This window comes from Hylobates moloch, unplaced genomic scaffold, assembly GCF_009828535.3.
Source record: "Hylobates moloch isolate HMO894 unplaced genomic scaffold, HMol_V3 SCAFFOLD_1, whole genome shotgun sequence".
Classification (NCBI taxonomy): Eukaryota; Metazoa; Chordata; class Mammalia; order Primates; family Hylobatidae; genus Hylobates; species Hylobates moloch.
Genome location: NW_026652276.1, coordinates 166,744,337 through 167,032,694, shown reverse-complemented (window position 1 = coordinate 167,032,694; position 288,358 = coordinate 166,744,337). Strand labels below are relative to the sequence as shown.

Genomic DNA, 288,358 nt, shown 5'->3' with positions numbered 1-288,358 from the left:
TGGCCTGAAGTAACTGAAGAATCACAAAACAAGTGAATATGCCCTACCCCGCCTTAACTGATGACATTCCACCACAAAAGAAGTGAAAATAGCCTGTTCCTGCCTTAACTGATGACATTGTCTTGTGAAATTCCTTCTCCTGGCTCATCCTGGCTCAAAAGCTCCCCTACTGAGCACCGTGCGACCCCCACTCTGCCCACCAGAGAACAACCCTCCTTTGACTGTAATTTTCCTTTACCTACCCAAATCCTATAAAATGGCCCCACCCCTATCTTCCTTTGCTGACTCTTTTCGGACTCAGCCTGCCTGCACCCAGGTGAAATAAACAGCCATGTTGCTCACACAAAGCCTGTTTGGTGGTCTCTTCACATGGATGTGCATGAAATTGGGTGCCGTGACTCGGATTGGGGGACCTCCCTTGGGAGATCAGTCCCCTGTCCTCCTCTTTGCTCTGTGAGAAAGATCCACCTATGACCTCAGGTCCTCAGACCGACCAGCCAAAGCAGCATCTCACCAATTGCAAATCTGGTAAGCGGCCTCTTTTTACTCTCTTCTCCAACCTCCCTATCTCTCATCCTCTTTCTCCTTTCAATCTTGCCACCACACTTCAATCTCTCCCTTCTCTTAATTTCAATTCCTTTCATTTTCTGGTAGAGACAAAGGAGACATGTTTTATCCATGGACCCAAAACTCCGGCACCAGTCACGGACTGGGAAGGCAGACTTCCCTTGGTGTTTAATCATTGCAGGGATGCCTCTCTGATTATTCACTCATGTTTCAAAGGTTTCAGACCACACATGGACACCTGCCTTGGTCCCTCACCCTTAGTGGCAAGTCTCGCTTTTCTGGGGGAGGGAAAAGTACCCCTCAACCCCTTCTCCTTCACCCTTAGCGGCAAGTCCCACTTTTCTAGGGGGCAAGAACCCCCAATCACTTATTTCCACACCCTGACCTCTTATCTCTGTGCCCCAATCCCTTATTTCCACGCCCCGACCTTGTATCTCTGCTCCCCCACCCCTTTCCTGCTTTTCTGGAGGGTAAGAACCCCTGAACTGCTTCCCTCCGTGTCTCTACTCTCCCTTTTCTTTAAACTTGCCTCCTTCACTATGGGCAACCTTCCACCCTCCATTCCTCCTTCTCCCTTAGCCTGTGTTCTCAAAAACTTAAAACCTCATCAACTCACACCTGACCTAAAACCTAAATGTCTTATTTTCTTCTGCAATGCCACTTGACCCCAATACAAACTCGAGAGTAGTTCCAAATAGCCAGAAAATGGCACTTTCAATTTTTCCATCCTGCAAAATGTAAATAATTCTTGTCGTAAAATAGGCAAATGGTCTGAGGTGCCTGACATCCAGGCATTCTTTTACACATCAGTCCCTTCCTAGTCTCTGTGCCCACTGCAACTCATCCCAAATCTTCCTCCTTTCCCTCCTGCCTGTCCCCTCAGTCCCAACCCCAAGCATCGCTGAGTCTTTCTAGTCTTCCTTTTCTACAGACCCATCTGACCTCTCCCCTCCTTGCCAGGCCAAGCTAGGTCCCAAATCTTTCTCAGCCTCCGCTCCTCCACCCTATAATCCTTTTATTACCTCCCCTTCTCACACCTGGTCCAGCTTACAGTTTCTTTCGCAACTAGCCCTCCACCACCTGCCCAGCAATTTACTCTTAAAACGGTGGCTGGAGCTAAAGGCATAGTCAAAGTTAATACTCCTTTTTCTTTATCCGACCTCTCCCAAATCAGTTAGCGTTTAGACTCTTTTTCATCAAATATAAAAAAACCCAGCCCAGTTCATGGCTTGTTTGGCAGCAACCCTGAGACGCTTTACAGCCCTAGACCCTAAAAAGTCAAAAGGCGATCTTATTCTCAATATACATTTTATTACCCAATCTGCTCCTGACATTAAATAAAACTCCAAAAATTAAATTCTGGCCCTAAAACTCCACAACAGGACTTAATTAACCTCACCTTCAAGGTGTGCAATAATAGAAAACAGTTGCAATTCCTTGCCTCCACTGTGAGACAAACCCCAGCCATATCTCCAGCACACAAGAACTTCCAAAAGCCTGAACTACAGCAGCCAGGCATTCCTCCAGGCCAGCCTCCCCCAGGAGCTTGCTACAAGTGCCAGAAATATGGCCACCAGGCCAAGGAATGCCCGCAGCCCGGGATTCCTCCTAAGCCCCATCCCAACTGTGTGGGACCCCACTGGAAATTGGACTGTTCAACTCACCTGGAAGCCACTCCCAGAGCCCCTGGGACTTCTGGCCCAAGACTCTCTGACTCCTTCCCAGATCTTCTCGGCTTAGCAGCTGAAGACTGACACCGCCCAATTGCCTTGGAAGCCTGCAGGACCATCACAGATGCTCTGGGTAACTCTCAGAGTGGAGGGTAAGTCCGTCCCCTTCTTAATCAATACCGAGACTACCCACTCCACATTACCTTCTTTTCAAGGGCCTGTTTCCCTTGCCTCCATAACTGTTGTAGGTGTTGACGGCCAGGCTTCTAAACCTCTTAAAACTCCCCAACTCTGGTGCCAACTTAGACAATACTCTTTTAAGCACTCCTTTTTAGTTATCCCCACCAGCCCTGTTCCCTTATTAGGCTGAGACACTTTAATTAAATTATCTGCTTCCCTGACTATTCCTGGGCTACAGCCACACCTCATTGCCACCTTTTCCCCCAGTTCAAAGCCTCCTTCACACCCTCCTCTTGTATCCCCCCACCTTAACCCACAAGTATAGGATACCTCTACTCCCTCCTTGGTGACCGATCATGCACCCCTTACCATCTCATTAAAACCTAATCACCCTTACCCCACTCAATGCCAATATCCCATCCCACAGCACGCTTTAAAAAGATTAAAGCCTGTTATCACTCACCTGCTACAGCATGGTCTTTTAAAGCCTATAAACTCTCCTTACAATTCCCTCATTTTACCTGTCCTAAAACCAGACAAGCCTTACAAGTTAGTTCAGGATCTGCGCCTTATCAACCAAATTGTTTTGCCTATCCACCCTGTGGTGCCAAACCCATATACTCTCCTATCCTCAATACCTCCCTCTACGATCCATTATTCTGTTCTAGATCTCAAACATGCTTTCTTTACTATTCCTTTGCACCCTTCATCCCAGCCTCTCTTCGCTTTCACTTGGACTGACCCTGACACCAATCAAGCTCAGCAAATTACCTGGGCTGTACTGCTGCAAAGCTTCACAGACAGCCCCCATTACTTCAGTCAAGCCCAAATTTCTTCCTCATCTGTTACCTATCTCGGCATAGTTCTCATAAAAACACATGTGCTCTCCCTGCCAATCGTGTCCGACTGATCTCTCAAACCCCAGCACCTTCTACAAAACAACAACTCCTTTTCTTCCTAGGCATGGTTAGCGTGGTCAGAATTCTTACACAAGAGCCAGGACCACACCCTGTAGCCTTTCTGTCCAAACAACTTGACCTTACTCTTGTAGCCTAGCCCTCATGTCTGTGTGCAGCGGCTGCCGCTGCTTTAATACTTTTAGAGGCCCTCAAAATCACAAACTATGCTCAACTCACTCTCTACAGTTCTCATAACTTCCAAAATCTATTTTCTTCCTCTTACCTGACACATATGCTTTCTGCTTCCCGGCTCCTTCAGCTGTACACACTCTTTGTTGAGTCTCCCACAATTACCATTGTTCCTGGCCTGGACTTCAATCCAGCCTCCCACATTATTCCGAATACCACACCTGACCCTCATGACTGCATCTCTCTGATCCACCTGACATTCACCCCATTTCCCCACATTTCCTTCTTCCCTGTTTCTCACCCTGATCACACTTGGTTTATTGATGGCAGTTCCACCAGGCCTAATCACCACTCACCAGCAAAGGCAGGCTATGCTACAGTATCTTCCACATCTATCATTGAGGCTACTGCTCTGCCCCTCTCCACTATCTCTCAGCAAGCCGAACTGATTGCCTTAACTCAAGCCCTCACTCTTGCAAAAGGACTACGTGTCAATATGTATACTGATTCTAAATATGCCTTCCATATTCTGCACCACCATGCGGTCATATGGGCTGAAAGAGGTTTTCTCACTACACAAGGGTCCTCCATCATTAATGCCTCTTTAATAAAAACTCTACTCAAGGCCACTTTACTTCCAAAGGAAGCTGGGGTCATTCACTGCAAGGGGCATCAAAAAGCATCAGATCCCATTGCTCTAGACAACGCTTATGCTGATAAGGTGGCTAGACGAGCAGCTAGCTCTCCAACTTCTGTCCCTCACAGCCAGTTTTTCTCCTTCACATCGGTCACTCCCACCTATTCCCCTGCTGTAACTTTCACCTATCAATCTCTTCCCACACAAGGCAAATGGTTCTTAGACCAAGTAAAATATCGCCTTTCAGCCTCACAGGCCCATTCTATCCTGTCGTCATTTCATAACCTTTTCCATGTAGGTTACAAGCCGCTAGCCCGTCTCTTAGAACCTCTCATTTCCTTCCCATCATGGAAACATATCCTCAAGGAGATCACTTCTCAGTGTTCCATCTGCTATTCTACTACCCCTCAGGGATTGTTCAGACCCCCTCCCTTCCCTACACATCAAGCTCGGGGATTTGCCCCTGCCCAGGACTGGCAAATTGACTTTACTCACATGCCCCGAGTCAGGAAACTAAAATACCTCTTGGTCTGGGTAGACACTTTCACTAGACAGGTAGAGGCCTTTCCCACAGGGTCTGAGAAGGCCACCGCGGTCATTTCTTCCCTTCTGTCAGACATAATTCCTCAGTTTAGCCTTCCCACCTCTATATAGTCTGATAACAGACCAGCCTTTATTAGTCAAATCAGCCAAGCAGTTTTTCAGGCTCTTGGTATTCAGTGAAACCTTTATATCCCTTACAGTCCTCCATCTTCAGGAAAAGTAGAACAGACTAATGGTCTTTTAAAAACACACCTCACCGAGATCAGCCACCAACTTAAAAAGGACTGGACAATGCTTTTACCACTTTCCCTTCTCAGAAGTCAGGCCTGTCCTCAGAATGCTACAAGATACAGCCCATTTAAGCTCCAGTACAGACGCTCCTTTTTATTAGGCCCCAGTCTCATTCCAGACACCAGACCAACTTGGACTGTTCCCCCAAAACACTTGTCATCCCTACTATCTTCTGTCTAGTCATACTCCTATTCACCATTCTCAACTACTCATACATGCCCTGCTCTTGTTTTCACTGCCAGTTTACACTGTTTCTCCAAGTCATCACAGCTGATATCTCCTGGTGCTATCCCCAAACCGCCACTCTAAACTCTTGAAGTAAATAAATAATCTTTGCTGGCAGGACTATGCTGAATCTCCTTAGGCACTCTCTAATCAGATGTCCTGGGTCCTCCCACTTCTTAGACCTTTTGTACCTGTTTTTCTCCTTCTCTTATTCCATTTAGTTTTTCAATTCATACAAAACCATATCCAGGCCATCACCAATAATTCTAAATGACAAATGTTTCTTCTAACAACCCCACAATATCACCCCTTACCACAAAATCTTCCTTCAGCTTAATCTCTCCCACTGTAGGTTCCCACACTGCCCCTAATCCCGCTTGAAGCAGCCCTGAGGAACATCGCCCATTCTCTCTCCATAACACCCCCCCAAAATTTTCACTGCCCCAAGACTTCAACACTATTTTGTTTTATTTTTCTTATTAAGAAGGCAGGAATGTCAGGCCTCTGGACCCAAGCCAAGCCATCGCATCCTCTGTGACTTGCACGTATACATCCAGACGGCCTGAAGTAACTGAAGATCCACAAAAGAAGTAAAAATAGCCTTAACTGATGACATTCCACCACAAAAGAAGTGAAAATGGCCTGTTCCTGCCTTAACTGATGACATTGTCTTGTGAAATTCCTTCTCCTGGCTCATCCTGGCTCAAAAGCTCCCCTACTGAGCACCTTGTGACCCCCACTCTGCCCGCCAGAGAACAACCCCCCTTTGACTGTAATATTCCTTTACCTACCCAAATCCTATAAAACAGCCCCACCCCTATCTCCCTTCACTGACTCTCTTTTCAGACTCAGCCCACCTGCACCCAGGTGAAATAAACAGCCATATTGCTCACACAAAGCCTGTTTGGTGGTCTCTTCACATGGATGCACATGAAAGTAATGGGATTCTTAATGCCTTTCACACAAGAGACACATTTGATAATTAGTTTATTCTCCTCATATACGGTGTAAATAGCAAAATGTGACTTTAAGTGGTTATTGTAGGCACTCTTTCCTTAGAAAGAGTTTCATTAGAGTTTGAAAGTATTTCTGGGAAAAATCAACCAAAATATTCCATGTTGCTAACTGCAATGTATGTAAATGGGGTTTTCCACCTTTTGGTGACTCGACTTGATCCTTAATCAGAATTAGAAATTTCCTAAATTTATATGTGGACGAAAGATGCTTTGGGGCTCCCTTCCCCAGTAAACTAATACTTAATGTAAGCCTGACTTCAGACATTGTTATCAACCAGGGGTCTTAGTTGGTCCTGAAAGATCTAACTTGTGTTGTAATAGGACTGGGACTGAGGAATCAGATGTAGGATCCAGAAAAGGAAGATTTTCTAGACTGACATAAATATCTAAAATACCTTAATATTGTACTTCAAAAGTAACTTGAAGCAATTTTTAGTAAAACATACATACATATTTAAAAAATAAATCAGACGTATACGAGGAGGGAAAAAAACTCTACCAGGTTTCATTTCCCAGAGAATTACTGATATAATACAAAAGCATTTGTCTAATCTTCCTGGCAGCTGAAGAGGAAAGGCAAATAGGGCATGTTATGTAGAAATCAAGTTTACTTTAAGGCAATTCCAGGTACATTTATGGGGATCCAAACTGAACTGAAGCTTGCACCTTCTTATGAAACATTTTTTACAAGATAGCTTTGTATTGGAGGATAACTCCCCTTGCAGGTACGACACAAAGGAAGAGGCCCTGGAAAAACTTGTGTCAGGCCTCTGAGCCCAAGCTAAGCCATCATATCCCCTGTGACCTGCATGTACACATCCAGATGGCCGGTTCCTGCCTTAACTGATGACATTCCACCACAAAAGAAGTGAAAATGGCCTGTTCCTGCCTTAACTGATGACATTGTCTTGTGAAATTCCTTCTCCTGGCTCATCCTGGCTCAAAAGCTCCCCTACTGAGCACCTTGCGACCCCCGCTCTGCCCGCCAGAGAACAACCCTCCTTTGACTGTAATTTTCCTTTACCTACCCAAATCCTATAAAACAGCCCCACCCCTATCTCCCTTCACGGACTCTCTTTTTGGACTCAGCCCGCCTGCACCCAGGTGAAATAAACAGCCATGTTGCTCACACAAAGCCTGTTTGGTGGTTTCTTCACACGGACGTGCATGAAATTTGGTGCCATGACTCAGATCGGGGGACCTACCTTGGGAGATCAATCCCCTGTCCTCCTGCTCTTTGCTCTGTGAGAAAGATCCACCTACGACCTCAGGTTCTCAGATGAACCAGCCCAAGAAACATCTCACCAATTTCAAATCCGGTAAGCGGCCTCTTTTTACTCTCTTCTCCAACCTCCCTCACTACCTCTCAGCCTCTTTCTCCTTTCAATCTTGGTGCCACACTTCAATCTCTCCCTTCTCTTAATTTCAATTCCTTTCATTTTCTGGTAGAGACAAAGGAGACACGTTTTATCCGTGGACCCAAAACTCCAGCGCCGGTCATGGACTAGGGAAGGCAGCCTTCCCTTGGTGTTTAATCATTGCAGGGACGCCTCTCTGATTATTCACCCAGGTTTCAGAGGTGTCAGACCATGCAGGGATGCCTGCCTTGGTCTTTCACCCTTAGCGGCAAGTCCTGCTTTTCTGGGGGAGGGGCAGGTACCCCAACCCCTTCTCTCCGTGTCTCTACCCCTTCTCTGCCTTTCTGAGGGGCAAGAAACCCCCAACCCCTTCTCCTTCACCCTTAGCTGGCAAGTCCCGCTTTTCTGGGGGAGAGGCAAGTACCCCAACCTTGTATCTCTGTGCCCCAATCCCTTATTTCTGTGCCCCGACCTCATATCTCTGTGCCCCATCCCTTATTTCCATGCCCCAACCTCATATCTCTGCACCCTGATCCCTTATTTCCATGCCCCCACCTCGTATCTCTGTGCCCCAACCCCTTCTCTGCTTTTCTGGAGGGTAAGAACCCCCCACCCCTTCTCTGTGTCTCTACTCTTTTCTCTGGGCTTGCCTCCTTCACTATGGGCAAGCTTCCACCTTCCATTCCTCCTTCTTCTCCCTTAGCCTGTGTTCTTAAGAACTTAAAACCTCTTCAACTCTCACTGGACCTAAAATCTAAGCATCTTATTTTATTCTGCAATGTTGCTTGACCCCAATACAAACTGGACAGTAGTTCCAAATAGCCAGAAAATGGCACTTTCAATTTTTCTATCCTACAAGATCTAAATAATTCTTTTCGTAAAATGGGCAAATGGTCTGAGGTGCCTGACGTCCAGGCATTCTTTTACACATCGGTCCCTCTCTAGTCTCTGTTCCCAATGCAACTCATCCCAAATCTTCCTTCTTTCCCTCCCACCTGTCCCCTCAGTCCCAATCCCAAGTGTCACTGAGTCTTTCTAATCTTCGTTTTCTACAGACCCATCTGACCTCTCCCCTCCTCCCAGGGCTGCTCCTTGCTAGGCTGAGCTAGGTCCCAATTCTTCCTCAGCCTCTGCTCCTCCACCCTATAGTCCTTTTATCACCTCCCTCCTGACACCTGGTCTGGCTTACAGTTTCATTCCCTGACTAGCCCTCCCCCACCTGCCCAGCAATTTCCTCTTAAAAAGGTGGCTGGAGCTAAAGGCATAGTCAAGGTTAATGCTCATTTTTCTTTATCTGAAATCAGATAGCATTTAGGCTCTTTTTCATCCAATATAAAAATCCAGCCCAGTTCATGACTCGTTTGGCAGCAACCCTGAGACACTTTACAGCCCTAGACCCTAAAAGGTCAAAAGGCCGTCTTATTCTCAAAATACATTTTATTACCCAATCTGCTCCTGACATTAAATAAAACTACAAAAATTAAATTCCGGCCCTCCAACCCCACAACAGGATTTAATTAACCTCGCCTTCAAGGTGTACAACAATGGAAAAAAGTTGCAGTTCCTTGCCTCCACTGTGAGACAAACCCCAGCCACATCTCCAGCACACAAGAACTTTCAAACGCCTGAACCACAGCGGCCAGGCATTCCTCCAGAATCTCCTCCCCCAGGAGCTTACTACAAGTGCCAGAAATCTGGCCACCAAGCCAAGGAATGCCTGCAGCCCAGGATTCCTCCTAAGCCATGTCCCATCTCTGTGGGACCCCACTGGAAATCGGACTGTTCAACTCACCGGGAAGCCACTCCCAGAGCCCCTGGAACTCTGACCCAAGGCTCTCTGACTCCTTCCCAGATATTCTTGGCTTAGCAGCTGAAGGCTGACGCTGCCTGATCACCTCGGAAGCCTCCTAGACCATCACAGACGCTGAGCTTCGGGTAACTCACAGTGGAGGGTAAGTGTCCCCTTCTTAATCAATATGGAGGCTACCCACTCTGCATTACCTTCTTTTCAAGGGCCTGTTTCCCTTGCCTCCATAACTGTTGTGAGTATTGACGGCCATGCTTCTAAACCTCTTAAAACTCCCCAACTCTGGCGCCAACTTAGACAATACTCTTTTAAGCACTCCTTTTAATTATCCCCACCTGCCCAGTTCCCTTATTAGGCTGAGACACTTTAACTAAATTATCTGCTTCCCTGACTATTCCTGGGCTACAGCCACACCTCATTGCCACCTTTTCCCCCAGTTCAAAGCCTCCTTCACACCCTGCTCTTGTATCCCCCCACCTTAACCCACAAGTATAGGATACCTCTACTCCCTCCTTGGTGACCGATCATGCACCCCTTACCATCTCATTAAAACCTAATCACCCTTACCCCACTCAATGCCAATATCCCATCCCACAGCATGCTTTGAAAGGATTAAAACCTGTTATCACTCACCTGCTACAGCTTGGGCTTCTAAAACCTATAAACTCCCCTTGCAATTTCCCCATTTCACCTGTCCTAAAACCAGACAAGGCTTACAGGTTAGTTCAAGATCTGTGCCTTATCAACCAAATTGTTTGGCCTATCCACCCTGTGGTGCCAAACCCATATACTCTCCTATCCTCAATACCTCCCTCCACAATCTGTTATTCTGTTCTGGATCTCAAACATACTTTCTTTTTTTTTTTTTTTTTTTTTTGAGACGGATTCTTGCTCTGTCGCCCAGGCTGGAGTGCAGTGGCGCGATCTCGGCTCACTGCAACCTCCGCCTCCCGGGTTCACGCCATTCTCCTGCCTCAGCCTCTCCGAGTAGCTGGGACTACAGGCGCCCGCCACCACGCCCGGCTAATTTTTTGTATTTTTGGTAGAGACGGGGTTTCACCGTGGTCTCGATCTCCTGACCTCGTGATCCGCCCGCCTCGGCCTCCCAAAGTGCTGGGATTACAAGCGTGAGCCACCGCGCCCGGCCCCATACTTTCTTTACTATTCCTTGCACCCTTCATCCCAGCCTCTCTCTTCGCTTTCAGTTGGACTGACCCTGACACCCATCAGGCTCAGCAAATTACCTGGGCTGTACTGCTGCAAGTCTTCACAGACAGCCCCAATTACTTCAGTCAAGCCCAAATTTCTTCCTCATCTGTTACCTATCTTGGCATAATTCTCATAAAACCACATGTGCTCTCCCTGCTGATCATGTCTGATTAATCTCCCAAACCTCAATCCCTTACAAAACAACAACTCCTTTCCTTCCTAGGCATGGTTAGTGTGGTTAGAATTCTTACACAAGAGCCAGGACTGAACCCTGTATCCTTTCCGTCCAAACAACTTGACCTTACTGTTTTAGCCTAGCCATCATGTCTCTGTGCAGCAGCTGCTGCCGCCCTAATACTTTTAGAGGCCCTCAAAATCACAAACTATGCTCAACTTACTCTCTACATTTCTCATAACTTCCAAAATCTATTTTCTTCCTCATACCTGATGCATATACTTTCTGCTCCCCGGCTCCTTCAGCTGTACTCACTCTTTGTTAACTCCCACAATTACCATTGTTCCTGGCCCAGTCTTCAATCCCGCCTCCCACATTATTCCGGTTACCACACCTGACCCTCATGACTGCATCTCTCTGATCCACCTGACATTCACCCCGTTTCCCCATATTTCCTTCTTTCCTGTTCCTCACCCTGATCACGCTTGATTTATTGATGGCAGTTCCACCAGGCCTAATTGCCACACATCAGCAAAGGCAGGCTATGCTATAGTACCAGCCACTAGCCCGCCTCTTGGAACCTCTCATTTACTTTCCATCGTGGAAATCTATCCTCAAGGAAATAACTTTTCAGTGTTCCATCTGCTATTCTACTACTCCTCAGGGATTATTCAGGCCCCCTCCCTTCCCTACACTTCAAGCTCGAGGATTTGCCCTGACCCAGGACTGGCAAATTAGCTTTACTCAACATACCCTGAGTGGGATAAATAAAATACCTCTTAGTCTAAGTAGACACTTTCACTGGATGGGTACAGGCCTTTCCTACAGGGTCTGAGAAGGCCACCGCAGTCATTTCTTCCTTTCTGTCAGACACAATTCCTCAGTTTAGCCTTCCCACCTCTATACAGTCTGATAACAGACCAGCCTTTATTAGTCAAATCAGCCAAGCAGTTTTTCAGGCTCTTAGTATTCAGTGAAACCTTTATAACCCTTGCAGTCCTCCGTCTTCAAGAAAAGTAGAACGGACTAAAGGTCTTTAAAAACACACCTCACCAAGCTCAGCCACCAACTTAAAAAGGACTGGACAATACCTACCACTTTCCCTTCTCAGAAGTCAGGCCTGTCCTCGGACTGCTACAAGGTACAGCTCATTTGAGCTCCTTCTTATTAGGCCCCAGTCTCATTCCAGACACCAGACCAACTTGGACTGTGCCCCAAAAAACTTGTCATCCCTACTATCTTCTGTCTAGTCATACTCCTATTCACCATTCTCAACTACTCATATATGCCCTGCTCTTGTTTACACTGACAGTTTACACTGTTTCTCCAAGCCAGCACAGCTGATATCTCCTGGTGCTGTCCCCAAACCGCCACTCTAAAGTCTTGAAGTAAATAAATAATCTTTGCTGGCAGGACTATGCTGAATCTCCTTAGGCACTCTCTAATCAATGTTCTGAATCATCCCAATTCTTAGACCTTTTATACCCGTTTTTCTCCTTGTCTTATTCCATTTAGTTTTTCAATTCATACAAAACTGTATCCAGGCCATCACCAATAATTCTAAATGACAAATGTTTCTTCTAACAACCCCACAATATCATCCCTTACCACAAAATCTTCCTTCAGCTTAATCTCTCCACTCTAGGTTCCCATGCCGCCCCTAATCCCGCTTGAAGCAGCCCTGAGAAACATCACCCATTCTCTCTCCATACCACCGCCAAAAAATTTTTCACCATCCCAACACTTTACCACTATTTCATTTTATTTTTCTTATTAATATAAGAAGTCAGGAATGTCAGGCCTCTGAGCCCAAGCTAAGCCATCATATCCCCTGTGACCTACAGGTACACATCCAGATGGCTGGTTCCTGCCTTAACTGATGACATTCCACCACAAAAGAAGTGAAAATGGCCTGTTCCTGCCTTAACTGATGACATTGTCTTGTGAAATTCCTTCTCCTGGCTCATCCTGGCTCAAAAGCTCCCTCACTGAGTACCTTGTGAACCCCCACTCCTGCCCACCAGAGAACAACCCCCTTTGACTGTAATTTTCCTATACCTACCCAAATCCTATAAAACGGCCCCACCCCTATCTCCCTTCGCTGACTTTTCGGACTCAGCCCGCCTGCACCCAGGTGAAATAAACAGCCATGTTGCTCACACAGAGCCTGTTTGGTGGTCTCTTCACAGGGACGTGAGTGAAAGTAAGAATTCTTTATTAAAATACAGTCATCACAGGACATCCATATGTCTCTGTCTCAGTCCGCCTGTCTGTCTGTCTAATCTATTTATCTTATTTGTCTGTCTATCTTTCTATGAATCTAATCTATCTATTCTACCATCTATCATCTCTCTATCACCTATCTATCATCTATCCACCTGTTTATCCTATCTATCTATCTATCTATCTATCTATCTATCTATCTATCTATCTATCTATTATCTCTCTCTCTCTCTCTTCTATATCTGCTTTCAGAGGTATAGTTGGTATATTTATAGGGACTAAAATAGAAAAGACCCATATAGTATACTGTGATGCAAATCAAGTTATTCTCAGCATATACTGTTCGGTTTGCCCTGCCTTCTTTTGCGAATTGTATCTCTCATCTTCTGGGAACCATTCTTTCCACCACTGCAGCCATAACAGAGCTGTCATGGTTTTATCCAAAGTTGTCATCTCCTGGCTACAAAAATTAGTCCAAGGATGTCACTACTTCAGGCTGAGCCAGTTATAACCCTTCCCCAGGATTTTAAAAACTGAGTCCAGAGAGTACAAGCTCAGTACCCTTTCATGGGTGAAGCTGAGACTAGAGATATTAGGAGCTATAGATACCCATGTTTCCAGCATGGTAGAGTCCAGACTGAGAGAATGAGCCTGGCACACAGGACTAGCACAGACTTGAAGAGAGAGTCCTGGAAGTGTCTGAGTTCCTGAAGCCCAGCCTGCTCTTGTGCCTTCTCAATGGTTTGATTTTGTGAACCAAAAATTTCTTTTCGTTGTTTAAGTTACAGTTGGTGGTGTCGTTCCATGTGGTCAAAGGGTCCTGACTACTTTTGATAGGTATTTGTAGGTTTTACTAGCCCATCATCTTTTTCTTCTGTTTCTAGTGACAGCACTTTGATTTTCTTTTTGTGAACCACCCCTCTTCATTCTGGTAAATGGGATCACACAGACTCTCATATACCCACTTCTGGCTGCAAGCATGGACATACAATCCAGGCATGGCTAATAAGACTTATTCTCAATTTTAATTGGAGCTAGGGGAAAAGAGAAACTAGAAATGTCTGGGATTATTATTTATTATTAATCAAAGAAGCTTAAGAAATAGATCCATGTCTCACTGTAATCCACTTTGCCTCCAGAATACATATGTGTCAAATTTTAATATATAAAACTTTACAACTAAACTCTCTGCTCAACAAAAGGTAAGAAGAAAGGAAAAGTGATTTCTTACCTAATGAGAACCTTAAATTCACAGTTAAACTTCGCAGTTTGCAAAGTAACTTGGTGAGGCTGTCAGTGTCAGGGTTGTTGCCATTAGTATCCCTTGTTGTCACCTGCAAAAAACAAAGTGTAGAGAGGCCAGTGATTCATCTAAGGCCAGAAACCCTGGTTTTGGACCCATCCTCTGTCTGACCCCAGAGCTCCTTCCACCACCACACTCAACATTCCTCCAACAGGCTCTGAGGGGCTGCCCCAGTGCCCCGGGAAGACTGTGCTCTTTGTCTGAGATTTGTCATTATCTTAATGAAGAGATTCTCATAAATCATGACTCTTTCTGATGCTAAAAGTCCTCTGTCAAGTAAACACAAGTGCTTATTGCAAAGGTGAAATCTTCAAAGTGTTAGTTCTTACAAAGACCACGAAAAAGGGTTCTTTCAGCTAAACCTCCCTATGCTATTTATTAAAATATGGTGAGGATTGGAGAATCACATTTCAACATATAAAGTCATCTAGAAAAGCATTTTTCCAAGACTGTTCTCCCAAGATATTCCCTGAGCAAAATATACCCATTGTTTTATTTGTTTTCTATGGCAGCTGTGTAATAAATTACCACAAACTGGGTAACTTAAAACAACAGAAATTTATTCTCTCACAGCTCTGGGGGCCAGAAGTCTGAAATCAAGGTATTGGCAGTGTTGGCTCTTTCTGAGGGCTCTAAGTGACAATCTGTTTCATGCCTGTCCTCTTCTATCTACCAGTGACAGCCAGCAATCTTTGACACTCCTTGGCTTTGAGGTACATCATTCCAATCTCTGCCTCCTTCTTCCCATGGCTGTCCTCTCTGTGTGTGTCTCTTTCTTCTTATAAGGACACCAGTCATATTGGATTAAGAACCTGTCCTACTCCATATGACCTTATCTTAACAAATTACTTCTACAGTGACACCATTTCCAAGTAAGATTACATTCTGAGGTACTGGGAGTTAGGCTTCAACACATATGTTTTTAGGGGGAAACAATTCAACCCATGCACTGGTCAAATATGGTTCAGAAATATTGCACACTATACAATCCTCTTTGCAAATGTGTATTAGCATATTAAAGGTTTAGAAGCCAATGAATCTGTTTGATTTTCTTTTAACCTAGCATTTCCAAAATGTGTGCAACCACACATTATTTTATTCACTTAATATCAATTAACATCCTGAGACTCAATGTTCTGAGAGGCGTACCATTTGAAATGTTCATCAGGATGACCTTCAGCATATCAGAGACACTCCCCCACTTCCTAGTTGTTAATGAGAACCTCTGTGGCAGGCATGCTCAGTAGTTGGTCAGTAATGACAATATGGTTGGAAACACAGCAAAACTCTTTCCATGATGCCATAAAACCAGCATTTGTGCATCTTCTTATAATTGACTCACTTGGCAATATGGCAAATTCATCCCAAAAAAGATGTGGGTGAGAACTTGTACTTAGGTAAATGTAAAGCCTTATCCATTGCTGGGAAAAGATAACTGGAAGAACATACCCTGTGGCTATTAGCTAAGAAGTACTATGAAATTTTTTTTCTAGTTAGAAAAGTGTGTGTGTGTGTCTGTGTGTGTGTGTGTATTCATCGAGGGCCAAATTTACACCTTCCTCATGTTCATGTATTCTAATTTCCTAGCACAGTGCTTTGGAGTCACAAATTCATTTAACATTTATTTTTAAATACCCACTGTAATTAATCCAAAATATATTTATTGAATACGAAGCATGAGGGATGCAGCAATGGATGAGAGGAACAGAATCCCTGGTCTCAGGAAACTTGTATTCAAGTGGAGTAAAAAAAAAGTAAACAAGAATAAAAATAAATAAAATTTCACCTATACTGATAAATACTATGAAAAAAGAAAATGAGTCAGGGTGATATAATACAGAGAAACTAGGTGGTGACTGCAGGGAGAATGATACTTTAGATAGAGTTATCAGTTGAATAAGTCATAGTTTTCCAGAGAAATGTGTGTGTGTGTATAAAATATATAAAATAAGGATTTGGCTTGTGGCATAATGGAGACTGGAAAGTCCAAATTCTGCACAGCTGATGTCCCAGTTCAAACCCAACAATCAAAGATGCTGTAGAACCTGGAAAAGCTGATGTCGCAGTTTAAAAGTTGCCAGGTAAAAGAATTCTCTTACCCAGGGGAGGTTCAGCCATTTGTTCTATTCAGTCCTTCACCTGATTGAATGAGACCCACCCACACTAGGGAGAACAATTTGCTTTTCTCAGTCTGTTGATTTAAATGGTAATCTCATAAAAAAAGAAAAAAAAACCTCATGGAAACACTCAGAATAATGTCTGACCAAATGTCTGCACACCCCATGGCCCAGTCAAGGTGACATATGAAATTAACCATCACAATGGGCATCTTTGAGCAAGTTAGATTTGCACTGAGCCCTGAGTTATGAAAAAAAAAAACAAAAAAACAGCCAGTCAGGGGAGATCTGCTGGGGAAATAGGCACCCCCTACTTAGCAGTATATGGTCTTTAATTCAGATGTATTCTTCACATAATGTGGGTAAACTGAACACCAACTGAAACAGAAACTAAAGTTGGGGGAAGAAAGCCTCACCACAGCCCTGCCCTGGGATTTAGCATAATGGAACTTCTTAATATGCACTCTTCTGAATACTTTAGGTTTCACAATCTGAGAGATACAAAGGAAATCCTGAATAGCATCTCTGAAAAAGGACGTGATACACTAAGCTTTCAATGAATTTCTCATGCTCACATGGCGACTTTCAGGCACTTCTGTGGTTTCTCTATTTCCCTTTACTTTCCCTCTTTAGTTCCTTTTCTTCTCACCCATTCAAGACATCCACTAACCACAAATCTACAAGGAATCCTTTCAGAATGTTTAGGAAAGCAGCATAGAGCATTCTTCTCCCAAAACCTGCAAACCTGTTTTAGAATATGTCCCACATCTGGTGCAGCCCAACTAGACCTGGTTGGTTTGTCAATTCAGGAACTCCAAACAATGCTAACGGTTGTATTTTTCACTTATAAACTCATTAGAGAAAAGACTGCTTACTGCCAAAAGCAGAAATGGATGATGCTACCAGTTTAAACAGACATGCACATGTTCACTCAAGTGAAGTTTTGGTTTTACTCCAATGGGAATATTTTTCTGTAGCTGACATAGAAGGAGAGGCTCTGGTCAAAGCAAGAACTTTCTGAAACCACCCAGCTTTTCTGAAATGGCATATTTCATATGTGTTAAAGCTGTTGAGCTCAGTAAGAGAAATGAGACCAGAGAAACTAGCCAATATTCATATCTCTGTAGGGCCCAGGAGGATGTATTCAAACTAGGGAAACTTATTGTATTAGGATTCCCCAGAAAAACTAAACCAATAGGAGATTGTGTGTGTGTGCGTGTGTGCATGTGCACGCATGTGTGCTCATGTGTGATTTAGACCTTTAAACTGATTAGATGAGGCCCACCCACATTAGGGACGGCAATCTACATTCCTCAGTCTACTAATTTCAATGCTAGTCTCATCCAAAAATAACCTCACAGACACACCTAGAATAGTGTTTGACCAAATACCTGGGCACCCTATGGCCCAGTCAAGTCGACACATAAAGTTAACCATTACACTTCCAAATAAAAGTATACTTTAAGCCAAACATTACAATTAATTTTTTGATGGAGGTTATAGAGGCAAAGACTTGCCTTTTCTCATCCAAAAATTAATGTTCCACTCAGAATATTTTCAGGTTAAGGGTGCCAATAAGAAATACTGGAATTTTTATGCTGTAATTTTTTGTGTGCAATCTGAATTATACCTCATGAAACTTTTTGCAATTAAGACTTACTGAAGTTATTTAAAGATACAGATTCTCTTTATATTGCCCGTCATTAAACAACCCACAAACTTCCTTCATGAAGGATCATATTGTTTAGATATCCACTGGCCAGCTTCAGAATAAAGATAAAATCTCAAATAACCACAAGCTTTGATTCAATATCATTTTTGATTCAGTAGCATTACTTTTGTGAAAACAGAATACAGTTAAAGAAGCACAAATCACAAAATTTAGTGAAAATACTAATCCCCCAAAAAGGACAGATACAGTTGATCTCTTTCACGAATATTGAAATGTTTGAATTTTAAGAATTAATTCTGAGATTGATGACTCTCAGTTACTAATAGGTTATTTAATCACTGTCAAAACAAAAACAAAACAAAAAATGTCTCAACCCTCAGCTATTTACCAAGTGTGCATTTACCAGACTGAGATATTTTAGAAATATGTCAATAAATATTAGGCCCAAAAGGGTTTGAAGGTTCTACTTGAGTTTTAGAGTGAGGCAGGCCTCAAAGATAACAAGTATAATGATGTATGGGAGTAGAACAAGTTTCAGAAGGGGCTTTGTGTTTTGTTCTCACTACCGGAGGAATCTAAATGTGTTCTTAGTGTGGGCCCCCTTTCCCAAGGAGACTCTTCAAGATTTTGTGCTTCATCACTGACATAGAGCTTGTTGGTTACTGCTTTCTTTTACATCTTGCTTCTCTGCAGGACTCCGGATGGGGCTAGGAAGGCAAGGAATGTTGTGGATGGTAGCTACAGAGCCCTAAGATGCTGTGGGGGCCTCTGGGTCTGAGCCTTTGACTTGTAAATAACAGGGAGTAAGTTGTCGCTGAGGTAAACCCACGTATGTTGTCTCTGAGGTAAACCCAAGAGCAGAGGTAGAACGAGACCCTGCAGCAGCATCAGTAGCAGCAAAGGTCAATGGGAATGGGGAAGACCAGGTCCTGCACCCATTTTCCAGAAACCATGGGAGACTCTGTAATTCTTACATGGTCTTAGTGGAGGGAAGGGCCCCTAAATATGACTGAAATTGAACTGCTTAACATTGTAGCAAGTGTAAAATAATACATAAGTGTATTTTTTCAGCAGCTTTATTGAGGCAAAATTGACATACTATAAACTGCACTTAAGATTCCTTAAAAATAGCTAATGATGTTGAGCATCTTTCCATGGTCTTATTTTAGTCAATATATCTTTTATGCTGAACTATTTTGTATATTTTGCTCATTTTTAATTGGGCTTTTGTTCTCTAATGTTTGAGTTTTGAGGGTTTTTCAGATACTCTAGATGCAATATCTTCTTCAGATATATGATTTGCAAGTATTTTCTCTCAGTTTATTACTTGTCTTTTTTCTTTTAATAATGTCTTTCAACGTGCAGTGCATGCCTGTGTTAAAGTGCAGAAGTTCTTAATTTTTATGCAGTCCAATTTATAAATATTGCTTTTATGGAACATGCTTTGGATGTTGAGTTTAAGAAATCTTTAATCCAAAGTCAGAAAGATTATTTCTGTTTATTTCTAGAAGTTTTATAATTTTAGGCTTTATATTTAGGTTTCGGATTCATTTGAGCTAATTTTTGTATCTGATGCAAGGTATGAATCTATGGTTTTTTGTTTTGGGGGGTTTTTGAAAGTGCTTTTTTCTTTTTCTTTTTTCATACAGATATCCAATTGCTCTGGCACCATTTGGAAAAGACATTCTTTCTCAGGTAAATTATCTTTGTATTTTGTTGAACGTCAATTGGCCTATATGTGGCTCTATTTTTGGACTTTCAACTAAGTTCCATTTGTCTATATGTCCATCGTGACAGCACTGCCAAACCATCTTGATTACTGCACCTTTATAATAAATCTTGGAGTAAAAGCAGGTAAGAGTGTTGAGAGCAGACATCCTTGTTTTGTTCCCAATCTTGAAGGGAAAGAATTCAATTTGTCACTGTTAACTACAAGCTGGCTGTAGTGTTTTTGTAGGTACTTGTTAGCAAGATGAGTAGGTTTCCCTTTATTCCTTTCCCTGAGAGTTTTTGTTATAAATAAATGCTGATTTTTCTCTAAATTGCTTTTTCTGTGCTATTCTTTTGCCATTGAATTTATTCCAATGGAACCAAACTGGAATCAATAGCAAAAAGCTAATAGAAAAATCTCCAAACACTTGGAAACTAAGCAATACACTTCTAAATAATCTATAGGTCAAAGAGAAAGCCTCAAGGAAGTCAAAACATAAATTGAACTGAATGAAAGTAAAAATACAACATATTAAAACTTGTGGGAAGAAGCTAAATCACTACTGAGAGTGAAATTGTACCAAATGCTTACATTAGAAAAACGTCTCAAATTAATAATCTAAGTATCCACCAAAAAAGATCAAAGTGTTTTGAGAGCTTCCAAGTAAACTGGGGTTTCAGTACCAGAGTGGCTGGCAACCTTGCCCTAATAGAAATTGAAGGCGAGCTGGGTGTGAGTGTTTACAGCATGCCTTTCATGGGATACTCCTTTTTTCTTTTCTTTTTTTTTTTTTAAACACTGGAAGATGGCCTAAAGCCTAGTTGTTTGACTGGAGACCCAGGGATCCTTTACACAGGATATTTATTTATAGTGGTAGATGCTTTTGTGGTTATTTTCTTTATACCTGCCTGATCTTTATTCTGGCACTGGGAGCCCAACCTTGTGCTCTCCCTGGCATTTGGGGACAACTCAACCTGGGGCAGCCCTTACTTAGTCCTTCAGATGGAAGATGCAAACTCAATATACTACTATAATAGGAAACAAGTTCAAAGATTTTCTACTTACAGATTCTGGGCAAGGAGGGTGCACTGAGTTGGGAGGGCAGGCCTCTGTTTGGGTCACATGAGGCAGGAATGCAGAGTCAGGGAGGGAGAGATGAGTGCAGGGCAACTGGCAGTACATATAAGGGATGAGGGTGTGGGTTACTTTAAGTTCCCAGGCAAGAGGTTGAATGGTTTGTCCAAAAGAAGTGCAAAGAAAGTGGGGAGAGATTCCTCTGAATTTTTATCTCTGGCCACCAGCTTGAGCCATCTGGATGTGTTGTAGATCTGGAAACTGTGTCAAGAGTGACTTTCAAGTTTATGAAAGTAAAATTCCCAAAGTCAAGGGTGACTGAGCTCTGCTTCTGGCTTGAGAAAGTTAAACTTGTATTCAAAATGACTGCTGAGGCAACATAAAATTATAATTCATTACACAAAGGAATCCAAAGAAAGGAATTAAAGAAAAAAAGAACAGAATCATTAAAATTGGAAACAGAAAAGCTATAGAGAAAAGTCAGTGAAACAAAAGGTGGTTCTTTGCTAAGGCCGGTAAGATTGTCAAACTTCTAGCAAGATTTACAAATGCTAAAAAAGAAAAGACACAGATTACCAGTATCAGGAATTAAACAGGGATGTCACTACAGACACTGCCGACACCAAAAGGATAGTAAGGAACTATTACAAACATTTGAATAGCACTGTATCTATTAAAGAAACTATAATTGTAATTTAAAATTTCCAAAGAAATCTCCAGGCCCAGATTGTTTCACTGAAGAGTTTTATCAAACGGTTAAAGAAGAATTAACAGCAATTCTAAACAATCTCTTCCATAAAATAACAAAAGAGGGAACATATCCCAATTCCTTTTATAAAGTTATTATTACTCTAATACCAAAACCCTACAAAGACCATTCAGAAAAGAAAACTACAGACCAATATTCCTCATGAATGTAGATATAAAAATCTACATTCTAATGAAAATATTAAAAATACAATTCAGTAGTATATAAAATGAATTATAAACCATGGTCAAGTGATGTTTATCCCAGAGATGCAATATTTCAATATTTCTAAAAGCAACCAATGTAATCCACACAGCAATAAAATACAGGAGAAATTACATGTGGATTACACTTTCCTCACTGACCAGAAGTACAACTACGTTACAAACACGGAAATGTTTTTCCACCAGGCCTTGTCTGAGCATCTCTCTTCATTTACAAAAACCATCAATTTATCAGTCCATGCCATCATGATCACCACCCTATTGTGGAGCTCCACCTACCTTGACAATTTCTCTGACCAATCAGAAAAGGAAAAAGGGCGTCGTCAGTTATTTTTAGAAGAACAAAATTTGATAAGAAGCACTTCTGGCCTCAGATATATAGCATGTACTGAGTTTTGGCGGTGGAGGGAAGACTGAAGTAATGACTCAGAAGTATCACCACAACTGGGAGGACTGAGACATTTGATGGGAAAAGAGTGATAGAAGAATAGATCTCGTTAAAAAGAAACTGATCTACAAGAATGAGTAGAGAGTAGCACTGGATGTAAGGACAATGCCAAACAGGGAGCATTTGTGTTGGGACAGAAGGAAATCAAGTTTAACTATCATATGCATATGCAACAAATCATCAAGCTAGAGGTTGTGGTGGGGGCAGAGTGTGGGACTGAGCAGTGGAGGACTATCTCCATTTACTGACCACAGCATGACTGTGTGAGGATCTGTCTCAAGCACTTTCACACACATTGTCTTATGTTGACCTCATGTCAACCCTTAGATATAATTTCCATTTTACAGATGAGAGAACTATGGTTAGGAGCATTTATAAAAGTAAAATTCCGTCACAAATCAAGCAGTGAAGTCAAGTTAAACTCAGGCTGGAGATCCACTATAGCATTCTATCATCTTCCCTTGAGAGGCAAGACAGAGCAACGTGGTGAACCTCAAATCTGAGACTACCTTCTATAAGGCTTATTCTGCTAAAGGAAGCTTATTTTGCTGAGGAATTCTTGCCTTGCTTTCCTGATGGTTTCATCATTCAGAAAGTAGTGGAATGAACAAGGGACAGTGAACATTTTTAAGAGGTTATTTGTTCTACTGCAGTTGATATGAATATTGCCTGCCACCCGCAGAGTTGTGCAGTATATGGCATGCAGCCCTGGGATCAGCTACTTTATTGTTTTTTATTTTTAATATAACTTGTATTTTAGGTTCAAGAGTACACGTGCAGACTTGTTATATAGGTAAACACATGTCACGGGGGTTTGAGATACAGATTATTTAGTCTCCCAGGTACTAAGCCTAATACCCAATGGTTATTTTTCCTATTCCTCTCCCTCCTCCCACCTTCCACCCTCTGACAGGCCCCAGTGTCTGTTGGGACAGCCACTTTCAACATCATTCTTCAAATAGTAAACTAACTAATAAGGTAAAGATGATGAGAACCTTGGTAGAATAGAATCAGATTCTTAGGATTCATAGTAGCATGGTCAAAAATGGTCCCTAGACCATAATAATAACTTAATATTTACCCAGTAATGGGATTGCTGGATAATATGGTAATTCTATTTTTAATTTTTTGAGAAACCTCCGTACTGTTTTTCACAGCGGTTGTACTAATTTACATGCCATCAACAGTGTATAACAGTTTCCATTTCTCCACCTCCATGCCAGCACTTGTTACTTTTGGTCGTTTTGATAATAGCCATTGTAATTGGGGTGAGATGATATCTCATTGTGGCTTTGATTTGCATTTCTGTGATGATTAGCGATATTGAGCATTTTTTTTTTCATATAATTGTTGGCTACTTGTAAGTCTTTTGAGAAATTCCTATTCAGGTATTTTGTCCATTTTAAAATCAGATTTTTTTTGCTATTGTTTGAGGTCCTTACATCATTTGTATATTAACTCCGTGTCAGATGCATGGCTTGCAAATATTTTCTCCCACTCAGTAGTTTGTGTCTTCACTCTGTTGATTGTTTCCTTTGCTGTGCAGAAGCTTTTAATTTTGATGTAATCTCATTTGTTGATTTTTTATTTCGTCGCCTGTGTAAGAAAAAATCCTTCTCCAAACCATGAAGCATTTATGCTATCTTTCAGGTCATAAATTCAAGTCTTAATCCATTTTGAGTTGTTTTTTTATAAGGTGAAAATACTGTTCTAGTTTCATTCTTCTGCGTATGAATACTCAGTCTTCCCAACACAACTTATTGAAAATACTCTTTCCCCAGTGTATGTTCTTGGTGTCTTTGTTGGAAATCAGTTGGCTCTGTGTGGGTTTATTTCTGTATTCTCCATTATGTTCCATTGGTCTGTGTGTCTGTTTTTATGCCACTACCATGCTGTTTAGGTTATATAGCTTTGTTGTATATTTTGAAGTCAGGTAGTGATGCCTTCAGGTTTGTCCTATTTGCCTAAGGTTACTTTAGCTATTCGGGGTCTTTTGTGGTTTCATAAGAATTTTAGGATTGTGTTTTCTATTTCTGTGAAGAATGCCATTGGTATTTTGATAGTGTTTCTATCAAATCTGTAGCTTGCTCTGGGTAGTATGGAAATTTTAACAACATTAATTCTTCTAATCCACGAATGTAGAATATATTTCCATTTCTTTGTGTCTTCTTCAATTTTGTTCATCAATGTTTTATAATTTTAATTGTAGTGTAGTGTTCTTTCACCTCCTTGATTACATTTCTTCATAGGTGTTTTATTATTTTTATACCTATTGTAAACAGAATTGCTTGTCTGATTTTTTTCCTGGATAGTTTGCTATTGGCATATAGAAACACTACTGAATTGTGTGAGCTGATTTTGTATTCTGCAACTTTACTGAATTTGTTTATTAGTTCTAACAGTTTTTTTGTTTGTATGAGTGGAGTCTTTAGGGTTTTCTATATATAAGATCATGTAATCTGCAAAGAGGAGAATTTGACTTCCTCCTCACCAATTTAGATTCCCTTTCTTTCTTTAAACTAGTTGCTCTGGCTACGATTTTTCCATACTATGTTAAATAAAAGTGGTGAAAGTGGGCATCCTTATCTTCTTCCAGATTTTAGAGGAAAAGCTTTCAACTTTTCCCATTTCAGTATGATGTTAACTGTGAGTTTGTTTTATATGGCCTTTATTGTGTTGAAGTGTGCTTCTTTCATGCCCCATTTGTTGAGTTTTTAATCATGAAGGGATGTTTTCTCAAATGATTTTTCTGTCCTTATTGAAATGATCATATGGGTTTTGTCTTTGATTCTGTTAATGGGATGAATCATATTTATTGATTTGCATATACTGAGACATTCTTGCATCCCTGGGATGAATCCCACCTGATCATTGTGAATGAGCATTTTAATGAGCTGCTGAGTTTGTATCCTGGTATTCTGTTCAGAAATTTTTCCTCTATGTCCAACAGGAATGTTGACCTATAGTTTTTTGTTGTTGTTGGGTTCTTCTCAGGTTTTTGTATCATGATAATGCTGGCATCATAGAATGGGTTTGGAAGAATTCTCTCTTCTTTAATTTTTTTCCAGTAGTTTGCATAGGATTGGTATTAGTTCTTTAAATGCTTGGTAGAATTCAGTACTGAAGCCATCAGGTCCTGAGTCTTTCTCTGATGGGAAAGACTTTTTATAACCCATCCAGTCTTGTTACTAGTTAATCGTCTGTTCAGATTTTCCTTTTCTTCATGATTTAATTATGGCAGGTTGTATGTGTCCAGAAGTTTATTCATTTTTCCTAGATTTTCCAATATGTTAGCATATAGTTGTTTATAATAGTCTTTTATGATCCTTTGTATTTCTGTGATATTGGTTGTAATGTCTACTTTTAAATTCCTTATTTTATTTATTTGAATATTTTCTTTTTAAAGTTTATTTAACTAAAAGTTTGCTGATTTTGTATATCTTTTTAAAAAACCAAGTTTTCATTTTGTTAATTTTCTGTATTTTTTAGTCTCAATTTCATTTATTTCTGCTCTGTTCTTTATTATTAATTATTATTTCTTTCCTTCTACTAATTAATTAATTAATTCTTCATTATTTCTTTCCTTCTACTAATTTTGGGTTTGCTTGGTTTCTCCTTTTCTAGATTCTTGAGTTGTTTCATTAGGTTGTTTATTTGAAATCTTTTTACTTTTTTGATATAGGCATTTATTGCTATGAAATTCTCTTTTGTACTAATTTTGCTGTATCCCATAGATTTTTGGTATGTTGTATTTGCGTTTTCATGTATTTCCAGAAATTTTTGATATCCTCCTTAATTTCTTTATTGACTTATTGGTCATTCAGGAATATGTTTTTAAATTTCCTTGTATTTATACAGTTTCAAAAGTTTCTCTTATTATTGATTTCTAGTTTTATCCCATTGTGGTCAGAAAGGATACTTGATATTATTTACATTTTAAAAATGTGTTGAGACTTATTTTGTGGCCTACATATAATCTATCTTGGAGAAATTTCCATGTGCTGATGAGAAGAATGTGGAATGTTCTCTAAATGTCTGTTAGGTCCATTTGATTTAGAGTGTAGTTTAAATCTGATGTTTCTTTGATGATTTTCTGTCAGGATGATCTGTTAATTGCTAAAAGTGAGGTGTTGAAATTCCCTACGATTATTGTATTTCTTTTTATATCTAATAATATTTGTTTTACATATTTGGGTGCTCTGGTTTTGGGCACATTTATATTCACAGTTGTATCCTCTTGCTAAATTGAGCTCTTTATCATTATATAATAATTATCTTTGTCTCTTTTTACTATTTTTGGTTTAAAGTCCATTTTATCTGACATATATATAGCTAGTCCTGTTCTATTTTGGTTTCCATTTGCATGTTATGTCATCTTCTCTTCCTTTAAGTCTATGTGTATTTTTACAGGTTAACTGAGTGTCTTATAGACAGCATGTAGATTGGAAAATGCTAAAAATATATACGAATATTACTCTTTAAGTTCTTCTCTTGCATGTTTTGCTTCTGGACTTTACCTTAAAGAAATTTAATAACATTTAGTCATTGGCTGGTGCCACCCTGAGAAGAGTGTACACTCAGCTTAAAAAATGGGTACTGGGTAGCCAGTACTTTCTGAGAGGGGTAACAAAATGACACTGTCCATGTCTGTCAAAACCCCAATCTGTGTTCTTTTAAATACGTAAACCTGTGGATACAAGCTTGGTATAAATAAATAAGCCTAGGAGACCAATGTCTCACTTACTTTGTTGGATGAAAACTGCTGCCAATGCAAAGACTTTGAACATCCCGGGTGCAAAAATGATTTATAAATTTTAATGATGGTGCCTGGAACTTGGCAAACAATCAATTATGCACAGGAATCTCTATAAATATAGTCACCAACAGTCATCCCCAGAGCTGTGAATTAGTTCCTATTTTCAAATTATTGTGAATTTGCTAACTAATCAAAATTCTGAACACAAGTGGGCTTATTGTGGATACATGATGCATACTAAGCCACCAGGGAGGTATCTGAGTGGGCTTAGTAATATGTCTTCCACCACTTCTATTAAGTTTTACAAAGTAAAAATAGCCAATAAAGAGAAATGTTTTTCTGAAGCATCTATGTATATCTCAAGCTTTGGCACATAAAGACAAGCTGATTTGGCAAAAGAAGTGAGATTTAGAGTATGAAAGCCTGTGTTTGAGGCTGGCCTCTGTCATTTAGTTCCTGACTTAATGTCATTAGGAAATTGGTAATGACCATATTATCTGCTGGAAGCTTGGGAAGGAAAAGGGAAGTTGATTTGTTGATTTATTACAATGAGTCACTAATGTTATTATATTTACATATGACTAATTCTCAAAATGCTGAGAAAATTAGGCATTATCTTCATTTAACAAATGGGGACTGTGATATGCAGTTACTAATGGCAGAGGTAAATTTGAACCAAATTCTATTCAATAGTAGAAGCTGTGTTCATTTCATTATACCAACCTGCCTACAAATAAGAGTCTGTGAAACTCATATACATATGTTAGTATTATAAGTAGAATGTCAAAATGTGTCCCATTTTTAACTGAGCTACAATAGCCAAGAACAGTATGTTAGGAGTCTAATATCCCTACAGAGTAGAAGTGCTGAAAAGAGGCTCACTGAGAGGAGAGAAGTTGATATGCTGAAAGAAGCGTGAGAAAACAGAGGTCAGATGTCCACCACAGAGCCCATAATTGTGAGACACGTTGAAGCTGCCCCGCCTTAATGGCAGGTAGAGAGGGTTTCTGGGCTTGCATTCAGTGGGGCAAAGATGAATGCTCTCCAGGGATCAAATGTGAGCTTAGTGAAGGGGAGCCAGCCTGGAATGAAGAGGTGACCTTACCAGTGGGGGTATATGGTGGAGTCCAAGGCTGAGAGAAAGTCAGCTCATAAGAGAGTAGTGTCTTCCCTTACCCTTTGCCCCCATAAATAAAGCCTCCGTCAGAAGGTTAGAGGGTAGCAACCTCTGGGCAAGGATGTCTGAGGACCCTATAGTATAAACAGCCAGAAACTGTAGGTCCTATACATCCAGAATGAATAAAGACAGATCACAGATATAACTATAATGTAAGACTACTTTTTTCTCTCCTAATTAATACTGCCATCCCTGTGCCTAACTCTGGAGGAGTCAGAAACATCAGCTAGAGTGTGGGGGAGAAAAACTGATCAGCCCTATCTCCCCTACCTCCACTGTAGTTTTCTCTGCTAGAGCCTAAAGGGGGAAAAGGTTTTAGGTTGAAAGAATCTCGGAGTTATGTGCTTATTATACTCTCTTAAACATTTTAATTCCAGAAATGAGATTGTTCTTGTGAATGCAAAGGTGACTTCCCCAGACATTATCAGGCAGTGTGAAAGAACCAGTTTATAAAATGAGTTTAAAGGAAATGATGAGAATGAATGAAAGTGCTTGTGATTTCTCCCTCAAGAGGTGAGATCATTCACATACCAGCTTTACAATTATCATCCAAAGTGTGGACTTGCCGCTGGTCCTCATTCACACTCACTAGGTTGTGGGTGATGTCAGAGGTCAGGTGATTGAAGTTTCTTGGTGTGGAATTAGAGATCTGGAAGAAATCTTTATGATCTTTCAATATCTAGCACCCAGCACACTGCCCCACATCTTACAATATCAAATGTTCCATCAACACTTGTTGAATTGGATGTAGTCCAAAAATCTTCATTTTACAGATTCAGAAAGTGATGTTCAGAAAGGTGAAGTGGCTTGACTAGGGTTGGATAACTAGTCAGGAACATAATTGAGACTGTCTTTCAGGCCATGATCCCCTTATTACATCTCCATTCTAGTGTAAGCTGCTTCAAAAAACCCAGTTATGAGTTTGAGTAGGCTAGGTTACATTGCCGTAACAAATTAGCTTATAAAATATGGATTTAACACAACAAAGTTCTTATTTTCTTGCATGTCCCACATGGCTGATGCTGGCCAGGTGAGGGCTCTGCTGCAGGGAAGCCAGGTTGTCAGAGGCTCTTCTGCCATCTTACGTTGCTGTGACTTCTATAGTTGCTGCAGCAGAGACAGCAATGAATAAAGCACACTTTTTTCACTCTCTGGAACTAGAAGTGACACACATCGTTTTCTACACTCAGGCCATTGGCCAGAATAAGCACATAGTGCCATTACTTGCAAGGAAGCTGGGAAATCTTCCCATGTGCCCATGACAGAGAGAATAACTGGATATAATGAGCTGGTAACTGCTATCACATGCAGAAATTAAAACTCATTTTAACCTTTGTTTTCTTGTTTATTGACCCAAACTCAGAAATGGTCTCTGTCAATCGTAAGGTCACATAGGAGGACTGCTGATGGATGGTCAAGCCAAAATATCTCTTTAAAAGCTTTTGGTATGCCATGTATAAGCTCATACTTGCTTAAGAAATTTCTGCAAAACAGATACTGCAGCCACATATTAGAGCAATCTGGTAAAGCAGTCTGTAGTGCTGTCATGGTAAAAGAAAGTCCTGTAATGAGATATTTTGTTAACAGGTGTTGTGTATTTTTTGAAAGGAGGGTTTTCCAATAAAAAACAAGCCCCATGTTCCCAATAACTGAATTATCTCCTAGCAGGAAGATCACACTGCTTTCATAAATAACATATCCTCACAACGAATAGTTTCATATAAAAAATGTCAAATACTCAAGTTCAGAGAAAGAGTGGAGCATCGTGGCATACGTTGGTTACATGGCTTCTCAAACTAGTTCTTAAAAATCCATATTTTTGTCACCATCCCTAGATATTCTAATTCTAGAGACTTGGAATGGGGTCTAAGAATCTGTATGTTTAATAAGCACATCAGCGATTGTGCTGCACGTGGTCCTCAGCATCCACTGAGAAACACTGGTATACAAAGAGCACAGGTTATGGAGTCAGACTTAGAATTTTGGCTCCACCACTCACAACCAGTGTGACTTCACATTTCTATATCTGTACAACCACTTATAGGTTCTTGTAAAGATTAAATGAGATAATATATGTACAATGACTGGCACACAGTAGGCCCTTGATAAATGCTAATTCTCACACACAATAAAAAATATATACCTGTTTAGCTCACCTTTGTTGCCATTTGGGAGAGTAATTATGTCTTATCCCCTCAGTATAGGAAACTCAGCACTGCCTAAAAAACTGCCTAAGTCTTCTTTTTCCTTTTGTGACTAGTTATATTTTCCCGCAAAAATGCTAATGTAAAATTAACTTTTATATTTGCTAAAACTACTAGAAACTAGAAATAAATTCTTAAAAAGTCAAGATAAACTTTATGTTCCTCCAAAGTATAGGGGCATTTTTTAGCTTACCAGGTTTCAACTATTAATATTAACTTTCATCAGACTTTTTCCCCTACAGGAATATTGAATGCAAGGTTCAATATGCCTTTGAGAACCATGTTTACATATTGAAAATACTATTCAGACGTTTATTTGGTTTTAAAACTAATATGCAACTCATTAAAGTTATAAATTTAAAAGTCTAGTTTTTCTTTGTGCATTTAACTTCAGTTTAAAAATCTCATTATTCTGTTCTTATGTCTACCAAATTTTAACAAGTAATTTTAGAGGGCTTTATATAATGTTTGATCTCATTTATAACCTTAAACAACCCCAATATTTTAAACTGCACATATAAAATAAATTTATTTGATTTCTCTTTTATCTGACTCATCTAAGCAAATCTATTATGGAGCAATTTAGCTTATAAATGTAGTTATTCTAAATTTCCCTAAACATTTCTACACTAGATATCAACTCAGCAAGACTTCTACTAACAAGTTCAAGTCTAAATCAGTTAGTACAAACTTTGAATTGAAATCACAAGGTTAACCTGTCACTTAAAAATATTTATTTTATTGTAGTAAGAATGCTTAACATGGGTATATCTCTACCCTCTTAATATATTTTTAAAGTACACAATACAGTATTATTAACTATAGGTACTATGTTGTACAGCAGACCTCTAGAACTTACTTACTTTCTATAACTGAAACTTGATGCCTGTTGATTGGCATCTCCCATGTCCCCTTCCCCTCAACTTCTGGTAACCAGTATTCTACTCTCCGACTCCATGAGTTTGATTATTTTAGATACTTCATATAAGTGCAATCATGAACTACTTGTCCTTCTGTCACTGGCTTATTTCACTTAGCATAAAGTTTTCAAATTTCATCCCTGTTGCTAAATGTTGCAGAATTTCTTCCTTTTTAAGGCTGAATATTATTCCTCTGTATTATTAATAATTAATGCCACATTTCCTCATCCAGTCATCTACTAATGGACATTTAGGTTGTTTCCACAACTTTGGGTATTGTGAATAGTGCTGCAATTAACATAAGACTGCTAATAGCTCTTTGAAATCCTTATTTTCATATTTTAATTTTAAAATTTTTATTCATTTTAATTGACAAATACAAATTGTGTATATTTATCATGTACAACATGATATTTGAAATATGTATATATTTTAGAGTGGCTAAATTGAGCTAATTAATATAGACATTATCTCACATACTTTTTTAAAGTGGTGAGAACACTTAAAATCTACTGTCTTAGCGATTTTCATGTTTTGAAATACATGAATTTTTTGCCTTGAAATACAATATATTGTTATTAACTATAGTCACCATGTTGTGCAACAGATCTCTTGAAATTATTCCTCCTATCTAACTAAAATTTGGTATCATTTAACCAACATCTCCCCAACAGCCTCCCCCAACCACTACCATTCTACTCTCTTTAAGATCAACTTTTTTGGATTCCACCTATCAGTGAGATCACATGGTATTTGCCTGGCTTATTTCACTTAACCTAATGTCCTCCATGTTCATTCATGTTGTTGCAAATGACAGGAATTTCCTTTTTTAAAAAGGCTGAATAGTATTCCATTGTGTATATAGACCACATTTTCTTCACCTGTTCATCCCTGGCTATTGTGAATAATGCTTTCACTGAACATAGATGTGCAGATATCTCTTTGACATACTGACTCCATTTCCTTTGGTAGTACCCACTAATGCTTTTGCTGAGTCATATGGTAGTTCTATTTTTAATTTCTTTAAGAACCTCCATACTAGTTTCCATAATAGCTGTACTAATTTACATTCCAACAGTATGCAAGTGTTCCTTTTTCATCATCCTTGCCAATGTTTACCTTTCATCTTTTTCATAATAGCCCTTCTAACAGGCGTAAATTCATAGCTCATTGTGGTTTTATTTGCATTTCTCTGATGATTCATGGTGTTAAGCAATTTTATCTGCTTGCCATTTGTATGTCCTCTTTTAAGAAATTTCTATTCAGGTCATTTGCCCATTTTTAATCAGATTATTTGTTTTGCTATCAAATTGTTTGAGCTCGTCATATATTTTGGATATTAACCCCTTGTCAGATATATGATTTGCCAGTATTTTTTTTCCCATTCCATAAGTTGTCTCTCCTGTGTGTTGACTGTTTCTTTTTCTGTGCAAAAGCTTTTTAGTTTGATGTAATCCCAACTGTTCAGGTTGCTTTTGTGTTAATATCCAAACAAAAAAATCATTGCCCAGATCAATGTTATAGGGTTTTTCCCTATGCTTCCTTCCAGTAGTTTTACAGTTTCAGATGGTACATTTAAAACTTTAATCTATTTTGAGTTGATTTTTGTATACAGTGTGAGATAGGATCTAATTTACAATAACTACAAAAAATATTCAGGAATGAATGTAACCAAGGAGGTGAAAGACCTGTACACTGAAAACTTAATAGTTTTCAAAAATAATTTCATGAAAAATAATTTCATTTAAAAATTAAAGACAAATAAATGGAAAGATAACTCATGTCTATGAATTGGAAAAAATAATATTAAAATTTACATACTTCCCAAGGCAATCTACAGATTCAAAGCAATCCTTGTCAAAATTCTAATGATACATTTTCATAGAAATAAAAAAAATCCTAAAATACATGTGAAACCCCCCAAAACCCCAAATAACCAAAGCGATCCTGAGCAAAAAGAACAAAGCTAGAAACATCACACTATCTAATTTCAAGATACACTGCAAAGTTAAAGTAGTCAAAACAGCATTGTACCAGCCTAAAAACAGACATATACACTGATGGAACAGACCAGAGAACACAGAAATAAATCCACTCATTTATGGCCAATTAATTTTGACAAAGATGCCAAGAACACACAATGCAGAAGGAACAGTCTCTTTAACAAATAGTGATGGAAAAACTTGATATGCACACACAGAAGATTGAAATTATACCCTAATTTCACTTCTTTTGGATAAATACCAAGAAGTGTGTTTACTGGATCATGTGGTAGTTCTATTTTTAATTTTCTGAGAAACCTTCATATGGTCATAGAGACTATACTATTTTGCATTCCCACCAACAGTATACAAGGATTGCAATTTCTTCATGTTTTTGCCCATACTTGTCTTTTTTTTTTAATAATAGTTATCTTAAGAGATGTGAGGTGACATCTAATTATGGTTTTGATTTGCATTTACCTGGTGATTAGTGATGAACATTTTTTCATATACCTGTGTTGCCCATTTGTATGCCTTCTTTGGAGAAATGTCTGTTGAAGTTTTTAGCCCATTTTTTTTTTTTTTTTTTTTTGAGACGGAGTCTCGCTCTGTCGCCCAGGCTGGAGTGCAGTGGCGCAATCTCGGCTCACTGCAAGCTCTGCCTCCCAGGTTCACGCCATTCTCCTGCCTCAGCCTCTCCGAGTAGCTGGGACTACAGGCGCCCGCCACCACGCCCGGCTAATTTTTTGTATTTTTAGTAGAGACGGGGTTTCACCGTGGTCTCGATCTCCTGACCTCGTGATCCGCCTGCCTCGGCCTCCCAAAGTGCTGGGATTACAGGTGTGAGCCACCGCGCCCGGCCTTTTAGCCCATTTTTAAACTGGATTAGTTTTTTTTTTTTTTTTTTTTTTTTTGTTATTGAGTTGTAGGAGTTCCTTATATATTTTGGGTATTTATGCCTTCTCAGATATGTTGTTTACAAATATTTTCTTCCATTTCATAAGTTGCCTTTTGCTCTGTTGATTATTTCCTTTGTTGTGCAGAAACTTTTTAGACTGATGTAATTACATTAGTCTGTTTTTTCTTTTGTTGCTGTGCTATTGGTGTCATATTTATAATCCTTGTCAATACCAATGTCATGACACTTTTCTCCAATGTTTTCTTCTATTAGTTTTACAGTATCAGTTCTTACGTTTAAGTCTTTAATCCATTTTGAGTTGATTTTTGTTTATGGTGTAAGATAAGGGTCCAATTTCAGTCTTTTGTTGGTGGATACTCAGTGTTCCCAACACCATTTGTTGAAGAGGCTATCCTTTCCACATTGTGTATTCTTCACACCCTTGTTGAAATTCAGTTGGTCATATATGCATGGATTTATTTCTGGGCTCCCTATTCTGTTTCATTTGTCTATCTACTTGTCTTTATGCCAGTACTATTCTCGTTTAATTATTTTAGTTTTGTAATACATTTCAAAATCAGAAGATGTGATGCCTCCAGCTTTGTTCTTTTTTCTCAAGGTTAATTTGGCTATTCAGAGTCTTTTGTGGTTCCACAGGAATTTCAGAATTGCTTTTTCTATTTCTACTAGAAAATTTCATTGAGATTTTGGTAGCAATTGCATTGAATCTGTCTATAACTTTGGGTAGTATAGAAATTTTAACAATATTAAATCTTCCAATTCATGAACACAGAATTTCTTTCCATGTTTGTGTGTATTTTAAAATATATTTTATCAATATTTTCTCATTCTTAGTGTTGAAGTATTTCCCCTCTTTAGTTAAGGTTATTTCTAAGATTTTCTTTTTGGTGTTATGTTATTATAAACCAAATTATTTTCCTAATTTCCTTGTCAGTGAGTTTTCTATGTATAAGATTATGTCCTCTGCAAACTGGGACAATTTGTCTCTTCATTTAGTTTTTTTTTTTAGGTTTTCTATGTATATTATTATGTTTTCTGCAAACTGGCACAATTTACCTCTTAATTTAGATTTTTTTAAAGATTTTTTCTTCTTTTTATTGTGGGCATTTAGTGCTATAAACTTCTCTTTTATTACTGCTTTTGCAGCATCACATAAGTTTTCGTATGTGGTGTTTTCATTTTTGTCTCAACATATTTTCAAATTGCTCTTTTGATATTTTTCTTTGACCTAGTGTTTGCTCAAGAGTGTGTAGTTTAATTTCCACAACTTTTTAAATTTTCCAGTTTTTTTCCTGCTATTGATTGTTCCATTCCAATTTGTTAGAAAAGATACTTGGTATGATTTTAATCTTAATTTTGTTAAGACTTGTCTTGTGACCTGACATGCGAATTATTTTGCACAATGTTCTGTATGCACTTGAGAAGGATGTGTATTCTGCTCCTGTTGGGTGCAACATTCTGCATATTTTTTATATTCATTTGTTCTACAGTGTTGTTCAAGTCCACTTTTTCTTTATTGATCTTCTGTCTGAACGTTCTAGACATTATTGAAAGTTGTGTGTTGAAATAAACTGTAATTGTTGTGTTGCTGTGTATTTCTTCCTCCAGGTGTCTCAATGTTTGCTTTATGTATTTGGTTGCATATGTCTACATAATTGTGATAACTTCTGGGTGAATAGATCCTTTTAGCATTATAAAATGTTTTTATTTATCTTGTGATGGTTTTGACACTTAAAATCTATTTTGTCTGATATAAATATGGCCATCTCTATTCTCTTTTGGTTACAATTTGTATGGAGTATCTTTTTCTATCTCTTCACTTCTGCTCTATATGTGTTTTTAAATTTAAAGTGAATCTCTTATAGACAGCATGTAGTTGGATCTTGTTTTTTTGTCCATTCAATCACTTTATGTCTTTTGATTAGGGACATTTTAGATTTAAAGCAATTACTGATAGGAAATAACTTATTATTGCTTTGTTGTTAATTGTTTTCTTTCTGTTTTGTAGTATTTTCCCTCTTTTCCTCTCCTGCTGCCTTCCTTTGTGTTTTGTTAATTTTTTGTGGTGACATAAAAACTTTGATTTCTTCTTCATATTTTGTGTATTTTGGGCTTCAGTCAACTTGTCCTTTAAGCTTCTTGAATTTGGATGTCCATTTTCTTCCTCATATTGGGGGATTTTTTGGTCACATATCTTCAAATAAACTTTCTGTTCCTTTCTCTTTCTCTCCTTCTGGAACTCTCACAATGCATATATTGGTTTGCTTGATAGTATCTAATAAATCTGTTAGGCTTTCTTCCTTCTTTTCTGTTTTTTTTGTTTGTTTGTTTGCTTGTTTGTTTCTCTGACTGAATAATTTCAAATAATCTGTATTTGAATTAACTGATTCCTTTTTTCTTCTTAATCAAGTCTCCTGTTGAACCCCTCTAGTAAAATTTTAAATTCAGTTATTTATTTATTTATTTATTTTTTTTTGAGATGGAGTTTCGCTCTTGTTGCCCAGGCTGGAGTGCAATGGCACAATCTCAGCTCACCGCAACCTCCGCCTCCCAGGTTCAAGCAATTCTCCTGCCTCAGCCTCCCAAGTAGCTGGGATTACAGGCATGTGCCACCATGCCCAGCTAATTTTGTATTTTTAATAGAGACAGGGTTTCTCCATGTTGGTCAGGCCGGTCTCAAACTCCCGATCTCAGGTGATCCGCCTGCTTCGGCCTCCCAAAGTGCTGGGATTACAGGCGTGAGCCACTGTGCCCGGCCTTCAATTCAGTTATTGTATTTTTCAGCTCAAACATTTCTGTTTGGTTTTTTAAATATTTTATCTTTGTTGAGTTTTTTATTTTGTTCATGCCTTATTTTCCTGAGCTCATTGACCATCTTTATGACACTTATTTTGAATTCTTTATCAGGTAATTCATATATTTCCATATCTTTGAAGTTAGCTTACTTATTTTATTTTTTGATTGGGCCATATTTCCCTGTTCCTTCTATTTATATGTAAACTTTGGATAATTTCTTGTCACTCTTCTTCCAGTTCATGAATTCACGATATCTCTGCCTGATCTCCAATAAAATTATCCCATCAACTGTCTCTCAAATATTATATTTTTTATTGTAGAAATTATATTCAATTACTGTACCATTTTATCACACTTTGTATAATTGTTTTATCATTTGCATATATCTTAATGTTTTAATATGTTTAAACATAGCAAAGTTGTTTTATAGTCTGTATATAGCAATTTCAATACTTGATATCTTCTCATTTTTTTTCCCAGTTTTCCTCATATAGCCTACTTTCTTATGTGCTGAATTATCTTTGACTGTGTGCTGGATAGCATATTTGAATTTTTCTTTTTTGACTATTAAAAAAGCTTACACTTAAAAAAATAGAGTATTTAAGTATGCTTTTTGCCAAGCACTTGGGAGCATAAGTATTTCTGGAGAACTTAAAATGAGTTCAAGAGTTTACACTAGGGAGTGAAGTGAGCTTATAACTCCATAAGAGTTGTTTCTTTCTAATTCATCCTTATTTTGAAGGTATAGCCTTTTGGGGATGCCAGCTTAACATGGGGAGAAATTTTTTTGTCTGTTATTTGCCCGTTCTCCTTTTCAGTCAAAATTAAGATTCACACTGGCAAATACCCTCAGTGTGCAAGTGGCTTCTTCTTATTTTCTCTTTGCTTTTCAATCTTAGGCTTCTTTTCTTTCTTCTTTTCACTTTTATGCTTTTAACAAGATGATTTTACTATTTAATCAGAAATTTTAATTGTTTTCTAAGACAAAATTATCTGAATTACCTGATCAACCACTAATAGAAATAAGAGTTTCAGCTATGCATTTTTCTTCATAATGTGCTTCATGCTGCTTAGAGAGTTTTCTGAGTAACATACTGATTACTTTAGATGCTCTTTCCCACTCTCCTCATCAAGTCCACTTTTGGTTGTACAAGCAAAACAGTGATTTTTCTATACATTTGTAGCATACTATTCTGGCCTTCCATCCCTTCAATAGGTGAGTCCTTTAAAAAAAAAAAAAACGGAAAGCTATCACATTTTTTATTGCTGCTGTCTCTGTAACTTTGTAATATCCATGTGACGTTACTTTTCTATTTGTTTTCAAATTTCTAAATCACCGTGGTGTTCTCAAGCTGCCCTGTTATATAATGATTGTAGGACATACAAATTATTTCTGACTTTTTTACTAGATAATTTCCCATGAAATGTATCCTATTCTTCTCCTGTAGTTCTATTTTATCTGTCTGCTGGGGTCCTCCACAAAAGATTTTAAAGCTATATGTGGAAACCATTATCCCTTTCTGTCTAATGTTTCAGTTTAAAAATGTTTTCAATTTACCAATAGGTTTTCTGTCCAATGGAATCCTTTCAGCCTTTAGGTTGGACAAACAGGCCCTCAGCAGTTACTCAATGTACTGTTGCAATAAGATTCAGAAAATCAAATTCCTTTTTTTTCACTGATATCCTCAGATGAATTCTTCTTATTTTATCTTTCTTTTCTGGCAAAGCTGCTACTTCATTTGGAAGAAGAAATGTAAACTATGTGTGCTTTCATGATCCTCAGCTTCTTACCTATAACCCTCTGCGAAAGGAAACATATTTTTGGCATTATTCTGTATTCTCATGGGAATAAGAAGAGTGTATCTGTTGCATGTAATGAACCTTTGTAAGCTTTTGTTCAGGGCCTAGATATATGGTCTAAGAAGCTAATTATTCTAGCCAGGCCAAGTTATGACGTTAGGAAAGAAACCCACTCAAAGTATTTTAGGACAAAAATGGATTAATTGTGAGAATGTAGGGCAGTATTATAGAATTCAGTTGTGAGAAATACAGCCAGGTCTCTTAAGATAGCATTAGGAGAAATACCTAGTGTAGATGATGGGTTGATGGGTGCAGCAAACCACCATGGCACATATATACCTATATAACAAATCTGCACGTTCTGCACATGTACCTCAGAACTTTGAGTATATGTGTGTGTGTATATATATACATATATATATGAATAATCGAGCAACTCTTTGGACTTATATCTCTAAGGTCCATCACCATGGTTAATAGTTTTTATGTCTATTATTTAAAATTCCCAAGAGAGAGAAATTGATTAACCCAGCTTAAGTTAGGTGACTGTCAACATCCAATGTTCTATGGCAAAGACAGCAAGGTCACCTGGTCTAGACATGTTGGCCAAAGCCATGGGTAGGGGACAGTCTCTTAGATAGTGGTGTGTATGAAGAGGTAGTTAGTGGCTTATTAGTACATCAACACACTCACTGTTCTAGAACGGGTAGAGATTTATCTACTTTTTGAGCACGTGAGTTGCCTTCTTTGATTCAATCATTTCAAAACATATACTGACAGTAGGGAGTAGACATGTTATTTCTTATTATTAACCGACTTGTAGGCTGGTAGGTTTTCTCTGTTATTATTCTTGCTGTTGACTAAATACTCCAATTTTACTCTCCATGACCACTTAGCTGTCTTACAAATCACATAAAGTTATCTTTTCTATGTGTGTTTTTCTATTCACTAAGTTTCAAACTTTGACTTCGTTTCCTTTCTGATCTTTCAGAATTACTTTCTTCTGTTCCTTATAGTCTTCCAATGAACTGGAGGAGGGTTGGTTTCCCCCAATTAGGAATACCAGTTTGTTTCTAAAGTACAAAACATCTGTGACAACTTGTGAGTCAGACAAACATAATGCCTACTTTTCAGGTTCCCCTCTCTCACAACATTGGGTAGAAACTCTGGTGGTTCTCCCGAGAAATACTAAACACTCTGTTCCTATATGTAATAGGGGCATCATTTGAGTGAGCACTTGTCTGCTAATTAATGAGTCTGTGCCTATCTTCACATTCTTGTTAACCTTTTGGATTGCCTCTATTGCCTCTTCTGTAAACTGCCTATGCATATCCCTTATCCATACTTTCTTGTTGATTTGCTGAAGTTCTTTTTATGTTCTAGATAATAATTCATTGTCAGATTTGTCTTTAATGCTATCATTTGTCAATTCAAGATATCTGTTTAATAAGGAACACTATTTCTTGTTATCAAATATTTTTTATTTTAATGTAAACAAACATTTCTTTTTGCCTTTTGATTTACACTATTTGATAAATTTTTTCCTACTCTAAAATATTTTCATACATATTCTTTTTAAAAATGTATAGATTGATCTTTTACAATTAGATACATAATCTACTAGGAGTCTACCTTTGTATGTGAGATTTTTTGGAGTTCAGTTTTATTTTTCTCCATGTTGTGAGCCTGTTTTTCCAACATCATCTATTAAGTAACTCATTATTTTTCCCTGATTTGTAGTGCCACCTTCATTATATATTCTGGAAAATCTTATATATCTGAAAATTATTTTAAGATAAAAATTAATACTTCCTCAATACATTTCATAGAACTTAACTCTAAAATGATCTCAGGCTGTAGTTTTTGACTATATATTTTACTCAGGTTCTCTTTTTGTGCCTATTTTGTTCATATATAGATATCTTTAGAAATTTGTTTCATCTAAGTTTTCAAATTTATTAATGTATGCTTGCATACTGAACATATATATGTGAACGTTATAATTATATTACTGTTTTTATAATCTCTGTGGTACCTTTATTATCCACCCTTTTATTATATTTGAAATAAGAAGCCTCTTTTTACTTTGATCAGTCTCACTAGAGACCTTTTTTATAATACTATATTTTCAGATACCAAATTGACATTACTGTTAAACAATCTTATGTTGGAAACAAGAAATGTTTCTAAATAACTCTTACTTTTTAAAGAATATTAAGAATTATAGAATGGTGCCTCAGTGTCAGGTTAATTTTAACTAATATGGTTAATTTTGTTAGTTTTGGTTTTGTTGGTTTTCTCTCTTACTCTTTTTCTCTCTCATTCCTTATTTCACTGATTTCTATTTGAAACACTTGTCCCTTTGTGATATGTGTTTGATGAGTTATTTTAGAACATTCGATTCTGCTATAGAACGTGGAAAGTGAAAAAGAAGTATGAATAACAAGTAGTTAGTAAACTGTGAGATATATTAGACATAGAATGAGTTGAATAGAGCAGATGTGTGTTTAACATAGACTTAAATCTTCTACCCATGGTGACACCTATTCTACTTCTTGTGTCCTCTGCCCAAGAAGTGCAGATAAAACCCATAGCTGATAATAATTAGAAAGCTCAACAGTAGCCACAAGTACTTGTCCCTGCAACTCCTTGATAGAGTAAGTACAATATGTTGGCTCTAGTCACCTTTCATACCCTGTATCCCATTGCTCAAACCTCAACTCTGGTTTCTTACATCCACATCTTCAGCAGGGAATATGTGATTAGAGAGGACATGTGAACACTGTACCCAAAGATTCACGTACTGTGGCTATAACATCATGCTAATGCTCTATCCTAAGTGTGCTAACCTACCTCGTCTCCTTCCCAAAGCTTCCCACTAAGTGTTTTCAATTGCTTAAGTAAACTGCATGATTTGAGCATCTTAATTTAGTCTGTGAGCCTTTCTAGGATAGCTTGCTTGAAAATATACTTGGAGGTTATTGTTACATGAAGGTAATGTCTCATATGACCTTGCCCTGCTTGTGTTTTTGCTTTTACTCTGTTGCTCACTTTCTGATTTCTTCTTAAAAGTATCTAAAGTTTAAGCTTCCTTCTAGGAACTGCTCTAGGCATGTTCCATAAATTTAGAGATGTAATGGTTTCTTTATTGAAGTAGTATTAATACAGTTGGCCCTCCATAGTTGTGGATTCCACACCTGCAGATTGAACCAACTACGGATAAAAAATATGTTTAAAAGACAGTGCAATTAACAATATGATTGAAAAAATACAGATGAAAAATACATTATAATAACTGTATTATTTATGCTGTATTAGGTATTATAAGTAATCTAGAGATAATTTAAAGTATATGAAAGGGTGTATGTAGATTGTATGCAAATACAACACCATTTTATATAAGGAACTTTAGCATCCTTGGATTTTGGTATGGGGGAGAGATTCTAGAACCAATCTCCTCATGGACATCCAGGGACAACTGTAGGTAAAACTAATATGTTGCTGATATAAGATCAGTACCATTCTCTAATTTTTACTATCCTTTTAAAAGCAAGGATTAGTTAGATATGTTTATTGCCTCCAACATCGGATTGCTTAGGCTACAATTTTGCTATTAATTTCTAATTTTTTTTGCATTATGATCAGAGATCTTTGGCATGGTATTAATTCTTTTCTTTTCTTTTTAATTTTATGTTTATTGCGGCACTATTCACAATAGCAAAGACTTGGAACCAACCCAAATGTCCAACAATGATAGACTGGTATTAATTCTTCAGAATTAATGGAGGTTGTCTTTAGGATCTTAATATGGCTGTTCAGTAAACATTCTCTGTATATTTAAAAGAATTCATGTTTCCTGTTTGTTGAGTATAGTGTTTGGTATATTTTTAATTGCTTGAGATTGACAGTTGTATTTTTCAGGAATTTTACCATGCTGCTAATATTTTATTTGTTTGATCTAGCATATTCTAAGACATATGTGTTAAAATCCTCAATTACAACTGATAAATCATCTGTAGGGTCTGAATGTTTGTGTTCTCTGAAAATTTGTATGTTGAAACTTAATCCCCAATGTGACAGTATTAAGAGTTGGGGCCTTTCAGGGAGTGATTAAGTCATGAGTGTGCCTCCCTCATGCATGGAATTAGTGCTCTTATAAAAGAGGCCTGAGATCCCAGCTACTCAGGAGGCTGCAGCAGAGAATCACTTGAACCCAGGAGGCAGAGGTTGCAGGAGCCGAGATCACACCACTGCACTCCAGCCTGGGAGACACAGCAAGACTTCATCTCAATAAATAAATAAATAAATAAATAAATAAATAAATAAATAAATAAATAACTAGGCCTGACGAAGCTCCCTTACCTTCTTCCACCATGGGAAGACAAATAGAAGATACCTTCTTTGAGGAACAGGCCCTCACCAGACATCAAATCTGCTGGTGCCTTTGTCTTAGATATGCCAGCCTCTGGAACCGTGGGCAATCAACTTCTGTCTAAATTACCCAGTCTAAGGTATGTTGTTACAGCAGCCCGAATGTATCAATATGTTACCCTTTAGGATATTTTTTGTCTTAAATTCTTTTTAGGGCCAGGCGCAGTGGCTCACTCCTGTAATTCCAGCACTTTGGGAGGCTGAGGAGGGTGGATCACCTGAAGTCGGGAGTTTGAGACCAGCCTGACCAACATGGAGAAACCCCATCTCTACTAAAAATACAAAAAAATTAGCCAGGTGTGGTGGTGCATGCCTGTAATCCCAGCTACTCAGGAGGCTGAGGCAGGAGAATCGCTTGAACCTGGAGGTGGAGGTTGCTGTGAGCTGAAATCGTGCCAATGCACTCCAGCCTGGGCAATAAGAGTGAAACTCTATCTCAACAACAAAAAAATTCTATTTAGTCAGATATTAAGAGAGAACTTCCAATTTATCTTGGTTCATATTTCCCCAGCATAACTTTTCCCATTCATTTTTAATCTTTTGTTTTCTTTTTGTCTTATGTATATCTCTTATTGCCTATTGCGCTTTGTGTCTTATGTGCATCTCTCGTTGTCTGTGGGGTTTTGCTTTTTTTTTTTTTCCATTAACAGAATCTCTGTTTCTAATTGGCGACTATGATCACCTTATTGTAAATGTTATATGAAGACTTATTTCACACATCTTAAGACCCATACTCATTAACTTACCCATATTGCTTTTTAATTACCAAATCTCTGTCTTTCTCCTAAAACAGAGAATCTTTATCCCGCTCTCAGGTCACGATTTCTTCTTGCCCTAATCTTGTCAATATTAACAAAATTTTAGCTTGGGGCATTTATTTTGCCATTTTGGAGTTATTGCTAGTTGAGGTCTTTCGTCTTTAACCATACAGAGTTTTAAAACATATTTCTGTGAATATGTCCCCTTCCCCATTTTCATTTTTTTGTGTCTTTCTGGTACTCCTACTGTTGATATTGGCAATTCCATTTCTATATCTCTTGGTTTTTCTTTTCTGCTTTCTATGTCTTTATTCTTTCCTGTTTCCTCTGAGATTTCCAATCTAGTTTTTAACTCACTAATTAAAGTGGTGTCTAAATCATCATGTGTTATTTATTTCAACTATTCTGTATAGTGTTACTTCAGATATTGCATTTTTATAACCAGTAGTCCTACTGGCTTCCTTTTTTCTGTTGTTTCTTTTTAAATTAATTACTAATTATTGACATGCATGTGTCCTCTCTGCTTCTATAGTTTGTCCAAGGTTGGTATCCAGAGAGGGAACTAGCAGCCTAACCAGTTTGCTATCTTGGCTATCCCTCATGTTTCTCGGTATGTCTTCTTTCTTGACTCTCTACCTTTTTTCATCATCTGGTGCATAGTTGAATGGGTGAATGGTATTAATAATCTTCATCATCCTACCTATTCAGACCCCAATTCTTGAAACTAATAAGTGGAAATCCTGCTAGCAATAGTATTAAGTGCAGCCCTGACTACTTATATGTAGCTTTTTCGCAGGCCTGAAATTAGGACTGGTGTGTCCATTGAGAAACCATGGAAAGTTTCCCAAAACATGTTTTGTCTCTCAAATATCTGCACAAAGATGACATTCAAAGTGAAGAAGCTGCAAACTAGTGTTGTGTTTGAAAAACTCTCTGGCTAAAAATAGAAATCACCACTATGGAAAGAAACCCTTGAAATTACAGAAAAATAAATTTCATCTGAAGACCCTTTTTGGTTGAAGGAATCTAGGGACATGTTAAGTTAATTTTGGACCAAAAACATACACGTTGTGAATGATCTCTCTTCTCTTAATCTATGGGAATTTACTTTGTAATATTTTTTAGAGCTAAAAAACGGGAACAGCCTTCCTTACCTGTGAGAGACTGGCTGGTATAGTAGGACCACCAAGATGGCAATTTAAAAAGCAGAGGCATTGGGTATCCTTGATTCAAATCCTAGCTCAGCTACTTACTGTGTGATTGTGGTAGACAATTTATTCAATTTCTCTCCCATGTAATTTTCTCATCACTAAAATGGGCATAAAGAGAGGATTCATAATGTTATAAAGAGTAGGTGAGCTAATGTCTATTCGTCTATTATATTGAGTATGGTGTTTTAATGATTAGTGTTTATCTCTCTCTCTTTCTTCTTAAATTATCTCTATTAAAGGGATGTTTTAACATCTTTAAGCTCACAATATTCCTCTCCTGATGAGAGCATACAGAAGCTGCAATGCATGAGTGCAGTGAAGAAGGGACTACATCCTGAGAAATGCTTGCTGCACAGAGACTAGCCACCACTTCTGCTGTGCAGAGATTTCGGGAGTTTACAGCTGGTTCTATGTTTAGTTGTATGGCCTCTGTATGAGAGACCAGTGTGCTAGCTTTAATTAGCCAGTCTGGCAGATTTGGATGGAGACAGATTTCTCAATCTTTTCTGATTTTTTTCATTAAAGACATCGCAACTGGTTGTATTGAATTTCTATTAGACACTTCACCTGCAAGACTCTGAGATTTTATTGGAGGCAAAATTCTCCAAATTAAAATAAGGTAACAGGTCTCTTAAGCAAAAGAGACTGTAGTGACATGACATGGCATTGCTGGTCAATAGGTGGAGTGATGGCACAGCTTGTGTCTCAGTGGAAAGATTTCTGGGAAAGCTAGATAGAAGGCATTGAATTTCTGTAAATGGAAAATGGGCATTGATCAGTGACTTAAGAGACTGGCTGGCCAATGCTTAAGATAATGGAAAAATCTCTGACAATCTGAATGGAGGAAGACATGATATTAGAAAATCTTCCTGTTCTTTTTTGGTTACAGTTTCAATGACTGTGTTTTCTTTCCTTCAATGCTTCATATTATTCAGAGATATTAAAAAATGTTAATTTCATGTCCAGAAGAAAAAAAAATCAGAAATACAGTTAGTTCTTAATTTGCAAATGTTGCTTCTCTATCTTCCTTTGCCCTCACATGCACATGTTATCATCCTTTTCTGCATGTTTCCAGTTATTGTTTCCTGTAACCTCCTGCATGATATATTAGTTCAGTAAATCAACTTTCATAAGCTTAAGTTAGGAATGTCATTTTGTTTACTCTGTCAAAATAGCAAATAGAATTTCCTTCTGCTTTTACCTGATTGCTCTTCTAAATATGGATTCTGATATACCCTCTTCATAAATAATTTCATTTTAAACCCAAAAGTGTTAACTCCTATGATAACTAGTTAAGCTGTAATCTAACCAATGAAAGAACCACCATTGTAGACCTTGTTGTCAAGAAAGTGAGTCCTGCTTGAGACTTTGTCCTGAGATCTTGTTCTGAGAATGTTTCTTACAACTAGAGCTCTTATGTCCAGTGTTAATGAGGAGGGAAGATCACACTCAGCTACCACCTCCAGCCACATCTGTCACTTGGCTCTTCCACCCCAAAGATATCAGTGGTTATGGTTTTAGGGTAATGGTTCACTTAGCAGGTTTTGATTTTTACCCCTGCACTGAAAAGAAGCAGTCCCTACTGTAAAGAAGGTTTGCCTTGATAACTACCATTAATAAATATTTGTTATATAGCAGGATGGAAGGCATATGAAACATCTGTTGAATCGATGTCTAATGAATGAAGTAATGAATGAGAATGATTGTAGCTCAAGGATGATAGCATTTTTGTCATGTTTTTTCCAACATTTTCCCCTGCAGTAACCGTAATATTCATTTGCACCTAAAGGCCTGTTTTGGATCAAAACATAGGAGTCAAAGCAAAAGGGAAGCTGACTGTCTGAGTACAAACTTATCTCTTGAGGAATCATGTTTTATGGTATGATGGGACATTGTTTTTGTTCCTCAAAATCACAATGATAATAGTATATATTTGTCTTCCCCCTGGAGTGTAAGGGAAAGATGTATTCCTTACATATCCTTTCAGAAGTTTCCCAGATCTCTTGAGGTCACAATTTTGGATGTTCTCACGTAATGAGAAGAATCTACAAATTGCTCCTCTTCCCCTTTTTAGTCCATCAGAGTTCTCATTTAATCCTCATTTTTTCCATTTCATACTTTCCAGATCTGAAAATCTTTCCAATGGTGCCCTTTATGCGTTCTAATGATAGTTAATTAGTTGCCTTTCGTCTAGCCTTAGTCTCTCTCCCAAACTACATTAAAAGCCAATGATTGTAACAATTCTAAGGATCTGATGTGATATTGGACAGATCAAGTCTGGTCCCAGAATAATGAATAAAAAAACAAGAACAATAAAAGGATATAATACTTTCTTACACTTGATTTCTTTGCTGTGCTTCCTAAACTTATGCAATATTGATTGACACTGGTGTGTGGTTGTGTGTTATCACGGGCATGAGAACAGTGTCACTGAATTTACAATCAAATTGAGACTAAAGATGTTTGTACTAATAAAGATAATAACCTTGATATTTTTGTGTATGGTTTCTAACCTATGCTTTTAGATTATCTTTCCCACTCCTACGGTACAAACGAGATGGGATGGTAGCAGCCCATGGCTGAAATGAAAAACAGCATGGAATGAGCAGGAGACAAGATGAATGAATGAAAAGATGAATAATATATTTCTTTAGAAAAATATGCAAATATACATCTTTTTGCTTTTAACATACTCTATATTAATTTATACATATACACAAGCATAAGCATTTCACATAATTTGGGCAGAACTATGTGCAATTCTATAATAAGCTATTTTGTTTTCTTCAGCCCCTACTATATTAGCATAACAACATCTAAAATATTTTAGCAATATATTATCACATTTGTACCACAGCTGCCAGAAATACTCTGTTTTCCATGTTTGTAAACAAAAATAGAACAATACTACATAACACTGTGATTGATTGGAAAAATATCTTCTTTTCAATCCCCCCCTTACATTCAGTAAAGGAGACTTAAACTACTTTAGTATCCCAAATTCATTTTCTCTGTAGAAATATAATTTTCTCTGGGTGCACTAAATATGTAACCATAACAAATCAGTTTATTATCTTTCCACAACTAAATCACTTCTGAAAGGCAGTGGCAAAATATGACATAGATGAGACTGGAGATTTGGAGGGTTTCCATGTACCTCCTCATTTAGTATACAAATTAAATAATGGTAACTCTGATTACTGTTGCAAATTCACAAATTAATTTCAGGTGCCAGTAATGATACTGGTTTATTCAGGATTTTCAAAAATCTTATACTGGGAAGTAAAGAGAGATATGGGAATATAATACTGGATTTTAATGAGAAATGTTAAACATGATTTGATTTATGGTTAAACTTGGAGCAGTTAATTTTCTCCCCTCCTGTTTTGGTAATAACAAGAAACAAGAGGTCAAACACAAACTGATTTCTAATTAGCCCTCCTGGATCTTCCTGGAAAAGACTGAGATCTTTTTAAGCTTTGAAGCTGGGTGGAAAGCAGTTAATGGACTTATGTGGAGTCTTTTAATTACCAATATTCAACAAATGTATCTTTTACTGCTAGATAGCACCCAAGGACAAGAGGTAATCTGCTTTATAAACCTTGGAGTAATTTGCTTTATAAATCCTGGAGTTTAGGGAAGTGGCAAACTCTCTTTAAAGGGAGTATTGTCTTCCACTAAGAATTACATTTTTGGCAGTTTTGTAAAAATTTTTAGTAATATATTCTTTGTGACCTCTCAGTTTATAAATGTCAGCAACCAAAATACATTCAACATTAAGACCAATTCTTTACAACAGCTAGGTCCTGCCCAATGGACAGGCTTATCCAAAACCAAGCTGAGCATGTGATGTTTTAAGCAAATTGACTCTAAATTTCTTTTGCATTCAAAGCATACATCTTCCTGCCAAATGCAGGTCTTTTTCTTCACCTATTTACTAATCTCTCTATTAGAAAGCCACTTTGTCTTGCAGAGGTCACGTAGTTCATGTGGTTTACGTTGTAAGGATAGTAAAACATCTCAGTAACATCAGAATTGGCTGAAATTAAAAAAATTAAAAATCAGATCCATAGCCAAATACAGAAATATTCTAATTCAAAATCCAGAGTTAAAAATAAAAATATTGACAGTGATTTTAATTTTTCAAAGGTATAAATGGCTCAGTATTGACAAGGAGCACCCTGTATCTGAACTAGGTCAATTTCATTGTTTTTCTTTGATACTTTGCTTGCATTACTGTGACATTTGCATCTCAGTCCTGGATGAATGATGGAGTTCACAAGTTGCAGTGGGAGACTCCATTCCTAGACCGTCTCCCAAAGCAATAGTACCAAGAATAACTTTCTTCAGATTTACAATGGACAAATTCACTGAATAATTCTTCACAAATGATATATTCGGTTCCTGGGAGGATGGAGAACACTTTAAATGCATGGTCTTTCTCCCAGGAAATGATGGCTCAGTGATCACGATGCTGTGTTTGCTTCACATTCAAGCAGATGACTCTTGCTCTATGATATTCAAAGGGATGATCTCAGCACTCTCCTCGCCTTGGTTGTTGGCTGGTTCATTCCTCGGCTCCTGATGGCAGATGTAAATTGGGATGTCGCCAGCCTCCGCAGCAGCGGCTGCAGTGCGAGCTGAGCGGTTGGAGGGGCGCCTCCCCCAGCGCTGGTTCCATTGAATTTTGAATTGGGCCCATTGGCGCTTCACGGTGGTTTGGACCTAGAAGAGAAAAAGGAGCCTTGTTTTTATATGATAGAAATGATCCATGCAAAGTGTATGAACATCATTCTTAGAGCTTATCAGATTTAAAGACAGTTAAATTGTAATTCTGATCTAAAGGGCTGGGCTGTGTATGCTGTGGCCACAGACTATACCAACTTGGAAGAAGAATTTGCAAATGGAAGAACTGAGTTACTTGCTTAAATTACCCCTGGCAAGGTTGTTTGCTAGTTTTAAGAAAAGGTTTCTTTAGCTTTCATATCCAATGAATAAAAGTTGATTTGGTTTCACAGGTAATGTGGTATACATGTCATAATAGGGAGAAAGGTTGACAAAACTTTTTACATGCTACCATCCCTGATAACGCAGAAGTTTTTAATTTAAGTGTGCACATGAAAAATATATATGTAAACCATAGCACAGTTCTGGATTTTATGATAATGGCCTCATACAGTGAATTTTTCCTTGTCCGACATGACTTGAGATGGGGTATGCCAGATACATCTCTGGTTAATGCCATGACAACTTTTTAAGAATAAGATTTTATTTCTCTTTTTTTTGAAAGACTTCTAAAATGTAAACAAACTTGCCAGACTTGTTTTATACATACGATAAATTATATATTGAAAACAAGAGGCAAAGATGCTAACATCAGAAAGCTCTAAATATGAAAACTACAATAACCACAACTGAAAACAGTACCACAGACAGTGAATTTGCTTGTCTAGCTCTGCTTTTTATAGAACCGAATTCAATTTAGTAGTTAAGTTGCTCCTTCCTGTTGTCTCCAAACTTCTTGCTTTTCTCTATAGCTGAACAAAACTAAAAAAGAGATTATTGCAATAATCTCTATTCTGTATTTCTGAGTTTCTATTGCTCAGTACATACGACAAGCTTACATAAAAATATGTGCATCAATTTATTATACATCCTTAGTTCATTCTGCTGCCAAACTCACATATGACAGCTAAACACATGAGAGAGAACCTGGGGAATATATAATGTGAAATAAATCATGTAACTACTTGATCATGGAGAATCATTTTATCTACTTTACATTTGTACAAATCTGAAAGATGAGAAAAATGAGAGCAAAACTGATTAATGTTATAAAACTATATGTATAATATAAGGCTGAATGGTTCTGTGGCAAATATACTTTTTTTTCTGTATCTAGTAGAGTAACAATCTCCTTGAGAATAATTAGTATTGTTCATATATTTTTAAAGGTTTTACTCAGGGAAAGACAAAGTCAAATGATTCCTCAAAAAGCAACTAAAGGGGGTAGTTTATCTTCACACAGCACAGCAACCGTAAGGTTCGAGATGACAAATGGCAATCAGAATTATTTAGCAATCTGATAATTTGGAATATTAGACTTTTCAGATTATGCAGGCAACACATCCTGAGTTTCATTTTATTTTGTTTTGGAGTTAATGAGTGCTTGCATGCAGGGTTCTTATAGCTAAAGTGATTTAAAACAGACAAAGACAAAAACTTCAAGTGCTAAAGAATAAGGTGGACCATGCAGCTGAAAGTTGTATTGAAAAAAGCCACACAAGAACAAAAGATAGAATAACAAGTTTCAGCTGTTTATTGAGTGTTTACTATGTACCATAAGTATGTGATTTGTATTAACTTATTTAATCCTCACAACAGCCCTATGGGAAGGGCACTACTGTCTTCACTTTATGGATGGGGCACTGAGGTTATGCAATGTGTCCAGAGTCATATAGCTAGAATGTGGCAAAGCCACAGTACCAAGCAGAGCCTGGCTTTATTTGGGTTGTACTATTACCATAGCTTTAAATGCCAGGGTTATAATCTAGGAACCATCAAATGCCCCATTGAGAAACTGGGAAATATACAGGTTCAGCACATTTTTGGAGAAGCAATGTCTGCAGTCAAAGGAAGCTGATAGGCCGGGCGTGGTGGTTCACACCTGTAATCCCAGCACTTTGGCAGGCCGAGGCAGGTGGATCACGAGGTCAGGAGATTGAGACCATCCTGGCTAACACGGTGAAACCCTGTCTCTACTAAAAATACTAAAATTTAGCCAGGCGTGGTGGCGGGCGCCTGTAGTCCGAGCTACTCAGGAGACTGAGGCAGGAGAATGGCGTGAACCTGGGAGGCGGAGCTTGCAGTGAGCCGAGATCATGCCACTGCACTCCAGCCTGGGGGACAGAGCGAGACTCCGTCTCAAAAAAAAAAAAAAGGAAGCTGATAATTTCCACAGATTCAGCATCTCTTAAATACCAAGATTATCCTTGTAGCTGAAACTTACACAGATATTTACGAGTATCCAAGTAGGCAGTTATGAGTTTAGAGTTAGTCTGCAAAAGTATGCAGTATGAAAAAGAGGTCTTTTATTTCTCACCTGTCCTTTTAAAATAACTCCCATCAGAGTATCCATTTATATTAATAAAGTACACAGCCCAGCATGGGGCCAGTTTGATTTCTATTTTAATTTTTTAAAGTTATTATTACAGAAAGGTTCACAGCCTTCTCTAATTGCGTCCAAAATTATAACCCATCCTTTTGTGTGGAGATGGCAATCTGCTTTGACTAGTAAACTATTCATATAATAACAGGCCCTTAGCAGCATATAAAAGACACTTAAAAAATTATAGACTAATAAGGGCAATTTTCTCCTACAATATCACAGGTTGAATCTGATGCTGCTCTGATGACAAGAATAAGGGCATTTAATCTGTAAAACAAAACAAAACAAAACAGGGAGAGTTTTGTTGCTCCTGCAAATAAAAGAAACTATCAGTTGTAAATGGGATAAATGTAACAACAACAAAAAGATTTGAATTATATAAATTCATCACTCACTAAAAAAGCAATACACACTATTCACTTTACATTTTTTCCTGATTATATCCATTTATGTATTGCCAACTTAAAAAAATAGAGCCCTGGCCTCACAGTTTGAAGACTTAACTATTATATCTGGCTCTATTAATAAGCTTTGTAAACTTGGTATATTTAGGCCTCGGTTTCTACATTTGCACAAAACAAAATAAGGTTAGAGTCTTCATGGTTGGATTTGAATGTTTTTGTCTTTCGCCTTTCTTTTCCTGAGTTCATTCTAAGTACCTACTATAGTTATGCACTGCGGAATAGAAGGTGAGGTTTGCCTCTGGAGTTTTGATCCAATGAATGCAAAGATTGTAACGCCTACTCCTTCACAATGTCACCACAATCTAACAGACCTGCTGCAACCTGAGCTTAAGATTTAAAAATCATGATTAAAAAAAAAAAAACACTTTAAATTCCCTGGAAGTTAAAAAGTAATTGCACACTTCAGACGTTTTTTTTTGTTGTTGTAGTTTTGTTTTTTTTTGAGACGGAGTCCCGCTCTGTTTCCCAGGCTGGAGTGCAGTGGCACAATCTCCGCTTACTGCAAGCTCCACCTCCCAGGTTCACCCCATTCTCCTGCCTCAGCCTCCCAAGTAGCTGGAACTACAAGGGCCTGCCACCACGCCCGGCTAATTTTTTTTTGTATTTTTAGTAGATATGGGGCTTCACTGTGTTAGCCAGGATGGTCTCAATCTCCTGACCTTGTGATCCAGCCGCCTTGGCCTCCCAAAGTGCTGGGATTACAGGCGTGAGCCACCACCCCTGGCCTAGATGGTTTTATACGACTTCTGAAAGCTAGATTCCTATTAAGCCCTATTAATTAGATGCTAAGGGATACTTGTGAATATTATTTACAAAGTTGTTGCCAACATTCTTTTCAGCCTTTTGGAGGCCATAGCTGCAATATCTCTACTGGTCTCTGATTTTATCTTACAAAATTTATATGCTCTATAATTGAGTTAATTGAGTACTTGATTATAGAATCAGAGCTTTCTGATTCCCATTTATTATCTCTTATGTTTGGGGAAGATTCTTTGCTCTAAAGGATAACAATACATAAGTATCATTTATAATAAAGTTAAACTTTTTGAAAACATTTAACCATTATATTTCTTAATTTTCTTAAATAAAATTTCCCACATCTCCCCAATTCATTAAGTCAAGGTCATCCACTGCTTGAAGAACAAGTATGATTGTGTCTAGAATTGTGGTTCTTAAAGTGAAGTCTCTGGGTCAGCAGCATCAGTATCACCTGGGAAATTGGTTAGAAATGCAAGTTCTCAAACCCCACCCCAGACCTACTGAATAGGAAACTGCTGCTGGGGCCAAGGAATCCCTGGTTTCACAAATCTTCCAGGTGATTCTGATGTACACTTAAGTTTGCGAATACTGGTCTAGAACAAAGAAAAGTATTGCTTAGCTTTGAGACTGAGTCTCAAAACTGGCTTTCTTATGTCTCTAGAAAGACATTGTATTGAAAATCAGGCTTTATTGAGTGGGAGAATTTCTAAACAGAAAAAACTTCTCTTTGCATATGTTGTGAAAATCTTACTGGTCTGCAGATAGTATTTGACTAAAAGCTACAGGGTAGAGAACATGTAGAATATGATATAGGTAGAGACCGTCACAGACAGGAAGGGGAAGTGGTGAGTGCACAGCCCTAAGAGGCCTGAGAGGAAGAGGAGAGAAAGACGCACAAATGGCCTTGCATTTCCCCTTCATGGTGGGATTACCTGGGAAAATGGGCAGAAGAAATCAAGCAAGAGATAATTTGCTTTCTTAGGAACACTCCATTATATCAAGTTTTTCTTTTTGATTCAAGAGCACAGTCCTGAAAATAGCCAGCCCTGAAAAGAAACTCCACATTTGCCCCTGGCACTATGTCCAACAGCGGAGCAGCAACGGCTATGGCATGTGCTTAAGATAGATTCACAGGTTCTACGTGGTGTGAAGAAAGGAGCTGGAGTTCCAGGCTCCTCGGGTGGCTTGGTGGAAAGAACTTGTGAGTCAGAATAGGGCTGTGGCTTCATCAAGGAGGCCACAGAGTGAAAAGACTTCTCGAGGGCTTAGTAGTAAGGGGAACCAGTGTGAACTTCAACAGTGGGTGCTGGCATTATAACTGGGTAGCTAGTTGCTCTTTTGGACAAAGGCTTTTTGAATTGACTGAATATTTTCTATAAAGAGGCTGCTGTAAACCACTAGAGGCTGGTGGAATAGTCTCTTGAAAGCAAGATGAGCTACAGGAAATAAACAAAATTTTAGCTTTTGCACACTCCAATGTGTGACAGTTAAATGGAGATGTTTCTGATCATGCTACTTCCATCTATAAACTATTTTATCCACTATGTACGGAGAATAGCAAGACACAAGAAAAGGGAGAAAATCCAGTGTGTTGTTAGAACTTTCATTTCTATGCTACTTCTTGGAAACAAATTGTGCATTTTTATAGCTGCAATCATCTTTTTCAGGTCTCTTAGGTACTAATAACTTACCGATATGTTTGGATAATCAATGTCCACTCACTTGGAAGAGTCATTATAGGAAATGCTTGATACATAAGCATGCTCTCATGATCATCTCCTGATTTCTATTACTTTAATTCTTCAAGTTCCTTTCCTGCTTCTAGTTTACCCACTGACTCTCTATATATTTCATTTTCATAATGATCATTTCACTGATAACATACCAATAATGAATCGAAATTCAAAAATGAAACAATAATTTCACTGATAACATACCAATCATAATCAAAATTAAATTGCACATAACACAATGTGATGTGATCTCATTATTATTTTGAGTTAGCCCCCTAGATTTCTGCTAAAACTCAGTATTCAGCGAGGCATCATCCCATCACAGCCCTATCTTAGATGCAGCTGGAAATAACTTCCTGCATGTGTGAGTGCCCTGCCTGTGTTCAATATTGTAAGGTGATGCATTCATAGAATGCCCAGCTGAGACCCAGATGCCTAAAATCCATGGGCCTGTGATATTACATTTGGCACAGTACACAATTCTATATTATTAGAAATGTCACACTTGTACCTTCCCCCAGTAACGGGATCTTAATGAAAATGGAAATGGTTTCTTTACTTCAAAATCAGAGATAACATATACTCAAATGAACTCGAGACATTCAATTGCTAGGGTACCCCTGGGTTTGCTTTCTATGTCTGACACTTCCGATGACAGTATCATAGATAAGACACAATAAATATTGTGGTATTTTTACGAATGCATGCAATCCTCTTGTGTTTTTCCAGGTATGCCCCACTGAACCTGATTTCTCATATTAGCTCTATTTTGATATTATTTTAGATAAAAAATGTATTTTGCATGCCACCTGAAACAACCCAAAAGGCATGGATATACATTCACAGAAATTGATAAAAACATGGGGTGACTTAGGCTCTACTCATTTATTAGTTTTTATCATTCTATAAAATATTAAAATTCTAAAAATATTCCCACTCTAACAGCAGGCAATGGAAGGATGTCTTTTCATTTCTATTCTAAGCCCTTAGTCTAGCCCTTAGCAATAGTAAATGCACGATGTATTTTTGTTGAATGAAGGAATGAGTTGGTAGATGAATGGATGAAGAAAGGAAGGAATAAAATGTAATAATTAAAATGGAGAATAGGAACAATAAAAACTTTGTCATGTTGGGGTTGGAAACAGGTATGAACAGGTCGCAGAATAGCAAAATATTGTAGGTGCTCACTAAATATTATTTAACTTAGAAAAAAGATAGAGAATAAATTATCAACTGACAATGGTTAGAAATGTTTCTAATTACTAATAGGAAAGTAATATATTGATGTCTTGGCAAAATGTGATTTGCCTTGTATGGAATTATTCTTAATAGGAATTGATTTAAAATGTTCAAAAATGCTTTGACATTAAAAGTTGTGTGGTCCTAGAAAAAGCATACTAACATAGCTCCAGGAAGAAATTATAGATATAGATAAGTTAATTGGGACTTAATCAATTTAATTGAAAAACAGGAAATCTGTGTTCCAGTCTGGGTTATAACCATAAGTGCATTTGTGACGTTGGGTAAATCACATGATCTTTCTGGAGTTTAGATTTCTTCCCTGAAAAATGAGGAAGATTTTGATTCATGTTCCCTAAAACCCTGGAAGTTCTTTGGAAGGATGTCTGGAGCTATAGAAGCTCCACTTTTATGTTTTATAGATTTGGCTCCCAGGCAAGATTTGGTTGGAAGAAAGGGTAACTCTGGCTAAAAACACCCTGAGAACAGAATTGATCAGCCATATGGCTCTCTAGATTTTACTGATCTAAATATTCACATTGTAGATTATTTGAGAATCTTTTTTGAATCTTAACTTCAGGGTGATTTTCAAAATGCTGAACAAGTAGTAGGGCTTTAGCACAAGCAACTGGAAAAGAAGGTGAGGAACTAGTACAAACCGAATGGAGATTGTCTCTGCCCTAGTGAGGGCTTGGGTCTTCCAAAGGGAATAGGAATATGACTTCTCTTTGTAATGGCATCCAGAATAGCTTTCACTATTGCTCCTGAGGGTGCTGATCTGTTTAAGATGCAACCCAAGGAAATTATCTGCCTGTCTGAATCATATTTGCCATTGTACTCCATATCCATAGATAAGATTCAGCTTGGAGTAGTGGAAAAAATATAATGTTGCTAATCACAAAACACTACGAGGTCAACTGTAGAAGTGAGATGAAATGAAATGTGTACGGATGCCCTTTGGAAAAAATGCTGCCTTTACATAAACAAGTGATAGTATTATATGAAATGCATGCTTACCTCATTGTTGCAGAAGCAGTAGATGGTCGCAACAAAGAAGCCCTAAAAAGGGAAGGAAAAATGCAGTTGAAGTTATTTTTGTGTGCATTATGTTGTTTAGTAAACAATATAATAGACTGCCCAGAGAAGGCCTGATGAAGAAAAAAAAAGCAAGAAAAAGAATTATCTACCATTCATAGTCAGTGCTGCACTACAAGAATATTCCCTTAGAAATATATTTTTCTTGTTAGGATTCCATCGTTTGGCTAAAAGGACAGCTCTAGTAAATCTAATTAATATTTTGCTCCCTTTAACATAGAGATTTATACCAGCATATGCTGATTATGGTGAATTTGAAAAAAAAACTACACTTAGAAAATTTAAAAATAGAGACCTTGCAGAATTCAGTAGAGGGATCTTTTACAAGGACAAGTGTCATAGTGGGTGGCTGTGGGTCTGTGTCCTATGTTGTCATGGTGAACTAGTGCAGTACTGTACCCACCGCCAAGTTCATCGCTTAGATAAGGACATAGACTAAGAAACTGCCTGAGTCCTGGTCACTGCTTGAAGATTTCTTGTGCCTAAGTTTTGATTATGGCCAAAAGAACAGTTCGAACTATTCAAATGATCCCTAAACTTTCTTTCTAGCCCTATTAATTTTGACCTTCTCCTGACATTAAGCCTAATATAGAAAATAAAACTATTTTGAAATTTGTAATAGAGACAGCAAAACTCTGGCCTAAGAGACTGTGATAGAATTACTCCTGCCGAGGACTCCCACATCCTATCTTGCTATCCAAATACAGCATTATGCTTTCAATGGGGCTTTAGATCTGGGGAAAGGTGAATGGAACTAGGGCAGCCATTCTCCTATCCAGTGTGGCAGACACTGGACAGCCCAGGACAGCCCCTGAGAGCCCACTGCATTCTCTCTTACATGAGGAGGGGCCTGGATACAACTTCCCTTTATAGCACTGAACTGTCATGAATGGATTCCTAACATTCGCCTGACAAATGGAGAGTGATAGAGCAGGAGGCATGGACAACCTTGTGCAAATTTCTCATTACCCCAGAGCCAGCACTTACTTATAAAGGAAGATCTGACAATTTCTGTATCTGTGACCAAGAATAACATGCCTGGATGGGACCAGCTGAGGGCCCTGGGAATGACAGGAAAGCAGGCACAGAAAGAAACAGCAACAAAGAGCCTCAAAAAAACTGGTGTCCTTCAGAATTTTGGCTGGGCTTATTAAGTTGGAGGTTCAAATGTTATGACATTGAAGATCATGGGCTTGTCAGGCATGCGCAGTGGCTCACGCCTGTAATCCCAGGCCAAGGCAGGCAGAATACCTGAGGTCAGGAGTTTGATACCAGCCTGGCCAACATGGTGAAACCCCGTCTACTAAAAATACAAAAATTAGCCGGGCGTGGTAGCACACACCTGTAATCCCAGCTACTCAGGAGGCTGAGGTGGGAGAATTGCTTGAGCCCGGGAGACGGAGGTTGCAGTGAGCTGAGATCGTGCCACTGCGCTCCAGCCTGGTAGACAGAGCGAGACTCCGTCTCAAAAAAATAAAATAAAATAAAATAAAAAATAAAAAAATAAAATAATAATAATAAAAGATCATGGACTTTAGAGTTAAAATCAGCTAGCTGAATAAGCACAGTAGTTGAATAAATACACCTTTGGCTTCCTTACCTGGAAATGAATCAGAGAGTGCATCACGTAATCATATATCTTCCCAAGCACCTTGTTGGAAGGTCTCCAGGGAAAGACGACAAACTGGATTCCCAGCAGGGGCACAAGGATCATGGTGGCCTTCACAGCCTTCAGGTACATGTGGGATTCTGCCTCATGGGTTTCCCTCATTTTGGTCACAAGCACCCGGACAATGTTGAGCAAAAAGAAGAAATTGACCTGCAGATATATGGTGTTATGAGCAAATCATTCAGAAAAGTATCACTTAAGAATGTGCACTGTTCTCAATTCTTGTTTATCCAGTGTGAGCAACAAATGTTACCTATATAGAACATGAGAGTCTCTACCTGACAGGTAGCACAATTTGCTCAGCATTTCTAGGGCTCTAGAGAAGTGGTTTAATTTTATGTTCCCTCCAGCAGTATATAAAACAGTTCCAGTTGCTCATCACCCTTGCCAACGCTTGGTATGAACACTCTTTTTAATATGAGCCTTTCTACGGCGGGGGTGGTGGAGGGGTGTAGTATTACCTCATTCTTGTTTTAATCTGCATTTTCCTGATGATACACGAGCTGAACACTTTTTCATAAATTTATTAGTCTTTATTTGGAACATTGCAGATACGTTCTTGGACTCTAAGTTTTGTCTTTTCAGTCTTTAAATGTTGTCTTCATTTTAATGTAGTTGATTTATCAATCTCTTCCTTAAGTGCCTTTTGTATCCTGCTTTAGAAATCTTTCTGTATCTGAAGCTCATAAAGATATTCACATAGTATGTCTTTTTTAGGGGACCTCTATTGTTTTGTCTTTCACATTTAAAACTACAGTTCACTAAAAACACATTTTTTTTGTGTCTGGTTGTGGGAGGAATCAGAATTTACTTTTTCCCCACACATATGCAATTACTAAATACATGTTTGTATTTTTTCTGTATGTATATCTTATTGACCCCCTCCTTCCTCTGCCCAAAAGTGCTGCTGTCATAAATCAAGTGCCCATATTTGCACGGGCAGCTCTTTCAAAATGAGAAAAATCAACTATTAAGGTATAAATGATTCACCTTGTTAATTGCTGAATCTTTTTTTTTAGTTTTGAAATGCACTAACGTGCATTTCCTTTAGTCATGAAATTAATAAGAATTCCAAATATATCAATTTCTGTTAATTTATGGTCATTCACAGTGAAGTATGCATATACTCATCTCAGATATACATTTATAATTTGGATCCTAGAATCTGCATTTCCTTAAAAATTTCTAGGTAATTAAGGCAAGAAATATGTGTTTTAGAATTTTAAATATAAGAATAATTGCTAAAGTTTTTACTTCATTTTACTTCATTTATTATTTTATTAGGAGATATTTTATAATCATGAATTTATGAGTAGCTATTATTATTTTTGTTATTTTTAATAGATAAAGATATGGAGCAGTACTAAGTTTTAATGACCTAGAGTTAGAGATTATCTTCCAAAAGTACCTGAAAGATTATTTAATCTAACTTTTTCCTTAAAAAAATCAGGGGACATTTTTAGGTTAATTGATTTATCTAAATTTTCAGAGCTGGTAGATGATAGAGCTAAGACATGAGGCCAAGGCTACTGAATCCTAGGTAAATAAGAACCGTAGCATCCTCAGTAAGAATCTGACATTTGGCTGGGAGTCCACTATTTATTACTAACTCATTAATTGAGCTTGTGTTGAATATTTGAATTTCTGGACCTTAAGTTCACAGAACCAAAGACTTTTAGAGCTCTGGAATGTCAAAGTTTTCGAAGATCCTAGATGTTCATAACACAAGCAAACTTCTTGCAGCCCCTTGGCCTCTCACCTTTACCTAGGAGAATCTAGTTATAAAAATCTTAAAATATGAGCTACGTTGCTATTATAGTGTGAGTCTGTAATGAAAATGAGCTGATGATAACCCCTCCATGTGTAAGTAAAAGGCATTTTTTTGAAGAGTCTAAAATCAAATTGCTTTTTTTTACTATAGAATACCGTCAAATTAGCTTCATTTTGAAGTTATAAAACATATGATACATAAAACTATATACACAGAAATCTCAACTAAGAGATAATACTAATATTGCAGTAAAAAACTAATTCTCACCACAAGTGCCGCCATGACAGGTCCATGGATTATGTAAAGCAAATGGGTTTCCACACTCAGCCAGCAGCTGAAAAAGGGCAAGGGGACAATTAATACACAAATACATTTTATTTATGAATATGTTAACTTAAACATCACCATAATACTTACTTGTCATTGAAGTACACGGCCCTGGTAATAGCATGGATAGTGGTTGGCACCAGCGGGAACCCTACAAATGTGAAAAGTACAAATCACACTTGGTTTCTTGGTCATAACCTTTAAGTACAGCTGCATGGAAAATGATAGTGTACTTGCAAAAATACTGGCAAATTGAGTGCATCTGTCAAGATGTTCCCCTGACATTTTCACAAAAATCATCTTTGGTCAAGCCAGTCAAAATGCTCCCAGTTAGAACATCATGTGCTTCCGGAGAGTTTGGTTAAGAGCATCCAAATAATTAAAAGCCTTTTACAAATTGCTGAATGTAGTAGGTACACTATGACTATTATTACCATTGTTATGTTTATAATGATGACTATTAACTGAGACCAGAAAGCCTTCCATTGTAGGTGAACTGGGCTCTCTCATGGAGAGGAGCTGGGTCACCCCGGAGGGATGTGACCTGGGATGGTGTATGAAAGCAATAGTCTGATTGCTCCTAAAGCCTTAGCTGATGTTCACATTCTTTCTTCTAGGCTTTTTTGTTTTTCTGTCTGTTTATATCTCATGCAGTGATTCTGTTTCCTTTTGATATGAATACTTCGGAGAAGCCAGTACATTCCCTACCTTCTGTAGGTTCTGGCTAGAGAAATTTTATGAAGGCAGCTTACTGTACCTCCTTGACTAAACTCAAAGTGCTAAAAAAAAAAAAAAAAAAAACTTTTTAATTTATAAACAGAAAAATAGACACAGTTATTGGAATACATCCTTCTAGATTATAATTTTTTAAATCAATTTTTATTCTGTAGTATAACCTAAAGTTGTAATTTTCATTAAAAAAGAAAAAATAAGTCTTTTTACTCAGATGTACAACAATAGAATATTGTTTGATTTGATTGAGACATCTGTAGAAAGAGGTTTTGTTATTGTCATCAGATTAAGAAATGTGTCTTAGGAAAGAATTAAATCAATGCATTTTTATTTTCTGTGAGTTATATACAAAAAGGGGTCTCAAAATATTGAATTTTCACCTAAGAACAACCTCAGCTTTTAAACCCAGGAAGCATATATTCAATAGGACCATAGATTTAATGTTTGGCCTGAAATAATTTTGAGTTTGCTTACACAAAACATGATTGTGTTATTCGCAGCAGTTCTAACATATCATTTTCCCACTTGGGCTCAGAAAGAGAAACAAAGTCTCTGGATTTATTTTGAGATGCATATTTTAGAATTAGAGAGAAAGAGAGGTATATGGAAAACTGAATCCCACCTCATCATTTTGTAGAAAGGAAAGTGCTTTCTACTTCATCTGGAGACGAATATAGACCCCACACCTTTTAACGCCCAGGGCTCTTTGCCTTCTTCTAGCTGTGATGCCTCCTTTTAGGTAGTTTGCTTTTTCTGTTTTTTTCTTCTTTTTTCCTTCTCTTCTCCCCAAGGTCCCAAGATCCATAACAACCCATTCCTCCCACCAAAGATGATGAGATTCAGAATAATCCTGTCTGTGTAGGATTCATTTTTTTAGAGGGATTTAATAAATTCTATTTGTTCAATATAGAAATCCATGGGGGAAATTTCCTTCCTTTGATTTCTAACAAGGGGAAAACCAGCAAGGCAAGGCAAAGAAACAGCCTGGAGAGGGCTGCAAAATAAGTGATCTTCCTGAGAACTAAACTTCAGTATTTGAAGTTACTTCAATTGGAGAGACATCGACTACTAAGTGGTGCCATGCAGACTTGGAAGGGAGTAACTACTGAAAGAACCATTCTTTGATTTTCTGTTGGGGAGAATTTCACCACCAGATACTTGTTCACCCAGTGGCTGATGTTTACAATGTCTCTTATAATTCTTTGAGATTGGTTTCAAATCCTAGAACTGGTAACATTATTCACAGCTGAATTAAATGAATGGGCTTTACATCATCTGCAAACAAATTAGGTGCTATAATACAACTGGGCTTTTTTTAGGCCATATTTTCTGCAGTCTAACTTTCAAGAATCTTTTAAAAGTATGTAGGTTTTGCTTTTTTTCTGGCATTGTAAAATTTAGGACCTATCATACTGTCTTCACGTGAAAAAATTTTCAAAGGACAATAAAAATATTATCCAGAAGAGACTTATTCTCTTGCTCCATTAAACTTTATAAAGTTTCTGTGAAACTATTATTTCTTGAGAAATTAATTGGTATTAATTTCACCCATTTTCCTCCCATCCAAAGATAATGCTTGCTTAAAGTTCTAAGAAAGGAGCCGCCGCTTTAAAATGTGTCAATTTTGTTCTCAGAGTTCAGATTTGGCAATGTGATTTTTCAGTGGTAATGAGTTTGGTGGAATTTTGGGGTGTGTGTGTGTGCGCGCATGTAGAAAGATAGTCTTATCTTTGGCATGCTAAAAACATTACATTTTAGAACTATTTGGTTGACTATCTTTCCAAAAGTCCATCTACAGAAGTGCAAATCCCTCTAATTCTTTTTTTAATTTAAATTTTTATATTATTGTGGCAAGAACAATTAACACCAGGTCTGCACTCTAAACAGATTTTTAAGTGCATAGTACAAAATTGTTACCTATAGGCACAATGTTGTACAGCAGATACCTAAAATTTACTCATCTTGCATTACTTAATCTGTATAACCATTGATTAGCAACTCCCCATTCTGTGCTTACCTTACTAAGTGTAATGCTCTTTGGGATTCTACTTGAATCATTCGAATGAAGTTTTAAATGGTTGTTGATTACAGAAGCTTAAGGTATCACATAAACAATTTACTTATTATCATTCCCTTTGTTTTTGATACAGCTGAGCAGCTTGTTCCTTTTTTCCTTTGAATTGTTTATGTGTTTTAAGCAGATATCTTCACTGAGCTGTCTATGATGATGCCAAAAAGTTTTATAACTAATTCACAATGCATCAGTATACTCCAAAAGCAGTATAAATTTTTCCTTCCAGGGTGCCCTTGTCTCTGCTGAATGTCACAGACAAGAATATATTTACAGCCTTTTTTTCCCATGAAAAATTTTCTGAGTATGGCAGATAGATGTTTTGAACAATCAAAACTGGTAAAAGAAATATACCACAGATTTTACTTCAAAGGAAATAAATCTGGCAGAAAGTATGTGTGTGTTTGCGTGTGTGTTTGGGGTGGAATGTTATTTTCAGGTCTTTGACTGTAAGGCATTTGATCAGCACCAATTATTATGATTGTGATGATCAGAATTGCCACTGGAGTGATTAAATTATATCCAGTCTATTCTTGGCATGACCAGATTTGGAAATCTAGAAATTGTTAAGAGTGGGTACATACGGATAAGAAGGCCAGGGAAAGGAAAGATTAGTCTCTGTGGAAGGCTGGGGCTAAAAGTGAAAAAAAAATAGTAAAAGACCATTTTGAGTAAATTTTGACCTGTTTTAGGACAGGAAAGAGCAGGAGAACCTGTTATCTGATGTGGAACCAGCAGGATAGTGATAGCCTGATTTCTAACCTCACTGGATGGTTAAGGAAACAGGGTGCAGCTGCTGCTCTCCTTATAAGGGAGCAGCCATGCAGATGAGGTGATCTGGTGCATATCCTAGACAGCCTGTACAGTTCACAAAGACCCCTTTCTCAGTCCTTTGCTGGAGGGTCCACAATCCCTAGACATGTTCACACTATGTGACAACATCCTCCTCAATTTTCTTGGCCACAGTTTATTGAATCAGGGTAGGCTACCTGCCTTCAGTTGGATCAATCAGATTTTCTTGTCGTGCTATTCAGAATTGGAACTTAAAGATGGGCATTTAGTTTCTGTGAGTGCCTGGAACAGAAACATGTGTACTCAGGAAACTTTGGGGCAGGATGTATTTACTATGAAAACTGGAGGGAACAGAGACCCTGTGGTCTATGGTCTGTAAAGAAAGAGAAGGGTAAAAACAAATACGCAGAGGAAAAACAAAGACAAAAGGCAGAGGGAGAGAGCTCCTGGCTTATCTGGTCCCAGGCTACAGCCTTTTTAGTTGCCTGGCTGTATTTCTGCCCTTGGATTCCATAAGATACACTAGATTCTGACAACTTCTCTGTATTTGCTTAAGTTAGAACATCTTACTCTGTTGCTTGCAACCAAATAATTGTATCATCATCAGTTCAATTTTGAGGCATCTCGCCTATCTGCCCCATTGACCCACTATTATCGGATTATCCCATTGGGCTTGGACAATGCATTTGGTTAAAACCATGTACTCCTGTTATGTAAGGGTGTTATGGAAACCAGTATGGCATAACACCAGCCCCTTTCTGCAGTTTACAGACTGCAGGAAAGACTCTAGGCTGCTTATATGACTTCCCAAGAACATTTCTATAAAGTTGGCGACAATGCCTGTTCAGCAGGGCCTTAAATACAAAAGGTGATGTTTTAAAAAAAATCCTTTGAATTATCCTCCCTCCTCACTACACCTCTCCTCTCTTACCAGTATTTGTAGGGGCTCCCTAGCCTGCTGCATCCAAGGGCAAGCTTAGTTGAAGGCCATCCACAGCCTCTGCTCTCAGAGTTGCAGTCACCCACCATGTGGGGTGGATGTGGTGAGACAAGCCTTTGGCTCTATAGTCAGTGAGGGATGGCCCGCGAGTTCCTCCTCTGGTATGGAAGTTTCAAGGTAAGGCCGAAACTTTTTTTTTTTTTTTTTTTGATAAGGCAGCATGTGTTTTTATCGCAGCATTTATTTTCTTTCATTGCCTCACCTTCTGTTCAGTTCCCTTCCACCAGGGGGAGCTGGACTTTCAGCAGCCCTGGGGGAAAGGGAGCAATTCTAGAGCATCCCCGAAGGACTTCAGCACCCTGCCTTAGTTTGTACAGAAGCAGCCACAGCTTAAACAATCCAGCCCTAAGCTTTCCCGAGCCAATGCCATGTGCTATGTCACACAGGCTCTACTTGGAAGCCCAGGTGGTTATATTTGCCTGTCAGCTGGACTCCACTTCCTGAGCTTTCACTGGAGGAATCCTGCTGATGGATTGACAGGAAGAAATGTTCTTGAGGAAGGAAAATGAAGCCAGGGTAGGGGAGTTACATAATCCAAAATGTGAAATTCTCCTTTGCTCTACAAACATGTGATGAATAAAGCAGAAGGAGGCCTAATCAGATCTTCTCTCAATCAGGGCACGTTTTGTGTCCATCATTAGCTAGGTTGGTTCCCTGAAGTTACCCTTTGGAAGTCACCCTTATCTTCCTTCTCTGTGCAGGCCCTCATGTTCAGCACAGTTGGATTGAGATTGTTAAACGGCTTCTACAGGTGTTTTGGAGACTGAACTCCCGCCAGTACCTGTGTTCCATCATTCGTTGAAGGACCTGGGACTTGACTCTATTCTCTGAGACCAAGACTATAAGAAGACTGAAAGCATACAGACAGAGGTGAAAGTGACTCAAAACTTAGCTGCAGAAAATACATACCCCAGCCCAAGAGATAATACCACCGCAAGCGTTGCTTCTCAGTAAACACAGCCACGACAATGAGTGTATGAAGATAGATCCCTTCACAGAGCATCCAGAAATAGTTGCAGGCCATCATGTACTGGTGGAAAAAATGCAAAATCTTGCAGCTCACCTGTCAGAAAGAAAGGAAGATACTCAGAGAAAGACACAGGTAAAGATCTGCCAGTGAGCACACAGCAAATGTGAAAAGAAGCCAAAGTGTCTGCATTCAGCTTGCAAGGCAGTTTTGTAAACATGTGCCACCTGCTATACCCACAAATCAGAGTGAATGCACAGATCACTGCTATTACATGTAAATAGTCCACAAAACATTCTTCCTTGTTGCAGTCTGGGGACTTACACAGATGGGTTCGTTTTCCTGCAATTTGTCAGACTCATAATCTTAGGCACCATCTAAGGATTTGATGCATGACTATTATGGCCCCTTTTCTATGGCCAATGAAGCAAATAACCCAGATATTTTTAATGCTCCTCCTGAAATTCACTGATTTGTTGATGATGTTCCTTTAGCAGTAAAGAGGAGAGAGTCAGGTGATAAATTTCATGTATAAACCCAGGAGATATGCTGAGCCTAGCTGCTGTTTATGCTTTTGTTTTCATATGGGAGCCTTGGTTTGTATATTGGGATCAAGCGCTCTCTGGGCACAGAGATTATGATGACATCCTTGCTGAGAACTCAATGCAGATGAGGAGCCACACCCTTGGAAGAGTCAGATTAATATTGTTGTCTGTATAGAACTAACCATTGCTTGTACTGCATAATGGAATACTTTTATTTACTGGTCACTCCTGAAATAGGATGTTTCACATCTTGGTACATTAGCATTTTGGAGTAGATTTTTTGGTTGTTGTGGGGGCTGCCTTGTATATTGTTGGGAGTTTAGCAGTATAACTAATTTCTATCCACTAGATGTTAGTAGCATCTCCCACACACTCTTGACAATCAAAAATGTCTCCAGATGTTGCCCAGTCTCCTCTGGGGAGCAGAATGTCCCCAGTTGAGGATGCCTGACTGAGGGTACTTAGCTGTGCTTATGTTTTAACAACAATAACAACAACAATAATGACAACAGAATTTAGCATTCAAAATCTTAGGTATTAGGGAGTGGTTATTTGCATTACTATTATTTTACCAAATACTCTGTTTTACATTATGTTGCTTCTTACTTTATTTTGAATTTGACTGCATTTTAGGCCTTTTCCTTAAAAAGCAAGATAGCCATGAAGTGACTTTCAGTACTGTAGCAACCTTTTCTGAACCATACATTTTATTTAATGCATAAGAGTAGTAATTCGTTTACTCAGAACCTGTTGTGCTGAGCCAACAGATATTCTATTGTGTTTCCTTTTCTTTCAAGGTTTATTGAACATAGGGAAAAGCCCCCTGGGCCCAGGAGAAGGCAGATATGGCATTGTCAGAGGTAGAATCAACCTCTGATTCTGACCAAAGTGGTACAGTGTTGCAGATAATTAAAAACACCAGGTAATCTAAAAGTAATTTATATTTGGCTCAGAAAAGCACTGGCTTCCCTCCTCCCCATCTGATTACCTTCCTAACTGGGATTATTTGATTTAATATAATGTTAGTTTTGTATTTTCTAAGCAAGTACTTGCTATATTTACATAACACCCAAGTATATAAATAAAATGTGAAATTCAGTTGTTACTCTGGATTCATTTGGAAGACTATTCTTATTTAAAAGCCCTATTCTTTTTGGATCCAGAAATTAAGCGTATGTTTTGGAGGCTGTCACTTGAGGAGAAGCAGATGGGAAGAGAACAAAGATGATGGTCTTATGCCTTTGTCACCCAGAGCAATTTTGGCTTCAAGTTTTATATACAGTTAATTATTGTTATTTTCAGTAGTTATGGTCTATAAAGTTGCTTCAAAAACTGAAATAGCAAATACTGAGCCATTGCTCCTAGGGGAAACACATGGTTAGGTTCCTGTAAGCCTCTGGTCACAAACATTTTCACCCAGCAATCGATAGCTAACTTTGTTTTATGTGTTTTGTTTAAAGACACCTTATTTAACATATGTTGCTGCTTCATTCACACCGAACTCTCAGCCAATAGCACCATTACTTCTACCTGAAGAAAACTTCTCCAACACACACATATTCTCTGTAAGCCACATCACAGCTTTCTTGTACTCAGGAACATCATACAGCACTTCAGTACTATGCTTGAGGGGTTATTTAAAACAACAAAATCACCAACCAATTTACAAATTCATAAAAATGTAAAAATTGTGGCACTACATAGACCACAAAAAGGACATTTGTTCGTAGTATGAGAACTGAAACAAGAAGACACAGAGAGCATTGCCTTGTTTAACCTCAGCTGGGAGCTGCACATCAGATGGCTCCAATTTCTGGACATTATGTGAATGTCTGTGAATGATAGTGAATCTGCTAGGAGTATTGATTTGGGAGTTACAAATAATTTATAGGAAAAGACAAATTTGCAAAGATGGAATTCATGAATAAAAATGAGAATTGACCATATTTGGGTTTGACGTAAGATATTGCTTGGAGGCTAAAGGCCTCAAAAGCTCACACAAATTTTAAAAATCACCAGTCTATTCATTTTTAAAGTAAACACCTCATGAAAATAATTAGAAATATCTAGGTGATCAAGCTGACTATTAGAATTTTTCACAAAAATAGTTTAGCACTTAGATCAGTGTTTCATAACTAAGGTGGTTTATCAGTGTCACCTGATAATTTTTTAAGAAATACACAGAAGCATACTTCATCTCTCTTTTTGTTTTCAAACTGTTTTTCAGAATTTCTAATTTAGGCCCCTGGTTAAGAATCCTGTGCCCAAGATATTCAAGGTAATTCAGTTGCGTTGAACAAACATTTATGGAACACCTGCTATGAGCCAGGAACTAAGCTAGCTCTGGGAGTATCAACATGCATAAGATATTGTCATATAGCCCCTGACTTAATTATAACCTTTCCATCAAGGGTGGAGTAAACCAGGCATTAAACAAAATGATGGGGCCTCTTGATTAGGGTTAGTCCTTACCTCCATTCTGAGATGGTTTCTTAATTAGCAGCATGGGGTATTAAGGAAGTCACTCAGATCAGATCCAATAAGCTAAGCAACTTTCCACTAGCTTTCTAAAGATAAGTCACACCAGTGTAATTTTCTTTAAAGTAGTATGATCTCCCAAATTGCAAGACAAAAATCTGCACTCAAATAATATAAATGCATCACTCCCAAGTAAAACAAGAAATACTTGAAGCCAAAAATAGATAAAATTTGTGGGTTATACTCTATTTTATTTTCTTCATTAATATAAAAAGAGATAATTGCCACTGTGAATGATATGTAAATAAAAGCCATACTATCCACTTTGGCTTCAATGAGTCGTATCACTATTCAGTGCCCTTACTACCAGTTCATGTTTTAATAAAACATACAGTTTGTTGAGCAGTATGTAACTTTCAAGAGGAAAGGATCCTTCAGTTTTTTAATTGGGTACACTATTTAATCTATCTTTTCCACAAAATGCCCCAAAGGGCGTTTATAATAATTTTATTAAAAATGGAATCAGAATTACAGAACACAGGTTTTCCTTAGTCTAATAAATCAAGTCACCCACAGAATTTTATAGAAGACAGATGTTCAGTAGTTAATTTATTTCCTATTATATTTTTCAAGGACACTTAAGAAAATTCCTCTAATCTACATAACGTAGGAAATCTTGTGTGGCAATATGTTCAAGAACCATCGATAGGGGGACAAAGAGTGACTCCAAATGTAAACTGCTTTGGAATTTTTGTTTTTTTAGAAAAGACCAACCTTATAATAGGTAATCAATGTTTTGAGGTGTTTTTCTGTTGTGGTGGGGGTAGAGAAAGACCTTAAGTATGAGAAATAGAAACGAGACCAGAGTTGATCTGCGGAAACAACGAAAAGCAATGATCATGGCCTATGTCCTACTTTTAAGCAATTGAAAATCCACCATGAACTATTCTTGGCATCGTTTGCACTACAGGCCTATTACCATGTACAATAGGGAGCTAAGGAATACTATCTTGCCTTTCAGAATGCCTTCCATTATCTTCAGAATGCCTGACATGCCATATGGTTTCATTTCTTTAGCTTAAAGCTGTTTTCCTTACTAAAATGCCGATACCTCAGGGAGGGATTACACACACATTTTGTCCTATCACTCTTCGAAAATATAGAGTAGGAAAATTGAGGGGCTGGGGGATCACAGAGAATGCAGATTTGGAATGTGGTTTATCAAATATTTATTGAGCTTATACTGTATTGCAGGCAGTAGGGTAGAAGATCCAAAGTTGTCAAACGGAGTCCCTACTCCTAAGAAACTTACAGTCTTCACAGGTTCACAAACAGAAGACCCAGGGAAGTGTTGCCAAAAGTAAGCGCTCTGAAAACTTTGGCAAGGGCCAAGCCTGTGCATATTTCATTTTCAGGGTTTACTTAATTCTCACGATACATTTCGTGTGCACAAAACTCTTAGCTTTCACAAAAAAAAGCTACTGCAATTTCTCCCTCTCATTGGTAAAACTGGGGTATTAGATTCAACTTCTGTGTTGATTTCATATGGTTAGGTATAATAACACATTAAGGAAAATTTTGTGAGATGTTTAGTTTTGTTTTGCTGTAAAACAAATTTGGCAAAGGAGAATTAAAAATAACAGCCATATGTTTCCTATATTCTGCCAGGATTTGATTAAAATGCATACTTTAGATAAGCTCTTTTGGTTTTTCAAAACAGTGGCTAAGTTTGATGCAGTAACTGCGCTTGCATTTTTATGTCCAATCCTGGGCTAGGGCTGCAAAAATAAAGTTCAATGCTTGCAATCAAAGAAGTTACCTTCCAGTGGGGAGACAGATACATAAACAAATAAGTGACACTATGTACAATGATTTCTAAAGAAGGTAATTTTTGTAGCCTACTTTAAGACAGTTAAAAATTCTCTTCTCAGTTAAGTCAGAGGAGAAAAAACGGATCAGACTAGTGGGGCTTGTGTTATTAATATTAAATAATCTACCCAGTTTGTGTGAAAATTTACAAGGAACAGATTAGCAGATTCTGCCAAAGTCAAACACATTCTACTCTTCTTCCAACTTTTCTATTTTTGGCGGGCTACAATACAGGCTACTTTATAGTAAAAGAGGTGGCTGACTGTTAATTTACTTTTCAAATTCACATGGACAAAACCGAGGCAAAATGAAGAGCCTGAAGAGTATCTTCTCTGTTTCTTTAGTTATTAGAGGGCCAAATAAATATGTTTGGAAACTTACAGCAAACAACTAAAACCACATCCCCCACTATACAAACATATTAATAAATAAAATATTTAAAAATTATTTTGAAATGGTCTAAATAGTACCAGCTCCACAATACTTTGCACTGAATCAAAGCTGCCAATTTTATTTCTGCCAAGTTTTGTTTCAAAACAGAAATAAACTTTGCTATATGTTCAGCATGATCTCTAATGATTAAAGATAATTATTTACATTTCCCTGAAGCTTCTAAAAATGTTTTCTTATCAGTTTGCTTTAGCACAGAGGGAAGAGTGTGAAGTGATGTTGACTTCAGCAGGTGAAGAAGAATCAATAAGTCAATTTCTAAATATTTTACCTGAAGGAAAAGACATTTTAAGAGAGACTGAATGATAAAGATTTGTGGTCTACGTTGGTTAAATTGGCCAGGTTAAACTTTTTTATTAAGTTTTATTTAATGTATATCTAGATTACATATTGAGTGAATGTGTAATTGCTGTTAAATATGTTTCCACCTGATTCATCATCTTTATGTCTCTGCTGCCTCTTCCATCTCCACCCTCAGGACTTAAACCCAATAATATTTATATAGAAAGTGAGCAGCAGTTGCTTATTAAATCAAAATGAATATGGCTTTGGGTAGTGTTTATAGTGTTGTTCGATTGAAAATATTTTAACTCCTAATTCAATATTATTTTATCAAGTATCCAAACAAGAGCTGCTCATCTATGATCTGACAAATAAATTCCAGGGAGCTTTTTACCTAACAGCATTACAATTCTTACAAATGTCTGCAAAGATCAGTACATATCTGCAGGGGTCAGGCTGCTGACATCAATAGAAAACTTAGAATGCTGGGTGAATTCCTGTGGGGACATCTTAAATTTTTGTCAAGTTTTTCTAGGTTTCCAGTGTGGGTTCTTTAGAGGATGGCAGTCCCTAAGTTCTGCTATACCCTGTCATTTATCCCCTGCAGTCTTGGTTGAACAGGTGTTTCCCTTTGCACTATGGTCTTCAGACTGGGCATGTGTATGTGCCTTTGGGTATAAGCAAAGGCTGCCCAAGGGGCATGTGAATATTCCATGGCCATTTGCACCATTTTGTAGCATTCTTTAAGCTATCCTTTTCCATCTATCCTTTCACTTTACAACATAAAAATGAACACTTTTCGTCTGGAACAAAGTTTACTGTGGTTCATTACTCAAGTGTTAAACAATTTCCAAATGTCAAACAAGGGACAATGGAAAAACCTCCTTTAAAGATTAGTAAAGGTGCCATAATCCTACCTTGAGATATTCTGTTTTCTCTGTCAGACCTCTTAAAGTAAATAAATTTGATATGGGGTATTCTAGCTTGTTGGAATGTTCTATGAAGGGTATAGCTGATGGATCATCTTTTCATTCATATACTAAAAAATACATATTGAACAAGTATGATGTGCTCATGGACTCCTTCACATTCACATGGTTATGTGGTCAGTGAAAGACTACACATAAGTAGACACACAGAATCTGAGGCCCCTCTTCTCTGACTCTTTTCTTTTTGAGATTTATTTCCTTCACTTTTGGGGAGCTGTAGTTGCCCTAAATTCTGTCTTGTATTATTAAAGTCAGTAAAATTGAGAGTTTTCTATCAGAGTTTTACCTGTCCTGGAAAGGGATAAAATCAAGGGAACTTTACTCACAACTATCTCCATTTTAAAGTCTCATCTTCTTTCTAGCATCTCCCTGTCTTGGTCTCTCTCCAGGGTCTTCAGATAATTTCTTTTTATATTTTGTTCAGGGTTTGTAGTTGTTCTCTGTGAGAGGTTTTTGCCAGACAGGAGCTACTCAGCTATCACCCTTATTTTTGATCAATTTTAGATAATGAACCACTGTAATATATACTCTGTAACATCACATGAAAATTATGGTAGTAGGATAATCATATGGGAAACTTTAAATAAAACAATTTTCTTCAAAAAGTGGTCTTATATGATTCAGATATTGCAGGATATGTAGCTCAATAACAGTCCATCTACATTTCAGGAGTAATCTTTTTCCCCGAATTTATCTATTTAGTTGTAATACTTTTTTTTTTTTCGAGACACTTCCTGCCTTCATGATTTGTAGTTTATGTTAATGCCTTTCTGGTCTTGAGATAATCCTCAAATAAAATATTTAAAAATATAGTTGCCTGTAAACATTTTAGTTAAATTTTGATAGTATACTTGCTTTCACTTTGTAACAATAGTTCACATTTTTAAATTATTTACACGGCATGCAAATCATCCAGAACTTTTCAAAACCCTTGAACTTATTACTTGTAAAATCCATTAGCAGTTTTTCTCATAAAGAAGAGATGCAAGGCTTATTTATCAGCCAAATTCAATTTACATGTGACACTAAGAAGGATGCTCATCATTGAAGTCCTATTTATGTATGCAATTGAATACTTTTTCTGCAATGACCATCTTTACATGGGGCTCATTTAAAAGCATGTCCTTTTCTGCTCCCCTTATCATTTCAATTAAAAGAAAATAAGTTTTGTCTGAATCAAATATACTCAGAGTCCCTTCTCTCCACCCCTCCATCCCAAACTGTATTTCCTCAGAAAAAGAGCAATTACAGAGAAAACAAACAAACAAACAAACAAACAAACAAACAAATGATGGAAAGGGTCCCACTTCATGGGGTCATCACATAAGTTTCGTTTTTCACCAGTCAGCCTTTGTCCATGAGAAAGAATTTGAGATTCTGATTCAGAAGGTGTGGTGTGGGGCTTGAGAGTCTGCATTTCTTATTTATTTATTTAAACATAATAATCTTTTAATTTTATTTTTTAGTTTTTTAAATTTCTCCCTTTATTATAGATACAGAAGATACGTATACACCATGGAATACCATGCAGACATAAGAAAGAATGAGATCATATCCTTTGCAGCAATATAAATGCATCTGGAGGCCATTATCTTAAATTAATTAATGCAAGAACAGGAAAACATGTATCACATGTTCTCTTTTACAAGTGAGAGTTAAACATTGATCACACAAGGACATAAACATGGAAACAACAGGGACTGGGGACTACTAGAGGCAAGAGGGAGAGAGGAGTGTATGTGTTGAAAAACCAGTTATTGGGTACTATGCTCACTACCTGAGTGACAGGACCCGTACCCCAAACCTCAACTCCACGCAAGATGCCCATGTAAAAGCCCACATGAGATTCCACATCTCTAACTGAAGCCCAGGTGATGCTGATGCAGACCATATCTTGGAAGAATTTAGGGTTCAGAGAGAGTCTCCTCAGTACTTGTTGCAGTGAATTTACTGCAACTCCTGTTGTTGTAAACTCCTGTTGCAGTAAACTCACAACCCAATGAGAAACAGCCTGACTTTGATTCACATATATTTTAAAACCTCATAAGGAGGAATTACAGACCTTTTTGTCAAAATGCCAGTTCAATTGATAAACTAAGGGACAAAAAGAAAACCTGGAAAACTGTCAACCTGCACAGTCTTTAAAGCCAGCTGAATGAAGTAGAAACTTCATCAGAAAGTCTAGCAGTAAGCAGCTTTGTAGGAAAATGCTGCAATCTTTCTCCAGAGGAATTTAAGGATGTAACATTTTCTTTTTTTTTTTTTTGAGACGGATCTTTCTTGCCTTGTCCCAGTCGGGAACATCGGTCACTCAACCCGGTTCCGATTCCCCGCCTCGGCTTCCCAAAGTGCTGGGATTACAAGCGTGAGCCACCGCGCCCGGCTAGGATGTAACATTTTCAATTAAAAGTGAGTCTGTTAAGCAATCTTGAGATGATTCCTGATAAAGCCTCGGAGAAAATGAGTTTGAGTTTGTGGAACTGTGTCGTTGTGATTTGGTGTGTTTAGGAAAAGAATTAAAAACAAACACTGGAGAAAAAAGTCTCATCTGAGATAAATACAGCAGGAGATGATCCTGAAATTGGCAAAGGAAGCACTTTGGAAGTATTAAGAAGACAATGCCAGGGCAAACAGAAGGGTAGGCTATACACAATTCTGATTAAAAAACAAAACAACAACAACAAAGAAATGTGATAGGGGAATAAAAGTTAACCACTTAGTACTCTCAGGGTTTTTTTCTCTATACAGTATAGTGAGAGTCTTGTATCACTCTTCATTAGGGATTCTCAAGTCACCATTGATTTAGCTGTATATTTTCAGACCACAGCCCTTCAGGTTATTTGTTATTTACAAGCCTCTACATATGTGTATTCTACTTTTATGCTTAGTCCCTTTTAGATTTAAGCAGTGTTTTACAAATGCTCTGAGTTTCACACCTCCTGCGCTGTATCACACAAAAATGAACAAGGTGTCACAGTTAGTAATTGACAGGTGATAAAGCCCTAATGATAAAGCTAACAACGATAATACAAATAATGATAGCTGATTTTTGAGAGTTGTGTGCCAGATGATGTTTTGTGGACTTTAGGCATATTGGCTTATTTTTCACAGACAGCTTTATGAGAAAGGTACTATTATGATCTCCATTTTACACATTAGGAAAGCAAGGCACGGTGAGGTTAAGTAACTTACTCAATATTAAAGATTAATCTGTTAAGTAGAAGAGCGAGGATTTAGATCCTGAAGTTCAGCAAGAACAATGATGTAATCTGGAGTAATCCAGCTAAGCACAACAAATATCAAATCAAGTGTCACTTCACAACTTTCCAGCAATGATCCAACATACCCTAATGGAGTGTGCAAAACCTCTACCATCTCAATTGGAAGCTCTTTGACAATAAAAACAAATATATAACAAATTCTGCACTAAATTCATGGCAGCCTTCTCAAAGCAGGGGAAGCTAACTGCAAATTTTGAGATGAAGACTTGCTATGTAAAATATGTCACAAGATACCATTTGTGAGTCACTGATTTCATGTGTAGAGGTACCACCAAGACTGGCCAAATAAAAGAAACTGGAGATTGGGTATATGTTTATATCCACTTTAGGAAGAGATTCTCCTTCAAATCCGTATGAGAAAGCATCCAATTATAAATAATAACTTTAAAAAGGGATAAAGAAATCCTCTATACTTTTCTGCACCATGTGACCTTGGTTAAAAGATCATTTATTGGTTTTGACATGTAAGTAAAGTGAAGTAGCATAAATGACCAGGATAGGATACTTCATTCCATTACCACATCTTGGCATTACTCTCTCAGCATTGTCCTTCAAATGCATCATATGCTTTCGTTCCCAATCTAGTTTTTTCCATAAGTTACTGAAATAGATCATTTCAATCTGGTTTTATTTACCATTGACCTCTCATCTCAAAAACTCTGCTATCTCGGTTACCTCTCTCACATTTATATACTCTCCCTTGCACCAGCCTCCCTTGGGCTGGGCAGGAGTCCAGATTCCACCCTGGGTTTTGTCTTCTCTAGTGTCTTGGCTCTGAGCATCCATTCTAAGCTAATCTTCCTGTGCCTACCTAAGAAGAAGCTCTGACATAGCCTGGTGGCTCAATCGTTCTGAAAAAATAAAGGTTAGAAGACATTCATGTTGCTTTCCGAACTTGGAACTCGTTTGACTTTACTTATATAAGAGGCTATAGAAAATAGGACTCGATTGTTTCAGTTTCTGAGGTGCAAAGTGCTCAGGTTTCCAGTAAAAACTAATCTCTCTGCATTGTGCCTTTCAGACCCAGATACAAAAATTAGAGAGAAATTTATTTCTAAGAAATGACAAGTATCTTGCTAGCTTCCTTTAGATGCAGCAAGAACAATGCGTTTAATTCTGCCTCCTGACTTTCTACATGAAGATCATCGAATGAGAAGATAGAACAAAAAAAATAAAATAACATTTCAGATATTATGGAAATGTGAAGCTCAAATGACACAAATAACAATGGGCAATTTTCACATCACTCAATAAACTGAGGATGTATTCAGCCCTTCTTTATGCCATGAGTTATTTTGAGTTTAACTTTTTTAAAAAAAAGAACGTGGAAGGAATAAGATTCTCACCCTTGGCCGTTCAGGAGATAATATAACTTTCCAAAAACTACCCAGGGAAGAAACTACTTTAATGGGAAAGTGACCACAAATCCACAGGGATTCTCCACTGACAGTAAGGACAGGGCATTGTGTGTGTGTGTGTGTGTGTGTGTGTGTGTGTGTGTGTTTTCCTTACCCTCAACAAAATAACAACAACAACAACAAAAAAAGACATAGAAATAGCGTGACAACATTTGGGATAAGGCAGCCTTCCTCTTCAAAAAATAACTTTTTAATATATTCCCATGGGCATTGGTGAGGAAAATCATTGCTGATTCAGTGACCCTGAATTGGTCCAAAATGAAAACAAACAAACAACAACAACAACAACAACACACACACAAAACCCACCCATCTGTCTGTCTTTAGTTTGCTTAAGAACAAACTGTCTTTAAAAATTATGTATTGTGTTTTTTTTTTTTGAAGAAAACATATGCCCGAATTACTGACAGATGACATGCTGATAGATACGCTTTTCTTTATTTATAACTGTGGTTGTCGTTCTCATGTTAGTTGCAATTTCAATAAATATTTGTAGATTGACAATGTCCAATAACTTCTCTTTCCCCAAATTTTTTTTGGCTGCTTTTCTTTGTCTCTTCTTCTTCTTTTTTTTTTTTTCCCCCTTGTCTCTACTTTTCTTGGCTAGGGAGGACCTTAATCTAACGTATTCTGGAGTGTCAGTTTTTCAAGAAAAATTCAGTATTTAACATAATTTATTTCAAGTAATTTTAAATACATGATTCTGCATGTGACTTAGTAATGTTGATGACATGATTCTCAGCCTTTGGATACTATTTTGCCTGTATCTTTAGAAGTGAAGAATTCTATTCCTAGAAAAGATGGGTCTTGAAAATAGCAGTAAAATCTTTTCTAGTTCTTGTTTATCCCCTTCATAATGAAATTTATTACAATGGGGAAAACTGCTTTCATGATACCTGAATTTACAGTTTCAACTGTAATCTACCTTAATAATCTTTTGGATGAGAAAAGATGCTCAAGAAATTGGACTTCTATGAATGCATTTATGACAGAATATGCATTTTCAAGGTGAAATATAATACAAATTTCACCATGTGTGTTCCTGTCGGTGGTGGCACATAAGCAGTTTCAAGGATGAATAATGTATAAAACATGTCTTCTTGAGAATTATTTCCTTCCCTTTCTTAAACTGATTTTCTCATGCCTAGAGAGAGCAACCCTATGTTGCTTGTATATGGAGGATTAGATAAGAGATCTAACAAAACTCTCATTGGAAAACGACGACTGTGTTAAAATAGAGAAAGTGCTTAAAAACGAATAGCCTAGATTATTTCCTCTGAGTGAAGTGTATGCTTCACAATTTACAGACATGAATTAAGTTTTGTCATTGTAGTTATTTTGTTTTAGTCTATGCTGTTTATATGTATTTGAGGAGGGACATGCGTTTCCAAATTTTCTCTTATGGAAGAAACAGACATTTGAAAATATGCAAGAGGCACAGTGTGTTCTCACATATGATATTGCCCCATTGATCATTGTAAGTGGCTTGTTATTGGTGGCTTGTTTTCATTTTTTCTAACTTCAGAGGGAAATGGGCTCTTTTAGGCATATAGAGAAAAACATCCCATTTTTTTGCCTCTTTGTTTTCTGTGGAAAAAATACAGTTTGAAATAGGTAAAAATGTGACCAACCCCTATATGTGTGGTTGCAAGACTCACAAAGCTATTTCCATGTGAGACTTGGCTCATTGCGAGGGATCGTGAAGAGAATGTCACAGATATGTTTCCAAAATAGTATAAATGAATTTCAGCCTGAGGGCTAAAAGTTTTGGTGGTCAATAAGTACTTGATTGATTGGATAAAATTCTATCTTTAAAATGTTTTATCGTTTTTCCTTAGGAAGTTTGCTCTCGCATAGCTAAAACCAGCAAGTCTGTTCAGTTAAAAATACATTGGAAGAACCAGGTGCTGGTCATGCCATAAAGATAAGCTTCTTTCCTTTCTTTCAAACTTACTTTAAGAATGCCTATTTTGTTTGGGTGAATCAATCTCACTCCTCCATACCCAGAAGAAAGTTTCCTGTTAATTTCTCTGGCTCCCTAAATCTCACACTCATATTCTCCTAGGAAATCAGGTGCCTAGTGGCAGAGCCAGGTCCCTAGACACCTGCTAATGGAGTTTATTAAAGGTTACTAGGCAATACAGGAGCTGCAGGGCATACGTGGTTTGACTTAGTGGTGGTTGGGTTAGCACAGCCTATGTGCTGTGGCTGGCAGAGTCCCTGGACATGTCTACCCCTAAAAAGCCTATGAAAGTAGAGACATCTAGCAATGACAATGAATGAGACTGCCAAGAGCAATTAATAGAGTGACAGATTTGTTGGAAAAGTCAAGTACAGAGACCTAGGGAGTTAGTCATAAGGTGAGAGTTGACAGCAACCTTGTGAGCAATCACTTGCAATATTAGGCCCTTGGGGGTTTTGAAAAGCTTTATGCTCCTTTGGGCTCCAGGACAACCGCTGGGAAGTGCGTAAAGCAGTTTTTGTTATTCTCATTTGACGCATAAAGCTACCTGGTTTCTATAATTTAGTAGCAAACTCAGAAAAAAACCTGAATTTTGACTATTTCAGGATGATAGGTTGAACAAGATCTCACAGTGGATAAGAAGTCCCTTTTACATTTATAGGTGGGAGACAGGGAGATATGGGTGTGAGACTCCCAAAAAAAGAGGAGAAAGAGTCTATTCAAGAATTTATGGTACTTCGTAATGTGACTGAGCATGCTCCCAGATGAATGTAGTTGATTATTCAAAAACTGAAGCCTCATTTCTTGGCCTGCTCCCTACAGAGAGTAACTTTCCTACGGTTTCTACTCTTAATGGGAAATGGAGAGCCAAAATGTGACTGTTTTCTGCAGAGATTCTTAGTTAATTGCTTCTACTTCTATTTTCATCTCAGTGGGGGTCAGTTTCCCTAATTAACGGTAGCGGGCACGTGTGGTTATGGGCAGCCATCACTTTGGAATGGCTGAGCCCATTTCTTTAAGAACACATCTTTCTAGGGCAATAAATAAAGACAATCAAGAGCACCAAGTGGTAAAGAAGAGAGAGGTTGGCTCCTGTGTGAGATAGGTCTGGATTTGAATCCCATCTCTAAGTACTCATGCTACGGAGGACACTTACTCTCACTGAGCCTCAGTTTCCCCAGCTTTAAAAATGGGGATAATTCCATCCGTTGCTGGGATATTGCAAAGATTAAATTAGAGATACATTTTCTTTAAGTCAATTGACATTAAAAAGGAAAATTCATCAAGATAAACACATTTGGTCACATTATTCTGCAGGTAAGACCGGACTTTGTCTCTGATAACAGATGCCATGGTTTTAAAAGATAGATTATAATGTCTCTCTGCATATATTCATACTGCAAAAATTATTAACACTGTGGAGCCATTAGAAGCCAAATTAAGCTGCTTTCCCATGCCATGCCACTGTCACACAGGATGCATGCTCTGGGCAGATTTCACGCATTTTAGTTATTGGGTTGGCAGAATTGTCAAATGCCAGTTTTGAAAGATGAGGCTATCTACAGATGTTTGCATAACACAGTTAAGCAGAGAAACAAAAATGAAAATATCCCTTGGCCCTTCACTGTGCGCTAGATAGCTTTTATCTGTGCTTCCAGACGCACTTTCCATCCTGCTCCCTCTACCCTGGGCCCACAGAAATAAATCTGTACATCTCCAGCAGGGCTGCCTTGCAGCCTGGTTTCTGGTTGAGCTCGGCTATGAGGACCATCAGTAGAGACTGGAAGATGAGAGTGAGTGAACAAGGGATATTTATTTCTCCACTTCCTTTTGTGGAGTTGCCACAGGCTGGCTGTGTCCTAAGACAGAAGTCCTCAGTTTCCGTAGGGCCTCTACCACACCACCTCTCTGTCTTCGGGTTCATACACCTTTCCCTCCACTTGTCCATTCAGGCCTGGGGTGGTAATAGTCCCCACTGTTACTAGATTCCAGCATATGTCTCCACATTTGCATTAGGATGAAACATATGGATTCATCAATTTTGTAGAACAAAAATTATCAAATATTGGTAATTTCATACTCAATCTAATAAAGTTATATCATTAAACTATTTTGAATCATTCAATTAAAGTGCAGTCCATTAGCAAATAAGGAAAAGATTTGTTGTTAAAATTAAGGAAAGCAGGTTTGCAAAGGAGAAAGCAGAGAAGTACTTGGGGATTTTTGGGGATGAAAATATTTACTGAGGGCAAAATAACTATTAAATAATAGAGGCTGCAATTATAAATTATTTAAACACTGGATTGATAAATAAAAATTTCTGGAAAGTAAATGGTTACTTGGTATCATAGCACCAAAGTGATTTGATTTTTTAAAAATTAATCTGGTAGATTTGGAAACCTAATCAACCAGTTTGGTGTTACTAAGCCCTCACTGATTTACAGAGACACATGTGACAATGCAAAGGAAAGAACAAAAACTGAGAGTAAGGAGATCTGAATTTGAGTGCCTGCTCCCCGCTCCAATCAGTTATATGATTTGAGGCAAATCGCTTTGCCTTTTTATCCTCAAGTTTCTGATCTGTAAAATGAGGAGTCAGGGATAAATAACCTCCAAAATCCCTTTTAGTTCTGGTTTTTGTTAGTTTGTAATACCAGGGACTGATATCAATGAAAAAGCAGAGCCTCAAGGTGTTCCTCCTCTGTCCTCCCCTGCCAGTTTATTTGCTTTATCCAGTAGTTGGCTGATGATTTCCAAACTTGGCAGCACAGAAGAAATATCCAGGGCATATTCCTCGGCTCCACCTCATACCTATTGACTCTCTAGTGTCATGTGGACAGTAGCTATTTCATATTTATGAAATCTCCCCCGTTGATTCTGAAGTGCAGCCAGGATTGGAAATCACTGTGAAAAACACTATCTTGGGTATAAAGAGAGAAGACTGATGACAAATATGGGTTATTCTGAACAACTCTCAGGACAATTCTGGTAGAAGAAATCCAGAATGGTTCTCAGTAATGGAGCTAAATGATTTCAGCTCTCCTGTTCTCTATAGTACTCAAATAGAAGGAGGACAGTCACCATATTTGCTTGTTGCAATTGTGCATGTGGGCAGGAATTTCAGAGATGTATGTCCTGTTGCCCTAACTTTTGCATTTCCTGTGTCATTATAAACCTTTTTCAAAGCATAATGACACAAAACATGACCATATTTATATGGTTCATTAGCATTAGGGAATAGCTACTCATAGTGGAGATGACTGGGCCAAGCCCAGCTTGGCATCAGAATGAAGAGGGGATCAATATCTAGGCACACCTGTAACCATTTGTGGCACACTAGGATCACTAGGAAGCACTGCCTTAGTGTACCTAGTATCATCTATGGTCACAAGACGTGCTCAATACATTTGTCATGGAAGTTAATAAATTATTGGTTAGTCTTAGAAATGCATGGTTTGGGCCAGGTGCAGTGGCTCACACCTGTAATCCCAGCACGTTGGGAGGCCAAGGCAGGCAGATCATGAGGGAGTTCAAGACCAGCCTGGCCAATATGGTGAAACCCCGTTTCTACTACAAATACAAAAAAATTAGCCGGGTATGGTGTCACATGCCTGTAATCCCAGCTACTCAGGAGGCTGAGACAGGAGAATTGCTTGAACCTGGGAGGCAGAGGTTGCAGTGAGCCGAGATCCCACCACTGCACTCCAGGGCAACAGAGTGAGACTCTGTCTAATAAATAAATAAATAAATAAATTTATGGTTTATTGTATGGTTCTTATCTGCTGTAATTTCTTCCAGAAACTACATAGAAATTATATGCTTCACAAAATGCAAAACTCGACTGTAGAAGTAAATATGATCACACATGTGAACAGCTGCTTAAGTCCAACATGAACACCGTGTTTACTATTTACAGGTACTATATCCTTTAAAATAAAAGTATAAACAAAACTATGCAGTACTTACCGGGTCCCTTCGCACGAGCTCTCCATTGGGTACTACTTCAACCAGGTGGATGATGATAATCATAGAATTCAGAATGTAAGTAAGAAACATGTTCTTGTGCAGGGTTACCCTTTGGCAGCCAAGGCTCCTGGAAGAAAAAGTAACATAAAGCATTAACCAGTGCCAAAATGTTGGAGTACCTGGAAAAAAACATTTTGGTAATATTTTTCATATTTTCTTTAAAAAAAGATGAAAGAACATATAGAAAAAAGTAAGGGTGGTCTCTTCTTTCAGATTTATTCCTACTTTTCTGCCTGATTTTAAAAAACATGTTTCCAATCATAGCAGCTCATAGTTTTCAGTCCTCAGGATGACTTCATACAATAACTGAAAGAGTGGGTGAAATTAAAATCTCTTTTAATTATAACAAATGTTGTAAAATTAGTTAACAGAAGGACTCTTGGATTAGCAACTATTGGGGTTTGCAGTGTGCTTCAAATGAAAAGCCTAATGTTCATTGTTGCAACCAGAGAGAAAATATGTGGCCAGTGAGATCACAGAGCATGAAGTCAGAACCAAGGCTGCCTGTGACAAGGTACTGAATCTATGTCCTTGAGCCATTGCATACACACACTTCACGTCTCCTAGCATCCTCCTCTTCCATCATTTCTGTTACCATCTTCTTAGATCTTATATTCCAACTAGAATCATCACTGTAGTTCCTCTTTTCCAACCCTCCTGATGGTGGAGCTCAGACACAGGCAGAGAATTCTTAATAGGCTCAAATGAAATCTCATTATGAGGCATATTGTGATTTGGATCCAATGAGAGCTATCCAAGTGCTGCTGCTTCTTGGCAGAGTCATTCCCCACCTTTTGGGTATTAAGCAATTTGTTGGGGCTTTTATTCTTTTCTCCTCCAGTTCATAAACTTGTACATATGTGTTGGTGTGAATGTTCACATAAATAAACATTAATTTGAATATCCTGTTTGATTTTTTGATGCAATGGAGAGAGCCTACATCATGGCTATAACAAACTTGCAGTGATTATTCTAGACAAATGAAAATCTTATATTTATCATATTTGATAAGGCAAAAAATATTAGCATAATGTCATTCACCATGTGAAGGCGTAAAACATGCCAATGACTCATAACACTAACTATTCCTAAAAATATCTTCATGGAATAAAGTTAGAAATGAAGAATTTTGAAAAGGAAATTCTGGGGAAAGATGACATACAAAAATAGACTGGGTTTACTTACAATGCCTTCCTATATTTCCAATTGAAAGGAAAAATAGTTGTCAATTTTCTGTAGTAAAAAGCAATTTAAGTAATAAAGGCAGCTGTTACAGCATATTTTAACTATCATAGCTACAGTTTTCAACTTTTTGGGAAGCATAATCTGTAACTCATTAATAAATAATACTTTCAAAAATTTAACTTGTTAAACAGGTATAGGATGTAGAATTTACATCCATGAGGCAGGCTCTGATAAATACAGGATTTAGAGAAGAGCTTTCTCTTACACACACGCTTCTATGGACTACTCTGTTCAGCAGTACAGAAGTCTGTTAAATAAATCAAACCCAACTGGTTTTATAATAGCACTAAAGGTAGGTTGCAAATTTAAATTTAAACAAAAAAATTAATTATGTGAAACCTCACGCTCATTTATACTGCATAAACTTCCATCTGGTGACTGCTGCAATCAGGACACTTGAATCTGTGACCTGCCATCTTTCATAGTCACAAGAGCAATTTATAATTCTCACTGGCGGTTAATTATGGGATTCATTGTTTAATTCAGCCTGGCTTAGACCAATGATAATTGACATTATCTAGAACTAAGGAGTATGAATGAACGTATCATACAGCGATGATATTCTTACTCCTGGTTTTCTTTTGACTGGGGAGAGTTCAATAATCTGCTGTTGCACATTAGTCTAAATGACTTCATTAACTTCATTCTCCTGTGTAAACCCAAGCCACCCTGAATAAAATATACTTCCTCCACCTCCAGTTTACTCTCTTGTGTGCCTGCTTTACTTTTCTTCTTTTTTTTATTTATTTTTTATTATTATACTTTAGGTTTTAGGGTACATGTGCACAATGTGCAGGTTTGTTACATATGTATCCATGTGCCATGTTGTTTTGCTGCACCCATTAACTCGTCATTTAGCATTAGGTATATCTCCTAATGCTGTCCCTCCCCCCCTTCCCCCACCCCACAACAGTCCCCGCCCCGAGTGTGATGTTCCCCTTCCTGTGTCCATGAGTTCTCATTGTTCTTAACACCTATCACCTCCTGACACAGTACATATTTATTTATTGCCTGTTATTCTCTCCTTTCCTCCCACTAAAATGAAAGTGCTAAAGGAATTTATTTTATACATCTAGAACACTGTCTGACACATCATTGGGCTTAATACCCATTTTTTTAATTTAAAAATGTATTTAAGAAAAATGTTCTGTTTTGAGCTGTGACCACTAAGCAATTTTCCAGTACACCAAAGAATTACACTAAATGCTAGATGATTTCCTACTTTATACTTCATATCATAATGAACATTTGCCAAATTCTTCAGTTTCATATTAACTAGCTAATATGGAGCATTATCCTGTTGTTCAACACTAGTTAAAAATGAATATATCATACAGCATATATACATACAAATAGTATATATATATATAGATAGATACAGTACATATAAAGAGTACTGTATCTTTCTATTTAAAAATATATATTTTTTTCATTGGAAACACGGAGAAAATGATAGTTAAAAAGTGGATAAACTGCTAGCCTCCAAAGGAGAAGTATGACTAATATATGAGTTTCTGGTTTTTGAAAATTGTAATATAATTTTTGCTCATTGAGTTTTAAAATTTTTATTATACTAACTTGACGACATTTACAGTCATCTTTTTGAAATGAGTCAAAGATATTGCAAATTTTTCAAAATTCATTCAATAATCCAAAATACATGATTGTGCACTCATTATGATCCAGACCTGGTAGATATCAGGAATATAACAGAGGACAAACAGGTGCTCTTGCTTTAAGGGCCCTTATATACTATGCCATTTATTATTCTGAAGGAGAGGTGTGGGATGCTAGAGAGAATTAATTGAACTTAACATTAAAAATCCTCAGTACAAATACGTCGCTTAAATGAACATGAGAGAAGCTGACAACATTTTTTTGTCAGACCTGAGATATCTTAGGTAGAAACAGCACCAACTTGACACTAGCTATATTCTATTCCCTTGATTAAAAAAAAAACCCAGACATTTAGATGGACAGAACGTTGCTTATTATTTGAGTGATGGGAAACCATAAGTACCATAAATTCTCCAGTAGTAGGAGGCTGAGACAACATAATTTACTTCTACAACATAATCTACCAATCAAGGTGTCATTCAAATGTGAGGAAGAGATAATGATTTACTTGAGTATGAATCTCAAGATGTCACATTTTAAGGCTAAAGCAAAAAGCCATTTTCATGGTTATAGTTCATCTGGTGTAAATCTTTCACATTTGTTTCAAGTTACTAGTAACCTACGTGTGAGTGAGTGTGTACTTTTTGGGAGCTTGTAGTTGTATGAGATGGCATTTGATATTGGTCTTGAGTTTTGCCGATTGTGTAAATCAGTTTGCTATCACAGGGTGAGGAACAGCAGTATTTTCTCTTATATATCTCCTATATAAGACAGTGTAATTATAGTCACATTCAAAGCAAACAAAGAAAGTAGCAAAAAGAAAACAAGTAAAAGTTGTTATGAAGTTACTGGCGCATGGGAAAATATGAATTAGGAATCATTTCTGTAATTGGTACAAGCCCAAGTCATATCTTCTAGTGTAACTTTTAGTTTTCATTTACCTAGGGATCATATGTTATTCATGAAAAACATGAGAACTGAAAAGAAGAGAGAAAATGAAGTGAAATGGATTGCATTAAAACTCCTGGGAAAATTCAAATACAATATATTACATATCTTCCCTATTTGACAAAAGACTTTATGCCTTTTGATTTAGCACAAAATCCTTATCGTTAATAAATTATCTTTCAATCAAAATTCTTGATTTTCCTATTACTACTATTCTATGGGTGAAGAATATGCCATGGTATGATCAATCGTTATCTTTGGTGTCTGTCCTGCCAGTGGTGAGTTGGAAGAAAGGAGGTCATCTTTGATACCATTGATTTCATGGTTTGCTTGGAGCAACAGGAAGGCAGCTAGAGATGTATAATGGTGGATACTACATAAGGTACAGATTCATATACCCACCCAATACGTAGAGGTGACATAGAACAAAGAGAAGAGCAAGTAGTAGAGCAATCAGTCTTCCCTCAGTATGTCCCACTGGAAAGCCACTTTTGTTGACCTCCATGATTACCTATACATGCTTTTTGTCAATGTGGCCAATGTAACGTAATGTCGACAATAAAATGAAGAGAACGTCTGTTTTCCAACCTATATTTCTATCAACTTTCAGGCAAGAATAATATTTAAAATACCAATCAGAAAGACATGGATAACAATCAGTCAAAATAAATGCTAATGAATGGTCTGTTATGCTTTTCATGAAGTGATACAATGAGATGCTTACATAATTAGGATTATTCCACAGAAAAGTAAATTGATAAATTGTAATTGAAATTTATGGATAAGTAAATTTATTAGAAAATTGCTGAAAATGGTCAAGAACCAAACTCAAATAAATGTCCATTTATGTGTCTTTCCCAAACCAGTCTTCCCTAAGGGTATCTTCATTTTAGCTTTCTTGTTGACACTTACTATTGGAATCTAGCAGTAAGAGATCTTGCTGAACTAATTTGATGTTTATATTTAATCCCTTTCCATAATATCATTCCAATTTTTTCTGCGAAGGTTTTAAACTAAATACCATCCTAATAATGCTGTCTTCTCTCTTTAACTGGTGTACCAGAAATGACCTGCATATCATCTTGACTATTATTTAAACTTTTGAACAGTTAAGATTGTTAACGCTAACTTTTCCATGAATTAAACCTGAGAAATCTTGTTTTTTCTACATTTTCTCTTTCTCTAGGAAGAAGTCATAGAAGATAAATTTTCTTCTATTAACATGAAGACTTTATATACATTTGTACATAAATTTTCCAACAGCACAAGGATCATGATTTCTATTTGCTCTAAGTTTACATAATTCCACCTTTTACCTTCCCTTGCATGCTCAGAATAAAATTACATTAAGATTAAAGGCATGCTTTAATAAACTAATTCTGAGTAATATCCCAAGTTTTTAGTGAAGTATTGGCAGTTCCAAAGCCTCTTGTATGATCAGTGACTTTAAATTTCTCTGCAGGCCTCCTAGGCCTGCTCATTTGAGGAGGACAGTTGCAGGGTTCCTCCTTTTTATGAGGCACATTTGAGGAGTTCTGAGGGCTTTACAGTGAGATTTCAATGGAATGATTGTGAATGGGGCATCAGCTCTCAGAAGTGGAGCTGGGTAACTTTTCACTCTAGTTTCCTGAAAATTCTATAAAATTGTTTGGAGTTTGCAAAATTACTCAACCCTGGGAATATAGAATTAAGCAAGGGAGTGATGATATTTTTTGCTCAGGTTGCACACAGATGATCCCATTTAAGAGCATAAATTATGAAACCTATTGTAATGTGCAGTAAATATCTTAAAGGTGATGTAGAGTATTTGAAAAAAAATTCTGGAAAAACTTTGCTAATTCACAAATAAATTCCAATGATAGATCAGTATTATTTTCTACTTCCACAATCACTTTTAATGTTTCTGAAATTCAAATATAAAAAACATTAAAGGGTCAGGATCATGCTTAAAGTTTAAGAAAACAGATGCCCTTTATATTTTTAGTTTGGGTAAGGTTTAAGATATGACTGAAAACAAGTATAAAAATTTTATACAGCTTTTTTTTGGTTTGACTATTTGGCATCTCAGCATATGTGCTTTTCATATCTCATTTGTCTCTTATTGTGTCTGCTCTGAAGAACTAGCTATTTCAGTTCATTTCTTCTCATTATTAGGCACAGATGATAAATCAATAAGACTTGTTTTTCTTCCCCAGATTTAAGTTGCTGTTTAGTTGGTTCTTAGAACTGAGAGACAGTAGGGCAAAGTTGGGTACTTTCTAGACCATCTGCCCCCACACTCTCTCAAGGGTTTGATCAGAATCATTTTGCTTTGGGACTAACCGGAGTTGAGAAATATTCTACTTTGCCCTCGTGCTGCACTTTAACACACCCGTCTTCAGTAGCTTAATATAGAAATGATCGTTGAAAAAAAAATTCTTAATTTCTTTGCTGATTTGGCTCTCACATCTCCTCACTTATTTAAGTGACTGGAGAAATAAATAATTAAGTCTATGCCTTTGACATTATTATCTTTAAAGTCCTGACTACAATTAGTTGCATGATTACAAATTTGAGGAATTTTTCTTTCAATTTTTTTATGATTATATTAAAAAAACTTAAAAAATATGCTTTAGTGGCATATTTTAAAATAAAAGTTGTTTAAGAACCATGACTGTGTTTTTATTTGCCATAATAAGTGCAATTGAAAATGAAGACATTCCAAGATTAATCATGTTATGTGATTACTGTATTCTGATCATTATCATTGAAAATACTCTTCTATTCTAATTTGAGTAATTAATACTTCACGTCTTTTTGCTTTGTTTATCAGTCTTTCTCCTGTTAAACCATTTATGGAAGGAGCTCATTGTCTGTTTGCTTATGTTATCATTTGCTATCCAGTTAAAAATTGCTATTCACCTCTATTGCTTTGTCAATATAAGAATCTTGACTAAGATATAGAAAAAGATTGAAAAATGATGAAGGAAAAAAATAGTACTTGTACTAAGGATGTATTTACAGGTGATTATTCTCCCCTTGGTTTAATTTTCCTTAGTACTATCCTGACAATATTTTCACAAAAATCAAATTAAGATTCTATTATTCTATGTTTTAAATTTATTTTTTGAGGTAAAGTATAGATGTATAATTTACCATCTTTACCATTTTAAGTATATAGTTCAGTAGTGATAAATACATATATATTCTTCTCCCCCCTCATTCTATATGTGAATCACTGTACATTTAATCACATACCACATTTTTTAAATGTGGATGATTGTTGGTCATCTTAGTCTACAAAAGGGCTTTTCTTTATCATTTCTATGATACCACCATGACTATTATTATTACCAATAACAAAACGATATCAAACACATATTTCACTTATTATGTGTCAGACATGAATCCAGGCACCTTACATGTATTATTTCATTTTTACCTAATTTACTTCAGTTTCTAGCATTTTTACTGAACCGTGGTGTGTCTAAAAAAAAATACACATATGGCTTACTCTGAATCTACATTTGTGAATATACTTGAGAAAGCCAGCTTAGGACAATGTTGTGAGTGCTTTATTTTCACTAAGATTTGTTGTGATGAAAGCATATATAACAGTTTCTAACTTAAATGTACCATTCCTGTAAAGATCCTATTTTATATTCATGTAAGATGACAAGATAAAGTATTCAAGTTTTCCTTGTGTGTTTTCTCATATTTTTTTCTACCATAATTGTGCACCATAAAACCTGAAGACAAGCATTATTCAAATTAGGTTTTGTAGAAACATGCTCTGATGTGCTTGTTTATTCCTTAGTCTTACATATGCTAGCAAGAAATAATTAGGCAGGGTATACATGGATTTGTGGCTATGGTCTCCAAAAATTACAGTGGGAGTAAAAGAAGGTGGAGAATCCTCTCCTCTACCCTTAATGTAACATGGTAAATGGAACCTTTACCATATTAGAACAGTGTACTTATGGATTCACAGGACTGTCTTATTTTGGGAAGTCTCAAGATATAGTACTTTTGAAAATGACATAAATTTATCCTGTTCTCCCCAAAGATAGGATTAAAAGCATATTTAAATTCATTTCATTTTTCTTGCTACTTCATGACTCCTCATGTTGCATGTCACTTGTAATTTGCTGAAGACCCCACCTCCACTCTTGCAGAATTCACCATTCATTTCAGTAATTTAAAGGAGGAAATAAAGAGCAGATGCTGTGAGTGTACTTACTTGAAAAACACGAAAATCCCCAGGGAAATCACTAAGGTGAAAATTGACAAAGAATGACCCACGATAGCCAAATAGTACAGAACATATGCATTCTGGAAGAATAAAAAGTAAAAAAAACAAACAAAAAATGAATGAATGATTAATCAGAGAGAAAATCATTTCTATTTCTAAATATATGTAAATCAACAAATGTTTTCCTCCTTTTAAAAACCTACTACAATTATAACCAATATTTCAGATAATGAAATTAATTTTTAGCTTTACTCATGTCATTTTATGAAAATAAATTGTCATTTTCAAAGAATAAAGTTCCTTGAGATGAAGTTCCTCATCCAAAAATATATTTCAGAATTAGCTTTAAATGCATTAAAAATTATCATCCCTAAACCCAGTAAGCAGTCCTGGTAGTTTTTAACTTCTGGAATCTTTTAGACAGTGGATATGTAATTCTATACCACAAAACTGGCAAAATAGTAATCGACTTTCCAAGCTGTCCTGACTCTCAGCATATACAGAGGGTGCGGAGAGCATGGTGGCGGGTTTCTGTGCCTTTGTTTAAAATGATATCATTAGTATTTAATTGGTTGAAGCTGAAACCTTTCCCCTTAGCAGCCATTTGATAACTCTTTTTTTTCACAATCATGGTTAATTGTATTTATTCTCCCATAATGTTATGTTGACTCGGAAGAATGTCCTTCTCATAAAATGCACAATGTCATAGCATCTTTTTTCCCAGTCATCACAATCTTTCCTTTCCTTATAATTTTATCACAGAGAAAACAGAGATTGATCCAGTCACCCATCTCTCTCTCTGTCTTCTCTGTCCCTCTGTTTCTCTTTATTTGTTTCTATGTTTCTGGTCTTTCTCTCTCTCTCTCTTTCTCTCTCATTCTATTTTGACACTAGCTTTTGCGTTTTGTACTATTTAGCCAATTTCATCAGCTGTAATTGAAACAGACTTGAATCTATTGCAACTAGGGATTTGTTTTCACTTGTTTTTCTTGGTGAAGCATAATTTGTGTATTATTTTGTAGTTGTACTTTAATCTCTTGACTGTTGGGTCTTGGTATGAATGCAAATGTAGTGTAGATAGGATGAATACCTTCTATGAAGTTCTTTGAATTCCTGGAATAAATGTAGCATTTATATATCCTTGAACATTTTGATTCTTGTCAATTTCCTCAGGAAGAGTCTGGGATTGAAGCACTAATCAGCTAAAATGCATCCAAACTGTTCAGAGCCCTTTCTTGGTTATGTGCATTATTGCTATCCTGAAATGAACGTTCCTTTTCTAGGCCTTAGAATTTCAAAATGGACTAATTAGCTTCTCCGAAGTTGTGCCTGTTGCATCATTGGACCAGGCATTCCATATTTTGGGGGCATTTTCATTGTTGATACCACTCTCTTAATAGCATATTTTACTCTTACAGGAAATGTTAATAAAGTTAGAATAGTTGGTTTATAATTAGAGCTGATAAAATCCTCAGGTAGCTTTCTTGGGAGGGATTTAGGAATCTTACACACACACACACACACACACACACACACACACACACACACACACTCATCTTTTCTCCCAGGAATTCATTTTCTGGCTATTTTTCTAACTTCACTTGTAGACAATATCAGGAGGGGCATTTTCTAAAAGTTATTCCTTCTAAATAGTTTACTATGTAGAACACTCTTGCCCCTTAATTAATTTGGATATGTATCTGTACCCCCTCTTCTGTCGGTCTTTTAAAAAATCTTTGCATACTTTATTTCTAAGAAAAATTTATATAACTTAATTCATATTCTTTTCAGTTGCTTCCAAAGTACTCCTTTTAAAAACATTTGTTCTTCTGAAATAGAGTTTCCAAATGTGTAAGATTAAATCAACAACTCATAATTTAGTTGCCATCCTTGTGTCATTCTCAAGGTTGAGTTTTTTTTTTAATGAATTCTAGGTTGGTTCCTTAAAATTTTAATGTGACTATATTTATATGGAAGACTTGTGGAAAGCATTTTAGTCATTATACTAAGTGCCTAGAGAGTAGCATTTCTTCTTTAAGTTATTTCATTCTCAGATGTGGCCAGTGTATGTGAGTAGTCCAAAAACAACACTAAGAATGATTTGGACTTGCACTACTTACAACAATCCGGTTAACATGAGTATAATTTTTCTCTGTAACATCATAATCGGCACTCATTCGGAAAATTCATTTCTCCGTGATATAGCTTATTAATCAGACTTTATTAACAGCTCTCCATTAGGGTGTAGACATGCATCTGATTCTCAGGGTGACTACACCATTTGTAAAGAGATAACTGGCTGTGGTGCCCTTAGCCTGTGCTTGTGATGAGGTGTCCCTCCTATTCAACTGGTCTCTAAGCTATATGTTCATCTTGTTTGTTTGTGGTGTTGTTTCGTTTTTAATAAAAGAAAACTTTTCTACACCCTGAAAGCATTTCAACAACGAACAAAAACACTAATGTGCCTTTAGTTTTCAACTGAATAATTATTTAGTATACAGGTCTATCTTTGACAGAAATAATAGGTTTATGTTAGAGTCAGCAGGGTTGCTTAGAGACGCCCTGCACAGCTAAACATTGACCAACTGTAACTCCCTGTTCTGTAGGGTGAGGAGGCTGGTTGTAGACTTGGTGAATTTTTCAGATTTTTGATGCATCTGAGGAAGAAAGATCATCTGTTCCCCACCCGCCATTTGCTTAGATAAATGTTTCTAAGCAGAGATAATATTCAAAATATTTAACAGACAGTAAAATGCAAGTACTAACAAATAAGAATGAACTTCCACTGAAAATAATCTAAGCAGCCATACCTGTATTAGTGGACTGATGAGATGCCCCACTTTAGGAGTTCTTTCTATGCTTTATTGTAAAACTAAGGTCATGGCTAACACAGGGGAAGCATGCTATCTTGTGACTTGTGGAAAAATCTGTAGTTTTTTGAAACTCTTCCAGGAAAAGAGAGATGTTAGAGAGTCCCTTGAAATTTTGCCTAATTTCTGGCATCATTGGGAATCCTTTCATCTGCTCTATGGACACTTATCCCCCTGGCATAAATGGACTGATTCTGTATGCTCACGGAACTTCAATTGACTCTTGACTCTGAGTGCCAACCAAGAAGTGAAATGTCATTTTCTTTAATGCTACTCTAGAGATTCCTAGAACTTACCAGTTATCATACGATTTCTTTCCACAAAACCTGTTGGCTTCTTGGTAGCAGATATTTTACAGTTATGCGTCCATTTCCTTGTACAAATAATGACATTCTCACTCAATACTGAAATGTGAAAAAGAACCTACCTTCAGTTTCTCAGGAGTGAAAGCATTGCACATAGTATAGTTGGACCAGGTTCGATTGTTTTCAGGATGTTTAAACCAAACACCTTTTTCATCACAGTATTTTGTAACCCTTTCTGTTAATGAAACATAACAGTTATTACATTAATATCTCAAAATCCCAAGAAGGAAAAATAATAAATTAAAGCTTAAAAGCCATTCCAACATATTAATCATTTTATAGAACTTGAATGTGAGTATGTCAATAGAGACTATCACGAATCATGTATTATACAAAGTGTATTAATATGCATTGTCTCATTTTATCTTTAGCAAAACCATGTGAAGTAGGCATTGCCATCTTCATTTTACAGATTCAAAGCAGAGAGTGAGAGGAGTCATGGAGCTTGAGATTGAACCAGGATTTAGACCCAAAGACATGGATATGGGTCAGACTCCAAAGTGCTACCTATACTCTACCTCGTAATTTTTTTAACAGATATTAAACTTTTGATTATAGATGGAAACTATTGGAGAAGAACAAGAACATACTTTTCTTTATTAATTGCAATGTTTTTTCATTAGACTAACTGTATGAAACAGTAATTTTTGGATCAAATGGTCAAATCTTCCCAATCTCATATGGTTAAATCCAATAGAACAAAGAAGTCCAAAACTAAGGGATATATCAAGAGGTCTTTTTTCTGCCTCTCAAGAGATTTCATTTGAATCATCTCTCTTCATCCCACAGAAAATATATAGGGATCCAGGCTTCAGCCTTTACTGTTTACTTTTTAAAGTTTCTCATAGATGCTAGTTAATGAAATCCCTAACTCAGCTGGATTGGCATATTAAAGATCTCCACCTTCGCTATGGGGGGGCCAGGCACTGTGCTCAACACTTTGCAGAATTATCTTCTTTAACATTAATAACGAGTCTTTGAAGTGAATATTGTTCTTCCCATTTTTTATATAAGTAAATTTCCCTTTCATAACTAGCAGGTAGAAAGGTCAGGAATCAAATCTGAGTCTACTTGATTCCAAACCTATTGCAGAGCTATTAAGCACTAAGTAAGCCTCTTATTTCTGTGGCAATGTGCCAACTGGTCAGAGGAAACAAAACAGGCAAGCCCTTATTGTTAAGATGCAGACGTAGGTGAGAAAATAAGATGATGTAAATGGTACCTGGAAGTTGGATTTGGCACATAAATAAAAGATAACACTGGTTTGGCCCTCTTTTTTTTTTTTTTGAAATTGTTGCTTAGCAAAGAGGAGGAAAACCTGACATCTTACTATCCCTCCAACCAGCAGGTCAGCGATTCTGGGGTTGCTCACTGAGGTTAACAGTTCTGCTTACACTAAAATATTTTGGAGGAAAAGGACAAGAAGATTTTCTTTGAACCCTGAGAAAGAACTTTTCCAAGTGCTTGCTTTGTGGTGCCTGCTGGTTCCCATCAGGCTTATTATTTTTTCAATTATTTTTGTGTGATATATTCAGTGCTGGTTACAGTATGATAAAGCCTTGATGCTTTTTTAATTTTAATTTTTTAGGCAGTGTATATGTATCAGTACAAAGTAAAGTTCCAAACTTGATAGAAATAATGAGTTCTCATGGGGATGACTCATAATATCTTTGCTGAAATTCACACTAAAATATTAGGCCACTATAGCAACTACAATAATTTTTTAAAACAACATTTGATAACTTACAATATACCAGACCCTACATCAAGTGCTCCATCTTAAAAATGAGTAAGAAAACTTCTTTGTTCTGTATTTTGCTTAATTATTAACTGAGTATATATCTGAGATTCTGGGTAAAGTGCATGAGGCTGGGAAATCACAACAATATATATTGAGAGTAAAAAGTGGTCAGAATGGTGAGATAATATTTATCAAGACATTATTATCAGCAGGATAAACACACTGTAAAACTAGTATATTGTTAGCAAACAACTAAAATGGCACTTAAATAAAATTAGAATTTAGCTGGATTATCTAAAAAAACCTCGCTTTTGTATTATAATACTGGTCAACAATATTTTAATTTGGTACTGGGACTCTAGAAGGTGAAATCTCATAAATGATCGAGGTTATCTATATTCCATTCCAGTGACCTAAAGAATTTTAGATAATGTTGTTGGCTACAAGATAATATTTAAATTCTAACCTCTGAATTGGCCAAGCAACTGAAAGAAAAAATCAGGTTGAATTAAATAACATAGAAATAATGAACAAGTAAACATTAAAATGAATGTACTTGCCAAATTTAATCTGAGTTATTCAGATACTCTCCAGTTCTTCAAAGCACCCATTCAATGTGTTTATTGTCTGAGAGATCAAATAGCAAGCCTAGATTGGTATAATATGCAGGGAGATTTTGCAAGTGTATTTGGAATCTTCACAAAACTTTAATCTTTGATAATTTCTCAGGGAAAATATTTTTGAAGCATTTTTCTACGTTAACAAAGGCAAAGCATTGTGGTACCTATAGATAATGCTTTTATAGATGGCTATTTTCTTTTTTAGCACAGGATGTGGAAGTCAGAATCATATGGTAATATTTGAAGAATACTGCTATTGTTTTAAAGGCTAAGGAAATAACATACTGAAAAAAAGAGAAACTTATTTGGCTGAAAAATCACTGAGATCTGATAATATTTAAAATAATTTTCTATTAGTAGTTTTGGTTACTCGGTCTGCTAAGAGCTAGTACAAAAATCCTTTTATCTTGGCAATTTTTAGGTATAATTCATCATTTTTTATTGTATGACTGAAACAGGTATTATTGAACTAAATGCAAGATTTCAACTGCAAGTTATAGAGTTACTTGAATGTTTAATTTTTATTTAAAATGGATGAAAAAACATTTTTTCAAGCAAAAGATGTTTTCAAGCAACCTATTAGAATCATTACTGCTTCATGTAAGTCTGTTACAAAGTTAAATAAGAAAACTTAAAACTGTAAATTTCCTGAGATAGCCACTGGACAAACCCTATTTAAAGCATCTCTATTGGACATTAGTAACATGTGAAAAAGGATTAGCACTAATCAGCACAAAAAATTGATGTTGAAAATTTGTCAATTATTTTGCTAATGTTATTTGTCAATGACAACCCTTCCAAGCTTACTTGCAATTTTTAAAAGTGGCCACATTTTATATTTATTAGTTGGCAGAAAGTAGTTTTTTAAAATAAAATGAATATAATTTGGTTTCAACAAAGTTATGCAGCCAGGTATGGGAAAATATATTGTATGCAGAGAGATACTACTCTTCAAGAAGGTCATTCCACTCATGAACAAGGCTATAGGAAATGGTATTTTTTGTTTTGTTTTAACTAAAGTCTGGATCGAGTCATTTCTTGGTTTTAACTGTTACAACTATCAAGAATTTGTCCTCCTTCACTTGATGAGTCTTTCAATATCTGAAGAAAGGATTATGTTTACTCTGGGTCTTCCCTTTAGAAACCAAACACCCCCATTACTCACTCCCCACAGACTGTCCGCTCACAGCCTGGAGACTCTCTACATGTGCTTTGATAATTGATGTTTCTCTCTAAAATACTATTTGTGTGGACTGACCCACGAAAAGTACGACGTGCTTCTCTCTCTCCAGATTCACAGATTCATATGGGGGAGGTCTATCTCTGGAGATTCAAATTCTATTGATCTGGACAGGGGTCAGGCATCTGCATTTTTTATAAGCTTACGATTTATTTTTATTTTTATTTTGTGAAAGGGCATCTGGGTTGAGAATCACTGTCCCAAACCATATTTGGACCATCTTGGCTCTGTGCCATTAAAGTTGTTTGTTTGTCTTCAAGTGCAGGGCTGTAAATGCTTCCTTGTTAAATTTTGCTTTTTACATTCCAGCATATTCCTTCAGAATGTCAGCCTCTTTTGAATTTCAATACAGTTCTTCACTCTTTCGCTATCTGTCTTTTACCAAGGACTTTTTCCAAAGTGAAACAAACCTCTGACATTTCATTAATGTGTTTTGTACATCATTAAGATGTAAGCTTGAGGTAAATAAGAAAATCCTAAAGAATTTAAGTTTGGTGTGTGTGTGTATGTGTGTCTATATATTATGTAATATATATTTACAATTTAAGTTTGGAGGATATGTATATATTTCAGATACACTTTTAAAGTGAATTTGTCCTGCAGCTGAGAGGTTTCTATATAAGAACCAGACTGAAAAGATGAAGATGGATCGATGCCTGGAAATCTCTGATTTGTTGATCAAAACCTTGCCTTGTAGTCAATATTTATATCCACTTTGGCAAGAGCCCCATTGTTACTTTGGAACTGGCCTAGTAGCCTCAATTGCACAACAGCTCTTCGTGCCAATCAAGTTACTTCTAATGTAGTTGTCAAATCAAGATTAATGAAGCATCATTCATTGGGAAGAGTCAATAAGGGCCTGAAGGATTATCATCAAATAGCATTTAGTTAGAGATTCCAGGAATGTAGCTGATTTAGGGGACAGCACAAAGCCCTTTCTTTCTTGACATCCCAACTTTTCCATCACAATGGGAATTCCCAGAAGTGGCTGGCCTGCACTGGTTTTAAAAGAGGTCCTCTGCAATTCCACTTCCATTATCTCTGCCTTACTGAGGTGAAATTTTGTTTTCAGGGACAAATTAGATCTTTTACTCTTGAAGAAAGCACAAAAAGCATTTTTCAAACATTGTTTCAGGGGTAGACTCGTTTTTCTTCTTTAATTGGGATTCTCAAGCCACTTAACCCCTGTAGGCTCAGGCTCACTTTACTCTTGGGAACAAATTTCACCCATTAACAGGGACCTATATGTTGTGCCCATAGCTAATCCATTTAGTTTCAGCATCTGGGTCTCCTTCATAATTAAGATTTCTACCTCTTTTTCAGTGAGACAATTGAAAAATTTTTAAAACTCACATTTAAATAAAATTATTCACAGAGTTTTAGAAAAACTATTTTTATAAACCAGAATTTAATACCAACACATAGAACTGAACAGCAATATGACTTAAAAAAAAGGACAGCTTGTAATATTTGTACAACTAAGAAGTATTTCAATTAAGGAAACGCTTCAGAAGCTGCTAAAATGTGGAGTATGATTAGGTGGGTACATTTTGTATCTGATTTTCTTCTCAAAACCATGAAAGCTTCATAACAAGAACATAAAATGAAAATAAACACTCTACCTGATGGATCAAAATCCGGAAAATAATCTGGGCAGAACTGATAGGACAATACTCCAGCCGGTGTGTCATCCCAGCACAGCCATCCATCCCAGGTGCGATTGCAATATGGACCTGGCCATTTAGAAGGAAATTAATATTGAAGCCATGTGGATTTAACTAAATGAGAAGATTGATCCCAAGATGATATTACATGTAGCTGAGCTCACTACACCAGTCATAACCACCTACATTTCAAACGAGCCAAAGTCATTTATTTTGGAAATAAAGTTTCGAATAGCCTTAGCATATCTGTGACCAAATTATCTCATTGGATGACAAGCAGGGTTCTATTTCTACTTTGTAAAAGGTTACAAAGTTGAGCATATCAAAAAAGCAAATGCCCCAAAGACTGCAAGACCCTCTCTCTCTCAAAAAAAAAAACAAAAAAAACAAAAAAAAACAAAAAAAACTACCCAAAACCATGAAGATTTACCTCTATAAAGGTATGTATTCAAAAGAATCAGATTTAGGCTTTCAAGAAAGCTCTCAAAAGTTATTTAAAAAATGGAAAGAGCTCTCAGAAAACCCCGAAAATATCAGTTCTGTGTTTTTATTGTCTCATTGGCTTCAATGAAATTGTTTCTCCTTCAGTCAGAGTTATATCTAATGCCTGTTTAGTTCTTGATAAACACTGAAATTACTGCAGACAGAAGAATAACATGTATCTGCCTTTCAGTTGACTTAATATTTTTGTTTAAAGGAAAACGGTAAAAATAAGAACTACAAACTAAAACTTGAACTATTTGAAAGCAAAGAATGTGCAGTAACAGAGTATATTTAATCATTTTTTCCCCTACCAAGTTGGGTTGTCTTAAAATGTACATGGTAGTAGGCCAGATGCAGTGTCTCACGCCTGTAATCCTAGCACTTTGGGAGGCTCTCTTGAGCCCAGGAGTTGGAGACCAGCATGGACAACATGGCAAAACCCCATCTCTACAAAAAAATAATACAAAAATTTGCTGGGCGTGGCAGCATGCACCTGTAGTCCCAACTGCTCAGGAGGCTAAAGTGGGAGGATCGTCCTGGGCGAGAGAGTGAGACCCTGTCTCAAATATATATATATATATATATATGTATGTATATATATATATATATACGTATATATATGTATGTATATATATGTATGTATATATATAATGTATATATATGTATGTATGTATATAATGTGTATATATACAATCATATATATATATGATTGTAAAAGATCTTATTGAATCTTTTCAAATGCCTCAGGGGACAAGTAGGAGAATTTAAAGGGATGTTGCAATGAGCTTGCCCATCACATCTCCCCTTTTGTTTTTCTATGGGTCCTCTACAGCTAATAGAATATGTTTAGACCTGAAAATATCTGGGCAGTCATGTACAGCCATTCTAGAGAAGCTGGTAGATAAACAATGTCTGGCTAGGAGGTATCTTTTTGTAATTCTCCTGGAAAGTGGGGCCACAAAGTGTGGAAGAATAGTATGGGTTGCCAACCAATTGACAGTTAAAGGGAAGATATTACCTAATTAATCCAAGCAAGATAGGGTTTGATAGGGTCCACCTCGGGCAAATTCTCTGCCCACTATTTTCCAATTCCCTTTCCTGTCATTCTCTACATCCCCTCCCTCACTCGGTCCTTTATTGTTCCGGCTCGCCAGGTGTGAATACTGAATTATTGCGGTAATTTTATCATGAGGGCAAATGTTAGCCAAACTGCAGTCAGATGAACTTGAGCAAAGAAATTAGGCATATGCACTGCATGAAATACACAAACATACCATAGTGTGAAAACTGCTGGCATATTAAATTATTCAACACATATTTAACCACAAAAGGCAATGTCTCTAGTGGTGTTTCAAACATATGTTCATATATATCCTTCTCTTTACCTTCTCCTTGGTATGGGGGTAACTGCTGCATTCGGTCATAGCATTTGTACTGTGCATCCATCATCTTCTTTCGTCCTACGATGTAAAGAAATGGCTCGGGCTCTATTGTTGGATAGGTTTGATTTGAAAAGGCAGGAAGAATTGGGGTTGGGTGCTGTATTAAAAAGAAAAATCAGTTACTTATAGACAGGAGGAATGGGTGAGCACAAATAAATGAGACAATGAAAAAGTTTGAAAACATTTATTTTTGCTCTCTAAGCAATACTTATTCATGGTCTCAATGTACAGTTTTTTTCATATATATAACTAAAAATGTTTTTACATTTCATCTACCAATTCTACCTGCACATTTTATATTTGCATTAGTTTCCATTTACTATTGAAAATGGATAACACCTACATACACTCATATACCTCTTTATCAGCTAGGATTGTTTTAACTGTATTATGATTCTAAAGTTTAGAAGTAAACAAAACAAATAATCTAATTTCCAAAAAATACAAATATTAAATCAACTTTGCCTTACTCTTAAGAATCATGAATCATGTTATTAAAAAATAGACATAGTTCAATAAATATGCTTTTTTATTTGATTCTTTCAGCTAAATTTTATTGGTGCCGTGTACACTGCCAGAAATTTATCCCATCTATTCCATGGAACAAACAAAATATGTTTTCTGCTCCTCATAATTGACCATAATCTCCTTAAATTGGTTTCAACAGCAGATGACCTGTACAGGGCAATTCATGTTCACTAATGAAAAAATCAATGTATTTCTTAGATATTTATCTCAGCACATTTGCATTTTGGTACAGATTGACAATAGTTTTTTTCAGTTTCAGTTAATCATCACCATCACAAGCCTCTCTTTTTCAAAGGTAATGTGGGTGTTTGAAAAGATCACTCTGTCACACTGTTCTTCCTAACTTGTGTTTATAAAGATTTCAATTTCTTTTTTGGCTATGACCAATGTTTTTAGTGGTGTTAGAATCTGCGACTTTTTAATATCCATGTTCTGCATAGAGATTTTTTTTCTTTTTTTGAGAAGACCTAAAAATATCAGCCTGCACTGACTTTCCTTTTTCTGAATTTAGGAATGCTGCTTAATTTCTATCATACCCGTTGAAACTTCAATTCTAAGATTGAAGTTTCTCCACTTGTGTTGATGGCAAAAGTGGTGTTATGTACTCTTCTATATGTGCTAGTTTCTAAACAAAACTCATCCCTATTAAGTTGACATGTACATTCCTGGCTCTGCATGGTGAATCCTCACTGTTTTCCATGCGTGTTATTGTGTATGTCCTACATGACAGCACATCACTAACTGTTAAGCTGTCCAGCACACAATCCAATCAAAATTCAGAGTTTGGAGAGAGTGGCGAGCAAAAACATTCAGGATGGCTACAGATACAAGGAGAATTTGAATTGAACCTTGAGTGTGTGTAGTTTCTGCATAGGCACAAGGGGGGCTGAGAAGCCTTTTGGGATGGAGGGACCTTTCCCACAAAAGTCTGGAGGTTGGAAATGACATGCATGAGCCACTGTGACAAAATCATCTTGCCTGAAGGGGAGCATATTTGAGGGTAAGAAGGTCAGGACTTTGCTTTCAAGACTGCATTATCTGAATCTTCAGATAACAAAAAAAGAATTAAAACTTGTTTTGTCACTTCGAGCAGGTTAGCAACCTCTCACTAGATCTGTTTTTTCAACCTAGGAAACGTAAAATAAGAAGAGCAGTAAGAATAATATTTATCATCTGTGATGTTGTGAGGATGAACAAGAAAATAAACACAAAGTGTCAGGGACATGAAGGGTTCAAAACATTTTAGCTAATATTGTTAAAACATGGTATATAACATAATATATATGATAAAGATGTTTTGTAGATTTTCGATCAGTGAAGGTTGTGAAAGGAGAATTTTTAGTAAAATTCATGCAGCAGGCATCAGATGTCCACAGGTTAAAGTTGCGGGGTGGGGTGGGGGCAGCCAGGAAGTTGAAGGCCTGGCTGGACTAGATCAGTCCATGTTGGAACAAGAAAGTACCACTCTCAATAATAAAAACATGAAGGCATATTTGAATACAGGGAATGGGAAACAGTAATAGTCAAATAGCCCAGATATTTAGTCTAGATATTTGGGGAAAAAAAATAGTTCCCAAGAAAGGGGAGATGCTGGGAAAGGAAAACCTTATTAGGGGGAACTTCTTCCCCTTGGTAAGTCAGTCCTATTTTGGGTTAGATTTGGAGATGGTAGCAAGCCATCCTAGTGGAAATAGCTTGCAAAGAGAAGAGGGTGAATACTTATCATTATTATAACATTACTGTGATAACTTCAAATGGACACCAATTGTGAATAAAGTTGATGCTACTCTTTAAACATTTTGTTTATTTCTAATTTTAATGTCTCTTGAATTTATGTCAGAAGAGAAAGTAATGAACCCATAAAAATGATTATAACTGTGCAAATCCTTTACCAATGTAGCTGAACACAATTCTTTTGATATATGACACTTTCCCCACTGGTCTTCAGATCAGTCAAACAAATATTGATTAAACTTGGTGAGCCCTACATTGTGCCAGATGCTGAGGATACAGTGCTGAATACAATAAGTGTAGATTGTGCTCACATAGAGCTTACAGTCTGGCAAGATGGACCAACACTATAAAATATATTTCTGATACCTGAAATTATGAACAATAAAGAATCGTCAGTCATAAAATTCTTAGATATTCCTAATGGAATTGGAACACGATTTGCAAAACTTTAAAAAAAGAGTAACTTGAAGGGATTCCATGTTGAGGTTTCTTTTTTTAGTTTATTACTCAACATTTGTACGAATGTGTGTTTTAAAAATTCAATTACATATCAGGTAACCATCAAAGCAAAAATGGATCATGATGCCTTCACAATAGAGATATTAATTATTGGTTCAGCTTATACATTTATTTTAGATTCTTCTTTTGTGGCTCTAAAATCTTCAGTTAATATGAGAATGATCATTTGATGTATTATTAATTTCTGGACCATTTTCTTACCATCTTCAATTCGAATTAGAAGATGGAATATGATGTCATATATAAATCTTATCTGTCACTTGTATTAGATATGCTAAACACTAGGAACTATTTTGTTTAAACCTGGCTTTCTTCCCAAAAGTAATCTTCTGAATTCTCTTTTTATATAGCTGACAACCAGCTAAGAGATTTTCTTGCTCTAGTTAGAAATTCATGGAAACCATAAGCAAATAGTATGTCCGAGGATAACAAGTAGAAAACCCTATGTTTGTATTTTCAATTACATTTTTATTTGCTTTAATGCAGTTTTAACATCAGTAACAGTGGAAATATGACAATCTGTATATAAGTAGTTATAATTCATGCTGATGAAAGTAGCTTCCATCTTATCATTCTTGCAATATTGAAACAAACTCCAGTGAACTTGTTTGAAGCTGGTTCAATAGAGATTGTTTCAACACTGAAGGAATGAAAAATTAGAACCTCTGTTGTCAGATGAGCAGTAATAATCTGCATCAGTTCCTGGTCTGGTTCATATTTGAGCACTGAAGATGGAATTTTCCCAGCAGTAGATGAACGTTTCAGTGGCCTTCTTCCTAAAATAACATACCCATTGGGGCACTGTGTCTATACATACAGTCATCCCTTGGTATACTCAGGGGATTGGTTGCAGGACCTCCTGTGGATATCAAAATCTGAGGACGCTTAGGTCCTTCATATAAAATGGTGTAGTATTTGCATATAACATATGTACATCCTCCTGTATTATTTAAATCATCCCTAGATTATTTATACCTAGTACAATGTAAATATGATGTAAATAGTTGTTATACCGTATTATTTAAGAAATAATAAAAAGAAAAATAGTCTGTACATTTTCAATACAATTTTTTCCTGAATATTATCTATCTGAGATTGGTTCAATCTATGGATGTACAACCCATGGATACAGAGGGCTGACTGTATAGATAGATAGATAGATAGATAGATAGATAGATAGATAGATAGACAGACAGATAGATAAACATATAAATATATATGTATGATTTTATATATTATATATATAATTACAATCATGGAATTACTACAGCTTAAAAATAACACATATACAAATTTCATAAAGTTCATAGACAAAATAAAACCAGTAGTGATTGGATGAAACTACCAAGCAATGTAAGAGACTTAAAATATCCTACTTATTATAAGTGTTATGTCTATACTACTTATTTCAGGGGGTTAAATAAATATATGATTATATGATCACATCCAGATAGAAATGAGATATTAAGGGCATATTGTTTTTCTGAATAAACATCAGTTTTCAAAGCTTTGCATATAAACCATCTTACATGATTTTTCAACATACAAACAAACAAAACTCTTAATTGTTGTCCCATGTAGCAGTTTAGCTGCCGTATATGTGATGTCACTCCTAAAGGTTCAAGTAAATGGCGCCACACATACGACCACCAAGCTGCCACCAACAGTAGTAGTCAGTAGCCCAAACATCATTGTTTTTTTCAGTCGACAAACACTTTGAGTGCCTCTCACATGTCAGGCACTCTTTTAGGTTCTGGAAATTCAGCAGTGAACCAAACTGGCAAGCCGCCTGCTCTCATGGAGCTTACATTCTTGATTTTATCCACACTAATCATGGAGTCCACAGGAAAGCAATCTGATTTGCAGTGGTCATATGCTTATGCAATTCCTACTGTGATGTAGGACAGTCAGGTTGCTTTTGGGTTACAGGCAGTTTCTAGAAGTACAGAGACAGTTACAGAGCTGTTCTTCATGGAACTTTGAGAAATGGTCCATCTCTGCAATAGTTCAAGCCCACTGGGTGTACGGACCCAAGCTGCTGTGCTGAAGGGAGAGCTTCCTATTGATTGCCACAGGCAAAACTGCTCTAAAAAGTATTTAAACCTAGAATCCACAAACTGATGTAACCAATGGGATTTTCATGTCACCATCCTTAATGTATATAATTATTTTTGCTTTTCAGTTACTTATACATTTCAAAATAAGAAAGGACAAAGCACACTGTTATAAAAAGTGTTAGCCCTGGTTTTCCCAGGTAGGATCAGATGCCTGGCTGGTGTACTGTGTAATTCTACTTACATTATATAAACAACAAAACTGCATCTATCATAAATTCAAAGCAAATAGGTGAACATAGCTAAGTAAACAAGTAACAATAACACCTGCTCTGAAGAATCTAATTTTTTATGTCTTTATTATTGCCATTGGCATTGTTGTCATCACCATTGTCACTGGCATCTTTTTCTGAGAGCTCACTATACACCAACCACTGTTCTAAGCTTACTGTATACCTCACAGGAGGGAGAGGAATTGAGTAGGTGGTTATGGTTAACAGAAAGAGGCTAATTGAAGGTGGTGACCCAAACTGATACTTTAAAACCTATATGGAAATCGAGTTGATAGAATTCAATAGTTAGTGTATTTTCACTACAATCTATTGTCTAAAAAGTAATATTTTGGATTAATTAGGAACAATGTCATTAAATTTTTTTTTCTCTGAGAAGTGTCAATGTGAACATAATAAATGTTTTGAAGAAAATGGACATATCAAATTTTGCTTTATGGACAAATCCTCCAAATCAAATATATAATCCAAATACAGAGAGAGAAGAAAATTTCTCTCTGTTACAGCAAAGAGAGCACAAACCCATTTAAGTGCCCTGTTCAGTTATGCTTGCTGGTCAAGAGGTGCCCACAAGCCATAAAATGTTTCTGTCCATGGCTCATGCAAAGACGTGCATTTTTTCAATATTTAAATTATAGACTATATTAGTAAAAGTTTTGAATAAAAATGACCTACTTTGCTTTTTGAACACACTACAAATTTTCTAAAGCCTTTGTAATAAAAAAGGTAATTAGATAATCTTCAAACAATTTTGTTAGTATTTAGTTCTTTCTTTAGTTTTTCTTCTGTCATGTTCAATATAATTATTTGATTTATGAAAAATGATTATTCAAAAATATTCACCTATACCAGATCACTTAGGATTTCATTTGAGCTATGAAAAATAACAATATCAATAATATATAGCAATATTTTTATATCCATAGAAGACCACATAAGGCCTGGGTATTTAAAGACAAATTAAAATATTCTATTAGTTTCCACAGTAGTCTTGTTTAGTGTTTTTATTATATTTCCAGTGACATAAAGAAACCTGCATTTCCAAATACTAATTACTTTTAGAAAACTTTACTGTAATTTATCTAAAGAAATACTTAATAGGATAAAATGATAAGACAACCTGACAATAAAATAAGTTATACTTATTATCCAAATAGGTGCAAAAGGGTTGCATTAATAGTCATTCCCATAAACCATTTATTTGATGTATAATATTACAAAATAAAAATTGCCTTACAAATTAAATTAACATTTATGAAATACTAGCAATATTTTTTCCTTGAATAATATAAAGACAAACAGTTTAGACAGACTTGTAGGCCTATAACTACACATTAATAAACAATGGAAATCCTGGAACCCTATGCAAGCTTTGTGTGGGTCAGTATGACAGTATGAGATATTGAGTGATCTTTGCTGCCAGCTGTAATTTATTAGCAAATGTTACTCTGATGTGATAGAAAGGATAAGAAGCAAGGCAGCTCCACATTGATTTATGTAAAATTTACTCATCTCCCTTTCATGTGCTATTGAAGCTGATGTGATGGTAGGTTAACAATGTTGACACAAATAATAGGCATTGATAGTGTTTTCTAAGATGATTATATTTCCGATTACTTGCTAAATCTTTTAGGAATAAAACAATATAGAATTACATAAACTGAACATAATTTAAAAGATTGGAGAAAGAGTTATAGAATAATAGTGGTATATAAAGACTTGATTCCATAGTCAGTTTTTGATGAAAAATACATTTGAAATCAATAGCCAGACTGAAAGAGTTCAGAAGTTTTAAAAGGATTGAACAGCCCAGAAACTATCATTCAAACCATAGTTTTGAACTAAGATTCAAAACATAGTTTTTTCAACATGAAAACATTTTACCTGAGAATATTATTTACCATCTATGTTAATTTCTAAGATAATATGGAGATGTCTCAAATTAATGTTAAAGTTTTGTAAACAAAACTCAAATTTCTGGGTAGATCATAAACACTAATTTAAATTAGAGACAGTTCAGAGGAGAGATTTATTAACAAAATATTAAGCAAAATAATGGCTTTGAGGAACTTAGTTTCGGCTTCTGGAGACCAATGCCTACCCTTGCAAATACTAATTAAATCACGCTCAAAATGTTCCTCCTTATTCAGCATTCTTCATTAGCATGGCTTTGAATAATTTTGTTTTACTTACATTTAGAAGAAGAAACAGTGCCAAGCACCGGCTTGTAAATGTGAACCTCATTTTTGGTTTTTGAAGATCTCTTTGTCCTAGAAAAATATAAAAGCAACAAAGACTAAAATTAACATATCTCTAATATTGGCTATGGCATTTCATTTTCATTTTTTCTATTTGACTTAAAGAGGATCAACATCCCAAGACACCCTAAAAAACACATGTAAGAAAAAACAGTATGCTTGTGATGCAAATGCAGTGAAGATTCCATTGCTTTTCCTGTCAACTAGATTGTTATACCTGAGGCCCTCCTATTAAGAAATTATGGCACTACCTTTGCATATTAGGACAGAAATAAAGACATTCCAAGAGAGCAAGAGCAACCCATGTCAGCTTCAATTAACATGTGTCATCAATAGGGCTGCTGAAAATTGCAAAGAAGACGTCCACCAAGAAGTCACCTCACTGGACATGAACAAATAAAATCTATATTTGTGAAGATTAATTGTCATGCCCTCTAGGTAGTCTAAGGCCAACTCTAAAAGTAGCCTTATTTAAAGCTTTGAGTAATTTTCTTTCCTATAAATGTTTCTTTAAGCTTCAAGTTGCTAGTAAGAACAAATTTCTTCCATAGCAATGATTGAGTATGTCATTTAACAGCTCACCATTCATACTCAAGAGCATAATCATCCAAACAGGCTGCTTAGTCACAAATATCAAACGGTTTTTCATGGCTCTGCAGATAATTTTACACAAGAAAACTTAACAAAGGGTTAAATATTTGAAACATACATATATTTCTTTTCATCAATGGGATTTGTGTGAAACCTACATTCCAAATAGGGGTGAGTGGTTATGATTGTATCTTAACTGGTAAGTTCCTCTTGCACTATATCCACTGTATTACCTATAGAATTTACCTATCCTTTATCCAGGAGAACTTCCCCAACATAGCAAGACTGGCTAACATGCAAATTCAGGAACTACAGAGAACACCACTAAGATATTTCATGAGAAGATCAGCCCCAAGACACATAATCATCAGATTCTCCAAGGTTGAAATGAATGAAAAAATATTAAGGCAGCCAGAGAGAAAGGCAAAGTAACCTACAAAGCAAAGCCCATCAGACTAACAGCAGACCTCTCAACAGAAACTCTACAAGCCAGAAGAGATTGGGGGCCAATATTCAACATTCTTAAAGAAAAGAATTTTCAACCCAGAATTTAATATTCGGCCAAACTAAGCTTCATAAGCGAAGAAGAAATAAAATCATTTCTGGGCAAGCAAATGCTGAGAGATTTTGTTACCATTTGGCCTGCCTTGCAAGAACTCCTGAAAGAAGCACTAAATATGGAAAGGAAAAACCAGTACCAGCCACTGCAAAAACACACCAAAATATAAAACCAATGGCACTATGAAGAAACTGCATCAACTGTTGTGCAAAATAACCAGATAGCATCATGATGATGGATCAAATTCACACATAAGAATGCTAAACTTAAATGTAAATGGGCTAAATGCCCCAATTAAAAGACACAGACTGGCAAATTGGATAAAAAGTCAAGACCCATCGATGTGCTATATTCAGGAGATCCATTTCATGTGCAAAGACACACATAGGTTCAAAATAAAGGGACGGAGGAAAATTTACCAAGCAAATGGAAAGCAAAAAAAAAGCATGGGTTGCAATCCTAGTCTCTGACAAAACAGACTTTAAACCAACAAGATTAAAAAAAAAAAAAAAAGACAAAGAAGGCCTTGCATAATGGTAAAGGGAACAATTCAACAAGAGCTAACTGCTCTAAATATATATGCACCCTATACAGGAGCACCCAGATTCATAAAATAAGTTCTTAGAGACCTACAAAGATACTCAGACACCCACACAATAATATTGGGAGACTTTAACACTCTACTATCAATATTAGAGAGATCAACGAGACAGAAAATTAGCAAGGATATTCAGGGCTTGAACTCAGCTCTGTATCAAGTGGACCTAATAGACATCTACAGAACTCTCCAACCCAAATCAACAGAATATACATTCTTCTCAGTGCCACATGGAACTTATTCTAACATCGACCACATAATTGGAAGTAAAACACTCCTCAGCAAAAGCAAAAGAACTAAAATCATAACAAACAGTCTCTCAGACCACAATGCAATCAAATTAGAACTCAGGATTAAAAAACACATTCAAAACCACACAATTACATGGAAACTGAACAACCTGCTCCCAAGTGACTCCTGAGTAAATAATGAAATTCAGGCAGAAATTAAGAAGTTCTTGGAAACCAATGAGAACAAAGAGACAATGTACCAGAATCTCTGGGACACAGCTAAAGCAGTGTTAAGAGGGAAATTTATAGCACTAAATGCACACATCACAAAGCTACAAAGATCTCAAATCGACACCCTAACATCACAATTAAAAGAGCTAGAGAGGCAAAAGAAAACTAATCCAAAAGCTAGCAGAAAACAAGAAATAACTAAGAGCAGAGCAGAATTGAAGGACATAGAAACCCACAAAACCCTCCAAAAAAATCAATAAAACCAGGAGCTGGTTTTTTGAAAAAATTAAAAAAAAAGATAAGCCACTAGCTAGACCAATAAAGAAGAAAAGAGAGAAGCATCAAATGGACACAATAAAATATGAAAAAGGAGGTATCATCACTGACCTCACAGAAATACAAATTACCATCAGAGAATACTGTAAACACCTCTACATAAACAAACTAGAAAATCTAGAAGAAATAGATAAATTCCTGGTACCCTCCCAAGACTAAACCAGGAAGAAGTTGAAGCCCTGAATAGAACAATAGCAAGTTCCGAAATAGAGGCAGTAATTAATGGCCTACCAACCAAAAAATGTCCAGGACCAAATGGATCCACAGCTGAATTCTACCAGAGGTACAAAGAGGAGCTGGTACCATTTCTTCTGAAACTATTCCAAAGAATTGAAAAGCAGGGACTCCTCCCTAACTCATTTTATGAAGCCAGCATCATCCTGATACCAAATCCGGGCAGAGACACAACAAAAGAAGAAAACTTCAGGCCAATATCCCTGATGAGCATTGATGCAAAAATCCTTAATAAAATACTGGCAAACTGAATCCAGCAGGACATCAAAAAACGTATCCACCATGATCAAGTCGGCTTCATCCTGAGACATAAGTCTGGTTCAACATACGCAAATCAATAAATGTAATCCATCACATAAACAGAACCAAAGACAAAAACCACATGATTATCTCAATAGATGCAGAAAAGGCCTTTGATAAAAGTCAGCATCCTTTCATGTTAAAAACTTCAATAGACTAGGTATTGATGGAACATATCTCAAAATAAGAGCTATTTATGACAAATCCACAGCCAGTATCACATTGAATGGGGAAAATTGAAAGCATTCCCTTTGAAAACCAGCATAGACAAGAATACCCTCTCTCACTGCTCCTATTCAACATGGTATTGGAAGTTCTAGCCAGGGCAATAATCAGGCAAGAGAAATAAATGAAGGGTATTCAAATAGGAATAGAGGAAATCAAATTGTCTGTGTTTGCAGACAACATGGTTTTATATTCAGAATACCCCATCATCTCAGCCCCAAAATTCCTTAAGCTGAGAAGTAACTTCAGCAAAGCCGCAGGATACAAAATCAATGCATTCCTTTAATCCAACAATAGACAAGCAGAGAGCCAAATCACGAATGAACTCCAATTCACAATCATTACAAAGAGAATAAAATACCCAGGAATACAGCTAAAGAGGGATGTGAAGGACATATTCAAGGACAACTACAAATCACTGCTCAAGGAAATAAGAGATTACACAAACAAATGGAAGAACAATCCATCCTTATGGATAGGAAGAATCGATATTGTGAAAATGGCCATACCGCTCAAAGTAATTTATAGATTCACTGCTATTCCCATCAAACTACCATTGACATTTTTTCAGAGAATTAGAAAAAACTACTTTAAATTTCATATGGGATCAAAAAAGAACCTGTATAGCCAACACAGTCCTAAGCAAAAAGAACAAAGCTGGAAGCATCACACTATCTGACTTCAAACTATACTACAAGGCTACAGTAACCAAAACAGCATGGCACTGGTACCAAAACAGACATATAGACCAATGGAACAGAACAGAGACCTCAGAAATAACACCACACATCTACAACTATCTGATCTTCAACAAACCTGACAAACACAAGCAATGGGGAAAGAATTTCCTATTCAATAAATGGTGCTGGGAAAACTAGCTAGGCATATGCAGAAAACTAAAACTGGACCTCTTCCTTACACCTTATACAAAAATTAACTCAAGATGGATTAAATTCTTAAATAAAAATCACAAACCATAAAAACTCTAGAAGAAAACCTAGGCAATACCATTCAGGACATAGACACGGGCAAAGATTTCATGACAAAAACGCCAAAAGCAATTGCAACAAAAGCCAAAATTGACAAATGGGATTAATTAAACTAAAGAACTTCTGCACAGCAAAAGAAACTATCATCAGAGTGAACCAGCAATCTACAAAATGGGAGAAAATTTTTGCAATCTACCTAACTGACAAAGGTCTAATATCCAAAATTTACAAGGAATTTAAACAAACTTACAAGAAGAAAGCAAACAACCCCATCAAAAAGTGGGCAAAGGATATGGACACTTCTCGAAAGAAGACATTTACACAGCCAACAAACATATGAAATAAAGCTCAACATCACTGATCATTACAGAAATGTAAATCAAAACCACAGTGAGATACCATGTCACACCAGTCAGAATGGCGATTATTAAAAAGTCAAGAAACCATAGATGCTGGTGAGGCTGTGGAGAAAGAGGAATGCTTTTATACTGTTGGCGGGAATGTAAATTAGCTCAATCATTGTAGAAGATAGTATGGCAATTCCTCAAGGATCTAGAACCAGAAATATCATTTGACCCAGCAATCCCATTACTGGGTATAAACCCAAAGGAATGCAAATCATTCAACTATAAAGACACATGCACATGTATGTTTACTGCAGCACTATTTACAATAACAATGCCATGGAACCAACCCAAATGCCCATCAATGATAGACTATATAAAGAAAATGTGGTACATATACACCATGGAATACTATGCAGCCATAAAAAGGAATGAGCTCATATCCTTGCAAAGGATGAAGCTGAAAGCCATCATCCTCAGCAAACTAACACAGGAACAGAAAACCAAACACCACATGTTCTCACTCATAAGTGGGAGTTGAACAATGAGAACACATGAACACAGAGAGGGGAACAACACACACAAAGGCCTGTTGGTGAGTGGGGTGTGAAGGGAGGAAACTTAGAGGGCGGGTCAATAGGTGTAAAAATTTTATTTTTTTAAAAGAAAAAAATAAAATAAAATATGCACTCACATATTTAAAAAAACAAAGAATAGTAAAAAAAAAAAAGTATTTACAGATTTTTCCAGATATAAGTTACTGTCTACAATGTATGCCTATTATACTTGTCCCCAATGAGTAAATTCTATTCAGTTTACCTCTTGGCATAACAGGAAATAGAGAATGTAAATTATAATTTTGAAATGTCATTTTATATGTTGATCATTATTCATTGTTTCTGATTTATTTCAAGTCCACTCAGTAAATTAGAAGCGTACATGCACACACGTATTAAGTGCTGAGGCACTGCACGAAATGTAAATATGAGCTGGATGAGATATGATACCAGTATAAGAAGCTGAGCATCTGAGTGGGAAAGGGTATAAATGATATAAGATGTTGCAAAATAACTCAAATGCAGACTGAATAAAAGGTTCAATGAAATTGCAAAAATGTAGGGCCTTATAAGAGGGTTATATAATTTTTGATTGGGGGATCAGGGAGGGAATTATATTTTGAGATAAAATTTGAAAACCTGAATAGGGTTTTGAAAAGCAAAGACCTAGTCAGAGAAAGCACATAAAAACAACATATGGATCTAGGAAAACTTAGGATAACTAAAGAATAATGAATATAATAGTTTAATTTAGCTGGAGCATAAAGCCTCTTAGGAAGTGGAAATACGGCTGAAAAAGTAGGTTTTGAATGCTTAGGAAATTTATTACCCAAACTACCCATTTGGCATTCTGTGTATTTCTATGTATTTTCATCTACATATATACACATCCTAACAACCTTACCTAATGCTAAACCCTTTCAGATAAGAATTATTTTTTAGATAATTCTTGGCACATCACAAAACTGCATACACATGTTTATTATTATTGATAATGATGGTGGCTTGTGATCTAATGAGTTAAATAAAACATGGAATTCTGATTTTTTACAACTGTATCCTCACCACACCACCACATTGGCAAATCTAAATTTATTATTTTCTCTGTCCATTTTCTTGCATTTCTCATATCAGTGTCTTCCACAATTATCCATGAATTGTATGAATGAGAAAGTAGGGATCATTCCTGATTCCACTCACTTCTTCATGCCAAGCTTCTAGTCTCTAGGACTCTCTGATTCTATTTGCATTTCGGGATCTTTTCAAACATGTCCATCCTATCTACTACCTTAGTGCAGGTCACCATCTTTCTTTTCAGTTCCCTGGCAACAGCCTCTAGACCAGTTTCCCTGCTTCAAGTTGTAATCCCTCCAACTCGTGTTCTTTATAAAAATGAGTGTAATTTTACTCTTCTTTAGCAATTCCCTACAAACTTTAAGTAAGTGCAAAGAACCATTGGCTAGGAATACATTACAGGACCCCCTTAAAGTAACAAGCACCGGTGTGATCATGAAGAGAAATAGAGAAAAATTAAAATTGTCTCTTAGATTTGTGGCTTGCTAAAAGGGCAGATAAGAAATTCAGGAGAGGAATGTAGGTGGAGGAGGCAAACTTTTAATTTGTGTCTTTCTTGTTGATTGGGAATATTACTACCTCCATATATTGGGTGAAACTTATTTCCTGGTGTGAAAGAGTTTTTGAGATGTATACATACTTGTGAAACAGACACAGTTTTCTTTGTCTATATCTTGCACTTTACAAAGTACAAAGAAGTCATAGACATACATTAAATTCCTAAAGTTGACTGCTCATGATTGTCCTGTAATTTAGCCTCTGAGAGAAGGATATGTAGAACACCATGGGTGGTGCCAGAATTAAAAGCCAAATCTCCTCTTGACATGATCCTACTTATTAATTCCAAATGTGAGAGCTAATATGGTGAGAAGCCAGCTTCTTTATGAAGGTGAATATGTGGTGATTAGATGGTTAATTGATAGTACATGGTACTATCCATGTTATGTATTTGATATTTTGTAATGTAGAAGTTGCTGTTTGACTCAACAGTGCTATTAAAATGAGGAGCATTGGAGGCAATGGGAGACTTGTCACTTTAAGGTGAATGAGCTGCACAGTCATCTTGCTGTAGGAAAGGGGACCCCCATGGTCTTAAAGCCCCATACATGACATTTACACATGTATCACAAACAGCTTATAAGAACAAAAACAGTATGAAAACAGATCTGAGAGTGAATATTCGGAAACAAAAGAGGGGATTTAGATAAGAAACAATTTCTTTTGTTTTGCCTATTAATTGAAGAGGTCTTAATTTTAAAGACTTACTTTATTTGGAACTAACAAATGCCTCATGCCCAAACTATAGTAGATCTCTGCTCACCAAGCATGCCTCTAGTCAGAAAATTTGCACTGCAGTTGTCCTGGGTTAAACAATGCCTTGTAGATATGGCTTTTTGAAAAAAAGCACTTTATGGTGACTCCTGAGGAGGGGAGAAAGAAACATATACAGGTAGAGCTGTGAAGAAAGGAGGTGCTTTATCAGTTTCAGAGAGAAAAGCAGGCAAACGAGTAGAATCAGGCTAAAGAATGAGATAATTTCCCTTTCCTGAGATTATTAGAAGGAAGAAAAGAATGGGAGAGAGAGTTAATGAGAGTGATAACTGTGGAAAATCCGGGATAAACTGACAGAGGCTGATGGCTTAGTTGAAGAGATGATTAAAAGACAGAATGAAAGGATGGATAGATTGGAGGGTGGAATCTAGAGACTGATTAGTGTAGGATTTAAAACAGGCAAGATTCAGGGTGATATTGTTATGTTCACAGTTCAGTGACCTTCAGGAGAATAGCTTTGACCTGAGCCTTAGAGAGTGAAACCTGGACTCAGGTAGAAAGGACAATATCACCAAACAGCAGTTAGTTGGTATGAAATGCACCTTGAGAACTTTCAAATTGGAATGGAAATAGGTGATACAGAAGAACTGCAACCAGAAAACCATCTGGTACACCAAGAAGATCACTCAAAGAAAATCAAAACCAAGTTTAACTTTGACATAAGATTATTTGTTTACTTGCTTCTTGATGAATTACCATCTCCATAGCAAGGATTTTTTTTTCACTCTTGCAACCCAAGAACCTAGAGAAGAATCTGGAACATAGCAAATGCTCAGTAAATGTTGGTTGCTTGGTTTAAGGGATAATTTAGGGACAGAACCTAAAGAATGTCAATCTATAATTTAGTAAGACAGGAAGCATTGTTCTTTACTTAAAGTGCCCTAATCGTGGAGCCAAGAAATTCTAACTTCTGCTTCTCCCTTTATTATTATTTTTGAACAAAGAGCTTCACTTTTATACCAGCTTCTTATCTATAGAATGACTACTTAGTCATGCCCTCTCTGAATAGGAGAAGTATACAAGACCTGTCTCAGTAATCGGGCTCCTTAGGGTAATGATTTCCAACACATCTTTTAACCACTTTTTTCAAACAAAAACCCGGACAGGAGCCCCATCCTGCCAGAGTCAATGCGGAGCCTAAACCAGATCAATGTGGAGCCTAAAAATCTGATCGTTGTGGCTGATTTAGAACATGCAAATGAAGAAACCATTGTAAGAGGTTCAGTTTCTGGTGGGACAACTGAATCTTCACTGGTTTATATCCACAAATGGGCACTTGCCACTAATCTTCTCTCCAGAAAATTGCATCCTGGGGTGGCAAAAGTGGGTGGATCAGTGGGAATCATTTCTTCTGTGAATAAATAAAATCAAAATCAGTAAATCAATGATAATGACTGAACAGAATGTCTTCATGTAAGGGGAACAAATTTACTCAAAAAGTAAAGTTAAATTATCTTTATTTTTTGTGGAAAGAGTACAAAATGTCAATGTCTGAAAATAATGTGTCTGTTCTCATAGATTGGCATTTCCAAAAGCATGTTCCATAGAAGAGCAACAATCCCATGAGAAGCAGCATAAAATAAAGTTTCCATGGCCAAATAAGTTTAGGAAATTAAGTATTTCCTATTCTCCTCTCAGAGATTTACTACAGACATTAGCACTTTAAAGACTCTAATTTTTCTGTACGAAAAAGACCCCTTTGATGTTAACTCTTCATTTCCCAAACCTGATTGACCATGAAACACTTTCATGGTGTGATAACAATTAATAACCCATCTATAGAATATACTTTGGAAAATGCTCTTTTAGCTCAATGGCAATTTCTAAACCACTCTAGTTGATTAAGCCTGCAAGTCATGAGAACAAGCTGCCCTTTCACTTATAATTTTCTCTCTTTCCCCTTCATGAAACAAAAGTGGGATTTCTGAGGTCTTCAACATTCTCTAGCCTTGGTACAAAGCCCAATACTATAATGGGCATCTCACAGGCAATTACTCTTTTGGAGCAGTATTTGTCAAGAACCTTTCCACCATTATCTTGGCTATGAGAACAAGGAGTAGGATGAGGAATGTGGGCAAAGAGTAGTGAAAAGGAACATGGCTTGTCTCAAAACAGCTATGAGCTGTTGTTACCCAAGGCCTAGAATCTTTTTCAAATATAAAATTTGGCATTTCTTTCTAGACAATTCTATTTAATATGTTTCTGTAGATGCAGTCTCAGTGAATAAGCAAATGAATTTTGTGAAACCACAGGATAGGCTGGTTTGTTGCCACAGCAAAACCTTCTGTTTGGACAACTCCTTGATTATACAACCTATTTGAAAATCATTCTTCATTATTACAGGAACTAACTTGCCAAGGCATAATATGGCCACAAACCCAATTTATGTTGCCACATTAAGCAAAACGGAGTGACTTCCTACTCCTCCTCATGAGTTTAAAATGTCTATCTAAATCCAGGCTCCAAGTCTAGCTGGTAGAAAGACTTGGCACTTTCTGCATTGGAGAGCTGTTCTGGGTAAACAGCATGACACACAATGTAAAAGAAATAATTCAGATGATAGGGGAAACAGAATAAAAATGATGTCATATTGAAAGAAAGAAGACTTTTTCTTTTACTCATGTCAATGACCTGACTCAGCTATGTATTTTTACAACATCATGCTAACTTAGCTCTTATTGAGCACATTGAGCTCTTATAAACTTAAGCATTTTGTAGCTTGCATTATGTGTGTACATCATCTAATTAGCATTTAATTGTTACTGTGTTTTCAGTACCATGCTAGATTATTACATACATGTTTTTTGATTTAGTTCTCAAGACAAAATGTTGTAGATTCTCCTTTTACACTTAGTTTGTGGATGAGCAACTCAAAGCTCAAGGAGATTAGGAGATTAGGTTAATTTCCAGTCATGAAGTCACTGAGTAGACAAATCAGGTGTTCTGACTCCTAGTCCTGTGCCCTCAGAGTGGTCTCTCCAACCACCAAGCTATTTCTGTTTTAACAATATCCCTGACTACAACCAGCCCAGGGCTTTCCATATCATACTAGTTCAATACATGTTTTTTGAGGGTATAAATGAAAAGAAGATCTAACAGCCATGTCCTTCATATCTTTTCAGTTTCCATGGAGAACCCAGTCTCAAATCACTCTTGATCTCTATTATATCTGTTTATCAACTCATATGTTATTTTCACTGTTATTTTTAAGCACATAGATGATGTTTTTATTATAACTCTCTAGAAGTTCAAAGACCAAAAGTCCACAGTCCAGAAATCCCTGGTAGGAATAATCCAGCATGGATATATATTTCCAGCTATTAAGGGGAAATGGCTAGAAAGCACATTTCTACTCCAAGATGCTAGCCTAAACCTGGTGGAAATGGCATAAACTACTTGACAAATTTTGAAAAGTTACTGGTCACATTTTTGTCAGCATTTCTACTCTAAGACCCATCTCCTTAAGTGACTTTAATTATACTTGCTAATGGGAAACAAAACAATGATATAAGATGTAAAATGAAGCAATGATGTATACTAGTTTGGTGGAAGTTTTCAAAAATAAGTAGGCTTTACTTCGAATTTGAGTACCACATCCTGTGTAACAAAGTGGTTAAATACAAGACTCAACACAAAGCCTTGCATATAGTAAGTGCTCAATAAGTATTCATTGAATGAACAGATACATGACATCTAAGTAGTTGGTCAGGCAACGTTAATAAACAAGGAGGTCTTAGAGAAATGGTTCAGAATTATGTGCAGTTCAGAATTGTGCCATTACTCAAATCGCTATTATTAATGGATAATTGGATATGATTTGTCTAATTAAAACTAATTTAAGAAAAGGGCATTGTAACCTCATGTATACTTTATAGTATCGGAACTCTAATAACAGCCATGATAAAGGGGAGATAGAAACTGTTTGATTCAAATCAATTTAATTAAAAATACATCATGCACTTATTAGATGTGTTTCAATGCTTTCTTAAGGTAAAGCTGAACTTCTATATGTGAGAGATTGGGAGAAAAATAATCCAATCTAAAGGATCAGCATGAAGATACTGGAATCACTAAGCATACTGAAGAAACCCTAAGCGGGCTAATTCCAAAATCTGTGTTCTTAGTCACTACATAAAGACTGTCATATATGAAGAATAAAGTAAACTCAGTTTTGGACAATTGGAAATTGAATTATCAGAAGGGTCTTCTATTTTGAGAAACTGATTGTAATTAGCATATTCAAGGTTTCTTTGTAACTTTTCAACTTCTGTTAAGATCAACTATGGCAAGTATTAGAAGAAAAGTCAGTATGGCATAATGGAAAAAAAATAGTGGGCAAAGGAATAAGAGATCCACATTGTAATCCCAGAACAACTTCAAACTCACCACATGACTCTTGAGCATGTTACTATCTCTTTCTGGGCATGCATTTCATTACTTATAAAATTAGACAACTGGACTATAATTAAAGGTCTTTTTCACTCCAAGATAGGCTCTAATGTAACCATCACTAAAATACAAAACATGTATTTGGCAGACAGAGACAAGATAGCAATGTATAGATAAATATTGACTCTATTTGACATTGTAATAGAAAACTAAAACAGAATTTCCACATTGGTTTTACAAAATATGATCTCTGTGAACACTCATTAATGACAAAAAGAGGAATGAGTAGTCCACTGGAACAAAGTTTGTGAAATGTGAAATACCACGTGCTCTTCTCTGGAAATACGCAAGTATGTTAGGATATTAAAAGTTCTGCAAAATACTGCAACTATGGATCCTCTAAATAAATTCATTTAAATTAGCTGTTATTTCTAATTACATTTACCAATACTAATGTGCAATGAACATTCAAGGAATGGATGGCCAAGTCTGGGTAATAATTGACTTCCATTGATTTCCTGAATGAAAAGTATGTTGGTCTCTTGATTAGCAGAAAAAGCTGCAGTAAAATATAAATGTTGCAGACTTATCAGCATTTCTTTATTATATTGGAAAAGAAATTGCAGGACTTTGCCACGCTTGTTTGGCTAAGTGAAACTCTGGTAAATACATGATTGGTTAAATATGTTGGTGCTTGGTTTTGAAAGTCCACTTTCACAAATACTGATGAATTACCCTTCTATTGTATCTTAAACAGGAGACTTACTGAGTGGAACTAAATTGGTTGGCATAAATTATAAACTCTTTTAAGCCAAGTTTTAAAATATTTATGTAGAAGTCGATGCCACATACATATGAAACCATTCTATAAATACCAACAGGAATTTAAAATGGTGGGATTAAGATATAGTCCTTATACAAAATATCATTTTGTCCTTATACACACACTGTTCAAAAAATCCTCTTTCAGAATAAAGTACACCTGATTTTATTAAATGATGAAACTGGAAGGGATCTTAGAATTAAAATATCCCCAACTTCTCACTCTATAGATGACCAAAAGAAAACCTACTGAATGATTTATTTTAAATCTGTTTGAAAGTTAGTGGAAGAGCTCTAATTAAAACTCTATCATAGGGTCCAACCTAGTTCATGTTCTAAATTACTAATCTGTCTTGCATTAAAGATTTTTCCTGGTTGGCTTCAATATTCTGCAGTGAAGTTCTAAAGCTTGGTCTAGTTTGGGTAGAAATAACCATAACGATAGTTCATCCTCTTGCCCAGTTTAATTTATCTTAGTCACCTTTAAAATTCTGTTTGGTTCTGATATCAAGACTATTTTAAGAAAGAATGTGCTCAGACTTGAATAAAATGAGGTTAAATAAAAGGACATCGGGGTGTTATTCAATGTATTTAACAATTGTTGCCACTGCAACATCCACCAATTAGAACAATTGCTGGCTGTTAGCCACAGGCCCTGTTGTACCAATACTTACTAGCAATAAACCAGTCTGGGGTTGTTCATTTTCTGCCTCTCCCCCATAACCTTGCTATGCATTGTACATACATGTATCTTTGTATGTTTGTGTTTGCAGAAATAGAGGTGGGGTAGAATGAAGCAGAGCACTTATTGTGTTTATAAATTCACTCATCAAATATTTACTGAATCCAAATGCAGTACTTGCTCTTACAGAGTCTTTCTGTATTGCAGAGAAAGCTTGAACGGGAGCTATCCTCATGCACCCCCTTAATACACATATCTCCCAGTCCTCTCACCACTTACAGGATTTCACACAAAGATATTTCATCTAGAACCTTATAAAAGACAAGCTTGCTCCTGCATTTCCAATTTCAGTGCATATATTTACTAATAAAGAAAAGCACCATCAAATGTAATTTAATCATTACAAACTTTCCTTTTTTCCTATTAAATTATTTAAGAATCCATTTTCCTGAAATTTGAGTGCCTTTGGAAATTATCCTTTCTTCATAGCTGTGTAAGTAGTACAAAAGGTTCTGTAAAATTAGCTAGATTCCCTTGAAAAACAGAGCAATTAAGTGAGATTAATGATATAAGGGATGGCCAACCAAGTTGGATCTCTAAATGTCAGCAACGATATACAAATAGTTTTCATCATAGCAGTTGTTTCCCACCATGACCCTAAGAGCTAACGGTCAATGGTCTGATCTGACGAACTTTATCTAAAATGATGATATTAAAGTCAATTTCAATGTGCAATTTAATTTTTCAGGTGAACTGAACATCCTGCTTTATTCAAGAAAGCTTAGTCCTTGTGAGAAACTTGCATATGACTCACCTTGCCAGTTCACGTTTAAAAAAATGACACATTATAATTTTACGAATTTATGAGGTACAATGATCATATCACCAGTTCACTTTTTAAAAATTAAGTATATAAAAAACTATAGCACATAAAACAAGGTTTAATCAACCCCACAAACTTAATCAGGAATACCAAAGAATTAATCTTAACTAATGTGATTTTGTTTGGGGATGCAGATGGGATAATAACTGAGTAGTTCAGTTATTTCAGAATGTGTCTAGAGGCGTCTACATGACTTAGATCCATAGGTAATCCGATTCATATTTTTCTGATAGCTGACTCATATTTCTAAGACATCTTTTATCTCCTCACCTCTCTCTGGTGGTGGTACGCATTCAGTGATAGGAGCTAAAGGACACAGTGTAGAACTAAACCAGAATTTATGCAAAGTCAATGAGCTGAACTGGAATAACTGAGTTGACTAAATTAATCTGAGCAGGATCTATCGCTTTCCCTAAAGGAACCCTGACTAGCAATAGCTTCTCCAACTGCCAGTTGACTCTAACTTAAGTTCACTGCTTCTCTGCTGTTGCTAATGTGCAGGTTCTGGGTCCTGAACTAATTGCTGCCAGGTGGGTGACAGGAAACAGAGCTCCAATCTTGGTCTCTGTTCTCAGAGAAAATTCTGATATTCTTTGGAAAGATATAGATAAAACCTAATGTTTATCAAGAAACTCTATCTGTTATCCTTGTTGGCTGATACACAAGAATATATGGTAGTCTTTGGCCAAATTAAAACATTAAAATGGACTCCTTTTTTGAGGAGGGGTTGGGAATAGGGGATAACTAGTGGGAAAGGAAGGAAGGAACTAAAATGAACTGAATGCATATAGGAGCCAGGCAATTTATACACATTACATTATCCTCCTATGAAATGCAAATAGGCATTTAAATCTCCACTTTATATATAAGGAAATAAAGGTTCACAGAAGTTAAGTAACTTGATTAGGATCTCACAGTCAATAAGCGGCAGAGACAGAACTTGAAAATAGTTCTTACTTCAAAATCTATTTTCTTTCCATATTTCACACTGATTCTAGAAACGTATGTATTTAAATAAACATGCACACTGAAAATAATGAAGTTTGAAAATAAGTTGTCAATGATTTTTTTCTTTAATTGATCTACCCTTAAAGATTATATAACTATCTTCCGGCTAAGTTTCGCTGTATTAACACTATAAGTCTGTAAGCTGTAAACAACTCTATATGCCAAAATTCTTAAATCATCCAGACCCTTTGACTAAGGTTTTTTTCCTCTTGATATTATAAATTGGTCCAGATTTGATTGTAGAAATGTTCATCATAACTTTCTCTAATGTGGTGGAATTTGAAAGTAATCTAAATGTCCAAAATAATGAATTTGTTAATCTTTGGCACACCTATACTAATGGAATATTCTGCAGCCATTAAAAATTGTGTACTAGAATATTTAATTATCTAGATAGATGTTTTTGGTATGTTATTACTTTAAAAAGGGACTACGAACTGAATGTACGACATAATCTTATTTTTGTAAACATATATTTATATGTGAATAGAAAAAAGACTTGAAGAATATAATATTATGCAGCAGGCACTATGAGTATACACGTATTACCTCCTTTAATCTTTTCAGTAGCCTTCGCATGTAGATACTATTATTGTTACTGTAATTTTGCAGCCATGAAAACTGAGTCTTAGAGAGGCTAGGTAAAATACTAGATTTGCTATGTAAAAAATAACCTCCAAATCTCAGTTTTTTAAAAGAACTGATTTTTTCTTTTCCTCAAGTTACATGGTAACTGTGGGGCAGCTGAAGCGCCCTCTGTGGATCTGCTCCACATGATTTTCTCTCTGTGACCAGGGCTGATGGAGCAACCCTCGTCTGGAATATGCTGTTCTCAGGGCAGAGGATGGTCCTGCCAGGGGAGCAATGCTTTGCTCAGATGAGGTAAGACCTAACTACTCACACCCTATTGCCCTAAGCAAGTTACAACATTAAGGCCAAAGTTAACATATCGTGAATACATATGCTTTTTCTGAGGAAGGAGAAAGCAAATAATTACAAACATACACACACACACACACACACACACACACACACACACACATCCACACGACACAGAGGAAAACTGCACAAGTTTCCACAGCAAGGTGACAAAGATGGTACTGGAACCTCTCCAGATGGTGGGATTGAAAGTGATTTATTTGATTTGATTTGATTTTGCTTGTCTGCATTTTCTAATTTTTGCAATATACAGGAATTGCTTTTGAAAAAAAAAGAAAAGAGGAAATGAACTATGTTGTTCTTGTTCTGTGTTTTGTGCACTGTTGCCGAGAGGAATGTTCCCTATGGTGTAGCTTTGGAGTACAGAATAAGAAAATAGTAGGGGGAGGAGGGAAGTTATACTTGTCTCACCTTAATTGCTTGGGTCTGCTTTCAATCTGTCTTCAGATAACTGGAAATATACTTTTTAAAAAGTTTGACAATAATCCCCAATAAGGAACAACCCTCAAATTAAAAGAAGGCTCTTAAACCAATGGGAATGCCATTTCACTGAGAACTATTCTCTATAATGAAGGCTTCATTCATGATACCAACAGCAAGTTGCAATAAAAAAAATGAATTAACACTAATTAGCAATACACTGAAGACAGAATGTCTGATGGGCTTTCTAATTACATCTCTTAAGAGTACCCTGGTGGTGATTAGGTGTTAAAAAATGTATTTCACAAATGTAATTACAAAACTATAAAGGGAAATTAATCTCAGTGGCCAATGAATAGTCATAATAGACCCATAAATACAGCTTCCAACAATATACAAACAAAGACAGAAAGCATTCAGTGATATTATAGAAAATTGCCCACATTTCCCATTTTAATTCTTATTGTTGTTTGGCTTCTTTGGAAATTCCCCCTAACAGGGAAAAAAAAACAACAAATTCTATCTTACATTTCACACTTGCCTTCCATAAAAACACTATCATTTTAATATTGTTTAAGCATAGCTAAAAATAGTTATTTCTGTGCTGAAAATAAGGAAACCCCTGACTGCAAAATAATGGACCATGAGAGAGTTTCAATATCTAACTTCAGCAATATTTGGTGCTCAACGAATTCCGGTAGAAATTCTTTAACCATGTGTTATTTCCTCCGCTCAACAGCGTCTTTTTCTTTCTCCCACCATATGTAAAACCTGTGATCTGCCATCTTGGGCAGACACTCAAATAGTACTCGTAAATATGTCTACCATGATCCGTAAGTTTTTAAGACCTAAGAGAGATATGTGTTCAAAATGTTCAATATCCTCAACTACTATTCCTTTTCTTTCCTTTTTCCCCCTAGGCAAAACTGTATTTTTTTAAATTTAGTACAACAAAGAATTTAAGTTTCCTGAAATAAAATAATTTCATGCCATAAGAATGAGGTAAAATCTGTCCAGTTAATCTTTTCTGGTATTGTCTTGGGAAGACTGAGTTAGTGTTATCTATTCACTCTGGTAATAATTGTGACTGACATCTCCAAGTTCCTTCTAAAGCAGACGCATCCATACAAGACTTATGCAAGAATCTTAGGGGTGCAGCAATATTTCCATGTGGTATCTCATCTCCTCTCTGAAGATGCTGCTGCAAAAAGAGCTTTTATAGTATAAGCAGTGGGGCCCCTATGGAAATTTATATCTGCCACTCCTGATATAGTCCCACCACTCATACTATTTAATAAAAAGAAGTGTCAAGGAAGGTACCAGTTCTGAGTAATTTCAAGGACACCTGAAAAAGGCCTGCAATTCAAGCATATTTTCAATGATGTCTAGGTAAGACTAGATATAGCTAAGTGAAAAAAAAAAAGCCTATAAAAACTCAGTCACCACAATGTTCTTTGCAGAACTACCCCCCCAAAATAGCTTGAGTTTCCTTTTCAAAGAATCAGTTGGCACATCCAGTTGCATCTGTTTTTGTCAAAGCAGGAAGAGTTTGATACATTGGTTGTGAAAATAGTTGTACTTTAATTTGGGACATGTGGAAGGATATGAATTAGTGTGATAGATTCAGGAAAGTTTAGTCATGAAAGATGTTTGAGTCAGACAATCAGACATTAGAGATTATCTAATATGAAAGCCTCATTTGAAAATGAAGAAACCAAGACTCAGGGAGGAGAAAGAACTGTCCAAATTTACGAAGTGTATACACAGCAGTGGGAATCAGTCATGTGCTGGATGGTCTTCTGTGAACATTTCACTATGTCTTTCTCTCCCTTCTTCTCAACCCTGTCTCCTTCCTTCAGGGAACTTTGCTAAACTTCTTATCTCCACTATAATACGTTATAAAGACTAAATCAAGAGAGAAGTAGATAAGCTATGTCTACAAAATAGGATAAAAAGGGAACCTCTCTTGTGCAAAATAGGAGGCAAAATCACGCGCACGCACTTCTTTTTACCATCCCATTCTAGCTAGAAGTTTGTACAGGTTAAAAGGCCACCTGAGACTAGGTATGTTCAAAATGGCGGCTCCACCTTCCCTTCTCTTTGCCAGCCCCATGTACAGGAAGGAGCAGGTAACAAGGTGCCAGCTAGGCAAAGACTCTATTTGCATAATAAGATTAGGAGCCCCACACATTATGTAAACATCACACCTAGTCCAACCGATCTTTGAGCCCTATGTAAATCAGACATTGCCTTCTCAAGCTTGTCTCTAAAATCTGGTGCACTCCACCTCAGGCCAAATGTCCCACTCAGGTGTCCCTCTCTCTCAAAAGACAGAAAGCTGTTCTTTCTCTTTCTTTTGCCTATTAAACTACCACTCCTAAACTCACTCTCTCTGTGTGTCTGTGTCCTTAGTTTTCTTGGTATGAGATCATGAACCCCAGTTATTTACCCCAGAGAATGATGCCGCTTCACTAGGTTTCTGGCTTTTATAATATGACTGATGCAGATGGGATTGGCTGAGATAGGGCACACTGAAGGAGGATTAGGTTTTTTGGGGAGGTTCATAAGTTTAGGACATGAAATTGTTTTTATTAAAGACCAATTTCGTGGTTTCTCATCCATATTCTCCTGCAGGTGTGTTTCTCATTTGCACACTTAAGGCCTCATAACCAACTCACAGTGACTTTAAGAGCAGTCACAGAGGTAGTGTTTAATGCTACTTAGTGTATTTCCTTAATGTCCTTCAAACAAGCAAAAAGCAACAATCTCCTCACTACAGACAAAAATTGCTAAATGGCCCTGTAGAAAACAAACAGGATTCTGTTGCTGTTATAACACGCTACCAAATATCCAGATGGCTCAATTGTTTGTTGAATTATTTGGTCAAACAGTTGCTGATTGTGATTTTTTTTTTTTTTTTTTGGCTTCACTTGGTGGTTGTGGGGCATAAGACCAGCAGATTCTCAGCTTCCTAGCTTATTTCCTATGCATGAACTTTTCCTCCGGGAAGTTGGCTTAATAATCAGGTGATATGGTTTGACTGTGTCCCCACGCAAATCTCATCTTGAATTGTAGTTCCCACAATCCTCACCTGTTATGAGAAGGAGCCGGTGAAAGGTAACTGAATCATGCGGGTGGGTTTTTCTCATGCTGTTCTCATAATAGTGAATAAGTCTCATGAGATCTGATGGTTTTATAAAGGGCAGTTACCTTGCACATGCTCTCGTCTGCCACCATGTAAGACATGCCTTTGCTCTTGCTTTGCCATGATTGTGAGGCCTCCCCAGTCATGTGGAACTGTGAGTCCATTAAGCATCTTTTTCCTTATAAATTACCCAGTCTCAGCTATGTCTTCATTAGCAGTGTGAGAATGGACTAATACATCAGGAAAGAATAAAGTCCCAAAGGGCCAAATTAGAATTAATTTAGGGTCAGTGAAGAGTAAGCAGCCTTAATGTAACAAGGAGGCCCAGAATACTTCCTTGTTGAACACACACACACACACACACACACACACGAGTAAATAGACTAATAAGGTGAGAAAGTGGTTAAAAAGAAGTGGGGTGGGGGGGACAAGTCAAGTGTTATATGTCAGTTAATACCTGATGGAGAAAATATTAGTTTAGGAGCAGTACTTCAAAGGGAGAGTCAGCTGTCAGGGCAATGAGTAGCGAGGAGGGTAAGGAGCCAGGACTGAAAAGAACAGTGGTGCCACCATGACGGGCCCTCAGTGTAGGGTTTTCAAGACAGGCTAGATGTTGAATCAGGTGCCAAGGAAAGAAAGTGACTAAGAAAAGCAGAAGAAACCAAAGAAACCTTTCCCTCCACCACTGTTTTTGCAGAACTAAAATCAAGCTGATGAAGTCTTCATTAAAAAAAAAAAAACAGAAGGTCTGGCGCAGTGTCTCATGCCTGTAATCCCAGCACTTTGGGAGGCTGAGGTGGGCGGATCACGAGGTCAGGAGATCGAGACCATCCTGGCTAACACTGTGAAACCAAAAATCAAAAAAAAAAAAAAAAAAAAAAAAAAAAAAAAATTTTAGCCAGGCATGGTGGCAGGCGCCTGTAGTCCCAGCTACTTGGGAGGCTGAGGCAGGAGAATGTATGAACCCAGGAGTCAGAGCTTGTGGTGAGCCAAGATGGCGCCACTACACTCCAGCCTGGTTGACAGAGTGAGACTCTATCTCAAAAAAAGAAAAAAAAAAAAAGAAAAAATTGTTCACATGGACCAAGATGAAGAAGAAAACCTTTCTTTGATTTTCATTTTAAGAATTAATATACCCAGTTTCCTGAAACCTAGAATCTCTGATTAACTTACAAGTTCCAGAACCATTTTATGATATTTCATAAGATATGCTCAGAGAATCTTATGAAAACATATGCAGTAAATACAATTCACACATATATTGCCATTTGGCATATAGTCAAAGAAAAAATAAGTGTACACTTATTTCACAGATGTTGACATAATTTTAATGTATATATTGGATATTTTACCAAACAAAAACAAAAACAAAAGAAAACCCCTCAATGTGCTTAGTAAAGAAAAGGGGAAAATGAATCAAAGCAAAAAGTAGTATATTTTCCAGTTGGGCATACTACACTCTCAAAACTGTGGTTATCAGAGAGCATGTGGACTCACAAAGGAGGGTGGACCTTTTTATTTTAAACAAATTTTTTTTTTAATTTTTAACAAAATTCAATCAAACCATTAATAGAATTACTTTTATATGCAGTTTTATTGAATTTAAGCCTTAATTCTAATTCTGCTTCTATTAACATTGTTGAACTCTCATGTAGCAAATAAGCAGAGTTACGAATTTAAAAAGTAGTTGAATGGTCTAGTGGGTAGGGTCATTGAATTATTTTTAACTAACCCTGTTTGAAATGAAGATTAGTCAAGGCATTACAGGTAGAGAGCTAAGATTTCTGGCAAATCCATGTAGTGATCTGTTTGTTGTAATAGCTGTATGCCTAGAGTGGTGCCTAAGGCCTTTACTATCATTACCTAAATTAACTCTCAACAACCCTCAGAGAAAAGCAGGTTTGCAGATGAGAAAGTGGGAGATTTGGAATTTATACCTGGCCTGTAAGATCTTACTGTCCATGTACCTAGTGACCCTAGGTACATGCAGTAATGTACCCCTGTAGTAATGTCTCCCTGATTTCAGAGGAGTAATTTCTGTAGTGCTGTGTTAAAAATTGAGAATTTGGGTTTCTCTTTCCTACTCCCTCACTAAAACTAAATTACCTAGCTATTCTATCTCATCTCATGTGATTTGCTTATAAGATGAAATGGACACTCTTCCATTGAGAGGTGGGGTGTATGTTCCCTCCTCTTGAATTTGAGTAGAGCAAGACACTGTGGTGCCATATTAGCTAAGATAAAAGCATGGTAGAGAGGGATCCCATAAGATTCCCAGGCAAAATTCTTTTCTTCAAATTTCTTTAAATTGCCCCCAACAATACAGGGTTTTAGACAGGAAATGATGAAGCCTTACCTTTCACTACTGAAAATCTAATTTAAGGAGCCACCTTCTCCTAGAGTTGCAGGCAACTCTAAAATTCAAGTATTAGAAATATATTATCTGGAGAGGAAAAGATCCTAACAGGACATTTAAGAACTAATAGGCTTCCTAAGTCAAATGATATAAATAAACAGAAGCCTGAAATCTTTTTGGACCCTTTAGTACACAGGACAAAAACAAAACAAAGTGAAAAAAGTTTTAAGACAACTCAGCAAAAAAATTCCAACTTAGAATCAATCTAATACTCTAGAGGCCAACTGCTTTCAAAGCAGAAACTAGCTTTATTTTCTTTCTAAGTATTTGGCCAAAGCAACATTTGGAATACTCACGTATGTGGAGATTAACTTTCTGCCAAATATAGAAGTTTCCAGTTTATTTACTCAATAAAATCATTCACTCAAGTTAATCTTATTTATTCCAGGAATAATGTTGCATTTGTAGATTGTGTCCCTGACTACAAACTTAGAACCAAATAAATTATATATATGACAATACTATATTATGAAAGTCTAAATACAGAACTGAAAAATTCCTATGGTAAAATTAGAAATGTTTAAGTTGAATCCCAAAAAGTGGATATTTATAGGATTAATACATAAAATACCATTTACTTACATCATTTGTTTGACCTAAAACTTCCCTCCAATCAAGTTAGTTGGGCATTACATTTATAATGCTTTTAATATTTTTTTAATTTAGAAGGGATTTTTCAGCGATGATTTGGAGTGATCTATATCTTTATAAAGAATAAACAACTCTTACTAAAGACTTTTGAGATTTTTTTCTTTGTATAAATTTCTTTGTCACGAGCAAGGACATTTATTTATTATTTCATTGATCAAAGCAGAACTCAGAGTAGAGTGGTGGGTACTCGATAATTATTTACACTGATTATATAAAACTATGACTTCTCCTAAAAGCTGTTATTAAAAATCAAAGTAGACTGGCATTTCTCTATTCCATGTTTTTCTGGTTCAGAGTAACATCAGGAGCTACTTAAGACCCGTCCAATGTCCATGGAGGAAAGGTCCCTCATTAATATTGAAACTGAGTTCATCTTTCACTGGAGGTCAGAAAGTCTCCAAGACTCTCTGTGACAGCCCCGTGAAGACTCCTATCTGATCTGGTGGGCCAGGGAGGCACCCATCAGTGAGTAGCAAAGCTTTCCCAAAGGAGTTTTAGTTACTTGAGAACATTTAAAACTACAAATAGCACTGAAGCTTGCACATGTATATCCCCCAAATTCTTCACTTCTAAGCCTGGACAAAAAGAGATGAAGGGTCTCTAAAGAGGGTGGGGTAAGGTGGCTCAAGCTTATAATCCAAGTGCTTTGGGAGGCTAAAGTGGGAGAATTGCTTGAGGCCAGGAGTTGGAGACCAGCCTGGGCAACATAAAGAGACACTGTCTCTACAAAATAAAAGTTTTTAAAAATTAGCTAGGTGTAGTGGCACATGTCTGTAGTCCAGCTACTGGAGAGGCCAAGGCGAGAGGATTGCTTGAGCCCAGGAGTTCAAAGCTGCAGTGAGCCATGATAGCACCACTGCCACTCCATCCAGCCTGGACAACAGAGCGAGACCTTGTCTCTACAAAAACAAACAAACAAACAAAAATTATTTAGGAGAGTGATGAGATTCTGTTTGAAGAATGGGTTGGGGAAGAGCAAGCCTGGAAGCAAAGCTAGTTAGGGAATGGGGCCTGGAGGATTAGGGAAGACTTCATAGAGAAGGTGACCTTGAATTGAGAGGAGAAAGAGAAGTGTAAAAACATGCTTAGTGAAAAAACACCTCTCTCTCTCTCTCTCTATATATATATAATATATATATATATTTTCACATATGCATATATATATGCTATATCTATATAGCATAGGGACACAAACATATGTAATTACGAAAATAAATCATAAACACAGTAACTAAAAATTCTAGAATAACAAGTTGTTACCTCTGAATGAGAAGGAGTGAATGGTGGATGAGATTGGAGAAGGATTTACAGGTACTGCTAAAGATCTTCTTAAACTAGTACATAGGTGTTCATTATACAATTATTTTTATGTCTTATATATATTTTATAACTACTCAAGATTTAATCTAAATTCCTTAAAAACAACTAAGTAATATATAATTTAGTAAATTGTTATGTGGGAGAGTTTAAGACAAATCTCCCATTGTTGAGAGATCTAAATCTAGGCTTACATGGAGTTTTATAATAATCATTTTATCAACAATTTATTGAACATACTGGTATATGCTCAGAGGTGAGAATCATCCTCAATAAAAAAATTACTAGATATGTGAAAAGTGGGAAAATGTAATTCCTGCTGAATAGGACAAAAAAATAGCAGATTCTTAGACAATGCAGTTGTTGGACTCTTCAGACCAATACTTTTAAACAGCTATTAAACATACACTAAATAGTTATAGAAAATGACGAATACAGTGGATGAAACTGTAATGAATGATGGCCATTGTGGATGAAGTGGTAGGGAATTTCAGGAGACATTTTAAAAATTTAATAAAGAAGCAAATGGAAATTCCAGGAATAAAAAAGTCTTATATCTGAAATAAAAATGCATTGGATGGGCCTAACAGCAGATTAGACCCAGCAAAAGAAAGAATCTTCTTTTCTGGGTGGGCATGCACTATTGGCATACAAGTAAATGTAGAGAGGTGGAGGTCACTATCAGATCCCACAGTTAAATCCAGCCATAAATCTGCCCAGTTTTAATTTCCTCCAGTTGGAATACTTCTTTCACTTAGAACCAGCCAAGCTTAATGCTCTTCCTTAGGAGCCAACTAAGCCCCAGCTAAAATGTAGTTCCCATTAACTACGGCCTCTTCAGTGGTGGCTGAAAGGTAGGCAGAATAATGTTCAATCCTCTTACTACATGTCTGGCAGAGTATACTTTGTGACTATTACAGAAAGGACCTCAAAACATTTGGAGACCTGGTGTGACCAGGCGTAATGCTATTTACTTTACATAGCAGGCCTGTATGGTATGTCATATCTTCATTTTATTGAGGAAGCAACTCAAGTGCATCCCAGAGAGATTAAGAGACTTGCCCATGGTCTTTCATTTAGCAAGAGGTAGAATCTAAATTCAAACCCAAGTCTTTCTGACTGTACAGCTCATGTTTTCATTCTCCCAGTGCCTCAGGCTGGTTTCTTCTTTTAGAAAAGGCTTTCTTTTCTTTTATCGCATCACAATTTGTAATACAAGTAATTCAGGGCCTTAAAAAATACACATGAGATTTTGGTGAAGTTTACATGGAATCAGCAACCATTTGAAGAGTATAAACACAGGGACATCCTCTTGCTTAATTAAATCCAGCTGAGTATTCTAAAATATTTAAGATAATTATATTTTTTGATGAAATGAATTATTATGGCTTGTACAATCTGAAAAGGCTAATTAAAAGGCAATTTCTCTTGCAGAGTGGAAGATGCTCTTCAGCAGTTCTTGAAGAGCTCCATGCAATTTGGCTGCATCTGCCCCCTACACATGCAGGGGTATCATATAATTCCAAGGAAAATTTTATGGTTCTAAATAGCACTCATAAAATTTTTTCCTTGATAAGCAGCAATACTGACATAACTTATGATAACTGTTTTCCTTCCAACAAATGATTATCGTATTTAGGAGCTGGCATCTAATTAGTAAGACGGTAAAGCCTGTTATATAACAAAACAAAATATTTAAGGTAAACCAGAGACCCCATGAAGGCTAGGAATAACTATTAACATTCTCCTAATACATGTCCATTGCCAAAATACAGACACAGAGCTGCTGCCTCCACACTGTTCTGCACTCTAGAAAGCCTGGAAACGTCACTTCCGTGTGAATCCTGACTGTTTTGCCTCTCAGTGCACTTCTAGCATGGTCTTCACGTAATACTGGCTTCAAAGGAAATTGGGGTACCTATGAGGAATCCCAAATGACAATTGGTAGCCCCAAATGTTCCACATAGAATGTGAAAAAAATTATTTTAAAGGAAGATCATTTATGTAATAAATGTTTTAAATGAAAAAGATCTTTCTAATAACATCTACTATTAAAAGAAGTATATATAGGTTTATTTACTAGGACACCTTATTAAATACTACCGTATAGAACCACTGCTTTCTCACAGAATAGCTGGTTTAAAAAGCTATTTCTTCTCTTTTTATATTTCCATTTATTTGAGTAGTAGTCCCATGTTTCATTCTTAATGTTTCTGTATGTATTATAAAAGGTAATGTTTTCTAGAAGGTTGGTTTTTCAGTAAAACCACTTAAACTTTGCAGATGGCATTGTGGAATGAGTAGGCTACAGTTGAATTCCTGCAATGGTCTTTACAAGCTGTGTGACCTTGGAAAAATCAATTTTTTGAGACTCCATTTTCTCGTTTGAAAAATGGAGATTGTAATGCCCCTCTTGCGGTGTTAATGTGATCTTCAAGGAGGTTAGGTCCATAAAACAGTTGACATGCAATAAGTATTTAATATGTAGATATTTGTTTTTATTACAAATAAATATATAGAGATTTGTTTTTATTTACAAATAAACATATATTTATTTCATTTACAAATAAATATATAGATACTTACTTCATTTACAAATAAATATTTATTTCATTTCCAAAAAATATATAGATATTTATTTTATTGTGACCTGGGCCTGCTCCTTTTCTCATTCAGCATAAACTGTAATTTAAGAAAGTAGCCTCTAGAAGGCCTAATAAGTCAGAGAGAGGGTCAAGAATTAGATAGGTAGAAAGTCCTTTAAAAGCTTATAGAATGAAGATAATAACCTTTATCTTCTTGTACAATAAGATTCTTAGGAGAGAGTCAAACATTTATGGGGTTGTTTTTGCACATTCCTGATAAACATTTTTTCTTTCATGATCAAATTTTAACCTCTAAAATTAAAAAAAATTGTTCTGTTCATACACATACTATCCTCTACACCACCTTTTCTCATTATGATTATAAGGAATAATTTTCAATAGAATCTTAAAATTATTCAGCTCTGAAACTGGTCTTTTTGAGTAATCTCGACTATTATATTGAGGCTATTTGGCCAGATTTTTTCCTGTGCTCTGTTACTAGCCTTCGTAGCTTAAAAACTGCATCTCACCAACACTGAGGATAGGGTTTAGTAAATAAAAATAACAATAGCAATAATAAGAGCTAATATTGTTAGCACTATGTATCAACAATGTTCAAAATGCTTTACATATGTCGTCTCACTTAATTCTCACCATAATGGATAGGGTAGGTACTGTTGTCACCCCATGTTACAGATAAAAAATGAGGCACAGAGATATTAAGAAGAGAAGACGGAGTAATTGATATACTATGTCCTGGGAGCATCACATTAAGGTATGTTGCCCTAGATATCCTGAATGCAAATGAGCAAAGAGCTTTCAGATTAAAGAAATGATGAAATCCTGTCTCTCTTCTTTACCCTCTCTATTGAAAGCTTCCTTTGAGTATATCATCCATATATAGAACAAGCTCTGCATCCTTAGGAGATGGGGAAAGGGTTTTAGGGAATGCCCTAAGTACCTATAAAGAAACACTTATAACTAAAATTAGAAGGAAACTTAAAGACTGTATACAATTACTGGAATTGCAAATAATGTTCAAGTCATATTGACCCATACTCTTGTCCTGCTTTTACTGCTCACTGTATCCATATCATCTTAGGCCAATCAGTATATCACTCTAGTTTCCCATCCATAAAATGAAAAAGTTGTATTAGCTGATATCTAAGGTCCCTTGAAACTTGACATCCTCTAGTTTTTAAATAGTTCAAGAAACTTCATCCTAATCTTTTATATGATAGCCTGATCTTTAATATGTTTTGAGACTAAGATCCTTATCAAATTGCCCTTGACCTCTACCCACAAGGCTAGCTTACTGTCTTAGTCATTGAAAATAAAGTATGAGAGATTTCATTTGCCTTGAAAACAGAGAAAATGAGATTGACTTCCTATAAATCTAATCTGCTCCAGTTTGCTGACTGGATTATTTATTTATGCTGTGATACTCACCTAATAAAAGAATTAGTAAGTTTAGTAAGTTCCAGTTGTGGGAGACAAAGGGGGCCTATTTTAGAGGAGTTATGTCCACCTTCCACGTAATGAGAATAAACTGTTAACACTTTATGTAAGAGGAGGGATGAAAATCTTCTTGGTTATTATATGTTACGATGAAATTTTAACTTTAAAGGCCTAATGTTTCTGCAGAGTTATTAGCCTGTTTGTTTGTATCAGTCTCAGTCTCCTTACATAGCAAGAGTAGATGGGCCAAACCAATAGAGACCAGAAAGGTCTGAGCAGAATTTGTATGAAGATTAGTATACTTGTGAGTTCATTGTTCCGAATCTTTGAATCTTATACCATGTTGTAATTTGCAGTTGACTTCCACATACATGATCTTAATTATACTTCACAACAACCCTTAATAGAGGCAGCAAATGGCTCATGCCTATAATCCAGCACTTTGGGAGGCCGAGGCAGATGGATCACTTGAGGTCAGGAGTTCAAGAGCAGCCTGGCCAACATGGTGAAACTCCATTTCTACTAAAAATACAAAAAATTCACCCGGCGTGGTGGCACACACTTGTAATCCAGTTACTCAGAAGGTTGCGGCAGGAGAATACCTTGAACCCAGGAGGCGGAGGTTTTAGTGAGCCGAGATTGTGCCACTAAACTCCAGCCTGGGCAACAGCGTGAGACTCCTTCTCAAAAAAATACAAGGAACTTGCTCATGGTTTACCATCTATACAGGCTAGATATAAGACAAGGAGGCCAAGGAATTTACATTTCTATCCAATTAATAAGTGCTAAAGTAAAAACTAGAGCCCAAATCTTCCCAGTTGAAGGCCATTTTCTTTGCCCCATTGTGCAGCCTCTGTGATGTGCTTGAGGCCCCTTCAGGTCTAATTTTGAAGTCATTAGGTCTGGTCAGATATTCTTTCACATACTCTGTATTTACCAACAAAGGAAATAAACATAGCAAATTAGCTTTTCCTTATTTGTAAAAGTCTTAATTTAAAACCAAATATAGGCCTAGAGGAATTTATAGAGGGTTCCCTCTTTTTTGACATTCTGAGGGCCATCTCTTTTCTGGAAGTTTGTGGCTACAATTTTCTTTTGCAACTTTAGTAAGAAATAGACTTACACTCGGTGTTATCAAGGTAAACAGGAACTAGAATGGCTTATTCCTCTCTTCCCTTTTCTTTGCTGACATAAGGGCTTAGGGCAGGAAAAGACAAAGAAGATATCCATAAACACTCAAAACAAAAGGTAATTATGGAATGGTTTTCAACCACACAGAAGTGGAGGAAGGAAATTAAAGTCCCCTCTCCTCCCTTCTCATTCTACAATATTCCAAAACTCTTTCACGCCATGGTTGCCACATTGAACAACCATGAAGAATGCTTCAAATCTTTTGGTCAATGTGCTTTGGAGATCTGATAGACAAACACCTGTAGAGCAGCATTTTCTCTCAAATCACAGGCTGGACATAGAGGGTGACATTCTATGTTTGAATCAATCATTAGAACTTTGCTTATCACAATTTCATTCACCCTCAGAGCACTTACTATACTCTGCACAAAGCAAAGGACAAGGTGAGCTAAGATGGTGAATTTGTAGTCTATGTGCTGACATGGGCTGAACATAACTCCTATGCTCAATTAAGAGGTAAGCTTACCATCAAAGAAATAGAAAATAATTTGTTTTTGCATGTTCAATTTTGGTTACTATATGCTATAGCAGAAAAGAAAAAAACATTATATAATATGTAATAATTGACACCTTTAAATCTGAGGTTGGCCACATATTTATAGGCTTTCAAACATTTGTAACTGTAATACTTTTGTAAAGGGTTCATATTGAGCTCTAAATATGAAGGATCTGTGCAAAGGAATTCCAGTTGCTGCTTCAATACTTCAAGATAAATAATTTGTTGTTATTAATATCATATAAAATTATCAGAAACAAGTAAAACTTTCAATATAATAATACAATATTATTAATATAAGAATCTAATCTGAATTATGACAGCTCACTAAAGTTGGCACCACTCTATTGCTGTTACCAAATCTAATGTAATTTAATTTCTTATATTCAGCATCACGTCTGTGAATGTACTAATGCATTCAAAATAATTACTTATTGAAAACATTGAGAATGTTCTGATTTGGGGTACTTGATTTCATGTGCATATTTTAAAGGTACTATGTCAGTTTCCCAATAAACTTTATTTTCTCTTTCCGTAAGAATGCAACCAATTGACAAATAGATAATCCTAAAAGTTCTATTATTCAGAGACAATAGCTTGCCTCTGCATTATGGGCCATTAAGAATGGTAAAAGAGCAAATAAGTAGTGAATCTAGGTTATTTAGAAATACTTTTAGAAATCTAATGGAAAAGGTAAGCTCATGCTCATGCAACTTAAAACTGTACCACTCAATTATATTCCAAGGCCATGTGGGTTCCAGCAACATCTATGTCCTTTCTAAAAACATGAACATGTTTTTCTTCTGGATTCAAATACATCTTCAAGTGTTTCTGACATCAGTAGAAAATCCTTTTTCTTCATACCCTCTAGATAAATACATTTTGGCAAATCAAATTACACTGATCAATTCATGATTCTTATAACTGTAAATCACTTTCTTTCAAGCCTTTCTCGAGGATGGCTACAAGGAAGACTAAAAAAATTTCTAACATATGAATTCCTGTGTGTGGAAAAAATACTTATAAGCAGAAAATTTGTAGGAGTTCTGAAGCAAACAGCATGAAGTTATTACCCTATGGGAGATGAACTCCTAGGCATCATCAGTTGCTATCTCCCTGACTCAGTGTGTTTGTGGCAAAGGAGGTGTGTCAAAGCAGGGACCTTTTATTTTGACCAAAAATGCATGCATGTTTGGAAAATCTCATCTGATTAGTAATGATTAATGGCACAAATAAAATACATCATTGTGATTATTATGAATAGTATTACTTTAGCTGTTATTATTTTGGTGTTTATGTTTCTCAAATATATCTGCTTATATATGTTTTCTTTGCTACACTCTTGTTTGATTGATTCTAATGAAATATATACACATACACCATTTGCACATTTTTCACAACTGAGTACCTCAAAAGTAGATTTGGATTTTATAATTGCTGTCAGCCAGAAGGCAGTCATGACAAAGCTGTCTGTCCTTTCTTACCAATGCACATTCAAATTTGTAGAATGAGCATCAGAATTCAAAGCTGAGTAGAAAAATATGGACATGGACAATTTTGAGTCAAAAAGTGATTTAAGAAATGTCAAAATCTGAATGCGAAGTTTTAGGGTGCATTAAACAATTTTGCTTTTACCTCTTTATTTTTATTTCAATGTTTCCACAAGACTGATATATTGTAAAAATCTATGTATAAATGGATCTAAAAGAATTCTTTCAATAATCATAAAATAAAAATTAAAAATATAAGAAAGCATTGAGTCATAGTATAACTGAATTTTATTTTCTTTTTAATGATACATAAAATAATGTGTGTGCATAATCTCCATTATTATTCAAAACCAGTGTGACCATATCCCAGAGTCCTATCCTTTCTTTTACAAGTCTCACCTTAAAATTTTCCTCAAAAAATGAAAAAGGTTTAACATCACCCTCTGCTACACATATAAAATGGTTTTAATTTGGCTCTTCAAAACCATGATAATCCCAAACTTACAAGCAAATATTTGGCATAAGTAGATGGCACAGTTGGATGACTGTTGTGATGTGATCTAAGAAACTATGGTGCGCCCACTAGAAGGACCTAGAATGCTCCACTAGGAAGTTGTTTCTTTAGGCTAAGTTATTTCATAAAGCTTCAAAATTTTGTGTTCACATTGATTCATGAATTCACTGCTCAGAATTCATTCTAAGAAAATAATCATATGTGGATAAAGATTTTGCTGGAAGGATACTAACCTTGGGGCTAGTATCATTACACCAAACAATGAAAACAGCCTAATGCCTCATAACAGGGAGATGGACACATTGTGGATTGCTATGCAGCAATTTAAAATTATGTTGGAAGAGGATTCAGTATCACGAAAAGATGTTGTAAACATATCCTAAAATAAAAAACAAACAAAAAGGAGGCTAGGAACCACTATGGCCAGTAGAACCCTTCAAAGAATAAATACATGCACATCAAAGAGAGTCGAGAAGTATGTTACATGTATATACATAAAGATATCTCTAATTATAAGATGATGGATGAAGTTTTCCCATAATGCTACTTATTTTCCAAAATGATCTATGTATTTCTTTAATAATTAAAAAGTAATAATAAAGTGTCAGAAGTCCTCCATAAAATATAAATGCCCCAGAAGAGAGGATGATGTTGCATCACTCTTAAATTATCGCGGGTTTTTAGGAGACCACTTTAAGATCCAGAGCTGTAAATTTACAGTGTTGAAAGTGAAAAGAAATTACGGTTTAGAGCATAAGAGTAAGTCAAAGGAAGACAGACTTGGGTAGCACATTGCGGTGGCTTTTTGCACATTAGAACCAGGAGAGTATAAAATGGCTGGGCATTGAGAAGCAGGTATCATAAGGTTGCAAGGAGGATGTCATGATTAACCACTAATTTCACAGTTTTGCTTCTGCCTAGTCTATTATGGACTTCACAAGTAATTCCATCTTAATATAGGGAGTGAGAACGGAAGATGTTTTTACTACCCAATAGCTATCACACTGCCAGGCACAAAGCCCAAACTTTGAAAACGCTTCTAACCTCAGGAAATCTGAAGTAGTGGAAAGAACTTTGGATTACTATAAAAAAATCAGAGTTTGATTTGAGAACTTTTTTTTTAATTTGCTAGCCATATGGCCTTGAGCTAATGACTTGCATTTCTGAGACAGATTTCCACCCTATAAATTTAGATGGTATTAATAATGCTCCTTCACACAGTTGGAAAGATTAAATAATCATATATTATAAACTAGCAATGATTTGTTTCCATAAATTATTACTACACCTATTTTTGCAAAAGGCCTTTTAAATATAGCATTACAATCCATAACAGTGCTGCTATCTTTTTAGAATTCTTGAAGATTACATAACTGAAAACTAAAAGCAGGTGAACTATATGGAAAGAAAAAAAACTTTAATTATTCTTACATTGAAACTATCAAAACTTTAAGGATCTGAAATATTAAAAATGAAACAAAACACACTGAACTTCTTTGTGTATAGTTACTGTGAAGACAGTGTGGCTCATTGACCTCTTAGGATTTCTTCCTATCTCATGGTTGTAATGAGGATACATTTGCAATCCAAGACAAGGAAATCTCGTTGAGTAAAATATTGACACAAGGAGAACTTTGAAAGAGATTAGTTCAATATAACTAAATAGAAAATCCAGAAATAAGTCCAACTCCCCTTAGGAATTTATTATAGGGAAAGGTGACATTTTATATTGGTAGGGACAAGATGGGTTATTTAATAAATGGCGCTGGAACAACTGCAAAGCCTTTGGGAAAAAATGAGTTTCTTCTTCAGTCCCTACATCTAAATAAATTTCAGATGGATAAAATAAGTAAATGTAAAAACATGAAACATTGAGAACAGTAGATAAAAATATGTGTATTTTTGTAATCACAGAATAGAAAAAGAACTTCCAAGGGTGACATCAAATTTAGGAGGCATAAAAGCCAAGACTGATAATTCTGGCAAGATAGGAATTTAAAATTTATTTACAAGACCACACACACACACACACACACACACACACACACACACATACACACTCCAAAACATAAAAAAACCAAGAACTGGGAAAAATATTCACAACATATGTTACAGAAAGTAGTTAAATTCCTATAAAAGCAAATAACAAATCAATGAGATGAAAACTCAATAAAAATGAACAACAAAAAACACAAATGACCTATTCAAATATGAAAAAACTCTACTCATAAAGAAATACTTGACTTTATTATAACTAATTCTATTCATATTTAAATATGTGCAAATTAATGTCATGAGTTTTCCCACCTGTTAGCTTAGCAAAGACTAAACTGTCTTCTATTGTCCAGCATTGGTATTTATATGAAGAAAAATGCACTTCTGCATTATTGGTGGGAGCATAGAGATACAATCTTTTTGAAGGGCAATATCTACAAAATAATTAAGCCCAACCAATTAGGTGGAGAGTATACAAAGATGTTTATTGGAGCAGTTCTAGAAACAGCGAAAAACTAGAAACAATCTAGAATACTGATTTTTCTTTTTTTTTTTTTTTGAGCAGGCGAGATCAGCGGGATCTCGGCTCACTGCATCTCCTCAAGTTCAGCCTTCTTCTGCCTCAGCCTTCCGAACAGTGGAATAGGCTAGAGACGGGGTTTCACCGTGGTCTTGATCTCCTGACCTCGTGATCCGCCCGCCTCGGCCTCCCAAAGTGCTGGGATTACAAGTGTGAGCCACTGCGCCCGGCCAATACTGATTTTTCATAAATGAAATAGAATATTATATAACTATTAGAAAGAATGAGATCAATCTCTATGGGATGATATGGAAAGACCTTCAAGGAGCATTGTTAAGTTAAAAATAAACTGTACATTAATATTTATAGTTTTATGCCATTCGTGTTTCTAATAGACATACATTTACATTTACCAAAATATATCTGGAATGATAAAAAAAAGAAACAGTTTAAAGTGGGTTCCTCTGAGGAGATGAGTTGTAGGATTGAGAGAAAAAAATTTTTATCTAAATCTTTTGCATTATTTAACTCTTACATAATGATCACGTTAATTATGTAATAAAAAGCTTAAGCCATGCTGAGTAGTGAATTATGCTTATTAACATTGCTGTATATAATCTTCTATTTTTAAAGAGTTCTTATATGAAGGCTTTTATAAACTTACAGACCTTAAAGATGTTCAGTCTTCACTCGTACATATTAATGTTTTCTCCTGTTTTTTTTGTTGTGTGAATTTAAATTCTATAAATTTGTTTGTTGTATATCTAGAATTCCTTATATTGCTGTAATTATCTGGTTAGCTTAACATAACTTAAATGAAAACTCATATGTGGCATCAATATGATAGTTTTAATTAAAATAATTTCATAGAGTAGTGATTCTAGGATTCAACTTTCTAAATTTACATACTGGTTCTCTCATTTATTAGTAGGGTGACCCTAGGAAAGTTACTTAACCACTCAGCCTCCGTTTACTCATTTGTACAATGAGGTAAATGATAGTCTGTCTTTATATTATAGGGAAGTTGGGGAATTAGATAGATTAATACACATAAAATGTTTAGCAGTCCTCAGCACATAGTATTAAATAAATATATGGAGCATTATCATTATTTATATTATTATTAAAATACCTTTGAAAGACATTTCCAAATTCAATTCTGTTTCAATATAGTCTGTGATATGGTTAGGCTCTGTGTCCCCACCCAAATCTCATTTTGAATTATTATCCCCAGGTTAAGGGAGAGACCTGGTGGGAGGTGATTAAATCATGGAGGCGATATTCTCCATGCTATTCTCATGACAGTGAATAAGTCTCACAAGAGCTGATGGTTAAAGAGCAGTTCCCCTGTGCTCGCTTACTCTTCTCCTCCTGCTGCCATGTGAAGAAGTTCCTTGCTTCCCCTTCACCTTTGACTATGATTGTAGGTTTCCTGAGGCCTCTCTAGCCATGTGGAATGGTGAGTCAATTAAACCTCTTTCCTTTATAAATTACCCAGTCTTGGGAAATTCTTTATAGCAGTATGAAAATAAACTGATACAGTCTATCTTCAAATATAAACATTTTTCAAAATGTGTTCATAAATACAGAATAAATTGCTGTTATTTTTGAAGAAGAAGCAACTATTTCTCATTTGTTGAAAAATATCAGAGTTGCAAATATTACCTTCATTTTCTCAAGCAGAAATAATGGAATATGCAAAAAATGATGGAAAATAGCTGGTAGATATTAATGAAGGAAAGTGAGATGAAGATAGACCCTGAATCGAAATTGCCAAATGAGTTCACAAAGAGGAAGTAAATGTCATTCAACCTGATGGTGGGGAATGAGATTACCAGTGTATGAGAACTTAATTCAATTAGTTAATTTTTACTTTCTTGACAGGTAATGTGTAAACAACATGTGTGGCATTTTACCCAGCTGTTTTCCCTACGTTTCACTTATACCACGATTTAATCATTAAGAGAGTAAATGGAATATTTTCCATTTGTTGCATCAGAAGAAGCATTATTGACTATTTTTTACAGTCCTCATTGTTCCTTATTGTGCTATTTTTGTTTGTATAAGTAAATGTTGCTGAATTTAGAAAATTTATTTTATTTCTAGCAAAGATATAGCATTCCTCCCACCCTACTTAATTTGTAATAATTCCATGTATAGCTATAAAAAAGAGAAAAACATCAACTCTGCAAAAATTAGCTTATTTACCTTGGAGAGAGCTAACTATAGCTACAAATATTCTGACAAGAAATGCAGGTTTCTTCTATAGAAATTGTCTGATTTTTATTTATTTTAAATGGTACATGGTGCACTTCCTACCTGAAAGTGGGGCCAATTTTTTGATGAACTCTTTTACTTTGAGTTATATTGAATTTAAAGAAACAAAGGCCAAATTTTGGTGAGATTTTTAGATTTATACTTTTTATAGGGCCACTTTAAATAGTGTTGGAGACCATTAGCAACAAATACATGCAATTCGAGAAAGGTCACCATGACTTCCTGCAAATTAGGGGTGTTATTAGGAAACCATGGCTATAAAACATTTAGTGTTTCTCAGTTGGCTCCCTGTGTAGGTGGCATATTTCCTTCCCTATGTTTCACAGCCAGTGAAAGGTCCAAACCCTTCACCTGGTACATCTAATGTTATTCAAAACAAATCCAACGATTTGTCACATTAAGATCTTATTTAGTAAATAGCTCTAGGGACTATAAGTTCTAGTACTTCAGAGTTCCAATTGATTGATTTGTTGCCAGTAAGGCTAAAGTTGGGGCCAGCCTGGGTGGACCGTACCTCTGTTCAGTGGCCCAGACCACAGAGGTCACTGGATACAAAGGCACTTGGTAGGAAGATATGTCTGGTATAGCAGCAGTTGGCCACCTCTTCTATGCATGAGAAATAGTATACTGTCCAGACCCTACTGGCAAGTAGGAACAACTTCATTTTTATAGATACAAAGGAATAAGCCATATATTGAAGTGTGTACAGTCATATTTCTCAAATATATATTTTTCCCTAAGCACAAAAAACAAAGGTACCAAGAAAGTACATCCTCTAATCAGGAAGCTAGGGGGAGAATCTGCTGCTGACAAGTAAAAATTACAGAGCTACAAGATCCCTTTAATTTTCATCCTGGATTCTAGATTTTATTTTTCTAAAGCATTCTTTTCGTAGCCACATAATTCCAAACCATTCTTTTTGTATCCATATAATTCATTGCTGGGGACTCTTTCCCATTCAGAACTGTGCAGAATCAATGATATGAAGATGCATATATATTGCCATACATATTACATATCTATTAATACTATTCTATTCCAGTACATATCTATTAAATACTTTATTAAATAATTCAAATATGCATTAAGAATTAAATAATTCTTTCTCTTTATCAAAATCCCAAGGGGTACGACATTTTGATCGCTAACTTTTGTTATGTGGTCAAGCTCTGGCTTTATAGTATCATTTTGGAGAAATCAGAAAACTACCAACAAATTTCTGAATGCTCTTAACTTCAGTGAATTCCGTTTCCCATTCCCCAATATTTTGTTTTGTTTTTTTGAACAATAGTTCAAAGATAACTTCCATAATTATAAGTATGTAAATGAAACAATTTGTGTATGTTTGCATGAGTGTCTGAGAGGGGATTTATTATTTTTTTAAACACAGCATGAGGCATATCACTCACATCATAGAAAAAGCCATTTTTAAGCTTATCAACTTAAAAATAGAGTATCCAATTTTTTAGATGATAAATCTAGCAAAAATATAAAGAAAATGGCTTTAAATATCTCAATGCTGATACTGATTTATCAATTTGTAAGACATTTGAAACTATTTCTCTTTTATATTCAAGATTTATCATCATTCATTGAATTGAATATTATGTGATTGTTTGCTTTAGATACTTTGGACAGGAAGTATGTCTCCATCTCCTTCGTTTTTGGCCCTCTAGGTCCTTCAAGGGCTTTCAGAACTGGAGGCTGAGTGTACTTGCACATGGGTGTGTTCACGTACCTACCTGTCTACCTATTCATCTACCTACCATGTCCTTTTCATGCAAATTTTTAGGTGTCAAGGATTTACCTTATAAAAATGAAGTATTTCAGACTTGCAGGGTAAAATTATTTCTACAATAATTTATTTCTACAATTTCCTTCAAATCTTCCCATTTTGAATCTAAGTGAGTCAAAAAGAGCTTAGTAGTCTTTGCAAGGTCACAAAGCCAGTTCAAGGCACAGTCAGGAAAAGCCCAGCATGCCATCTGTGCTCCAGGTTTCCTTCAATTCCATCATGCTGTCTTGTTTTGTACAGTTCCTCTCATGTTAGTACGAAGATATATATGATTAAGAAAAAAGACCAGTATTTAAGTTAATGATTTTTTAAGGTCATGTTCTGTTATGCCACTGGCAAACCTTTTGGAAGCAAAAATCAAGGAATGAAGCACAATCAATTTATTTTTAATTAGCTTATTACTTTCTGCTTTTTTTCAGTTTGTTGAAAATAGGTTAGGAAAATTGAGATGATTCTACTACTACATTATTAAAGTTAATGTTTTAAATTAGCATTTGAAGCAATACTGATCACTTTGAAATAGAATAGAATATGGTAAATTAAAATTGATTTGTTAAAATGAATGCTCAAGAACACTTCATCCATGAATGTGTTCCTGGATTAATCAGGTTGCTAATTTGTTTCCCTCCTTACCACTTAGAATCTAGAAAAATTGCTATGAATTTTCTCTCCAATAGTTTCAAATACAAACAGTTGCCTACTTCATTCTGGATAGTATATTCCTTTCCATAAGGACTTAATTTTGACATGCTTCTGTATCCCTCATGGTCTCCTCCCGTTTTTTGGTAGAAACACAGAAGGTGCTTAATAAAAGCCTTGAAATAGACTAGTGATAAAAGAATGAATCCATATATATATTTTCTTGTAATCACTACATTTGTTATTTAGTTCCTCTCCTGGACTGTGAGGTTATCGAGGGCAGAGACTGTGTCTTATTCGCTACTGTATTCCTGTCATCTACTAGATATTCAGTACGGCTTGAAGAATGAATCAATGATTTCTTCTGACTTTTATTTAGGTATATGTCTAACGTCTTTACCTAGTCTGAGAGTTCTTTGAGAAAATAACTCATATTCTATTAATCTCTGTAAGCTTCAAATAAGTTCTTATTATGCTATGAATAAAGTAGCACTTCAAAAGTACTAGTAAATAAGCCAAACATCACCTTAGATTGCTTTTTTAAGTCTAGGATTTTTTTCTATTTTTTATAAGTATAAACTATGCTATTGAAATAAAATTCAGGTCAACATAAAGAAGTTTCTAATATTTTTATATTATTCATTTGATATCTAATTCCAAAATCTAATATTTTGATAATGAGGTAAGTTGCCTTTTGAAGTCATTGATTTTCTAAGATCCAAAATCTAACAGATGTGCATATTATTGCCTAATAATTTCTCTAATGGATGCTCATACTTTCTAGAAATAATTACAGATAATGTATTTATAGCTATAAGACTCTGACTATAACACTATATAATTACATTTCCTACTTTCATCCTTAAATATGTTTCATCATACTAGTAGTAATGTTACTCAATAAGTAAAATGAAAAATATATAAATAAATAAAAAGTTGGCTAGAGTCTCACCACTCCCAAATACCCTTAATTTTTGGTCAATTTATTTACTATTTGGTTTTTTTAAAACATACATTTCTGATTTTCTTTTCAAAGTTATATATATTCAAATTGTAACAGTATTCTTATATCTCATATATTTTATTATTAGCTTAATTTCTGCTTGAGGAGAAAAATGCTTTTTAGTACTAAGTAAGTGAATGTAACTCCAAGTTGTCCCATACTTATCAATTATGTTCTCTTGCCACAGAAGGCTCACATATGTAATTGTTCTCACAGATAAAAATGAAAATAATGTATATATGTGTATATGTGTGTATTTTTTATAAATATCTGTATCTATAATCCTTTGCCTCAAGTAGATAATGAGACTCCACAACCTTTTCCAGAAAATTAATCCCAAAGATACTTATGATAAAGCACGCTATAAAGTGAATGTTGTGTTCCTACTGGTTTCTACTACAAAACTAAAGTTTTTAGGGCAAGTCACATAACCTCTAAGCATCAGTATCTTCATTTTTAAAAATAAAGGGCTCATATAAATATTTATCTTACTGGGTTGTTTGGAGTACTAAAAGAATCCATGCCTGCAACATGCTTAGAAAATATCTAATTCAGGCCGGGCGCGGTGGCTCACGCCTGTAATCCCAGCACTTTGAGAGGCCCAGGCGGGCAGATCACTAGGTCAGGAGATCAAGACCATCCTGGCTAACACAGTGAAACCCCGTCTCTACTAAAAAAATACAAAAAATTAGCCGGGCGAGATGGCGGGCGCCTGTAGTCCGAGCTACTCGGGAGGCTGAGGCAGGAGAATGGTGTGAACCCTGGGGGGCGGAGCCTGCAGTGAGCCGAGATCGCGCCACTGCACTCCAGCCTGGGCGACAGCGAGACTCTGTCTTCACAAAAAAAAAAGAAAACATCTAATTCATACAAAATACTTCATAATTATAATTATTCTTACTGGGAAAGTCTTATGATCAAAAACATTAATTCCAAATTTTGAGGCTTAAAATTTTTTCTTTTCCTAGATGCAGGGAAACAAAAAATGATAATAGTTTCTTTTTCATAATAATATTTTAGAAGTCACTTAAACATTCCTATCTTCCCTTGGTTCTATACATTCCTATCTTTCCACTTGACAAATGCAAAAAAAGTTAGGAAACATTACCTTTTAATACTAGCTACCTGCTATACTTTTTTCCAATTATTAAAAAGATTTTTTTTAACAGAGTCTGGCGTTGGTGTAACAGAAGTTGCTAGGCTACTAGGGGCTTGCAGGCTTTCTCAGATGTGACCTGGCTGGATTTCTCAGTACTATGTTCAAACTAACAGCATGGAATACTTATCCCATCAATGGCAGAGAATTGTTGAGGTTAAGGAAGAGAGCAGAATATGAAGCAGAGCAGGTCATGATGTGTATGTTGAACACAGCAAAGGGGCCTTGAACTCAATTCAAACTTACTTTGTCAGAGGACTATGTATTCTTTCTGGCTAACAGTACTGCAGTTCATCTATTTACTGAGATCAAGGATGGAGAGTTAGTCTAGAGATTTAAGTCAGTCAATTTGTCAATTTGAAAGTTTAACAGTCAGTTAGAAACCAGATTGACAATAGTCAGTCAGGATTAATTCTTAAATTGTGATTTCCTTGAATATAAAATATTTCAATAGTGGCTTCAAATATTTTTCTTCAGTTAATGTTCTTTATGCAGTTTAGAGATTTGTTTTATATTAAGTTAATTAAAAGTGACAGACTTTGGAAAAAAATCTCTTTTGTGGGGAGGAGGCATGGGAATCAGTGTTTAATTCTAGTGGAACACATGAGCACTATTAACCTTTGCTATTAACCTTTTTGCTTTCACTATCACTTGTAGACATTTAATTTTTATAAAGTCATGAGATGCAAAATAGTAAATAGACATGGACAGATGAGATGTGATTGGAATCAATGGATATTACAAGACTTCTCAATAAACTGCTCTGATGGGAAGTCAACATAAAGATTAGAAACCACTATTTCAAAGTGATTCATGGGCAGTAAGATATAGAAAGGGGCTTTAGAGTCCATCTTTGTGAACTGGATCGTTTTTGTTTGTATGTTTGTTTAAGTGAGGAAACTTGGGCCCTAAGTGATAAAGTGATTTTCTCCAAGATGACACTGCTAAACAGTAACAGAGCATGGATGAGATACTATTTCCTTTGGCATCTATTCTTTTGTCTTACCAATACATCACACTGTTACTTGTCCTTTGGAGATAAATGGCCAATATTCTCTCTACAATAGTATAGCAAAGAAGGGGGAAAAAGGCAGAGAATTACCAATATTGATTCAGAGATATGGTAAAGGAAAAAATATAGATTGCAATTTATAATGTATATTACGATTCATATAGAATTGTATGTGGGTTACTTATTTAAGTGTGGTCATAAAGAATGTTAATAAGACTTTTGAGATATGCTAGAGAATATAAAATAATGTAAAGTGATAATTTATGAAATTTTATTCCATTAAGGCAGGTCATAACATTTAAACAGCAAATTGTTGCAAGAAGAAATAAATGACATCCTGTGTTCATCCAATAGACAGATAGTCCAATATGCTAATTCATACTTTTAACTACAAAAATTTTAGAAGTTTATTCAACAACATGGTTACTTATGACTTCATTTTCTTTTAAAGGAGAAAGGGTCTACGTTTGACAGCATAAGATTGTGACCAATTAAAAATAAAATTCTAGCTTTGGGTCACTCCATTCCATGAATACATGGCATTAAGTTAGTTATATCATAATATAAAGTGAACCAAATTGTTCCAAAGAACATAAAACTATAAAGCAAAATAGTTTTTGGGGAAAAGTCTATTTTTTTCTTCATACCTGATCTCTTTCTCTCAAATTGGGATTTGTATTATGAAATGTATTTTTCTTTATAAGGTATGTATATATATGAAAAGTAGCTTTAAAATTTTTAGTAGAACTTCAGATTCATCCAATAACCAATCTTCTTTTTTCTCTCATTTTTCTAATGGGTGTCTTGGCAAATGGAAGAATTTCAGGGAATTGCATATATATATAGTATATTTATGTTTATGAAATATGTACATATCATTATACTAAAATAAACATAAAATATATTTATACAAATGTATATATGACATATAACTTTTAATATGTTAATACATATTATATGTTATTCACTGAAAAGCATAAATGTATATTTAAATGGTATATCAAAATATTGTCTCTATTTCTATAATGCAAGTTGTCCCAAAAAGCTTAGTACAGTTTTAAGCTTTAATCACTTCCATACTATAAATGCTACAAACTTATAAAAATAATGCTTGAAATTTAATTGCTTAAATTATTTTGTACTGGTTTTGTGATTTTTGAGTAATAATTTTTAAATTTCAGTTTGCTTTAGGACCTCTGAGTAAAGATGACAAATTACAAGTTAGCAGCCATTTTAGCAAATAACTGACTGGTTCTAGAAGGAGCACAATCAACATAAATTTTGCTCACTTCAAAATGCTGTCTAGGGATAGCCCTGCATATGTTTCTAAGACAAAATAGTAGTCCAAATCTATTATAAAAGATGAACATAAACAATAGAAGCACTTTACTCAATGGAGGCCCATTTCATCAGGGCAGAATTCTGTGCTCCATTATGTAGGTTTGATTTAGTGGGAAAGCAAACGTTATCTTCAGAATTAAAATGATTAAAGCCATAGCATCTTTGGAAGACACAGACCTGTTCAGTTTTAATAACAGGGATGAACACTTTCATTATTTTTTGCCTCAAAAAATTTAATTGGTAAGTATATTCAAGAAGCATTGTAATCTAATGGTTTATTTGAGGTTTCAGAATATAAGATATCATTATCTACAGCTCTGAAATATTTGTATTTTCTCCTCAGAGTCTAAACTGCTCAGTAAATGTTCTGGTACCTTTGATTAGTCCAAAAGTTAAGTCCATGTTTAAATAAATTTTATACACTTCTAACAAAGATTGATGCTGCCTGAACACTTTCAGGCCCATTGCTTACTACACTCATTTATGCGTTACCAGCACCTAGAACAATGTCTGTTCAAAGTACATGCTCAATAAGTATTTGGAAGATTTCTGAGAAATTTAAAATTTTTTTATCATACTTTAAGTTCTAGGGTACATGTGCACAATGTGCAGCTTTGTTACGTATGTATACATGTGCCATGATGGTGTGCTGCACCCATTAACTTGTCATTTACATTAGGTATATCTCCTAATGCTATCCCTCCCCCCTCCCCCCACTCCACCACAGGCCCTGGTGTGTGATGTTCCCCTTCCTGTGTCCAAGTGTTCTCATTGTTCAATTCTCACCTATGAGTGAGAACATGTGGTCTTTGGTTTTTTGTCCTTGCGATAGTTTGCTGAGAATGATGGTTTCTAAAAATGTTATGGTATAATATAAATAAGCCCTAAAGCATCATTTTCTATCTAATTTATCAAAATAGATTTTATTCAAGAATGTAATAGAATCTTAAAGGACTTTGATAGATAATTGGCAATATATGTTATTCATCATGTAGCCTTTAAAGAATAAGTTAAACACAAAAGAAAGGTCATACTATAATTTCCTAAAGTTGAAGTTCCATAATACTAATATTCTATTTGCCCACAAGATACTTGGCCTGATTAAGGCTTCTGATGTACCCCCATTCAAGTTGCTAATTTAGCCTGATACTGATAGTATTTAACCAACTTTATCTTAAACTTTGTGAGAAAGTAATTTGGCTTTATTTCTGTAAAAAATCTTGGTCTTCAATTTCTTTTGTAGTAAAGGTGTGCTCTACAGCTGTAGACATATGATTATATGAAAATGAGTTTATAAGAATGCATATTGCATGCATTCATGCATGGATGAATGAATGACATCTGGACATATGATAAATATGTAATAAAGATGTTGATATAGTTTGTATATTTGTCTCCACCCAAATCTTATGTTGAACTATAATCCCCAATACTGAAGGTGGGGCCTAGTGGGAGGCGATTGGATCATGGGTGTAGATTTCTCTGGCTTAGCACTGTCCTCTTGGTGCTGTTCTAGTGATAGTGATGAGTTCTTGTGAGATCTGGTTGTTTAAAAGTGTGTGGCACCTCCCCATTCTCTCCCTCTTGTTCCTGCTCCCACCGTGTGAGAGACCTGCACCCCCCTTGCCTTCTGCCATGCTTGGAAACTTCCTGAGGCTTCCCCAGAAGCAGGAGCCACCATGCTTCTTGTACAGTCTGCAGAACCATGAGTTAATTAAACCTCTTTTCTTTATGAATTACTCAGTCTCATTTCTTTACAGCAATGTAAGAATAGACCAGTACATATATATTTCATGTAATTGCAAAGCAAAGCAACAATTTGAAGAACCACAAGAACTACATATTTATTTTTATTATATTTCATGTATTTTTAAATCACGTATCCTATAGACGTCAGGTAACGTTTCATTTGTCTTTATGTCTTCTAATTTCATATTTGTTCATCTTGTATCTGAGACATACAACTTTGATTAAAATATTGGGTCAAGGCACAGTTTAAAAGAACACCAGATACTAGTATTTGCTCAATGAAGAAATAAATAAAGGAAAAGATGATGAAGGTTTGGATGAAGTCAGTGGTTACCACTCTAAAATACTTAGAATAGTCATTGGAAAATCAAATGAATGTTAATATATGTGAAGGCAAAATTTAAGTCTGTGTTTAGAGTAACAATCCAATTTACATCCTCCCTGTAATAGCAAAAGCCTTACAAATATCACTATTTCTACATTTCTATATGTAAAACACAGCTTTTGTTTTCATTGCTCTTTATTGTACTCCAGTTTCATAGCATGATCTCTCAGGTAAATTGGTTAACCAAATTGAACAAAGATATACTAAAAGGTATTTTGACTGTTATTTTTAAAAATCAAGTTCTAAAAAGAGCTCCTTTCAATTATTACTGTTTTCACTTACTTATGGGGCAGGTCAACATAATTGTCCCTTATTGTGGAAATGAGAAAACAGTGTTTGAGAAGTTAAGTTATCATCCGCAGAAAGTCAGTGTCAGAAGTTGTGATTTGTTTATTTATAAATCACAATTTATTTGATTTATTAATCAAAATATTCAGACTGCCTAGTCCTGTCCCAACTACCATTAATAGATTATTTGGGTACTGAGCAGGCGGGCCAGTTTTTGTTTGTTTGTTTTGTTTTGTTTTACATGCTACAAGCTACATTGATTATGTGACTATTTCCACCTTTTAATCTAACTTTAATGCCACATCACTCAATCATAACACTCAATTTTTTTGATTAATATATTAGACAGGAGGTCTATAATTTCCTTTACATAAAAATAATCTCAAATCATCCACAAGTGGTACTTTTAAAATTCATTAGAGATCTTTGACATGCTCTTCTATTAGCAAGGTTTCAGAGAGCACAGATGGCAATTAGTCACACAGATGCTGGTGGTTAACTCCTTTGACTGAGGAGAGCAGCACTATCCATGAAAAGAACTTTCAAGTCTCTGGAAACAAACAGTAATATTAAATGCCATTCAAAGCATTTCCTGTCAATACTCCAGCCTTATTACATCCTTATATAAATCTTTGCTCATTTTTAAGCTTTCAAAATGACTGGTTGTTGGAAAATCCAATCCTAGCAGGATGGAGGGTCCTTTAAGCGACTAGTTCTCCAAGTGTAGCCCCTGGACCAGCAGCACAGCCATCACTGGAGAGTTTGTCAGAAATGCAAATTCTCTGGCCTTACTCCAGACCTACTGAACCAGAAACTTTGGTAGTGAGGCCTAGCAATCAGCATTTTGATAAGCCTTCCAGATGATTTCCGTGTAAACAAAAATTTGAGAATCTTTGCTGTAAGTTATTTGGAGGTGCCTGGGGAAAAGGCTCTCCACAGAGATTACAATGGAATGTACAAGTTAAATTATTATTATAGTTTACATTATATTTAAATTACAAAACGTTATTTGACCATAAACAGGATGTTAAATTCTTTTTTTAATGTCTGTATTTTGAATTCATTAGAATTAATGTAATTTAATTACAGAATTTCTCAACATAACACTATATGGATGCTAAATGTGCCTTCACTCGGTGAAGAAGAATTTGCTTTAGGCAATGGGGGAATGGAAATTATTGAGTAGGAACCTGGGCTGAGTTGTTACTAAAGTCTTTGCATATTGGCAGGGATTTGAGATACTAAATTACTACCTTTGGTTTCTCATATGTCCATCCTCCATGCCCTGTGACTTCAGAAATGTATCCTTCCATCACACATTAACTTTACATATTACAAAACAGAGCAGAAAATCACATGCCATACTGGAAGATGGAGAAATCAGCAAATTGTCAATCTAGAGAGCTAACATGGAATATATTTCTTTTGCTTGAATTTATTTTTGTATACTCCTCAAAGCAATTTCACAATTCCATGGGAATATGGATATATGTGATCTTACAATTATATTTACATTCTCTAACCCCTGATTTCTTTAATTGTGTTCATCCTTATACTAGTTTCCATGTCAACAATGCCAACTGCGAACGCTACTTGTAATGGAAGCTTAAAAACAAACAAAAAGAAAAGTCCTCTAGTTTAGAATATTTGAAAGAACCCAAAGATTGGGTTAACTAAATCTTAATCAAAATTCAATGTGCAGCAACTAAAATTTTAATATGATGAAGTCATCATCAATGAATTATCATAAAGGTTTTTTTAAATTCATTGATCTGAAGAATACTTAGTACATATACTGGATAAATAAATTAACAATGATCATGAATGTGATTAACATACACTCAAAGTTAAAAATGTAATTCTTTCTGATATTTTAAAAAACAACTATAATGCAAGATGAATATGTGTTTTGCTAGTATGAACACTATCAAATACCCTAAAGTACTATCTATTGATAGCCATGAAGAAATAATTGTCATAAATATATGATATGAATAAAATAAAGTAGTGGTAAAATAAATCAGTTTTCACTGCTTCAAAAGTTCCCTCTTTTTCAATTTTGGGAGAGAGACTGCTAAAGATGATGAAGTCTGTCTAAAGGCAAGTGCAACTTCTATAATAAAAATCTATCTTCACAAGCCTCAAGGAGAGTATATCTGGCGTTGAAAGGTTTAGCTCCAAGAGTGTAACAGTGCTGAAGACAGGAAGGGAGCTCTTGCCAGTTATTCAGTCTTTTCTACTGTCTTCTATCACTACTTTGTAAGTCCTCCTGATATTTGTGCTGATGTTTGCTGCTCCTCTTTTTGCCTTAGGCAGAGTAGAGTAAAGTTCAGGAAGTTAGGTTAAAAAAGACTCCAACCAGCAGGGAATGTAGTTTATTGACGGGGTTCTTTACAGATGGATAATAAGAGTAATGAGAAAGCTATATAATTGCTCTTCATGGTGTGCCAAAAGCTCAGTCAATGGCTGATATACATGAAACAAAATTATTAAAGCACTTTATTTCAGACACTGGAATGGTTCCCTAAATTAGAACAGACTTACTAACAGCCCATCTGGTTAAGTTTTGGAAGAGTGGACAGATTGTGGCCTATGGATGCAATTCTTTACAATACAAATAGCAGGGATGATCCTTTGCCAAAAGACTGAAGAGGACTTCTGCAGGAATTCAATACAAATCTACATCATACAATAGCCTTGATTCCTCATGTCCAAAGCAAAAAAAAAAAATACTTACTCAACCCTAACTACTTTTCTTTCATGAGCTTTCACAAAATGAGGGTGATAATAGTACTTGCTTTCCAGGATTGTGACAAGTATGAAGTGGGAAAATACCTAGAAACACATTTGAGGGATTAAAGATGGTAATTCTCTAAAGATAACCTGGAGACTAACATTTTAGAGGATAAAAGTGATGTCAATTGGGGTTCTCATTTTTATCCTTGTTATTCAATGAAATTGGTAATCTAAATTGAAAAATACTCTAATAACAGTTTTGTTCAACTTCATTTTATTATTACATTTGAAATATGTAATAATGGTTTCGTTATACACCATTTTGCTTAAAGTCACAGTTACCAAGAACCTATCGACAATATTAGGCGAGGACTAACTGTACTCCCTTTTTCATGGGACTCAATTAATGTGGTTTTTATTTTGAATAAGCCAAAAGCATGTCTGATAGACACTTTCATTTTTTCTGTATTGGCTAAAATGCCCCAAAAATGGCTTGGCACCAATCATCCAGTACGATTTTATTTTTGCAAAAAGTTCTAGAACTCTTTCCTCCAGAAGCCTGACACTTTTTACAAATTACGCTTCATACTTTCAATGTAATTATCAGCCTTTGACCTCTGTTGAAGTGCAAAGACCAATAGGATGGATGAAGCACTAAACTGCTATTGGTTTCTGTGTTAATGAAGCATTGAGATAAGGTTCCAATGGGAGAGGAGGTTGAAGGAAAGATTTTTTAAAAAAAATGTGGCATTGTTAGATGCTTAGACAGGTACAGGAAGGTTTAGGTGGGGAAGCACTCCGAAAGGCTGGATTTACTCTGATTCAAAGGAAGATGGGGTTCTTAGCTCATGAAAGTTAGTAGGTAAGTAGATCTAAAACCTATAAGGTATCAATGTTTTAGAGGCTTTTTTCTCCTTTCCCAGTAAATTAAAAAAGTACTCAGTTTTCTTCTGCTATAAATGTTATTTCTTTGGGAAATAAATCTGGAGGTCACTGCTCATGGGTTTAGTAGAAGCCTATCCCACATTTTAAAGTACAAAACAGACCACCATCGGTTAATAAAGGATCAATGCCTTTATCTAATGGAAGCAAAATTTTGAAAATACCACTATAAAAAGAATAATCTAAAGTAGAAATATGACTATAAAAGTTTTGTCAGTGTCATAAAGTTCTGTATCCAAATAGTTAAAGTTAAGAAACATGATTTAGTATCCATGTATCAAGTGTTTGACAATGATTGCATAACAGTCTAATATTTATAATAGCCCTAACAAGTATGTATTATTATCTCCAGTTTAAAGAGTAGAAAGTAAAGCTGAGTATGATTAAGGAGCAAGTCCAAAATCATACAGAAAGTAAATGGATGAGCTGAGATTTGTAAAGTAGGAGAGCCTGCTCCAGAGCTCATTCATTTCCCTGTACACAATGCTCCCTCTTAAGATGTAGTCTCTCTGGTCACAAGTGCACAAAATTGCTCAAGATGGTAAGCCTGACTCCTTCAAAAATAATTGTCACTCTTTTGAATAAAGATATAAATGTAAGTAGACATTATCTCAACTATGTCAGCACCCTTTCCAACAAAATTCCACTTTTACTAATTACAATATCAAAAGAGGCCATTCTTAGGAAGCGTTTTTATTTCTAATAGTGATAATGAGGGAGTATTAAACTCATACATAACAGTGATTATAGAACTAAAGACAATAAATATTTTTCTGAAACTGGAGTTTCATTACATTTTTCTCTTCCTCCTTCATTTTCCAGTCAAATCATTGCAGCACAAGGCTTTACTGAAGAAACACACAGCTGTTACAAGAAATATTTATTCTAATCCAAGTCCAGAGAGCCTACAGTGTTTAGAAATATATAGATAATCCCATATGGAATTATTCAAATAGGTGTTTTATATAGAGTGTTCAATCTATATAGAATCCAGTAGAGAGACTGATTCTTACCTTCATCTTACGGGTGAGAAGACTAAGGTTTAGAGAATTAAAAACATGCCCAAGATCATTAAATTAGTCAGTAATTAAGCTGTCATGCTAATCTTCCCAGCTCTGTAAACTCTATTGCCTCTCAACGTTATTTACAAATTGTTTCATGGCTATTAATAATCTTTCCATAATTCTTCACCTGAATACTCAGAGAAATGAAAGTAAAACTCACTATTATTGAATCTTGCTGACCTACGATTTTTCATTTTATACTTATGCTCTAGTTCTCCAACTACAATCAACATTTCCTATAATAATAAGACATAGTTTATATGAGACATAGGTAATTACACAACTGAAATTTTTGGGATAATATATCCTAAACAAGCGGAAGGGCAAATATTATTCTTCCCACTAAAATAATTACACCCAGCTGGATATTTCTCCATGTAAGCTTAAATTTCTTAAGTACATCGGCCTGTCTTGCTTAACTTTTTATTCTTTAGCACTTAAGCACACCTTTCACCAGTAAGTATGAGGATGACATAATATTATGTATGCTAAAGTCTTATGAACTGAAAGTGGACACACAGATAATGATTGTTATTGACAGTACTACTTCTATGAATAAACTCACAGTTTTTGAATGCGTGAGTAAATAATGTTTTCATAGAGACCATAGGGCATCTCTCCTTGGCCCAGTAGTTTTCACTTGAGATATATAGAAAATTACAACAGAATGTCAAAATTGAAATAATTTCATATTTAAAACCGGAAATAAATAACCTCAACTTATTTACCAAGGGCTGTGTATGCTCTTTATGGACTTGTCCTTGGCCTAAGAGATGGTGATGACTTCTGTGACCACATTATGAAGTTAGATGCGGACTAAGCCATATTGTGGGACCTTTGGAATTACCAAACAAAACCGAACTCTCTCAGCTAAGGCTATAATATGTAAAGTTCTCTGGTTAAAAACAGAATTTTCAATTTAAAAATATATTTGAAATAGTTTTTTGCATCCACTCAAATCTCAGCCTTCTTAACCTGTATCACCTAGAATAACTTTACATATTTACTTAATGTTATTATCTGTATGTATGTCTATACTAGTGTAGATAATGCATTCAGGTTAATATTTTGCTACTGTCTTTGAGGAAAAGGAGTAACTTAACTGGTGAAGTTGTGTGTGCGACAAGTGTAAGAGCATTTTTAAAGTGAGAAATAAATCCTGATAGCTGTTTTCTATGCTAAAAGCCTCTTGCCCCTAGACAGACAGACACACTATTTCATGGAAGTGAATGGCATACTTTGTCACTAGGCCTAGCCATTAATTGTGTTTGTGCTCTAATGATCCGCTTAGAGAAATCTGTCTCACAGTGCCATTCACTTCTGTTTAAGAAATGTTAATGTGTCCTATTGACTAATTTTGGAAAGAAAAACCAGAGACTTTGCAGAAAACTCTGAATTATTTTGATTTTATATAAAGAGTAAAATCTCTAAGAATTATAAAGAATAGTGGACTGCATCATCTTTTTCGTTTCCCCCAAGAGGAAACCTTTTTGTTTCTTTCATATGTTCAGTAACTTCTGAATTTTTTTGTATTTTCTCATGAAGTTTATTTTTACTATTCTTGACTTTTTTTCTTTTGAGTCATTCTTGACATAAGAAATTAGTGGTGGAGCTTAAGTATGAATTGTGGATTAAATAATGGTATTATATTACTGTTAAATTTCCTGATTTTGAGAACTCAGCTGTAGTTACATAAAGGAATATGCTTGTTCTTAGAAAATACACACAAAATATTTTAGGATAAAGTAGCACAATGTTTCCAACTTACCATTAAGTGATTTAGAAAAAACATAAATATCAAAAATTATAAAGAACATGGATTGGTAAATCTGGATAAAGAACATACAGGATTTTTTGTTACTATTCTTGTAACTTTTTTGTAAGCTTGAAATTCTATGAAAACAAAAAGTAAAAAAAAAAAATCAATGTAAAGAAAAAGTTGGGAGACAATTTTCCTCATTTTAAATAAGCATTCATATAACATTTATTAAATTGTTTAGTGAAGTAATAAAGTCTTTTTCTCTTATACAGTGTTCCAAGTTTTAGGTCACAGTGAAATTCCCTCATTGCCACCATCTTCTAATGTGAATTTAGTACTTCAGATGAGAAGAATATAGTTTCATATTTTGGGTAATGAAGGTATCATTTGCTAGGTTACCCCATGGAACTGCAGTATATCAGAACAGATTAAGACAAATATTGGTGGCTGAAATGGGAACTGAACTGATGTCTCCCGGTGTTATTTTTCTTTCACTACATTGTATTAGATAATGCTTTTATTAGTTTAGTTCCATAGTATACATTTTCAACTCTTCAATATACAGTTTTTATGGTTATTAGTTTAAATTTAGCCCTTAGTAATTAGCTTCTTATTTAATCATTTTTTGCAATTTTATTTCAAAAATTAACAAAAATAATTTTTATGTCAATTACTTAACTAGCTTGTTACAGTGCTTTCCATGAAACACATTTTACAAACTTCCTATCTTTGTTTTGATTGTATATGTGAACACACACACACACACACACACATACATATATATAAACCGTCTGGATGAAAAGTCAACATTTTAATCTCTTACAAAAAGTTAAACAACATATTTGATAGGTTTGTACTTTCCTGACCAAATTAATGAAATTGACTAGTTTATATGGGGTCATTTTAGTGGGGTCCCAAGACAATGCATTTTATGTTATCCCATTCATAAATGCAAACTTAGTTTATTTAAAATGGGTATTATTAAATAAAACATTTATCATATTTTTCTAGTAGAAAATTAGCCAAATAATGTGTTCAACATGTGCCTTTTAAAAGAAATCACTAAATTGTAGTAGTGATCATCTTGCTAAAATAATGGAAAATTAATGAACATAGAACATATAATAAGGGACTAGCTTAAATTGTTAATAAAGCTACACACTCAAAATATCTTAAATATCATAAAGTCTCTTTCTTTATTGGGACCCTTGTGGTTATTACAATAACAAAAATAGCCAAGAATGCATAGTATGTGTTCTGCTGAAAAACCAGATAGGCCTGGATAACATATCTTTCCATGTGTCTGACTTCTTGGATAGATGATTATCTAGTTTATTGTTACCCTCTGGGGTATTCCTAGTATTTTTAGTGTGAAGAAGTGTTTATTTCTTGTCTCAATTTCTTCTGCTATAGTTTTATGATAGTTATTCTTCTTCCACCTTCAGTGGAGATGGCAAATACTTATTTTTAGTTTTTGGAATTATCATCTTTTTAACATCACTGCATGCTCAGATCTTCCCTCAGGTTAGGGCTTCTATCCTGGGCTAGGTAGTTTTCATTCCCTTAATATTGAAACCATTCTGTTTCTCAATCTTTAAGATACCTTGGCCTTCTTTCCTATATTCTGGTGATACTTAACCCGTTTTTTTTTGTTTGTTTGTTTGTTTGTTTTTGGATTGCAGACCCCTTTTGTGCATCTGATGAAAGTCATTGACCTTTCTCTAGACAGATAGGTGTACATGCTCAAGACTTCATGAACCTTTTCATGTGTGCTGTACCTCCTAGAGCTTGTACATGCACCCTCTGGAATAGAGGTTGTCAAAATAAAATAATCTGCTCAGATGATTATTTCAACAGTGGATTCCTGAGACCAATCCCCTGAGATATTAGTTGAATAGAACTGAGGAGGATCTAGAGTCTGTATTTTAACAAACTCTAGGTGACACTGATATATGGGGATGGTATTATATTCTGAAACAGACTCCTCTAGAGTTTAAGAGTCTCAGATGAAGAATTTCCACTCTATTCTTCTTCCAGATTTTGTATTTCCCATCTCTTAGAAGAATCTAAACTCAGAGATCTTATATGCTTTATTCAGTATATGACATTATAATATGTTGATATGTTACAATAGCTCCGCAGGAAGTTTTATTCTCACTCTCCTTCTTTCTCTATATAAAGCCCATTAAAATCCCTGGGGTAAGGATTTATGAAATCCCAATCACTTAAATCAAAGGCCCATCTCTCCTCTGAAGCTTCTTGTGAATTTTGTAGCCTATGATGATCTACATTTGACTATATCACTTGTTTGGCAAATATATCATGTTTTATGTATTCAAAATCTTGGCTGCCATTTAGAGTAGGTGTATGATGATTATCTCATTTCTGCTATTTCAGTCAGGGGCTTTTAGGATCTAGTATTATATCTGTTTAGTTACCAGTTGCTCAGCCCAGTGTTCTAGTAATACTGAGAAACCTAAATCATTGTTGGTTGATGAATGCATGGCTCTAAAAAGAAGTGTTCCTCTGAAATCAGTGACTCTCCTTATGAGCCTCTGACAATGTATTCTTTGGTCAATTACACCCAAAGAGCCGTTTCTAGATGGTATAGGTCCCTGGAATAAGGCATCTATGACCTAGGGTTATATTCCAGCTCTGATATTTATTGTGTGTTCTTGTGCAAGTTACATAACGCCTCTGAAAGGCTTGGTTTTTCCATATGTAAAAGATGGTTGCTGAATGGGGAAAGGCAGAGCATTCTACGGCAAAGGCTGTGATGGAAAGAGCATGGTGTGCTCCAAGAAGTAAAGAAACTTCCCTCTGATGCAATTCTAGAGAGTAAGAAGAAAGAAGCAGTTCACGCCTTTGTATGACCTGAACTGGAGAACCCACGTCAAAGTAGGGATTTGTGGGGCCCCTGTCCACTGTTGAAGATATTCCAGGTCTGCAGTGAAATGAAGCAGAGGAGCATACAGTAGCAGAGATGAGAATAAGAAAGTACTTCTTGGTTTCCCACTAGGCTTTCAATGCCTAGTCCCATTCCCTTGGGGGAATTGTGGGGAGAAGAAAGAGAGTAGCTGCTTTGTTTCCATTCGCCGCCTTAGGATTCTTCCAACAAAATACTTGTCCTGATAACTGTGAATTAATTTTTATGTGCAATCAAAAACTCTGATTAATTCAGCAGGACTTGAAAAGCAGGTAATTCAATATTGGACCTGGTGAGTTTTCAGTGCCTGTGAAACAGTTGCATGGGTATATTAAGTAGGAAGATAGCAGTCAATGGGTAGGATACTACTCTTTCGTATGTATGGCAGGTAAATACATTGAATACATTTGAATACAGTCATTCTGTTTTTGGTAAAATTGTAGTTGAAACTATTTTGTGCTGATGCTCAACATTTTAAATACATAGTACCATGTAATAAAATTTTGTTTGAATTGAGATCCAATAAAATGTTTACATTTATTTATACAATTTCCAACTATTTTGATCTTTATGTAACTCCCTGTGTTTCTTTATTTGCATTTACTTACAGCAAAATTGGAGACAAATTTAGTGCCCAATGGTAATCAGTATATTTTAAATGGCTAATAAACTCTATCTTTTCTTATTCCTTTTAAGTAATTTGTATTTGTTTTATCTCTAACTGTCCTAATTTTAAAATATGCTCAAACTTTATGACAGCTCTAAGGAAAAAGTTATACATCTTTATTATATTTAAGTGGTATGAACAGAGAATGGGAGTATATAAACATTAACATTTCTCTATAAATCAACTTAATTCAGCATCTCTCTTTGCCCACTCATAATCAATCAGGATTCATAGTTCAATATTAATAGCAAAAAATCCAATTTCATTAAGAAAAATGACAAATGAGTGATTTGGCATGAGAACTCACTATAGCCTTAAAAAGACTGAAAAAATTCTGATATGTTTTGGTTTATAATTTGTAAAATATGATTGCCATGGGCTGAACAAGACATACAAATTGGATTATAAATCCCAAAGCCTCAAATTATGAGTTTGTAAATGAAACACCAAACTTATTATTATTGCTTGAGATGGAGTCTCACTCTGTCGCCAGGCTGGAGTGCAGTGGCGCGATTTTGGCTCACTGCAACCTCTGCCTCCCGGGTTCAAGCGATTCTCCCGCCTCAACCTCCCGAGTAGCTGGGATTACAGGCGCCCACCGTCACTCCTGGCTATTTTTTTGTATTTTCAGTAGAGATGCGGTTTCAATATATTGTCTCTATCTCTTGACCTGGTGATCTGCCTGCCTCGGCCTCCCAAAGTGCTGGGATTACAGGAGTGAGCCACCGCACCTGGACTTAATTTTTATGATAAAAGAGCAACATAACTGAAGTTAAGTGCTAGAAACTGGGGGAAGATACATTCACTTCTATATTTGCATTAAATTCCTGTTGACTTCAGAAAAATAAACTGAATACTTTTATTATTAAAAAAACAGCTGCTGAGGTGTTTTATGTTCTCTTGGTATATGATTCTATGGGCTAGAGGACACCACAAGGGTGTGACTTATGTGCTAACATACAAAGAAAGTTTTGCTGAGTGCAATTCAAGTTCCATCCTATCCATTTGTCCATGTGCAAATTTCAAGAGCTATGTGGCTGGAACTATTCAGCCTTCTTAAAGAGTTTGGTATGTGGCTATCCACGGTAAACTGGATCTCCAGACTTCTAAATAATCCCTACAGTCTGCTATAGGGCATTAGACAAATCTGTGATGTTTTCACTTTCTGAGAAACTAATTGATAAGCATTATGTTAAAATTCATATTCGTAGCTGGTATTTTTTGGATAGAAACCCAGTATGGCTTATTACATAAAATTTGGAAAATTAGAAAAAAATACACAGAGAAAAAGCCACCAAAAACTAATAAATGACAGTCTTTGCTGCATTTTGATATATTTACCTCTCAGTCTGTTTTTCTATGAATACAAATATATACAGTGATATGTTGCTTAACAACAAAGATAAGTTCTGAGAAATGCATCCTTAGGCGATTTTGTCACTGTGCAAATATCACACAGTGTACTTACACAAACCTAGGTGATATAGCTTACTACACACCTTGGTTGGATGGGATAGCCTATTGCTCCTAGGCTACAAACCTGTACAGCATGTTACTATAATGGGTACGGTAGACAACTGTAACATGATGGCAAGTGTTTGTGTATCTAAACATATCACAGCATAGAAAAGATACAGTATAAATATAGTATTAAAGATATTTAAAATGGTGTACCTGTGTAGGGCACTTATAAATGGAGCTTACAGGACTGGAAGTTGCTCTGGGTGAGTCAATGAGTGAGTGGTGAGTGAATGTGAAGGCCTAGGACATTACTGCACACTATGTAGACTTTATAAACACTGTACACTTAGCCTACACAAAATTTATGAAAAGAATTTTTCTTTCTCTAATAATTTATTTCGCTTACTGTAACTTTTAAAATTTATGAACTTTTAAATCTTTTGAACTTTTTGGCTCTTTTGTAACAAAACAGCTTGAAACACAAATTGTACATATGTACAAAAATATTTTATTTCTTTATTTTATAATTTTTTTAAATTAATTTTTTTCTTTTTAAACTTTTTTGTTAAAAACTAAGACACAAACACACACATTAGCCTAAGCCCGCAGGGTCAGGATCATCAATACACTGTTTTCTACCTTCATATCTTATCCCACTGGAAAGTCATCAGGGGCAATAAAACACATGGAGTTGTCATCTCCAATGATAACAATGTTGTCTCTGGAATACCTCCTGAAGGACCTGCCTGAGTGGCTTTGCAGTTCACTGATTTTTTTTTTTTAAGTAAGTAGAAGGAGTACATTCTAAAATAATAATAAAAGGTATGGTATAGTAATACATAAACCAGTAACATATTCATTTGTTATTAGGTATTATGTAATGCACATACTTATATATGCTACATTTTTTGTTTGGTTTTTGCTTTTGTTTTTTGTTTTGAGATAGGATCTTGCTCTGGGGCTATAGTTATAGTTGTATATAGGGCTATAGTTATACACGCCAGGCTGGTGTGCAGTCGCACAATCTCTGTTCAGTGCAACCTCCACCTCCTAGGTTCAAGTGATTCTCATGCCTCAGTCTCCTGAGCAGCTAGGATTACAGGTGCCCACCATGGTAACTGGCTAATTTTTGTACTTTTAGTAGAGACTGGGTTTCACCGTGCTAGTCAGGCTGGTCTCGAACTCCTGATCTCAGGTCATCTGCCCACCTCAGCCTCCCAAAGTGCTGGGATTACAGGCATGAGTCACCGCGCCTGGTCTGTATATGTTACATTTTTATACAACTGGCAGTGCAGTAGGTTCATTTACACCAACATCACCACCAGCATGGAAAGTAAGGCTACGATGTGAGCATGGCAATGGCATCACTAGATGATAAGAATTCTTCAGCTCCATTATAATCTTATGGGACCACTGCTGTATATGCAGTCCATATTTGACTTAAATGTCATTGTATGGCCCATGATTATATATATACATACACACACACACACACACCTGAGAATGGACAGTTATTGTGCGTTTGTGATCATACTGTAATTCGTTTTTTTGGCTAAGATTTTTTCCAATGAGATTTTTTTTCCAGGCCCAGTTTTTTTTAAACCAAAATTATAATGACTACACATTAGTCTATCAAATTGTTAAAGCTATCATATTTAATATTTTAAATTATTGTTTAATTGTATTTTTTCTTCTGTTATTGGCCTCAGTAATTATTACAATTAGTACTAGGGTATATTTATATGTGATAATAATTGCTACAGTACTTCTGCCTTTTATATTTCAGTAGAAATTAAAAGTAAACAAGACATAAACTGCTTAACATACAAACAAAATAAAACAGCAGAATAGAAACTGAAAAATTTACAGCATAACTTAAGACCAATCATGACAACTATGACAATAAACGTAGTTGGAATACACTCTTCCATTAAAAGATAGTAACTTTTAATTTTGTTAAAAAAAACTATATCCTGCTTACATATAAGAAACTAAAACAAATAATGCCAAAATCAATGAATAAAAGAAAAACAAAATTTCTTCTCATACCAAATATTAATAAAATGGAAGAAGGGTTAAAAAATTAAAATCAGGTGGGATAGAGTCTCCATATGCTAGCTAAGGCTGGGTGTTCACAATTTTTTTAAAAAGTCTTCCAGTTTGTAGGCAAATATGGTACTAATTACATTAATTTATATCTCTCATCATTAGTAAATTTGAACATTTTTCATATTTTTTTCTCCCTTTGGTATTTGCTTTCTATTTTCTTTGCATATTTTCATATTAGTCATTTTTAAAACAATTTTAAAACATTTTAGAGGTATTTTTAATAACTTATCTGTTATATAGATTGTGATTTTGCCCTTATTTTTCTTTGTAAATTTTGTTTATGAACTTTTTTTCACACATAAAAGATTTTAGTTTTTCACTGTATGCTATTTTGCTTTTCTCCTTCAAATGGTATGAGATATAGACTCATCTACATGTTTTTCCAATTCTTCGTAGGTCTTTTAATTGGAAATTGGAATGGGACTTACCAAGCTTCTCAGCAACAGTGTGACCTAAATGACCATTTCTTTACAAAGGCAGATTTGGCAGGAGGAGCTTATGGCAAATCTTCCCACAGCTTTCCTCCAACTGCTCAACAGCAAAGATATTTATGTCACTGCGAATCTCTACACCTGTGGTCAGTGATTTCATGCTGCTCATGGCTCATTTCATGCTGAGCAGCAGGAAAGGCCGCTGTGCAGCTTTCCCAGGCTGAATATGAACTCATCTTTTCTGGAGCTGTCCCACACTTTCCCCAGACTGCGGAGAAGGGCAGAAAACATCCTCTATGGTACTACTGCTTGGACTTTTTCTTTAGGCTCCTTCATGGATAAGGTTGGGCCTACTGCATGTTAAGTTGGTGGGATGGGAAGGATAAGGTACTCATGTGATACGTATCTCGGCCTACTTTGTAAACACAGAGGCCTTACACAAATGCTATTCCGGCTGATATTATTATCAGGAATAAAGGAACTTAGTTGGCTCCTGAATCAAATATGACTTTCACATAGGCTGTTGCTTCTCATGTTACATAGATTAAAAATCCTGTCCTCTGGCTGTAGAGTGCTGGTTTTGTTAAATTTAGACTTAGAAGGGCAATAAATATTAAAAGAATTTAAACTATCCAATGTAATTTCTGCCTCTAGATAGACAGGCTCAAACAAAGTGAATTTTGGTTAAGAAGTTGTATTTAACAGAAATTTAACATGGTATGTCCTCATATTAGGATTATGTTGAATTAAAAGATCCAGGTCAAACAACCTTGCCTGCTGGACTTTGATGATGTTTTGCCAAAAAATGATGGAAGCCCCATCTTTGGGGCAGCTGATGCTAGGCTAGCCAGGACCCTGAGAACATGTTTTAAAAAGACCCTATGCTGGCAAGAAGTATAGAGATTACTTCATGGGACTTCTGAATTACCAATTATTTTTGCTGGATTTTTGACACAGTATTAAATTTTTTTTAATCTAAACAAAAATAGTTGTCAACTTCCTGAAGTTAAACTTTAGTCCTGCTACTACCATGGGATCGACCTCATATCACCCCTTTTTCATCATCTGACAAGGGTGGAGATTGGAGCAAAAGCAAGGAATCTCCTCACTCCACTCCATGCTTAGGTTTCTCTTGGACAAAGTGAGCTTTTCTCTAGCAACTAAGCCTAATTAGGGATTAAAGTAGGGGCTAAACAAGTGAAATAGTGGTAAGAAGCTCTCCTACACATATATATTTGAGCACTCTCTCCCCTTACTGAAAGAAAATAACAAAAAAATACTCTGCAAATTAACAAATTCAGAAAATGCTAATATGAAAGAGAATGCCATATTCTAAGAAATTTTTTTACCATAATCCCATAGGCAATATTAATATTTTATTAATAGGATGTTAATAGCCCATTAACTCTAACAAGGTCCAGGTATCATGCAAAGTCCAGGTATCATGCCAGGTGTTTTATTATAGAGCAAACCCCTACATCCTGTATTTCCCAAGAAAGTACTGGCTCACACCTGTTGTCCTGATGTAATTTTAACAACATCCCTGTTCACTCACAAAAGCGTACCAGTTTGAATGACAATTTATATGGTTATACTATTTTTATGTGACTGATTACCCTTTATCTTAAAGAGAACTGCGTCAAAGATGCTATTATTATGATCCTCATTGAGAAACTGATTTACATAAAGGTTAAAAAATGTATTTAAAGCCACACAGTTTTTAAGTGGCAGTAGCTGGAAGTCAAACCCAGACTGTCTGGCCTCAGAGCCTGAAATGGTGGCTTCCCAACATTTGTCCTGAAGCTGGGCCCATGAGTGAGTGACTTTTTGTTTTCTTTTTCTTTCTTTCTTTTTCTTTTTTTTTTTTTTTTTTTTTTAGACAGGGTGGAGTGCAGTGGTGGGATCACAGCTCACTGCAGCCTCGACCTTTCTGGCTCAAGTGATCCTCCCACCTCAGCCTCCTGAGTAGCTTGAGACAACAGGCACGCATGACCACACTTGGATAATTTTTGTATTTTTTTTTTTGGGGGGGGTAGAGATGTGGTTTTGCCATGTTGCCCAGGCTGGTCTTGAACTCCTGGGCTCAAGTGATGGGATTACAGGCGTGAGCTACCACACCCTGCACGACTTCTAATTCAAAGGATGTTATTAGATTGGAGGAGAAACTGGATGCAGACTTGGGTTCTCTTCCTCAAGATAAACTGCTATGTATGCCTTCATTCTCATCTTTATCCTCCCACAGTCGGGTAAAGGAATTATGTGAGTATATGAAGGGACAAGCTCTCAGAAGGCACCTGAGATGAAAGTGCAGAATGGAGATAGAAATTTTCTCACCTGACTCTAGCAAATTTCAAAAAGCAAGGGAAAAAACCCTTGATCTCATGGTACGGACCTCTTAGGACAGGTTATCTGACTTGTGGGAATTCTACTCTTGTAGATCTGGATCAAAGCCAGAGATTGCATATTTCAGCTGGTAGTTAGGGTCACAAAAAACATTATGTTAATTTATAGATCATAGTCGCCTTTATAGTTTATGTTATACATAATGCTACAGATAGCACTGCAGTTTATTGATTTCTAATTTCTGAATGCAGAAAACTTTGGGGGATATATAAACAAATAATGAAAAGTACTAAGTAAATTGCATTTGAAATGTCAGTTATTATCATGCTAACAAATTTACTTTTTTGTTACTTAAAATTTCCAATGCCTTAAAAATTAGCAGCATACTATTTAATTTGAATAATTTTTGTAGGTGGCTTTGTCCATGAAAACCACATTTGTACTAATACTCATTCAACAGAGAATTTGAAGCAGGCCATACTTAATTTGCTCCTCTGTTTCATGGATAGGAAAGCAGAGATATGGGTGATCTACTAGAAGTCCACACAGGTCAACCATGTGGAGTTTGAATTAGAATGCAGGTGCTCCCAGCTCAATCACAGCAATAGATAATCTCACGCAATTATGTTTCCTCACATTTGGAAAGTCACACCTGAGTATTCAAAGCAAGTAATTGGTCCCAGTAACTTACTTTCTCAGTAACTTAATGGGCTGTTTCTGAATCCACTTGACCTCTGTATCATGGACTTCCAGCTGTGCCATCTCATCAAAGGCCTCAGAACATTGTACAGGGGGTAGTTTGCCCCTAAAAAAGGAGCTTATGGGACTGTCCTGATTGCTTAAGCATGAGAACAGATGTTTATTTCAAGGCCACATTCCTCATGCTTCAGAACATTGCTTCCCTGAGACTTCCCTAAGACAGTGGTTTTCAAGTCGGTATACACATAACCCTATGGAAATACTTTCTAAGGGGTGGGCATGTGAGTAGTTTTGAGTGTCAATTATTGGGTTCTTAATCTCTGTATATTTTCTTTTCTAAGACTGATCTGTCTTACAACTTGTCTGAGGTATGCAGAGCTCTCTTTTCTCTAACTCCTGTTCATAAACACCCTTCTCCCACTTTACAAAAGAACAAACAGAAAAGCCCACCTCTCACTCATCTTGGATAGAGCATCTTTTGGGGATATAAAGAACCTTTTGGCTCCAAACACTAGGTTTGTTGGCAAAGTGAATGACTCTAATGACCAGTTAACAAAGTTTGTGCAAGTCTGGTGGTTTCCAGTTCTTTGCTTTCAACAACATCATAGGAGGATCTAAATAAGTTGTTAAGCTGAAAAATGATTACACATAATCCTTAATGATCAATCATCATGTGATTTTTGACATATAACTAGGGAGGAAATTATAGAACCGAGGGAAATAACTATAATAAAACTCCAATTTCACCTACTTTTAAATATAAACATGTTTTTTCAGCAATGAGGTCAGAAAAAACAAAATTATGAATAGAAGTGAGGGTGATAGTTGTGTACTTCTTGCAAAATAGAATCTTTGAGCATGAATACATGAACTAGTTAAAATAAAGAAAAACAGAAAAAAAACTCAAAAGAAAATACTTCATTCATCTCATTAAGACAAGCATTTGTAAAAAAGCTTTAATTTAAATACTTAGGAATTATTAGAATTCATAATGTAGTTATGTTGTCTTGGCCAATTGTGAGTTGATAATAATTGTAATAATTCAATCCAGAAGAAATGTGTGTGTGTGTGTGTGTGTGTGTGTGCGTATGAATTTAAAATTTTGTTCCCTGGGACTTTTATTAAGGTTTACATTTTTATACCATTTCTTTTCTTTTTTTCTCTGAGAATTGTAATGCTGTGATTATAAAAATTTTCAAGTAAAGAGGTATTATGTTGGATTTAAGTTATTTCCTTATTTTTGGGAAGGGAAACAGAAATATAGTTAAAGCATATGACAAAAAAGATATAGAATTTCTAATTGTTAAATTTCTGCCAATTATCAAACGAAGGATGTCTAGTTGATCATTTAGCTTTTTGTGACTTCATGTTCTCATGTTTTCAGTGGCGGGGTTGGATAAACACCATTTATTATTTTAGTTGCTGAACTCTTTATTCAGATGGAATCTTAAAATCTGAATGATGAGAAAGTATTCTTAGACCTATTTTTTTTTATAACTAAGGGCAATAACATATTTTTCAAATGATTATCTTAGTTCTCAAGTCTATTCCCTTTTCTCAACCAGGGAAGGTAGAGAGAAAAAACGGGTATCTGATAGAAAAGGGAGAATGAGGTCCTCTCACCTACTGAATTTTCCAGTTTCCTGAGCATTCTGAATTTGTAAACCATTTAAAATACTCAGCTTAGGAAGTTGTTGTTAAATAATGTAAAGACAATCACCCTGGAGACCAAGAGATGAAGTTAATCATTATTTTCCATAGAAAGTTTTCTAGGAGAATAATTTTAGGTTAGGATTTGTGGTTAAGGTATCAAAAATGAAAACATCAAAGTAAAAAATTGAGAGTTTGATTTTAAAATTCGTTCAGACAATCTGACTAGATAAACTTCCTCTATTAGGGTTTAGGGCTTGACGAAGACCTTATTAAATAAAGTTAATAGAAAATGCAAAGCCAATGCACCTATGTATCTTTGTAACCTAACTGAGATGTAAACACCATGAACAGTGTTTAAATATTACCGTGATAGGTACATTCAAGAGATGCTATCCAGGAGCTAACCTATCCAAAATGACCACATGCTGCTGATAGAGCAGTGCTTTAAACAGCACAAATTGGCAATTCAGTTTCAATCACTAAAAATCTCATCTTCTGAAGAGATCAGACTGGCAATATCATTAAATGCAATAATGTGCTTCGGAACATAAATGATAGAGTTCATCATTTGTTGCACTTTAGCTAAATACAACAATATGTCAAAATATGAGGTGGAATCTTTTTTTATTTAGAATATAATATTTAATCAGCTTTATTTTTAAAATCAATGACTTGGTTAGACAGCATTTACTACATATTCTATGTATATGGTTTTGTTTTCCCTTTAAAGAAAAATTAGTGAGAGAATTGTCAATTTAGGCCAGGCGTGGTGGCTTACGCCTGTAATCTCAGTAAGTTGGGAGGCCGAGGCAGGTGAATTACCTGAGGTCAGGAGTTCAAGAGCAGCCTTGCCAACATGGTGAAACCCCGTCTCTGCTAAAAATACAAAAAATTAGCCGGGCGTGGTGGCGCATGCCTATAATCCCAGTTACTCAGGAAGCTGAGGCAGGAGAATTGCTTGAATCCGGGAGGGGGAGATTGCAGTGAGCCAAGATCATGCCATTGCACTCCAGCCTGGGCAACAAGAGTAAAACTCCATCTCAAAAAAAAAAGGTCTTGTCAATTTGGTCAATGTTGGCCACTTCAGTATTTTTAGAATTCACAATAATTATAACCAAGCATTTCTATTTGGGCTAAACACACACACACACACACACACACACACACACACACACACACACACAACACACACACACACACACACACACACACACACACACACACACACACACGAGAGACAGAGTTTTGTGACAATTGCTAAAGGGGTATCAGACAAGAACAATATCTGAATGCGATGGCAAAACACCTACTTGATATATTCAAATAACTAAAATGCATTGATGTTTTTGTCTGAATCATCTGCATAATTTGTACATGTGACCTTCTTGTTGTTTACTTAGCTACTACTATGGTTCAGCAGCAAAGAGTGCACCTGTGATACCAGCTTCTAGCAATCCAATACCAATAATCTTGATTCTGCAAATTTTCACTTCCAAGAAGTTTACTAAAAACATCTGTAATATTTAAAGGTAAATTTTTAATTTATATCTGCTTCTATTTGTCTCTGAGGAAGAAAAAATAATTAGACATGTATAATTTAAATATTTGAAGGAAGAAGGCATTATGAGTCTAAAATTAGCAAACCAACACAAAACAAGATATAAAAGCTTGCAAATTACTTAATTTCAAAATATATTTCTACAAATGGAGTAAATATGCTGAGTGTATGTGAAAACACTATGTATAAAAGCAAGTCCATCCTGAGATTTTCAAACAAGTTGAAGAAAATTCTTTTTAAAAAAGGCAAAAAGCCATTAACAGAGTGTTAACACTGCGCCACCTAATGGAGAACTTGTCAACTCCTAAGAAATGCGCTCAAGAACTTGAAACGTGTATTTCATCAGGGAGGGTTCTAAGAGCCTTTGTCAGGGATGAAGCCCTGGATCTATGCAGGCAAAACTTTTCCAACTCATTTGATAAGCAATGTCCCTATTTATTACCGAAGACTTTTTGATCACATGATTCACATGCTCATAATCAATTCTTAAACGTTCAATCATAACAACAACTTCTTTACGGGTTTTTTTTAGTGCCAGTTGTTTAGGGATCCATTTCCACAAATACGATAGTAACTTTATTTGTAGGCACCAGGTCAAAAGTGACAGCAAAAGTAAAGAGGAGTTTGGTAAAATCTTGTAGGAGCTTCTGGTCTACCATTCCCTGACCCTTTGGGAAACAAATTTAAGAACCACCCTTTGTGGGGAGCATCTCCTGGATGGAGAGGATGGAAGGTGCCAGTGACCTCTACTGTCAGCAAAGGTATCTGTAGTTTTGGACTGTAGGAGTCAAATTCTGCAGTATTTTGCTTTATTTTACAGATACCACAAATGTGAAATTATATCCTGCTGATATAGTGTGTTAAGCCCATTTAAGTAGAGATTTCATATTTTGGTAAATATGATTGAGGTAAATTTTCAATATAGACGACACAAATTAAGAAAAAGGTCTGTCAGCAGTCAGTGAAATGGATAATCATAATAAAAAGAACAGGAAATTACATTGAAATATTTACCTTGAAATCAAAGAATGTCAAAGTGGCAAAGAATGTGCAGAGCATGTCAACCTCATGGCTGCAAAGATACACACTAAAACTCAGGAAGTGAAGTGATAAGAATAGTTTAATGCAGAGAAAAGCTTGAGTCATCACATTCTAGCCTTGCCATTTATCAGCTGAGTGATCTTGGGCATTGTTCATTAGCCCTTCAGACTAAATTTTCTCATCTGTAAAGAAAGGTAAATGTATTACCTAACTTACAAAGTGGCTATGAAAATTAAATAAGGTAAAATGCCCAGCTCAAGTTCTCAAAGCCAAACAGTTGCTTAGTAAATATTATGAGCTTACCAAAGTCACAAAACCTGTTGGCAGAGCTGGAGATGGAACTCGGGACACCCTGATAGTTTATGTGATGCCCTTTCCAAGGCCACACTGTTTCAGGTCTTACATTAAGTCATTTAAAGCTAAGATTCAGCTTTATTGGTACGCAAATGAATGGGCCTACGAATATGATTTCAACTAAAACTAAGGTTAAAGACTGGTCTTTGTGAACCCATTGATTGGCTATATTTTATTCAGCACCGTCTTTACAAAGCCACTTTCATGGCCTGGAGTATGGCTGAATTCAGTTTGATATAAAACCTTTATATTAAACCACATCTCTGTAATTATTCCTTTTTGGCCTTTTCCCATGTTCTCTAGAGGTTAGAACTAGAAGCCTAATTTCTTTGATAATTAGCATTATCTCCAAACATGAGTATAGCACATTAATAGATTGTTAAAGAGAATTTGTGAATCTCAAATAACAAGAAATTGACAGAGCTCATAGGAAGAAATGCTCAAGTAGAGTTCCCCACTTCCCCATGTAGCACTCCTCCCCAGTAAAAAGGGGATTTATTTTGTCCAGATGGACATGGTGGACCATATTCAGTGTAGCACATATCACAACTTTTGGGAAAGACCCAAGAAATTCTTCCTCACTGGATGAGATAAACAGAGCACTTGTTTCTATGGCAATGGGAAAACAACAACATATCCATCTGGCTACATAATGGACACCTGAACTCACACCTTCTTCTTTCAAAATATATCATGTTATTTTAGAGGGAAAAAGTTTTCAAATAAAATGATCTTTTATTCAATTATGGGTTATTTTAAAAATCTACTATCTCCTTTCTCATCAAATTTTACCCATGGTGGAGATATTTCACTGGCAAGATATTGATTGTCATCCTGTGGAAGACAGTGTAGATTGGTTTGTGTTGCTCCATCAGAGGTGCAAATCAGAGGGAGGGAGATTTTGGTTCAATATGTCAAAGAGTTTCCAGAGCTGCTCAACAAGGGAAGAGCTGAGAGATCCTGAGGAGGTACTGGGGATTAAGGACAGGATCCTTTAACAAACGGAAGTTTGGTCCAGATAATGAGCAAGATCACTTGTTACATGAACGTTCTGTGGTGCTAGGTTTACAAAATGCATGCCATAGAAAGATGTTAATGAAAACTTACCCCTTTTTTTTTTTTTTTTGCACAACAAATTTTGGAGGCAGATTAATACAAATGGTAAAGACACAGAGTGGGGTCAGACTTCCTGACAGCTCTGTCAATAAGCTCTGCTCATTATTAGCTGTATCGCTTGGGCAAGTTACTGATGTTTTCTGTGCCTCAATGTCCCCATTTGGAAAATGGGGCTAATAACAGCATATATTTATAGTGTTATTATGATGATTCCATGAGTGAGTACATGCGAAGTGCTTTGAAAAGCACTTGTGTCAGATTAATCTTTTGTACTCTTCCACCAAATGTTAGTGTCTCCTCCTTCTCCACAAAATTATATCGTATTTGACTATACAAAAAGATGCCTGTGTGATCCAAAAGCAAGTAGGGATGGTAACTACATGGTACAAATCCTATCCCATCCTACTCTATTGCCATGATAGATATTGTCTTTTAACACGTCACTAAATCCCACTGCACCTAGATGTGACCTCAGCATCCTTCTCAAAGCAGAGATCCAGAGCAGACGAATGAAACCTATTTGTCATTTCTGCTTTTGTTAGTTTGTTTAAGAAATCTGTATTTAAACTTTAACTGTAAAACTTGTCAGGGTCAGAGATTAAACCTTCCATTGCTATATGTACTCCACTTTTTGCTTTAGTGTGACATTTTAACATGGATTTGTCAAATTACCACAAGACTGCTTTTATCTGTTTATTTTTTATATGAGAAGTTGTACATTTTTAATAAGCCATCATGAAAATTAGTGTATAAAATATGCTTTGTTGGAAACATCATTTCTATTACAAGTCATGTGTTAGACAATATATTTATTTTTCATGAAATTCTCTTTCCTAGAGTTTGGCAAGTAAGGTTTTCAACACTTGCTAGAATATATCTGTTTCTATTCCTTACAGAATAAGAACCATCTTACATATGCAAATTTTCCTTAAAGAAAGGAAAGAGATCAAAGAAGATAGAAGCTAGATAGCATAAGTGACCTCAATGATTAAAGTTAACCCTGTCATAATTCATTTCCAGCAAGGGATTTATACTGATCATCTACCCTTTCTGGTTGTGAGAACAAGGTAGCTAAACCTACGGGAGGCAGGGATGAGAAAGGACTATAGCAATACAGAGTCCAGCAATAGCACATTGGGAAGAGCAGAAAGTTTAAGACCCATTAGCAGGCTTATTTCTAGTTTAATCTAAGCACTATATTCCAAAGGGAAGTCCCATTTCCCAGGTTAGGATAAATGCAGAATTCTGAAGGCAAAGATGATAGATGTTCAAATTGCCAGGCCATATATATATATATTATATGTACATGTCATTTTAGAAAGTACACAATATCACTATTTGAGCACTTATTCTGCACTAGTCATGTGCTGAGAACCTTACTCATTCAGTCTTTATTGACACAGTAAATCTGAGAGCTAGGATCATCCCTATTGATTATGTGAGAAAATTGAAGCATGAGAAAATTAAATTGTTTTTTGTAGGCCATATTGGCAGTAACTAGCAGACCAAGACTTGATCTTAGAATCTCTGACTCCAGAGTCTGGGTACTGACCCCACTGAGGGGACAGGTGGTGCTGGTTACAGGGAATTGCCAGGTTCCATCTACCTTGGGCTTGAGGGCTGCTGGGAATTTCTGTGTAAGCAAGTCCCAGCCAGATGAGAGGGGATGTTAAACAGACATACTACTCATGTGTCAGTACTCTGCAGAGCACTGGAGAACTCCTCGGATGAATAAAAGGGGGTCAGGGTTTGATAGTTGGAAGGGGACTTTTATCTGATCATGCTCCAGCAATGCCCCATCATTTCTGTGCTTGAAAACAGTGTGGATACAGTTAATGCAGGGTCCTGAGGGACTATGGATGTGCTAGAAAAAGGCTGACTCATTACTCTCAAACTAGCTATGGGGAAGAAATAACAAGCCTGCATACTCCTGGGGTCATCTGGAATAGACAGGAAAGGACTAGGGTTAGCAGCCCGAATAAATTTGATAGTGGTTTAAACTGCAAAAAGTCACTTATGGAGAAGCAAACAACAACAACAACAAAAAACCCTAAGCATTTTGAATGATGTCTACCTTCCAGTGGTTTTGAAAGGATTTACCCTTTCAAACATTTACCAAATGGGAAACATTGAATTCCAAACTTGGTAAATAGTTTATTGGTACAGTCCAGTAATCATATCAAAGTGGCATAGATTAAGCACAGCACTGAGTTTATCATATGTTTATTAAAACAGAAACATAAAGCTAACATATAATCTGAAATCATATTTTTAAAAACAGGTCTTAATAAACAAGAACCTGATAAGAAGGAAACTAGACTTGGGCTGATCAGTGGACAGATATTTATCGCATTTATGAATGAACAAGTTTTTCTGCTCTATTTTTATTTTAATGAAAACATTCATGTCCACTGAGATCTTTTAGAACAATAATGAAAAGAGTAAAACTCTTCTGCAATACAGAGGTGACTCAAATAGCAATTGCTTGGGACAGATGTTTCACACTGTAGGGCTTCCCTTAACCAAATACTGCATCCTGCAAAGAGTTCCTAAATGAACATGGCCATGGAATTATTTCTGAATCCATTAAGGTTATCCTTAAGTCATCAAAGTACTTGGGGATACTTGAATTTTTTTCTCCAGGGCAACTGTTTGCTTTAAAACTGTAGAGTAGGGATGGAGGATGAAAACAGAAATGGAATTTGGAAGGACCTTATTATCAGTGGCCTGATATTGGCATGAAAGCAAAGCCTGACACTAAAGGGCACTGATACTCTTCAGTCAGATATAAGTGAGAAGTATTTTCCTGGCATTCTGAGATCCTCTTCAAGAACAACTGGTCTACACTGTTTGAGTTCAAATGTCTTTCACTTTTTCATTAAAATTTGCTTTAAAATATTTTCCATTATATTTTTTCTGTTTGCCTTTAACAAAATACATATTTTAAACTATGAAATCTAAACTGGAGATAACTTTTGTTTTGTAATTTATTTTATGTGTGAAAGTTTTCCCTCATACCCATTCTACTTCTCCAACATAACTTCTTGGAAGTAGAAACAGTTAACAATTTCAGGTTTACCATTATAGACATTTTTCTGTGCACATAGGCATGTGTAGAATGTATAATTTTACACAACAGGATATTTTTTATCTATCTATATATATTTTCCTGAAACTTTCTTTTTACTTAATATATGATGACCATATTTTCACGTCGGTACATATAGATCTGCCTCATTCTTTTGAAATAGGTGTATGGCATAATACATTTGAGTATTTCCCTATTGATTGGCATTTAGGCAATATCTGTCTTTGAAATACTACAAATGATATTGCAAAGAACATTCTAGATGCACCTAAAGATATGTACAGAAAGACTCGCATTTTTGTAGAGTAGAAAATATGTAGAAATGCTGGGCCAAAGCATATGGGATTTGTAATTTTCACAAGTAATACTAAATTTTCTGCTTGTCTTTGATTATTAGTGAGGCTAAATGTTTTACCTTGGCCATTTGGTTCATATTCCATGACTTCCTACATTTTGTCCTTTTTATTTTGAATTTATAGAAACTCTTTTTACCTCAGTGTTTAATAACTTTGGAGTCAGAGACATCTGAATTTGAATCCCAGTTTTGCCTTTTTCTTGCTAGATGACTGGCATTTTACCAAATGTCTCCAATCTCAGACTGCTTATGTATAAAACGAGTATAATAAGAATACACATCTGATAGTTTTTATTTCTTTAAAAAATTTTAAAATTGACAAATTAATATTATATATATATTTATGGTATGCAACTTTATGTTTTGATATATGTATACATTGTGGAATGGCTAAATCAAGCTAATTAACATATACAAGAAAAAAATGATCGTTTTTAAGTCTTAAAAATAACATGGTGATTGTAAATTTTTAGAACGGTGCTTGGTACAGAATATGTGTTCAATGAATATTATTTGTTCTATACATCGTGAATACTTTTTCCATGCTGTTAGTTGATTGTGAATACTTTTTCCATACTGTTAGTTGACATATTATTATTTTCAGAAATTATCACCATATAGAAATTTTATATTTAGATATAGTCAAGTCTTTCATTCTCTCTTTATCTTTTGGCTTTTGGGTTTTGTGTTACGTTTATGATTATAAAACCTAGATTATAACAAATATATCATCTTGTATTTCTCCTAGTATATCAATATTTGTTTCTGAGTATGATAGAAGGTAGATATCTGTTTTGAATTTTCTGTCATTTTGCCACTGATTTAAAATGCCAATGTTACCATATACTAAATTCCAATATGTTCCTAGACTCTATTTTGTTTCCTTAATCTATTATCCTTTTCTGTGTCAGTACTTAGTACTTTACCTATTTCAGCTTCATGGTATGTTTTGACCCTTGAAAAAGCAAGACCCTAACTCTTTTTAATCTTTTAGTTATATTTGTTTATTTGCTTATTACCTAGTTTGTGATTTAGAGGCTTTCAGGGAAATGTCGCCTTGTCTTTATTATAATTGCCTAAAATAATACTTAGCTCAGACTAGGCACTCAATATAGGTGAGCTGAATAAACAAACTTAAATCTCATAGTCTTTTTTAACACCTATTTTTTTACTGTTTCTTAAAAATTCTTACTGACGAAATTAATCACGAATACAGAAAACAATATAAAACAAAAATATAAATATCCTTCTACCTACTGCCTTGTATCCAATTTTTAGAAAGAAATAAAACAATTCTTGTGCTTTATAAAATTATTCTTCCAGTAGTAGTAGCTTTCAAAGTAGTTATATTGGTAGAATCTTTATTTCTTTGTATACCATGGTTTGATAATGTTTATTTATTTATACTATTTAAAATGACATTATTTACTCTGCTATTTGTTTTAGAAAGAAAAAATATTTCCTGGAACTTTCACCTTTAGTGAGTTAGAAGAATGTCATTTGAAGTAAATAGAGCTTCACTGTTTCTCTGTATCTCTCCAAGAATCAGTAGAGATATTGAGAGGAAAAAGGTAGTTTCACATATCTTGCTGTTCTTGATAGTCTTTTAAATAAAGACTTTTTATTATATTTATTATCATTTAACTGGAATGAAAAAAACCTTTTTTTCTTATTTACACAGTTCTTTCTCATATAAATTTGGAATATTGGAAAGAAATTACTGGAAGAAAAGAAAATATTAGAAACATGGGTAGTGATGAAGCAAATAATCTGAAATGCTTCACTCAAAACCTCTTGAACTGTGGGAAGGATGGGGAAGAGAGTATGTCAAATGAGATCCCCGGGAAGGAATGTGAGCTTGATAGCTTGACCAACAGCAACAAAATGACCTGACAACTTACTAGAAATGCAAATCCTTGGGCCTCACCTTAGACTGAATCAGAAACTCTGGGAGTGGGGCCAGCAATCTGTTTTGACAAGCCCTTCGGGTGATTCAATTGCTGATTAAAGTGAGAAAATCACCCTTGAGTGCAGCAAGGAGAGCAGTGTGTTGGGATGATATGAGAGGTTTAAAAATCTGTCAAATAACAACAACAACAAAAATCCTTGTCCCTGTCATCAACTTCCATGTCATGAGGATAAAAGGGAAGTTCGAAAAATTATTTGAGAAAATATGGTAAGACTGGCAGCAAATTGTAACTTTAAAAATTAGTAGACACATTAGGCAAGCTTCTACCACACCTCTTTCTTACCCAGATTCACACACACAAACCAGGCTGTCCAAAGCACAGTCCTGCTTAATTAGATACTGAGGAGCCAAAACTTTTCCACCCCCTCCCCTCAGTCCCTAAGACACAACAAATCAGTTTCCATGATTGCTGTTCAGCAGAACCAGGCCAATCTGGTTTTCTGCAGCTTGCCTATTAAAAAGTGCCTTTCACACCCTCCTGGTTATGTACCAAGACCTTTGCCCTTTTGTGGCTTAGCAGAATGATTTATTTGTGTCATTAGTCAATCTATTATTTCATCCAAAATATTTCCATTACCTGAAATAAACCTGCAGTCCCAATGATGAAAGCTGTGTCTTTCCTCACTTTTAGCAGTGGTGGTAAGTTGCTGGCAAGATACTCAGGTATTTAAAATTTTTTTTTTTTTTTAATATTTCTACTCATTACTTTTAATGGAGCAAAGCTAATCTTCTTTGAAGAAATATTTCGGTCTTTGACTATAAATATTTTCAAGCCATTTTCATAAATTGGGGGCAGCAAAAGAGATTCTGAACATTATCTCCCACCCACTCTCTCATACTTCTCACTGGTATTCCTGTCTCTTATAACTCAACTTCCCTTTGGAGATCGGGACTTTGTTGTCCTTTCTGTCTGGTGGCTGACATAACATGTAATAATCTCTCTGCTGCAAATTTCCACCCTAAATCACAGGAAGATATGAAACTTAATAACTCTTAAATCCTTTGTGATGCTCATTCTCACAACACAGTGTATATTCAGTATTTACTTGTCTCTGAATATATTAGAAACAGCTATTTAAAATCCAACTCTCTGATGAGCTCAAAACAAGAGGTGGGACCCTAATGAGTATGTTACAGTAAGAGAAAAACAAAGCCCTCTGAAAGAAAGGAAAATAAACTGTTTTTCCTTCCTCATTTTCTCCCTCTGAGGACTGAACTATGTCATACTTCTGCTTTCTCTTTAAAAAGACAGAAACTCTTTATTCTTTAGAATTATGATGAAAATAAAGCTTTTTACTAAGGAATCAGTGACACATCCACTTTTTCTAATATTCCATTGACAATTAAAGCAATGCTTTACCCTAGAGAAATGATGTCACTCTCCAGGTAATTTAAACCAAAAACAAAATAAACATAAATAAGCACACTGACTATTGGTATCTACAATTTTGCAAAATATATCTGCTGGTATGCACCTATTATACAATGAGGTATCTTTTATAGATATAAAAATTACTGGTCCACCTTCAAATTTTACCTTCCTCTTAAACTGGTGACCTTCAGCCATGGCCTCCTTTATGCACTGTAGGATCCTACTTTTCAGACCATCTGAAAATCTTTACAATTTTAATTTATACTATTTGTTCTAATACAACTTTTATTGGCTTGATATGTACAATGAATCACTTAAAATTTTATTTGATTTTTCTACTGAAAAGTTTATTTGCTGTGACCATGTGGACAAAGACATCAAAGACACATATCTACAGAATGGTGGAAGCACATTTAAATCAGTGGCATTTCTCAGCTTCTAACCATTACTAAAATTGTGGTTTGGGATAGTGAAGATAAGGTTTGAGATTCATATAGAATTGTGGGTGAGAGATAACAAAAAGAAGCTTGGGGGATGCAGATAGAATTTGTCTCAAGCTCCAACTTCATCACTTAACAAGATGAACTACTTTAACTCATGCTTTAATCTGAGTTGTAGTTTTCTCATTTGTAAAATGAGGATCATAATAATTACAGAAATAGATAGCAGTTATTGACTGCTATATGCCTTGTGCCATGACCAAATTTTTTCCTACATTATTTACAATCCACGAAATAATCCTTTAAGATAGAAACAATTCCTTCCTAAAAGGAAACTGAGGCTAAGAGAGGCTGAATAATACTAATAAGAAGTATATCCTGTTGTATTTCCTTTCTGTTACAGTAGCACTGTGTCACGGAGTGTTGGGTGCAGATCAAATGAGATGCTGAATGTGTAAGCACTTAGTAGGTTGCATGCACATGACTCAGTCAAAGTTTAAGTGTTTTGTATCTGAACAGTGCTATTCTATAAAAATATATTCATACACTAATAATATCATTTTCTTTCAAGTGTAGCCTGCATCCTTGAAAATTCTTCAAAAACCATAAAATGGTACTGCCTAGCATAAGGCTTAATCTTGGACACTCTTACAGAAGTTGCTTTGGGTACCACCCTTTATTCCCTAATAGCATTTTTGCTTTTTCAAAAGGGCCCAGATTTTAAAATTTTCCAAATGAATAAATACAATTCCTTCTCCAGTGTGAGGCAGGGGACATAGGGTTAAGAAATTTATAATTTTTAATTAAAAAGGTTTAAAAAAATACTATCATCAACTATCACCATCATTAGATAAAAAGAAGGGATATTTTTGATCCAGAAGAGAAAGGATATAATCCTAGAACAAAGTGTGATTCTTTAAATTGAACATACTTAATGGTAAGAAAAACTCTTAAAATTATCTTCTATCTTTTTATTTTGCTGCCAGACAGTGAAACCCTGAAACCCTGTCATGGATCAGTATGGATCATTAGACCACATTTGAGAACCACTGTTTTAGATTAAAAGCTGTGTGAGACCCTGAAAAATCACAGGCTGTTCAGCAAACAGGCCCTGGGTAAGAATGTGTGCTCTGCCTTTAGTAGGAATACAGGAAGGTGATTCAGACCGTGAACTCCGTAGTTAGGTATTTTAGGTTTCAATCCTGCCTCTGCTTCTGGTTATATGATCTCTATGTCTCTAAGCCTCATCATTTCCTGGAGTTAAAATGGGTATAACAATAAATCATGTAAGTCTCATAATAATATTATTATGAGAATTAAATGGAATGATTCATCCAAGAATCTTTATATTAAGCCTTCAATAAATGTTAGTTTTAAATTTAACTTATTAATACTATTATTAGTAATAACAGTATTATTATTCTTATTTCTTATGATTATTAATTTATTTAGCTTCTTTGATTTTCAGTCTTCATATCTGTAAATTGGAGATAAAGTACCTAGTTTTCAGCGTTGCTGTGGAGCCTAAATGAGGTAATGCATGTTTGTACATAGCTTGGCATGTATCAACAAGCCTGATAATAGTGTTAAAAGCAAAACATATGCACGATTTTCACTTAAAGACTGAGCAATAGGCCGGGCGCGGTGGCTCACGCTTGTAATCCCAGCACTTTGGGAGGCCGAGGCGGGCGGATCACGAGGTCAGGAGATCGAGACCACGGTGAAACCCCGTCTCTACTAAAAATACAAAAAATTAGCCGGGCGTGGTGGCGGGCGCCTGTAGTCCCAGCTACTCGGAGAGGCTGAGGCAGGAGAATGGCGTGAACCCGGGAGGCGGAGCTTGCAGTGAGCCGAGATTGCGCCACTGCACTCCAGCCTGGGCGACAGAGCGAGACTCCGTCTCAAAAAAAAAAAAAAAAAAAAGACTGAGCAATATCTATTCAGGAGCTCTACTTAACAAGTATTATAAAAAGGAACAACAACAACAACAAAAAACAATGAAGACATAATTAAAAAAACACCTCCAGCTTGGATATGAGTGATGGTAAGACCAGACATACTTGCTTTCTTTCCTGCATAGGCTTATATTTTCAGGTGTCCTGGACAATTCAAGGAGTCACCCATGGTGCATTTATCTCCCACACCTATTGCCCACTAGTCATCATTGTGATTATATCTGGAACCCAACCCTTTCTTTTATTTAATGTGGGGCAAAATCTGGCCAGCTGGAAGATTCTGGACAGTGACGGAGTAAAACAAACAGATAAAATCAGCCTGTATTACTATAATCTTGGCTCTTCAATAAAGAATATACTAACAATTTTCTAATTCATGGGGAAATTGGATAATCTAATGTAAGCAGTTAAGGTTTGAGATCAATATTCTTTCTTTTATTATTTTTAAAATGAGCTGGAGCAATGAAAGGGAAAAAGCCTTGGACTAAAGCATGTTCAAATATAGAACGTATGAAAAATTTAAAAACAGTAAATAAAAGAGCTAAAATTATATTAGAAAAGAAAATAACCTCAAATATGGTAAAGAAATTTAAAAATATCAGAAGTACTAAATAAAAGTCACTTGCAAAAGGCTGTGTAGCCTGAACATGGAAGTACACACAAAGTTTCCTTTGAGTATTAGAACAAATCCCTCCCGTTGCACAAGTACACAGAGTGCCAAGGTAGTCATCATATAGGGAAATGAGACCATTTAGAACACATGGAAAAGAGTCGCCATGCTCCAAAATAGATCTTGGAAAGTTTATCACTTCCAAGTGAGTGAATAGGAAACTTGACTATTTTTAGCCTAATTAAAGTTCAATGTATTTTTTACTTGCCATTTTTAGACCACTCTTTTTCTCTCCACATCATTAAAACCACACATACCATGGGTTTCTGACTAATTTTCATGTAAGTAATCAATGTATAGTTTTGAAATTCTATTTAAAGCCATGTTTTGCTAAGAGTTGTATTCTGCGTTTTGTTAGTACAAATCGCACCTTTAAAATAGTAAAGCAGATTAGGTTTTTGCATTTGATTCTAATTTTTATGAATGAGATGTCAACCTGGCAAAGCACAATTTCCCTTTTGTGTAAACCACAATGCAGAGTGGAATACTATAAGCCTGAGTACATCCCATGACAGCTGTAGAGGTTAATATTTAGAATAAATAAGAAAAATCAGTATTTAATTCTCTTGACTTTCTATCCATGGATCTGCTACTCAAAGGCACACAAAATGCAAAACTGAAAGATATTTTATATCATAACGACAGAGCTTTGGCTGTCATACATTTATAACGAGCACACTTCCCTTTTCTGATTTACTTACATACTGGAGCTAGACCTCCTTGGTTCATTTCCAAATCCATCATATTAGCTGTGTGTTCTTCAGTAGGATACTTACCTCTCTGTTCTTCAGTTTCCTTGTGAGTAAAAGCGTGCAATAGTACCTACCTTAGAGGGTGGCTGTGAAATTTAAATACATTAAAATCGACAAAAGGCATAGAAAATTACTGGCTCATAGTAAGTACTATGTGTTAGCTATTATTACCATTATTGTTATTATTGAAATATTTCAATGTCTATTTCATATCCGAGTTTTCTTGAAAGTTTTCACAACTTACTTTTTTTTTTAGAAAGTAGAAATTACACATTTATGGGAATCAGGGGTTGATCAAAGTTTCACCCTCGTCTCTGTTTAGATTATATTCCAATCAGTGCCAACACTATCATTTAATTTGCGAGAATCTACCAGAAAGAGAGTACTTTGGGAACTAAGTGGTGAATGTGCAGGGAGAGACAGAGTGCTGGTGAGCAGGTCAGATGGAAGGTTGTTGGAGTGGTCCAAGTGATAGATGGCAGTGGTCTGGCTACCTTAGAGGCAGTGGATATTAAGCTTTTAACATGCTTAAGTTTAGTATAAAGCTTCTTCAAGTTTGAGAATAAAGACTCAAACACATTTGATCAAAAAACACATCATTAACATTGATAATACACTTTTTTTTTTTTTTTTTTTTTGAGATGGAGTTTTGCTCTTGTTGCCCAGGCTGGAGTGCAATGGCATTATCTCAGCTCACTGCAACCTCTGCCTCCTGGGTTCAAGCCATTCTCCTGCCTCAGCCTCCCAAGTAGCTGGGATTAGAGGTGCACACAACTACCCCCAGCTAATTTTTTGTATTTTTAGTAGAGATGGGGTTTTGCTATGTTGGCCAGGCTGGTCTTGAATTCCTGACCTCAGGCGATCCACCTGCCTCCCAAAATACTGGGATTACAGGAGTGGGACACCGCACCCAGCCAATTTTTTTTTCTTTTCCTGAAGGTAGTCCATGTTTACTTCACTATGTCATACTTTGCAGAAAGCAGGTGTTGTAGGAATAGGGCAAAATAAAAGTAATTAATTTTGAAGTAGGGGCAAAGGGGGTTTAGAGAGATATTGTGGAAAGACTCAAACAATGAGGCTTTTCCTTAGGAAAGCCGGCTTCTAGAATAAATGAAAATACTATATGAATGGTAGGTGCAGGACAAACTAGGAGAAGGGGAGGGGACATGAGAGACAAGTTCTGCCTCTTATACAAAGTAATGCAGAGCCACTCTTATTCATGTGTTTAACTGTCTTTGAGGTCATCTATAAGTACATTAATGCATATATTTTTCTGCATTTCCTTATGGCTCCCTGCAAATTTACAGTTCCTTTAGGGAGAGCACTAGATGTGGAGTCAGAAGGCTGGAGTTTTCATGGCAGAACTATTACCTCCTGGTTGGAAAATATGCCATCTCTGCTATGGTCTCCTCTTTAATGAATGTATTGGTCTCCTGAATAATAATAAGGGTAAAATATTAGTTATCAAGAAGATACATAGCATTACTTCAAATGCTAGAAATGTCTCCTTAACAAATTAAAATGCAGACCATAACTTCCAGTTTTGATATTTGTGGACTCCACATTGCTACTCTTCAAATATGCCCAGATATTAATATTTTAGTAGCTGAGAAGAAATGCTAAGTTTCTCATTGACCTTGTAGTCACTAAAATAACACATCTAATTTGAAGAATATATATTTTCCTCATGGGATGCAATACAATTGTTTTCATTTTGAATGGGAAAAGAAGCCACCCAGTAAATTCTTATTTTTTTCTAAATTGGCCCTCGAGCAAGGATCATTCAACACTTTGCTGGGATTTTGCCTTAGTGCCACCTTTGCAGTCTATGTGATGTTAGTAATGAAAAAGTGGTCTAATATCCTGACCTTTCAGTCTTGTAGTAGGCCCAGTGAAGAAGGTGCTAAAGCAATTTGCATTATTATATACCCTGTGCCATGAACTTCTGTGAATCTTTGGCTAAAGAGATTCCATTCCAATGTCCATAAACACCAATGTTTTCTATGATACATCCTCTCATACTTGAAAGAATTCTATCTGTCAGACTTAAGGTTAGAAACAAATAATTATGCTGGAAGTTGGGTTAATTAATGGATGAGTCAAGTCAATCTAAAATTTAAATTTGGCAGCAGTACAATTTTCCTTTCTTTTTCCCTTGTTGCCTGCGTTGACTTTATGAACACCTCACTAGAGAGGAAATCTCAAAAAGCAAAGCTTTTCTTTAAAAATTATTATTATTAAAGAGATTTTTTCCTATAATACAATAAATATAATTTTCATATTTATTAAGAGCTGACACCAAACTAAAATCCATTTGCAATTAAATTTACTTGATGTCTGCCTACTTAATAGACAGATTTGGGACAGACAATAAAAACCTATGAAATCCTAGAAGAACTATATCACGTTTCACTTTTTTTTTTTCTGTGCAGTAATGTTATGTTTGTATACTTAGCTATCTGGAATGTAAACTTAATATGAAGTGTGATCCTGAACTATTCCAGGTTACACCAAAAGGCTGGAATTTGGTTATAGGTATAGTCACAGTTCCGGTGGCCTGATTGAGTTGGAGAGCTGAGTTTAAAGCCTATAGAGACTGGCTGAAATATCCATTGAGAGAGGCTCCTAATTCTGTTACTTACAGGCTCTGATCATCTAAGACAATTAATATTCCAATTATATTAAAATAAAGAGATGTCTAAGTCGCCTCAAAATTCCATTTGAGTACAGTAGCAGAGAGACCATAGTCTTTTGGTTTTAGGCGAACTTAGGTTTGAGTTCCAGCTCTGCCACTCAGAGATGTATGAACCTTGCTGGGTCCTTGTAAGTGTTCTGCCCTGTTTCCTCACCTATGGAATGGGCTTGATAATATACCATATGATTGTCTTAAGAAGTCACTGAGTATCATTGTATCCTGCACACAGTAAGGGCTCAATGAATAGTAGCTGGTTTTTTTTATTTTCTATTTTTAGTTATACCTGGGAAATCTAGGAGGTATTAATATTAACTTGCGGAAAATCAGCTATTCAAACAATTTAGGATTAATTGCTTTCAGGGCTTGGATCCACATTAGGAAAATGAGAAGGAAAAATGTTTAGTTTAGTTTTGTTTTTCTTGCCTATAAGAGGTATAAATACCACCTAAGCAGCTCCAGCCTAGTGCAAGAAGCAGAGGAGAAATAGAGGTATGACTTTGTGATTAAGAGGGCAGAGGGCTGTTGGGAAACAGTTCTGCATGATTAAACTGAATACTATGTTCTGAATATGTGTGCTATGTTTTAAATGCTCACTAAAGAAAACTAACTCAAACCCGAAATATAAGAATGAATGTTAAGAATATGAATGAATTATTGGTTTGGAGGAAGTACTACAGATGAATAGCTGAAAGCTCTGGGGAAACAGCTAGTTGATAACTTAAAACAAGAAAACTTTAAGCCTCAGTGTGCAGGAGGAAAAAAAAAACACTTCATTTATGGACACATTCAGGGAAGTTTTAACTCATTTCTCTAAGAGAAGAGAGGGTCTCCTGGATGTGCTGGGACAAAGAAATAATGATAACTCTGTCCTTTGTAATCTGGTAGAGAAATAAGAAAATAATACAAAAGGGAGATTAAACCACCATAAAACAAGTATAAAATGGTATAATTTGTGATTCAAAAATTGCTATATTTGGCCTGAAAAATTTATCTAGGCAACTTTTTTTTATAAAAAGTTTTTTTTTTTAAATTATACTTTAAGTTCTAGGGTACATGTGCACAACATGCAGGTTTGTTACATAGGTATACATGTGCCATGATGGTTTGCTGCACCCATCAACTCGTCATTTACATTAGGTATTTCTTCTGATGCTATCCCTCCCTCAGCCCCCCACCCCCCAACAGGCCCCAGTGTGTGATGTTCCCCGCCCTGTGTCCAGGTGTTCTCATTGTTCAATTCCCACCTATGAGTGAGAACGTGCCACTGTCCTTGTGATAGTTTGCTGAGAATGATGGTTTCCAGCTTCATACATGTCCCTTTTTTTATGGCTGCTCTATGCAACTTTTAAGTACACAAACAGTCTGGGAAATATTTGGTATATGCAGAAATCCTATAATTTCCAGATCATTATTATTGAGAGCAGGGGCTTATAAACTCATTTTTCCCCAATACATTATCATAATAAAGAGATTAAGAAAATTATTTCAATGAATGCATGGCAACAGAGAAAAATACTTTACATACTACATGGGTATTTAATATATACCTATATATTCATACACACGCAAACACACACAGCTCACATGCATGGGACCTCTGGAAACTCTAAAACAAGAGAAATCAATCATGATGTGATATGACATCTTTGTTGGGGGGAAACACTGTCCAGGAAAGGCTAAAAAGAAGGAAGCAGCATGTAAGTTAAGCTTTAGGAGACTGCACCTTTCAAAAAGGGAAAATAAAGTGAGGCAGGCGTCTCTCAAAATGATTGAAATTATTGTGTACAATCAGTGTCTCCATTTCCTCACTTCACATTTATTTCTCAACCCACACCCAACTCATGACTAAAATTGCTCTCAATTAAATCCAATTGCGAGCTCTCAATCCTTATCCTACTCTATCTACTGGTAACATCCCGCATGAGTGCTCGCTTTCTCCTCCCTGGCTTCTATAAAATTACATTCTCTCTCTCTCTCTCTCTCTCTCTCTCTCCTGTAGTCTTTCATCTCTGTCTTTTTTTTGCAGGATTGTTTTCCATTTGCCTTTAAATAATGGTGTTTTCCAGGATTCTAAGATGTTTTACTTTTCTTTTAATTTTCTACCTTTAATTTTTTCCTCTATGTTTTCTTTCTTTATCCCTGTTTTTACTTCTCCAGAGATAATATGCTTTATTCCTATGCTGTCAGCTGAAATAGATTCACTATGTCTCTTAAATTTATATTTCTAGTACCAAATTCTCTCTTGAGGCACTAATTTCTATATCCACTTCTACTTAACATCATCACATGGATGAGCCAAAGACATTATTTTTTTTCCTCCAAATTCAACTATTTATCTTCCCTCTCCAAAATATTCCTTGTCCCGACTTGGTGAATGACATCACATCTCTCTTACTATCCATGAGAGAGGCCTGGAATTCATCATACAATTTTTCTGTTTCATCTCACCTCTAATTTCTGTTGTTCACCAAATCCTACAAAATCTCTCTTTAAAATAATTTCCTGTTTTTTTTTTTTTTTTTCCTTTTCTGTCTCCAACAAGGAGGCCCTAATTGATTCTTCCCTCTGTCACTGCAGCAAGGCTGCGGGTGTCCAGTTAATCTGTATCCATCCTTTTTTCGATCTAATATGCCTCTTATTTTCCACCAGAGAGATCTACCAAAATGGCAAATCTGATTATTTCAGTAACCTATATTAACTCCTTCAAGGACCACCACTATCTTCCTGATAAAATGCAAACCCCTTAGTATGGTAGGCATGCAAGCTTCTTTGTGTATAATCTGTGTCCTTTAGACCCTGCTGGGGCGACAAAAATACCTGTAGTTTCCCCAAGTCACCATGTTGTTTCAAGCCACAATCTGGTGTCCTGCCTGTAACACTTCATTTCTTCCCCTCTTTATCTATCTCATTCTGTTCTGTCATTTCAGTGCTGACTCATATGCCCTTTAGGGTAACCTCCCTAGAAAATTTCCCTGATGCCCAGGTTAGTTGTCCGGCTAGACACCGTCATGGCATTTCTCTACTGGAATACATACCACAGGGCTGTATAATGTTTGTTGGTTTGTCTGTCTTTTCCATTCCCCATGAAACCAGGATCTGTGATCTGTCACAGTATCCCCTGACTAGGACATAATAGGCACTTAGTACATATTTATTGAGTTTTAAAATATGGGCAAAGCTATTAGGATGGAAATTTGTTAGACATGTTATGGGAGAAGGATTAATACATTTTAAGGATGGAGGAAGGTAAGATTTGAAATGTTGAATTCTGAACCACCGGACAAAGTGCAGGGAGTGAGACTAGGGTTGCAGCGAGACATGAAAACCAAAGAAAAGCAGCTCTACAATGGAACCATTGATGTAAAGGAACACACACACACACACACACACACACACACACACTTCAATTTTGAGGCAGAAGAATATAGACTGAGGTTGACATGCAAGGGCAGAGGGTTGAAAGTGAAGAATGGACTCCAAATCAGGAGTCAATTTTTCTGGTGTAACTACAGCTTCAGAACTAAAATTAAGGAGCTGTTGAGATTTTCTACCTGACTTGGATAGGAAAGCTAAACTAGGAGTATACCATGAAACATCTTAAATACCAGGCTGAAGAGGGGTTCTAAGTCTTGCAGTCCTTGGACCATTACTGAATAATTATGAACAGAGGGGGAGAAATTAGAGATTAGAAAACAAGTCTAACCATGTTCTGTAACACTGAACTCAGCACAAAGAAACTTAATGTGACTGAATATTAGGAGAATAAATGTTTTATTAATGATAAAAACTTAAACTAGAGGTGTGGCAGTGATACTTAGAGGAAGAAAAGTGTAGCATCTACAGGAAAAACTGGAAGTAGTCTGAGACTTGATAAGAGAGAGGAAAGACATAAATTTTACTGAAATAGTTAAACATAAATTTCAGTGAAATGGAATAGTTAAATATTTCACTGAACCAGGTACTTTATTTCTTTGAGAAATAAGTCCTTGAGTTTAGATTATCTGTGTTATTCTGGTACAAAGAAATGCAGTTTATATGCTATTTTAAAAAAATAAACAGGGACTTTAATTTTTAACAAAGACAGAATCTTATACCTCAGGTATCCACTGGTACCCTGGAGGTACCAGGCAGCTGTGCAGAGCTGCAGGCATAGGCTAGGAAGTGCTGCCAGCTTCAATGAGGTATATGTTGCCTTGCCAACTTGTATTAGGGACATTTTTCTGTATTCTGTGATCCACTCTTTCTTCCCTGAAACATTTTTTTTTCTTAAAAACAAAAACAAAACTACATTCTAATCAGACAACACTGTTTTTGAAAAGCCAATTCAAGAAAATTACTGTTAGAAGTATTGAGGAACAGATACTGATAACATTTTTTCTACTGATTCTTTGCCAATGTTCTATCTTCATGATTCACTTTTAACATAAAATTTTAAAGATCTCAAACCTCTCTATATTGCTGGTTTTCTAAATGTATAGGGGAAGCCAGAAACATATTTTAATATGATTTTCTGTGTTTTGATACTAGAATTGAAAACAAGTTAGTATCATTATGAAAACACAAAATCTTATCACTTGGTTTTATAACACTTATTATATGAAGCTCTGGAAGATCACATTCACATGGAAAAGCACATAGTTGTCACAGAAATTATGCTTTTAATTAAGTAAAAGATCCATACCTGATTGGGATGATTACTTATGTACTTGTCATTCTCTACTAGACACGACATCCTTGAGGATAGGGATATGACTTATTTGTCTATGTGTCTTGAAGCTTAGTGCAATGCTTGGCATATAACAATCAAAATTGTTTTGCATGAATGACATTTTAAAAAATATAACACATAGAACTTACCATGTACCAGACACCTACCCAAATGCTTTACAAATATTAACTCATTTAATTCTTATTCTACAAAGAAAATTAAGGCATGGAGAGGTTACATTATGTATCCAAATCACACAGATAGAAAGTTATGGAGCCAGAAGTCAAACTCAAGCAGAGCTGTGCCACAATTTGTACTCTTAACTTATATTATCTCTAAATAAATGCTGCTGTTAAGTTGTAAAAAATACAAATATGTATATAAATATATAATATAACCCATCATTGAACTTAAAAAGACCTGGGTTCAAATATATTTTTAATTTACTTGGTTCGTGGCTTTGAGCAAGTTCATTAATCTAATGGGTCCTCAATTTCCTCATACATAATAATAATAGCTTGTAACTCACAAGGCTACTCTTAGCTTAAAACATAATTTTTGTAAAAGTACTAGATTATCATTGGCACCGGGTATATGGTAGTTAGTGTGCCAAGGGGAATGATGCTATTTTCCTCTTTCTCCTCTTTCAAAAGGGTACGTATTTGTACCTTACACATTATACAGGTCTTAAGCAAAAGGAGATGAAATTGTATGTTTCATCAAGTACTATTTTCAACATCTCTTAAAGCTAGAGTTCATTTACTAAAGCATTTTCTGGATGGGCAGATCAATTTCAAACTCAATAGCTTGTTTTCTGGATAAAAAATGTTTTTCCAAGAAGCTGTTATGGTCTAAATATCTAATATCAAATATTAAAATATTTTTCTTCTAATTGTAAGATCAAGTTATACATATATATGTATGTTTATACATATATATTTCTTTTTTTTTAAAGAAAAAACTATTTGACCAGCAATATAACAAACAGCATTTATTTTTATCAAAAGCCTCCCACATCAATGAGTTCTACCAAGTCTGGTGGAAACCCTCATGGTCAGTGGCTCTCAATCCTGGTTGCATATTACAATCACCTAAATAAATACATCAAATTGCAGACCCTTTCCACAGATATTCTGATTTGATTGAATTGGGGTAAGGTTGAGCATCCGTATTTTTTGAAAGTTCTCCTATTAACACTAATTTGCAGCCCGAGTTGAGAATACTGGTTTAGATTATCACTGAAACCATTACCGGTCTCCTATTTCCATTTCACTAGGACTCTAATAAAAACCAACAGTAGATAATATTTTCATTCATGTTAACATTGACAGAGTCTGAGAGGTTCATCAAGAACAGAATTGCCATGGCACAACTAAACTAATAGTTAGCTCCCTTTCTTCAACTGATTAGAGCAAATGCTCTCCATCCACCATCAATCATTACCTCCAGTTTCAAAATGAGAAACAGAAGACGTATTTATATCAGCTATTTCTTTTTAACTTTGAGAATCATGAAACAAAACAACTCCAAGATTATCTATGTGTTCTTATAAACTGGTTATAATGAAGATTTCTTGTTTACTTATTGTGTTGATGTAGCCAATGAATAAACTTAGAACATTTTATAATATGACCAGATATTATTCTTGGGCTATAGTTCACAAAATAAACAACAGGTTAGAGGCATTGAACCAGAACAAATCCTGGCTGATGGATGTTTTGAGTTATGTTAAAATATTGAGTAGCAAGGAGTATCCACTGAGAATACCAACTTAAACTGTAAAGGTTTAACAAATCTAATCATCTTAGTTTCTCTCATAATACTGCTGTATAACCAGCAATCTCAACTTTTTAAAGCTGAGTTATTTTACTACTGAACTCATAGGCTAGCAATATCCTATTAGAAATTACACTTTATAAATTCCATAATACTAAAAGCATTCCTACTTTGTCCTTAATGGTAAGTCAACTGGCCCAAATACATAAAATATTTGCTTTCTATGATCATTTAAGACAGACTCAAACTCGGACACTCTGTAATTTAAAGATTAGCTTTAAGAACTACATTGTAAAACTTTGACTTATTTTGAACATTTCACTTTCAATCACAGAATAATTTCAACAATTAGCCTTACATAGATAACTTGATTCCGGTTAACCACAGCCAGGAAATAGGGTCTCCTGAAGATCGGCAAGTGAAACTCTGCGTTCTCTTCTTGCATATATCACATAGTATTAGGTTAAAGATTTCATATAAAACTTTTCTTAGGTAGATTTGCTAAATAAAGTCTGTATGATAGTTTACTAATCTCAATTGTATTGTTGATTTTTGACTTGGACCTCAAGGAAAATGAATGTTTTGAGAAAAGGAATTAATTTGTTACAGCTTTTCTTGATGTCTTTCACCCAGGCTTGGGAAGAGCATTATGAAAAAGAGTACTCTTTTGGAAACTATGCACACAACATATTTTTCCTAATAGGTGTGAAGAATGGCTGCTATGCATAAATGATTGTTGGAAAACAATTCTCTGTAAAACATGACTTAACAAGCAACTCCATTCACTACTGTGCTCATTTCCAATATCCAGAACAACCATGACATATCTCATAGATGCCGATATTATCTGTTTGTCAGTTAATAAACACCCTTTGGGAAAATTCACAACTTTAACCCCCGTAATTTTCCTACCCAATAAGTTGGAAAATAAAACTTTTGAGGGAAAATTGATATGAACAACATAGTAAAAGTCACAAGAAATCAGATGATCCTTCAATACGAAACCATAAGTTGTTGGCTCTTCCCAGGACGCCTATTTTTCTTTTTTCTTTATCAAGGGTAAAGTAAAGCATCTAAGACCTAGCTGACCCTACATGAGAACCACAGGCACCACAATCAAACCACATTTCTATAATCAAAAAGCAAGGTGCCTATAGCACCTGCACTGTTAAACATCCCTTGGACACCCCAAATCGTTAAGTCCCGCTCATTTCCAAACCCTCCTTACCTGGAATTCTGTCACTGGGCGGCTGGGCACAGCTCAATAGAAGCAAAGGGTGTTCGCAGGTGTGGCTCCAGGGACTCTGGCGCTCAAGCCTCAGCGCCCATCTCCTGGGCCGGAGACGTCCGCCGCAGGGTGAGGTGCAGACGTGCGCACCTCTCCAACCCGGGAAGGTCCGCCAGCCGCGCGGCGCAGCCCACCCAGAGGCTGGGGGGCCTGGCTTTCCTAGTTTGATGTGAGAGCAAACTGCGTTAGTCTCAGTCCTCCCTCTCCGCCCCTCTCCTGGTTTTCTGACACTTTAAATCTGTCTTAGGTGGTTCAGACCCAAGTCTAGGTTGTATTATCAGCTAAAAGACAACTGTTCTTTCCCCTGGCTTGCTTTCTACCCCTCCAGAGTCCGGGAGGCTCACCTTCCCGGCGCCTTCCTGCGCTCGCGCAGCTGTGAAGCTGTGCGCAAACTTCTCCTGACTTAAGAGTCTCAATCCTAGCCTGCGCTCCCGCCCCACCCCCACCCGCCTCCCGACAGGCGGCAGACGAGGTGGCTGCAGGATTGATGAGAGCCAGCCCCCCTTCCCAGACCCCGCCGCCCCAGTCAGCCCCCTCCTGTCCCAGGAGAGGGAGGGGCGAGCTGGTGAGCTCCGTGCGCCTCGCGCCAGCCCCAGTCGCCCCGGCCCGCGAGTGGGGCTGAGCTCGCGGCTGCTGTCTCGCTCCAGTCAGGGCTGGGGCTCACCCTGCGAGTCCGGGAGACTAAAGCGCCGCGTAAACATAGGAAGCAGGCGAGGGACCCGAGTTAGACCTTGAGTAGGGAGGGAGAGGGGGGCGACAGTCTGGGCTGGGAGACAGCTTTCTGGGAGCCCTATCCCCTCCCCGGAGGATGCAAATTCCGGAGGGAGGTGAGTTTCCACAAGAACCTTACCTCAGAGACGTTGTGACCCTGGCTTCTTCAGCACCAGGGAGCCTGTGGAGGGAGGGTAGGTAGTGGGCTAGGTAGTGAAAGTGGGGTGAGGGCGTGGGAAGGCGGCTGGCTAAGAGCTGGGGTGCTAAAAGGAAAAAAGCTGAGAGGAAGGAGATGAGAAGAGACACTTTGGGGGTCAGGCAAGCCCTGGGAGAGCGTCCGGAGTTGGGCGGCTGTAGGCTGGGGGCATAACTTGGATTTGGAGAAAGAGTGCCCTCCGTGTAAGGGACTGCTGGTGGGCACAGTGTTTTAGGGTGAATGAAAACAGAGAGGACGGCGAGGGAAGACGGGGATATGGGGTGCCTGACTTGGTGCCCGACACTGCGACTCCTCTTCTTTCCCCCTAAAGCCCTCGATATCAGCAGGAGTCCGGGACAATCCAATTCCAGGCGGGGCGCAGCGGAGGCTGGCAGGCGCGCCCTGGGAGGCAGGCAAGTTGATTCCAAGGACGAGTCACCCTCAACCTCTTTTAGCCCACAACTGGGTGGAGCAAGGCAGGAGCCAACACTTTTTTCCCTAACTCTGTTTAGGCGGTGTTGGACTAAGAAAACGACATCCGGTGAGTCCCGGGATTACAAGGTGGCTGTGCACCGTCGAGGTTACTAAACACTGTCTCCTTGGCAAAAGAAATAATAGCAATCATTTAATAGGAGGGGAAGAAAGCCAGACGGCAACAGCACACTTTCCCTGGTGATCTTAGGTTCTCATAAGCACACGGGACAACACCGGGTGACAGAGAAGGAAGTGTCCTCTGAATGGAACTGCAGCCCTCACCCAACCATCCTTGGAGCTCTTCCATGGAAACATCAGTGACTGTAGGCAAAAGATATGCCCGTTTTATTTTGCATGCTCATGCCCCACCCCAGAGAGACAACAGGGACCCCTAATTTGTGTAGTTGAGGCTTTCAGGAGATCCAGTGGAGGACAGACAGACTCAAGGATCAGATCAGCTCTCCCACCCAACATTCCAGGGATTTTGTTTTTCCAGGCTCCCTCCTCTATATACTCCCCCCTTCCCTGCCACCTCCAGTCTGGTGACCCAGAGGGCTGTGTGTGACTCACTGTGCATTCAAACCCTAAGGCACTGCCTCACTGCAGAGGAAGACTGTACAGTCCCTTCATTCCCAGGATAAGTGAGAATGATGTTGTTAGCAGTAAGAAATGTGACTAGGAAAGGAGGCTGGGCAACTGGGAGATAAGGAAGCCTCGAAAGGTACACACACACACACACACACACACAAATACACACACAGTAACTTAAACAAAGCCTGTATAAGAAACCCTTCCGAATTCAGAATTTAGATACGAATCTTCACTCCGTGCTGGGTTGGGTTCAATCTGTCTTGGGTTCAATAGCTCCCTGCTTTCCAACTGCTCCTGACCAGCGAACACTTGACCATGACCTCCTTTAAGAATTCTCTTTTGGATTATTAATTACCTTCTTTTGGTGCAAACAGCAGAGAAATATTAAAGTTGTTTGAGAGTCTCCTATGGTCAACTGCTGGGGCTAAACATTGAGAATTTCTCAGGTTGTAGCCCAAGTCACTGAAATAACAATGATTCAGGGAGATGATTGCTGAGTAGAAAGTGTTGCCGCCCTCGGCATTGTGTGATAGAACAAGTACAAGGAGATTTTTCTGCTGGAGGTTAAATCCTAGGGCAGCCTACCTGATACTGACAACCAGTATTCTGAGAGCAGGATGGGCTTGATTCTATAAATCTAATGAACATATGTGGGATGCAGCCCTTAACCATAATGTAAACAAAGCAAAGTCTAAAAGTTATTGAGAAAAATGGCATGGGTGTATTATAAAACTTTAAACTGTTTGTGGTCTAAGCATAAGCAACCTTAGCTGATTAAAGTGTGAACTGTGTTAGATACAATATTGGGGGAAACAATGAGAGTTCTCTGTAGGCAGAATATTTCAGGGAAGGTGACACAACAGAAGCAAGATCAGGGATGAAGCTCTCTGGTACCCTAAGAAGATTAAATTGACTTCGTCAGTAACAGATATTTATTGAACACCAAAGGGGTTATGTACCTGTTGGAAATTCTTGGATTTTACAGAAATTTAACTCTACTGATTTCTTAATATTATCACAGTATTTTCTACATGGACACAGTGTGGTAAGTTTTTGGAGGGTGGATGTTAACATGGGGATGGTCTGATAAGGGGAATTGGCATTGTTCTGAAAATGTTATGAGACCCATTACTGGATCTTGAAATCAAGTTAGTGGGCATAAGTAACATTTAAAAAGTGAAGTGGAATAGGATAGAAAATATCAGAGTTCATCACCATTTGAAAGCACAAGAGTGGTTTCTTGAAACTTGTCTTATTTCTCTCTCTCTCTCTCTCTCTATCTCTCTCTCTGTGTGTGTGTGTGTGTATGAAATTGCAAAGTAAAATGTATTTCTGTGAATCACAAAAATATCTTAAGACACTTGGTTAGAATAAGCTATTCTTCAAGTGGAATACCTTATATTTGCAAATAAGCTTTCAAATGAAATTAGTTCATCAAAGGGGCAGTCAGAAAATAAACATCTTAAAATGTGGTAGTCACACATTCCTGGTACTTTTATTGATTATTTATTTTAAAATCCCCTGTCTTTATACTTTGCCCCCTTCTCTCTGTCCCTCTTCCTCTTTAGAAAATTTCCCCTTTGGACAGTTACTAATTTAGGGAGAAATATTCTGTGGATCCTGTCTACAGACTTTTCAATGCAAACTCCACTTCAGTTATGAAACCCTCCATCCTCATTGCTGAGGGTGTGAAGTTCTGCCACTAGCAAAGGGTTATCTGACCTCTCAACTCCGTCTTTCCGAGCAAGGTTTGCCAGAGTTTGAACCATACATACCACTTTCTGGACATTTATGGTTCGAGAATTCAGTGACTTTTCCTTAAAAATCACTAAAGTTTTGAATTTCAGTGAATGGAGGGAAGATTGCCCATTATTAAAGACTAGCTCTATTAATATCTATTCCTGTTAAATATGGTTAATGTGAGGGAGGTCACACTTTGTAGAGACTGAAAAAAGTCATTTAATTCTTCTTGGAAAAAAATTGTTATAAGGTTAAATAGAGTTTATTCTCTTTTTAACAGGAATTTAGAGAAAAAATTTCTGGACTCTCTCAGGAAACCAATGGTTAACTTGAATAGCTCCTTATCAGCAAAGTTTTCCTTACATTGAAATCCAGCTCAGTCCGTTATGCTTATGTGTTGGTAATTTAGTACATATTTAACACCACATAATGTCACAACACACTTGGCTATCCACTTATGGGGGACCCAAAAAGCACAATATGCAGCTCCTACCCTCAAGAAGCCCACAGTCTATTCAAGAACATTTGTTTCCTCCTCTTGTAGCCTCCTTCCAAATAGACAACAGCTGGTAATTATTCTTTATATAATTACTCTTCCTAGATTTACAGGCCTCACCATGACAGGTCAAATAATAATTTGCCTTAGTGAAAAATAAACGTTTTCCTTTGAAAACAATTTGAACTTCGACCTGATAAATCATGCTCTCTTGAAGGAAGTGTACTGCTTCGATTTTCCACCTGTCTTTCAGAAATAGGAGGTGGGGTACTTGTAAGTCTCTCTTCTCTCCTCATCTTTCCAAGGGCGTGACATGGTTGTATTTCTCTAGAGAACGTGTCTTTTGGCATGGAAAAAACAAATTCCACTTGAACTAGGAAGTGTCTTTCCAGATTGTACTTACATAAACTTCACTTTGGTTAACTGTTAACTTAACGTGTAAATAACTCAGAGTAGGAGGAGATGGCAGGGACTTACACCATAAAGCAGCAGTGGAAACTAATTGCTCCATCTCTGATGAAGTTCTGAAATATCCATTTCCTATATTTTAAATAAAATTCTAAAGGGAAACCCAGGAGCCAGAAAAAATACTGCAGAAGCAAATGTACGCAGACATTCATTCATTAATTCATTCAACAAATAATGAAAAATTGAGGCCTCAAAGCTTATATTCTAGTGGGAAGAGGGAGATAGGTAATAAACAAAATAAGAAGTAAACTGTTAATTTCAGATACTGACAATGTTAAAAGATCATTGACAGAGGACTGAGAGGCAGGCATGGGGTAATGCTATTCTAGGATGGCCAGGAAAAGCTCTCTTTGAGCTGAGATGTAAATGAGAAGCCAGTCATCATGAGTTCCGTAGTAAAATTCTCATGAAGTGCTGCTTCACCTCCCTTTAAATAAAAATAAATAACATTTGGGTCAGGAATCTACTCTTTTGGGATTGTGATATTGTATGTGTGTGTATGCACACGTGTGTCTTTGTAAAAGGCTCTTTGTAATTTATTCCTATTTAGTCAGTGCTCAGGAATCTAGGAGATGAGAGGCATGAGATAAGTAATGATAATTTTTCTGTACTTCTGTGTTGGTCTATATAAAGTTAAATTAGGAAAGAACCCTCACATGGCACTAACTTTTTAGCTTAGATTGTCTCAGGATATGTTTGCAACATGCTAAAATGCAAAGAAATATGGAACTTCCCCCAGAACTAAAGCAAAACTTGTCTTTAATGTCTACAAGTCTTACTTTTCTGTTTTCTGATTACAAATCAACAGTTCTATTAATTTTGCCTTACCGAACATCTACTATGTGCTGAGCATTTTATTAAACATCTTAATGCATTTTCTTATTTTAACTCTATGAGGTAGGCACAATTATTATTTGCATTGTACAGATGCAAAGACAGCACAATAAATGATTTGACAAAGGATTCAAGATTCTAACACAGGCAGTCTAACATATATATTAATACATATTCAGCTAATCCTTGTTCAGTTACTAACAGATGTAAGTCTACTTATAGGTAAAAAAATAGCCAGCCATAAGATTATTTTACTAGGCAATTCTATACGTATTCACATATTTTTAAATGACAACCAAACACAAATCTTTCAAACAAATAATTTCCAATTCAGTCACAAACTGAACACCTAGCCATCTGAATAACAGAGAGTTTTGTCTTTTCACCTGAGTATAGGCTAATGGAGAAGGCATTTAAACAATTAATAAATAAAATTCAAACATCTGCAGCAGAAGTATTTCCCAGTGCCCTGGGAGCTCAAAACAGAGGGGATTAATTCTGCCAGGAAGATATTTGCTTTTACTAGTTATCGTCTCTCTGAAATGTAATACCCCAGCACCAACAGATTCTGGTGTGAGTGAGTGTTAGCAACACAGAGCTACACATGCTCCGGAAATGGACTTTTCCTTTTTTACTATAAGAGGTGACATTTAAAATTACATAGTAAATATACGTGAATGAAATCGTGTAACAGTGGAATATGTTGTCCACCCAACTTTTCTTTGGACATTGCATTTAAACGTTTATCACAGATTCTTTCTACTCCATAGTTCAAACAGAAATGTTATTTGGGTGACAATTTGTATGGCTGGGGCATTTAAAGCATAGAAAAGAAAATGAAATCAGTACAAAACACTGAGAAAAGATATTTTTAAGGCAAAAGAAAAACAGGAAGTGTAACAACCCAATTGCTAAGTTGGAGGCCGAAAACATACGAAAATGTTGTAGAATTTGGGATCTGCTGTCCCATCAACACCAGTCCTGGCTGGCAGGAGAAGAAGGAAAGAGAGAACAGAGCGATTAAGTTTAAGCCCTTAAGGGCTATGAAATCAGATGAGCTGCTCTACTTTTTGTAGGCTTCTCTAATTTTCAAAAATCCTGTGATTCTAAATGACTGAAGAATAGGCCCATGATAGGCATTTATAAATACTTCAGAAATTGAGTTTAATTGCATATATTACTCAGAAGGGAAGACGATGAGGGTGCACAAATGTTTCAAAGATAGAAACTGAAAAGAGAAAGGGAATCTTTCACCACAAAGAGAAAGAAATGACCAGGAACGAGGGAAGGGTTGGAGAGGAGAAAGGAAGTGGAAGAGATGTGGTATTTTATCCCGGGGGTGATTCTTAAACTCCCCTGGTCACTGAGGTTGTCATTCTTAAAAGTTGATTACAAAGTACTAAATTGATTACAGATTACTATAGATGTTGTGGGGAAGGAAGTGAAAATCACATCTTCAGAAGCTCACTAACTGCTTCTATCACTTTAGCTTCAGCTTTTACCAGCTTTCTCTTCTCTACTTCAAAGGGGGGCAGCATTTTCCCATGTCCTCTGTATTCCTGCTCTATTTAAAGAATCTTTTCTCTCTGTTATTGTTTCTTTCAAATATCTCTTCATATTTTACCTTGTCATTTAACCCTTTCTGATATTCTTTTCCCATATACTCAAAATCTCTCCTCGTACTTGATGCAGCCTGCCTTCACCCTTCTAAAAAATACCTGTTTTCTTTTTTATTACTCAGTGATGAGCCACCTAGATTCTCAGCTTTTTGAAAGCAGCTCTATAGTAAAATATTATTTAAAAGGAAATATTTTTATCTTTATCATGAGTCTGAGTTGAAATCTTCATAAAAATGGCCAAACCAAAATCACCCACTGTGATATGTAGAATGATAGATTTGGTTAAGGGATTTAGGGTGATGTTTTAATGTGCTGCAGATGACCTAGGGATCTTGCTAAAATGCAGATTCTGATTTTCATGTCAAGAGTGGGGCCTGAGATTCCACATTTCTAATGAGCTGTCATGCTGGTGAAATGTTCATGGGTCGTCTTTTAAGTAACAAGGCTTTAGAATCATTCCCCACAAATATGCATATCATCTTATAAACTTTATTCTTTTAAAATTTGGAAATATACTTTAGTCTATAAAATACGTTACTGCATGACCATGGAAAGTAGGACTAATTCTGGTTTTCTTTCTCTCAGAAATATCTTCTGAACTATCTGTACTGGGAATATGGAGGACAGCTGCCCTAGGAGAGAGGTGGACATGCCCCTTGTGGTGGATGAAGTTGGGAAATAAATTAATTTGTGGGGGATTTTATGGGTGTGCTTTATTTTTCCTGGAAGGAGATTTATTTTAAAAGAACTAATATCCCTGAGAGACAGAAGGGAGTATTGGTGGTGGAGATGGTTGGCATTAATGGTGAGATTGGTGGTACTGGTGCACAGGTGGTAATGTTGATGGTGGTGGTGGTAGTAATGGAAGAAGTGGTATGGTGGTGATGGTGGCTGTGGTGTTAGTTATGGTGATGGTGGTGGTGCAATGGTGGCAGTGGAGATGGTTGTGGTGCTGGCAGCAATGGCAGTACCGGTAGTGGAAGTAGTGATGATTTGATGGTGATTGTTCCTAGTAAGACAGTGACGGTGGTGGTCGTGTGGTTGTTCTGGTATTGCTGTTGGTGGGATGATGACAGTGGTGGTAGCAGACATAATGGTAGCAGTGGTGGTGGTAGTGATAGTGATGAAGCTGCAGGTGGTAGTATTGATGTTTGTGGTGATTTGATGGTGCTGGTGGTGGTCATGCTGATAGTCATGGTAGGGGTAATAGTGTTGGAGACTGTGGTTGTACTAATAATAAAGTAATGGTGGTAGTGCTAATGGTTGTGATGGTGGCAGTGATTCTTGAAATGTGGGTAGAGGTGGTAGTTGTGGCATTAGTGATAGTGATAGTGGTATTATCAATTTACACTAAATAATAGAGCAGATGGATTTTCAATCCTGCTGTAAGTCATCTCCCATTTTTCTATACTTTGGTAAATTGTTTGTCTCTGAGCCTCAGTTTTCTCATCTAAGAAAATACTGCTAAAAATTCTGAGGTGGCGCCAGGTGTGGTGGCTCATGCCTGTAATCCCAGCACTTTGCGTGGCCAAGGCAAGTGGATGACCTGAGGTTAGGAGTTCGAGACCAGCCTGGCCAACATGGCGAAACTCTTTCTCTACTGAAAATACAAAAAGTAACTGGGCGTGGTGGTGCATGCCTATAATCCCAGCTACTCAGGAGGCTGAGGCAGGAGGATCGCTTAGGGCCCACGAAGGCAGAAGTTGTAGTGAGCCAAGATCATGTCATGGCACTCCAGCCTGGGCAACAGAGTGGGACTCTGTCTCCAAGGGGGGGATGGTTATCAGTTGTGAGTATTACCTGAGCCCAGGAAGTCAAGGCTGCAATGAGCCATGTTCATACCACTGCACTCAAGCCTGGGTGACAGAATGAGACCCAGTCTAAACACACACACACACACACACACACACACACACACACACACACACACATCTTAACTATGAGTATGCTATGGGGATTAAATGAAATAAAGTATGTGAAGTTCTTAGCAAAGTTTAAAAAAGTCCTATCAATAAATGATGATTATTTATTGGTGAAATTGCCTGACTCCATATTCACTTTGTTTTTGGAGACAGGGTCTCACTGTGTCACCCAGGCTGGAGTGCAGTGGTGCCATTTCAGCTCACTGCAAGCTCAGCCTCCTGGGCTCAAGAGATCCTTCCACCTCAGCCTCTGGAGTAGCTGGGATTACAGGAGCATGCCACTACGCCTGGATAATTTTTGTATTTTTTTAGTAGAGACGGGGTTTCCCCATTTTGCCTAGACTGATCTTGAACAAGTAAGCTCAAGGGATCCACCTGCCTTGGCCTCCCCGATTGCTAGAATTACAGGCATGAGCCACTGCTCCTGGCCTATCATTCTTAACTTGTAAGTGTCCAACAAGCGTGGATTTGGATGTTTTTCTTTTGATTTAGTTTATGCTTTCTTTTTTTTCTGGACACATTCCAATTTGCTCAGAATGAGAAGTCATAGATTTCATATTGACCTTTGATGGTAAAATGAATAAAGGCAGTTCAATCACTATCCTATTTTAAGATTTCTTTATGTAATTTCAGCCTTTTAGAAATTGATACTTCTAGAATTTAATAATGTATTTTTTTCTATCCAGAAATTTCAGCAATCCCATAAACTGGGAGGTCAGAGACAGTGTCTTTGTAAATGAATGTGAGTGACTTTCCCTGCATTTTTGTATTGCCTGTGATCCTCCCACAGTTCCATCTTCCTCCTGCTCACCAAGTGAGTGCTCAAGAAATTCAAAAAAGCCATGTAAAATCCCCTCCTTGAAAACTTTCAGTGACTCCGTAGAAAATCCAAACTTGCTGGCCAGACATTCAAGACCTTCCCAAGATGTATTCTAACAATCTCTGTAGCTAGTTTCTGCCCAGTTTTCTCCTTATCCTAACTTATGTTTTGGCCAAACTAGGCTTTTCCCCCATAAGTAGAAATAACTTTAATTTATGAGGTACCTACCATGTGCTAGATGCTGTGTTTAGCATTGTCATGCAGTGTCTTATTTGGTTTTCAACCTAGCAAGGATCATGTTGTTATCCTTACTTTATAGACAATTAAAGCTTAGAGTACTTAAGTAATTTTATTACAGTCACAAAATAAATAAGGATTCCAACTCCTGTATTTATAGTTTACTCTTTTCAGGATCATGTGCTGTCTCTTTAGAGCTCTCTTGCTCACCTACTTCTGTGCCTTTGCTCATGGTGAGCTTCCATTCTGGAAAGCACTCCTTCCTCTATTTGTTCTGTAAAATACTAAAAATCTTTCAAGGGTCCAATCAAATAGTACTGACTGCTTGGGTCTGAATTCTAGTTGTGAGATTTTGGAGAACTTTATCTCTATGTGCTTCAATTTCTTGGCTAAAAATTAGAAATGATAATAATTGTATTTGTATCATAGAGTTGATGTGAGGAATAAATATACACAGATTCTTATAATAGATGCTATACACATGTAAACACATGTCCATACACACACATATACATTCAATCTTTATCTATAGCTGTACCTATGAAGAAGTTAGAACAGTGCGTGTACCACGTATTATGTCAATGTTTGTTATAAAAGCAGAAGTTATCTTAGATATCTGGGAAAATCCTCTTAATTGGAAAAATGATAAATCTGAAACTCAGAGAAGGTTTGTAAACCTGTCCTAGGTCACATAGTTGGTGGGACAGCCAACTCTGGAATTCAGAATTTTCACTTCCTGTAACAGAATGTTTCTTTACATCTTTACACTAGACTATTCTGCCTTGTAAAACCTTTCTATCTTGCCTCTGAACATTCTTGGTTTCTCTCTTATGAGAAACATTGCATTATAACTATTTGAATATGTGTCTTATCACTCAGACTCAATTGTGAGGTCCTTACATGCAGGGTGGCTTTCTCATTCATCTTTGTTTTCTACACAATATTGATGCCCACAAATGTGCACTCACATAGCATTTCATGAATTGATTGAACATCTGCTATTACAATAATATGAACTGATTATTCATCTGCTAGAAATTGAAATTGAGGTGCTTTCACATCAATTTTCAGTCTTCTCAGCAGCTCTAAAGGATGGGTACAATTTTACAGAGGAGGCAAATGAGGTTTAAAGGTTCAGAGAGGAAATGACTGGAAGATTAATTACACAGGTGTTTCAAAACCAACCAAAGCAAAATGGATCATTGGGTCATTTGCTCTTTGGGATAGCTATGCCTTTGTTGGCTTGAGCACAGATAAATAAGAACTTTTGGTCTATTATTTGCTCTTAATTTCAACACCATGTCGATTTTCCTAATATTTTTTATTCTCATATGTGTTTTCTTTATTCAATCAAGTGTTTCAGGACTTGAGTTATACATTTTTTTCTGTTTTCAAAAGTAATAAATGTTTGTTGTAGAATATTTAGAAAATAAAAAGAAAGAAAGAAATCACTCATAACTTAGAGATAAGCAACATTAACATTCTAGCTGTTCCTGGTAATTTTGTCATGTTAGAAATATTAATTGTATCTGCTTCTCTTTCTCTTATTTTAAATAATATTTAAATTGAGATTATAATTTCTTTTACAACTCACCTTTTCTATTAATCATCTAGAATCTAATTAATAAAAGTGCTATACATAAAAACAGTGTGAAATGAATTACTTCAAACCCAAGATGTTATATCTAAGGGCATATAAGGTAAGAAGTTAAAAAAAATATAGAATACTTGGTTTCCATGCATTGGGGTAACTCTTTTCAGATATTTCCCAGTCTGAAATATATTTACTTCTAGCTGCAACTATAGCAACACAAATAACAACTGAAACTGCTATTGTGGTGGCACCTGTGTAGAGACAACATTTGGCAGTATAGCTAAAGAGAATCCATTCTCCAGGGTAATAGGCATCAGCATTTAGAACAAAGCACATTGAACTTTTCAACTAGAATTAGGGGAATGCACGGGATAAAGTCTCTGTATGGTATTTTAGGTTTATACTTTGAACAGTTGTAGACAGAAGATTGATACTTCTTTACATTTTGTATAACCTTCCTAATGAAAGTAAATAATAGTTAATTCCCCAGAAGGTCCCATGATGAACACAAGTGAGCAATGCAGAATGTGGATGAGGAGGGAGGAGATTCTATTAGACCAGAATATTGATGTTGGGTGGACCTGAGTGTTTGCCTGTTGCCTACTGAGTGAGGCTTAAGAGTTATGTCAGTATGAATTAGGTATGGCTGACAGTAACAGAGGAACTAAAAAGCCCCTCATAGTTTAATAATATGGAAGTTTATTTGTCTTTTCAAAAAGTTGATGGAGGTAGATATTTGAGAGATAATATGGCTAATAGGGTCTATCTCTACTGAGTCCCTGAAGACCTGGACTCCTTCCAGCTCACTGCTCCTCCACTTTTTGGGTGAGGCCCATGTCCTCATGAAAAAAGATAGAGTTCCAGTGACTGAAATCACATTTCCAGCAGCAGCAGGAAAGCAATTTCTCATTGCTTTAGTAGTGTGAAAGCAGCATTGAGTAGTTGCAACAGAGACTTCAAATATTCGCTATCTCATCTTTTACAGAAAAAGTTTGCCAACTCATGCTCTGGAATTGAGATTATGGTTTCACAAATTTTGAATTAATCAATTTTTTTGTAATTGTCAGCTTTCTAGTTTGAAAAAAATGATTTCTATAAATTTGTATTACATTTGGATGCATCAAAAAATAAGATTTAATACTATTTTGTATATTATTACTTAGATAAGAAAGAGGAAGAAAAGATGGGGAGTGAGACTTAAAATAATACAGATTTATTTCTTAAAAAATTCTGAAGTAAATTGTGGCAAAACATTAGCACCTGTTAAATATTGGTGATGGGGCATGTGGAAGTCTGTTATTTCTGTATTTCTTTGGTATATTTAAAACTTCTATAATTAAATAATTTTAAAAAGTTTAAAAGAGAGATGATTATGGGTTCCCTTAAAAATAAAAAAAGAACTGTAGTTAAGTTTCAAGGCCATTCCAGTTTGGATGTCCAGAGGGAGCTCCTTACAGAAATATGTGTGGAGAAGGTTGACTCCTATTGGAGTGTGATATATATATATTTTATAATACTTTAAGTTCTAGGGTACATGTGCACAACATGCAGGTTTGCTACATATGTATACATGTGCCTGGAGTGTGATATTTTTTGTGATTGAACCTCCAGAATCATATCAGCAGTTCCCGAGACTCTTCACGTCTGTAAAACGTGTGCTACACATTTTACACCTCTGCTTGTGTGCGACAAAAAGAGCACCTGCATACGAAACCAGAAAAGAAGGCAAATGTCTCCTAGAAAAGTAACAGTCTGTGTTAGAATTGGTACATTTCTGAGATGAGAAGATTTGAAGTACTAAGAGCTCTCTATTTTTTTGTTGGCATAAAATCTAGATCATTTACTCATAGTAGGATAAATTATTTAGGAAGACCAAAAGCCATTATATAGACTCGTTTAATATTTAAGTTTTTTTAAATGGGTACTTGTAACCTATAAGCATGTAGATATATAAGAAAAAATAACAACTCTCTCAATTATTTAAGATTTGCTCCTTAGAGACAATAGATTATCTCGCAATAGATTGAGCCTTTCTATATTAAAGAGTAATGTTGCCATGTATTTAAGTAAGAAGAGAAATTTCAAAACCGTTAGTGCTGTAAAATTGTATCCAGTCAGCCTTGAGCAACATACATAATCATAAGAAAGCTGCTCATCTGCCAAAAATTGGACAGCTTTACCAAATGCAAGTTTAATTAACTGGAAAAAAATTAAATTTTAATAAATAATTAGGGTGATTATTAAGCATTATGGTGCACTTAAAATGTGTTGTGTAAACACTAGTGCAAATATCTTCCAAGTTTGATTTCCTACTCATTTTAAGTCATTATCTTTTGAGAGTAAAACTAAAGCAATGGATAATTTTTTAAGGAAAAGGAAAAAATGTATAAAACAAGAAACAACCTTTATTTGGATAACATGACTGTACATTTTACATCAGTTTTCAAAAAGCAAGCACTTACTTTGTACAAGGCAGAGTGTTATATACTGAAGATATAAAAATGGGTAAAATATGGTCTCTCTGAGAACAAAGAGACTAGTGGTAGAATGAGGATTAGAAATGTAAGTACCATACAGTAGATAAATGTTTTAATAGAGGTGTGTTACAAATGCTTGAAGAGCACCAAGGAGAGAGAGAATTCATTCTGATAGGAAGGACACAGAAGGTACCACAGATGTACACATACAGATAACATAAACAGGCAGAGAGGGAAGTAAAGAAGGCATCTCATGCAGAGGAAAGAGCACCAGGAAAGTCATCCAGGCACAAAATACATACCTTGTTTGAAGAAATGTGAATTTCTTCATCTTGCCAGAATGCAAGTTTATGGGAAATAAATGACCAGAGGTGAAAATATAAAGGTGCTTAGGGACAGATTTTCATCAAAGGCTTTTAAGGAAGAAGTTAAGTATGGTCAGATCTGGGTTTTTGAAAACAGATCATCATCAGTTGAAGGGGAAGTAAATGGGAAGGATGAAAATGGTGAAGACCTTTATAAGGATATCCAATGGTCAGGGTGAGAGATGGGAGTCAAGATGGCTGATTTAAATCATTAGCGAAGACAATGAAAAAGAGGGTATACATAACAGGAAATTTGCAGAAGTAAATCCATTTGGTGATGACCTGGAGAAAGAAAGAGAGAAAGACACATACGCACACAGACACACACACAGACAGACACACACACACACACACACACACACACACACACACACACACACACAGAGAGAGAGAGAGAGAAAGGAGAGAGAGAGAAAGAGAGAGAGAGAATGGATATTAAAGGTTAATGACATTACCAAGGTAGAGCGCATGTGAATTAGGAACAGGTAAGGGGAAGATACAGGTATTTATTTTTCATGTTTGATGTCTTTGGGTTATTCATGCTGATTTGACATTCATGTGAGGATAACAGCGTTCAGGTCTAGAATTCAGGGCAGAAGTGAGGCCAAGAGATGGACATTTGGGATTCATTTGCAAATAAGTGATGACTGAGGCTGTGGAGTTAGGTAAATTATTCAATAATAAAGCATAAAACAAGATAAAATGAGCATATATGTAAAACTTTCTGACTGGTGTGATACCTTAAACGTATTTTCCTTTTTGAAGCAAGAAAATTGCTATTTGAAGTTTTTCTTTTCATTCCCTGACAGAAATTTGGCTTGATTATTGACATTTTCTGTCTCATTAATTATTATTTTTCTAAAAATTTTCCAATTAACCAGAAGATTTTTAAAGGATGCATGGTGCCCTACTTGGTACTGTTTCATGGCCCTTCCTTTCTTTCCTTACTTCTGGAAACCCCCAATCCTGTGATTAATTTCCCAATGTCTTTTATTGGCCTATAGTTACCCAGGTATGTAGGGAAGCCAAATTATAGCAAACTTTTGGGAAGACCTTCTAGCATGACCCTTCCACAATCTGTTATTTCTTTTACTACTAATTTTATGTGTAACAGCGTATCATAAGATTTATACATAAGAATCATGTTACTTTTAAATAGCACATTTTCTTTAACAATATAACAGTAGAAAAGTATATATATTTCAGTGAAATGGGAGATTAAAATCAATTCCTGCATTTCTGTTGCATTTTAACATTTCCCTTTTTATTATAGGACATTAATTATGTATGGAAATGGTTCAACAACTTTGTTGTCTTAGTTGCCTACTCTCTGTGAAATACTAGAAATGTGGGAAAAATTCAAGACAATTTTTACCTGTTACCGTCTAACTCTGACTAATTCCTCCTAAATCAGTGTTCAAATAATTATCATATTTGATACTTATGGACCTAACTTAGCTAAAACTTCATGTATAAATTTTAAATTATTTGAATTATTTATTTGATAAATAGATAAATTTACATCTATTTTAATTTAAGATTATCTAGCATTTAACAACATCCTAAAGCAATGATCATTCAATCCAAGTAGTCCTGTATTGGTTAGAATCAGATTTGACTAAATAAAATGGGAAAACCCAAAGTAAAAGGTTAACACACAAGGAAAGTCTTCACTCACTCCTAGAGGTAGGATCAGATTTGACCAAATAAAATGGGGAAACCCAAGTAATGTGTTAACACACAAGGAAAGTCTTCACTCACTCCTAGGGAAGTCCAGAGGTAGGCAGTCTTTGGTGTTGATGGCTCCAGGGTTATCAGAGATGCTATCTCCCTTTATCTTGCTGCTGTACCATCTTTAGAGTTTTCAGAGGCAACCTATGCTTTCTTAGAAATCTTACACAAGTCTTCTGCTCACATCTCATTGACTGAAGCTATGCCTTTACACAAGAAAATCTGCGAAATGTAGTCTTTTAGCTAGCATCCCTCACCCAAATAAAATTGAGTTTTGTTATGATGGTGAATGAAGAGAATGGATTTGGGGAAAGACAGTAAGCTATCCTATTACAGTCAGTACAATGTCACAATGTTGTTTTAATATAAAATATTTTAAAACTTACTAGGTTAATATCTAAGCCCAGTGATGGAAATTTGTAACATTCTCTTTTCCAACTCATCCTTTTAGATTTAAATTTATAAAATAATATAGATTCTGGTGTTTCCCAACGGCAGCAACTCAGTGTAGTGTAATCTATAAGGCCATTTAATTCAGAAAATAGGGCATTTATTAAATGTCATGTGGTGAGAAATCTCTAACTCTTTTGATGTCAGACGTCGAGAAAATTAATTCCTCTTTCAAATCTCACTATTAACTTATGAAACCATCTGTTAAGCCTGACTGCCTGTATTGATTTTCTCTTCTTAAAATTTTTAATTTTTAAAATAGATTTAGGGAGTACAAGTGCATTTTTATTACATGATACATTGTGTAGTGATGAAGTCTGGGCTTTATTGTACCCATTGCCTGAATAGTGGACATTGTACCCAATAGGTAATTCTTCACTTTTCACCCTCCTCCCAACCTAATTAATTTTTACTGATTACATACTCCACCTTCTTTCACACAGACCCATCCCTAATCCCTGTGCTTTTAATAACTAGTACTTGACCCACCTCTGCTGACTTTCATGACAACTGCTGCCTTTATCCTCTGGATTTTCATTATCTATTTCCTAATCTCCCGCTATTATCAATTTCTTATCTCTTCAGTTCCAAAGTTCTCAATCTTCACTCTACAGAGGTCTGTATTCACCTGACTGTGTTTTAGAATTTGTGATCTCATTTCCAACATCTCAAACTCTGGAGAAGTATGAAGTTTAGTATCAGGCAGATCTAGGTCCAAATCTCAGCTTTATCATTTACTCCTGTGACTACAGATAAGTAGATGAATTTCTTTCAGCCTAGTTTTCCTGATCTGGAAAATTATAAAGAGCATGTCTACTTCATTGGGTTGCTGAGAAAATTAACCAGGATACCACATGAAAATTTAGATGTCCAATATTACCCTATCCCAACTATCACTATAATTGTCTTCAGAGCAGGTACAATGTCGGTGTAATGACTCTCTGGGAGATTTTCTGGAAACAGAATGGGGTCTTCACAAATGATGTATGAAGGAAACTCCTATCGTTACATCTCATTGCAACGTGCATGCTTGTACCTATGGGCATATCTAAGTCAGTAGATCAAGACAGACACTGGTATCAAGATATCATGGTTCCAATCTTAGAATCCACTTCTGCCAGTAGACTTTAGAGACAGCAAATCAGTCTGTCCTACAATGTTTCCTTAATTTAGAGCTTTGGAAAGCAGAAGTTAGGCTCTCAAGTTTTTTCCCAAAAGGTGTTAGGTTTCTTAGGCTTTTTGTCCATTCTTCCCATGATGAGCTTTACATACAATGGATGTCAGAAAAGACAGCCTGGATTGATTCACAAAAGGTTATTTTATACTATTGTCACATGAACTTGCCCTGAAAAATTAAGCCTAATTGTTATCTTAATTTTCATAACAAAAGTTTATTCTAGCGGCTTTTTTTTCTGAACCAAGAACTTATCAGGACCTTATCAATGCTGCCTCTATTATTAGACATGCTTTTATACCACAATTGACACACAGATATATTGAAATATATTTTTTATAACATATTGATAGTGCATTGAAGTTGGAAGTTTTCCAAAATCTAAGGATTGTAAGTTACATAGAATTGTTAAGTTTCTAGTTTAATCATAAAAAAAGTACTTACCAATGTTTTCACAAACTATTTAAGCTCCAGCTAGAGCATGCATTTCAAAAATTCATACTTAGGCCGGGCGCAGTGGCTCATGCCTGTAATCCCAGCCCTTTGGGAGGCTGAGGCGGGTGGATCACCTGAGGTCAGGAGTTTGAGACCAGCCTGGCCAACATGGCGAAACTCTGTCTCTACTAAAAATACAAAAATTAGCTGGGCATGGCGGCAGGCTCCTGTAATCCCAGCTACTTGGGAGGGCGAGGCAGGAGAATTGCTTGAACTTGGGAGGCAGAGATTGCAGTGAGCCGAGATCATGCCATTGCACTCCAGCCTGGGCAACAAGAGCAAGACTCCATCTCAAAAAAAAAAGCAATTGTGAATGGGAGTTCACTCATGATTTGGCTCTCTGTTTGTCTGTTATTGCTGTATAAGAATGCTTGTGATTTTTGCACATTGATTTTGTATCCTGAGACTTTGCTGAAGTTACTTATCAGCTTAAGGAGATTTTGGGCTGAGACGATGGGGTTTTCTAGATATACAATCATGTCATCTGCAAACAGGGACAATTTGACTTTCTCTTTTCCTAATTGAATGCCCTTTATTTCCTTCTCCTGCCTGATTGCCCTGGCCAGAACTTCCAACACTATGTTGAATAGGAGTGGTGAGAGAGGGCATCCCTGTCTTGTGCCAGTTTTCAAAGGGAATGCTTCCAGTTATTGTCCATTCAGTATGCTATTGGCTGTGGGTTTGTCATAGATAGCTCTTACTATTTTGAGATACGTCTCATCAATACCTAACTTATTGAGAGTTTTTAGCATGAAGCGTTGTTGAATTTTGTCAAAGGCCTTTTCTGCATCTATTGAGATAGTCATGTGGTTTTTGTCTTTGGTTCTGTTTATATGCTGGATTATGTTTATTGATTTTCGTATGTTGAACCAGCCTTGCATCCCAGGGATGAAGCCCACTTGATCATGGTGGATAAGCTTTTTGATGTGCTGCTGGATTCGGTTTGCCAGTATTTTATTGAGGAATTCACAACAATGTTCATCAAGGATATTGGTCTAAAATTCTCTTTTTTGTTGTGTCTCTGCCAGGCTTTGGTATCAGGATGATGCTGGCCTCACAAAATGAGTTAGGGAGGATTCCCTCTTTTTCCATTGATTGGAATAGTTTCAGAAGGAATGGTACCAGCTCCTCTTTGTACCTCTGGTAGAATTCTGCTGTGAATCCATCTGGTCCTGGACTTTTTTTTGGTTGGTAAGCTATTAATTATTGCCTCAATTTCAGAGCCTGTTATTGGTCTACTCAGAGATTCAACTTCTTCCTGGTTTAGTCTAATCCAACTTACAAGGAATGTGAAGGACCTCTTCAAGGAGAACTACAAACCACTGCTCAATGAAATAAAAGAGGATACAAACAAATGGAAGAACATTCCATGCTCATGGGTAGGAAGAATCAATATCATGAAAATGGCCATACTGTCCAAGGTAATTTATAGATTCAATGCCATCCCCATCAAGCTAATAATGACTTTCTTCACAGAATTGGAAAAACTACTTCAAAGTTCATATGGAACCAAAAAAGAGCCTGCATCACCAAGTCAATCCTAAGCCAAAAGAACAAAGCTGGAGGCATCACACTACCTGACTTCAAACTATACTACAAGGCTACAGTAACCAAAACAGCATGGTACTGGTACCAAAACAGAGATATAGACCAATGGAACAGAACACAGCCCTCAGAAATAATGCCGCATATCTACAACTATCTGATCTTTGACAAACCTGACAAAAACAAGCAATGGGGAAAGGATTCCCCATTTAATAAATGGTGCTGGGAAAATTGGCTAGCCATATGTAGAAAGCTGAAACTGGATCCCTTCCTTACACCTTATACAAAAATTAATTCAAGATGGATTAAAGACTTACATGTTAGACCTAAAACCATTAAAACCCTACAAGAAAACCTAGGCAATACCATTCAGGACATAGGCATGGGCAAGGACTTCATGTCTAAAACACCGAAGCAATGGCAACGAAAGCCAAAATTGACAAATGGGATCTAACTAAACTAAAGAGCTTCTGCACAGCAAAAGAAACCACCATCAGAGTGAACAGACAACCTACAGAAAGGGAGAAAATGTTTGCAACCTACTCATCTGACAAAGGGCTAATATCCAGAATCTACAATGAACTCAAACAAATTTACAAGAAAAAAACAAACAACCCCATCAAAAAGTGGTCAAAGGACATGAACAGACACTTCTCAAAAGAAGACATTTATGCAGCCATAAAACAAATGAAAAGATGCTCATCATCACTGGCCATCAGAAAAATGCAAATCAAAACCACAATGAGATACCATCTCACACCAGTTAGAATGGTGATCATTAAAAAGTCAGGAAACAACAGGTGCTGGACAGGATGTGGAGAAATAGGAATACTTTACAATGTTGGTGGGACTGTAAACTAGTTCAACCATTGTGGAAGTCGGTGTGGCAATTCCTCAGGGATCTAGAACTAGAAATACCATTTGACCCAGCCATCCCATTACTGGGTATATACCCAAAGGACTATAAATCATGCTGCTATAAAGACACATGCACACATATGTTTATTGCATCACTATTCACAATAGCAAAGACTTAGAACCAACTCAAATGTCCAACAATGATAGACTGGATTAAGAAAATGTGACACATATACACCATGGAATACTATGCAGCCATAAAAAATGATGAGTTCATGTCCTTTGTAGGGACATGGATGAAGCTGGAAACCATGATTCTCAGCAAACTATCATGAGGACAAAAAACCAAATACTGCATGTTCTCATTCATAGGTGGGAATTGAACAATGAGAACACACGGACACAGGAAGGGAAACATCACACTCTGGGGACTGTTGTGGGGTGGAGGAAGCGGGGAGGGATATCATTAGGAGATATACCTAATGCTAAATGACGAGTTAATGGGTGCAGCACACCAACATGGCACATGTATACATATGTAACAAACCTGCACGTTGTGCACATGTACCCTAAAACTTAAAGTATAATAATAATAATAAAATTGGTACTTGTTTGAGTAGGTTTTAATATGTTGGATATCCTAATGCTAAGTGATGATGGGTTTCTGACAATGTATACAGAATGCTAAAATGATGCCCACACCCTGTATCTTGTAGATTCAGATTCATCTGGTCATGTTTTGAGGGTTGACTAGTGGAGCTGCCAGGGGCCATTTTTATGAGGAGCCATTGGAGACTGACGGAGAGAAAACAAGGGCAGGTCTTGGGGCTGACAGCTAGTCCTGCTCAACTAACCCAGGTTAGCAAAAGGCCCGGGGGGAGAAATGTCTTCATGACATTTTATTTATGTCATGAGGAGAGCACACTTTCGTTTAGTCATGGTAAACTGATACTCAGATTGTCCAGCTCAGCTCCCTTAGGCTCAATGCCAGAGTTCTAAAGTGAGGGGGAAACAATACAGTCAAACAGCAGGTGTCGCTAATATTCCTGTACAAAGCTGAGGGCTCGGAGCAGTGCTCTCTGTGGATACAGCATCAGGAGAGTTGAAGTGGATAGGAAAGCCATCCGTTCAATGATGCAGGTAACAGAAGAACATTTTACAATGGCTTCACTGGGCAACAGTGAGGGAGAAGCATATAGATTTTTCTTTAGGATGCTGGGCACTGTTTAGTACATTGACCCGGGACTGATTAGGCTGTGTTTAGAGTATGGAAGAAGGTGGCAATTTTGAGCTATACAAAGAATATCTTCTAGATACCCAGATATGAGTCAGAGAGATATAATTGGAAATTCCTGTGATATTCAAATGAGAGAGAGAGAGAGAGAGAGATAAAGGAAGAGAAATAAAGGGGGGTATGAAGAAAGATAGAAACTATAATATTACTAGGCTGACAGTGATAGCCAGGAAAAGACATGATAGGCAAACATTTTTCATTTTTTCCCTTTGCAATAAGGGTTCACATATTTATATCAGTGAGAGCTCATAATCCTGTATCAGAATATGTTAGTATTTAATAATACTTCAGTATTTTCAGGGTCCTTTCCTGTTAGGGATACTACAGTGAGGTGGTTACAAATGGACATTGTGAGGCCAGCCTACCTGTATTTGCCTCCTGACTCTTTGTATGTTCATGAACGACACATTTAAATTCCTTAAGCCTCAGTTTCCCTATCTGTAAAATAGAGATGATAAAAGCATTGCCCTCACAGGCATTTTTAAGAAAAATTAAGATAATCATATGACAAATTTGGTGTATACCAGAACTCAATGCATGTTTTTAATATATAATATTCACTTATTTAGACTAACTAAAGTTTTGCTTTGTAAGGTTCTTTTCACACCAAACGGAAGACTTTGTTAATCTGTCATGACGATGATAACTCTTGGAAATTTTTTGTTCTTCCTTCTCATGGTGGTTAAATTATTTCACAGTATATCAGCTATGATCCAATTCCACAGTTCATACTCAGGCAAAACTGCCTTCTCAAATAATGGGAGTTTGGTACAGAAACTGCAAAACCAGGGCAAAGGATGTTAAATTGATACTTCCAATGTGCCTTATTTTAAGCCTGATACTGTGGAATTTTGCCTGCTATTACAGTACCCAATTATTGCTTGGAATAATTTTGCATTTCCTCACATTTTATAGAGCATGGCTTGACTGACAATTTGACAATCAGATAGCCTAGGCTGATGCCATTGTATCTATTTAATAACTTTGTTAACCAATTAACGCAAGCAGACAATTCCCATAATAATTGAATATTAAAAAGAACAACAACAAATAAACAGTGGACACTTAGAACAAACATCTGAACACTGTTTTAGCCCAGTTGCCCTCTTTTCCTGAAAACTCCAAAGACATACACACACACATACACATATACATACATACACACATGCACACAAACACACGAAGAAGCACAAAGAAGGCAAAGGACATTTCATTTTGGGATTGAATTTTTGCTTTAGAACCCAGTATAAAGCTCTAGCAGGTAGGTTGGTCTTCAAGGAAAGGCTCTTTTTCTGTATATATGGTAGACTACTTCCCTTCAAGACCCCTATGTGAATCTAGAATCTAAACCATGGATGGCGGGATGGCGACACCTGTGCTGATGTTTGAGAAAAAGTAGTAAAAGAAGGAGAGAGAGAGAGAGAGAGACAAAGATACAGATGTATTTATCTGTATCTACCTACATCTATCTATCAGAGACAGATAGAGATACAGATATACATACAGATCTGTCTATCTATCTGAGAGAGAGAGAGAGAGAGAGAGAGAGAATTTGCCTCTGTTGCCCAAAATGGAACTGTATTAAGTTGTATGCTCCAAAAGTCTAGTCCTAGCTCCCAGGAAGGAGAAGAGAAGAGAGAAAGAAGCAGCCAGTGTTTTTTTGAGAAAAAAACAAATTCTAGGCTTTTCTAGCAGACTTGTGGATAGAAGAGGAAAAAAGTAGAAAGAAAAAAGATTGTATAGACTTACTTTATAGTGGGAACCTTAGAGTCTTCACCATCTAGGCTTCATGAGAGTTGCTAAATGTGACCAGACTTGTTAACCCATAGCTCCTCCCCAAGAAATTTAATGTAGTATATGCTCTTCCTTGGTGTTAGAATGTTTTTCACCAGATTCTTGTTCCTCATTGAGGTATAGTAAGAGGAAGAGGAGTTGAAGGAAGGAGTTTTAGTTTCTTTCTCCATAGACCAAAATTGTACTAATTTTGTTCTTTCTTCTCTTGATTAAATGGAGTGAAATGTCAGGTCTATGATCAGCTAAGGGTGAGGCTGTTCCTTCTGAGGGAATATGTCTGCAGACATCAGTAAGTCCTCCCTACACCACTGGAGTGGTTTTCTTGGGCACTTTCAGCACTCTATTTTGTACATCTGGTATTAATGATACGAGCAGTTCAGCTCCTCTGTTCTTGCTATCTATTACAGGGTAACACATTACTCTAAAACTTAGCAACTTAAAAAAAAATTGTTTATTATCTAGAAATGGCTATTCTGGGTGGTTCTGGTTCTGAGTTTCTCATGAGGTTGTCCATAAGGTGTCAGCTGGTGCTCCAATTGTTGGAAGGTTTGATTGGATTGGAGAATTTGCTTCCATGATGGCTCACTCACAAAGCTGTTGTCTGGAAGCCTCAGTCCTTCCAATGAACCTCTCTCTGGAGCTCCTTGAGTGTCCTTATGACATTGCAGCTGCTTCCTTGGGAGAGTGCAATCCAAGAGGAGAAACCAAGGAGAAAGGCGAAATATCTTAATGTCCTAATCTTGTTTGCCATAACTGTCACTTCTGCTACACACTATTCATTAGAAGTGAGTTGTTAAATCCAGCCCATACTCAAGAGGCAGGAAATAAAACATTGCCACTTGAAAGAAAGGGTATCAAAGAATTTGTGGATGTATTTAAAAGCTGTGCCACCCTCAAAACTTTTATAAACCCACTAGGAGCTTCCACGAACGGTCGAGATAAAACATTAATTAATGCTATCTAAGGCCACACCAAGTCAATGATTTGCTATCTCTTTTATTCCCTACCTTAAATACTCCTCCTTCTTTTTATCCAATTGCACTCACCAAACAGTGTTACACACTGAAATGGATAGAACTATAGACCAATTAGGCTGGGCGCAGTGGCTCACGCCTGTAATCCCAGCACTTTGGGAGGCCAAGGCGGGTGGATCACGAGGTCAGGAGATCAAGACCACTGTGAAACCCCGTCTCTACTAAAAATACAAAAAATTAGCCAGGCGCGGTGGCGGGCGCCTGTAGTCACAGCTACTCAGGAGGCTGAGGCAGGAGAATGGTGTGAACCCGGGAGGCGGAGCTTGCAGTGAGCCGACATCATGCCACTGCACTCCAGCCTGGGTGACAGAGCGAAACTCCGTCTCAAAAAAAAAAAAAAAAAAACTATAGACCAATTAATGCAATTAAACCCCTTTAATTATCAATAAAATGTTTATTTCCACTGAAAAAGGCAACTTACTTTTCTTAATTATTGGCTCACAAATGGATCACTCTTTTTTCCTTATGGTGGAATTAAAATTCAAAAATTTACTCTTTAACATTTCTTCTTATTCTGTTTGGCCCTGCCTAAAAAGTTTCACTCAGCGACAGAGTGCCTTTGTGTGTGTGTGTGTGTGTGTGTGTGTGTGTGTGTGTGTTTAGCCCATGCTATTTTGTACAGAACTAATATAGATTTTTTGGTATCACCACAGAGGGATTATTCTCACCACAACTGTGACATATTATGTTAATGATTCCAATGAGATATGACCCTCTGATGGGCCCTAGTGTGTGTTGTTCCCCTCTATGTGTCCATGTGTTGTCATCATTTAGCTCCTACTTGTGAGAACACGTGGTATTTGGTTTTCTGTTCCTGTATTAGTTTGCTAAAGATAATGTTCTCCAGCTCCATCCATGTTCCTGTAAAGGACATAATCTCTTTATTTTTTATGGATGCATAGTATTCCATGGTATATATGTACCATATTTTCTTTATCCAGTCTATCATTGATGGACATTTAGGTTGATTCCATGTGTTTGGTATTGTAAAAAGTGCTTCAGTGAACATATGTGTGCATGTGACTTTATGATAGAATGATTTATATTCCTTTGAGTATATACTCAGTAATAGGATTGCTGGGTCAAATGGTATTTCTGTCTTCCACAGTGGTTGAACTAATTTACACTCCTACCAACAGTGTATAAGCATTCCTTTTTCTCTGAACCTCAACAGCAACTGTTACTTTATGACTTTTTAATTAATAGCTATTCTGACTGGTGTGAGATGGTATCTCATTGTGGTTTTGATTTGCATTTCTCTAATTATCAGTGATGTTGAGCTTTTTCTCAAACAATTGTTGGCCACATGTATGTCTCTTTTGAGAAGTGTCTACTCATGTCCTTTTTCCTGCTTTTTAATGGGGTTGTTGTTTACTTGAATATTTGTTTAAGTTCCTTATAAATGTTGGATATTAGACCTTTGTCAGATGCATAGTTTGCAAAAATTTTCTCCCAGCAAATGACATATTTTTATTAATGCTTCCTGTCCACTCAGTGGATGCCTTCTCATGACACTAAAACAGTATGGTTTATGTAGTCTATGAGAGTGAGCAGAAATTCTGTAGTTAAATTAAAAAAAAAAAAAACAACAACCTGTTCGAACAACAAAGAGCAAACTCAGGTTTTCTAACAAGCTTGTAATGCAAATACTTGCTAATGATTAAAGATAAAGGTTTTCAGTTTAATCCTCATTTTTGGTCTAGCACTCAAAGATTAATAATATAGACCTATAGTATTTGGAACCAAGTCACACATGACTTGATGTCTGTTTGTGAGAAATTATGTAGAGTCTCTTTTAAGACTAAAGTAATTAAGTTTTTTTCAATAGCTAGCTAATTTTAAGACTCTCAATATTACTATTGTGAAGATTTAACTTCAGCAATATTATAATTACTGACGCTATATTTAGCAAAATATTGCTTATTTGATGCTAAAAAGAAAAATAATAGTGCCACCATAAGCACACACATACACACATTACAATAGAATATATATTTAGAGTTCCATTCACATCAAATACATGTTTTTCCTATTCAGATTAATTTTACTTAAGTATTTGTTGCTAGAAGAAATACTTACATACCTAAACAAACCCAATATTATTAGACTATCAAGTAGCTTTTATTTAAATATGTAATAAACATTTGAATTGTGAGAGGATATAAGATAAACATCATGTTACTTGTTGAATAAGTAATTATTGAAAATGTGTTGTGGGCAGATTTGACCAAATTATACTCTATTGAACACAAAATTTTAGTCATAAATAAATCATACTTCTAGCTGAGGTAGTCTTTTACAATTCTTTTAAAAACAGCAAAATGAGCTTTTTTTTTGCACCTTGTTGAGAAATGAGGGTATATTTATACCCTATCTATATGTATGTCTTTTTTTTATACTTTCCTATTTTGTGCCAAACAGAACATAAGACTTCATGCAATAAGATGACCGGTGTTTGTGTAAATGTTTTCAGCTGATTAGAATTTTAAGGTGTATCACATGTATTTGTTTGGAATAACTAGACATGTTTGTATTAAATTTAGTGTAGCCTGTTTATTGAATTTTTTTTTCTTGTCTCTTGGTCTTTCTTCTTCCCACATTAGATCGACTGGGAAAAAGAGACTCTCTTCTTTATTTAATATGGGTGCATTAAATCTTTGGGGATCCTAAGCACTCTCTTCAATAAGCATAGACATTTCAAAAGCCTGAATAAGATAATGTGGTTCTAAAAAGCGATTTCTTCCCCACCTTTTTACTAGAATATAATCCATAGTCAGAGATAATGAAAATGCCAGATAATGGCCTCTATCGAGTAAGGCATGCCTCTAGGTTCTTACACTGACCCTACAAATATTTTCCCAGAAAAAATATTTTAAATGAGGAAAAATCTTCTAGTCATGCTGTCTTGTTGCCTTTTGTTTAGTAAGAGAACAATAACATTGTCTGCTGTGTAGGTTTTTTCTTTTAACGAGCTTCAGGGGCCATACAATTTAATGTGTAATTAAAAAGAATATATATATATATATAATCATATATGTATATGATTAAAACAGAATAAGTGTGCCTGGGAACTTGTGGTTTAAGAAAACTGCAGAACATTTGTTAAAAGCAGATGCAAATTTAAATGAAATAAATGCTAACTACTTTTAGGCCCTAGGAAATTGCCTCAACACTTTTTTTGTAATAAAGATACTAAATATATCCTGGTAGGCTTATAGAACTACGGGACCATTTTGTGTGGTATTTGCCTTCATTAGCCATCTATCATAATGCCCCCCCATTTGACATTGATATACTATCACTATGCTGACAATAATGTTGCAATATCAGGTTCACACTGACTTCTCACAGTCCTTAAGATGCCCTCTTGTTCTCCCTCATGACCTTATTCCAAACAAAGAGACAACTCGCTCCTTTGGTGCTTCCACATTTAATGCATAACTCCATCTCTGGAAGCAATAAGGGGGAACTGCAGGGTGAATTCAAACGTAGTACTGTAGATTTCCCACAATGTTGTGAGATTTTGGGCGTTTACCATCAAGCTTTAGCGATTGTTTAAAGGCATGTAGTAAGACAGATCTTTATGCCTGAAACAGTTTCCTATCTCACTTGTCTTAGTCTTCCAGAGGAAGGAGGGTTTGTTTGTTTGTTTGTAGAGAATTTATTATCTCTAGGAGAAAGCCCCATTTCTTGAATTTCTTCCCATTTGGATCAGAGAATAATATTTTGAGATCTTTACAGCAGTGTTTTCCAAATTGAAAAATACAACTTATAAATGGGTTGTGATATTGATTTAATAGGCCTAAACAAGCAATTATGATTAAAACACAAAATATAGCAGGTTAAGAGTGACGCAACTATGTCAGAATAGAGGATATCAGCCTTCATTGCATAGTAAAGGTCTTCATTTCAATTACATATATATGTAAGCATATGAATATGTTTACTGGGCCATAGTGGAAAAAATGTATTTTTAAACTGAATTTTGATGAAAAATACTTGAAAAAAGTAGTCATGTATAACAATATAATTTCATAAATGTTATGCTTTACAAAAGGTTCAATGATTCAACTCAAGGAAATTGCCATCTTTATGGATAGAAGCACATCTATGTAGCAAGAGAGTTGTAAATATTAATTTCCTATTTGGAAAGACTTTGATACACCAAAGAGTGTTATCAAAGTTAACAGTAAGGGGAAAAGAAAATATGCCATTATTCAGAATACATACTCCTCAGTCTCCTAAAGGCCTATTGGTTACAAAAGTGTTGTTTAGGATCTCAGAAAGAGAAAGTTTGTTTTAAATAAAACATGTTCTCTTGTAGGCATCTAAAGAGTGACCAGGAGTGACAGAGAGTCAAAAGTTTTCTACTTTCTCAAACAAGAATTTAAACTGTCAGTGGTTCACTGAGTGATTATTTTCATGTCTTGTCCATTTTTTCTTTGCAATCTTGTTTTCATGCAATGAAAGCTTTAAAAATTCTATAGAATTCTTTTTATTTTGAGGACACAAAAGAAAGCTTAGGCATTTACCCTTCTGAAATAACTTCAAAATATATCTTCTTCCTCCATGGTCACCCTAATTTTTTTTTATTTTGAAATTTGGACAGTTTCTTAGAATTGCTCAGCATCCCATGCACTGTCAGGGGACATTAATGAGCCCCTTTCATCATGGGTGGCTCCTTTGCACAGTTGGAGACTTCACCAAATTATCTATTGCTAACAATATGCCAAAAATAGTTTTCACATGAAACTCATCTTTATGCAAATTCTGTTATCTGATGGAGAAATGATTACTAGTGTGGGGCATGAATTCATTCGTGTATGCATTGCATATAAAATAAAATATTTTAATATAAATTTAAAGAAAAATAAAAAAGGCTTCTATTTTCCATGTTAGCATTTATATAACATTTTTCTACATTCAAATAAGTCATATATCTTAATAGCTTAAGACTGTTTCTCTGTTTTCATTTTCATTTCTTTTGTGTTGGGGGGGGCAGGAGAATGAGGATGGTAAAATCAGTTACCATACTTCAAAATTTTACATTATGCTAACTTTTCTGTTATGTTTAAAGAAATACACACATGCCTTCATCATTATTCCTACATTCTAAAATCTATCCTGGTGATCTCCATCTTCAGGTTGCACAGTCCTGCATTAGGCACAGATAAAGATGCACTAATTGTGGACAGTGTTCTTATTTGTCATAGTATCCATTCTGATTGGTTGGAGCCGAGGCTATGTTGTTTACCATATATTTTCAGTATCTTCTCTTCTTATACTTTCACTCTCACTACTAACTTTATAAAAAGTATGTTGACCCATGCAAAGAATATTCACAATACTTTCAGCAGGGGCTCTAGAGCCAATTTTAGACATGTGTCACCAAATTACCCCTCTAAACAGTTATACTCTCCAGAAGGCTTGCAGGAAACACAAAGAAAAGAGATGCCTTATTAATGAAATGTAAATAAAAGGTGAATTTAATGACATATGAGGGAAAGTTTTCTGTGGTTAATATCTAATATCCATACTTTCAATATCTCTTCCTTTTGTGCCATACACCATGAACTAAGACATAGAATACCACCACTAAATGTGATAAATAATATTGAAAAATTTAATAATAGTGTGAAGGATAACAGGGAGAGTTGGGATTGATATGAATTTTACTTTCTCAGAAAGAAACTTTCTCTTAGTAGAAAATTTTTGTTCAGATAAAATCTGAAAACTCTGGGGCAAGTCCAGAAGTAGAATCAGTTAAAAAGCACCTGTTTTCTGCCTGGTCCCATTATTCTGTCTTAAAAAGTTTATTGTATTTTTATTAGAGGAATATCTTCCCTGGACATTGCAGGTCTTTAAATAATATTCCAAGAAGCTTGCAATATTTCACTGAATTTTGATTATCTCCATGGGAATGTGGAGACTGGTAATATCCATCTATTCCCACAGAAACTCAATGCCAGGTATGTCGATGTAATTTGGCAACACTGTTAATGATGGTTTCTTGAAAAAAATGTTTTCCTTTTTTTTTGGTTCTTGGTTAAAAATCAAAACTTCCATGTAAAATTTGAAGTGATTGACAAACTTAGAAACTCTCTAAAAATGCATAAAATTATAGCCCTATATGTCGAAAAAAATAGTTTTCTCTCTGAGGCTATAAATTCAAAAAGGTGACTAAGATGGAATATAATTACTTTTATTTGAATGAACAAGGCACTAGGGTTAGCAATGTCAATCTCATGGGAAGTGCAATGAAATCTCTAATGATCACAGAAGGTGTGGATCTTCCCTTCACATTTCATTTGAAAGATATTCTACTGGTACTGATAAAAATGAATGGAGTTATTAGAAGCTTAACACACTTATTTCTTCAATCTAATACATTTTCAAATATCTAGCATGACAGGGGAAATTGATAATTTCATTAACCAGTTTTGGTTAACCAAAGGGTAACCAATAAACAGAAGGGTAGTGAATAAGAGGGACGATTTTTTAATCACTGCCTGATCCTTTCCAAGGACAATGGCTGGGAGCTCTTCCTTTCCTCCCTATCACTTCCTTTACAGGTATCAAGGATTCACCCTTGGTGATAGAAAATTGATATATTCATGGAGATCTCAGAAGAGACTCAGCAGGGTTTTAGGCATTGCTTCTTCTATAGGAAAAGTGCAGGCAGCTGTGGATGAAGGGCCTTACAAATTGGTGATATGAATAGATAATGTGGCTAATCATATGGGAAATATGAAATGAGTTCTAGCACAGTGATCAATCTATAGGTGTTGGATCAGGCCTTCTCGACTCACTGGTAAAGGTGACAAAGGGATAGGGAAACCCCTAGGTCTAATGTTTTCCCCTCAGGCCCTGTGACCTCCAAGTTTACACTTTATCACCCCTTTCCCTCAAGATCAGCCCCAGAGGATTCTCATTTTCTGTCATTAATTCACCAATCTATTGTTGTGACAAAACTCCTAGGCCCTGCTTCCTTCAGGGCTAGGCTTTAATTCTTAAGAGCTGTAATCATCATTAACTGTGTTCACCACTATTAGTTATCCTCTGTTTCAGGAAAAATTCCCTGCTTTAATTCAGTGATAGTTAGTAACTAGTTTCTAATCAATAGAATATGGTGGAAATGATAATTTATGTCTGGGATTAACAGACATCGTGGGTTACTCCTTCCTGTCTCTCTTGGGTCACTTGTTCTACAGGAAGCTAGCTGCCATGTTGTGTAAATGCTCAAGTAGCCCTGTAGAGAAGTCTATGGGGCAAGGAACTGTGGCCTCCTACCAACAGCCATGTGAGTCAGCCACCACGGAAGCAGATTACCTGCCACAATCATCACTTCAAATGACTCTATCTCAACCAACACTTTGGCTGAAACCTCAAAGAGGCCCTAATTCAGAAGCAAATAGTTAAGCTGCTTCTGGATTTCTGACTCTCAGAAGTTATGTGAGATAACAAATGTTTGCTGTTTAAAATGGCTAATATATTGGAATAATTTGTTTTACTGAAGTAGATAACCAATTCACATTGTCTGGAGATTATCTCTGACACATCAATGGTATGATAACCCTCTTGTTAGCATGAAGGTGTACTGAAGCCAGGTATAAAATAGAGTCATATGGTCAAGCCCAGCTGACAGTGGATTCAGTGGGTCTATGGATTAATGAGCTTATTTCTTTAATACCTGTGTGCTTAAAAGGATGGATATATTTAGCCAGTAATGGAACTCACGTAGATTCCTTGACCTTTGGAATAATAGCCATTATAGTGGGAAAGGTCATCAGAAGGCCCCTTAAGCTTCATCGCACCATGCAAGATAGTACATCAGAAGCATCATAGGTAGAATGGTAGAGATCGAATGGCTACATTCGAAAACTAAAGAACGTTGATATTGCCCCTGCAAAAACAAGATGTACCATGGTGGGTAATGGTGCACTTCTGAAAATTTTAAAAATTGGTAGCTCCAGTTACAACTTCTGTGCCATATGTGATATCTTTACTAGAACAGATAATATAGTTTCTGGCACATGGCATGAGGCTATTGATATGACATGAGTGTTTCTTTCAATTTTCACCAGAAAAGGAGATAAGAAGCAGTTCACCTTCATTTGGGATGACAAAAAGTAGACATTCATGGCCTTGTGCCAGGAATATGTTGTCAAGTTATATAATGTATAGAGTCTCTAGAGAACCTCAATAGAATCACTTCATTGTAGAATCTTAGCATTGTGGAGTAAGGTCATGCTATACTAGCAGGGAGCTGTTTTTCATTCAGAATCAGTTCCTGATATAGAGCAATGAAAAAGATCATCATCTCCAATCCTAACAACAAAAATCGGTCATATAAGCTACTATAAAGTTATAGTCTCTCAGAAAGTCTTGAAAGACCTGACAATGTAAAGGAATCCAAGCAAGCTAAATTCCAAAAAGGAATTAGCCCTTTTTAGAAGAGAAGATACCCATGCCTTCTGTCATCATGGGGCATGATGGAAGAAGGGAAAAACTTTTCAATAGATGGGGGCAAGGAGAAAGTTGCAACTTTCTAATGAATTTTGAATGGCTATACCTAGAGGACAATGAATGATTAGATTCCTGATAATCCTAGTCATACAGCAAGTATGCACAGCCGAAAAATTCTATTTCATGGGATTTTCACTGAATGCACAGCAGCACTTTGTAAAGGATAGGTAGAGGGAAATAAAGTTAAGGGGCATACCCCCAAGGTGTACAGAGCCCTTATTAAGTGCAAGGCAGCCAGCTGTTATAGGCTGAGGGTGGAGCAGGAGAGCTCAGAGAGATCACCTTGAGGTCGATACAACCTTCACCAAGTTTATACTTGGAAAACAAGTTTATACCTTGGAAAAGTAGGGCCTAGGAAGAAGTGTAGAGAGTTAGAAAACAAAGAAAATGCTCCAAAGAAAACTGATCCATAACGCTGCCAATTGGATGGTAGAAAGAGATCTTAGACATCTTTCTGTATTCAGGAAAGACCTAATCTCACCATCAAAATAGTAAATCCAGTGGGGAATTGGATCCAACTAAAAATTAAGTAAAGCCAAGATAGAGTATACAACTCTAGGTAATACTCAACTCAGCAGCCCAATCTAGTAGTCTGAGGAAGAAGCATGTTATTTCCTAGGGTAATTTTATCTACATTAATTTAATCTCTGCTGCTCTTTTAGACACAGTATTTGTCATTTTGTAGGGTAATTGCAGAGCATATAAAGACGCAGGATAAGTCACCGACATTCAGAGAAGAAAGAGTTAGTGGAAGCAGATTTACAGATAACATAGATGTTGGAATTAGCTGAAAAGATCTTTAAAAGAACTATGATAAATATATTACATAAGTTAAAAGTGGTATGGTTATTTGGAAACATAGTCCTCCAATTCCTTGACACTCTTTGTTGAGGGGTGATATTTATTTTACCTCCCCTTAAATATAGATAGGCTTTTATCTGCAATCTAATATGACTTTTATCTGTGATCCTATGTGTCTTCTGGGCCTTTATTTAAAGATATCATGCAGCTTTTTTTCTTGTCTTATTGGGATTTTCCTCTGAGAGAAGCCAGATGTCAGATAAGAAGTTTGACTCCTTTCAGATTGTCATCCTGGAGAGGACATATGTAGATACTTGGACCAACAGCCCTAGCTGAGTTTCCAGGTGACAGCCAGTGTCAATGGTCTACTATGGGTTGAGACAACTTGATATTCAGATGAGTTAAGCCTTCAGATGACTGACTGTAGCCCCAGCTGACATCTTACTACAACGACATGAAAGACAACAAAATGTGAGTCTTTCCTGAATTACCACAAAATCATGAGCAATAGAATGGCTATTTTCAACTGTTAAGAATGTGAGTAATTTATTGTGCCGCAACAGTAACCAGAACAAGTAGAGAACAGATGGTGGATTTCAGCAGAGAAATTAAAACTATAAGAAAGAATCAGGTGGAAATTCTAGAAGTGAAAAATTGAATATCGGAAATAAGAACTCAGTGATGGTTTGACTGAACATGAGAAATGAGAGTATTAATGAACTTGAAGATGGTTAATAGAAATTGTCCAAATGAAGCAAATATACACACACACTCTCTGTCACACAGGCACACTCTTTCACACACACACAAACACACACACACACACACCCCTGAGATATAATTTCTATGGCACTTCTTAGAGTTCCTCAGAAGTATGCTCCAGTAACCCAGAGTGGTAATTTGCCTGTTAATGCATCTTTTATTGCTTCTTTCCCTTCTGTGTCTCCCTTCCCTACCTCCCATTAAGTTATTTGCACTTGAATGCTCTCAAGATCTGCCTTTGACGAAACTCAAACAATTCAAGTGTTATCTCATATAAAGTGAGCAAAAATTCTAGGAAGTCAGTTCTATTATTAAACTCTTTTTAAACCTTTTACAGGGAGGAAATTAAATGTTAGAGAAGTTAAAAAATTTGGCCAAGGTCATATAGCTAGGAAGTAGCTATATGAAAAAGACATGAGAGGCTGCACTTAACCATATTCCATAATAACTTACATTGTAATGGCATTGTATGTAACAATTTATAGGGTGCTCCCAAAACATTATCTCATTTATGTATAGAACAAATGAGTGAGGTGAGCAAAACTTATATTTTTGTTCAGAAAAGAATATTTTATTAGAGGAAGAAACTATTTTAAAGAGAAAGTGGCTCATTTAAACAAATACAGCTATCTATGGGCAATGCCAAGACCAGAGCTGGGTCTTCTGACTTCTAACTTCTAGTCTACTGTACCATGTAATAGGGCTGTAGGTAACTGAGAAAATACTATTTTTTACTTCAACAATCCCCTTGATCTTCTACAATACTTCTGAAGTTGAATGACCAGTGTGAGGTCAGTGGTAATATCCCCCTTTTTTCTTTATTAGTCTAGCTAGTGGTCTATCTATTTTATTTATTTATTTTTTCAAAAAAAAAACCAGTTCTTGGATTCGTTGATCTTTGGAATAGTTTTTTTTGTGTCATCTCCTTTGGTTCAGCTCTGATTTTGGTTGTTTCTTGTCTTCTGCTGGCCTTGCTGTTTGCTTTTGGTTCCCCAGTTTTATTTTTAGAGAACTAGATGTGATGTTAGGTTGTTAACTTGAGATTTTTCTATCTTTTTAATGTGGGCATTTAGTGCTATAAATTTCCCTCTTAATACTGCCTTAGCTGTGTGCCAGAGTTTCTGGTACAGTCTCTCTTTGTTCTCATTAGTTTCAAAGAACTTCCTGATTTCTGCCTTTGAAAATTAAAAAAAAAGGGATCAACTTTATTTTTTAGAATTAACAAAGCCAAATTGACAATATGTGGATGTATGATGGCTATAAAAATGGAAGTTATTCACAAATATAAACTTATTTCTTTGAACAGTCTACTTCATGTTTCTGAAAGCTCAATAACCTGAATCAATGTGTTTATTGACATTTTCTTCTATTTGAAAAGTGTCTATTTTTCATAATAAAAACGCTCTGGAAAAATCTAATTCTAAAGCATGTATTCATAAGTCTTTTCATGGTACAAGGAAAATAAAGCATCAGCAATTGCAACTCTTCAATGTATTTTTTCCCTAAATCAAACAGAGAAATGGCTATTTCAAAGATTCACATGATTAAGCCTTTAAGTGGCTTCTGAGGGTTGGAACTCTTTACTGTAATTTCTAGGAGTCTCCTCAAGCCACTCTCACAGAAATTAATGTCTGTTAAAAACATCCTACTTATTATAAGCTCCATAGCACAACAGGGCAACTATAGCCAACAATAATTTATTGTATATTTCGAAGTACTTAGAAGAGTAGATTTGGAATGTTTCCAACACCAAGTATGATAAATGAGGTGATGATATCCCAATTTCCCAGATTTTATCATTACACAAAATACGCCTGTGTCAAGATATCACCATGTACTCCATAAATATGTACAACTATTAGGTATTTGTAAAAATTTTTTAAAATAAAATATTTTGTTTTACTTATAACTTAAAACAGGAAAAGAAAATACCTCTGGTGTATACAAAAGAACATTCAGTTAGTGAGATTTCTCTATCATAACTACTTTCATTCCCATGTTGGAAGGACAAGAAGATGTATAAATGTTTACGGCTATGTCGAACTTGTCATGTACAGCTTCACAGGTTGTGCACTGCACTATTCCACGGGTGCCATTCACTTAGATTACAATATGAATAACTCTTTTGACATAATGTACAGCACAACTGGTACAATAATACACAATGACTCTGCTCATTAAGGTCCACTGAGATCTTAGGATCACTAAAGAATGGACAATTATAGCTATTTAAATTGTAGTTATTGGATTAATCCTAATTTACAGTTGTACTATTTAATTAAAGCATAACAAAATCAAATGCAAATGAAAACAAAAAACAAAGATGTATCTGTGTGGGATAAAGAGATAAAGAGACCTTTGCCTATTAAATGTGTTTAATGCTTTCATAAGAATCTTAGCAGTCATGATTCTCGATTTTGTCATTCTGCCAAACATATTAACTTATTTTAATAAAAAGTAAAATGGACTGTCAATATTAGCTAAAAAGAATAAACAAACCTAGTGGGGAAAATAAAATATTTCCCCCAGACTCAAATGAAATAAAAGTAATAATAAATTACAATGAAATGCAAGGTATGTATGTAAAACTAACATTTTCTTATGAAATGGCAGTTGGTATTACCGATGCTCCACAAGCATTATCTAATTTTATACTCAGAATTTTCTACTAGTAGAAAAAGTTATTATACTTACTCTACAGGCCAAAAAATGGAAGGGAAGTCATTTAGTAATTTGCTGGAACAACACATATAGGTAGTAAGTGACAGAGCTAGACTTAAACCTACATGACATAAATCCAGAGTTCCTTAACAGTTCATACAATACCTGTTAAAATGTTGTATAATTAAACATACAAAATGCCAAAGGTAGTTATGAAATAACACTTTCATGATAGCAGGCTTGAGTATCTGGTACCAGGCCACAGGATCACCGTATGCTTCTGACACTGGAATGAGAGAGTAGGTGGCAGAACACTTATAGCTAAAGTAAAACTTCAGAGTTAAAACTGGCCTCAGCCTCTACTGCTACAACTGCTCCTGCATTTCCATTTTGTGTTGAGCTTAACAGAATTCTTTAAGAAAATAAGAATTGAAAAACAATTGGCAATGCAAATATCTTAATTGAAGACATTCTCTATCTGGAACTGGAGCATACTGTACATTGATGAAAATTAAAATTTTCATCCTTGCTTTTCATGGTTCTGTGACAGAAGGGTCTATATTTCTAAAGCAAATATAAGAAGAGAAATGCCTCGACTATCCTTGAGAAGTTTGTCATATTATGAATCCCATGTCCTAGTGTTTCTCATGACCAGGGCTTGTAATAAAATGATTGCATTATTAAAGGAGTCCATTATACCAACTCCATAAATCTTTGCTCAGAGAAACAAATTTCGTAAGTGAAATCAGTAAGCTGCTAAGAGTATGGCCACATGTATATTTTCATAATTGTTCAAAACTTCCATTTATGGGAATTATTTAGGATCTATTGTTATACCTTAGTCTCCAATTTGGAAGAGTCAAGAAAGTGAAGGATAGATTTTGCAAAAGGTAGGACCACCTTGAGAGAATGTTCCATTCAACATTTTTTACAACAAAGTCCAACATCTGTCAAAATGGTTCTCATCTTTTGGCTTTAAGGAATCTTGATTATAAACATGACAGTAAAAGCCGAGCATTATGGTGTATTCAGAGTTTGAAGGCAGGGTGCCTTGATTAGCCAGTATGTATCATAGTCCTCCTTACATAGTCTGGCACACAAGATGGAAGTCAATTCTGTGAATTAATAATTGGCAAGAACAAATTTGACATTTTTCCCTCAAAAGCTTCCTCAAATTTGTCTGAAAAGAACTGCATGTCTTTCAAAAAATATAAGAAAGCTGTTTTTTTTAAAAACTGGAAATTATACTTTAAATTTGCAGAATGACTCTACGAGAAAATGTTTTCTAATTTTTCAGGATAGTTTCAAAGGCCCGTTGAGAAGGAACCAGTTTAAAGCAGTGGAATCAATGTCCACTACATTGGACATGTATACATGACATGAATTTCCAAAAAATAGTCAGAATGCTCACAGGATGTGGAGGAGGAGGGGTGAGAGGGAGAATAATGGAGTAATTTAATCCAACTTTAGCCATTGCACCAATTCCTTGGAGATCAAATCATGATTTTCTCTTGCTCTAAAAAGGAGCTTTTCAAATTGAGCCAGTTTCCTTGGCACCCAAAGCTGCTTAATAAACTGTACATTTTATATTATCCGTTAGTAAAATGTTTTGGGGTAAACATTTTAATAATGATACAAGACAAATATGAATAAATAAATAACTGGGATACAAAATTCTCATGGCTAAGAAGAGCTGCTTTGGGCTGGACCATCAGAAGCAACAAAGAGCACCTATATATCCTCTGCCATTTGTATTAATTCCATTGAAACACTTTAGAAGTGATGTTCTAAGGAAAAAAGGAATTTATTTAAGAATTTGATTCATTTCAACCCTATGCTCCCTAGCGCCAATATTTAAAAATTGCTGATATCCTAGATAGAGAGGATTAGAGGAAAAGAACCCAAATGAGTGTATATTTATTTACTCTTCAGTCATAAAAGACTGCTTAGTAACTCTACAACTGTATTCCTCCTGCATCTGGTACCATCATCTCCTGTGAATCCATTCCCCACCTCTTGGTTCTGAGACCTGCCTAATCTTATCAGGAAAGAGATCTCGGGAAATACAGATCTTTGCCTGGAACACTAAAGATTAAGTCAATTTGATTTGACTTTGGTTCCATAGTTCTAATACCCAGGCCTCTGCTTTGTTCTTAGATATTGAACATGTGTTTGTAACAAATTCTTATTTCCAATTGCTTAAGTTCTTACTTTAATTCCTTCCCAGTTTCCCAGCTCCTAAAAGACAGGGCCCGTGTATTTTCCTTCCCAATTGCCTTTCTCTTCTTGTCCAGGATCTTTAACTAATACATTTCTCTCTGCTGTCTCATCTTCTCTTTCTTTATTCCCATACAATTTTGTTCATTTTACTGTTACAGAACCTATCACTATCTTCTCTCAGGGAATATATTCTACTAATTGTATATTCTTAGAGATGATGACACAGATTCTAACATATAGAAAGTTTTCAATAAACTTTTTCAAATAAATGTGTCTCCCTAGCTCTATGTTCCCTAATTATAGAAGGAAGCATGGTCAAATCCACCATAAAACCATCTTACTTACTCTTGGCTAAGCACACTCAAGGGATCCTTAGAATGTCCAAGTAGTCTTTGAATTCAGTTTCAAATGTTATATTCCAACACGCACATAGTCCACAGGGTAATGGATGAATGACTGGTTTCTCTCACTCATTCCACTTTTTCTCATGTTTTTGTCCTGGGGCTTCAATTCTTAGTTCTATACTATCTTTATCCCACCTTTTCTTTCTGCCAGTCCCTAGAAAAGTCAATCTTCTCTCCTGGGTTGTTAGTCATTATTAGTCACTTCTAATTCTGTTATTGAATACAGGAGTAGGATCTTGAAAGTAAAATAGGGAGGAGTAGAAGCTCCCAAGATGGCATTATCTTGAAGTAGAGAATCTGAAAAACCAGTGTTGTTTTATTATTATAAAAGATGATTTTTATTAATTTTTAAATTTATTCTAGAATATTTATAAATTCACTATGTTGATCAATAAAAGAACTGGTAATACAGCATTTACAAATTTATGTTCCTATAAGAAGTTATTCTCTTGTGTCCTCTTATTTTAAAAGAATGACTCCTAGTCCATCCTGGGCCACATTACAAAAGACCCTCTTCATAATCTTGGAGGTATTGTAGGTTTTCCTTTATTAATACAGAGGTATTGTAGGTTTTCCTTTATTAATCTAGCCATTGTATGTGCCATGATATATATAAAAAAAGAAGAGCTGAGTGATATATAAAAAAAGAAGAGCTGAGTAAGGGTGACATCGGTGTTTGGATTTGCTGGGGTAACCACTGATCATCTTGTCTATTCTGAAGTAGTCAAAAAGAAAGCTGCAGGGGACAGAGGTTTCTAAGAGATGGCCAGAGAGGCAATGTCCTCTATCTAGCCATGCTTCAAACCCCAGAGCCTGACTGTATTTCCAAACTTCCCTTTGGTGTGAATTAATACATAATCCACTTTTCTTTCCAAGCTAACATGAGTTGGTCTTCTATTACTGACAATCTAATGAGCTAAATTTGATGTTGTAAACACAAATCAAATCATTTACAATGTTATTCTATCTGAGACCAGGAAATTGCCTTGCTTTAGATAAAAGCTTAATATAGGAGACAGGAAGACAGGAATTTACATCTGAACTGATAAGATAAAGGCATCAACATAGCAACAAGGTGAAAAGGAAAATATTTTTTCAGGAGACCCAAGCCACAACCACAAAAAGATGTTATTTCTATATACACTATTCTGGTGACTTTACTCATTTCATAGACAAATGGAAGAATGAATTTCATTTACTGGGGCAGACTGGAAGGGGAAGGATCTTCCTAGAGCTAGCTATTCAGACTTCAGTGGGCAGTGAGGTAGAGAAACACAAGGAAAAGGGGATGTGGACCCAGTTGGATATTGGTAAGAAATTCCAGTCTATTAAATATAATAATAATGGTGGCCATTTTTATTGGCTATTATGGCTTTTAATGCCTTCTATGTGCTAGGCATGCCTCGTGCCTTATTTTCATTCCTTGTAACAAGTCTATAAGTACTAATAACTCTTTTACAAGAAGGAAACTTTAAGCTCAAAAAGTTGGTGAAAACCACAGAGTTAAAGGGGAAGGGTAGAGTTTGTACTCAAATCATTTGAATTCCAAAACAGGTTTATTTTTCCCCACTACGCTAATCTAGCCACTTGAAACAGGGAGACCAAGGCAAGCAGTGACTGGCAATATGTTGACTTCCTGGATTTCTGGCAGAAGACACCAATATGGGCAAGGAAATTATTGAAATGTCAATCCTACTTTGGATATTTCCCTGGATTAAAATAATATGTATACTAAAAGGCAAATTGTATAGTTTCATAGTTTACGGAATAAACCATGGAGCTAGTTTCCCTGGGTTCAAATTACAGCTTCTCCATTTGCTAGTTTTGACATCTTGCCTAAGCTATTTAAACTTTTTGTTCTCCATTTTAAAAATGGGCCTATTAATAATATAGACCTCTTAGAGCTGTTATGAGAATCAAATGTGTTAGTTTTTAAAGCTCTTAGAAGAGCAATGAACATACAGTAAGCATTACATAACCCTTTATCAAATAAATAAGTGCCAGAAGGTATAAGTGTTGTGGCTTAACTTTAGTATTGTGTATTTTTAGCTTTGAATTGTTTCCTTTAGGTCAGGATTTCTCAGGTTTGACACGATTTTCATTTTGGGCCGTACTGTACTTCATTATGAAGGCTGTACTGTACACTGTAGGATGTTTAGCAGCACCCCTGGTCTCTACCCACTAGATGTCAGTAGCACCTCCCCAGTTGTGACAACTAAAAATGTCTCCAGACAAAGCCAAATTTCCGCTCGGGTTGGGGCAAAATTGTACCTCTTCTGCTTATAAAGCTTGGATTTATGTGCAATTATTATTTGGTTCAAACTTATAAAGTGGAGCTAATTGCTTCATGTCACTACTACCAGACATTTCAAAATCAAAATAAGAAATGTGTTAGCAAAGTTCTTGAAAGAATGAGATGTTGTCATCAGCTTGCTCTCAAGTCTACTCGTTTTCATTCACTCATTTCTAAATATTGTATTTCTCTATTCCATGTACTCTGGCTTTTCGGTTTCTTTGTGTATTTCCCCTCTGTGCCCTTCTCTGTGTAGCAACGCTGCATGGCTACCAGCAGGTGGTATCCATGAATAATGTGATCTACATCTTTTCCCTTGCAAGCGTCATCAGATCACCTCTCCCACGCTGCTGTGTCGTGGCTTAGATGCTGAGAGTTCTATAGAAATAATCGGCATCTTTCCCTTACTTAGGAGAAACAAAAAGTTTTCAAATAGAATTTTGCCTTAGTAATTCTGAGGGCTTCCTCCAACACTTTGTATCTAGCAGCAGATATTATGTATAACTCTACATGTGTCCAATGGCATTACTTGTAAGCAGATGATTAGAGTCATTTGCTTTGCTGAATATTCAGAATTCGGCTACATTGAGTACCCAGATTATATTATTTCACTCTTCTTAGCTGACTACCAATGACTACATCCCACAATTCCATGTGTCAATGTGGAAACTGGCTTAGAGATAATAAAAGACACCTGAATAATACATTTGCCTACTGCATTTTAAATGCCCACAAATGCAGAGTCTTCCCATTAGTATATCACAGTTATACTTTTGATGGGTTCCAACTTTAGTAATGAATCATAATCATATGAAAATACATCAACATTTCATATGCCACATGGTATTTAAAGGCATCCAGGAAGATGTATATTAGATAATAATATTATAATTCATAAGATTTCAACAAATTTCAATATATTACAATCTTGTCTCTTCTCATGCAGCAATCTGAGTTTGCCAGTTTTCCTTCTCTGGATTTTACATTCTGACTTTTAATTTGGCATAGGGGGAGCCCTAGCCCCACTATTGTATTGTCAAAATATTGAAAACAGCTCTTTGGAAAATGGGTACAGGAAATCTTCAGAAATAATGTAGTCATTTCTGAGCCCCTTTCCAGGAAGTAAAGTTGAGAACTGATAACCAAAGCAAAGTTGAAGGGTAGGATTCTAAATTAATTTAATTCATCTGATACATTGGATGGCTGTTGCTGTTTCACTTTCCCTGGGCCACTTCTATACTGGCTATAGAATTAAGTACAGCCAATCCTTTCCTGGAGTGTCACAATCCATATCTGGCCTTGTAGACCAATCAATATTGTAGTGATCTGTATTGATCTTTAAGAGAGTTAACATGACTGGTTCCACCATTTAATCAATTCTTGGGTATAGATCCAGCCTAAAAGTTCTGGTCCTCATGAAAATTTGATCAAACAAATTATCCCAAATAGAACTTTGACAGCTTAGTAATAGATTATCCTAAATCAGTAAAATAAGGTGAGGTTTTATTACTCAATATGTACCAGATAATTTTAGATACATTTCTATTGAAGAATTATTATTAGTAGAAGTTGGGAAGATATATTTGCATAACATGTCACCTTTTTTTCCATTATGAAAAATTTGTGCTGCATTCATCTATCTATTATCTATCTATCTATCTATCTATCTATCTATCTATCTATCTATCTATCTATCTATCTATCTAATCTATCACCACATACATTCTTCCCTCAGGTTTGTCAATCATAACATTTTGTCATATTGTTTTGATCCTTGTTATTTTTCAGAAGAAATCATTGCTGGAAATCCCTACATGTATCATCCTGATCACATTTCTATTTATTCTTTTTCAATCATTCTCCAGAATTTGGTGTTTAGCTTGCCATGAAAGTGTTTATCCTGTCTGTTTTATAATAAATGGTCTCATACTCATTGTTTCCTTCAAGTTGATTTTCATTTAAATTTTGTGAGATATATCTATGTTGATACAACTATTATATAGATGAGAGTAGTGGAAATTATTTATCCATCCTTCAGCTGAAGAGCATTTAGGTTGTTTACAATCTGTTTCTATTACAAACAGTGCTGCAATGAACATTTGTGTACATGTCTTCTTGTGCAATGTGTGAAAGAGTCCCTAACAGCAGATAAAAAAAAGTGTCTTCAAATTTATCAGATATCCCCAAGTCATTCTTCAATTTACACTTCCTCTATTCATTTATAAGACAGTTTGTATGATTCCACAATGTCATCGAAACTTAGTATTATTTGACTTTATTTTATTTGCCAGTCTAGGAGAATGAGATGGTATTTTATTGTGGTTTAATTTACATTTATATTATTACCAGTGTGTTTCCCTATGCTTATTTGCTATTGGGTTTTACTTTTTTAAAATGTTTGTTGCTATTATTTGCTAATTTTTAATCTTTGATTGCACAACCTTGTTTCTTTGATTTGAAGAATATTTCTCCCCCAACCTTAACCACCCTAATCCTCCAATATTACCTTGTTATTTCTGATATCAAAGTTATTTTATTTGTGTGTGCTTTTTTGTATTTTTTTAAACAAGTGTATTTAAAATGTATTTTTCTTACATGAAAACAGCTTTATTTTATTCAATATTAAATAAATAATACACCTCTCCATTAAAATACTTAAATGATACATAAACATATATTAAAATTAAGATCTCCTGTAATTTCACCATTCCTAAATAACTGCCACTAACATTTCAGTGCATCTTTCAGTGCAATTCTTGGGCATTCACCCACTCATATACACATATTAATAATTTTACATATAATTGTATCATAGACAATTTTCCCTCTTCTCCTACTTCCTCATCACTTCCATTTCTATCTTCTATCACTCCAGGTAAGGCATGTTAATAACCTCAAATGTGTTTAAATATTTGACTCTGCACTAAATATAATTCCATATGCCCTTTTTCATTAAATTTTATTAATTCTTTTACTATATTAAATTATTATATATGTTATATGCTAATTATTTTGTTATATTTTATTTTTATTTATATTATTGAATTATATCTATAGTAAATGCATCCATTTTAAAAGTAGAGTTGATGAGTTTTGACCAATATAAAAATACTGTGTAACAATCACCAAAATTATAATATAGAACATTTCCTTTACCCCAAAATATTTCCTGTGTCTCCTTTCAGCCATTCTGCTAGTGAGTAGAAGTATCTTATTTTAGTATTAATTTTCAAACTCCTGATGAATAATGATATTGAACATATTTTATGTACTTCTTAGATAGTTATATGTTTTCCTTTGTAAAGTGTCAGTTTAAATCTTTTGTCCAATTTTATTTTGTTTTATTTTATTTTAATTTTTTTTCATTTTTAACTTTTGTGGGTCCTTAGCAGGTATATATATTTATGGGGTATATGGGATATTTAGATAACAGGTATACAATGTGTAAGAATCACACCAAGGTAAACTGGGCATCCAGTTTGCTTTTTTAGTATTGAGTTTAAGTAATTCTTTGTATCTTCTGGATTCAAGTTCTTGTTCAATATATGTATTGAGAATGTTTTCTTCTAGTCTGTGGCTTGCCTTTTCATTTTCTTAATGGTGTCTTTCAGGAGCAGAAGTTAATTTTGGTTAAGTCCAGTTTGTCATTTTTCTTTGTGGTTTGTGCTTTTCATAGTCTGCCTACGAATTCTTTATCCATCCCAAGGCCATGGACATTTTTTCTCTGTTTTCTTCTAAAAGTATTTTAATATTAGCCTTTACATTTAAGTTAATTAACAATTTTAAATTAACCTCTTGAGTGTAGTGTGAGTTAAAAGTTGAGGTTTATGTTTAATATATAGAAACTTATTATAATTTCTTGAAAATACTTCCTTCATTGAATTTTCTTTGTCTTTTTGTAAGAAATTAACTAAGTTCTTGTAGAAAGACTCTGAAGAAAAATCTGCCTCAGATTTCTTTCAGGTTGTTAGAAAAATTTTGTTCCTTACATTCGTAAGATTGAGATCCTTGTTTCCTTGCTGACTATCAGTGTGGGGATGGTTTCAGCAATTAGAAGCTACACTCATTTCTTTATACATAGTCCCCTCAATCTTCAAGCTAGCAATAACATGTCAAATTCTTCTTATACCCTAGAAATCTGATTGCATCTATGACCAGCTGGGGAAAATTCTCTACTTTTAAAGGCTCATGCAATTTGGTAAGACCCACCTGGATAATCTTCTTAAGGTCAACTCTGCCTACAACATATCCTAACCACTGAAATAAAATATATCATATTAAAGGTCCCAGGAATGATGCAGGGTGTGCATGAGGGGGATGGTAATTCTTGGGGGCTATCTTAGAATTATTCCTACCACGGTCTGCTATTTCGCCCTCAAAGATTCAAGTCCCTGCCAAGTGGACATCCCATTCTCTCCCTCCCAAGCATTTCCAGGGTTTTATGTACTGCATTACAGTATTGGCTTAAATCCAGGTTCTTATTTAAATCTCATTAGCTCAGGGTTTGGACTCTCAACATTTAAATCATCAAAATCACATACAGAGAAGGTTCCTCGGTATAATTCATTAAGTTCAACTCCTAGGGCACAATTACTGTTTACCTATGGATCTGTGAAACTAAAGAGACAATTTATATGACCTCAGTACTTCCTACACACAAGGGCAGAACAAGCATTGGCTAATAGTTATAGGCATTCCAATTCAAAAAAGGTAAAAATGGATGGTAAAAAGGAATAACTAGTCCAAAGCAATTCGGAAATTTAGCCAGGCTGAATCTAACCTGAATTGCTTGATTAGGTTTCAAAGCTTGAGGATAATCTTTTATGGCTCTTTTCTCTGTCCCTGAGCCCTGATAGGTCTTGGCTAGGATCTTTCTGCTCTTAGTTTCATTCTCTTTTAGTCATGTTTCCTTTTTTTTCATGAAAGATAATATGTGCATACACTTGAGTAATTTTATCAACATGCTTCCTTTCAAAAGTATAATGTACATCTAGCAACCTTCTTTGTCATGTTGTATTCTCTCTGATCCTTTTAATCCAAGCTAACTGTGATGGTTAATATTGAATGTCAACTTGACTGGATTGAAGGAGGCAAAGTATCGTTCCTGAATGTTGCCAAAGGAGATTAACTTTTGAGTCAGTGGACTAGGAGAGGCAGACCCACCCTCAATCTGGGTGGGCACCATCTAATGTGCTGCCAGCACAGCTAGAATAAAGCAGCAGAAGTTGGAAAGAACAGACCTGCTGAGTCTTCTGGCTTTCATCTTTCTCCCATGCTGGATGCTTCCTGCCCTCAAACATCAGACTCCAGGTTCTTCAGCTTTTGGACTCTTAGACTTCCACCAGTGGTTTGCCAGAGGTTGTTGGGTCTTTGGCCACTGACTGAAGGCTGCACTGTTGGCTTCCCTACTTTTGAGGTTTCGGGTCTCAGACTGGTTTTCTTGTTCCTCAGCTTGCAGACTGTCTGCTGTGAGACTTCACCTTGTGATTGTGTGAGTCAATACTCCTTAATAAACTCCACTTCATATAATCATCTATCTTATTAGTTCTGTCCCTCTAGAGACCCTTGACTAATACATTGGCTGTGTGTCTGATGGTATATTTTCTCAAGAACCTTTATACCTCATATTTATTTTTCACATGTGTATTTTTGGGTAATACTGTTCTTTAGTTCTCTTTTACTGTGATGTCTTTGCCTGTTTTTTGGTATCACAACAAGGCCAACCTCATAAAATAAGTTGATACTTGTTTCTGGTAGATGTATGCAAAATTGGTTTTTCTTTCTTAAGTATATTCTATAATTAACGAATGAAGCTATTTGGGTCTGAAGGATTTTTGTAAAAAGATTTTCAAGTATGGATCCATTCTCTTATAGGTAGAGATTTATTCAGGTTATGCAGTATTTTTTAGGGAGCTTTGGTAATTTGGGTCGTTCAATGGATTTGTTAATTTAATCTAAGTTTTATAAATTATGGCATTAAGCTGTTTACAATTTCTGTAAGATCTGTAATGATTTTTATTTTGCATACCTCGTACTGATAATTCGTGTTTTGTTTTTTGTTTTTTTTTTTGACCAGTCTTACTAAAGATTCTTTGTTTTATTGGTCTTTTAAAAAAACAGACTTTAGTTTCATAGATTTACATTTGTTAGTTTTTGGATTCCATTTTCATTGATTTCTGCCTTTATATGTAGTATTTCCTTCTTTCTGTTTGCTTTGAGTGTAATTAGCTGTTCTTTTTCTAGTTTCTAATGGAGACAATTAGATCGTTGATTTTAGAGATTCTTTTTCTATATTAGCACTTAAAAACTAAAATTTCCTTCTAAATTTTGCTTTAATTGTATACAGAAAATGTTGATGTCTTTTGCTTATTATTATTAGTTCAAAATATTTTCTATATTTCTTTGGTGATTTTTTTATTTGGCCCATGAGTTATTTAAATGTAAGTTGTTTAATTCCCAGATATATGGGTCTTTTCTAGAAGTATTATTTTTGCTATTTGTAATTAAATTCCCTTTTAAATTCCATAACATATTATGTAAAATTTCATTCTTTTCAAATTTTTAAGATTTATTTTATTTTCCATCCTATGTTCTATCTTCATGTACCTTTTATGATCACTTGAAAAACATATGCTTCTTCACTTGTTGAATGTAGTGCTGATATAATTGGCAATTAGGTTAATGTAATTAATGTCAGTCCAGTCGTCTATATCTTTACTTACATATATTTACACCTTTGCCATTTTTTACTGTTTTATATTTCTTTCTGTAGATTGAAATTTCCCTCTAGAGTGTTTAACATTTCTTGTAGTGCAGATCTTTGAAAAATATAATTTCTCAGTTTTTGTTTATATAAAAATTTATTCATTTCACTTTTATCTTTGGAGTTTTCTTCACTGGATGTAGAATTCTTAGTTGACAACTTTTTTCTTTTAGCCTTATAAATACATCATTTCTTGTCTTCTGGCTTGCAGAGACAAATAAGTCTTCTGTTATTTAACCATTGTTATTCTGTATATCACATGCCATTTTTCTCTAGCTGCTTTTCAGATTTTCTGTCTTTGACTTTCAGCAATTTTAGTATGATGTGTCTAGAAGAGTTATTTTTTATTTTTATCTTGCTTGGAGTTTGTTGAGGTTCTTGGATCTGGCACTCAGCCAAGAAGAGCATCCATCTCACAGATCTGGTTCCATATTACTCTATCTTTCAAGAGTAGATTTCCTCGTGGTCTCTGTTAGCCTTTCCTTTTTGTTCACTGGGATCTCCCTCATACATTTATCATGTAGTTGTTAGCAGTGAGTTGAGCTGTTCATACTCTGAATTTTGGTCACTCTTTTTTTTTTCTTTTGTTTCTTGCACTGCCACAACTTCTCCTTTATATTCCCAGCTTTTTTCTCAGATCTGAACTCTAATTTTTGGAACTTTTGCATGGTAGGGCTGTGGATTTTTTTCCCACTGCCATTTTCCATAGTTCTAGCCACTGGCACTGGGCAATGTCTTTAGATCAGCTATTTCCAAGCTCAAAATTTCTATGTCTTCCAGTTACAGGTTTTTTAGATTAAATGCTCCCCCAGCTTCTGTCTACTTTTGGATATTTTCCAATGTCTTTAAATATTTTATCAATTATACAATTTTTATTATTGTTAACTGTGGGAAATCAGTGTGCAACCAAAATTACCCTTTATAGGTACTGGAAGTTAGGTCTCGACTTTTTTAAACTTGCTTTATGTACCCCCAAATTATTAAATATTTTTCTTATTATTTTATATAATCATTTTTGTTTTTACCTCCTTAGAATTTACATCTTTTTTTTCTGAGTTGTATCTCTAGTAGTTCTTTCAGTGAGGATTTATTATTATTACAATCTCTTACTTTTTTTCTTAAAATGTTATTATTTTGTTGTCACATTGAATGGTAAAGTTAGGTCAATATAGGATTTTAGGTTGACTGTTATTTTCTTTAGGAGTATGGCTCTGGTTGCTTTTAAGATCTCTTCTTTAGCATTCTGTATAATGTGCTCTTTTTTTTTACTATATTGTAATATTTACTACATTATAATTTACTATACTGTAGATTAATTGCAATTTATTCTGTTCAGAAATTGTTCATGATTTCTGAAGCTGATTCTGAGTACTCATGGTTTTTATAAATTCTGGAAATTCTAAGTTATTCTTTTCAAGTATTTTTTCTTCACATCTTTGTCTCTCCGGAATGGCTATTAACTTATAATGGTTTTTAAAATATATGCTATATTTCTTAATTCTTCTTTTCTATTTTTGTGACTAATTTAATATTTAGCTTCCAATTTAATAATTCTTATTTCAGTTGTATGTATTGGTGGTTTAACTTCACAGTATATTTTTAACTTTTGTTAGTTTTTTTGTTTCCGTGTTTCAATTTCTATTTTCTACCTTTAATATACCTTAAATATTTATTTTTGTAATCTCAACTAAACAGTTACAATGTCTGATGGACTAGGTAGGGAGGATCTTATCTCAATGTTTTTGTGACACATGACTTGTGTATTCAGGGCCCTCATTTCTAATGTCCATTTTTGCATGGTGCAAAAGCCTTATCCCTCATGAGTTTTTGAACCACAAGCCTCTTGGTAACAAAATGCAGCATCAGTCCTTTTTGTAAAAGAATATGAGTAACCTTAAAGAGATGCAAAGTAGGACTTTCCTTGTTTTAACCACACATACAATCAAAGATAAATATAATATACATATAGTACATGTTTTACATTATATTCCTGGTAGTGACAGGTGCTTTGATCAAATCCAGACTAAATAGTCGTACTTAAGTGATTATTACTTTTAATCAGAGTTTAACAGAAGCAAATGACAATCTCATTGATAGCCAGAGCAAAAGAAAGGAAACTAACTCCTCATCGAAGACTTTAGGAAATGAAGCCAAGTAATTATTGTGGGAATAAGGATGAAGTGCCTGACCTGTATTGTCCAATAGTTCTGTATAATTATTCTGACCTAGAATGATCAATGAGCTACAAACACAAATACTTACTGAAGAAAACAAGTTTTAATTTGCTTGTTTTTTATTTGGGCTCCCAGGCTTGGAAAGGAAAATATTTCAGTTTGTATTTTAAAGTTTCAAATCAAACTTATCTGTATATAAATTACAATCAATATAGGCTTTATATTCTTTAGGATTTGTCTTTTCTGTACAATCAACATCAAAACTTGCCTTTAGCTTTTTCAATAAATCACCAATTAAAATTTTCATATATGTATTAGAAAAAAATGCACTGTAAAAAATCTTTTTAATGAGATTTCCTTTAATTTAATGGATTGGATAAAGCAATGTACTCAGATTTAAGATACCTGGGTCATACTTTCAGTTATATTGCTTGGTAACCCTTATTTTAACTTCTCTGGTTTTGATTTCTCATGCAAAGAGAAGAATCACTAATATAAATAGAAAATCACTAGCATCTCTACTAATTTTAACATTGTATTGGACACCTACTCAGACCTACTGATTGTAAAACACTTATCATTTTCCTCAGTTCCAGTCTAGCTCCCCACACACTTTCTAGTTCTTTCTCAGTGCCCCAGAGATCCAAACTGTGCTTATTCTTTTTCTGAGCTGTGGGCCACTTCGCCCAGTGACTCTCAAATTATGTACTTCAAACCTTTGAGAACCCATGTGGTTGTTACAGTTATAAAGACACTGTAAATTCTTATATATATCAAATATTTTCTGGAGACTAAAAGTGATTCATATGTATGCACTTCACTTTTTCAAATATAGGTTAATGCTCCTGTGATCAGCAAAATTAAAATAATTAATTTTTAATGTTTTTAAGTTCAGAAAAGATTTTGTCATTCTGAGTTTTCCAATCAATGTACAATTAAAGTCTAACTACTCTTAAATAGAAATACTTGGAAATTTTGGCTTTTGATAATGTTACGAATAACTAATCTTAAGCTGTTTACTTCCATTTCTTTCATTTCAATATAAGTTCCCTTTGAACATAAATCCAGATATCAATTTTTAGCAAGGCTTCTTGGAAAATTACTATAGGAAAAAACAGAGTAACAATTTGATACCAGCTCTGCCCTATGGGGCACCTATGCTATGGCATATTTTATGTACTTTTGATAACATATATTTAACTTTCAGTAATATATTTTAATTGATTATATGTTTATCCTACCTACTGGATTATGGATTACTTGAGGATTGTAACAATTGCTTACTCAGCGTTGACTTCTCTTATGGTGTCTACTCTCATGCTGCATAGATAATAGAATCTTAGTAAAAATTATTTGAATTGAATCAGATGTTTCTGTAATTCTACCAGGTGCACGAGAGGCTGCCAGTAGATCTGAAAGAGTGGTAAGATCTTTGTTACTGAGAAAGTGGAAGTGAACAAAGGATAAGACTTCTGATTAGAGTATCATTCAAATAAAAATACTGAGCTATCTCAAAGACCATCCTGATAGGAAAGTCGAAAGACCCTGAGTAGACTAATCTTATTCCCTCGGATTTGCAAGGTCCAGTGACCAGATGAGAGTAGAGTTGAATCTCCCCTAGGGAACATAAGGCATCAGAAATTTGTTACATTTTTCAATACTTTATAGTTTTCACAATGCTTTACCTTGTATATATTTTGGTTAGGTATTGATTTTATATGAAACCAAACCTCTATTGTATTCATATTTCATGGCTAGGCTGATATATAAGAAATTAAGAGTAGAAGAATTTCAGATTACTGGGGTCTTTGATGATGACAATATCCTAGGAAAAAGCTTTAAATGTAATTCCAAAAAGAGTGTATAAGAGATACCTATTGAACAACTGAGTGATAGCTTAATAAAAATCAAGGTGATTGAGTTAAAGTTTTGTCAGATATCCAGAATGTTGCTAAAATCTATTCCTCTTCTTCCAGAACACTTGCCTACTTTGCATAGCATCATCTATTTTATAGCTTTATTAATGGTCTTTCCACCTTTTTCTGAATATTCTTTTACCAACTCTATCCCCCATATTGTTGCTAGTCATCTTTTTAAACACTGATCATGTCTGTCACAAGTTTGGAAACCTCTGATGGTTCCCCCTCCATGGAGAACAAAGTGCAATCTTGTTAGCATGGCCTAGAGAAATTCAGTTAGAATTTCTCTGATAAATAATGCCAGATAATTTTTCTGGGTTGCCCAACTAAGGTCTCCTACATTAAATCGGAGAGACAGACAATATCTTCAGTTGAATGGCACCTGGCTTTACTAGTACCCTTTTGAGCAGCTGCCACTTAAGCTCAGACTTTTTGACACTAAAGCAGTTTATTTAAGCCCGTAACCCTATGAAGACTAGCTCAAGGTTGCTCCATAAAAAATGAAGGTCATTTTGAAAGTAAGCAGGGAGGGGGTGGTGTGGTTTCTCTACTGAAGCACAGCCACGTGGCTTGTTGGCTGTATCCTCTCCCAAGGGATGCCATAAGATGCTGGAAGACAGGAAATTCTTAAAGTCATTGCCTTCCTGCCCATGAGTTTCAGCCTGTACCAAACCCTTTGCAGTATTTCCAGAAAATAAGATTCTTCACCATATACTTTATATCTGGCTTTCTAGCCTCCCAATTTTCATGCTTTCTTCCACTGTATCCTAAGCTTTTTGCTATTCCTCCCATCCTCTGCACATCTATACCTTTATGAGTTCTCTTGACAATATCTTCTCTAGCTCATATGCTAAATAGTTATATCCTCATTGGTCATCATAATAATTAAATAGAACAGTTCTGTAGAGCTTTTAGCTATCTGCAACACAACCGTCCCGTTTCAATTCATTTTTCTCCCAAGGAAGCAAACTTCCTCCTCTAAAAAGCTATCTTTGTAGCATACCAGTTTGTTAGTGGTTTAACCAATAAAAATATGAAAACATAACTTACTTACACTGACATGGACAACTGTGTCAGTGGGAGAAGAAATAGGTCTTTAGTATAACAGAGTTCTAAATATGCATATTTGAATTTGCATATTTATACAAAACTCCAACCCTCTCTCTGTTTGATTTACTATTATTATTATTCCACCAGGGTTTGATTCAATTTTCACTGGGTTGTCTACACAAACTGTCCCCCAAGGTGACCTCCAGAATTGTCAATTTAGATGCTCAAATTAGATGCTCAAATAATTCAGATAATTGAACTATTATGTCATTATAAAAGTAGCCTAATATGTGAGTATTTGGGGCTATTTTATTTGGGTGATATGTCATTATTCCTTACTGATAACACTTATGCTAAATGATTCTTCCAACTATGTGTAAATTGTATTATGCTTCTTTGATCAAAATTATACAAATACTCAGATGTTTACTTTCCATTGTGTCCAATATATACACTAACAAAAAAGTCAGAGAGTATGTTCAGTATCAGGATGGGGTGTGGGATGATTGCTTGGGCTGAAGCATGAATTAACTGTAGAAGGGGATAAGAATAAGCATAGAGACTGTGGTAGGCAGAATTTTAAGATGGCCCCCAACACTCCTTTTCTCAGGTGTACAGACACCTTTTCACAGTTGTTCAATTAAATATTAATCTAGGTCTCCTGTGAAAATAATTTGCAGATGAGATTAAGGTGGCAAATCTGTTAATGTAAACATAGGCAGATAATTTATGTGGATCCGACTTGACCTAATCACATGAGCCACTTAAGAGTAGAGAATGTTCTTTTCTTTTTTTTTAATTATACTTTAAGTTCTGGGATACATGTGCAGAACTTGCAGGTTTGTTACATACGTATATATGTGCCATGGTGGTTTGCTGCACCCATCAACCTGTCATCTACATTAGGTATTTCTCCTAATGCTATCCTCCCCTTGCCCTCAACCCACCAACAGGCCCTGGTGTGTGATGTTCCCCTCCCTATGCCCGTATGTTCTCATTGTTGAACTCCCACTTTAGCAGATCACAGAAGAGGAGGTCAGAAATCTGAAGCACAAGAAGGATTTTTTGCACCAGTGATGGCTGGAGTGAGGGGAGATACATGGAAAGGAATGCGGGCAGCCTCTGGGAGCTGAGAGCAATTCCTGGCTGGCAGACAGCAAGGAAATGGGGATCTCAGTCCTACAGCTGCAAGAAACTTAATTCTTCCAACAGCAGGAATGACCTTACAAATGAATTTTTCTTCAGAGCCTAGTGATAAGAACTCAGTTTATGTGAAAACTTGGTTTTAGCTTTGTGATGCCCCGAGTAGAGAATCTAGCTATGCCATGCTCCATGCAAGACTTTTAACTTTCAGAACTGTGAGGTAATACACTGGTGTTGTTTTAAGCCACTAAGTTTGTGGCAATTTGTTACTTGGTAGTAGAAAACTAATACAGAGGACAATGCAGTTATTGGAATGAAGGACAATGGCAGCTTGGACTATGGCTGTGGAAATGGAAATAGAAAAAAACAGAACTGAGATATTCAGGGATAAAATTGATATGACTATGTGACAGATGGGGGGATAAAGGAGATAGATTAGTTAAAACATGTGTCTGGTTTTTCACCATGCATAGTTTTTCACATCAGAAGACTACTGTGCTAAGTGAATTATTGGGTAGTTATAAGAGTTGGAGAATATTAATTGGGTTTAGATATGTAGAGACTGAAGTGCCTTGAGACACTTAACAGGAGCCATCAATTGGCAGTTGGATATGAGTCATTGGTATCATAAACCAAAAAATATCTGAGAGAAGTCTCAATTAATTTAGAACTTTATTTCACCAAGGTTAGGGACCCGCCTGTTACACAGACTCAGGAGGTCCTGAGAATGTGTCCCCAAGGTGGCTGGGCTACGGCTTGGTTTTATATGTTTTAGGGAGACAGAAGACATCAGTCAATACATGTAAGATGGACACTGATTCAGTCCATAAAGGCAGGACAACTTGAAGTGGAAGACTTCCAGGTAATATGTGGATTCAAAGATTTCCTTATTGGCAATTGGTTGGAAGAGTTTATAGGAAGACCTGATATCAATAGGAGGCAATGTTTGAGTTAAAATAAGGGGTTGTGGGGACCAAGGTTTTTATCATGCAGATGAGTCCTCCAGGTTGCAGGCTTCAGAGAGAATACATTGTAAATGTTCTTATCAGACTTTAAAAGGTGCCAGACTCTTAGTTAATTCTCTCCTGGATCAGGAGATACAGCTTTGAAGGCCATTTCCTTTTAGGGCCTGCTATCTGTCATTTTGGTATCTTATTGCTGTAAAGAGTCTGCTTTGTCAGCCTTAAAGTCTGTTTTAATGTTAAATGATGGCCAGGTGTGCCTGAATTCCAACAGGAATAGAGTATAATGAGGCATGTCTGACCTTCTCTTCCCATCATGGTCTGAACTAGTTTTTCAGGTTAACTTAGGAATGCCCTTGGCTGAGAGAAGGGGCCCATTCAATTGGTTGGGGAGCTTAGAATTTTATTTTTATTTTATATCATGCTGGTGATAATTAAAGTCCTTGGCATAGATGACATCACTGATGAAGGATGTGGCATGAGAAGAGAACAGAACTTTAAGATTCTTAATATTTAGTAGCCAGGTGGAGGCAAATAAACCCATAAGAGAAACAAGCAATTAGTGTATAAGTAAAAACTGTGTTGTATCGTGGGAGTCAAGAGAATAGTATTTCAAGAAAAAGAACATAGGCAATGTAACAGGTGCTCCTGAGATGTCAAGTAAGAAATATTTTGGCAGGGGGGTTAGTAAAATGGTGTTTACTGGTTACCTTAGTAAAAGTTGTTTCCATGAAGGGATGTGGACAGAAACCAGACTGGAATGAGATAAAGAGTGAAGGTGAGGAAATGAAAACAAAATACTTAAGTACAGACAACTCTAAAGAAGTTTGCTTGTAAAGAGAAGACCAGGAAGTAGCTGGAGGTGTGTATTAGTCTGTTCTCATACTGCTATAAAGAACTGCCTGAAACTGGGTAATTCATAAAGGAAAGAGGTTTAATTGACACACAGTTCAGCATGGCTGGGGAGGCCTCAGGAAACTTATGATCATGGTGAAAGGCACCTCTTTGGAGGGCAGCAGGAGAGAGAATGAGTGCCAAGCGAAGGGGGAAAGCCCTTATAAAACCATCACATCTTGTGAGTACTCACTCACTATCACAAGAACAGTCTGGTAGAAACTGCCTTCATGATTCAATTATCTCCCACCAGGTTCCTCTCATGACACATGGGGATTATGAGAACTACAATTCAAGATGAGATTTGGGTGGCGACACAGAGCCAAACCATATCAAAGTGTTTGTTTTATTTTATTTCATTTTCTGTGGGAGACAACATATTTAAAAGCCAACTAGAAGGAATCAGTTCAGAAGTTGTTAAATATACAAGAGAGAAGGAGGAAGAAATAACAAAGTTTTCTGAGAAGGTGAAGGAGATAAGATCCAAAGTACACATAGAGATTTAAGTTCCTTTAGTATAATGGGAACAAAGGGACATTGATGGGTATACCTATCTTGTACAAATAGGTTACATATTAGGAAAAAATGAAATTAATAGAGTTCCAGTCTGATGGCTTCTTTTTCTCCCAAAACTTGTTTGAAAAGCACTGTCATCTGTTAAGAATATGGGGAGGAGAGTGGCATTATAAATGTGAAGAGGGGTGGATAAAGTCTGAAATAGTCCTTGTGGAAAATGGGGGACTCAACTGAATAGACCTAGACAGGTAGTCTATGAGGAAGCCTAAATGTCATAACATTAATGAAGATTTTCTTGTCATCTTTCCAGCAGCTGTCAGCCTTTACCTTCTCCCACTCTGAGGTAGAACTAATCTTTAATGTCTTCTTCCCTTGAAATACACATTTTTCATATCATGATAGAGATCATCTCGCTGTATTAAACCATCTGTTAGCATGTCTTGTTCGTAATGATAGACTATGAAATGAACAAGACCATTTCTGATGCCTTCATTTATCTTTGTACTTCAGTAGTTTAGCAAATGAAGAAAAAAATGTAATTATTAGGCAAAAATAATGATAAAAATAACAGTAACAATTTTTAAAAATAAAAGTTATTGACCATTTATTTGTGTCATTCACTTTGCTAAGTATATTTTTACTTTCTTATTTGTAATTTAATTTTGTCCATCCTAATTTGTTTATTTCATAGATTAGGAAACTAAAGCTTAAAGGGATTAAATATCTCCATGGTGACACTGCTACTAACTGGAAACTTTTTTTGAACTGAAGAGTGTTTGATTCAGAACCCATGGTTTTGACCACTGTCTTCTATTGTCTCTCTGTAATACTAATTAAATATTTATTTAGCAAGATTCTCATCAGAATTCATCTTTCAGAAGAAGTTTTTACTCAATATTTCAAAATTTTCTTCCTTATTCTATTGAATAAAGAATAAGGCCACAGAGCAAAATCAATTCATTTATTTATTTTGCATAGATAGAATTTATGTAGACAGCGCTATCATAAAGGTACTACAAAAGGAAATTAATGTGCGAATATCCTTATCAACTGAATTAGAACTCAACATCATCATTGCTACATCATGCAAGAAGACTATACAGCAACTTAGTTTAGACAGGCATGAGTATCTGCTTAGTCTATTCATTAATAGAAAAGAAAGAATAATCAACTTTGGTTTCAGGACATAAAATGATCCCAAAGTTGGCCAGATAAAAATAGGGTCACCTCAGAAAGTGGTTCTAAGATCAGTTTGAAAAGTGATTTAACACATTGCTGAAATGTAAGTGGGTATCCAATCCAAAAGAAATAACAAAACAGAAGCCTTATTACTATTCCCCAGAGTATGGTTTTTTTAGGAAAACATACAGAGAAAGAAAGGCAAGAATAAAGTGCGCAATGTGCACAATTTAGAAATAAATGGAAACCCTTTATATGTTAATCATTTCTGGGATACTTATGCAATCTGTGTCTTATGGTCCATTTTATATATTTCTTTAAGCTGTCCATTGATAGAAAAGAATACATAAAAGCCTGAAAAGTTAGAGAGCTTTAGTAATTACATTTTGTCACCTACTAACAACCAAGGAAGGGAAAAAAACTATAATGATATTTAGTAACCCACGAATGTGACTTTTCTAATTTCTAATATGATAAATCAGCACTTCTCAAATTTAGAATAAACCTATTATAAATATCTATCTGTCCATCTATATGCCATTTACTTACCCCAAATATCTTATACATTGGAAATTTTTAAAAAATGTATTTTAAATATTTATATTTTAATCTAATATATGTTATATAATTTCAGATCTAAATGTTATAAAATTCATGATATATTTGTATATGTATGTATATTTGAATAAGACATTTAATAATATTTACTTAAAAGCAAATTTCGTATATATCATGTAACAACTATGGATTTTAGTTTAGCTTAAATTTCATTTTGGGGGAAAAACATAATACTGACGTATGATTTTTGGTGGGGAACTAAATATATGTTGTAATGTAGATTAAAAGGAAACTATAGTAGAAACTATGAAAATATATGAAAACTAGTTTTATAACCTATGTCAGGCCTCTGAGCCCAAGCTAAGCCATCATTTTCCCTGTGACCTGCACATACACATCCAGATGGCCATTTCTTGCCTTAACTGATGACATTCCACCACAAAAGAAGTGAAAATGGCCTGTTCCTGCCTTAACTGATGACATTGTCTTGTGAAATTCCTTCTCCTGGATCATCCTGGCTCAAAGGCTCCCCTACTGAGCACCTTGTGACCCCCACTCTGCCCGCCAGAGAACAACCCCCATTTGACTAAGTTTCCTTTACCTACCCAAATCCTATAAAATGGCCCCACCACCATCTCCCTTCTCTGACTGTCTTTTCAGACTCAGCCCACCTGCACCCAGGTGAAATAAACAGACTTATTGCTGACACAAAGCCTGTTTGGTGGTCTCTTCACACGGACGTGTGTGAAAGCCAAAATTGACAAATGGGATCTAATTAAACTAAAGAGCTTCTGCACAGCAAAAGAAACTACCATCAGAGTGAACAGGCAACCTACAGAATGGGAGAAAATTTTTGCAAGCTACTCATCTGACAAAGGGCTAATATCCGGAATCTACAATGAACTCAAACAAATTTACAAGAAAAAAACAAACAACCCCATCAAAAAGTGGGTGAAGGACATGAACAGACACTTCTCAAAAGAAGACATTTATGCAGCCAAAAAACACACAAAAAAATGCTCATCATCACTGGCCATCAGAGAAATGCAAATCAAAACCACAATGAGATACCATCTCACACCAGTTAGAATGGCCATCATTAAAAAGTCAGGAAACAACAGGTGCTGGAGAGGATGTGGAGAAATAGGAACACTTTTACACTGTTGGTGGGACTGTAAACTAGTTCAACCATTGTCGAAGTCAGTGTGGCAATTCCTCAGGGATCTAGAACTAGAAATACCATTTGACCCAGCCATCCCATTACTGGGTATATACCCAAAGGACTATAAATCATGCTGCTATAAAGACACAGGCACACGTATGTTTGTTGCGGCACTATTCACAATAGCAAAGACTTGGAACCAACCGAAATGTCCAACAACGATAGACTGGATTAAGAAAATGTGGCACATATACAACATGGAATGCTATGCAGCCATAAAAAATGATGAGTTCGTGTCCTTTGTAGGGACATGGATGAAACTGGAAAACATCATTCTCAGTAAACTATCGCAAGGACAAAAAACGAAACACCGCATGTTCTCACTCATAGGTGGGAATTGAACAATGAGAACTCATGGACACAGGAAGGGGAACATCACACTCCGGGGACTGTTGTGGGTTGGGAGGAGGGGGGAGGGACAGCATTAGGAGATATACATAATGCTAAATGACGAGTTAATGGGTGCAGCAAACCAACACGGCACATGGATACATATGTAACAAACCTGCACATTGTGCACATGTACCCTAAAACCTAAAGTATAATAATAATTTAAAAAAAAAAAAAGAAATTTGGTGCCATGACTCAGATCAGGGAACCTCCCTTGGGAGATCAATCCCCTCTCCTCCTGCTCTTTGCTCCATGAGAAAGATCCACCTACGACCTCAGGTCCTCAGACCAACCAGCCCAAGAAACATCTCACCAATTTCAAATCCGGTAAGCGGCCTCTTTTTACTCTCTTCTCCAACCTCCCTCACTATCCCTCAACCTCTTTCTCCTTTCAATCTTGGTGCCACACTTCAATCTCTCCCTTCTTTTAATTTCAATTCCTTTCATTTTCTGGTAGAGATAAAGGAGACACATTTTATCCATGGACCCAAAACTCTGGCGCCGGTCATGGACTGGGAAGGTAGCCTTCCCTTGGTGTTTAATCATTGCAGGGACGCCTCTCTGATTATTCACGCACATTTCAGAGGTGTCAGACCACGCAGGGACGCCTGCCTTGGTCCTTCACCCTTAGCGGCAAGTCTGGTTTTTCTGTGGGGGGGCAAATACCCCAACCCCTTCTCTCCGTGTCTCTACCCCTTCTCCACCTTTCTGGGGGCAAGAAACCCCCAACGCCTTCTCCTTCACCTTTAGCGGCAAGTCCCGCTTTTCTAGGGGAGGAGCAAGTACCCCAACCCCTTACATCTCTGTGCCCTGATCCCTTATTTCTGTGCCCCAACCTCTTATATCTCTGAGCCCCAATCCCTTATTTCCATGCCCCAACCTCGTATCTCTGTGCCCCGATGCCTTTCCCGCTTTTCTGAAGGGTAAGAACCCCCGAACCCCCTCCCTCCATGTCTCTACTCTCTTTTCTCTGGGCTTGCCTCCTTCACTATGGGCAACCTTCCACCCTCCATTCCTCCTTCTTCTCCCTTAGCCTGTGTTCTTAAGAACTTAAAACCTCTTCACCTCTCACCTGACCTAACATCTAAGCATCTTATTTTCTTCTGCAATGCTGCTTGACCCCAATACAAACTCGACAGTGGTTCTAAATGGCCAGAAAATGGCACTTTCAATTTCTCCATCCTACAAGACCTAAATAATTTTTGTCAAAAAATAGGCAAATGGTCTGAGATGCCTGATGTCCAGGCATTCTTTTACACATCAGTCCCCCTCTAGTCTCTGTGCCCAGTGCAACTCGTCCCAAATCTTCCTTTTTTCTCTTCCGCCTGTCCCCTCAGTCCCAACCCCAGGCATCACTAAGTCTTTCTAATCTTCCTCTACAGACCCACCTGACCTCTCCCCTCCTGCCCAGGCTGCTCCTCGCCAGGCTGAGCTAGGTCCCAATTCTTCTTCAGCCTCGGCTCCTCCACCCTATAATCTTTTTATCACCTCCCCTCCTCACACCTGGTCCAGCTTACAGTTTCATTCCGTGACTAGCCCTCCCCCACCTGCCCAGCAATTTCCTCTTAAAAAGGTGGCTGGAGCTAAAGGCATAGTGAAGGTTAATGCTCCTTTTTCTTTATCCCAAATCAGATAGCGTTTAGGCTCTTTTTCATCAAATATAAAAATCCAGCCCAGTTCATGACTCGTTTGGCAGCAACTCTGAGACGCTTTACAGCCCTAGACCCTAAAAGGTCAAAAGGCTGTCTTATTCTTGAAATACATTTTATTACCCAATCCGCTCCTGACATTAAATAAAACTCCAAAAATTAAATTCCGGCCCTCAAACCCCACAACAGGATTTAATTAACCTCACCTTCAAGGTTACAATAATAGAAAAAAGTTGCAATTCCTTGCCTCTGCTGTGAGACAAACCCCAGCCACATCTCCAGCACACAAGAACTTCCAAACCCCTGAACCGCAGCAGCCAGGCATTCCTCCAGAACCGTCACCCCCAGGAGCTTGCTACAAGTGCCAGAAATCTGGCTACTGGGCCAAGGAATGCCCACAGCCCAGGATTCCTCCTAAGCTGTGTCCCATCTGTGCGGGACCCCACTGAAAACTGGACTGTTCAACTCACCTGGCAGCCACTTCCAGAGCCCCTGGAACTCTGGCCCAAGACTCTCTGACTGACTCCTTCTCAGATCTTCTCTGCTTAACAGCTGAAGACTGACACTGCCCGATCGCCTCAAGCCTACAGGACCATCACAGATGCTCTAGGTAACTCTTACAGCGGAGGGTAAGTCCGTCCCCTTCTTAATCAATACGGAGGCTACTCACTCCGCATTACCTTCTTTTCAAGGGCCTGTTTCCCTTGCTTCCATAACTGTTGTGCATATTGACGGCCATGCTTCTAAACCTCTTAAAACTCCCCAACTCTGGTGCCAAGTTAGACAATACTCTTTTAAGCACTCCTTTTTACTTATCCCCACCTGCCCAGTTCCCTTATTAGGCCAAGACACTTTAACTAAATTATCTGCTTCCCTGACTATTCCTAGGCTACAGCCGCACCTCATTGCTGCCTTTTCCCCCAGTTCAAAGCCTCCTTCACATCCTCCTCTTGTATCCCCCCACCTTAACCCACAAGTATAGGATACCTCTACTCCCTCCTTGGTGACCGATCATGCACCCCTTACCATCTCATTAAAACCTAATCACCCTTACCCCACTCAATGCCAATATCCCATCCCACAGCATGCTTTGAAAGGATTAAAGCCTGTTATCACTTGCCTGCTACAGCATGGCCTTTTAAAGCCTATAAACTCTCCTTGCAATTGCCCCATTTTACCTGTCCTAAAGCCAAACAAGGCTTACAGTTCAGGATCTGCGCCTTATCAACCAAATTGTTTTGCCTATCCACCCTGTGGTGCCAAACCCATATACTCTCCTATCCTCAATACCTCCCTCTACAACCCATTATTCTGTTCTGGATCTCAAACATGCTTTCTTTACTATTCATTTGCACCCTTCATCCCAGCCTCTCTTTGCTTTCACTTAGACTGACCCTGACGCCCATTAGGCTCAGCAAATTACCTGGGCTGTACTGCCACAAGGCTTCACAGACAGCCCCCGTTACTTCAGTCAAGCCCAAATTTCATCCTCATCTATTACCTATCTCAGCATAATTCTCATAAAAACACACGTGCTCTCCCTGCTGATTGTGTCTGATTAATCTCCCAAACCTCAATCCCTTACAAAACAACAACTCCTTTCCTTCCTAGGCATGGTTAGTGCGGTCAGAATTCTTATACAAGAGCCAGGACCGCACCCTGTAGCCTTTCTATCCAAACAACTTGACCTTACTGTTTTAGCCTAGCCATCATGTCTCTGTGCAGTGGCTGCTGCCGCCCTAACACTTTTAGAGGCCGTCAAAATCACAAACTATGCTCAACTCACTCTCTACATTTCTCACAACTTCCAAAATCTATTTTCTTCCTATACCTGATGCATATACTTTCTGCTCCCCGGCTCCTTCAGCTGTACTCACTCTTTGTTAACTCCCACAATTACCATTGTTCCTGGCCCGGACTTCAATCTGGCCTCCCACATTATTCCGGTTACCACACCTGACCCTCATGACTGCATCTCTCTGATCCACCTGACATTCACCCCATTTCCCCACATTTCCTTCTTTCCTGTTCCTCGCCCTGATCACGCTTGATTTATTGATGGCAGTTCCACCAGGCCTAATCGCCACACACCAGCAAAGGCAGGCTATGCTATAGTACAAGCTACTAGCCCGCCTCTTAGAACCTCTCATTTTCTTTCCATTGTGGAAATCTATCCTCAAGGAAATAACTTCTCAGTGTTCCATCTGCTATTCTACTACTCCTCAGGGATTATTCAGGCCCCCTCCCTTCCCTACACTTCAAGCTCAAGGATTTGCCCCCGCCCAGGACTGGAAAATTAGCTTTACTTAACATGCCCCAAGTCACAAAAACTAAAATACCTCTTAGTCTAAGTAGACACTTTCACTAGACAGGTAGAGGCCTTTCCTACAGGGTCTGAGAAGGCCACCACAGTCATTTCTTCCCTTCTGTCAGACATAATTCCTCAGTTTAGCCTTCCCACCTCTATACAGTCTGATAACAGACCAGCCTTTATTAGTCAAATCGGCCAAGCAGTTTTTCAGGCTCTTAGTATTCAGTGAAACCTTTATATCCGTTACGGTCCTCCATCTTCAGGAAAAGTAGAACAGGCTAAAGGTCTTTTAAAAACACACCTCACCAAGCTCAGCCACCAACTTAAAAAGGACTGGACAATGCTTTTACCACTTTCCCTTCTCAGAAGTCAGACCTGTCCTCAGAATGCTACAGGGTACAGCCCATTCGAGCTCCTGTATAGATGCTCCTTTTTATTAGGCCCCAGTCTCATTCCAGACACCAAACCAACTTAGACTGTGCCCCCAAAAAACTTGTCATCCCTACTATCTTCTGTCTGGTCATACTCTTTTTTTTTTTATTATTATACTTTAGGTTTTAGGGTACATGTGCACAATGTGCAGGTTTGTTACATATGTATCCATGTGCCATGTTGATTTCCTGCACCCATTAACTCGTCATTTAGCATTAGGTATATCTCCTAATGCTGTCCCTCCCCCCTCCCCCAACCCCACAACAGTCCCCAGAGTGTGATGTTCCCCTTCCTGTGTCCATGAGTTCTCATTGTTCAATTCCCACCTATGAGTGAGAACATGCGGTGTTTGGTTTTTTGTCCTTGTGATAGTTTACTGAGAATGATGTTTTCCAGTTTCATCCATGTCCCTACAAAGGACATGAACTCCTCATTTTTTACGGCTGCATAGTATTCCATGTTGTATATGTGCCACATTTTCTTAATCCAGTCTATCGTTGTTGGACATTTCGGTTGGTTCCAAGTCTTTGCTATTGTGAATAGTGCCGCAACAAACATACGTGTGCCTGTGTCTTTATAGCAGCATGATTTATAGTCCTTTGGGTATATACCCAGTAATGGGATGGCTGGGTCAAATGGTATTTCTAGTTCTAGATCCCTGAGGAATCGCCACACTGACTTCGACAATGGTTGAACTAGTTTACAGTCCCACCAGCAGTGTAAAAGTGTTCCTATTTCTCCACATCCTCTCCAGCACCTGTTGTTTCCTGATTTTTTAATGATGGCCATTCTAACTGGTGTGAGATGGTATCTCATTGTGGTTTTGATTTAAATTTCTCTGATGGCCAGTGATGATGAGCATTTCTTCATGTGTTTTTTGGCTGCATAAATGTCTTCTTTTGAGAAGTGTCTGTTCATGTCCTTTGCCCACTTTTTGATGGGGTTGTTTGTTCATACTCTTATTCACCACTTGTCAACTACTCATACATGCCCTGCTCTTGTTTACACTGCCGGTTTACACTGTTTCTCCAAGCCATCACAGCTGATATCTCCTGGTGCTATCCCGAAACTGCCACTCTTAACTCTTGAAGTAAATAAATAATCTTTGCTGACAGGACTATGCTGAATTTCCTTAGGCACTCTAATTAGATGTCCTAGGTCCTCCCAATTCTTAGACCTTTAATACCTGTTTTTCTCCTTCTCTTCTTCCATTTATTTTTTCAATTCATACAAAAACATATCCAGGCCATCACCAATAATTCTAAATGACAAATGTTTCTTCTAACAGTCCCACAATATCACCTCTTACCACAAAATCTTCCTTCAGCTTAATCTCTCCCACTCTAATCCCCTAATCCCACTAGAAGCAGCCCCTAATCCCACTAGAAGCAGCCCTGAGAAACATCACCCATTATCTCTCCATACCACCCCCCAAAATTTTCACCGTCGCAGCCCTTTACCACTACTTCATTTTATTTTTCTTATTAATATAAGAAGACAGGAATGCCAGGCCTCTGAGCCCAAGCTAAGCCATCATATCCCCTGTGACCTGCACATACACATCCAGATGGCTTGTTCCTGCCTTAACTGATTACATTCCACCACAAAAGAAGTGAAAATGGCCTGTTCCTGCCTTAACTGATGACATTGTCTTGTGAAATTCCTTCTCCTGGCTCATCCTGGCTCAAAAGCTCCCCTACTGAGCACCTTATGACCCCCACTCTGCCCGCCAGAGAACAACCCCCCTTTGACTGTAATTTTCCTTTATCTACCCAAATCCTATAAAATGGCCCCACCCCATCTCCCTTTGCTGACTCTCTTTTCGGACTCAGTCCACCTGCACTCAGGTGAAATAAACAGCTTTATTGCTGACACAAAGCCTGTTTGGTGGTCTCTTCACAGGGACGAGAGTGAAAACCTAATTATTTGCAATACATGAATTTTATATATAAAATAATCAACTGGTTTGTCTGTATATATTATAGATTGTTTATGATTTATGAGATACATCAGTATGGATGCTTTTGTAAGCAAGTAACAAAAAATCAATCAAAATTGGTTTAATGGAAAGGAGTTTTATTTACTCACATAACTGGAAGATAAGTGATAAAATGCATTTGAGTATTAATGCGGTGCCCCCAGCTTCACTTTTTATACATCTTCCTCTGTGAGGGATAATTTTCACATAACAAATACACCTGTTTTAATAGTTCTGTTTGATGAGTTCTGACAAACATAAGCAACCACAATCCTAGTCAAGATTAAACATTTTCTTCACTCCCCCAAATTCTTCTGTGATTTTTGTAGTCAACCCTCCCCTCCACCCCCATCTGTAGCCCTTGGCAGTCACTTATCTGATTTCCAACTTTACAAACTAGTTTTCTTTTTGCAGAATTCCATAAATCATCAGTCATGTCTGGCTTCTTTTGCTCAGCATCACATTTTTGAGACATATTTAGGTGATTGTATGTATCAGTAGTGTGTGTATTTGAAGTTCATGCTTTTACATTTCCAAGTAGTATTACATTGCAAGAATACAGCACAGTTTGTAAATCCATTCACCTGTTGAAGGAATTTGGATTGTTTCCAATTTGGGCTATTATTAATAGAACTGTTATGAGCATTTGAATATAAGTCTGTGTTGGCATATATTTTCATTTTCTTGGGCATTGCTGAATTTTATGGTAAGTGTATGTTCATTTTCCAAAGTGGCTATGCCATTTCACAACTTCACCAACAATATATGAGACTTCAAGTTGCTCTACATTGAAGCCAACATATGGTATTGTCAATCTTCTTAATTCTATCCTATTATACTTATGTCTAGTGGTATCTCATTGTTTAATTTTCATTTCCCTGATGAGGAAAGATGTTGAGAATCTTTTCTAAGTGCTTTTTGGCCATTTACATATCTTCTTTAGTGAAGTTTTTTAAAAAAGTATTTCTATGATTTCTATTGCTTTGCTTGCCTTATTATTGAGTTTTAAAAGCTATTTATATATTCTCGATACAGGTTGTAGGGGAAAGGGTTAATCAAGCAGTCTTGAATTGCTCAAACCTTGTGTATTCCCAAGAAGGGCCTGTTTTCACCACAAGCTTTTGGCCAGCTAGTGGGAATTGAGCTCATGGAATGCTCTGACTGTTAAGAGTGTTTTGCATGCTTAGGGCCTTTGTGCCATACTTTAACAGTTTGTCTAGATTTCTCACAAATAATGTGATTTATATTGAGCACTAACAGGTAATTTTGAAATTAGATAGAGGAAATAGTGGTGTTACATTGTGAAAGTACTAAATGCTTTAAAATGATTTTACTGTGTTGTACACTTTAAAATGATTAATTCCATGTTATATGAGTTTTACCTTAATAAAATACAGTAACAAATTTAAAAATCAGAAAAGGGGGCCAGGCATGTTGGCTCATGCCTGTAATCCCAGCACCTTGGGAGGCCCAGGCGGGTGGATTGCCTGAGGTCAGGAGTTCGAGACCAGCCTGGCCAACATAGTGAAACCCCATCTCTACTAAAAATGAAAGAATTAGCTGGGCATGGTGGTGGGCGCCTGTAATCCCAGCTACTCAGGAAACTGAAGCAGGAGAATCGCTTGAACCCAGGAGATGGAGGTTGCAGTGAGCCGAGATTGTGCCATTGCACTCCAGCCTGGGCAACAAAAGTGAAACTCTGTGTCAAAAAAAAAAAAAAAAAAAAAGGAAAAGGATTTGAATAGACGTTTCTCCAAAGAAGATATATAAATGGCTAAGCATATTAAAATAAATTATCAGCATCAGTAGTCATTAGGGGAGTGCAAATCAAAAACAGAATGTGATACTACTTTACACCCACTAGGGTGTCTACAATAAAAAAGACAGATAATAACAGTTGGAGGGGATGTAAATAATTTGCAACCCTTATGCATTGCTGGTGGAATATAAAATGGGGCAGTTGCTGAGGAGATCAATTTGACACTTCCTCAAAAAGTTAAAAATAAAGTTAACCAGAAACCCCAGCAATTCTGCTCCTAGGTATTTACCTCAGAGAAATAAAATTTTTGTGTCCACTTGAGCCCAATGCACAATGTTCACAGTAGCATTATTTATAATAGCCAAATAGTGAAAACAACCCAAATATTCATCAACTGATGAATGGATAAATATAGTATTGTATACGCATTAAATAGAATATTATTCTGCAATAAAAAGAAATGAAATATTGATACAAGTTACAAGATGGTTGGATCTTTAAAACGATATTCTCAGTGAAAAAAAGCTAGTTACAAAAAGGGATAGATTGAATAGTCACATTTATATAAAATGTCTAGTATAGGAAAACTCCTAAGAGACAAGAAGCAGATTTGTGGTTTCTCAGGGCTGACGGTGGTTGGGGAGAGGGGTGGAGTGGAATGGGTATTTACTGTGGGGCATGACATTTCTTTTAGAAGAGACAAAACATTTTGAAATAAATTGAGATGCTCATTTCACAGCCCAATGAATATACTAAAAACATTGAATTATACACTTCAAATGGGTATACTGTGTGATATGTGAATTGTAGCTCAATGAAGCTGTTTTAAAAAACAATCACTATGGAGGCTGGTAACTTGCAGTTGAATTTTAAAACAAATGTTGACTCAGTTATTAATAAATTCAGCTTATCTCTACTTATATGTGCTCAACACAACTTGCAACCTCTTAAAGTTTAAATACTACTCATATTAAAAAATGAAAATACTGCATTGTTTTAACATCACAAACACTCACAAAAACCTTCGTGAACCATTCTAACATCAATCAAGAATTTGCTGCATAGGCTTAGAAACTTCTCCTCTAAGAGACGACATTAAATTAAGCATATGAAATAATTTTCAGGATAATATAATTGATAAAATATCTAGCAATACTAGTGGATAAGACCTGAAAGGAATAAACTAGCAACTATACCTCGATATTTCTTAGTGAACTTTTTCCTTTCTAGTTCAAGAGAGGTCACTCTGTGATAAATTGATAAAGCTTATTTTTTAAAAATAATAGTTTTTATATTTAAAAAATGGCTTGCAATAGTTTCTGCTTTACTGCTTTTGATCTCCAGGAATAGGTACTGAGGGATTCCAGTTGTGAGAAATGGGAAGAAGAAAAGGAAAATCCGCTGCCTCCTGAAAGCAGTCCATCATAGAGCAGACACATCTCAAATCTTTCATTAATTAGGTGTTTGATATAACTTCTCCAAGTCTTGCCTTCTTCATTTATAAAATGCATAACACAATAATACATACTTTAGCAGGGTTGTGAAAATCAAATTAGGCAATGTATGTAAGTCCTTACATAAGTATTCAATATTATGACAACTATTATTATTAATGCTTTTGTTGCTATTTTTATTATTTTGATGATCATGTCTAGGATTAATAATTCCTGACCCCAAAAGACTATCTAGTGCTCTAAACTTTCTGAAGCAGATTCTAAAAGGATGAGTTTTTTTCCCTTCTTTATTCGGAGTTGGTAGATTGGTCAGGAGACAGGGGAGTCTGTGGTTGGAAGAACATAAATGATTCTATATAATGCTCCTATGGTCTTTGTGATCACATGCGGTGAGGGCACACAATTTAGTAATGAAACCTTGAAGCTCTATTTTATTATCAAAGTACTGAGCTCTCCATTTGTGTACAAAAAGAAAAAAAACTGGATTACCTGTCTTATCCTATGATGAGTTATAAAACCTCCAAACTCTGTGGGCAATCCGTTCTGAAAACACACAAAAGATTTTATAGATTAAATTTTGAGTTTATATTGGAAAATTGGGGAGCTATTTGATTTTTTTCATTACACTCCTTGTGATTGTATGCATTGACCACCATATTGAGCAACTCAATTTTCCTTCACTACTGCAAAGCAAATTCTTCTCCAAACACAGAAATATGTCTCTATTATGTGAAATTCTTTCACGTGTTACATCTCAAATACTCAAGAATAAATTGTTCATAGAGTAAAAATACACAAAGATACCTACTCGACTTGATAAACTGTTTTCTGTTTTAAAATGAAACTACATCGCAGAATGGATTTTCCTTTTGTTTAACTTCCAGTTACCTGAGAATGAGGTAAAATGAAAAGTGAAAGAAAAAAGTTAGAAATTTTTTTAGAGATTCTCTCTGTCAGATGCTTAAGTAATTCCTTTCTTCTAGGCTGAAAAGAAAACGCTTCCTAACTCAGGGTATATAACTATCAAATTGGAAAGGGAGCATTTCCACATTGTTTGTGCTACTCTAAGTTTTGTTTTAAAAGATCATTGTTTTGTGTACATGTATTTCTAATTATCTCAGAAGAGTGAATATGAAGTGAGTGGCTTTACTGTCCCTTGAACTTTAGGGAATGCACAAGAAAATTATGATTTTTTTCTACTGAAATTTTCTCTCTTTGGTACTTTCTTTTTATTTCTGCTCTAGTTGAGCTATCCAACTTTGACTTTCACATCACTCAGTCTTACTTGTTGGTGGTCAGTAGCTTTTCTACATAGTTTAGCATTTTTTTTATAGGTTTTAGAAAAATAATATGAGTGCTAGCTTTTCTATAATTTTATTTATCCATATCACAGTTCTTTGGGAGTCTTGTTTCCTGTGTTCCCTTGCACATCTAGCCAAGTTAAGAAGGAGACAATATTGCCAAACAAAGGGAGATTGAGATTCCAAGTCAAGGAAAATTAGAGGTAAAAGAGACTTGGATATCAGTCATATAGACTCTTTGCTTTATAGATGAGTAAGCTAAAATCCAAAGGATGAAGGATGCCTCCCAAGATTGCACATCATTAAGTGACATTAAATCCTGTTTGCAAATCATCACTTACATATACAGTAGACTATCTACCCTTTGTTGGTGGTGGTGTTAGTAGAGGACATTGATGGCAGTAAGTGATAGCAGCAGTGGATTCAGGACTTTTTTCCACTGACCCACATTGTAGACATTTAATTTGTTATTGGATTAACAACACTGCAAAACAATGGCAGATTATCAAAGAACGTGCCTGCCTTGGTAGAGCATGAAGTTATTCCTGTCTTTACGCATATCAGGACAGTAGAAACAAAGAACACATTTTAGTTTGCTATTCCTGATATAGGAAGCTCTGATTTTGAGTTTCCCAGATGTAGATCTAGGGCACAGTCAACAACATCACTTAATGCAGTTTCAGATGGCTGTGTCAGGGGCTTAGGGGCTCATCTTGGTGTGAGGCTCTAGAGTAAACCTATTGAATCCTGAGTTTCAATGGGTTTAACAGAGTATGTTCTGATTTATCTCAAGACAGAGCAATTACACAGTATTTTAGAAAGGCATTAAATTTTAATATTACATATTCATGATGAAAAAATGAGATAAATTTGCAGAATTTGCTAATTAATAAATCCATAGGAATAAAATATGTTGCCTTAGTCTTCTTATCTTTCAAAAGTATGACTACTCCTCTTTTGAAATGCTATTTGAGGTGCTTGTCATCTTTAGGTGGGAACATATGTCTATTTCATTTTATTTAGTGAAAGTTTTCCACTGGCTACTAATTAATTGATAATTTATTCTAGGCATTCCAATTCAATTTCCTGACAAATCCAATCAGAAATCAAAACATGACTTACAAATTTAAATAAGGAAGAAGCACTGACCAAAACAGAAATTAGTATTCATGATCATCGGTGTGGCTTGCAGCTTTATATTATCAACAACAATAGGGACAATGAAACTTCCATTGTGCTACTAATTGTTGTCATCACAACTTCAATGAGATAATAATAAAGGATAATAAAAGGATTTTCATAAATTGCTTACTTGTTTTCTGAGAAGGTTTTGCTACTGGATTTGAAGCTTTTGAAAGTACATTACTGTAACATAGGAACATTAGGTTGTACTAGCTGACTAATTTAAAAGAGGATAGTTAATGGGTATATCAGTCAAGGTCCAAATAAGAAAACAGACACCCTTTCAGGTCTTTCAAAGAGGGGAGATTTACTACAGAGGGCAATTACTGGAAATGGCTATCTATTTTATTTTAAAAGAGAGAACAGCTAAGGCATAAAAAAAGCAGAAGGTGAAGCAACCTACAGCTTAGCAGGAGCAGGACAGCACCATATATGAGGGCTAGAGAGATGAGATAAAGGGATGGTGTTATCAGAGACCAGAAGGTAGGTCCTCCTATGGGAGTTACAATTGTGGGGGCGGTTGGGAAGCTGCATGATGGAAGTTTGGACCAGCAGGATACTTGATCCCTGCAAGAGATGTCACCAGAAGTAGAAAGAGAAGGATAGAAATACATTGAATTTTTTACCCTGCTCTCACCCTCCAAATTTTACCATGGCTACTAATGGTCATGTCTAGTTGAAAGTCAGAAGACAAAGGAGACAAATAAATGTCATTACCTGTGATATTCAGAAGAGCAAGAGAAGTGGTAAGGGTGGAGAACACTTTCACAATTAGTATTCATTGATATAAAATAAGAATACCTTGATATATTCAAAAGGATAATATTTACATCTTCATAAAAGAAACAAAGGATGACAGCAAATTTCCAAAATTTAACAATGACAACTCAAATTACAACATGCAACATTTGTCACTTGCTCTTTTAGAAAAACAAGGGAGTAAAATAAAACATCTCTAGCTTTAATTTTGTGTTAAAAGCTTTTATACAAATGACTTAACCTTGCTTTCATTATATATCTGTTGAATACTAAATATTTGTACACATAATAACTATGTCTCTATATTCATGCCAATGTTTTATTTTTATTTTATTTTATTTATTTATTACACTTTAAGTTCTGGGATACATGTGCAGAACATGCAGGTTTGTTACATAGATATACACGTGCCATGGTGGTTTACTGCACCCATGAACCCATCATGTACATTAGGTATTTCTCCTAATGCTATCCCTCCCCTAGCCCCCCACCCCCTGACAGGCCCCGGTGTATGATGTTTCCCTCCCTGTGTCCCTGTGTTCTCATTGTTCAACTCCCACATATGGGTGAGAACATGCGGTGTTTAGTTTTCTGTTCCTGTGTTAGTTTGCTGAGAATGATGGTTTCCAGCTTCATCCATGTCCCTGCAAAGGACATGAACTCATCCGTTTTTATGGCTGCATAGTATTCCAGAGTGTATATGTGCAACATTATCTTTATCCAGTGTATCATTGATGGGCATTTGGGCTGGTTCCAAGTCTTTCCTATTGTAAATAGTGCTGCAATAAACATATGTGTGTATTTATGTCAATGTTTAAGAGATTTGCTGTAAACGTTATTACAGTATAATCTACGCAGGACATGTCAGACAAGTGATAGTATTCACAACAATTTAGTCATAAATCAACAAAACTCCCATTATTTTAGCCATAATTATGTGGCTGTTTCCTTTATTTACTTAGGCAAAGCTCTAGACCCAGAGACATGGAGACAGTAACTTTATTTTCAGTCAGTCAACAACAATTTTCCTGTCTATGTGACTACAAATATGTTAAGAATTTTAGGAGGAGTAGGAGAAATGACAGCCCTGGTTTTCATGTTTAAGAGACAGTAACAACAAAAACGAATATATTAAAGTATTTAGTTGTACTGGCCAAAAGAAAGAATAAGATTAAATGAATAATATGGGCTTAAGAGCACAGTTTTCATAGTCAGATAATGTTAACTGTTTATTTTTAGTTTTGCAATGTTTTGCAAATTGCTTTAGAGTCTTTGTTTATTGTAATAGGGATAGAGATATTGTCTATTTCATGGAGTGGTTATAAGAAGTGATTAAACACGTGAAGCAATACAGGGTACAGAATGTGCTATCGTCAACAAATGGTAGTTATTATTCATAATAATATTAATGTTACTACTACTAATAATGGCAAGAGTAGATGGGCAAGACAGGGGAGACTAGAACTGGGCTTTGAAGGATCAGTAGAATTTGGATAGGTTAAGGAGGGTATTATTCTAGAAAGTACAATAGTCTTGAGAAAGGCTTACAAGGAGGGAAAAACACTCCCAAGAGATGTATGGGGCCAATGGATTGAGGGAAAGCTAAGTAAAAAGAGGACTATCAGGTGATTGAAGATGTCAAAAATAAGATAATGATAGGGTTCAACCTCTCTTCCAAGCATAGAATGAAACTTTTCAAGTTTTTTTTTAATAATTGAAAAGTTAGTAACATAAAATAAAATACACATCTTAATCGTTCAGTTAACAATTATATAGCCCCTGTCTAAACACCAAAGAAAGCAAAATATAGACCATTTCCAACACACCAGAAATTTCCCTCATACACATTTTCAAAAATTTATTTTCCTCCCCATCACAGCTTCCATGACTTTTTAATATCTGTAACTATTTATTTTATCTGTTCTTGGACTTCCTATAAATGGAATCATTGAATAAGTATTCTTCCATGTCTGTCTTCTTTTATTTAACATATTATTTTTGAAATTGATCCATTTGCTGCGTCTTATATAATGATCTACATTTTAGGAGATCTATATTGTTCAAAAATAACATTTATAATAAAATTTATTTGTTATAATGTACCTTATCATTTAAATGCTTTATTTATGATGTTAATTTGTATTTCCTCTATATTTTTTGATCATTTTAGTTATATTAATCTTTTCAAAAAAATCAATTATTCACCTCTTCATTTTCTCAATTTTTTGTTCAACTTCTATTTCACTGGTTTCTACATTTTTAAAAAATTTTTTCTTCTTATTTGCATATAATTTGCTATTCTTTTTCTAGCATGTTCAAGTGGGCTCTTAGGTTATTATGTTAGAATTTATTCTTTTTAAAAACTTTCATTTCAAACTAAAAATTTTTCTTTTGGCATAACTGCATCCTTTATTTTTATGCACTGTGTTTTTATTATTTACCCCAATGTATTCTTTAATTTTCCTGTATATTTTCTTTGAACTATGAGCTATTTGGGCATACTTTAATTTCTAATTTTCTACATATTTATAATTTCTCTATACTTATACGTATATAGTTACTATATTCATTTTGTGTATTTATTTTATATTTATTCAGATATATTTATCCAAATATATTATATATATTAAAACTTCTATAATTTCTATATGTGCTAAGTATATTGCTAGATACACTTATTAATTTCTAATATGATATCATTGCAGCCTGAGGATAATTCTGTATGATTATAATTATTTGATATGTATTGCAATTTGTTTAAGATCCACGATGTGGTCTATCTTAGTGAATATTTCAGGTCACTTCAAAAAAATATATATTCTGCAGTTAGAAGTAATATCCTACGTGTGTCAATTGGGTCAGACTGATAGTGTATTTAAAATCTATATTTTCACTGACTTTTTGTCTACTTATTCTAATAGTTACTTAGAAAGGTTTGCTAAAATCTCCAACTACAATTATGGATTTATCTATTTTTTCCATTAGTTTTGTCAAATTCGATTGATGTCTTTTGAAACTCTGTAATAATTAAGTGCATGCATGCTTGGGATTTTGTGTTTTCTTGATGACTTGTTTGTTTTGCCATAACACACGCTCTTCTCTTTCTGGTAGTACTCTTGTCTTGAAATCTTTGTCTGACATTAGTATAGTTATGCAAGTTTTCTTATGCTTACTGTTTTCACAAGGATATTTTCTACACTTTTAATTTGAATCCATCTGTGTCTTTATATCAAGGATGCTTTTTGTAAACAGCATATATTTGGGTCTTGTTTTGTTATTCAGTATAGTAAGTTCTTTTAATTGGAATGGTTATCCCATTTACATAGTATGTAATTATTGATATGTTTGTTTTGGTGTTCCATTTTGGTATTAATTGTTTGTCCTTTTTGTACTTTTTTTTTTCCTGTCTTCCTTTCATGTCTTCTGTTTGGTAAATCACATTTTTTTGCAGGGGGTGGGGAGTATTTTATTTTATCTCTTGTATTGACATTTTAGTTATATCTCTTTTTTAATTGGTTGCTTTAGAAATTACAATAAAAATTATGAAGGCACTACAGTCTACCTTTAAATAAAAATAACATATGATGTCACAGTCTGCATAAGAACCTTATAAAAGTTATAACAGTATAATTCCATTTATTTTCCCTATTCTTTGTTTCTTAGGTTATCATAATTTACTCCCAGATATGCTCTATTTTTTACTATTTTTTAAATAAAAAAGTCCCTTAAAATTTATAAATGTAACAAAATATAAAAAATATAATCAAGGTAATTTAAAGTCTTTTATGTTTACTCAGTTATTTACTTTTTCTGATAGCTTCATGCATTTGTAAAGAATTTGGTTTCCTCTGGTCCACCTTTCTTTCAACTTAAATAACTTATTTTTCTATTTATTTATGTGCTATGTATTAATTTATTGAAGTGTAGATTTGTTGGAGACAAACTCTTAACTTTTGGCTATCTGATAATATCTCTACTGCTTCCATAGTTTAAAGATATTTTCACTGGAGATAGCATCATAGATTTGACAGTATTTATTTATTTATGTTTAGCACTTTAAAGTTATTCCATATGCATCTGGCTTTTATTATTCTGATAAAATGGTAGCCACCATTTATATTATTTTTTTCCTGTATGTAATGAGTCTTTTGTTCTCTGGCTATTTTTACAAATTGCTATTTATTTTCATTTCCAGGAACTTGATTATTCTGCAGATTGGCATAGTTTTCTTGGTATTTATCCTGTGTTCGTTGCTGAGCATTTTGGACCAGTGGGTCCTAGTTTTTTAACATGCCATTCATTGTCTCATCATTCTGCCTCATCCTCTCTCTTTTTGAGGGGACTACAATACACATAACTGTTTTGTTATGTTCACTTTTTCCATTCTGAGTTTTAGTTGGGATTCTTCCTATTTAACTGTTGTTCAAGTTTTCTGATAGTTTTCTCTACTGTTAAGCCATTAATTTTTTATTTTGGACTTGGCACTTTTCATTGTATTTCCTTTTTGTTTGAGACAGGGTCTCACTCTGTCACCCAGGCTGGAGTACAATGGTTCCATCATGGCTCACTGCAACCTCTGCCTCCTGGGCTCAAACAACCCTCCCACCTCAGCCTCCTGAGTAGCTGGGAACACAGGCGTGCACCACCACACTTGGCTAATTTTTGTATTTTTTTTTTTTTTTCTTTTGTAGAGATGGGGTTTTGCTATGTGTCTCAGGCTGGTCTCAAACTCCTGGGCTTAAGCAATGCACCCGCTCGGTCTCCCAAAGTGCTGGGATTATAGGCATAAGCCACTGGGTCTGTCCTATTTTTTTGCTATAGCCTTTATCTCTCTGATAAATTTCCCCACCTCTTTACACATTTCATTAACCTTTTCTTCTGGAACCTCTAGTATTTTAGTCACAATCATTTTAAAGCCCACATCAATAATTTCATTGTCTTGAAAATCTCTGGGTCTGCATTTATTAACTGTTTCTTCTGAGCAAGGGTCTCATTTTATTACTTTTACATGTGTCCTACAATGTTTTATTGTATACTGATAAGTTTGTATAAATATCAGTAGAGATAGAAGTAAATAATGTTTACCTTCAGAAAGGGCACACCACCTTTTTCAGACTGCTGGAGAGGTGTCGAAGTCATTCTGATGTGCAGATCTATTGGATCTGAAGATTGTCGTGGCTTTAATTTATTTTACCACTGACTTTAAGCACTTTTAGGTTGGGAACAGGACATTCCTCTAAGTGAGATCTAGGATATGTGCACTAAAAACATTCTGGAAATTTACCTAGTTTACAGTCACGCTACCAATTTTTGTAAATGTGAGAAATATTTTTCTACTTTCTATCCTAGCTGCTAGAATTTGGAGCAGCTGTGGAGTTTTTTGTTTTGTTTTTGCTTTCCAGTCCTACCCCTTGCTTACTGGGCCACAGTATATCTTTTTTGAGCACTGAGGTCTCCTCAAGGCATTCATAGAGCAAATGCTCTTCACTCTATGAAGGTCTAGAATGCCCCGGATGTGTTTCTTTCAATTCTACTAATGTGTTCACAGTCTTTCATGTTTGAAAGCCTAAAGTTACTGATAACATTTTTTTTTTTTTTTAGCTTTCTTTTCTTGATCTCCCACCTGCTAAGGTTGCTGCCTTGAATATACAGGAAACCCTGCACACCTGAGGGAGAGTTTCCCTGAACTTCTTTCCCTGACTCTGGAGATTAGTATAATATTGCTGAATATTTGGTGAAGAGCCGAGGGGAATAACTGGCAGGCGGTAACATCTATAGTCCAGCTTTTTTAAAGACAATCTCAGTTGTTTTCCTTGTCTCTTTTATGGCATATTCTTCATCCTTTCATTAGTATTCTAAGAATATAAATGTCTTGTCACTTGTCATAGTTTAATTTATTTGTGTTTCTTTTGTTTTCTTTTTGTTATTATACTTTATGTTCTAGGGTACATGTGCACAACGTGCAAGTTTGTTTCATATGTATACATGTGCCATGTTGGTTTGCTGTACCCATTAACTTGTCATTTACACTAGGTATTTCTCCTAATGCTATCCCTCCCCCATCCCCCCACCCTACAATAGACCCCAGTGTGTGATGTTCCCTGCCCTGTGTCCAAGTGTTCTCATCATTCAGTTCCCACCTGTGAGTGAGAACAGGTGGTGTTTGGTTTTCTGTCCTTGCGATAGTTTGCTGAGAATGATGGTTTCCAGCTACATCCATGTCGCTACAAAGGACATGAACTCATCCTTTTTATGGCTGCATAGTATTCCATGGTGTATATGTGCCACATTTTCTTAATCCAGTCTATCATTGATGGACATTTGGGTTGGTTCCAAGTCTTTGCTATTCTGAATAGTGCCACAATAAACATATATGTGCATGTGTCCTTATAGTAGCATGATTTATAATCCTTTGGGTATATACCCAGCAAGGGGATTGCTGGGTCAAATGGTATTTCTAGTTCTAGATCCTTGAGGAATCGCCACAATGTCTTCCACAATGGTTGAACTAGTTTACACTCCCACTAATAGTGTAAAAGTGTTCCTATTTCTCCACATCCTCTCCAGCACCTGTTGTTACCTGATTTTTTAATGATCGCCATTTTAACTGGTGTGAGATGGTAACTCATTGTGGTTTTGATTTGCATTTCTCTGATGACCAGTGATGATAAGCACCTTTTCATGTGTCTGTTGGCTGCCTAAATGTCTTCTTTTGAAAAGTGTCTGTTCATATCTTTTGCTCACTTCTTGATGGGGTTGTTTGATTTTTTTCTTGTAAATTTGCTTAAATTCTTTGTAGATTCTGGATATTAGACCTTTGCCAGGTGGGTAGATTGCAAAAATTTTCTCCCATTCTGTAGGTTGCCTGTTCACTCTGACGGTAGTTTCTTTTGCTGTGCAGAAGTTCTTTAGTTTAATTAGATCACATGTTTCTATTTTGGCTTTTGTTGCCATTGCTTTTGGTGTTTTAGTCATGACATGCTTGCCCATGCCTATGTCCTGAATGGTATTGCCTAGGTTTTCTTCTAGGGTTTTTATGGTTTTAGGTCTAATATTTAAGTCTTTAATCCATCTTGAATTAATTTTTGTATAAGGTGTAAGGAAGGGATCCAGTTTCAGCCCTCTACATATGGCTAGCCAGTTTTCCCAGCACCATTTATTAAATAGGGAATCCTTTCCCCCTTTCTTGTTTTTGTCGGATTTGTCAAAGATCAGATGGCTGTTCATGTGTGGTGTTATTTCTGAGGCCTCTGTTCTGTTCCATTGGTCTATATCTCTGTTTTGGTACCAGTACCATGCTCTTTTGGTTACTGTAGCCTTGTAGTATAGTTTGAAGTCACATAGCATGATGCCTCCAGCTTTGTTCTTTTTGCTGAGGATTGTCTTGGCAATGTGGGCTATTTTTTGGTTCCATATGAACTTTAAAGTAGTTTTTTCCAATTCTGTGAAGAAAGTCATTGGTAGCTTGATGGGGATTGCATTGAATCTATAAATTACCTAGGGCAGTATGGCCATTTTCATAATATTGATTATTCCTATCCATGAGCATGGAACATTCTTCCATTTGTTTGTGTCCTCTTTTATTTCATTGAGCAGTGGTTTGTAGTTCTTGAAGAGGTCCTTCACATCCCTTGTAAGTTGGATTCCTAGGTATTTTTTTCTCTTTGAAGCAATTGTGAATGGGAGTTCACTCATGATTTGGCTGTTTGTCTGTTATTGGTGTATAAGAATGCTTGTGATTTTTGCACATTGATTTTGTATCCTGAGACTTTGCTTGTCTGTTATTGGTGTATAAGAATGCTTGTGATTTTTGCACATTGATTTTGTATCCTGAGACTTTGCTGAAGTTACTTATCAGCTTAAGGAGATTTTGGGCTGAGATGATGGGGTTTTCTAAATATACAATCATGTCATCTGCAAACAGGGACAATTTGACTTCCTATTTTCTTAACTGAATACCCTTTATTTCTTTCTCCTGCCTGATTGCCCTGGCCAGAACTTCCAACACTATGTTGAATAGGAGTGGTGAGAGAGGGCATCCCTGTCTTGTGCCAGTTTTCAAAGGGAGTGCTTCCAGGTTTTGCCCATTCAGTATGATACTGGCTGTAGGTTTGTCATTAATAGCTCCTATTATTTTGAGATACATTCCATCAATACCTTGTTTATTGAGAGTTTTTAGCATGAAGCGCTGTTGAATTTTGTCGAAGGCATTTTCTGCATCTATTGAGATAATCATGTGGTTTTTGTCTTTGGTTCTGTTTACATGCTGGATTAGGTTTATTGATTTGCCTATGTTGAACCAGCCTTGCATCCCAGGGATGAAGTCCACTTGATATTGGTGGATAAGCTTTTTCATGTGCTGCTGGATTCGGTTTGCCAGTATTTTATTGAGGATTTTTGCATCAATGTTCATCGGGGATATTTGTCTAAAGTTCTCTTTTTTTGTTGTGTCTTTGCCAGGCTTTGGTATCAGGATGATGCTGGCCTCATAAACTGAGTTAGGGAGGATTTCCTCTTTTTCTATTGATTGGAATAGTTTCAGAAGGAATGGTACCAGCTTCTCTTTGTACCTGTTATAGAATTCGGCTGTGACTCCATCTGGTTCTTGACTTTTTTTGGTTGGTAGGCTATTAATTATTGCCTCAATTTCAGAGCCTGTTATTGCTCTATTCAGCGATTCAACTTGTTCCTGGTTTAGTCTTGGAAGGGTGTATGTGTCCAGGAATTTAACCATTTCTTCTAGACTTTCTAGTTTGTTTGTATAGAGGTGTTTATACTATTCTCTGATGGTAGTTTGTATTTCTGTGGGATCAGTGGTAATATCCCCTTTATCATTTTTTATTGTGTCTATTTGATTCTTCTCTCTTTTCTTCTTTATTAGTCTTGTTAGCACTCTATCAATTTTGTTGATCTTTTGAAAAAACCAGCTCCTGGGTTCATTGATTTTTTGAAGGGTTTTTTGTGTCTCTATCTCCTTCGGTTCTGCTCTGATCTTAGTTATTTCTTGCCTTCTGCTACCTTTTGAATGTGTTTGCTCCTGCTTCTCTAGTTCTTTTAATTGTGATGTTAGGGTGTTGATTTTAGTTCTTACTGCTTTCTCTTGTGGGCATTTAGTGCTATAAATTTCCCTCCACACACTGCGTTAAATGTGTCCCAGAGATTCTAGTATGTTTGTGTCTTCATTCTCATTGGTTTCAAAGAACATCTTTATTTCCGCCTCCATTTCGTTATGTACTCAGTTGTCATTCAGGAGCAGGTTGTTCAGTTTCCATGCAGTTGTGTGGTTTTGAGTGAGTTTCTTAATCCTGAGTTGTAATTTGATTGCACTATGGTCTGAAAGACAGTTTGTTGTGATTTCTGTTCTTTCACATTTGCTGAGGAGAGCTGTACTTCCAGCTGTGTGGTCAATTTTGGAATAAGTGTGATGTGGTGCTTAGAAGAATGTATATTCTGTTGATTTGCGGTGGAGAGTTCTGTAGATGTCTATTAGGTCTGCTTGGTGCAAAGCTGAGTTCAAGTCCTGGATACCCTTCTGTCTTATTGATCTGTCTAATATTGACAGTGGAGTGTTAAAGTCTCCCATTATTATTGTGTGGGGGTCTAAGTCTCTTTTTAGGTCTCTCAGGACTTGCTTTATGAATCTGGGTGCGCCTGCATTGGCTGCATATATATTTAGGATAGTTAGCTCTTCTTGTTGAATTGATGCCTTTACTATTATGCAATGGCCTTTTTTGTCGCTTTTGATCTTTGTTGGTTTAAAGTCTGTTTTATCAGAGACTAGGATTGCAACCTCTGCTTTTTTTTGCTTTCCTTTAGCTTGGTAGATCTTCCTCCATCCGTTTATTTTGAGCCTATGTGCGTCTCTGCACGTGAGATGGGTACAGCACACTGATGGGTCTTGACTCTTTATCCAATTTGCCAGTCTGTGTCTTTTAATTGGGGCATTTAGCCCATTTACATTTAAGGTTAATATTGTTATGTGTGAATTTGATCCTGTCATTATGATGTTAGCTGGTTATTTTGCCCGTTAGTTGATGCAGTTTCTTCCTAGCATCGATGGTCTTTACAATTTGGCATGCTTTTGCAGTGGCTGGTACCGGTTGTTCCTTTCCATGTTTAGTGCTTCCTTTAGGAGCTCTTGTAAGTCAGGCCTGGTGGTGACAAAATCTCTCAGTGTTTCTTTGTCTGTAAAGGAATTTATTTCTCCTTAACTTATGAAGCTTAATTTGGCTGGATATGAAATTCTGGGTTGAAAATTCCTTTCCTTAAGAATGCTGAATATTGGCCCCCACTCTCATCTGGCTTGTAGGGTTTCTGCTGAGAGATCTGCTGTTAGTCTGATGGGCTTTCCTTTGTGGGTAACCCAACCTTTCTCTCTGGCTGCCCTTAGCATTTTTTCCTTCATTTCAACCTTGGTGAATCTGACAATTATGCGTCTTGGAGTTGCTCTTCTCAGGGCGTATCTTTATGTTGTTCTCTGTATTTACTGAATTTGAATGTTGACCTGCCTTGCTATGTTGGGGAGGTTCTCTTGGATAATATCCTGAAGAGTGTTTTCCAACTTGGTTGCATTCTCCCCGTCACTTTCAGGTCCACCAATGAAACCTAGATTTGGTCTTTTCACATAGTCCCATATTTCTTGGAGGCTTTGTTCATTTCTTTTTACTCTTTTTTCTCTAAACTTCTCTTCTTGCTTCATTTCATTAATTTGATCTTCAATCACTGATACCGTTTCTTCAAGTTGATTGAATCAGCTACAGAAGCTTGTGCATTCATCACATAGTTCTCGTGCCACGGTTTTCAGCTCCATCAGCTCATATAAGTTCTTTTCTACACTGTTTATTCTAGTTAGATACTTGTCTAATCTTTTTTTCAAGGTTTTCAGCTTCCTTATGATGAGTTCATTCAAACATCCTCCTTTAGCTCAGAGATGTTTGTTATTATCGACTTTCTGAAGCTTTCTTCTGTCAACTCGTCAAAATCATTCTCTGTCCTGCTTTGTTCCATTGCTGGCAAGGAGCTACGATCCTTTGGAGGAGAAGGGGTGCTCTGGTTTTTAGAATTTTCAGCTTTTCTGCTCGGGTTTCTCCCCATCTTTGTGGTTTTATTTACCTTTGGTCTTTGATGATGATGACCTACAGATGGGGTTTTTATTGATGTTGATGCTATTCCTTTCTGTTTGTTAGTTTTTCTTCAAACAGGTCCCTCAGATGCAGGTCTCTTGGAGTTTGCTGGAGGTCCATTCCAGACCCTGTTTTCCTGGGTATCACCAGCAGAGGCTGCAGAACAGCAAATATTGATGCCTCATCCTTCCTCTGGAAGCTTCGTCTCAGAGGGGCACCTGCCTATATGAGGTGTCCCTCAGTCCCTACTGGGAGGTGTCTCCAAGTTAGGCTACATGGGGGTCAGGGACTCACTTGAGGAGGTAGTCTGTCTGTTCTCAGAGCTCAAATACCATGCTGGGAGAACCACTGCTCTCTTCAGAGCTGTCAGACAGGGAAGTTTAAGTCTGCAGAAGTTTCTGCTGCCTTTTGTTGAGCCATGTCCTGCCCCCAGAGGTGGAGTCTACAGTGGTAGACAGGCCTTGTTGAGTTGCAGTAGGCTCCACCCAGTTCAAGCTTCCAGGTCACTTTGTTTACCTACTCAAGCCCAGCAATGGCAGACAACCCTCCCCCAGCCAGGCTTGCCGTCTGGCAGTTCGATCTCGGATAGCAGTGAGCAAGGCTCTGTGGGTGTGAGACCCACTGAGCCAGGTGTGGGATACAATCTCCTGGTGTGCTGTTTGCTAAGACCATTGGAAAAGCATAGTGTTTAGGTGGCAGTGTCCCGATTTTCCCAGTACAATCTGTCATGGCTTCCCTTGGCTAGGAAAGGGAAATCTCCCAACCCCTTGTACTTCCCCAGTGAGGTGATGCCCCACCCTGCTTCAGCTTGCCCTCTGTGGGCTGTGGGCTGCACCCACTTTCTGACCAGTCCCAATGAGGTGAACCAGGTACCTCAGCTGGAAATGCAGAAATCACCCGTCTTCTGTGTCAATCATGCTGGGAGCTGCAGACCGGAGCTGTTCCTATTTGGCCATCTTGGAACCGGAAGCCCATTTGTGTTTCTTTAACTTTGTATGATTTTAAAACTTGTCCCGTTCATTTTGTGTTGATGTTGAGTGTTATGGTAAGCATTATGGTCTCATGTGACTTGATAAGTCTGAATAATAAGAAGAAACTAGGAAGCTCTATATATCAAATTAAATAAGTCTCATAGTAAAGATGATGTGAATTAATAAAATGAGATGTAAGAATTAGAAAGTATTTGTACATATTAAAGTAATTTGAGTGTACAAGGAAATTTGAAACTATCTTCTGACCTTTATGCAATAATCTTAAAGAGTCATGCTGCTGAATAAAATTTATCAGAAGAAAAGTCAACTGTACAGGATAGAAGAACAATAGGTTTACATAGTGGAGAGAGAAAATAGTGTTACTGAAACCAAGGAGGCATTGGGAAAATAAAAACAAGTTAGAGAAAGATATACAACTCTATAATTTTAACAATTATAAGGTAGGATAAGGCAAGAACACATTGGTATTTCTAGCAATAGAAGAGAAATATTGACTTCTCCTTCTGGCAAAATGTTGGACCAAGTTATTTATATTAAATCTCTCCTTGAAAAATACTTAAAATATTGAATAAAATATAAACACATTTTAAATGCATTGAGGAAAAATATTTAAATTAAAAAATACCACTAGGTATTAGGGGAATCCATGGTTCACAAGTGAGTATTATCAAACTCTCAGGGTAGAATGTATTCTAGTCTTACACAACATCTTACAGTTAATGTGAAATAACTTCTCAAGTTATGTTATGAGTCTGGTATGATATTGACATCACCAATATCTGAAAAGTATAGTATGAAGAAGGAAAATTACAGGCCAATTTCAGTCATGAATTGTGGTGAAAAATCGTAAACAAAATATTAACAAATATGCTCCAACAAAACATAAAAGGATAAGAAATTATGGCCATGTTTAACTTATCTAAGAAAACCAAGTTCAGTTTACTATTAGAAAAGCAATTAATGTAATTTATGACATTAAGGGTTTAGAGGAGAATAATTATATTATTCAATATGTGCAGAAAAATGTAACATTCAAATTAGACAGAAATCTTAGAAAACTGACAAAGAAACATGGTTTCTTAATCTGGTAGAGGTTATATAAAGTATCTATAGCAGCACTATACTTAACAACGACAACATAGAAACCTTTGCTTTGAGGTTACCAATAAGAAAAGAAAGTTTAAGTTTAGTTTTACTACTTCTACTAAGCATTGTATACAATGCTAGTAACACAAAAAATAAGGCCAGGCGCGGTGGCTCACGCCTGTAATTCCAGCACTTTGGGAGGCCAGGTGGGCGGATCACGAGGTCAGGAGATTGAGACCATCCTGGCTAACACAGTGAAACCCTGGTCTCTACTAAAAATGCAAAAAAAAATTTGCTGGGTGTGGTGGCGGGCGCCTGTAGTCCCAGCTACTCGGGAGGCTGAGGCAGGGGAATGGCATGAACCTGGGAGGCAGAGCTTGCAGTGAGCCGAGATTGCACCACTGCACTCCAGCCCGGGTGACAGAGGGAGACAGGGAGACTATGTCTCAAAAAAAAAAAAAAAAGACAAAAAATTCAATATTAAAAAATTATTTATCAGGGCGATGTCAGCAGGAATGGCACAATAAGTACCTCTACAAATCATTTCATTTATTAAAACAATAGAATGCTGGCAAATAGTCTTATAATCAAGTTTTCTGGAAGTCTGAAAATTAACTAAAGGCTTGCAATGATCTGGGGTGCATTTATCTAGGAAGAAAAGAAAAACAAACGAATCTTACTGAAGCAAGAAGAGTACATTTTGTGGCAT

The 288,358-nt window shown here is 36.3% G+C and overlaps 1 protein-coding gene across 2 annotated transcripts; it reads right to left on the bottom strand.

Moving 5' to 3' along the window:
• Nucleotides 1-47,862: 47,862 nt before the first annotated feature.
• Nucleotides 47,863-200,644, bottom strand: CALCR (calcitonin receptor). Of its 2 annotated transcripts, XM_032753485.2 has the most exons (16): nt 200,612-200,644; nt 200,208-200,426; nt 119,058-119,128; nt 110,113-110,189; nt 102,738-102,891; nt 100,828-100,938; nt 95,667-95,779; nt 92,358-92,449; nt 85,514-85,561; nt 84,269-84,395; nt 66,970-67,123; nt 61,556-61,616; nt 61,406-61,472; nt 59,299-59,517; nt 57,621-57,662; nt 47,863-49,965 (listed from the first exon to the last, which is right to left on the bottom strand). In XM_032753485.2, the coding sequence occupies exons 3-16, from the start codon at nt 119,083-119,085 to the stop codon at nt 49,732-49,734; spliced, it is 1,527 nt and encodes a 508-aa protein (XP_032609376.1). In that variant the 5' UTR covers nt 119,086-119,128; nt 200,208-200,426; nt 200,612-200,644; the 3' UTR covers nt 47,863-49,731. The 2 variants fall into 2 exon arrangements, with proteins under 2 accessions (XP_032609376.1, XP_032609377.1); XM_032753486.1 differs by lacking the exons at nt 85,514-85,561; nt 119,058-119,128.
• Nucleotides 200,645-288,358: the final 87,714 nt, after the last annotated feature.

Bases quoted from the DNA above. Each gene is read 5' to 3' on its own strand.
- CALCR (XM_032753485.2), bottom strand. From the start codon at position 119,085: ATGCAATTTTCTGGAGAGAAGATTAGTG. The intron at 95,780-100,827 runs GTAGAGTGTTTA...TTTCATTAACAG, and splicing joins TCCGGATTTTGATCCATCAG to AAAGGGTTACAAAATACTGT. The intron at 49,966-57,620 runs GTAAGCATGCAT...TTTCTCTTCTAG, and splicing joins ACTGCTTCTGCAACAATGAG to GTCCAAACCACCGTGAAGCG.